General features: G+C 39.6%; 1 protein-coding gene, 3 long non-coding RNA genes and 2 pseudogenes across 4 annotated transcripts; 2 read left to right on the top strand and 4 right to left on the bottom strand.

Annotated features, from left to right (window-relative positions):
* Nucleotides 1-9,726: 9,726 nt before the first annotated feature.
* On the bottom strand, nt 9,727-12,787 carry LOC103890916 (uncharacterized). The gene is made up of 3 exons (XR_655198.4): nt 12,678-12,787; nt 12,433-12,549; nt 9,727-10,110 (listed from the first exon to the last, which is right to left on the bottom strand). It is a non-coding gene; the product is annotated as an uncharacterized LOC103890916 (long non-coding RNA).
* Nucleotides 12,788-70,569: 57,782 nt separating this feature from the next.
* Nucleotides 70,570-82,555, top strand: LOC100938802 (uncharacterized). Its single transcript, XR_152009.3, has 4 exons — nt 70,570-70,645; nt 74,260-74,442; nt 78,972-79,111; nt 79,442-82,555. It is a non-coding gene; the product is annotated as an uncharacterized LOC100938802 (long non-coding RNA).
* A 15,901-nt stretch (nt 82,556-98,456) lies between these two features.
* On the top strand, nt 98,457-147,489 carry GCLC (glutamate-cysteine ligase catalytic subunit). Its single transcript, XM_002817014.6, has 16 exons — nt 98,457-99,056; nt 123,063-123,175; nt 124,624-124,806; nt 129,331-129,444; nt 131,058-131,116; nt 131,218-131,351; nt 136,354-136,428; nt 136,901-137,017; nt 137,993-138,131; nt 138,585-138,697; nt 139,711-139,803; nt 140,110-140,214; nt 145,098-145,179; nt 145,261-145,364; nt 145,446-145,566; nt 146,655-147,489. Exons 1-16 carry the CDS (start codon nt 98,907-98,909, stop codon nt 146,864-146,866), a joined length of 1,914 nt encoding a protein of 637 aa, XP_002817060.3. The 5' UTR covers nt 98,457-98,906; the 3' UTR covers nt 146,867-147,489.
* On the bottom strand, nt 138,649-214,172 carry LOC129059961 (uncharacterized). The gene is made up of 5 exons (XR_008526218.2): nt 214,027-214,172; nt 190,583-190,672; nt 171,484-171,573; nt 139,176-139,454; nt 138,649-138,812 (listed from the first exon to the last, which is right to left on the bottom strand). It is a non-coding gene; the product is annotated as an uncharacterized LOC129059961 (long non-coding RNA).
* A 62,801-nt stretch (nt 214,173-276,973) lies between these two features.
* Nucleotides 276,974-279,348, bottom strand: LOC100459884 (WW domain-binding protein 11-like; annotated as a pseudogene).
* An 850-nt stretch (nt 279,349-280,198) lies between these two features.
* LOC100459515 (replication protein A 14 kDa subunit-like) lies at nt 280,199-280,604 on the bottom strand (annotated as a pseudogene).
* Between the last annotated feature and the right edge of the window lie 7,754 nt (nt 280,605-288,358).

Here is a 288,358-nt window from a genome sequence, read left to right as displayed (position 1 = left end):
AACTGTGGTGATTTGTCTCCAGCAGTAGAACACGCATGTCCCTGCTGTTCAAGTGTACTCGGGAATTTAGGGTCACATGCAGGTTTGATTCCATTTTCAAAGCAATAAACTTTTGCATATCCACCGCCACAGATTTACCTGTGTTCTCTCTCCTTAAAAGTTGTTTTATCTCTTTTTAGTTGGACTGCTATCATTTAATTGATGCTATATTTCCTCTTATTGAGGTTTGATAAAATTATAATTTTTAAGATAGTATTTTTAAAATATAATGCTTTAAATATTATTTTTATAAATACATTACTTCTACTTCAGTGGACCCTGCAGAATTAGATCACATAAATATTGTATTTTTAGCCGGGCATAGTGGCTCATGCCTATAAACCCAGCACTCTGGGAGGCTGAGGTGGAGGATCACTTGAGTCCAGGAGTTCAAGACTAGCCTGAGCAACATAGCAAAACCCTGTCTCTAAAAAAAATTAGCCAGGCATGGTGGTGCATGCCTGTAGTCCCAGCTACTTGGGAGGCTGAGGCGGGTGAATCACCTGAGCCTAGGAAGTCAAGGCTACAGTGAGTCCTGATTGCGCAATTACACTCCAGCCTGGGCAACCCGCCAGACCCTGTCTCAAAAAAAAAAAAAAAAAAATTGTATCTTTAGTGAAATAGAAGGTCCATCATTATTTAAACGATCATTGAACTTTGACATGACCAGGTGGAGACATTTGAAAGAATCAAGACCATTTCTATATTCTATGAGCTGTTATTAGAAATCAATAAGATAAATTAATATTTTCTTCAATGCATTTTGATTGTTTTTAAAAACAATGCACATATATACATTTTTTAAAATCTTAAACAACAACAACGCTGTCAACTAAACTTCGTAATATTTTTACTAGGCTAGATTTGAACACATATATTAATTTAGGGGAGTTGACATCTTGCAATCATTTGTTTTATATTTTGTAATTTATTTTTTTATTTTTTTCTTTTATGTAGAATATTTATTCTTATCTTCATTTTCTTGATTAAGAATTTTCAAATATATGATAAAGCATTGTAATTTATTTTTAACCTTTGTTATTTCATTTAGTATATTCTTTGCTGTTTAAGTGGTTCTGTTTTATGCAGTGAAATAAAATATTTTCCATATATATCATATATATGGAAAACTATTCTATAATCGTATTACCTAGATTTTAAAAACACTACCTTAGAAATTATAATACTATTAAGCCTCAACAACAACAAATGTAGCATCAATTAAATAACAGGAGTTCAACTTAAAAGAAACATAATGACTTTTAAGTAGAGAGAATACAGGCAAACTACTGTGGCTGCAGATGTGTACAGGAGTCTAGATAGGTAGATAGATAGATAGATAGATAGATAGATAGATGGATGGATAGATTATTTCTTGAGTTTTGTTATGTCTAGCAATCTGTGAGGTGCTGGAGTTCCAAAGATGAGTAGACCTTTTCTCACTGTCTCTGGGAGTAGGGGGAAGTGAAGAAGGAGAGGCTGGGGAAACAGACATGTAAACAAATTATTGCTTTATGATGTAATACCTGTAATTACAGGAATATGCACAGAGCCTCATGGGATTGCTGCAGAAAGATTCTCTCTGGAGGAGTTAAAGCAAGGGAAAAATTCTGAGCTGATTTTTTTTTAAAGATTTAGAAATTCGGGATTATTGCGGATTGTATACTGTGTTCAGAAAGCAGTATAATAAAGTCTATACCCTTGCCTCTCAAATTTCGCCGAGAAATTTAGCAAGTGCTATGACCTAATTGCCTCTACTGTGGTCTTTGGAAAGCAGTTTAAACTGGGAATTGGAAGACTGGAATTTTGTACCTAGATCCAACATTTGCTAAACAAATGGTTTGGGCCTCAGTTTCCACATTTGTAAACATAACAATGAACCATAACCACCCTGCTTATTTCATAGGACAGTTGTAAAGATTAAACTAGATAACGTAGGTGAAAACACTCTGAAAACACCAGGGCATTCTACACATTCATCATCTAGGTCATGACATTTCTATCTTGAGTTGTCTGTGGCCAATATTAATTACTACTGTGCATTAAAATAGGAAATTAATCAGAGTAATAAAACTATGTGATTCCTTAGAGTCCCATAGCACATTTCTTCTGAAGCTCTACACATTTGTCCCCTCTTTGGCTTCCTGATGTCTTTGAAGAATAAGCTGGGGCATGCATTATTACTCCAGGATTGCAGGAGACTGAAGAGCATGAAGTAAGAAGCCCAAGGTAGCATGGCTGAATGAGGATTTGAGCTCCAGTGCTTGTCTTCAGACTTCCTTTACACACATAGTACACAGAGCACCAGGTAGAAATGACAGTGGTGCTTTCTAACAAATTATTTTGAAAGCTGCCCGGAACAGATAAGGATATATTTATTCCAATCACAGATGCTCAACAGTAAAGTTCATCCTTTTCAGTATTCAACTGGGAGAAAAAATCATGCCTCTAAAATTGAAAAGAAGAGAGCACTTCCTGACTGAGCACCTCTCCTCCTTGTGCCCGGGGCTTACAACTTTCTCTCAATGGTCTGCACACCGTGGGAGCCTTCTGTTCTTCTGCTCTAGCCATTCTGGGTGCAAAATGAGATTCCACATCTCTACCTGTAGAAATTCCTCCCATCCCTAAGCTCAGTTCAAAATGCCATTCACCACTGATCCCAGCCACCAGAAATGTCTCCCTCGCTTGAAAGTCACTCAGTTTAGACTGGTAGGTAAGAGCCCAGGCCCCCTAGGCAGTCTGTGTGCATCCAAATCTCAGCCCTGCTACTTACTAACAACCTCTCCACTTCTGATCCATTGTCTGTAAGTGGGATGCTGTGGTGATCATGCTAATAATACTTGGCCATTACAAGGTTATTAAAAAGATTAATAACAGGCAGCAAAAGCAAAAATAGACAAACAGGGTTACGTCAAACTAAAAAGCTTCTGCACAGCAAAGGAAACAATCAACAGAGTAAAGAGACAACATGCAGAATGGGAGAAAATATTTGCAAGCCATACATCTGATAAGGGGTTAATATCCAAAATATATAAGGAACTCAAACAGCTCAAAAGCAACAGTACAAATAACCCATTTTAAAAATGGGCAAAGGACCTGAATAGACATTTCTCAAAAGAAGACATACATGTGGCCAACAGGTATATTAAAAAATGCTCAACTTTACTAATCAGAGAAATGCAAATTCAAATCCCACAATGAGATATCACCTCATACTCACTAGAATGACTACTATCGAAAGATGATAGACAAGTATTGGCAAGGATGCAGAGAAATGGGAATGCTTGCATACTGTTGGTGAAAATGTAAATTTTGAGCTTCCTCAAAAAATTAAAATAGAGTTACCATATGATCTAGCGATGCTTCTTCTGGGTATATATCCATAGGAAATGAAATCAGTATGTGGAAAGGATATCTGCACTCCCATGTTCATTGAGCCACTATTCACAATAGCCAAGACATGGAATCAACCTAAGTGCCCATCAATGGATGCAGAGATAAAGAAAATGTGGTATGTGCACCCAATTGAATACTATTCAGCCTTTAAAAAGAAGGAAATCCTGTTGCAACAACATGAATGAACTTGGAGGACATTGTGTTCACTGAAATAAGACAGGCACAGAAAGACAAATACCACATCATCTCACTTATATGTGGAATCTTAAAAAACAGTTGAACTCGGTGTGTGATGTTCCCCTTCCTGTGTCCAAGTGTTCTCATTGTTCAATTCCCACCTATGAGTGAGAACATGCGATGTTTGGTTTTTTGTCCTTGTGATAGTTTGCTGAGAATGATGGTTTCCCAGGGCCTGTTGTGGGGTGGGGTGAGGGGAGAGGGCTAGCATTAGGAGATATACCTAATGTAAATGACGAGTTAATGGGTGCAGCACACCAACATGGCACATGTATACATATGTAACAAACCTGCACATTGTGCACATGTACCCTAGAACTTAAAGTATAATAAATAAATAAATATATATATATATACACACACACATATATATGTATATAAAGTCGAACTCATAGAAGTAGAGAGAAGAATGGTGACTACCAGGGGCTGGGGGCTTGGTGGTGGCAGGGAGTGGGATTTGTGGAAATGTTGGCCAAAAGATACAAAATTTCATTGAAGGGATACATTCAAGAAATCTATTGTACAACATGGTGACTACAGATAATAATAACGTATTGTTTACTCTTGAAAATCACTGAGAGTAGATTGTGTGTTCTTATCTCAAAAAAATGATAAATACATGAGGTAATGCATATGTTAATTAGCTTGATTTAATCATTCCACAATGTACACATATTTCAAAACATGTTTTTAAAATATATACAATAATATGTAATTTTTGTCCATTTTTTAATGTTTAAAAATTAAAAAGATAATCATGTAAAGTACACTTGATGACACATGGAAATGTCTAATAAATATTAGCTATCAAATTTTCTTCTATTCCTGTGCAGATTTTTCTTCCTGTACTTGGTAGCCAGTTCTCTAAGATCAGGAATTGGTTGCATAGCCCCTCTTATCTCCTGCACAAAAGTACATCTCAGTTCTGCCATTATGAGCTCTGCGAGCTTGGCCTACTATTTAGTTTCTTTAAGTCTCAGTTTCACATCCATAAAGTGGAGATAATATGAAAATTAAAGGCAATAATTTATACTAAAGCACATGGAACAGTGCTGACCAGATAGTAAGTAAGCAATGTATTTTAGCCATACTTGGTGCTTAAGAGTCTGTACTTAAAGTTATATTAAAGGATTAGGGCTCTGACATCACAATGCTCAATGATCATGATATATAAACATCTATATCATGATCACATCATGAATCCCCTAGAGCGGGGAATCCAGAGGCTGTCTGATTCAGTGCCTTTCCTGCAAGGATGATCCTGCCATCTTGGGCAAATACATAGATGCAAATTTTGCATTAGCTGAAAAGGACATAAAAAAACACCAGTTTTGGTGAGGAAAACATTACAACATATGAGAGTTTATTTCCCAGGTAAAAAGCCAACAGGGTAATTATTAAAGACAAGATTTTGCAGCCAGAGCAGCAGGGCTCATATCTTGGCCCTCACCAGTCTTGTGATCTTGGCAAGTTTTACTTATCACGTTAACTCGGGTTCCTTAGCTCTAAAGTGAGGATACCTATAGTATCTGCCTCATAGACTTGTTGTCAAAATGAAAGGAGTTATCCTTTAGCAAGCACCCAAAGGAATGTTTGGTGCATAGGAATCACTCAATAAATGTTAGCTATTATAATTCTTCTGCCTGTGAAATTCCCTGCCTTTGGGTCTACAGTGGGCCCACTGGAACAGTCCAACATTGAAGAATGGTTTTTAGCAGTGCCTGTGTGCGCTTCTCCTATACCAGGGACGTTGTGCTCTTTACACCCATGTTGTCAAGTATAGATCAAATTAGGGCAGAACGCTCTAAAAGAAAACAAAGATGTCAGAGAATTGCCCCTTTGACAGGCACAGACTAAGACAATGGGAGTTCCATGAACATGAGCCATATATTCAGAAGAGTTTAGACAGAACAGTGCTTTGTTGTATTTCATGAGCTCATAGTACCCAAAGAAGCTAGTACAGTAGAACAATAGCTGATGTATCAGGTTTTTCGGTCATGTTATCAGTTACTGACATCTTGCCAAACTGCCCTGGGCATTGACTCTGAATTCACATAACTAGAAGAGGAAAAGTATTAAAATGATCATTCTCCATTTGACTTTAAAACTCCCAGATTATCCAAATAAAAGATAAATCAAAGTGAAACCAAAGGGTAGCCTGTGTGTGGTATGGATTCCTGATAACAGTCAGGATCATTAACTTTGTTTCATTACTGAGATATCTAAGTAGTAAGGAGCAGGACGTTTCATAAAAATGGCCTGAGGGGAACACGCTACAGAATGTCTTTGAGTTATTTTACTTCAGCCCTTGGGTGGTATGTTAGTCGGGTCTTCCATAAAAAGTTACCACAACGTAGGTGGCTTGAAACAACAGAAATTTATTATTTCACAGTTCTGAAAGCTGGAAGTTTGATATCATCAAGGTTGGTCTCTTCTGGAGAGCAGTGAGGGAGAGTTGGTTCCCTGCCTGTATCTTAGCTTCTGCCAGTTACCTGCCATCTTTGGTGATCCTTAGCTTAGAGAGACAGCACTCCAGTCTTTGCCTCTGTTGTCACATGGTCATCTTCTCCTTATTTGTCTCTGTGTCTTCACATGGCATTCTCCTCTGTGTATATATGTGTTTAAATTTCTCTTTCTTTATAAGATTGGTAATCGTGGTGGCTGGGCGCAGTGGCTCAAGCCTGTAATCCCAGCACTTTGGGAGGCTGAAGTGGGCGGATTACCTGAGGCCAGAAGTTCAAGAACAGACTGGCCAACATGGTAAAACTCCATCTCTACCAAAAAAAAAAAAAATATATATATATATATATATATATTAGCTGGGCGTGATGGCATGTGTCTGTAGTCCCAGCTACTCGGGAGGCTGAGGCAGGAGAATCACTTGAACCTGGGAGGCAGAAGTTGCAGTGAGCTGAGATTGCACCATTGCACTCCTGTCTGGGCAACAAAAAGCGAAACTCCATCTCAAAAAAAAAAGAAAAAAATAATTGTGGTAATGAAAGTAGTTAGTAAGTAAGTAACTGAAAGTAATGGCAAAAACCACAAAGACTTTTGCACCAACCTAATATAAGAACACTGGTCACACTGGATTTGGGCCCAACCTAATGACCTCAATTTAACTTGATTCCATCTGCAAAGATCCGATTTCCAAATAAGGTGACATTTACAGGTATCAAGGGTTAGGATTTCAACATATCTCTTTAGGGGACACGATTCCACCAATAGCAGGTGGCAAATTTGCTAATTGCTAAAGAGAATTTAGAGTTGATCAGGTTCTTCCCATTGGTCTGTACATCTTCATTCCTTAGATAAGGAAGGCAAACATGTTTAACCTTTGGACTTGATTGTGGCTGGGATAATGATCTTCTAGTAGTTTTTCATTTAAGTTTTGTTTTGATATTTTTCAGGTTTTAAAAGAAATGGTATTTGCCTAGTCTTTAAATCTATTAACTCTTTATGTGCGTGTCACCCCCAAAAAAGTAAAATTACTAAGACTTTTTAGTTGGTCACTATTGCCTATGAAGTGAAAGACAAAAAAGAAGAGAGGCCACTGGGAGAAGTAACTGAATTCTTACCGGAGGTGCTGTGTACAAAGAACTTCACTAGATGGGAGGGGAAAAGTAGCAAATTCCTCTTTCAAGGAAACCTGGAATAGAACATTACAGCCCTCTGTGTATCTTAAAAGTAGGAAAGAAGTTTGGTTTCAGAATATTGGCTTCCAAAGTTGTAAAGGTAAGGTATGAGAGGAAGGGCAGCGGCTTACAGATCCATGCAGGCAAATTGTTCCTGCTCTCCCCATTCTTTAGGAAAGGGCCATTAAGAAAAAAAAGTTGGCCAGGCGCAATGACTCACACCTGTAATCCCAGCACTTTAGGAGGTTGAGGTAAGCAGATTGCTTGAGCCCAGAAGTTGGAGACCAGCCTTGGCAACTTGGTGAAACCCTGTCTCCACTAAAAATAGAAAAAAAATCAGTTGGGCGAGGTGGCTCATGCCTGTAATCCCAGCACTTTGGGAGGCTGAGGCAGGCGGATCATTTGAGGTCAGGAGTTCGAGACCAGCACAGTCAACATGGTGAAACCCTGTGACTACTAAAAATACAAAAAAAAAAGCTGGGAGTGGTGGCACATGCTTGTAATCCCAGCTACTGGGTGAGGCTGAGACAGGAGAATCAGAGAATCGCTTGAACCAGGGAGACAGAGGTTGCAGTGAGCCAAGATTGCACCACTGCTCTCCAGCCTGGGCAACAGAGCAAGACGCTGCCTCAAAAAAAAAAAAGAAAGAAAGAAAAAATTAGTGGGGCTTGGTGACAAACACCTGTAGTCCCAGCTAATTGGGAGGCTGAGATGGGAGGATCACCTAAGCCTGGGAAGTCAAGGTTTCAGTGAACCATGATTGTGCCACTGCACTCCAGCCTGGGTGATGGGAGTGAAACCCTGACTCCAAAAAAAAAAAAAAAAAAAGTTTTTAATTGACTAAGTTAAAAAGAAAACAAAAACAAAAACAAAAAAAAACAAACATTGCTCATGGATAGTATGATATTTATTTTTCTGTTTGTCTGTTTATGTATTAACATCAAAAATCACCAGTTATGGAGCACATATTAAATCCTACTGCTGCTTGTTTTGTGAATAAAATTTTATTGCACACAGCCACTCCTATTAGATGTTTTTGTCTATGACTGCTTCTCACTATCATGGCAGAGTTGAGTGTTACCCAAAGGGCCTGAAGTATCTACTATCTGGTCCTTAACAGAAAAATGAAGGTCACACTTTTTTAGATATCTACATAAGGAATTAGAAACTAAAGAACACTACAACACACCAAACACCCTACACATGGATAACAGGTAGTAACTTGCAATGAATTTCTTGGCATCACCATTTCTTTGACAAATCTATGAGCTTAGTGATAAAAACTTGGCATTAGTGCTCATTAGAAAAAGCCAAGTAGGGTTTAAACAACTGAAAATCCCTAGTAATCACAAGAATAAGGATGCCAAAAATTAGTTGAGGTACTATTAAGAGTCACAACCCCAGAACTGATAGAAAAAGAGAGACTGAATCACAGTCTAGCAGAGCTTTCCAGGATTAAAGCAAGAGATGAAAACCCTCTCCTTACCCTCGTTTATAACCACATTTTGTGTTAGGATAAAATTTGGCACAACTTCTGCCTGCTGTGATTCCTGTAATTTTCCCATCCTTTTTCTGGAACACTGAACTATGGGAGGGTGCAGCCAATAGTGCTGGAGACACCATGCCCTTCACAGGGTCCTCCCAAAGTGCTCCAGACACCAGCACCCTGGATAAAGCATCTGCCACTTTGTCCCAGGGTCTGAGGCTTCTCTCCAGGCTCCTGCGTCTACCCCATTTTCAAGCCCTCTTGCTTTGGTCTCATGTGCCCCACACTTTCAACCCAAACTGTGCCTTTCTGGCCAGTCTCTATGGATGAATTCCTCAGCTGAACTGTCTACCTGGCTTTCCATAAGATCATCTTTGGTTCCGGGATCTACAATAAAAGCACCAGACCTGATCTATCTCAGTCTGCTCTGACCTATCCCAGTCTGCTCTGACCTCATCATTTTTCCCCTAAGGACACAAATGTCCGGTGTCTAGCACTAAGCCACAGGGACATCTACATAAAATGTTGGCTGTTTCTGTTTTGCTGAATCTGTCTTTCCATGACAATTTCTGGGTTAATTCATCTCAGAACATACCAGAGCCTGAAGGGTCTGCTGATCCTTTATATCCTAGGAGAATAAATGAATTAGCACATATACAGCTCTTAGAAGTGTGCCTGACTAGAATAAGCATCTTATATGTTAGCCATTATTTGATCAAGGTCTCAGCCGGTGATTGTAGTTTCTTAGTGCTACACGGTGTTCAGAGAGATTCTAGAACCTAGCATCTTCCTCTAAAAGCATGATTTATCTTTGGTTGCTGAAATGTTAGTTTTGTCTAGGATCTCTTATGAATATTTCTTAATTCCTGTTTTTAAGTAGAGAAGAAAGTCTTTGGAAATGTGATTTTAAGTAGAATGAGAAGGCAAGAATACCTGTAGTATTTGTTTGTATTTTATTTTTAAGTCACGGAAACAATTTTGTCAATAAATGGGTGATCCTTGAACCTTCAAAAGCTTTGTCTAAAACAGAAGCATTGTTTTCATTTTCTTAATAGAATGTCTCTTACCATTTTGCATGCAGCAAAAAATATATTTCCCCAATACTAGCACAGAAAGAACTGCTAAAAGTGAGAGACATCCCTGTTTATTCAGGGTTAATGCAGTCCCTTGGGGCGAGGACCATCTATTTTCATGTACTGCTAAACTGTCCATGATTATGATGTGCTGGGTGTTTTTTGCTCATTTCTCATGCTTCAAATCTCTCTGTTGCTGATTTCTTGCCTTTTGAGCTCTTCAGCCAGCTGGCTGTGATGGACAGGGCTGTAGGAAGGAGTATAATAGAAATCAGAAGTGAAGATGCTGATTCCCACACAACAGCCAGTCTGGGAACGAGGCTGTCTTAAAGATCATTTGGGCAAAACACACGCTATACTGTTCCTGACATTATCTGTCAAGTGTCTGATCCAGAAGTAGCAAAGTGGGATGGATAATAATTAATGGGTCTATAGGAACCATAATGATAGCTTGGTGGCCACTGGGAAATTTCAGACAGCGAGCATGGCTCCTGATATGAGATAATGTGTGATCTTTAGACTCAGGTCTCTTTTAGAATAGCTGAAGCTGGCATTGGGCCCATATATGCCTCCAGGTAAAGGACATCCCAGAGGCATTTTGTCCAATATAAAGCCTGGAAGATTCCTTATATTTTGTGATAGATTTATTGTTGCCCTTGTTATGTATCATAAATATCCACCTTCCGCATTAGATTCTGAGCTCCTTAAGGGTTAAAGTCATATAGTTTTCATGTTTAGTTCCCCAATGCCCAGCAAGCAATTTATTAATCAATCAACCAATTTTATGAAAAACAAAAAGCAAAAAAACAAAAGCAAACAAACAAACAAACCACTGTACTTCATACCTGAATTAGACCAAACAGTTGAAACACTAATGGGACATTAGGACTCCTCCAGGGGGAATTAAAAGTGGTATCTCCATTTCCTCTGTCCCATTCTCTTGAGTCATTTGCAAATGAACTGGGAAATGTTAGTCCCCCTCTTGCCTTAAAATGGAAAGGCTCTGGATGTAGGGCCCTGGAATAGTAATTAGAACTAACTTTCCCCATCCACCCACCCACCACGTGACACAAACTGCCTTCAAGCCTGGCCGGAGAGATTCACCCAAATGCTTATTGTCATCTATTGCATCATCTTCTAGGAAAGAAGAAAATTGCTTCCATATCTCCATGGCCCTAAGTGGTCTTTATCTAATCTGACCAAAGTCATCTCTTGGCCTTTTGATGCCAACAGCATTGGCCATCCTTGCAGCACCCAGGGTCACCCTGACCAAACACTCTGGAAGTGTGTGTGATTCATCAAGCCCCACCTTCTGGAAGTTACAACAGTAGTATGGGTAGGACAATAGGACAGTTACAGCAATAGCAGTGGCCAACCTGCATTGCAGAGAACCAAGATTGCAAGTTCTTTTTCCATTCTCCAGCCAAACAAATACTGTATTTTTTTAAAAAATAAATAAATCCAGATATGCCTTCCAGTTCCTTGACCTTAATCTCTCACTCTGGATCTGTTTAGATTCAATGCCCTTCATGTAGCTATTTACGACTCACTGGTTTACTCTCTGGGTCTCATGTTCTAGACTCTGACATCTGGTCAAATATTTCATCAAATATTTGATACATGAATGAAGAGGAGACTTTAAGACTTTCAAAAGGATAAGAACCAGAGGCGAGGCATGGTGGCTCATACCTGTAATCCCAGCACTTTGGGAGGCCAAAGCAAGTGGATCACTTGAGGCCAGGAGTTCAAGACCAGCCTGGGCAACATGGTGAAACCTCATCACTATTAAAAATACAAAAATTAGCTCAGCACCATGGCAGGTGCCTGTAATCCCAGCTACTCAGGAGGCTGAGGCACGAGAATCACTTAAACTTGAGAGGCAGAGGCAGAGTCCGCAGTGAGCTGAGATTGCACCACTGCATTCCAGCCTGGGCGACAAAGCAAGACCCTGTCTCAGAAAAAAAGGATAAGAACCAGAGCAGCAAACTCAACCCTGATACATTGCCATGTTTCTCAGAAATATCTACCTGAATGTTAAAAGGGTAAATAGAAAGAGTTCATGCTCCATATTCCCCTGGTTAAATTGAGACATTATAAGACGCATGTGGGAAATAGAAGAGAACAAATCATGAGGTATGCTGGCCCAAAGCCACATGCCTTGTGGGGAAACAAATTCTTTGACCACCCTCAACAATAGTGACTCCCAACCTCCTTGGAATTTTGGCACCCTATCATTACGTACTTGATGATCCAGTCTTGATTTGACAACCTCCACTCCTGCACTTGGCATGAAAAAAGTTACGCAGCATAGATTTATTTCATTTTTTCCTAATGAATGTGAACGAGCATGACTTTTATTGCAAGCATTTTATAGCCTTTCTTGAAACAACTTGCATCTTCCTGGCTAAATGGAACACAATTAAAAAAAAAAATAAACTTGAGCAGTCGTGAAGTTAACACAACACTACAGTTAGTAAGACATCATGACTGCAACAGCCCCAAGGAAATAGACAGCAGTCCTGGTTTCAGTGAGGGAGACAATGTGAGAGAGGGAGAGCTCCCAGTATACCCGAACATGTTTTCTGCAAATAGATTCCCGAACATCTCCTCACATCCTTCCAGTAAGTTTTCCAGTAAGCCTTCCAGTGAGCCTTCACTTGAGCCAGTTTCAGTTTGTTGTCCATCCCTGCAAACAAATGATCCTGGTCTAGATCATGCTGAATTGGCACTCAGAAAAAGATAAACAGAGACCAGTAAAAAGCCTTGGCAGACCCATAATCTACCTTCTCTCGTCAGCCCCTCAGAGCACAATACCTTGCTGGAAGTGGAGGAGTGAGACAGAGGTTACTTCGGTGTCTGGGATCACGTATGTGCCGCCTGGTTTTCCTATAACCAGCTCTGACACTTCTGCCTAACAGAGCCATCTACCCATATCTGAAATTCCTAACTCTAAAGTAAAGATAACATTTTTCATGGCTTCTTTGACTGGTATCTTTGGATAGAGCAAAGGAAAAAGAGATCAACAACACGGAGAGAGGAAAGGTGAAACAAAACATGGAGAATTGTGTAAATGTATCCCCACCCAAACAAGCACAATTCATTCTACAGAGCACACAAAGAAAAGATCCTGGAGTTAGAAAAAGACTCTGTTCCAGCAGAGTAAATACTTACTGGGCTTTTCAACAAAAATTTCTTTGCCCTACAGACAGGTCTGGCTGCCTAATTTCTGCTATTAAACAAGCTCCAACTTGATCCGCCCTTCATGAGGAAATGTGAAATTTGAACCTCTTTATTTCCCCAGCTTTTTTCCCTGCTCCCACTTTATTTTGGTTACTGCCTTGACTTCCACCCCCAGGTGCTATAACTGCTTTATTTCCTCCTGCCTATAGCCTGTTCAACACATGGCGGTTGCTGGTCCATTTTCTCGAAGCATTGCTTTCTGCCATATAACCGTGGGTGGTACCAGTTTTTACAGGCAGTGGCAGTGTAGGCAGGAGGCATTGGTTTCAACAAGGTGACAGCACACAGCTAAGTAGCCAGTGCCTTCTCTGGGCCTCAATTTCCTCATGTATGAAATGGATATTTCCTCACTAGTAGGGTTGTTGAGGGGATCAAATGAGATAGCAAATGCAAAGCTCCTGGCTCAGGGGCAAGCACACAGCAGTACCCGCTAGGAGGATCCTGGCCTTCCCTCTGGAGGTGACAAAGTACCTGCTCCTGAGAGTTCACGTAAGGGGGTCCAAAAGTGCATGGAATTTGAGACAGGTTTATAAGACAGTGGGTAGAGGATGAAGAACTCATGCTCAGGAAGAACTTCACTGCCCTCACATCCCACTACCCCAGTACATGAACAGAATGTGCTTTTAGAACCCCATCATGGGCTCGGATGAAAACCTCTGAGAAGATTCGGGAAGCCATTCAGCCAGAAAGGCTGAAGGAAGTCAAACAGCAGAACTCAGTACTATTCAGCATAATGGTCAAAACAGAACTCTGCAGATAAACCTTAACTGTAAAACAAAATTGGTGAAAGAAAAATGGGTGAATTAATGGGGATTCTAATTTAATAAAGTTAGAATTAACTACTGTCAAGTTAAAAGGAAGTTTAAAGTCAGTCTTATTATAAATGGTTAGTCTACTCAGTCCTCTAGGGGAACCAAAATTCTCCTTAACATGTTAGGGAAATTAAATTTGTTATTTAGAACCTGTGATAAATCTCTTACACTCTTTGTTGGAAAAAACTTTAAATGCATCATTTATTGAAACTAATTTTGTTTCATTAAATAACCTTTGATTCCAAGAAATAGCAAACCTTTTAACTTTTAACCTACAAGCTAAACAGCCAAATCCAGATAGTAAATTTGAGTTAATTTAGCTGATCATATGGCTGGAAATTTTATTCTCAGAGATATCTTAGAAGATACACATCTATTATTGTTAATGTGAGAAGAGCAATGTGTATGCATATTATTGTGTCAATCTTATTTGGTTGTAGTTTTAAAATTTAGCTAGTTATTCTCACAGAATTTTCCATAAAGAATTAAGAAGCCTCCTAGGTTTTATTTAAAAACTTAATAACATATCTTAATAACATAAGCTACATAGAGGTGACAAAGATAAATGAAAAACAAAAATAGGTAGCTAAACTAGAACTAGGAATTAATCCAATAAAAATTTTTTTTAATATACAAAGCTATTTTGCGATCTTGGTAACACCTTTTTAACCAGGTAAGGAAAAAATAGTTTGACTTTTTATAAATATATAATATTTAACTTTTTACTCTTTCCAGTTTAAACTTTGCCTGTTTGAAGGACATTCCAAAAATATTTCAGTGCACTTCTTAAAAACCTTCTAATGCGTCTTCTTAGAATGTCATATATTATTGCCAAATTAAATTACTGTTTTACTACCTGACAGCTTGAAAACAAGGACTATCATGTTATTAGAAAATCTTGCAAGAAAATAAATCTCAGCAATAATGTGAACTCATGGAAGTGACAGAATTTTTTAGAGACTGATATATAGATACATCTATATCAAATTTATATTTTTTTAGAGATGAAATCTTGCTATGTTGCCCACGCTGGAGTGCAGTGGCTATTCACAGGTACAATCTAAGCGTACTACAGCCTTGAACTCCTGGCCTCAAGTGATCCTCCTACCATAGCCTCCCAAGTAGCTGGGACTACAGACATGCCCCACTGTGCCCAGCTTTATCTATATTTTTTAAAGTGGAAAATTTCTGCAGGAATTTCTTGCAAGTTTCTGTTTACAAGCTTCTAAGACCTCAAATATACCCTACCCTCCAACTTAATTACTATTCTTTTATTTAAATGATTTTCCCAGTACAGTTTTAGTTTTATTGGCTGTGTGGTTTTGGTCCCAACAAAAGCAGTTACCTTGTAAATTTCAGAAACATATATCTACTAGGTAAATTCAGCACTCACAATCTTAGATTTTCTAACCAAGTCCTGCTTTCAAATATTCAGTATCATATTCTGTCCCACTGGATCATCAAAGTATCCCAGAAATTCCAGCATTTTGGCAAAAAACAGCACATTCTAATAAAATATATGTTAACTCAAATATACCTTCAAGACACAGATGGTGATGAATCACAAGCTGAAAATATTTTAATTAGAAGTAGAGCTAGTATAACATTTTTTGAACCTGACATTGTACTAATTGATAAAATGATTTTTTTTCCTCTAGTCTGTATAAAACTCTTGGTAAGATTTCCAGTATGTCAGCTAAAAATGTTAACGTCAACAATATTTGCCTTGGTATCCCCAACATAAGACAAAACAGTTGTTCAATGAATAGTGTTTTGAGTGCTTCTTTGCTGACTATGTACTGAACACTGTTAAGCACTAAGAACATAGTTATTAACAATCCCCATAGAGCTTTCAGCTTTTTTCTTTTTTGTATCTAATTAGGGAAAATTTCCAACATCTACAAAAGTAGACAGAATGGTATCATAAAGTCTCACATACCAGTGCCCAGTTTTAATAATTATCAACCCATCACCAATCACAACTCCACCCCATATTAATTTGAAAGCAAATCCCAGACATCTTAACATTTCATCTATAAATATCCAATATTTGATCATGGTTTTAGAGATAAGCCTATCAGTATTATGCCACCTAAAAACCCCAATAATTTCTAAATGTTATAAAATATTCAGTCGGTATTTAAATATCCCCGATTGTCTCATAAACTTTTTGAACAGTTTTTTTGTTTTGTTTTGTTTTTTGCTCAGCTCCACACTTGGCAGTTGGTTGACATCTCTTAAGTTTCATTTCATCTATGGTTCCCCGTCTGCCTTGGTTTGAGTTCCTCCAGAAATACATCTAAGACAGGATTCAAGTATAGGTAGTCAATTTGGAAAGTGCAGTGTACACCATAAAGGAGACAGCATGTGATACAAGAAAAAGCAACCCAAACCCATAGAGGTTGAGCTGTTAAGCAATTTACCAGTGGGTGACTGAAGCTTAATCCTTCGGGGAAGTTCTTGAAAAAGGGATAAACATACACCCACCTCAGAATTATGTCCCTGGGAGTTAAAGGAGCTTGGGTGTGTAATCATCCACTTTATTTAATCATTGGTTAAGGGTTGCTTCTGGGGTTGTTAATTGCTTGGCACTTCTGGCATTCTGCGGTTCAGGAGAAAAAAAAAAAAAAAAAGCTCTTAGGCACCAAAAGGCAGCTACTGACAGTTGGGAGCAAGGCTGAGCACAGTGAAGGGTACAGAGGATATGGGTGGGCACCAAGAGCACCTGCCACTTCCTCCCCCAGTCCCTCCTTGCCATGTATATGGTGAAGAAACTAGGTCAGTTTGCCCTGTAGAATTACCAGCATTGTGGATTTTGCTAATTGCATCCATGTGGTGTCTATTGTTCATATGTTTGCTGTCTCCTGCATTACCTGTGCCCTCACTCCCTGATAGGTAATTTGATCACTTATAATTGGAATATTTTTGCAAGAAGACACCATTGGTGATAGTGACAGGACTTTTGTTAGCAGATGCCCAGTTGCTTCTCTTAGTGTGATGTTAGAGATTTTAGCCTAAATCCACTATTTCATTCGAATGTGCAAATACTCGAATTCTCATTCCTTAATCATGTATTAGCAAAAATACTTCATAATAAAGAAACTTCCTTTGTCAACTATTCGGTTATTCTGCGGTACAGTTAGTACAGGAAAGGTAGGATTCACATTTGATCCTTTCCTTGAATTTACCAGTTTTCAAAATAATGAGCTCGTTTCCCAGAACCCTCTATAGGTGACCAAGAGTTCTTTTATGAATGCATGGATTTAAACAAATCTGCCATGTCTCAATCCCTCATTCAAATTGTCTCTTTTTTTGGCCACTGAAATTTAGCCAGATATCCAAATTGGATTCTGAGTCCTTTCTGACACGACTTTAGTGGTCAATGAAATGTTCTTGCTTTATGGTATGACAATATGTTCCAAGACTGCTGTGGTTTCAATGTATTCTCACAAAATTCATGTGTTGAAATTTAATCTCTATTGTGCTGATGTTGGGAGTTAAGACTTTTGGGGAAGTGATTCAGCCGTGAGAGATGGATTAGTACCTTGCAAAAAGGCTACAGGGAACTAGCTTGGGCCCTTTTTCCCCTTCTGACTTCTGCAATGTGAGGACACAGCGTCCATCCTCTTCAGAGAATGCAGCAGAAAGGCACCATCTTCGAAGCAAAGGCTGGGTCCTTTCTAGACACTGAACTTGCTGGTGCCTCAATCTTGAACTTTTAGCCTCCAGAACTGTGAGAAATAAAGTTGTGATTTTTATAAATGGCCCAGTCTCAGGTATGTTGTTATAACAGCACAAAAGAACCAAGATAAAGGCCTTCTTGAATTTTTTGCTCCCCAGTCTTCGAATTAGCTGACTTTCCAAGAATATGGATTCCTTTTAGTGGAAAATTGTATTAGAAACTACAGTCTGGGTGTTATGGGAACTCATTGCTGCTAAGCTGGTCATTGTTTCTAGGCCTTTTTAGCAGGCAGAGCTAGGAAATAAGTTGTTATTTTGTTTTGTTAAGAGAAAACACATCATGAGCTCATACTGATGTTTTCAATTCAAATTTAGGATTCTAGGGTTTGCGCTTCTTTGCTTTTATATTTTTTTCTCATACTTACAACTTGGTTCTTAACAATTTAAGTACTTATTTGCCATATCCTGTAATATATATCATAGTTTCAGAATAGCAGTGCCAGTATTATTATAAACAGCATGATAATTGAGAGTGGCATAAAGTGTATTTGCATTTTTTTTTATTCTTAGGGTATATCCCACTAGGTTTGTATGTTAAATCTCTGTTGTTTTTTTTAAAAGTTACTTGATATAGTTCTTCTCTGTGTAGTTAAGCAACTAGTTCAATACAGTAATTTTTATTTTCCTTTCAGTTTTTAGAAATTTTTTGTTAATTTGATTTGATAATTATGTAAAATCTTTGCACCATTCCAAAGTCAAACTTATAAAACGAGGTATAATCAGGAAGTTTTGTTTTTAATCCATGTTTTCTCTACTTCGTTCCCATATAGGTAACCAATTTTTAATTTTTGTTCAGGTTTGTTTTATTATGCCCTTGTTTTGTTGTTTTTGTTGTTTTGAGATAGGATCTTGCTCTGTCACCCAGGCTGGAGTGTAGTGGCATGATCCCAGCTCACTGCAGCCATGACCTCCTGGGCTCAAGTGATCCTCCCACCTCAGCCTCCCAAATAGCTAGGACCACAGGTGCATGCCACCATGCCCAGCTAACTTTTTTTTTTTTTGGTAGAGACAAGGTCTCACTCTGTTACTTAGGCTAGTCTCAAACTCCTGGGCTTAACTGATCCTCCCACCTTCACCTCCCAAAGTGCTGGGATTCCAGGCATGAGCCACCACTCCTGGACTGTTGTGATTTTCAATATAAGTATATTCATATTCTTGTTACCTGTTTTGGATAAATGGTAGCACATCGTATATTTGCCTCCATTTTTGCTTTTTTCACATAACAATGCATTGTGCAGAGTATATAAAAATAGAAACATATTTGGAGACTCCTCATTTATAGTTGCACAGTTCTCCATTGATAGGTATGTTCTACCGACAAACATTTGGGTTATTTCCACCATTTTGTTGTTCTAAACAGTGTTGTTATGAATATTGTCTTATAGATTACATATAAACTTTAAAGTTTCAAAAACAAATACTCTGACTTCATTTTAGAAATTGTTAGATAATTCTTGGATTGAAGACTTTGTTTAAACTTTTCTTAGCGTATGTTAGTTTTGATCATATGAATGTGGCTTCTACATGTTCTCATTTTTATTACATAGTAAAATTTCCTCTGTGTCCCAGTGGTATGATCAGCTACTGCAAATGATCCATGGTTGCATGAAAAGGTATATTCTCCAGTTTTAAAATACAAAATTCAAGATCTGCCTACTCATTCAATCTTGTTTTACTTTTTAGTCTTTACCAAATCTTGAGAAAAATATTTTAATGTCTTTTACAACAATTATATATCTGTCAATTTTCCATTTTAAGGTTGTAATACTATAGAGGCTCATGAATTTTACATATCTTTTATGGATTACATCTTTTATCAGTATAAAATTATTCTTTTTTCTGTCAAATTATTTTTGTTTTGAGAGACACTAACATTATTTACCTTTACTAATATTATTACCTTTGTCTCTTTCTTTCTTTCCTTCTTCCTTCTTTCTCCCTCAACCCCAGCCCTGGCCATTATAATGTTTACCCTTATTAACCTTCACAGCAGAAGAACAGCTATCCACTTTTTTGGTTGGTAAAGGTCTTGTGTTCCCGGATCACGGAGTAGGCATAAACCTCTCTCAACTTCCAGCAAGATTTTTCATGTTAGGGACACAGCTTTTGACAGTTCCTGACAGGGATTTTTAGTCAAGCTCCATAAGATTTTCACTTAGCAATGCTTCCTCCCAGATTCCGACTGCCACTCAAACTTCATTTCCAGTGCTTGGTTATGTGGATTCATCACTTTCCAGTGTCTTGATGACTCTGTATAAAATTAGGAAAAGTTGCAATGGAGTACATTTCCATTTTAAACTGAAAGCCAACTTGTCATGTTTTTGACATTCTCTGCTATTTGGTAATATGGTTTTAAAATTAACTTTGTATCACAAAACTGTATTTTAAAGAGAACTTACTAGCTGAGTGTAACACACAAAAGGAGATGATAAAATCTCCTTGTATTAGAGATGATAAGATTTACTTACAGATTTTTATTCTGTGAATGTGAATATTTCATACCTAATAAAAACACGATTTCGTCTTTTCACTTTTGAGCACATTGAGAAGCAATATTGTTAGATTAAGAACTTTGGATGAATTGGAGGTGTCAACAATGATAATTCAATTTCATTACTATGAGATTTGCAATGAAATTTGGGGAAAAAAATTCGTTATTGAGCAAACTGAGTTCTTCAAACAATACTACTGGATCAATATACTGCTGACTTTAAAATTCAAGTTTTTTATTAACCAATAAAGGTAGTTTATTACATTTTTATTTCTTGTCATATATTTTTAGTCTTCTTTAAAAAGTCTGTTTATTAATGTGCTTTAACTTATAATCTTTGAAACATTTTTACGTTTAAAAAATTTAAAGAGATTCCTCAGACAAAATGTCCCAGTTTATCACTCAGAAAATGTTAGCATCATTCTTTAAGACCATACATGAAAACTCAACTATCTTGCAAATGGAAAAATTGAGTCTCCAAGTCACAAGAGTATCTTTTTTACTTTTTATTTTGAAATAATTTCAAATTTATAGAAAAGTTACAAAACTAGTAGAAAGAAACCTGTATACCCTTTACCCAGATTCATCAAATGTTAACATTTTGCTCCACTCACTTTCTCAATCTCCTTTCATTGGCACAAGAAACTGAGGCACAGAGAAGTTAAGTAACTTGGCCAAAATCATACTACTAGAGTATGGCAAACCTGAACTTCAACCTGTCTGGCACGAGAGGCTTCCATCAGTTCCTTCTCTACTCAAGTAAACCTCATCAGCTCTTACAGGCATTCAGTCTGGTAAGTGAGTACTTCGTCTTTATGATACGTTGCCACATGGTTATGATATTATGAAATACGTATTTGGGCTTGCTCCTGTTTCTTAACATACAGCTTCTAAAACCCTTGGGTATCTCCAAAGTGATGAGTGTCTTTGATATGCTGTGGAGATTACTGATGGCTAGGGGCCCCTAAATAGCTTCCATATGGGGGCTGGTCACCAGAAAGACCAAGGCATGATTAGACGGTTGGGACTTAAAGTCCCAGCAATCAACCTTCACCTCCAGGGAAGAAACAGGGGCTGACCAATGGCTCATGAGTTAATCAATCATGCCTACATGATGAAGCCTTCATGAAAACTCAAAATGACCAGGTTCAGGAGCTTCTGGGTAGCTGAACCAGTGGAAAGTCCTGGAGGGTGGCACATGCAGAGAGGGCATGGAAGCTCCGTGCCCCTTCCCACATGCCTTGCCTATGCATCTCTTCCTCCTGGCTGTTCATCTGTATCTTTTTTAGTATCCTTTATAATAAACCAGTAAACAAAAATAAGTGTTCCTCTGAGTTGTGTAAGTCATCCTAGCAAATTAATTGAACCCAAGGAGAGAGTAGTGAGAATCTTGACTTATAGCTGGTCAGCAGAAGCATAGGTGACAACATGTAACTCGTGATAGGCCTCTGAAGTGGGGGCAGTCCTGTGGGGTGGAACCCTTATTCTGTGGGATCTGATGCTATCTCCAGGTAGATAGTGTCAGAATTGAATTAAATTATAGTACACATAGCTGATATCTGCTAGGGAATTTATTGGTTGCTGGTGGGGAGAAATCCCTATATATTTTGGAGACTAGAGGTGAAATGCTCTGTGTTGGCTGTGTAAAAAATGGTTTGGTTTGGTTTTTCCTTCTAACTTACTGGCATAGGTAACAAAACCCATAAGAAAATGTCCTCGTCTAACTTTGTAAGCCCCACATTCTACATCTGAACCAGGTAGGAAAAGGAGACCCAGAGGAGCAATAAGTTAGCAACAGACAACAGTGCCCTGAAAGCAGGAAATGGCAGTGTCTGGACAAATTGTCATGGTCATATTAAGCAAGTTAAGTATTTACTCAGCTGGCAGGAGTATTACATTTTTAATTGTTACCCACTTTAACCAATATTTAGCTAGTGTCCTCTGCATACGGAGGACCATATTAAGCATTTTGGAAAAAACCCAAATGCAAGAAAGGATCTCGGGGAGCAACATACCCTCATGAAAAAAATAACCTTAAGCATATTTACCAAGGAGTATACATGGGTTGATAAATTAGTATTATACCAAAAAATTAAAAACCCCCACTGTTCACACAAACCCTGAGGAGCCATTAGAGTAGGGAAAGTTTAAGAAGCTATGTTTCTCCTTGATGGTGTAAGGTTTTAAATGGGTTTATAAAACTAAGGGGCTATGTGGAGTTAAGAGTTTCATGAATGGGGTAAAGATGCAGAGTTGGGAGGAAACCAACATATGTGGACCTAGAAGGGAGGAAAGTCATAGGCTCACCTTGGAAGGCTGAAGGAGGCTGACACCATGTTGGATGATCAAAAATCAGCATTAACTCATTCACCAGATGGGTTGGAATAATGCAGATGAACTCAGGGTCACAGGTGTCAGGATGGAGAGACTGTCTCAAAGCAGGGGAGGCTTTGGGCTTGGGAGTTTTGTTTTACTTTTTGACAATGTTAAACCAACAAAGTAACTATGAAAGAGAAGTATGAAAGAGAAGTATGAAAACAGCCCACTGGCTCAAAGTCAGAAGGAAACCATGGGGGGCTTTAGAGAAAGTGATGTGTTCGTAGGTGGTGAAGCTGAAGCCAGGTGGCAGCGAGTTCAGGTGGAAGTGGATGATGAGGAAATGCAGGTGGAAAGGTAGATTTCCCCCACTCTATACATTTTTTCATGGATAGATGTAGAAAATGAAATGATAATTAGACACTGAAGTGAGGTCAAGGAAGGAGTATTTTTTAAGTAAGGAGACAACACTACAGACTGGCCACAAATTCCCTGAGATTGTGTCTAACCAGAGCTGTAGATATTAATATGAAATCAGCTCTCGGCTGGGCACAGTGGATAGTGCTTATAATTCTAACATTTTGGGAGGCTGAGGTGCGCAGATCTCTTGAGCCCAGAAGCTCTAGACCAGTCTTGGCAACATGGTGAAACCTCATCTCTACAAAAAATAGCTGGGTGTGGTGGCAGGTGCCTGTAGTCCCAGCTACTCAGGGGGCTTCGGTGGGAGGATCACCTGAGCCCAGGAGGTCGAGGCTGCAGTGAGCCATGATCATGCCACTGCACTCCAACCTGGATGGCAGAATGTCTCAAAACAAACAAACAAAAAATCAACTTTTAAGGACTGCCTCTATGACTTCTGTCATTAGGAAAATGTTCAGAAGTAATAGGAAGTATGAGAAACATGAACCTTTGTGCAGAAAAGGAGGAATCATAGAAATAAAACTTCAGACTGTTGTGCAAAAGGACACATTGCATATTCTTAAAGTTAAAAGGGAGGAACCAGAGGAATGTGATCAGATTAAAATAGCAAAGCAATTAAAAATTTTACATACGAAGCTTAAAGGCAAACTTAGAGATTGTAGTAACCACAGCAGGCATAGTCAGCACTCAGTAGGTGTTTACTCTGCGTAGGATGATGTTACGGTAGAAGCAAAGGCCCTATGACAGATCCAAAGCACAGGTGGAGACACTGACTTTTTCGTCACAGCTCAGAGCTTTGATAAAAATAGAGATGGACTTATTTACTAACTCAATAAAACACTGCTAAACACTAGGGGTACAGAGATGAATTTAATATGGCTCCTTCCAAGGAGCTCCTGATCCAATAGAACAAGCAGACGCTAGAGTCCAATGAGACACTAGCTACGAAGAGCAAGGGCAAGAAACATTAGATGTAGGGTTCCACCCTGATATAGTTTGGATCTGTGTTCCTGCCCAAATTTTGTGTTGAATTGTAATCTCCAGTGTTGGAGGTGGAGCCTGGTGGGAGGTAATTGGATCATGCGGGCAGATTTCTCATGAATGGTTTAGCAGCATCCCCTTTGTCCTGTCCTTGGAACAATGAGTTACCTGTCAGATCTGGTAGTTAAAGAGTGTGTGGCACCTCCCCCTCACTCTCTTCCTCCTGCTACTGCCATGTGAGATATCTGCTCCTACTTTGACTTCTTCCAAGATTGGAAGCTTCCTGAGGCCACCCCAGAGTCAGAAGCTGCTATGCTTCCTGTACAGCTTGCAGAACCATGAGTCAATTAAATCTTTTTTCTCTATAAATTACCCAGTCTCAGGTATTTCTTGATAGCAATGTGAGAGTGGACTAATACTCACCCAGTAGACTCCCCGGAGCCTCTGGTCTTCTAGCACTCTTATCAGGAGAGGATGCTGGATCAATCCTGCTGCTCTTTGGCATTCTGGGCACTGCGCTGCTGTGAAGATGCCTCTAACACCTCCCCACCCTAGTGAGATCATCATCATTGATTGCTGCAGTTGCATATCCACTGTCACCACCACTTCCACCACAGGTGACCAATCTTGCCAGATGGACCTTGCTGTTATTACCAACAACTTTGAGGGGTCTATACCTCACCAATGTTGGAGCTCTCTTATTGGTGTCCACAGTGGTTGTCTGGCTCCTAAAGATTTTTTTATGTGTGTAATTCTCTCTCTAAAGCAACTTGAAATACCTCTACTGTGTTCAACTTTGAATGAGTTTTGTAATCACCTAGTAGATGGGATTAAGAAGCATACAAACACATATTCTCACTCCTTTACTCATTAATCTGAGTTTCAGTGTTCTGATCCCTGAGCATCAATCCCCAACTCCTCCATGTCAAATCCAGTCCAGAGTCCTCAAGGCAGTCAGGCAGACTTGGCTTTCCCCAGGGACCCCAGGCTATGTGCTTTGCTATTTTATTATGTAAGAAGGAAAAGCACCTAAAATGTGAGCGTTAGTGAATGAAAGGTGATTGTGTGATGGTACCTCCAAACTTACACCAGCAAAAGAGAGGAAATAAAAGTTAAGTTCTCCACATGTCCTTTTTACTAGAGAATCCCAAATCACTGTGACTCAGCACCTGTACTTTGTGGTCATTTGTACCTGATACTAATTCTATTGTGACTCAGACGTTGCTCCAAACAAGTTTCTTTGTCACATCTCACCACTGTTGTTAGGAAAACACGTTCAATGCAGGGGAACTTATTTGTTATGCTAGAAGCAAAGAGGGAGAGAGAGAGTGCACAGCAGAAGCAGGTGGTCATCCAGTAGAGATCAAAGTTCCCTTGCAAAGGGAATTTGTCATTGGTGCACACTCCCTTATTTAAGCTTTTGCTGATTCATCGTGCACTCATCAAAGCTGCACTGAGCTAATATTTAGAAATTCATTTGCTATAGAAGCAAACTCCAACATCAAATCCTTAAGTATGTGACTTGATCTATTCATACCTGGGTGTATACTAGTCCTGAGTCTAGGCACATACACCCACCTACACACAGCAGTGCTGAAAAAGCATGACTGTAAAAAACTGGGGTGATAACTGGACAATGAAATGAGGTCAATGAAGGGTTATTTTATATAAGAAATAACCTACGGATTGGCCACAAATCCCCTCTGCATTGACATTCATATGTATACATACACATTCTCACATGAAAACTCTTTAAAAAAAACTTTAAATTAGGGAAATTGTTGAAATTTGAACTAAGATGACAGTGAACAAGAAGCCCAAAGAATATTAATAATTATCTTAATTTTCTTTCTTATTATTCAAAGTATGTGCTCTAAAACTGTACCGAGGTACATCAAGTGCACAAATAGTAGTATGGAGTTGATTTTTTTTTCCATATACATGTACCTATGTTAGCACCATCTAATTCAGGATAGAGGATATCTCTGATCTCTTAGCTGGAGAAGACCGCTTCATGCCACTTTCCAGTAAATATCTCCCCACAGAATTAATAGTATTCTGACCTCAATCACCGTAATTCATTTTGTCTGTTCTTAAAATGTATATAATTTAAATCATACAGAAGATACAATATTTAATTTTTAAAAATACATTCAAAAGGTACAAAAGCCATGCCTCACTCCTGGCTCTGATCCTCAGCCACCTGGTTTCTCTACCCAAAGGCAACCAATGATACTGCCTTTCTTTTTTTTTTTTTTAGATGAGGTTTCTCCCTGTTGCCCAGGCCGGAGTGCAGCGGTGCAATCATAGCTCACTGCAGCCTCACACTCCTGGGCTCAAGCCATCCTATTGCCTCAGCCTCCTGAGTAGCAGGGACTGCAGGTACACACTACCACAGCCAGCTAATTTTTAACTTTTTTATTTGGACAGAGTCTCACTTTGCTGCCCAGGCTAGGTATCACCTTTTTGTTCATCTCTACAGAAATATTTACTCATATACACAAAAAATGCATATGCATATACATAGTTTTCTTCTCTTGAAATCACTTTTGCAAAAATTATAACAATCAAGAAATTATTAAAGTGAATGAGATCTGAACTAACCAACCCCCATCTAGCCTTTAACCTCCAAACTGGCCTTAATTATTCCTGGGCTTATGCCAAGATAACTTTGGGAGACATTTAGTTTAGAGTTTAAATGGTAATAGCACTTCCCCAAAATTATACCACTTTGTAAAGCTAATGAAAGCTAATCCATCCACCAAATTATTAGGATGAGAGGAGCCTGAATTCTGCTAAGGTGTAGACTTCAACGATTACTAGCCATTACTCTGGAGGTCTCAAAAATTGCAACTCCCCTAATTACTCTCGCCGATAACATCACTATTATAGAACCTAAGATTGGCCTTTTGAGATGTCTTTTCAGGTTTCTGCATTTCTGACGACCAATGAACCAACGTCTCCACCCAGGCCTGCCAAACCCCACTAGCCAGTCCTGTGGCCCTACCCAGAAGCAGACTCCCTGGCCCCCCAAACCACCCTTGAAAAACTCTAGCCTCCAAATTTTCAGGGAGATTGATTTGAGTAATAACTCCACCTCCCACGTGGCATGGCTGACCTCGTGTCAATTAAATTTTATTGCAATGACTTGGCCTTGGTGGATTGATTTTGTCTGTGCAGTGCGCAGGAAGAAACTATTGGGCGGTTACACTCTCACACAAGTTTGGAACACTACTGAAAATTTAAAAATTTAGCTGGGTGGGTGTGGTGGCGTGCTCCTGTAGTCCCAGATACTTGGGAGGCAGAGGCAGGAGGATCTCTTGAGCCCAGCAGGTCGAGGCTACAGTGAGCTATGACTGTGCACTGCAATCTAGCCTGGGCAACAAAGGGAGACCCTGTCTATAAATACATACATTTAAATAAATGAGAAGAAAAAGGTAGTGACATACTATAGCATTTAGGAATATGTTTAGCTACAAATAACAGAAACTCAAAAACAGTGGCTTAAACAGTAAGTTTGCCCCACGAAACAAGAAGTCTGGGGCAGTCCAAGGAGGTTCAACAAGCTGCTGTTTCTGTTTTTTTACCTCCACCACCCTTAGAATGAGGCTTTTGTCTTAATGCTTATTACTTCTTTGTTGCAAGATAGCTGCTGCATCTCCAGGTATTACATCTGTATTCAAGACAGGGAGAAGAAGAAAGTGGGAGTTGGGAAGGGGAGAGACCTGTGTTAGGAAACCAAAAGCTTTCACAGAAACCCTCTATTTCTATCTCATGGGATCATACTCCTGAATCATACGGCCCCTCCAGCTGCACAACGCTGTGGTGAAGCAAATATTTTTAGTTTAGGCTTTATTTTTTAGAAAGAAAGGGGATGAGAATTGGCATGAGCAGATATAAGGATAGCCTCAGCCTCACATGATATTATGACTGTATTATTTGTTAAATATTGATAAAGTTATGGAATACTGAGAAATTTTAGTTTTGGATAAATACCCATTCACATGAATTTTTGCTGTCCTTACTACTACTTTGAGAAAAAAGGTAAACTAAAGAACTTCTAAAATTTCTTCTCATATTGTTATTGTACACAGGTCCATCTTTTTAAATCCACAATTGCAAAATATAAAAACAAAATAAAGAAAACTATGAAAACAGAAAAGTTTGTGTAACTGATTTTGTGACAAAAACCTGATGTGACCCAAGGAGAGGCTATTTGAAGTCTTCATTCGTATGATTTAGTGTGAATTGTTTATATGTTGCAGAAATATTCATGTTTGATTAAAGAGTACTGCCCCAGACCCTACTTGGGATATTACATAATAAATAGGATCTTCTAACTTTGAAAAGTTCTGAATTCTCAAACACCTCTAAACCCAATGGTTTAAATAGGGAATTGTAGAACTGTGGTTAGAAAGATGACTTCAATGTAAATATACAATTTGGCAGAAAGTTTAGAGGAATCATATAAACAACTAAATGAATGCAGGCAGAAATGAAAAAAGAAATTCTGAAACTTTAAGAATCTGGGATAATATCAGATAAATACTTTGCTTAAATTTGACTAATTTAAACCATTTTTATAAATTAGTCACTCAGCATGAAGACATCAAAAATTCTTCCTAAATTCTTAACACTATGTACATTTGAATGCTGAGCTAGTCCCAGGATTCATCCCAAAAATATCACTGACCAGTATGATTTAATATTAGTATTTGCCCCCTCAGGGGCATCTTTGCTGCAGGATATCACAAGGGTAGAAGGTAAAGCAGCTGCACAAAACATCTTTGCTCTTGTTTGTTACTCTGAGATGATCCTCTACCTGAAAATATCTAAGCAGACACTTTTCTCAGCTTTGCAATGCAAATGATATTTAACAGTTTCCTAGGAATGTTTTGTGTGCTTATCAAATTTCGGCTAAACACATTTATTTATATGATAAATATGATAACCAAAAGATTCCATGTATTATCTTTTCAATATTCATGTTATACTGTACAGGCACGCTGTTATACAAATACTGTATAATATAGTATTGTAAGGTACAAAAATACAATAAACTAACCATACTTCAGCTCTGCGGGGTTCCTGTGGGAGAGCTCTGCAGGGTTGCTGCGCAAGCCCCAGGTAAGTGATTAAGTCAGACAACAACTACATCAGTGCTTCTCAAATTTTCATGTGCCTGCAGATTATGGGTTGGGGGTGGGGAGTTGTTAATATGCATTCTGACTTAGTAGGCCTGGTGTCAGGCCAGAGATTCTGCGTTTCTCCCAAGCTTTCCGGTGATACAGATGCTGACCGGTGGACCACACTTTGAGTAGCAAGATGTTAAAGCTTCTTACAACTCTAAATTTTCAAAATCCTTTATAAAAGGATAGCTATAATGTATATGTGAAATGGACTATGAAAACATAAAATAATAAAAGCTTACTATTGTTAGTCACTTGGGAAGTGTAGTCACTTCCCAAGTGTACATCTCAGGATATACAAACTCTTAGGGGAACTCCATGTGATTTAGAAATCTAGCCAGCTTGCCAAGAGGATAATGAAGAATATAATTGAGGTGTGGGTGAAAACCTCCAAAGACTAGAAACCTTTGCTCTGACATGCACCCTGAACATGGTTGTCTCCAAGCCAAGATTTTATTAAAAGGTGATTAAGCCCATCCTTGAGAAAACATGTGTTTTCAAGAGACTCTTGAACTCTCAGCCTCAAGTGGAGTTAGGCAATTCTGGGGAAACCAGTTAACATCCTGGGCCTATTACTTGCAAGGAACATTTAGGCCCTGCAAACAAACAAGATGTTAGCTAAATAATAGGCCATAAATGTAGAGCAAAGTGGAGAACTCCAAAATAACCAAGGACAAAAAAGAAATTCAGAGAGTCAACAATTTATACAAGGGCTATTATCCTAGACTCAATTTGTGTTTCTTACATAGCCAAAGTAATCTTATCCAAACAAAAATTTGTGTATGCTACCCTGCTATAAAATTATCTAAGGCTCACAACAGTACCTACAGAGAAATAGAAATACTGATTCTTCTTAATGTAGAATCCTACGAGGTTTTCCAAAAACATACAACTGTGTAACCACAATCACAAACAAGATATTGAATAGTTCTATCTATCTCAAAAATCCTCCCCTTACCCTAAGTAACCAATCCTTTCTGTACCACTCCCACAACCCCTGCCCCAGTCCCTGGCAACCAAACATCTATATTCTGTTCCTATCATTATTCCTACTCTAGAAGGTCATTCCTATCATTATTCCTACTCTAGAAGGTCAAATTGAATCATATAGAGTGTCGCCTTTTGAGTCGGCTTCTCGTACTTCACACAATGCATTTGAGATTCATCAATGCTGTGGTATGCATCAGGAGTTTGTTCCTTTTTATTACTGTAATCCATAGAGATGCCACACTGAGCCATATTGGAGCCCGAAGCAGAAAACAAAAAACAAAAATTGCACCCCTCTGTACATGTTTTTTATGTATTTTGTGGGTATTTAAACACCAAAGTAATAAAAATATTGAAAAATTTTAAAAATACATATTATTAAAACCCACAATATTATGTTCAGTGTAAAGATTTTATTTACAACAAAACAATTCATTGTAATCTTACTTTCCTGGCTTTAATGGAAGCAAACTCATCCATAATATTTTCAAAATCTACTTTTTTGCTTATCTTACTTTATTTTATGGGGCACCACTGTGATTGCTGTTAAAAAAAATTCTCAAGGCCACTTCCAAATTTGGATAAGATTGCACCAAGTAAAATACTCGCATCCGTTTTAGAAAATCTGAACCTTATACTGATTTTATATTACAAATCATTGAAATTGTACACTGCTTAAAACTATTTCGGATGAAATTTCTACAGAACTTAAATTGTCAGAATATTTAAGAGTCAAGTGGGTGACTGCTTTTTGTACATCAAATGTAATCATAGAAAATAACTTTTTTTTAGTTACAAATTGAAAATGTTCCAGCCTGGCCAATGTGGTGAAACCCTGTCTCTACCAAAAAACACAAAAATTAGTTGGGCATGGTGGCACAGGCCTGTAATCCCAGCTAACTAAGGAGGCTAAGTTGGGAGAATCACTTGAACCCAGGAGGCGGAGGCTGCAGTGAGCCCAAATTGTGCACTCCAGCCTGGGCAACAGAGTGAGACCCTGTCTCAAAAAAAAATATAGCAAAATATTAAGATGCTTTACCTGCTTTTTCACATTTTCATTTAAATGTGAAATTAAGATAGCTATAGTCTCCAGAATTTTGTTTGATGTGGACTTTTCCCATAATAATATCTCCATGCAGTGATTTACAGATTTCCAATTTTTAAATTTTTTCTTTTTCATTCATTTACAAATTTTGGAGGTATATTCATCTCTTGCTAAGACCTTTTTATTAATCAAATATTTTTTCAAATTATTTTTTCTTATTTATTATAAGCAAAGAGATAGGTCTTCTATTAAGCATATAACTTTATGTATAGTAATTTTTTTAAAAAACAGAGCTTTATTAATTTTTTCCACTAGCTTAAAACATTATTCCATACAGATGTTTCATTAAAATGTATAATCTATTGCACCAAGATACTTTCAATTATAGCATCATGTATTCTGTCATTTGATATTACATCTTTTAATATTTGATTTGCATACAAAATATCTTGCATACAAAATGTCTTGCAAAATGTCTTTAATTTGCATACAAAATGTCTTGATTCCTTTTGATCTTGATGCCCATCAGGTATCCACAATGTAATTCTTAGAACAGACATATAATATTACACCTGTCTATTGAATTCTCCAAAAAATGTATATATCCTCTGTACAATACTAAAAATGGTTATCATATTTCTATTCACAGAAGCAATGTTTTCACGTATTAAATTAAGACTATGAGCTGAGTACTTCACATGTTTGACATAATCATTTTTGGTGGAAATAATGGCCACACACCTTTGTATACACAAGCCATGTTTGCTCTATTATCACTTCCCAGGCAATTAGCATTTTTATGTCAATATTATCTGTTTCCAATTCATTAATAATTTCACGAGGTAGATCATATCTAGTTTTTTCTTTCACATTTCAGTAAAGTCAGTATAACTTTTTTCTGTTGATATGACATCATTCTCAATGTGAACATACTTAATAATGTTACATACTTGTTCACAATGGGCTACATCTGGTATATAATAAAAATCAAGGTATTTTGCTTCTTTTTTTTTTTTTTTTAATTGAGACAGTCTTTCTCTGTCACCCAGGCTGGAGTGCAGTGGTGTTCTCGGCTCACTGCAACCTCCATCTCCAGGGTGCAAGTGACTGTCCCGCCTCAGCCTCCCAAGTAGCTGGGACTACAGGTGCGTGCCACCACGCCCAGCTAATTTTTGTATTTTTAGTACAGATGGGGTTTCACCACATTGGCCATACTGGTCTCGAACTCCTGACATCAAGTGACGCACCTGCCTCCGACTCCCAAAGTGCTGGGATTACAGGCATGAGCCACCACACCAGCTTGCCCACATACTTATTTCAAGTTTTTGAAATGTCTAACATTTCCCTTTCTTCACTTTTGTCTTCACAATTCAAAACAGATTCTTTAGTTAACTCTGAATTTGATAATTGTTCTATTCTAATAATGTCAACATTAGACACATAATCATGTTCAGTGGTTTAAGTACTGTGTTTTCTAGCCAAACTTGTAACTGCCCCACATAATTTTGATTCTTTTCAGTATGGGTGTTTTTTTCCTGAACATAGCACAACTTGGCCTTCTAGATGCCATATTTATAGGAAAAAAATTTTAGTACATATTTAAATTCTATTTATTTTTAATCAATACAAGGTTTCTTTCCAGGAATATAATATATAGTAAATTTATAGTAAGTTATATAAATTAATTTTTATATATTGTAGTATCTAATGATCCAATAGGGTGTTCATAAAAGTTTGTATCAAAAATATTTTTAAAAAGGCCAGGTATGGTGGATAACACCTGTAATCCCTACACTTTGGGAGGCTGAGGCGAGTGGATTGCTTGAGCTCAGGAGTTCAAAACCAGCCTGGGCAACATGGTGAAATCCCATCTCTACACAAAATACAAAAATTAGCTGTGGGTGTGGTGGCATGCATCTGTAGTCCCAGCTACTCAGGAGGATGAGGCAGGAGGATCACCTGAGCCCAGGAAGTCAAGTCAAGGCTGCACTGAGTCCGGCTGTCACCACTACACTCCAGCCAGAATGACAGAGTGAGACTCTGTCAAAAAAAATCTGTCTCAAAAAAATACAATAAAACAAAACAATAAAAAAGTTTAAAACTCCCTTGTGTACTGTTGATGGTAATAAAAAACTGTGCAATTACTCTGGAAAACATTATGGTTGTTTCTCAAAAAATCACAAATAGAATTACTATATTATCCAGCAATTCTACTTCTGGATATTTACCCAAAAGAACTAAAAGCAGAGTCTCAAAGACAGATTTGTATATCCATGTTCATAGCAGCATTACTCATAATGCATCTAATAGGTATGCAGGGCTATCACGCTGTGGTTTTAATTTGTATTTCTCTAATGATTATGATTTTTCTATGTTGTGTTTTATTCCATGTGCCAATTAAAAAGAACATGGTATATGTACATGTGCTGAGAAAGAAATAACTTTAAAAATAAGTTGCAAACATCATATAGTATGATCTTTTTCATGTAAATAAATATATGTACACATAATTGAAAGTTTGGGGAAGACTACATAGGAAATTTTCTTCGAGAAAGTAACATCAGAAAAACCCTTGGAGACGTTGGCTTAGGCAAAGACTTCATGACCAAGAACCCGAAAGCAAATGCAACAAAAACAAAGATAAACAGATGAGACTTAATTAAACTAAAAAGCTTCTGCACAGCAAAAGAAACAATCATCAGAGTAAACAGACAACCCACAGAGTGGGAGAAAATCTTCACGAACTACGCATCTGACAAAGGACTAATATACAGAATCTACAAGGATCTCAAACAAATCAGCAAGAAAAAAACAAACAATCCCATCAAAAGTGGGCTAAAGACACGAATAGACAATTCTCAAAAGAAGATATACAAATGGCCAAGAAACATATGAAAAAAATGCTCAACATTGCTAATTATCAGAGAAATGCAAATCAAAACCACCATGTGATACTATTTTACTCCTGCAAGAATGACCATGGTCAAAAAGTAGTAGATGTTGGCGGGGATGTGGTGAAAAGGAAATACTTCTGCACTGCTGGTGGGAATGTAAACTAGCACAACCACTATGGAAAACAGCATGGAGATTCCTTCAAGAACTAAGGAATCCAGCAATCCCACTACTGGGTATCTACCCAGAGGAAAAGAAGTCATTATACGAAAAACATACTGGTACATGCATGTTTATAGCAGTAAAATTCGCAATTGCAAAAATATGGAACCAGCCCAAATGCCCATAAATCAATGAGTGGATAAAGAAAATATGGTATATATGTATATATGTGTGTATATACACACACATATATACATATACGTATACATATACATATATACATATATGTATATATATACGTATATGTATATATACGTATATATGTGTATATATACATATATATGTGTATATATATACATATATATACCATGAAATATTACTCAGCCATAAAAAGGAATGAAATAATGGCATTCGCAGCAACCTGGATGGAATTGGAGACCATTATTCTGAGTGAAGTAACTCAGGAATGGAAAACCAAATATCATTTGTTCTCACTTATAGGTGGGAGCTAAAGCTATGAGGACACAAAGGCATAAGAATGATACAATGGACTTTGGGGACTCAGGGGGAAAAGACAGAAAGAGGGTGAGGGACAAAAAACTACACATCACGTAGAGTGTACACTGCTTGGGTGATAGGTGTACCAAAATCTCGGAAATGACCACTAAAGAACTTGTCCATGTAAACAAACACCACTTGTTCTTCAAAAACCTATTGAAATAAAAAATTAAAAAAAAAATTATTCTAATGGAGAGTAACAAGAGACAACTTTCATTTAATAACTTTGGTACTGTTTGAATTTTTTTAAGTATGTGTTACTTTAATGTGCAAAAACTATTTAAAAAATTAATAAATAAAATCCATGCCTCTTATGGGAAAATAATATAAAAATCCATCCAGAAAGACAACTCAGCAGATTCCTCCTCTCCAGAGCTCCGATCAGTCACATTCCTAACACAGAATTTTAGGCATGCAGAGGCACAGAGCAGGTAGACAATGGGATCTAAAGAAATCCCTGTGCTGACTGTAGATAACTTAGCAGCCTAAGAGGAGAAACTCCTCCAAGATGTGTCAAAGCAGCATCGCCTGTGCTAAGACAAGATGGGCAAAGGTAAAGGGCTCTGACAACTAAATCTGTCCCTTTTTATCCGGAAAAGTTGAAGCACATCTGTATGTGGGGGAGAAGGTTACAATGGAATAGGAGACAAAGAGGGAATACATAGAACCTCATGCAATTCTTAGATCTGCCTCCTGTCCTGTTACTCCCCCTTCTCTCACTCCACTCCAGCCATACTAGCCTCCTTACTGTTCTTTGACCACTCTAGCTTCCCTCCCTGCCTGAGGCCTTTGCATCAGTTGTTCCCTCTGCCTGGAATGGCTGAATTTCCTTACCTCCTTCAAATCCTTGCTTAATCCCACCTTTTCAAAGAGACCTAAACACCCTGGCCACCTTCTTTAATATAATATTCTGACCATGCACCTAACCTCACACCCCTGATCCCCTGCTTTAATCTGTCTTTTTCATAACATTTATCACCTTCTGACTTTCTATATAGTTATTTATTGTGCATATTTGTGCCTCCCCTTGATAAATGTAAGCTCCAAACGGCAGGCATGCTTGTTTGTTATAGTCAGTGATGTATCCTAAGCACCTAGAACAGTACTTGCCTGATGGTGAGTGCTCAATGAACATTTGCTGAAAAATGAATGAATGAATGCCAAGCATTCATAAGCCCACAAAAAAAATCGATGTGTCATTCTACACCTTCACTGTAGCCTAATGCTTCATGCTCCAAAAAGAAAGAAGAGGCGTCATTTTCTCTGTTTCCTGTGCTCCACCTCTCGCACATTCCCCACTCTCCTAGCCACTGTCTTTCCCCTGATTTTTTTGTCTAGCAACAAGAACACCCTGCCTGGTGAAAGTCGGCATTTTCTTCTCAATTTACTTCTAAATATTAGTGCTTTTGTTTACCCTGTGAAGCAGATGGTAACAGTTAATGTAATAACCAGACTGTCTCTTTTCTCTTGTTTGACACAGTAGATGTCATGAACCATATTTTGCCTTGGTTATATTTGTTAAATAGAAGACAGGATCTGCTATATGGTCACCATTAGGTCTGGTCACTGCTTTTATATTGTTAACACTGTGTTTACTTTCATATATTTACATCATTTGGAAACATTTGCCCTAGTTCCAGCAATAAAGGCTAAGAGATAAGGATCCAAATGAAAGAAAGAGGATAAAAACCAGCCCATCTGTCAAATGGCAGAAAAAGGACAGAGCGACAGGTTAGATATTAACAGAATCTTACTCTAGAGTAAAATCACTAGTAAAAAAAAAAAAAAGAAAGAAAGAAAAAGAAAATGCCAAAGCATTTAAATAATCCTAGCATGTAAACTGACAACAAAAAATTGTATCTGAATTCATGTAGCAGCATTTAAAATTCAGTTGTGGCCAGGTGTGTGGCTCACCCTGTATTCTGAACACTTTGGCAGGTTGAGGCAGGAGGATTGCTTGAGCCCAGGAGTTCAAGACCAGCCTGGGCAACATAGTGAGACACTGTCTCTATTTTTAAAAAATAAAGGCCAGGTGCGGTGGCTGACGTCTGTAATCCCAGCACATTGGGAAGCCAAGGTGGGCAGATCACGAGGCCAGGAGTTTGAGACCAGCCTGACCAACATGGTAAAACCCTGTCTCTACTAAAAACACAAAAATTAGCCGGGTGTGGTGGCACGTGCCAGCTACTCAGGAGGCTGAGGCAGGAGAATCGCTTGAACCAGGGAAGCAGAGGTTGCAGTGAGCTGAGATCGTGCCACTGTACTCCAGCCTGGGCGACAGAGCAAGACTCTGTCTCAAAAAAAAAAAACAACAAATTAAATTAAATTGAGTTGCATCCTGTTGAGTATTGTGGTGTTGACTTTAGGATTTGATTCAACTAAGAAATAAACCAATTCCATTTTCTGAAACCTAAAATCATAAGCTATTAAGTATGCAAAGAACACAAAAAACACAGAGTGGAGAATAATCCTGTTACACTCACTTTCAGGCCTAAAGATAAAATTTGATTTAGGGAGAACAGAGGCTGAGTGAGCTCCACAAAGTACCAAGAAGTTATTGGAAGAACTGTGTCAGCCAGTTAAAATGTGGGCAGATTGCCCAGCTAACGAGAAGGGGTCATGCTTTGCTCTTCAAATCAGTAAACAAATCAAATAAAGGACAGAACAACTTAAAATCGTATATTCCATTCCCCCATCCATTCATCCATCCGCCTATCCCAACATTGGATACCTACTTAAAGGCCCACAAAATGAGCTTAAAGTCATCGAAAAAGAAAAAAAAAAAAGAAACAACTCCTGGCGCAGAGTTTCCAGCCAAGTAAGAAAGAGTTGTCAGAGAAAGTTTCACTAAAATGCAGCCAGGGCTAAGGATCATTGGCTTGTTTGCAACTCCTCGGTCAAAGTGAAAGAAAGAGGGAACATATCAATTGACATTTCTGTGGCATTCTTAGTTAGTCATGTCTGTTTATTTACAGAGCCTTCATACGTATTTTTTTATATTTTAACCAAATTACTATTTTTTGGCTAGTTTACAAATGTACCATTGGCAAAATAAAGGAGGTTATATCTTTTTTTCCTTTATATTTTCTTTTCTGAAGCAATTAGGATCTTCAACCTTGGGTCTGAATTGCAGCAATACTGGAAAAGTGAAGAAGAAACTATTCCATTTATTAAATGCCAGTTTAATAGGTCAGAAAACTTATGTTCAAAAGCTGATTCAATGTAACCTCCTGATAATTGTAGCAAAAAAAAAAATTTCTTTCTGGCTGGTCGCAGTGGCTTATGCCTGTAATCCCAACAGTTTGGGAGGCCAAGGCAGGCAGATGACTTGAAGTCAGGAGTTCGAGACCAGCCTGGTCAACAAGGCAAAACCCTGTCTCTATTAAAAATACAAAAATTAGCCGGGCATGGTAGCACGCGCCTGTAATCCCAGCTACTCGGGTGGCTGAGACACGAGAATCACTTGAACCCAGGAGGCAGAGGTTGAAGTGAGCCAAGATTACACCATTGCACTCCAGCCTGGGTGACAGAGGAAGACTCTATCTCAAAAAAAAACCAAAACAAAACAAAACAAAACAAAACATTTTTTCTTTACCTTTTTGGTCCTATTTAGTCTAGAAAAATTTATGGAAATTCCAATAAAGATGCATGATTCTGGGTATTTGTGGCATATTAACCAACTAATTGTTAAATAATGAATTAATTAAGCCAATTTAAATAATCAATTATGAAATAATTAACCATATGGACCATTAAAAATTACTCAGTCATTTTTATCTATGGAGAAGAGAGTGAACTCAGCAAGATACTATGGCACATGTAAGAGAGATCAAACTGACAAGTGCAGTATTTGAAAAGTCTCAAAGATGCAAGAAAGTTAGTAGACAATATTTAGGCTGGTTAATTTATACATAAAACTGTACGAGGTGCTTTTCTGCTATAGAATCTACAAGCAAGTAAGGAAAGCGTTATTGCAGTGCTTTACCTAAGACTTCCCCTTATTTGTAGTTAAACTGCCTGGAACTTCCTGGAAAATAGGAACTTGATCGAATCTCTACATTTGAAATGGATGGATGAACAAACTCATGGAGGATTTGCAATAAAATCTGAGGTCTCCTTATTACGATGGACTCCGTAGCCCTGCTGCATGACCAGGTCCTTCTCAGCTCCATCTCACTGACTAGCCTTCTTTCACACTGCCATTCTTCCCATTTCTGGACTGTATCCAATTCCAGCCCACTTGGCAGGAGAGGAGAAAGGGGGCTTCCCGAATGCTGATCCTCCCAAATGCTGTTTCTCAATCTCAGCACTATTGCCATTTGGGGCCTAAAAATTATTTGCACAGGAGGCTGTCCTGTGCAATGTAAGAAGTTTAGCAACATCTCTGACCTCTGTCTCTATCTTATCTATCTACCATACTCTATTGGAAGCTCATTGAGGACTGCAACTGTGGGTAGTTTATTTCTTGGCAACCTATTTCTAACCCCAGGCATCTTTGTTCTATTTGTGTAACTTTTGTCCAAATTTCCTGAATTACACTCAAGCTCCCTTTTCAGGACAAACTTTCCCCTAAGATCCACCCATTTTACTACGGCTCAAACACTCTCTTAATTATTTCATGCTTTCTCTCTATGTTAATAAACATAGTCCATCTAATCACACAGACCAGCCCAAACCGTAACAACAAATCTAACATCAAAACTACCTAAAAACTCCCATGCTGCCCCTTATCCAGTTATCAGACAAATGCTAGCCCCATGGGCCTGATTTGAGGTAGAATTCCCCTCTGGACAGTAGGATATTGAGCGCTGAGGCAAAGTCTGACCTGGGGCCAACTTGAGGAAAAGGTATGTAGAGTATTTGGAGAGAGAAGGAAGAATAGGGTGTATGGCTGGGGGCAGTGGCTCACTTCTGTAATCCCAGCACTTTGGGAGGCCAAGGCAGGTGGACCACTTAAATCCAGGAGTTTGAGAGCAGATTGGGCAACACGGTGAAACCCCGTCTCTACAAAAAATACAAAAATTAGTCAGGTGTGGTGGCACATGCACCTGTAATCCCAGCTACTTGGGAGGCTGAGATGGGAGAATCACTTGAGCTCAGGAGGTGGAGGTTGCAATGAGCGAGGATTGTACCACTGCACTCCAAGCCTGAGTGACACAGTGAGGCCTAGTCTCAAAAAAAAAAAAAAAAAAAAAAGAATAGGGATGTGATTAGAAATTGCTAAATCACAACCCCAAGTATCCATTCCCTGCTTTCTCCCCTTCTCCCATCTGTTCTAAAGGCCTCAGTCAGTAGATAATGACAATATCTGTGGGAAAGTCTTCAAAACATACACCATAGACATGAAAATAGTTAAATATAGCCATAACTATTCCTACGTGTCTAAAAAATCCAGTTCATATCAAAATTGAGGTCAAGAACCTCAGACTGTGCTGACTTAATGGTTCTGGCACACAGTGTTTCAGCAAACTATTCCTTGTATTTAATTTCACTAGGTGGGGCTGATATAAGTTAGTAAAAATTTAAGGCCTTTTATTATCGAGCAACATGTTAATGCCAGTCAAAAAGAACCCGTTGTCACATCTGGCTTACTAGGCTAAAGAACAAAGAAAAGAAATCACTGTCTTGGCTTCCAGTTGACTTTTACTCTGTAGCTCCAGGGTTAGCAAATTTTTCTATAAGAAACAAGATAATAAATATGTTTCAGCATTGAAGTCCACATATAGTCTCTGTTCCTTCTCTTTCTCCTTCTTCTTCTTCTTCCATTTTTGTCTTAAACCTTTCAAAAATATAAAAACCATTATTAATGCCTAGTCCCACAGGCCATGGTGTAATGACCTTGCCCCAAACTAACAACTTTCAAATATCCGAGTAATGGTCTTCAAACTGACAATTCAAACCAAAGCCCATTTATTTTATTTGGGATATTACGCTCATTGGTAAAATCTCAATTATTCCTGGATAAGATTTCTAGCACTTATGAAAACTATTAAGATATTGTTTGAGCTTACACTTAAGCTCACTCAAGTTATTCACTGAGTTTTATTTAAGATTTATACATTTTGTGATATGAAAGTTTATATCAATTTTTAAAGTTTTAAAACATTATTAATGTGTATTTATTCACTATCTGTGTCAACATTGCTTACCTTTTTTATTTCTAGAATGATGCCCAGCACAGAGGTAGGGACTCATTCATTGTGTGTAATAGAAAGAAGAGAGAGATAAGAGGATAGGTGGTAGCTGAGAAGAGGCAAAGAAGAAATTACATACAATAATCCAGGGCTGTAAACTAAGATGGGTCACAATTGAATAACAGGTTTCTCTTTTTTTAGATGACATTACACTCTTGTTGCCCAGGCTGAAGTGCAATGGCACGACCTTGGCTCACCACAACCTCTGCCTCCCGGGTTCAAGCAATTCTCCTGCCTCAGCCTCCCGAGTAGCTGGGATTACAGGCATGCACCACCATGCTCGGCTAATTTTGTATTTTTAGTAGAGACAGGGTTTCTCCACGTTGATCAGGCTGGCCTCGAACTCCCGACCTCAGGTGATCCACCCGCCTCAGCCTCCCAAAGTGCTGGGATTACAGGCGTGAGCCATCGCGCCTGGCTGAAAGACAGATTTCTTGAAAGATATCTGTTACACAGACAAAATGAGGAACCTCTGGTTGCCTGGTTCCAACAAACACATAAAATTGGTCCATGAGAATCACAGACTGGCTTTATCTACGGTTACAAAACCTTGCAGGTCATCTAGTGCAGCACAAAGCAGTAATCCCTCACAGGTGTATCAGAAGTGTGACTTGAGAAGTTACGACCAACTAGTCTACAAAGCCAAGAGAGATTTCCAAAATTTCAATTTGGTCCCATTTCTATAGGCCTATGGGTCCCATATCTAGCCCTATGGGGTACCATAAAATCTGAAGCGCTTCAGAGTTGTATGTAATAGACATTTATTTACAAACCATAAGAGTCAAGGAAAAAGAGATAGTCTGTGTAGGGAATTAGAAGTTTGTGGGGCTAACTGGTTACCAATCTCTGGAAATCACGAAGTTCATGGCAAAGTTGCAAGAATCAGGTTTTGTGTGTCCCATCAAGGTTGTCAGAAAGAAAACAGTAAGCCTCCTGGCTGAAATTACCAGTCATTACGCAACTTCAGGCAAGTAACCACCACATTGTGTGAAACAATGAAATTTGTTCCTTTATGGGTAAGTACCTTTCAATTCCAGTAAAATTCAAAATCAAGCATAAAAATGCTCAAGATAATTAAAGTTATAATATTTCTCTATTGAGACTAGAGAATATGTGCAAAATTTAGTGTTTGCTGTATTGGGAATGTTTAGGATGATTAAGTCTGTCAGAGCATCAGCCTTCTAATTACAATTTAAAGCCTGGGAGTGGTGGCTCACGCCTGTAATCCCAGCACTTTGGGAAGCCAAGGCAGGCAGATCACTGGAGGTCAGGAGTTCAAGACCAACCTGGCCGACATGGTGAACCCCGTCTCCACTAAAATACAAAAATTAGTTAGGCATGGCGGTGCGTGGCTGTAATCCCAGCTACTCGGGAGGCTGAGGCAGGAGGATCGCTTGAACCCGGGAGGTGGAGGTGGCAGTCAGCCAAGATCATGCCACTGCACTCCAGCCTGGGCAACAGAGTGAGACTCTGTCTCAAAATAATAATAATAATTTAAATGTATAATTGAGTACTCAGTATAACTTATTATCTTTGGTTGAAATCATCTGTTTGGAGAAGAGTTTTAGAACATTTAAGAGAATTTTATCACTGAGACTATGGGCACTTATTGTAATATTTCAGATTGTATCAATTTGACATCTAAGAAGTGCTTAGTAATTTAAAATAACTAAGATTTACTGGTGCAATAATTTCTGAAATTGAGTTAAAATGTAAAATAGTTAACATTTTCAAGTGATCCACCCGCCTTGGCCTCCCAAAGTGCTGGGATTACAGGTGTGAGCCAGCCTGGCCAACATGGTGAAACCCTGTCCCTATTAAAAATACAAAAATTAGCTAAGTGTGGTGGTGGGTGCCTGTAATCCCAGCTACCTGGGAGGCTGAGGCAGGAGAATCGTTTTACCCCGGGAGGTGGAGCTTGCAGTGAGCCAAGATCGCGCCACCGCACTCCAGCCTGGGCTGCAGAGTGAGACACCATCAAAAACAAAAAACAAAAAACAAAAAAAGCCAACATTTTGAGAGATAGTTCAAATTAATCTGCTAATTTCTTTCTTTTCTTTCTTTTTTTTTTTTTTTTTGAGAGAGTCTCACTCTGTCGCCCAGGCTGGAGGGCAGTGGCATGATCTCGGCTCACTACAAGCTCCGCCTCCCGGGTTCATGCCATTCTCCTGCCTCAGCCTCCCGAGTAGCTGGGACTACAGGCACCTGCCACCACATCTGGCTAATTTTTTGTATTTTTAGTAGAGACGGGGTTTTACCACGTTATCCAGGATGGTCTCGATCTCCTGACCTTGTGATCCGCCCGCCTTGGCCTCCCAAAGTGCTGGGATTACAGGCATGAGCCACTGCGCCTGGACTAATCTGCTAATTTCAAGTTTCTTTGTGCCATAGAAATTTAGCCATGCAAGTTGAGATTTTGACCAATCAACATAATATGCATTGCCTTCTGTAAGCATATTCTGCCTCCAATTCCCCCAAATTTTAAATTTAGGGACCCTTAACAAATACTCCACCTGGCATCAACTGACAAGGGGAGTGCAGCAATATAATAAGAACTAAATATATATGATATCTACAGATGGTTTTGAGAACATTTTCTTCTAATTCTAAAAATATTGTTTTAATGTAAGAAAATAGTGCTATTAGCTTTGAGTTTAGTAGCGGTAATTTTATAAGGATAATATAAATGCATAATGTTGTAATGGGTGTGAAATTTCCTATAACTACAGAAGAGGGTGGTCGTCATAATTTTTTTCCGTAAACAAACTTAAAGGACATGAATGAAAAGAGGAATAGTCCAATTAGCAAAAAAGAAAAAACTAGATGTTAGGTAGACTTAAAGTCTTTACATCATTTCATTTATGACTATGCTTTCCCTTACCGTAATTCAAGGTTTTTGAATGACAAAATAAATGACAACTATTTTCAGACATTGGAAGCCAGGCAGCATAGAACTGTGCTCCTTCAGAGAAAGGAAGCCTATGAAGTGAGCAGCACACTTGCCTCAGGTTTGGGGGCAACTTTTTGAACAATAGAGGCCATGAAGTGGAGCCCAAACCGAGCACAGCAGTCTCCCTGAGCTGAAGAGGCAGAGACTGAAGTTCAGGGATGCAAAAAGTTTGGAATTTGCAGGGCATGGTGCCAGTAAGGAGGCAGCTGCAAAGATGAGTTCCTGGAAGTCTAAGTGGCGGTTCCCTACAGATCCTTGGCTGAAGGCAGGGCTGCACATGTGGAGGGCAAAACTACACAAGCCCAGCAGAGAGAGGCTGCTGCAGAGTTGACTGCTGAAGGGAGGTAGCAGCAACAGCTGAGTGCTGGGAGACTTTGGATTTACAGCCTAGCTCGAGTGGGAGAGCTAACTAGGCACTTTGGGTACTTCCTGAGACTGTAGGAAAGTCATAGAATAAGAAGGATTGTACCCTCGAGTGTGGGGGCATTCTTTAGAGCAGAGGTTGGCAAAATTTTTCTTACAAGTTCAGACAGTAAATATTTTAGACTTGCAAGTAATATGATCACTTTCACAACCACTCAATTATCTCATTGAGTAACATGAAAACAGCCACAGACAACACATAAATAAGTTAGCATAGTTGTGTTCCCATGAAGCTTTATTTATGGATTCTAGGGTGACCTAAATGCTAGAAATGGCAGAGAAGGACATGAAAATAGCCATTGTAAATATGTTTAAGGACTTAACAGAAAAGACAAAGATAGTAAACAGGTGGGAAATCTCAGTATAGAAATAAAAATTATAAAAAATAACCAAATGGAAATTCTGTAACTGAAATTTACATTTTCTGAAATAAAATATCCATTAAATGGCTTAACAGTAAACTAGAGATTGCATAAGAAAAGTCAGTGATCTTGAAGACAAATCAAAAGAAATCATCTGCTATGATCTAAATGTTTGTGTCCCTCTATAATTTATGTGTTGAAATCTAATCCTCAATGTGATGGTATTAAGAAGTGAGGCCTACAGGAGGTTATTAGGTCATGAAGGCTCTGCCTTCATCAGTGAGATTTGTGTCTTCATAAAAAAGGCTTGAAGATGCAGCTGGAAGGCAATATCTATGAAGAATGGGGCCCTCGCCAGACACCAAATCTGCTGGCACCTGGATCTTGGACTTCCCAGCTTCCAGATTGGGAGCAACAAATTTCCATTGTTTATAAATTACCTAGTCTAAGGTATTTTGTTACAGTGTAGCAGCTGAAATAGACTAAAACTCATCCAATCTGAAGAACAAGAGAAAAAAATTGTTAATGAATAGAGTTTTGGGGGCCTGCGCAACAATACCGAATGCTCTAACATATATATACTAGGAGTGCCAGAAGGAGAAGAGAAAGAAACAGAGCATAAAAAAAGATTTGAGAAGAATGACATTTTCCCAAATTTAGTTTTACAGCTCCAAGAAGCTCAGCGAAATCCATGCAATGTAACACTACGAAAAACATACATAGAGATTTCATAGCCAAAATGCAGAAAACCCAAGATGATGATATAGTTTGGATATTTGTCCCTGCCCAAACCTCATGTTGAATTGTAATCCCCAATGCTGGAGGTGGGGCCTGGTGAGAGGCGTTTGGGTCATGGGGGTGGATCTCTCATGGCTAGGTGCTGTCTTTGCAATAGTGAATTCTAACAAGATCTAGTCATTTAAAAGTGTGTGGCACCTCCCCTCACCATCTTGCTCCTGCTCTGGCAATGTGATATGCCTACTGTCCCTTTATCTTCCACCATGATTGTAAGCTTCCTGAGGCATCTCCAGAAGCCAAGCAGATACCAACACCATGCTTCCTTTAAAGCCTGCAGAACTTTGAGCCAATTAAACCTCTTTTCTTTATAAATTACCCAGTCTCAGGTATTTCTTTATAGCAATACAAGAAAGGCCTTACACAGTTGAAGAGAAAAATCTTAAGAGAAGCCAAAGGAAAAGATGCATTACATTCAGGGAAACTATAATACATACTCAAACTGACTTCTCAGTGAAAACAATGGTGAAAAGCAGTCAGAAAATGAATCTTTAAAGTGCCACAAGAGGCCAGCCATGGTGGCTCACACCTGTAATCCCAGCATTTTGGGAGGCAGAGGTGGGCAGATCACGAGGTCAGGAGTTCAAGCCCAGCCTGGCCAACACAGTGAAACTCCGTCTCTACTAAAAATACAAAAATTAGCCGGGTGTTGTGGCATGCGCCTGTAGTACCAGCTACTCAGGAGGCTGAGGCAGGGGAATCATTTGAACCCAGGAGGTTGAGGTTGCAGTGAGCTGAGACCACGCCATTGCACTCCAGCCTGGGTGACAGAGTGAGACTCTGTCTTTAATAAATAAATAAATAAATAAATAAATAAAGTGCCACAAGAAAAAAAAATAACCTATCAACCCAAAATTGTACATTCAAAAAAATTATCATTGCAAAAGGAGAATAAAATAAAGACATTTTCAAACAAATGAAAGATGAAAGAATTTGTTGTCAGCAGACCTGCACTATAAGAAATGCTAAAGAAATTCTCTAGGCTGAAAGAAAAATAAAAAATAAAATTGTAATTTCCCAAAATTCATGTTGAACCCCCAACACCCCATACCTCAGAATGTGACTGCATTTGGAGACAGGGCCTTTAAAGAGATGATTAAGTTAAAACAAGGCCATTAGGGCAGGTCCCTAATCCAGTCTGACTGGAGTCCTTGTAAGAAGAGAAAACACAAAGACACTAGGATACATGCACCTAGAGGAAGGGCTGTGTGAGTGAGGACACAGCAAAGAGGCGGCCATCTGCAAGCCAAGGAGAGGGGCCTCAGAAGAAACTAAACCTGCTGACACCTTGAGCTTGGATTTCCAGCCTTCAGACCATGAGAAATAAGTTTCTGCTGTTTGCTACCCAGTCTGTGGGACTTTGTTACAGCAGCCTTAGCAAACTAATACAGAAAGCCAGTGGTTGTCAGGTCAACTCATCAAATCAGACATTTTGTAAGAAAAAAAATCCGACTTCATTGATCATTTTGACCTGACTTTCTAATACATGTCCTCAAGCCGACCATCTCTGTATTCTAATCCTATGACTAACAGACACCAGCTTCTCCCCAGGGGAAGGCAAGGGGCTGCCTCCCTCAACCCCTCCTCCAGCATCTGCTCTGCTCTCACTGGATGCCCCATTAGAAAAAAGTCATTCTTTCACAGTAAAAATGGACAAAGAAGGAAGGTCATTAAATGAAAATTATCTCATACCCACTGCTCCAAAGCTCTATAGGAAATCAGAAAATTTGAATATGGGCTGAAAGACCCAATGTTTAATGGTACTCCATTAACAGAAATACATAGGGGAAGATATGTGCCATGCTTATAGTGCCTTTTCTAAAGGAAACTCCTCCAACATCAGCTTTTCAAAGTGTCCCATTGTTGGTAACCTAGAGGTTTTTATGGCCCAGGACAAAACGCCATAGTAAGATTCAAAGTGAATTATTTGTGTGAGTTTTTAAAAAATGCAAAGGACAATTGAGAAAGAGAAAGTAAGAAAGGAGGACAGACTAATACTGATACCTTGACCCTAGTGTGTGCTGAGTTGACCCAGGTCACAGAGGATCAAATGCAGAGAGGAGATACGTATAGAATTTTAGAGAATGTGGTGTATCAGTCCTACAGTCACATTTTATAAAAGTGGAAGCTGGAGGCCAGAGAAATTAAGTGGCCATCCAAGGTCACACAGCCAATGGCAGAACTGGGCCTAAACCCATGTCCCTAAACACCCAGTGTCCACTTCACAGTACCAAAAATGTGACAGTGAAATCAAGGATATGATAATCATGTGCTATGAAAAGTAGCTAGATACAGTTTTCTGTGACACTGACTTTACTCCAGGAATGGAAATATTTAGCATCCAATGAATATGCGAAGAAATGGTAATGAATGACAATAATCTGATTGTACTGTAATGCATTTTAATATAATGAAATAAAATGAAGTAATAATGCTTTAGAAAGAAAAGAGTTCTTTAGTCAATGTTTTATTTCATCTGTTAATGGAAGGCTATCTTTGAGACTGAAAATAAGTTAAAAGTCCAATAGAGTAATAAATTAATTATAGATTCTTTTTGATGTCACAGAGTAGTACCTGCAGAAGTATTGACAGAGAAGAGACCCCAGCTGGGGGCTGGTTAGAGGAAGCAGATCAAAGCTGCCTGCACCTGATTAGCACCTCAAGCTCTAAAAATGTTAAAGGACCATGCAGAATGAATGGTGCTTAAAACCAGACATAGGGAAGCAGGCAAAACCATGCAGATCAAGGGGTCAGATTTGGCATTAACTTCTGGAAAAGTGGGGCAGTGATAAAGCACAGATCAGACAGACTGAGCTTAACAACCTTACCGCCTAGATGAAGATAAATTAGAAATGAGCTCTTTCTAGAATCAGCAGTTCAGTCTAAAACACTCATTACCTGTTGTCATGAGTCTAGAGATCTTTATAAATTATTTCTTTTACAAAGGCATTTTTTATATTTGTTTATATGGTAGTATTTGTTTATGTGGTAGTGAATGTGAGATTTGAAAGGAGAAATAATGATTTAAATTTACTTAGTGCTTTACACTTAAATACATTTTATAGAGAGGGTACTGGAGCTCAGAAATGTCAAGCGGTTATGTAACATGTAAAGCACCCAGAGAAAAATGAGTCTCTTTAAGGTGGAATCTGAAGCAGGCAGTGTCAGGGATCATTGCTGGCACTACTGCATATAGTTGTATGAGTCTGTCTTATGGTGAGTCCCTCCAAGGCAGAGCTTCAAACAATCAGCTTGGGACCCTTTGAACACCCTTAGGAAATGTGTCTTAGAACCCTCACAGGGGTAGGGAGTGGAGGGGACAGAGCATTTATCTTTTATCTACTGGTCTCTTTCTCTCTCATTGGTGAAGGGTTCCCTCATAGAGCATTATTAACTCCACCCTCCTGCATTCTTCTCTCCCTGCACATCCTGCATTTTACTCTTGCACATGTGTGGATGCCAAGAAGGTTTCCATGGATTAGACCATGGAGAGATCAAAAAAGTACCAAAACAAAAAGTGAGAGACCTAGAGCGGTAGGTGAGCTACTATTCAGGAGCACCTGCATGAGACTGATTGCCATCAACATAGAACTGATCACTGCAGCTGTGGCTGGAATAAGAAGTGAGGTCAAAATAATTGAAGTGATGCACAGTCAATGTCCACTCCCCAGGGCATGCAGTCAAGGTGATGAGCAGAGCTGGAATTCATTCTGTGCTCTGTTCTCCATGCCATGTCCCTGGTGCAGGCTGCGTCTACCTGAAGGAAGTGGCTCACTTCTCTCATGTATTCAAAGATGCCATATGAGTTAGCAAACGCCCTGGTTTTTCTTTACCAGGTGTTGCATATTGGGCTACAATCTTAATTCTAATGTTCAAAAATCTAAAACAACACCTAAACTGCAGATTTTTAAGGAAATAAATCAATTGGTTGGAATGACTGAATGACACCTTGTCAGATTTATGCAGTAAATGAATAAGTACACAAGATTCTAAAGGACATGGACTAGGTTTTTATACCGTCTCTGACTTCTTTTCCATAAAGTTCTTAGTGGGGTGAAGGAACTAGCTAGGTTCCAGTTTGGTTCTCTACATGACTCGTGACACGTATACTCCAGCTAGGTTCCAGTTTGGTTCTCTACATGACTCGTGACACGTATACTCCACTCAATCACTTAGATGTCTGCTTCTTGTTTCGAGATCCTCAGGAGTGATTTCAGAATGTTTGCTTTGCTTATTAGCTTGTTCACATGCATTCCTTTAAGACTAAGTTTTTAATCAGCTGATTAGGATGAAAGGCTTTGCCCATTATTGGATGCAAAATCCTAGTCATGGATGTAAATTGCTGATCTCTGCCACTGAATCTGTGGGAGCTGGAGTCATGGTGTCCTTTTTGAAAATTATCATCTTGCGTGCTGTGGTGACTAAGCGTGTGTGTGGTTTTAAACCTATTTTAGTTGTTAGGAGTCACTTCCCACTTGAAATGAAAGCTGGAAATAAATTCTCATTTGACCATGTTACTAAACATTCTTTTCCCCTTCTTACTTCCCGCCCTCATGCCAACAGTTGCTTAGGAATTGGGACTAGTCTGTTTCCTCACCCAACATTGTGTAAGTTGCCACATATTGTCCAAAGTGATAGAGATAATAATAGTTGAGACCAGAACTAGAATCTAGGTTTTTCTGATTCCATGTAAAATATTCTTTCAACTATACTCTTTGCCTATAGTGATTGTCAGTGAGGTACTTCATCATAATTTCAATTTTTCAACCGTTTTAAGTTTAAAATATTATTTTCTTGAAATAATTTTTAAAGTCTAATAATTAAACTGGCCAGGCATGGTAGCTTACACCTATAATCCCAGCACTTTGGGAGGCCAAGGCAGGAGGATCATTTAAGGCCAGGAGGTCAAGACCTGCCTGGGCACGTGTGGTGGTACATACCTATAGTCCCAGCTACTTGGGAGGCTGAGGTGGGAGGATTTCTTGAGCCCAGTAGGTTGAGGCTGCAGTGAGCAGTGATCGCACCACTGCACTCCAGCCTGGGCAACAAAGCGAGACCCTGTCTCAAAAAAATAGAAGAAATTAAAAAAAAAAAAATTGCCGGGCTTGGTGGGGGGGAGGGGGGTGGGCACATGTAATCCCAGCTATTTGGAAGGCTGAGGTGGGAGGACTGCTTGAGCCCCCAAGCTTGAGACCAGCCTAGGCAACATAGCTAGATGCCATCTCAAAAAAAAAATAAATAAATAAATAAAAATTTTTAAAAACTAACCAAAATAGTAAAATGTAATCACAATTTTATAAATGCACAAACTAAGAGGAAAACTAACATTTATTGAGCATCTACTATTTGACAGATCCAGTGAATACTTTATCTTATATAATCCTCACTATGCTAGAGGGTATTAATTATTAGGTAAGAATTTTTTCTCTGCACTTTACAGAACAGAGACTAAGGCAGAGAGGAGACAAGTAATTACAGTACAGAGTAGAGTCAGAAATGCTATTCACATTTGTCTGACTCAGAAGATGATGTTATTTTCAATACATGTTAACTTCTGAGGTAATGTACCCAGCCATTTTTAAAGACTTAGTAATAATGGTAACACTTGATATTGTCATGTTCCTTTTTCATTCACCAAACAAGATCACATGTATCAGTGCATTTTATAGTGAAGATATTAAACTTAAACACAAGCCCATTATTCTAAGTCCAAAGTGCCTTTCACTTCACCACTCAAAAAATCAGAATGACTAGAAAGACTCTATAGTCACAATCTGACTTGTAGGGGAAGAGTATGTGTGTGTGGTGGGGGAATGAAGAGAAGTTGGTTAATGGGTACAAACATACAGATAAATAGAAGGAATACTCTAATGTCTGATAGCAGTGTAGGGTGACCATAGTTAACAGCTATTTCAAAATAGCTAGAAAAGAGGACTTGAAGTGTTCCCAACACACAAATTATTGATACTATATTAGTCTGTTCTCATGCTGATAATAAAGACAAACCCAAGACTGGGTAATTTATAAAGGAAAGAGGTTTAATTGACTCACAGTTCAGCATGCCTGGGGAGGCCTCAGGAAACTTCCAATCATAGCAGAAGTAGAAGCAAACATGTCCTTTTTCACATGGCAGCAGAAAAAGAAGAATGAGTGCCCAGCAAAGGGGGAAGCCCCTTAAAAAGCCATCAGATCTCATGAGAACTAACTTATTATCACAAGAACAGGATGGGAGAAACCGCACCTGTGATTCAATTATCTCCACCTAGTCCCTCCCACAACACACAGGGATTATGGGAACTACAAATCAAGATGAGATTTGGATGGGGATACAGCCAAACCATATGAATACTCAAGGTGATGGATACCCTAAATATCTGACTTGATCATTGCAATTCTATGCATGTAACAAAATTTCACACGTACCCCATAAACATGTACAGACATTATGTATCAGTTTAAAAATCTGGCTTGTAAATATATTTCAATATGAAGAATTTTTACAAAGCTAGTTGTTGGTTGGTACCACTACAGCAAGTTACAGCCATTTCTTCATATAGCTCATACATAATTTTACTACTTAACAGATGTACAGTTGGGATATTTATTACCCAATTTTGAAAACCCTGAAAAGTAGCAGGGATTATTGGAAATCTACTCTTCTTAACACCATGCAAAATAGAACTTAAAATCAGAATTATGAATGCTTTAAATTTTGTTGTGATTGTCAGCAAGAAAATGTCACAAAGATGAAGTTGAATGATGCAGCAGTTCAGTTTCTTCTTGTCTTCCCTCTGTTGTGGAGTGTTTGGTCTCATTATTTAATGTTTTCCAATTTGGGGAAATATTGAAAGACAATGAAATCTGTAGCTAAAATAGCCTATAAACATCTCCAGGATTTAATAAATTGGGCAGAGAAGTGAATCTATACATAATAGCAGAAACTTCTCTTTTACAACTTTCTCAATTACTTCTGGTTACAGTCATTCACTTATCCATTCAAAATATTAAAGTGCAGGCCGGCGCAGTGGCTCATGCCTGTAATCCCAGCACTTTGAGAGGCTGAGGCGGGTGGATCACCTGAGGTCAGGAGTTCGAGACCAGCCTGGCCAACATGATGAAACCCCGTCTGTACTAAAACAATGAGAACACATGGACACAGGAAGGGGAACATCACACTCCGGGGACTGTTGTGGGGTGGGGGGAGAGGGGAGGGATAGCATTAGGAGATATACCTAATGCTAAATGAAGAGTTAATGGGTGCAGCACACCAACATGGCACATGTATACATATGTAACAAACCTGCACATTGTGCACATGTACCCTAAAACTTAAAGTATAATAATAATAAAAGAAAAGAAAAAAAAAGAAAAAATTCGCCGGGCTTGGTGTAATGTGCCTGTAAACCCAGCTACTCGGGAGGTCGAGGTGGGAAAATCACTTGAATCTGGGAAGCAGAGGTTGCAGTGAGCTGAGATCACGGCACTGCACTCCAACCTGGGCAACAGAGCCCAACTCTGTCTCAAAAAAAAAAAAAAAAAAGTGCCTATTATATGTGGGCCCCTACACTGGCTCATAGTGTGACAAACAGAAAGTTGTAAGTGCTGAGAAGCCCTCAGGAGAGGAGCAGTTGACACACTTGTGGATCTTTCAGTCTTCTCCCTTCAGTGAAGGCAGGGCAGAAAGTCCGGAAAAAGGGAGTGTCTAACCACCAAAGAGCATCAGTTATTGATAAACAAGTACTTGAAGGAAAAGATGTTAACCAGGAACCAGAGAAAAATGAAATTTTGCTTTGGTATGGGGCAGTGAGAGGTGTTCTAAATTAGGATTCTAAAATAAAAACTCCATAATAGGGAAATTTTACACATGGCTTTGCCAGGTATAGATTAACTCCTGTAAGTAATAGAATAGTAATAGATCTAACTAACAGTAGGGATTTCATCATTCTCCTGAATGCAAATTCTACAATATTTGCTTATTTTAGATCCAGACTTCAACATAAAATATCTTTATATATTTTCTATACAAAAAAAAAAACCCTCTTGACATCTTAGTCCCTTCAAGTAATTCCATATCTTTCTCATTTCACTCACATCTAAGCCACTTTAAAGAGTAGTCTACATTTGCTGCCCCCTGTTTCTCATTTCCCATTCACTCCTCACCCCACTGTGATCACACTTGCAGTACATAACACTCAATGTGCACTTTGTAAGGTAAAAATCACCATGTTTTACTTGACCTCTCCATGATTTTTTCACTGTTGGACATTCCCTCCTTCAACAACTATCCTTTGCCTTCTGGGATTCCAGTTGTCCAGGGTTCTCCTCATGCGGTTTATTTTCATCCCTTTGTGGGCTCCTCTTTCTTGGTGTGATTTAATAATGCTATTCCCCAGTGTTCTGTCCTTAGTGCTCCTCCCCTCTCATTATACACACTCTCCCAAGGTGAACTTCCCTGTAAGCAAGACTTTATCTGACACCCATATGCAAATAATTTGTAATCTTCCCTGAGCCTTGACCTCTCTCTTGAGTTCCAGGGTCATAATTTTCAACTGCCTATTAAATATCCATCTATTTGTACCACAGGCCTTTCCAACTTAACAGGCATAAAATCAAACTCATCATCTCCCCACTCTCATATTCTGCTGCGACTCTTATTCCTCGATGTCTCGTCTCTAAGTCCACTGACTACCAAGCTGTTTAAACCAAATCTTGGAGACACACCACTTTCTTTCCTTTCACTCATTGCTCTGTGCCATTATATGAGTGCAGGATCCCTCCCAAGGCAGAGCCTGAGACAAAGGTTTGCTTGTAGTCAGTTTATTTGGGGAAGGGATCCCAAAGAACAGATGAGGAAACTTGGGGAAAGAGCCAATCCCCGGGTACATAATCAAGACAGTCACTGCTGCAGGCAACCAGGAGCTCTGAGGAGCTGTGTAAAATGCCACTGAGAATTATCCTTCTGAAGCATAGAGGAAGGAGATATGTATAATACACATTCATATTATACCCTGGCTCCCATCCCCCAGGTCAGATTGCCCCCTGGAGTGTTATTCTCTTGCACTTCAAGTGTGTGCATCTGTCACAATGTCTCAGTGGGTTTCTGAGGACATCCACAGAGCAAGAACAGAGAAGTAACAGAATAGCATGAGATATGCAGTGCATCTGAGGCATTACCAGGTCATATCTGCACCTGTTGATGCCAAGTGAAATGTAAAAGGTGCCCCATATACCCACCAATCACAAACACTTATTCATACAGTTCACACATGCTCTTGTTTGTAGCTCTCATGTGCCTCTCAAATTGTACCCTCATCTTCTGTGGGCCTGACTGCCACGCAGTACCTAGTAAACATTAAAAAACATTTGACTCTTGGCCGGGCACGGTGGCTCACACCTGTAATCCAAGCACTTTGGAAGCTGAGGCGGGAGGATCATCTGAGGTCAGGAGTTGGAGACCCACCTGACCAACATGGTGAAACCACATCTCTACTAAAAATACAAAAAAATTAGCCAGGCATGGTGGCGCATGCCTATAGTCCCAGCTACTTGAGAGGCTGAGGCAGGAGAATTGTTTGAACCCAGGAGGTGAAGGTAGCAGTGAGCTGACATGGCACCACTGCAATCCAGCCTAGGTGACAGAGTGAGACTCTGTCTCAAAAAAAAAAAAAAAAAATTGACTATAGAGAAATGCCCTCAACCCATCTTTTTCCTGGGTCCAGAATATTAGCAATATCTACACATAGAGATTTTCACAAGTGGTCCTCCTGATTTTAATTATCTTTTTGAGATTAAAAAAGGAAAAATACTAAAAATAAATATGTAATTTTCACAGTAAAAAAAAATAAAACTGTAAACCATGAGGAGTCACCAGTTGCAACTGTGATCTTTTATTTTACAAAATTATAATTTTGCAATGCAAGTAGACAGTTTGGGGTGAAACATGCCAAGCAAATGTGGAGATTAAAAACTCTGGCAGACTGGAAAAATATTTTCAAGACTGTACAAAAATTTAGAAAACAAACATTTGAGTTTCAACATAGACAATTCAAAACTAAAACTATAAAGAAAACAAAGCATTTTGTGCTATTTACATGATTGCTACATGCTATAAGGTAGATATTGAGCTCTAGAAAGTAAATGGAGAAATTGGGCTCTTGAAAGTAAATGGAGAAATTAAGCTCCAGAAATTACTACAGGTGTGGCTGGATAATATTTTTAAACACAGTTTCACAGGCACCCACTCACATTTCCATGCTCTCCTTGCCCTTTCAGATTAAGTCACCCAGGTCATTGTTCTTTAAAGCTTCAGGGCAGGTAACACCTGGCAAAGTGAAAATAGCAATGGAATCAAATGTTTGGCATTCCAGTTTTGAAAGGCTGGGCCTTAGCTTAGAGACACAGGATTTGGCAGCATCCATTCTCTGAAGTGGAGAAGGAGAAAGATGGACAAGAAAACTGTGTGATTAGAATACTTGAGGATTGAGAAGAGTATAGTGCTGCCCTGTCTGATAATGACAGCCACTAGCCACGTGTGGCTAAGCACTTGAAAATGATTAGTCCAAGATGAGGTGGACTAAAAGTGTAAATGACATATCAGATTTCAAAGACTTAGTAAGAAAAAAAAGTAAAATCTCATTAATTTTTACATAATTATATAAAGAAATCATAATAATTTGGATTTATTGGGTTAAATAAAATATACTGTTAAAACTAATTTCACCTGGCCTGTTTCTTTTTTTTCTTTTCTTTTCTTTTTTCAAGATGAGGTCCTGCTGTGTTGCCCAGGCTGAGACTTGAATTCCTGGGCTTAAGTGATCCTCCCCTCTCAGCCTCCCAAGTAGCTGGGACTACAAGTGTGTGCCACTGCCCTGGCTCCTTTTTAATTTTTTTCTAATGTGGCCATTTAAGACAGCCATATTGACATAATCTAGATAATCAAAGAGAGAAAATATTTTAAAACAAAATAATTACTTTGGAAGAATAAAAGCCAATTACGATTACCACAATAAAGAAAAATAACATTATTATCTAAAATATTGTTATAGTCTAAATATATAATTAGACTGAAGAACACATACAATAATTTCATTAGTGAAATGTTCAGATTAATTCGCTACAAGAAATAGATAACTTGAAAACAACTCTGGCTGGGCGTGGTGGCTTATGTCTGTAATCCCAGCATTTTGGGAGGCCGAGGTGGGAGGATCACTTGAGCTCAGGAGTTCAAGACCAGCCTGTGTAACATGGCGAAACTCCATCTCCACAAAACATACAAAAATTAGCCAGGGGTGGTGGCACGTACCTGTAGTCCCAGCTACTTGGGAGACTGAGGTGGGAGGATCATTTGAGCCTGGGAGATTTGTCTTTGGAGGAGATTGCAGTAAGCCAGGATCACGCCCTTGCATTCCAGCCTGGGCAACAGAATGAGATCCCTGTCTAAAAAAAAAAGAAAAGAAAAAGAAAGAGAGAGAGAGAGAAAGAAAGAAAGAGAAAGAGAGAAAGAAAAAACAACCCTAACATTTAATTAAATTCAGCACAACAACTATGAGGGCAACGTGTGCCAGGGCCAGTGGTAGTTGCTGGAGCTTTAAAGTTGAGAAAATCCCATGTGGTCTGCCTCCCGGAGAAAAGCACACATTTCAGAAAACGCTGATGGAGGAAATCCCTGGAGGTGCTGGAGGGGGTGGATTTCCAGACCTGAGACATCAGAGAAAGCTTCTCAGAGAATGGATCACGTAAACCTGGACCCTGAAAGAATAACTAGAGTTAGTCAAGCCAAATAGGGGAGGGAGGGGAGAAGAGTATTCCAGACAAAAGGAACTACATATTCAAATGCTGAGAGGTGAAGAGAACACTGATGAACCAAAAGAAATTAGGTTGGCTAGATGACAAAGTTTGGAAGAAATCAGATTGGAGAGTTAGGCACATTATGAATCATTCCCCTAATTTAAATCATGAACTGTATGGGTGTTTATACAAAGGGAAGTGGAAAGAAATTAAAGAGTTTTAACAGAAGGGACGTTCATAACAAGATTTGCATTCTAAGGTCTTTCTGACAGCTGTGTGGAAAATGGAGGGGAAGTGGCAAGGCCGGGGCAAGCGCTCCAGTTACAAAGCTGCTTCATAATCTAGGCAAGAGAAGAGGATGGCTCGGGGCTGGGTAACATGGTAATGTGGCTGTGCAGATGAGGAGAACTGGATTTAAACAAGAACTATTCATGGGGGTAGAATGAACTGGACATATGAATGAACTGGAGATGGAAGAACTCAAGGATGATGCCTGGGTTTCTTTCTTGGGTAACTAGGTAAACAGCCATATCAGACACTGCAGATGGGATACAAAAAGAGCTGAGGGAACAAAAAGCAGTGTGCGGGTGGGGGAAGAGGAGGTTTCAGTCTTCAGTTCTGGACATATTGAGATTGAGGTAGGTGCCTGAGAGATATCCAAGAGATGTTTTTCAGTAGATGGCTGGATTCCTGATGGTCAGGAGAGTGACTTCAATTGGAGACATTGCTTTGGAAGAGATGATACATACAAGATAATCAAAGCTATGCAAGGGAGGAGATTGCCCAGGAAGAGTGTGTAGAGGAAGAAGAGGAAAAGGCCCAGGACCTAAGCTGAAGGAACACCAATATTTAAAGATGGGGAGATACAAAAGAGCCCTCAACAGACACTGTAGAATGGTCAGAGTAACAGGAAAAAAAGCAGAAGATAGTGGTATAGCAGAAGCAAAGGGAGGAACGTTCTTCAAGAAGGGAGTGATCAACAATGTCGCATGCTGCTAAGAGGTTAAAATAGAAATTGAGAAGTATCCATTGGACTTAGCAATACCAGGTTCTTTGTGGCCTTGGTGAGAAGGTTTCGTTAGCATGGAGGAGCAGAAACCAGATTACAATGGGTTGAGGAGTGGCAGGTGAGAGAGAGACAGCACAGAGACCAACTGCTGCATCCAGTGGATTTACAGCCAAGGACTATAATTATGGCTTCCTAGAATATATCCGTTGGAGCCATTGCATAGTAGGAATGAGTGACTGAGTGATGAGTGGATGGTGGATAGAACTCAGAGTGGTAATTTTTATATTTAAAAAGTAGCCTGTTGTTGAACTGAAAGGCAGTAAATACCAACCACTCCTTAAGCAAACGCTGACTGATAGTGTACTAGGCAGGGCAAGACTAAAAGCTGGGAGAATCGGCTGATCTTTCATCCAGCTACTAACCGAAAATTTTACCCCTCACCCAACTTCAACTTCACGCTGTGCACCAGAGATAATAAAAAATAAAGATCTCTATCAACTAATTCATTTAAGTCCTTAGGTAAAAATTCAATAGAACTGACAGCCAGCTGCAAGAAATGTTACATTTTAAGACTCTATTTTTACTTTCTGAACTCATCCTAATCCAGTAGTCGCAGCAGGTTAAATTAAGTTTTAAAAAATTTTAAGATAACTAAAAATTCTATAGTATCAGTTAGCTTTTGCTGTATAACAATGCACCCCAAAATGTAGTGACTTAAAGCATGTATTATTGTCCTTGGTTCTGTGGATTGGAAAGAATCCAACGCCTACTTTCCAATGGGTAGTTCTTTTGGTCTGGGTCTGCACAGCTGCTGGCTGCTGGCTCACTCACACATCTATAGGGTAGCTGGTGGTTCAGCTGGAGTTGGATGGGCTAAGAGAGCCTCCAACTTAGGTTTGGTGGCTGGTGTTTGTTAGTTGGAGTAACAGGGATGGCATGACCTTGTGTCTCTCTTCATCCAGAGGCTCATTCACATGGTTATCTCAAGGCTCGAAGAGCAGCAAGACAGCAAGCCCCAACAATGCACAAGCACCTTTCAAGCCTCTACTTGCAGTGCATTTATTTGTTAATAATGTCCCATTGGCCAATCAAGTCACATGACCAAGCCCAAATTCACCGGGTGGAGAAATAGAATTCACCTCATGATGAGAAGACCACAAATTCACATTGCAAAGGGTATGCATAAAGAGATGAGATAATTTGTGTCTAATTTTACAATCGATCACAACTACTTTTTGCTTAAAAATACTTATTAGGAACTTCCTCCTAATTTAAACTTAGTGGAACCATAAATGTAATGAGTCATACATTTGCCACATATTCATGAAATAAGACTCTTACTTCTTTTTTGTCTTCAAAAGTGGCACTAAATCACAGTGAAGGAAGGGTATTCTGAGGACTTTGAGCTCCTTAAGGGGCTGTCTCTTTTCTGTATCCCCAACACTATGGTAACTTTATTTGAATGAATGAATGATTTATTACCTGTATCAGTCCTTTCTTGCATTGCCATACAGAAATACCTGAGACTGGGTAATTTATAAGAAAAGCGGTTTAATTGGCTCATGGCTCTGCAGGCTGTACAGGAAGCATGGCGGCATCTGCTTCTGGGGAAGCCTCAAGGAACTTTCACTCATGGTGGAAGGCAAAGTAGGAGCAGGTATGGATTAGTGGAGAGAAATCATGGAGAAATAGTAAGAGTAAGGGAGAGGATAAATACTTAGTGACTTACATTTTGGTGGTGACCAAGACTAATAGGCATCCCAATCTATATAAAAATATCTTGATAATATCTTAACATTGAAGGCTTTAGTGGAAAGTGGAACAGAAACTACATGAGTTTCTCTGGATGATGGGTGGGGAAGCACATAAGGAAGTGCTTCTTGACCCTAAGTATACCTTAGAATCTCCTGAAGAACTTTTATAAAATGCAGGTATCCTGGCCTCATTCCCAACCAATTAAATCAGAATCAGTGGGAACAGACCCGAGCACTGGTAATTTTTGGCAGTTGTATTCTCTTTAAAATCCCCAGGTGAAGTCAGTACTGAGAAATATTGCTATATGGCAGTGATTCTCAGAGTTGATCCCTGGACTAGTAGTGTCACTATGACTTGGGGACTTGTTAGAAAGCCCATTATCAAGCCTTGTCCCAGATTTACTGAATCAGAAACTCTGGAGATGGAGTCCAGCAATCCCCGTTTTAACAAACTCTCTGGGTGATTATGATGCATGTTAAAGTTTGAGAACCACTGGTATATGGTGCGGGTGGGGGCATAGGGGGAGTAGCTACACTGTATCTATAAGTATCCTTCATGGTCAGCAGAAGTTTCGTTCCCATCAGCATTTTATGAGAATTCTTACTGCGTCTCACCAAATTCTTTTTACATACGATTTACAGCAGAATTAGAGGCATAAAAAACAGGGGGAAAAATAAATAACATTATCTTACCTAAAACAGAACATTTTTCATGTTTGTAATTAACATAAAACTTGCGTGCTACAGTTCAAATTGATTTCCTTGATTTTAACCTGAAATGAAAATGGATATCAGCTAGTTACCATTCTGTGGAGAGACAAGCACACTGAACAATTGCAAAAAGGATAACAAACAGTTCATCCAGCCTGCTTTTAGAAAAATCACAGAATAAACGTAGTGTTTCAGTTACCAACTTTCAACCCAGTAATAGGAACATATGCAATGATATTTGATCATAGTCTCTATTTTTATTTTTAAAAAGAGGAAAGAAAACAGAAACAAAATTTAAAAAAGAAAGAGAACCACTCTAAAAAAAAAGTTGAGAAAAAGAAAACTAATAAGAGGAAATTCCTCAAACTAAGCAAGTTTAAATATTGGCAGTATGTGGAGTAAAACACACACAGAAATGTGGTATCTACTTCCTGAAAATGTTAGCTGTTAAATGAAAGGAATCATGTTTCTGTATTTTCTTAAATAGAACTTGACATATTCGCGGTGGTCCATAAGTTTTAAATAATAACAATTTGCTCTCCAATCTGGCCTCATTTAGCTTCCTTTTTCACTGTAACATCTTGACATTCTTCCAGTGCTTAGTTTGCAGAATTCACTGCAAAAAAAAAAAAAAAAAAAAAGAAAAAAGAAAAGAAAGAAGAGAAAAGGCTAAGAATAAACATATGTAAGAAAAAAAAGCAAAATAAAAGAGCAGCTTCTTCAAGCTTGGGCTCAACTAACAAATAAATCATTTATACTTAAAAAAAAAATCTTCTCACTTCAACATACAAACTATTAATCCAGATCTCCATTATTGCTTACTTAGACTAGTAACAGGGTTTCCTTCCTCCTTTTATTGCACTCTGCTGAAAGATTAACCTTCTCACAGCAAAACTCAAAAGCTTTCAGTAACCTATCCCCCACTGCTGGCCCCTGAAGTACAGACAAGATCAGGCACAGGCCACAGATGCCCTGAGGAATCAGCTCTAGGAAAAAACTGTGAGAAACCCCTGGAGAGACTAAAGGCCATCATAAACTTTGGGTGGGGAGGAATGCAGAGTTAGAATAATAGGTAGAGTGCTGCTAGGTTCTGCTCTCCTTCTCTCTCCTCTTTCCTTTGGACCATTGCCTGTCCCATAACCACTGTGAGTCAGGAGGCAGCAGCAATCACCCACGTTAAAAAGGGGAGGCTGACCAGCTTCCCTGAGCACTCACTCCTCCAGTCCTCCTCACGTGTGGTAAATGGTGCATCACTTATGAGATGACTACCGGCTCCCTTTCAAAGGCTTTAGAGGAGAATCCCTAGCAGAGTAATGCCTAGTGGAGGGGCAACAGATGGGTTGTTGACTATAGTTCCAACACCTAAGGGACTCCCTGGGACTCAACTCCTTAATCTTAAAACCATAAGGAAGACAGAAAGTAGGACCTGGTATTGGTATGTCACATTGGTACCTGATAACTCCAAGGGAACATCAGCTCACAGCTTAAAATACCTGAGGTTAGAACCACTGTAAAAAGAAAAACACACACTGAACATACATGATATCCAGCAGAAATACTGGAACAAACAAATTAAGCATTTAAAATAAGCACAACTACACTGGGCATGATGGCTCATGCCTATAATTCCAGCACTTTGGGAGACCGAGGTGGGCAGATCACTTGAGGTCAGGAGTTCAAGACCACTCAGGCCAACATGGTGAAACCCTGTCTCTATGAAAAATACAAAAAATAGTTGGGCATGTTGGTGGGCACCTGTAATCCCAGCTACTCGGGAGGCTGAGGCAGGAGAATCGCTTGAACCTGGGAGGTGGAGTTTGCAGCGAGCTGAGATTGCACCACTGTACTCTAGCCTGGGTGACAGAGTGAGACTGGCTCAAAAAACTGAAACAAAATAAGCACAACCAATATTGTCAAAAAGCTACTGGTAATAGGAAGCAGGAAAAAAGTCATAAAGACAGACAGACATTATACATAAAGTATACAAAATTATGCTTCCAAGTAAGACTCGTAGATGGGATAAATAGCAAGCTGAATGCAGCCAAAGGAAAAATTATAAAACTGAAAGAGCAGACTGAGGACATCTTTCAGAAGGCAGAAAAAAAGATAAAGAGAGAAATACAGAAATAAAAGTTTAAATACCATGGAGGATAAAAGTAGACATGCTGACATCCTGAAAACAGGAGTCCAAAGGAAGAGAAAATAAAGGGAGGACAAATATTTAAGAGAATAATAAAAACAATTATCTCTAAATTAAAGATAAAAGAAGTCCGATGGAAAGGGTTGCATGCCAAATAGGAGAGATTAAGAACCTAGAAAGATTATTGCACATTTAAGAACAAAGAGAAAGAGAAAATACTAAAAGCTTCCAGGAAAAAAAGAGCATATCTCCTCCAAAGATGCAAGAAGATTTGGCAGCAGATTTCTTAACAGCAACACTGGGGCCAAATATTTGGGGATTTTTCAGATATCATTCTGTTACTGATTTTTAATGTAATAACATTGTGGCCGAAAACACACTTTATATGACTTAAACCCTTTTAAACTTATTGAGACATTTTATGGTGCACAATGTGGTTTATCTTGAAGAGACACTTTACCAAGGAAGGTAGACAGATGGGAAATAAGCACATGAAAGACAGGCAACACCAATAATAATTAGGGAAATGGAAATTGAAACCGTAATAAAATACCACCACACACTAACCATACCAACTGTTGCCAAAGCTTTAAAGGAACTAGAACTCTAACATGCTGTTAGTTGGAATGTAAAATGACTCAACTACTTATATAGTTTCAAATCTCATGCTGAAATGTGATACCCAATGTTGGAGGTGGGGCCTAGTGGGAGGTATTTTGATCATGGGGCAGATACCTCATGAATGGTTTAGCACCATCCCCTTGGTGATGAGTGAGTTCTTCCTCTATTAGTTTGTGTAAGAGCTGGTTGTTTAAAGGAGACTGGCATCTCTCTTGCTACTGCTTTCACCATGTGACACACCTGTTCCCCCTACACCTCATGAGTAACAGCTTCCTGAGGCATCATCAAAAGCTGAGCAGATGCTAAGTGCCGTGCTTGTACAGCCTGCAGAACTGTGAGTCGAATAAACCTCCTTTCTGCATAAATTACTCAGCCTCAAGCAAAGCAAACAGATTAATATGACTACTTTGGAAATAGTTTGGCAGTTTCCCAAAAAGGTAAATATACAGGCCAGGGGCAATGGCTCATGTTTGTAATCCCAGCACTTTGGGAGGCCGATGTGGGCGGATCACATGAGGACAGGAGTTCAAGATCAGCTGGTCAACATGGCGAAACCCCATCGCTACTAAAAATAAAAATATTAGCTGGGCATGGTGGCACAAGCCTGTAATCCCAGCTACTCAGGTGGCTGAGGCATGAGAATCACTTGAACCTGGGAGGTGAAGGTTGCAGTGAGCCGAGATCATGCCACTGCACTCCAGCCTCAGCAACAGAGCAAGACCCTGTCTCTAAATAAATAAATGAAATATACACCTTCCATATGATCCAGCATTCGACTCCAAAGAATTACCTCAGGAGAAAAAAAAGCATATGTTCAGAAAAGACTTGTACATAAATGTTCACAGAAGATTTATTTGTAATAGTCCAAACTGGAAATAATCCAAATGTCTATTATTAGGCGAATGGATAAACAAATTGTAGCACATTTATATAATGAAATACTATTCAGCAATAAAAAGAATAAACTATTGATCCATGCAACAACATAAGTGAACATCAAAATAATTATGCTATATAGATAAAAGAGAGTACATACTGTTTTAACCATTTATAAAAAATTCTAGAAAATGCAACTAATCTATAGTCATAGAAAGAAGGTGGGTGGTTGCCTGGGAACAGGGGAAACAGGCAGGCAGGCGTGGGTGAGCAGGGTTACAAAGGAACACAAGGAAGTTTGGCGGTGGCGGGAAGGGGAAGGTAGAGATAAGTATGCTCATTATCTTGATTAGGGTAATGGTTTCAAGAGTGTATACCTATATTAGAACTTTCCAAAACATACATTCTAAATATTTGCAGTTTATTATATGTCAATTATACCTTAATAAAGCTGTTTTTTTAACAAAAAACATAATAAATGAAAAATAAAATTTTTATCTGATAAAGACATATGAAATTAAGATGCTGTTTTTATTTTCAAAAATGAACAAAGAAAAGAGAGAGAAATAAAAATATATTTATAGCATAATAATCCAGAACTAAAATTCTAAGTAATATAAACACAGTAGTGGAGAGGAGGAGACACAAAGACATGAGTTGGTAGCATCAGGATGAGTCCATACAGGAGGCAGAAACAGAGCTAGCCAGGTTCTAAAGAACTGAAAAATCTAAAGGGGAACCATTACCATCACACCAACACTATTCTCCCCAGTAGTAGCAGTATTGTTCCAGTAGCAACAGTTGGTTCCAGTTTGCAGTATTTCCAATGTTCCCAGAACCAGCCTCAACATACCCGAAGAAGTCTCAGTTCCAACTCTTCAGGGCAACTCACCAAATTTATAGATTTTTTTTTTTTTTTTTTTTTTTTTTTTTGAGACAGGGTCTTACTCTGTTGCCTAGGCTGGAGTGCAGTAGTGCAATCACAGTTCACTGCAGCTTCAACCTCTGGGGCTCAAGCAATCCTCCCACCTCAGCCTCCCAGGTAGCTGGAACTACAGGTGTGAGCCACTACGCCCAGCTGATTATTTGTATTTTTTGCAGAGACGGGATCTCCCTGTATTGCCCAGGCTGGTCTTGAGCTGCTGAACTGAAGTGTCCACCTGCCTCAGTCTCCCAAAGTGCTAAGATTACAAGGCATGAGCCACCATGCCCAGCCCAAATTTATAAATTTTAATAATTTTAACATCCTCTGATATTTTCCAGAAATACTGAGGAAATGTGAATACCATAAATAAATATTTTTAAAATTTTCACTACAATTTTTTTTTTGAGACAGGGTTTTGCTCTTTCACCCAGGCTGGAGTGCAGTGGTGTTATCTCAGCTCACTGCAGCCTTGACCTCCTGGGCTCCAGCAATCCTCCCACTTCAGCCTCCCAAGTGGCTGGGACTACAGGCCCACACCACCATGTCTAGCTAACTTCTCTGTATTTTCTATAGAGATGAGGTTTCACCATCTTGCCCAGGCTGGTTTCAAAATCCTGGAATCAAGAGATCTTCCCACCTCGGCCTCCCAAAATGCTGGGATTACAGGAATGAGCCACTGTGCCCAGCCTTTACCACCTTTTTTAAGAAAGATAATAGCATTGAAGTTATGTTTCCTCCCCAAAAAGCCCGTATCTTTTAAAGATTTATACTAAAATATTTACAGATGAAATAATATATCTGTGATTTTCCTCAAAATAACCTGAGGGGAAGGAATGGGTGGGTGGGGATAGAGATAAACCAAGATTTGACAATAATTTATCATTATTACAATTGGATGGTAGATACATCAGAGTTCATTATAATATTCTACTTTTTTTATGTTTGAGATTTTCCATAATGAAAAATATTTTTATTTTTACTTTTTATTATTCTTTTTTTTAGACAGAGTCTCTTGCTCTGTTGCCCAGGCTGGAGGGCAGTGACGCGATCTCAGCCCACTGCAACCTCTGCCTCTTGGGTTCATGCGATTCTCCTGCCTCAGCCTCCTGAGTAGCTGGGACTCTAGGCGTGCCACCACGCCTGGCTAATTTTCGTTTTTTGTTTTTTGTTTTTGTTTTTTTTTGAGATGGAGTCTCACTCTGTCGCCCAGGCTGGAGTGCAGTGGCGCGATCTCGGCTCACTGCAAGCTCCGCCTCCCGGGTTTACGCCATTCTTCTGCCTCAGCCTCCCGAGTAGCTGGGACTACAGGCGCTCGCCACCACGCCCGGCTAATTTTTTATATTTTTAGTGGAGACGGGGTTTCGCCATGTTAGCCAAGATGGTCTCGATCTCCTGACCTCGTGATCCGCCCGTCTCGGCCTCCCAAAGTGCTGGGATTGCAGGCGTGAGCCATCGCGCCCAGCCTAATTTTCGTATTTTCAGTAGAGACAGGGTTTCACCATGTTGGCCAGGCTGGTCTCGAATTCCTGACCTCAGGTGATCTGCCTGCCTCAGCCTCCCAAAGTGCTGGGCAGGAGCCACCGCGATTGGCAGAAAAATATTTTTAAAGCATGCGTACAATAGTATTTATATAATAAAAACACATACAAAGAAAAGCATAAATATCAAGTGCCCAAGAATTGCTGCCATTGGTGGGTGGTGGGGATGGAAACCAAAGGCAGAAATAAAAGAAAATAAAAATGAATGAATGATGGAGAAGCAAGAGCCTAACACAGACCATTGGCCAAAGTATGAAATAAACTAAGGAGTATAATTGGACCAATCTTCAACAAACAGGAAAACTGGAAAGTGAAAATAGGAAAAACAAAACAGGCCAGGTGCAGTGGCTCATGACTGTAATTCTAACACTTTGGGAGGCTAAGGTGGGCAGATCACTTGAGTCTAGGAGTTGGAGACCAGCCTGGCTAACATAGCGAAACCCTGTCTCTACTAAAAACAGAAAAATGAGCCAGGCGTGGTGGTGCACACCATGCCTATAATCCCAGCTACTCAGGAGACTGAGGCACAAGAATCACTTGAACCCGGGAGGCGGAGGTTGCAGTGAACCAAGATCACGGCACTATGTCAGTCCAAAGACTGGCATTTAAGGATTTAAGGTCTCCTAAGTTTGGTCTTGGCTTACCTTTTTAAGCTTATTTTTTCACCCACCTTGAAAAACTAACATCCCATCAAAATTAAGTATCTATTGTTGACCATTTGTCTTAGTCTATTTCAGGCTGTTGTAATAAAATACCATAACCTGGGTAGCTTATAAACAACAGAAATTTATTTATGACATTTCTACAGGCTAGGAAGTCCAAGATCAAGGCACAGCAGATTCCATGTCTGGTGAAGGCCCACTTTCTGCTTCATAGAGGGTGCCTTCTTGCTGTGTCCTGGCATCATAGAAGGGTTTAGCTAGCTCTCTGGGGTCCCTATTGTAAAGGCACTGATCCCAATTACGAGTGCTTTACCTTCATGACCTAATCACATGTTAAAGCCCTTACCTCCTAATACCATCAGCTTAAGGGTTAGGATTTCAACATATGAATTTGTGGGGGATGTAAGCATTCCATTCATTTCACCATGTATAGCCTTTTCTTCATTGACCCCATCATATAGTTTCTGATGGTTCTACTGCCCCAAATTCTGCCCATGCTGCATCTCTGCATAACAACTTTTCACCCATCTTTCCAAATCTACCCTGTATACCATCTCCTCATGATGCGTTCCCTAGTGCCCTGCTCTCTTCTCTCTCAGTGGAGAGTAATCTATATACAAAACAAAACACATCACACTTATCAGATTTGCTTAAGTATTTATCCTTTTATAATTGGTATTAGAATTTTTCTGTATTTGCCTTCTGTTCTAAAGATCCAGTTCTTTACATTGTAATATCCTAGGACAGGTATCAGTTGTATTCATCTCTGTATCCCATAATGCTTAGAACTGCTTCAAACACTGTAATGCAGGTGTCTCCTAGATGATAAATGAGGGAAAGACAGAGAGAAAGAAGGGAGGGAAAGAGAAAGGAAAAGAAAGACTGAATGAATAAATTGCATTGCATTGGTTCTTTCAAGGGAGAAAACTGACCAAATTCACTTGAAAACATAAAACGAGATACTCAAATTCACTTGAAAACATAAAACGAGATACTCAAATTCACTTGAAAACATAAAAAGGATTTCATAAAAGATGTCATCAAGCTGGGTGCGGTGGCTCACGCCTGTAATCCCAGCATTTTGGGAGGCTGAGGTGGGCGGATTACCTGAGTTCAGGAGTTTGAGACCAGCCTGGCCAACATGGTGAAACCCCGTCTCTACTAAAAATACAAAAATTAGCTGGGCGTGGTGCCAGGTGGCTGTAACCCCAGCTACTCAGGAGGCTGAGGCAGGAGAATTGCTTGAGGCCAGGAGAGGGAGATTGCGGTGGCCCAAGATCACGCCACTGCACTCCAGCCTGGGCGACAGAGCAAGACTCTGTCTCAAAAAAAAAAAAAAAAAAAGTCATCAATTTTATAACGTTTCTTTCTCAGCTGTTTGGAGTTTCCTTTTTAAAGGCACTTAAGTGCATGCGTCAAATGGTACAATAGAAACAAAAATATAAGCTAAAAGCTGAAAAATAAATTCAGGAGCCTTTTGGTAGGTCACAACCCCCTTTATCCCTGCTGCAACAACAGCAGTAATGTGGAATAGGTGTTTCAACCCATTGCACATGGAGGAGTTTGTGCTTCCCCACTCCTTACCCTGCGTACCTCAGCTGATAGGCTCAGCAAGAGGTAAAAACAGCCATGGAACAGAAAAAAATCCAGTCCTTTTATGGGAGATGGCATAGGTGTGTTTGGAGAGAGGCAGTCCTTGGCTCAAATCCTGAGCATGGTTTTCTTAGGTCTGTGACCTTGAGCAACTCATTCAACCTCTCTGATTTTCTCTGTTGAGTTTCCTAACATCAAAATGGAGTGACAGCTATTGTGGTTGCCATTGTTATTACTGACTGCCCTGCCTCATTCTTCTTTTTTTTTTTTTTAATCAAACAATAAATGTAAGACCTAGAACTTTAATATTTTTAGAAAAAACATCGAAGAATATTTCATGACATGGGATCTTTTTTTAAAAATTTTTTAATTATTATTACACTTTAAGTTTTAGGGTACATGTGCACAATGTGCAGGTTTGTTACATATGTATACATGTGCCATGTTGGTGTGCTGCACCCATTAACTCGTCATTTAACATTAGGTATATCTCCTAATGCTATCCCTCCCCCCTCCCCCACCCCACAACAGTCCCCGGAGTGTGATGTTCCCCTTCCTGTGTCCATGTGTTCTCATTGTTCAATTCCCACCTATGAGTGAGAACATGCGGTGTTTGGTTTTTTGTCCTTGCAATAGTTTGCTGAGAATGATGGTTTCCAGTTTCACCCATGTCCCTACAAAGGACATGAACTCATCACTTTTTATGGCTGCATAGTATTCCATGGTGTATATGTGCCACATTTTCTTAATCCAGTCTATCATTGTTGGACATTTGGGTTGGTTCCAAGTCTTTGCTATTGTGAATAGTGCCTCAATAAACATACGTGTGCATGTGTCTTTATAGCAGCATGATTTATAGTCCTTTGGGTATATACCCAGTAATGGGATGGCTGGGTCAAATGGTATTTCTAGTTCTAGATCCCTGAGGAATCGCCACACTGACTTCCACAATTCTTTTAAATGACGTGATGCCTTTTGGGTAGAAGGGAGGCTGTTGCAGTTTTCCTGTTGAAAGGAGAGTGAGTTGCAACTGCCCTGTGATTCCATGGAGACTTGTGTGTGTGTGGAAGGCTGGAAAACAAACGTTGCAGTAAGTTTGTGACAGAAGCTTCCCTGAGACACCTGGAGACCCTTTGGCTTTGAGCAGAGCTGCTCCTGGACAAAGGAGAGCAAGCCTTGGGGACTAAACTGAAGTCGCCGAGAACCCGACTACTAAACAGTGCTGAGCAGACAGCCTCTGGGGACTGCATGCAGCCAGACCCCGGGATGTCTCACGTGATCCTCCTTAAGGCCACCGGAAGTGCAGTGGGCAGTGGCCAGGAACAGAGCGGGAGAGCTAGCAGCAGGTACCGCCAGGGGAGGAGCGGGTTATAAACCCGGTGTAAGGCATGCCGTCCAGGACTCCCAGAAATACCTAGCGAGAATCGTGAGAAAGTGGAGGATGAGGGAGAGGTCAACGGATCACAGCCTGGGGAGAAGAACCATGGAAAGCTGGACATTAAAATTTAATAGTAGTTCCTTTTCTACCCCAGGTGGATGAAATCAAGGCTTGCTGCTGACAACATATAAATCATGCCATATGATGCCAATTCTAAAATGCCATTAATCGTAAGTTGTGCCATCGATTTAAATAAGACTTTTTTGAAAAAAAAATTTTACTCCTAACATTAATCATAAACAATGATCGTAAAAGAAATCCTGAATTCAAACTCCAGTCAGCATCTGGCCGGCCATGGTGGCTCACGCCTGTAATCGCAGCACTTTGGGAGGCTGAGGTTGGAGGATCGCTTGAGACCAGGAGTTTGAGACCAGCCTGGGCAACATGGTGAGACCCCATTCCTATTTAAAAAATTTTTTAATTTTATATATTTTATTATATTGTATTTGATTCTTTTAAAAATTTCAATAGGTTTTTGGGGAATAGGTGGTGGTTGGTTACATTAATGAGTTCTTTAGTGGTGATTTCTGAGATTTTGGTGCACCCATCATCCAAGCAGGGTACACTGTACCCATTGTGTAGTCTTTTATCCCTCCCACCCCCGTCCCACCCTTTCCTCCAAGTCCCCAAAGTCCATTATATCATTCTTATGCCTGTGTCCTCATTGCTTAGCTCCCACTTATAAGTGAGAACATACGGTGTTGGGTTTTCCATTCCTGAGTTACTTCACTTAGAATAATAGTCTCCAATTCCTTCCAGGTTGCTGCGAATGCCATTATTTCGTTCCTTTTTATGACTGAGTAGTATTCCATTTTCTTTATCCACTCGTTGATTGATGGGCATTTGGGTTGGTTCCATATTTTTTGCAATTGCAAATTGTGCTGCTATAAACATGCATGTGCAAGTAACTTTTTCATATAATGACTTCTTTTCCTCTGGGTAGATACCTACTAGTGGGATTGCTGGATCAAACGGCAGATCTACTTTTAATTGAAAAATTTTTTTTTAATTTAAAAAATAAAATTAAAATAATAATAATAATTTAAAAAGGGCCAGTTGGTGTGATGCATGCCTATAATACCAACTATTCAGGAGGATTACTTGAGGCCAGGAGTTGGAAACCAACCCAGGAAACATAAGGAGACCCCATCTCTATTTAAAAAAATAAAACAATCCTGGATTCAGATAACACAAACTATAAACTGTAATGAACAAGCATCAAAACAGAGAAAATGTGATATTTGTACCATTTAATAAACTTCCCTTTTATTCAGTAAATAAAAAATAAATGGTACATTTAATGCTTTGATAATTGTGAAGATCCTTACAAACATTACTTTTCCATTTTGAAATATACATATACAATTTTACATGAAGTTTTTGAACAGAGGTAAAGATGGAATATAAAATATTTCGATCAATATTCTTTCCCACTAATTATGATAACTTTATTTGTAATGTACACTATTTGAGAAGTAATTGTCAGTAGAAAACAAGTGAAAATTCATATCCAAAAGGTAGAAAGTACATATTTTATTTTTCTTTAAAAAAAGATTCTAAGTGTTTCATTTTGTCACCATTAAAAGTTGCCAAAATGTCCATTTCCTCTATGAAAAATTAGGTATGTTGTAAACCGAGTACATAAATAACATTTTATTGGACATAAAACACTATGTGGTTACATAAGCTTTAGAAATGAGGAGTAGTCCGCATTTGGTACAATATTAACCTTAAAACAGACACATTGAATGGTGAGAAGATAATTTTTATTATATATATAGAAACAGTTAATTGGGAAATATAGAAAAATGCTTCACAAAACAAGAGATATTTTATCTGTAAAAATCAGTAATGCTCATGGCTTATTCCAGGTGATATGAAGATAATCAAATAGTAGTTCCTTAATTTTTATAACTAAAGCATATATGGAAGTATTCACTTATATCTGCAATTTACTTTTAAAAATGGCAAGAAAACTGTGCATAAGTAATAAAAATAAATGTATTTCCCACTATTAACTACAAATTTCAAAGGCTAATAGTTGTATTATTTTAGAATTATCAGTATACAAGTATTTCAGTATTCAAAGATAGTTTATAAACATGTCATTTTAAACACTATTTCCTCAGAGAGGCCTTTTCTGAAAAACACACCCCTGTCATCTAAACTATATCTTCTTCCCCTTATTCTTTGTCATAGCCCTCTTTCACTGTCATGAAACATCACAATTTTAAATTGTGCTGTAGCAGGCCAGGTCTCACTAACAGCTGAACAGGCAGGCCTCCATGACAACTGTTTCAGCACTGACTGAGTGTTAAGTTAAATATTAAAAAGTTGATAGAGGCCGGGTGCGGTGGCTCACACCTGTAATCCCAGGACATTGGGAGGCCGAGGCAGGTGGATCACTAGCTCAGGAGATCGAGACCATCCTGGCTAACAGGGTGAAACCCCGTCTCTACTAAAAAATTAAAAAAAATAATTAGCCAGGCATGGTGGCAGGCGCCTGCAGTCCCAGCTACTCAGGAGGCTGAGGCAGGAGAATGGCGTGAACCCGGGAGGCGGAGCTTGCAGTAAGCCGAGATTGCGCCACTGCACTCCAGCCTGGAGGACAGAGCAAGACTCCGCCTCAAAAAAATAAATAAATAAATAAATAAATAAATAAATAAGTTGATAGAAGGCCGGACGCAGTGGCTCATGCTTGTAATCCCACCACTTTGGGAGGCTGAAGCAGGTGGATCACTTCAGGTCAGGAGTTCGAGACCAGCCTGGCCAACATGGTAAAACCCCATCTCTATCAAAAATACAAAAATTAGCCAGGCATGGTGGCAGGTGCCTGTAATCCCAGCTACTCTGGAGGCCCAGGCGGGAGAATCACTTGACCCTGAAGGCGGAGGTTGCAGTGAGCTGAGATTGCAGTGAGCCAAGATCATGCCACTGCACTCCAGCCTGGGCAACAGAGCAAGACTGCCTCTCGAAAACAAACAAACAAACAAACATACAACAAAAACAAAAAAAAACGTGATAGGGCCAGTGTCCTTATACAAAGGCTGGAAGGTAACAAAAGCCCACTGAGAGTTTTGCCTAGGCTTTTCCTGGGCCTTGAAGCATTGCAAGATAACAAAGGAATTCTTAACAGGATCCACTCAGGATTAAACAAGTTTTACTGGGGTCTGAAGGAACTCCCTAAACCTGCATGATTTAGCAAGGAGACAAGATAAGGGTAATTACCTCTGGCACCTGGACCCATCTAGATTAAGTAAATATACTGAGGCTCAAGGAAGGTCTTTAGGACACAGACTTTAGCTATAGGTTAGAAGAAATTAATAACTTATGTCTTTTGATGAATGCACATTTACATGTAGACATGTAGCTTAGAAGGTATATAAGCTCTGCAAAACTGTAACTTTGAGTTGGTCTGCTGATATTTTCCCGGCCTTCTCTCTGTACCCAGTTACAGAAGTAAACTCTCTTCTTTCCCAGTTTATCTGCATCTCGTTATTGGGCCGTGAGAATAAGCAGCCTGATCCTCGGTTCATTCCGGGAACAGTGCATTCATTTATGTGGCTCCTCATTTAACACTAGTCTCCTCCCACCCAACTAAGCTATAAGCTCTATGAGAAATATCCTGTCTTTTGCTTGTTATTTTGTCCCAGTACCTAGCACGGTACCTGATACCTAGTAGGCACTTAATAAATATTCATTAAATCTATTCATATTTCCCCAGTCCCCTTACTTTACTCCTTTTTCTGCATCTTTCCTTTTATTGAACCCCTACACTTCCCAGCTCCTCCATTAGCCCCTGCAAAGTATTCACTGACTGCTGGAACTAGAGCATCACTGAGAAGCAAGAGATGGACTGACCTAACTAGAGGGAGAGCTGCCGTCCAGGATGATGCCACCATCAAAGGAGGTGAGAAGGAACACAGCATCTTCTGCAAATGCTACAGTAAATAGGGATGGGGTGCGGGTAAGATCACTGACCCCAGGTCACTGACCCCAGTGTCCTCAGAGCCAACAGCTAACTTTGCAGGAGAGCCCTGAGCCAATTACTAGATATGTAAACTTTAAAAAAAATGCTTAAGTCATCAAAATTTACTTTGTTCAATGGCAAAATGAGGATATTATTGTTCACTTCAAATGGTTGTAGTGAGAATTAAATAACAGGATGCTTATGAATTTGAACACAATGATGAACACATACTAATGTCTCAATTAATGCCATAATTATTTGATCCAGACCTGCAAACATTCAAAAACAGCTTTGCATAAATAAGCCCTGAATTAAATGAATCAGCCTCCTTGATCTTTTCCAGATGAATCATCTCCCCAACTTATTCCATACAATGAGACATCATATCTTAAATATACAAATCAGTAGTTTTTGTGCACTAATCAAAGAGAGATTGCTCTGCTCCAACTGTCCCCTCATATACTCAGCTGAAATATTAAGACACTCTGCTAGCTTTCTCACAAGATAAACATGATGTTCATCTTGTACTGTGAGCTACTGGGCCAGAGCCCCACTGGAGGCTGCTTGAAATACCTCAAATATGATTTCAGAAATAAGATGGTAAATGGGCATGTGTCTTTTATTAATAGCACCTGTGGAGAACTTTCTTCTCTAGAGAATTTTTCCAAAGCATTTTCATATATGTTGTTGTTTAAGCCTCACAATAACTGTGAGACATAGACAGAATTATTATCCTTTCCAGTTTTTCTTACTAAAAAAAAAAAAAAAAAAAAAAAAAATCTTGCTGGGCACAGTGGCTCATGCCTCTAATCCCAGCACTTTGGGAGCCTGAGGGGGTGGATCACCCAAGGTCAGGAGTTCAAGACCAGCCTGGCCAATCTGGTGAAACTCTGTCTCTACTAAAAATACAAAAATTAGCCAAGTGTGGTGGCAGGTGCCTGTAGTCTCAGCTACTTGGGAGGCTGAGGCAGGAGAATCGTTTGAACCCTGGAGGCGGAGGTTGCAGTGACCTGAGATCGTGCCACTGCACTGCAGCCTGGGTGACAGAGGAAGACCCCGTCTCAAAAAAGAAAAAAAATTTTTTTTATTTTTTCCCAGAACTTCGGCTAAGAGGTTCATTTATTTGCCTAAAGTCTTATCACCAGCACACTAATATTTTGAAAGAAGGAATGAATGACTTAATGAATGAACTAGTAAGTAAGAAATCCAAATCCCTAATCCAGGCTGTTGGTCTTCCCTTCCCTTCCCCTCTCCCTTTCTTCATCTCTCTCTCTCTCTCTTTCTCCTTTTTTATTTCTGGTAATTTTTTGCAATCTCTACTACAGCTTGTATGTCCTTCTAAGCTCTGGACCTCTGGAATGCAGTTACTAATGCGATTACTAAAACTATAAGCCTCAAAAAAAAATAATAGCCATTGTTGTTTATTACTTCGACAGTATTCTTTCTAAGTACAGTTAAAGGAAACTCAGCTTTCTTTAATCATGCAACAACATGTTACGTGAATTGAGCTAACAGACTTTGAAAGTTGAAGTAAATATTTGCAGACTTACGTTGGCCTTTCAAACCAATCACTTTATAATCATCTGAATACAGAACAGCCCTGAAGCTGTATAAACCAGCCATAACTTGAAAACTAAAACTTGGAAACCCCAAAACATATTACTGTAGTTAAAATGTAATGGCTCTGAACTTCCTTTCTACATCTAGAAAATACAAGAATGGATAAAAGAGAAGAAACCCTTATTGAGGAGTCTGTCTTTAAGCAGAATTTATGTTATTTTCTTATGAGGGAAAAAAAAAACAGGATTTATAAGCAACTTTGAGTGTAATATACTAATATGAATTATTTATTTCTTACATATTTGACATCATCAAATGTACCAGATTTCTGAAAAACATGACTACTTGTACTTTTTCCTCTTGTTTTACATTCTCTATGTTTTCTACCATCCTGTGCCTGGAACTTTATATCAGCATGGTCTTCCTAAAGATTATAGTGTAATACTATCAAAGGCATGCCACTCATTATTGTTTTTATCCCAAGTAAATTCTGAAAAAAATAAAAATCTTTACCACATAACAACATGGTAAGTCAATTTAAAATATCAGTCAAATTTCTTTAACATTATGACACTATTTTGGTGTGCTGAGTAAATCTCATAAATCTCTCATAAACCCTTCAGGCTTTAGGCATTGGTTAAATACTGTGTTTCTAAGGATCTATAGATTCATAACAGAAACTAGGGATTCTCAAAGAGAACTAAAGCATCTGTCTTTCAATTACAATTCATGCTGATTAATCCACTCCATATTTAAGAAGGATGCCGTATGCCCTATTCGAAGGGAAATGGGGAAAAGAAAATTCTCTACTATAACTGTCCAATTTTATCTTCAGCAGGAGCAAAGGAAAATTCTCTAAGAACTGGCAGCTCTTTTGACCTGCAGAGTCACTGCACCTGTAGGTAAATTATTAGCAAAACTAACCAGAAGACAGTCTGACACATTCATAACAACAGGTGCTCTCCATTATTTCAAAATGGCACCTAAAGTGATCCAATGTATTGTGTTTATTTTCTGTCTTCTCTTTCTAGAAGGAAAGCTTCATGACAGCAGAAATGCTGCCTTTCTCATTCACCCAATATCCCCAGCACCGAAAACAGGACTCATACAGAGTGGGTGCCTAGTATTTGTTAAATAAACAAACACAAATTTAATCTAACTGACAAATAATTGCCTTAGTTATATAACTGTGGCACTTTACATATCATCCAAACTTTCAAACTAAGTTTCTTGCAATCCAGATCACCACTGGTACTAACTTGACAGCAGGTTTATGAACATATATATAATCCAAGCTATTAAACATTTAAAAACAACTGTAAAATATTTCTTTCTTTCTTTTCTTTTTTTTTTTTTTTTTTTTGAGACGGAGTCTCTCGCTCTGTCGCCCAGGCTGGAGTGCAGTGGCACAATCTTGGCTCACTGCAACCTCCGCCTCCCGGGTTCAAGTAATTCTTCTGCCTCAGCCTCCTGAGAAGCTGGGATTACAGGCCTGCGCTACCATGCTCACATGCCCAGCTAGTTTTGTTTTGGTTTTGTGTGTGTGTGTGTGTGTGTGTGTTTTCAGTAGAGAAAGGGTTTGACCATATTCTTAGTTATTTGTTTTGCATAATGAAAAAAAGAAAATAGTGCCAGATGTAACCTCAATAATAATTTATCTTCAAGGACAAATTCTCACAGTCAAGGTTTCAGCTATTGCCATCACCATTGCAATCAAATTATGACTCAGAAAAACTACCAGATTTCCCCATCACAAATGCCTACAACTACAGGATTGTGCCCCTGACCTTACTGAACACAGCATAAGCAGTGATTAGTTCCCTGGACACGGAAATGGTTCATGATCTGTCACAAAAGTTACATTGGGTTTTCCTAGACAGGACAAAATGGCTTTGTTGTGTGCTTGAGAGACATCTCTAGACAGAGAATTTTCATTTTTGATACCATGAATTTTGGTGAATTATATTATGAAATGATACTGTTTCATTTCCATGGATTTACGTTAAGGATTGTATTTAGAGACAATTTCCTTTAAAAAGAAATCATCACTTGAGAGTCTTCTAGCTATGCTAACTCTCAAGTTACTTTAATCTCTCAAGCCTCTACTTGAAGTGATTGGTGATTCAACTCCTAACCAATCTGCCATTTGGTCTTACCCTGTATCTTCCTCCACCAGCACATGACATAGATGTCCTTCTGAAACCCAAAAATTATGAACTAGGAAATCAAAAGGTATACAGACAGAAATAGAAATGTATTAAAAAAAACCTAAAAATAGCATCAAATTTAAGAGTTTATTTTGTACAGTCTTGGTCCGGTAAATATGACTATTTTATGTTGAAAATCTCTTTTGAATTAATTATTCCATTGCTCTTGGGGCAAGGAGGGTCCAGAATTTGCAGTCAAAAGAAATGGGATTAAGTCCAGTTTCTATCATTAAATGTATCTCTAAGAACTGAATCAGTTATTAGAAGGAGTCGGGGACAAGAGTGGAATAATAAACACTGGGGACTGTAAAAGGTGGGAGAATGGGGAGAGGGGTGAAGGTTTAAAAATTACCTATTGAATACAGTGTTCACTATTCAGGTGATGGGTATGCTAGAAGCCCATAGTGCAGCATATGCATGTAAGAAAGCAGCGCTTGTACCCCCTAAATATACAAAAATAAATAAATAGGAAAAAATAAAGTAGTGGGGCATAGAGAGAAAATTATGAAAGAGCAAATTAAATTCGTAAAAAATGTACCATAAGTTTATTTATCTACTATAAATTTATGCAAAACAAATTAAAACTGTTAAAAAGATAAGACTTTTAATGTAAAGCACGAGGTACATTGTAGGTATATGAGAAGTGTTCTTTCCATCACCTCTTATGTCTTCCTTTCTTCTGTCAAAGCACTTCCTAAACCATAAAGGTCTACTCAGATTTCTGGTGTTATTGTTTTTATGGTTTTGTATTGTTTTCAGCAATGTGAGGAAAGTGGAATGAACTTGGACTTTGAAGGCAAACTAACCTGGAATCAAATACTGGCTCTGCTGTTTGCAAGTGTGATCTTTGGGTGTGCTTCCTAATCTGTGAGCTTCAACTTCCTCCTCTGTAAACCAAGGTAATACCTTATAGTAGTCTTTCCCAAACTTTTTCATAACATTGTACACTTTGAAAATGAGAATATTTTTACTGCAAAGGATGTTGCCACCTGCAGTGAGAGGTGACCAGATCAGGGAGCTCTGATCACCTGAATGAAGTCCTGCTTTGCTTTCACAAGGGCTGAGGGTAATTGGCATTTTGGCACTTGGTAACTATACAGGGCACATTAATGTTCTGGGCACACTTTTTGGGAAGCTCTGCTTTACTCAGTTTGTGGGGCGGAATAAATATAAGCCTTTCTGGTCATAATAGATATTGAATAATGTCTTGATTCCCTTTCCTTCTCCAGATCAAAGACAAACAGTGCAACCTACTTGTCTGGTGCCCATCCCCTTGGCAGAACACTCCTCTGAAGGATGACGGTTTGGCTGTGCCAGGGCAGAGGTGCCCACACCAAATGAGCCTTCATAGCAACTATCTGATGAGGAACTCACTGGCCTACCTTTCCTTAACAGCTGGGGCCTGCCAGCCTTGAAGCATGACTCCACAATGCCCCTACCCAAGGCCATGGAGGTTGCTGCTGATGAGCAAGCTGTTTTTTATTTAATCCAGGTTTCTGCCTGGAGAGGAAGAAGGTAGAGGAGCCAGCGAAGGCATGTCTGAATGATACTTGCAGAAAAAACACTGGTAGCAGTCACAAAACTTTAAAATTTAAAGTGCCAGCGAGGTGGCTTTTGGTGGCCTGTTGAAAGCTGTTAACCCCAGCTTTTACAAATGCTGGGCTTTTGAGTAAGAGGAGAGTGTCTTTCTGGAAAAGTTTGAGACCTCTTACCATTGTAGCAGCAAAAGCATCCAGGGCTAATGTTTTCCAAGCTCACTGCTACTTGTTGCAGTCTAGCAGCGTTGTGTCTCCTGAAATTCCTACCTTTCCTGATGGATGTAAAAGAAGTACCAAATTATTAAGCTCCTAGTATGTGCCAGATGCTCCATATATGTTACTTTTGATCTTCACAACCACTCAGCAACTTACTGCTTCTCCTCACTCCCAATTATATAGATGATGAAATTGAAGCAGAGTAGTTTGCCTAGGATTACAGAGCTAGGAGGGACGAGAGTTGGGATTCTCCCTCAGTTCTAATACACAGTATGCCGCATTTCCTATTGAGTAGTAACAAAGCTTCTAAGAAATCTGAGTTTTCATTTGTTAAAACTGAATTTTTAAGAAATGTAGACAGGAGCACTAAGTACTCTAGAGTTTAATGTTAATAATGGTGCAAGTATATAACCAGTTTCTCATGCACTGGCATAACATACTTCAGAGGGTACACCAGGGCTGGATGAATATGTGAACCCAAAAATATCTGAGACAGGTCTCAGTTAACTTAGAAAGTTTATTTTGCCAAGTTTGAGGACATGCACCCATGACACAGCCTCAGGTGGTCTTGATGACATGTGCCCAAGGTGGTTAGGGCAAAGCTTTTTTTTATACACTTTAGAAAGACAGGAGATATCAATCAATATATCTAAGATGTACATTGGTTATGTCCAGAAAGACAGGACAACTTAAGCAGGGAGGGGGCTTCCAGGTCATACGTAGGTGAGAGATAAAATGTTGCATTCCTTTGAGTTTCTGACTAGCCTTTCCAAAGGAGGCAATCAAATATGCATTTATCTCAGTGAGCAGAGGGGTGACTTTGAATAGAATGGGAGGCAGGTTTGCCCTAAACAGTTCCCAGCTTGACTTTTCCCTTTAGCTTAGTGATGTTGGGGCCCCAAGATTTATTTTCCTTTCACACTTCTTCCAATTTCTTTTTAAAAATCTTTTGAAGAAAGCATTTTAGAAGAAAATGAGTCTCTGCTCTCATGGCTAGGATAGTTTATTCATACAGGGGTAGGTCCCAAGTTATTAGGAAAGCTCATTTTTAGCATGTCCTGTGAAGAGAAAATAGTAGGAGGAAGGGAGAAAAACAACAAACAAGAGAACAATCCTAGAAAATCTATATAGACCACATTACTTCGAAGTCCATACATCAGTAGGTAGGTATGAAAGTGGCTTATGTACCTAAATAGATTGCTTTTATTTTCTTCTGAAGTTTAAGTTGTCTAGATTCAGTTTGCAGGACTTTAGAAAGTGCAGCTTAGTTTTCAGTTATTTCAAATTAGGAAAAATGGGGTGAGGGGAAGGAAAAGAAGGAAAAAAATTGAAAACATTATTTTGGAGACTTGTAGCCAGGAAAAATTAGAATTCAGTCTAAACTGTAGAAAATAATAAAAATAGAAAAACATTAGGGAAGACTAAAATCTAACAACAGGTGTACTATAGTTTTTGAAACGTATTTTTTCTCTCTCTAGTTTCCCATTTTTACTAAAGACAAATCATAGAAGAACCAATTTGCTTTATTATACTTGGCCAGATTATTTGTATGAAGTGAAGCAAGAATAATTATTTTTCACATAGGCTTTTAAAATTAGCTTTGATGGACTTCTTCCATAGAAGGAATCTCAGATAAGGCTTTTTTAAAGCCAAGCCCAGCCACGGATTTTTACCATCAAATACCTATGAGTTGGGTGAATTATTCTCCTTTTGAGTCCCAACATAACTTAGGGCTCTTGGGCCTGTCAGAAAGTGACATTCTTTACTTACCACAGGTCAGGAACACTGTTCAGGGACTGTGCAGACAAGGTATGAGGCCAGTTTCCCCAAGGGGTTTTTATTGGCTCTGTAAGTCAAGTTTAATACCTTAAAGGAAAGCACACCATTCCAGCCAAAGACTCAGTATAACCAGTTTCTCCAATTGTATTCTGTTACAAATAAAAACAGATTCTTATTTCACTTATGCAAATAACTATATTGCCATAAGTCACAAATACTTACATATAGTTTCCAGATTTTGGAGAAATCAGGTAGAGAGAAACAAATAAGCTCCAAATTTTGTTCATAGGAGTATACTTGTTAAAAGATGTCAATAGCTCAAAAGAAAAGTTTCCTTGGCTCTGAAAAACAAACAAAGGATCAGCAACGTTTTGTGCAAAAAGTCAAAAAGATTACTTCAGTCTTCTACTGGTTCAGTCCATGCAGTTAATTTCTGTTCTGCTTGATATTCGTGAACATTTCAGCTCTCCATGAGTCCTGAAAGTTTTTCCTCTTTTCTAATGTCACAATCTCCAAAGTTATCAGAAAACTGCATTCAAGAACACATGTTAAGAGTTTTATAGCTGATTATAAAACTACCTTCAAAAGAGGAACAAAACAAGACAACAGTTGTCCATGGATGACAAAAAGTTTTAGGGCAGCCATAGTCAAAGACACAGTTGACAAGAAAATTTGTTACCTCTGTGGCATACAATAATTTAACATAACAATTATAATTACTGATAACATACACTAAGTCATATCAGAATTTTAGGAGTTTCCTATTATTTTGGAACAGATACCAATAACACATTTATACAAATACAGCCCAAAGAAAACCAAATACCATTTCATATTTGACAGTGCTTCCTGTATAATTTTTATACCAAATAAGCCAAATATGTCATTTTTGGACTTTAGGGAACATAATATCTTAAAGGATTAATTGGGTCAGAAAAAGACATAATTTATAATTTGATTTTGGAAAGTTTGTCAAATATCAAATGTTGAAAACACTTGATATCATAAAATAAGATCACAGGTCATTGTAAAAAGTCATTTATTTAACCAAAGTGATAACTCAAGGATTTTTTTGTAAAAAAAAAAAAAGGCAAAAACCTTCATTATTTTAGAGAGGAGACTTAATTTCCCAAACAAGCCCTAATAAAAACAGCATGAAGCCAATTAAATTTGCTTTCCAAAATTTTATACACAATCTATAAAATTTTAATCCTGACCATAAGATATAACTTCCATAAGCCTTTTATAACTTTTATAACCGTTATTAAGGAGTTGGTCAATGCTTCCAGAAAACCTTGTTAATCCTACACAGGGAACCATATGATGATCTTACATCACTATGCCTTTGACATTAACAGTTAATTTATGGAGAAACTGAACTTATTTTCTCTATCAAATCAGTCCTTACAATCTTAAACACACACCTCTTCCACAAAACAGCCCCTGGGCCTTGAGGAGCTGAGTAGCTTTAATTTCTGGCCTTGTGTTTTAGGAATGCAGTTTATTTTGATTGACTTCTTCTACCAGGCCTGAAGATGAGGCTTTAATTGCTGTCAGTGTTTAAGATTTAGCAAGACTTGGTGTCCTTTTTAGACCCAGGAGTCAAAGCCCTGTAACTCAATGTCACAAGTACTTTAAAAGCACATACAGAAAGATACACAGATGTAATACCTTTAATTTTTAAAAAATTTTCTTTTAATCTCAGTTTTTTTCTAAACAAACCCAAACTTAATAATAATGGCATAGGAATTATTTCAATAAAATGTAAAATCTGTTAGTTACCAAAAAGCAAAACAAAAGACCTTCAGCAGTGCACAAAATATTATGTTGGAAGAAAACATTTCCTTTACACCTGTATTGTTAGCATCAGGCCACAACAAACAGAACTTGAGGGAAAAAAAACTTATATGAGCTGAAAATGAGATGAAGGTGAGCATTACTATTTTACACCTTTTAAAAGGGGAGAGAAAACCAAAAATGGTGAGATGCAATAAAAGTTGAGCTTTGGGTTAAAAAATTAAAATATCTTACAATTTATTAAGAGTAAATCCAGCCAGGCATGGTGGCTCATGCCTGTAATCCCAGCACTTTGGGAGGCTGAGGCAGGCAGATCACGAGGTCAGGAGTTTGAAACCAGCCTGGCCAATGTGGTGAAACCCCGTCTCTACTAAAAATACAAAAATTAGCCAGGCGTGGTGGCAGATGCCTGTAATCCCAGCTACTCGAGAGGCTGAGGCAGGAGAATTGCTTGAACCTGGGAGGCGGAGGTTGTAGTGAGCCGATAACATGCCACTGAACTCCAGCCTGAGTGACAGAGCAAGAATCCGTCTCGGAAAAATAAAGAAAAAGAGTAAATCAATCCCCTAACAAAATTTTATTGTTCTAATCAATTATTTAGTGTATAAGTGTGTTTTTTAACATCAAACCCAATTTCTAGAAAGACCATTATAATTTCCCTTTAATCATACACAACTTGATCATATAAAAGTTTTGTTTTGTTTTGTTTTGTTTTTTTGAGACAGACTCTTACTCTGTCACCCAGGCTGGCATGCAGTGGCCCAATCTTGGCTCACTGCAACCTCCACCTCACGGGTTCAAGCAATTCTCCCTGCCTCAGCCTTCTGCATATCTGGGATTACAGGCACCTGACACCACACCTGGCTAATTTTTTTGTATTTTTTAGTAGAGATGAGGTTTTGCCATGTTGGCCAGGCTGGTCTTGAACTCCTGACTTCAGGTGATCCACCTGCCTCGGCCTCCCAAAGTGCTGAGATTACAGGTGTGAGCCACCGTGCCCGGCTGAAAGTTTTTTTTTTTTAATAAATCCTCTTATTGTGGCTTACACAGATCATTCATGACATGCTTGGACTTTCTGGTTTGTCCTGAACACCCCTCTTTCTTAAACAACCAGTCATCTTATTCCAGAACTAAATTTACCATACAAGATTCTTTCTCATATAAAATTATTTCTCTTCGAGCTTTCTTAGCAAAAAATACCTTTTATTTCTGCAACTTTCTTTACATCTGCCTCATTTCCTGGTTTCTTTTATCTTGTTTTATATATAACCTTAAAATAAGCTTTGAATTAGACAAAAATTGTTCACCTTTTGAAAAGGACACATTTTGTTTTTTAGAAAAAATATTTTCCTATAATATATTTTCATTGTAAAATACCCAAATAATGAAATATCCATTATTTAATTTAATGCAACTTTAGATTCTAAATTATGACAAGTTTATCTATAAGTATTTATCCCATTACATTTACCTAATTATTTTAATTGTTTACCTAGATTATTTATGAAAACTGTGATAGTCATCATTTAAAGTTGTGAAACTCACCATTGCAAAATTATAATTCACACAGTGAAAAAGATATGACCTAACTGACTCCCTCTTGCCGCTAACCTCCAAACTATCCTTGTTCATTCCTGGGCATAGGCCGAACTGACTGTGGGAGGAACTTAGTTTGGTTTAGCTTTGAAACAAAGATGATAACAGTCATTTCCCAAAAGAAACCTTATTGCCTGTGGACTAGACTCCCTAAGGCCACAAGATTAGAAGTTATAGTAATTTTACTAAATAATTCAAGATGTAGCTATTTTCATTAAACCAATATCAATGTCTTATTTATTAAAAATTAACACAAACAAAGATCATTCTGTTTTAGGCTGAGTTTATAGTTTTGTAACCCTATGCCAAATTTTGACACCTTACAGTATTTGGCAGGGATAAATATGAAATGACTTGATCCATAAATGCAAACAAAAATGTATGCTGACAATTCTTAAGACATTTCTAATATTACTTCACCAATAATTTTAAAGCTAGCTTATTTATTAAAGATTTTACTTAAATCACGTAAACTTGAAAAAGCATTTGGCTAGTCTTTTCTTTTTTCTGATAAAGCATTGGATTTAAGCACCTTTATTTTTCTGTAAGCCAATTAATTACAGCTTTTTATATATTTTTAGTAGTGAAATGTGTACATAACACATAGACACATAGATGTATTGGGCATACTGATAGAAGTACATCTTATAGATTCCTAAGACCTCCTTTTGTTTTCCCCTGTCTTAGACTTGCAAACTCTTGATAACCTGTTTCACTAACCTGGCAGTTGTCAGCTAAATAGCCCTAAACCTGCATATTGAAGGAAACAACTCTCAGATGAAAAATCAGATAGCAAAATTTACATCTCAAGGTACAGACAGAAAAAGTCTAGTGGTGATAGAGGGAGACTAAAGATGGATGCCAAATCAAACATAAAATTATAGAACTCTATCATAGGATTGTATGAGGAGACCAACTTTATTCAGATAGGGATTATTTATTTTTTACCTAGATCTCTGAAATCTGGGCAGAGTCCACACTGAATCCTGGGTCTCCAAAAAGGGAGAATTATTATGAGGCTAGATCATGTAATGCTTTTGCAGTGCACTTAAAACAATTTTTTTTTAAGCAAAGACATTTCAGAGTGTCTAAATTACACTCTTCCTTAAAAACTGAAGAGTAGCCTCTGTTGCAATACCTATTCTAGTCAATAAATCAGGTAACACAATACAAATGCAAGCAGTTTAAGAGCTGATACAAGTAGTCTGTTTACACTCTTGGAGTTCCATAAGGAAAAATGGGTTTCTCCCCAGTAGGGAGTCTGGTGCCTTCTCCATTTTCTTTAAGGAACCCCAGGCTACTATAAACTATTTTAGGCCCCACATGTGGCAGAGGGTGCAAGAGAAAGGAGAGACAGCAGAAGTAAATGAAGAAAACAGAATTCAGCCAACTGAGAAGAAAAAATCTTTTGCTCAAAAAAAGAGATTAAGTCCTAGGAGAAAAACAAACAAACCATGATGTCCTTTTAAATAGAAATACCACCCCCCCCCCCCCCCCACACACACACACAAATTGCTGCTATTGCTGAAGTACCAAGTATCAAACCAGAAAGGGCTTGATTTAGGAAGCAAAATCAGGCTGTTGTGGTGAAAAAAAAAGATGGCAGAACCCTTGGCTATGGAACTGCAGTGTAGGGCAATAGCCATTGCTCTTTCAGTTTGGCCTGGCTAGCAAAGAGGTGGCCTTGCTATGTAAAGAAAGCCCCTTAAGTAGTCAAAATCAAAAATATATTTTTTTCTTTTGCTGGCCATTTTTCTCCCTCCACCACACCATCTTTTTTCTTTTGTGAGAATTTAGCCACTTCAGAGGGTTTATTCCTCATAATTTGGAACTTTCCTTCAGATTTGATCAAGTCAGATAGTTTGATCAAACCCAATGGGAAAAAGACCAAAACAACAACAAAAACAGAAACAAACAACAACAAAAACAGGAACAAACAACAACAAAAAAAGCAGTTAAGCCAAAAAATCAATGGCACAACTTGTACAATTACTGAGTGTTCTAATGGTAAGGAGAAATTAAGACCAGCTAGTTGTTCATCTTAACTTTAGCCAAAACAAACCCCAATTCAGTTACTTTCTTAGGGATGAGTCCCAAGCTGAAGACTGCTCTCTACCATCCTAGAAGCAGGAAAAATCTCAAATTTGGCTTCCCTTGGAAGCCAGCTGAAACTCTATAAAGGAGTTACCTGTCTTCAATCTTCATGGAAGCAGGAAAAATTTGCCTTGTATTGGAAGCAAGTAAAACTCCAAAGGAAGTTGTACAACAAAATAAACTTTAGATCTCGACCAAATTTTGGGAAATCAGGGATTCTCTGGAGGGGGTGCTTGCAGGCTTCAGCGAATTGTCCTATTGGTTTGAGCCATAAAGCTAGCTCGAGCTGGTACCAGGCACTGATAGGAGATTTGTCAAATGTCAGTGGCACAAACACTCAGAATCCCTTCATGGTTGCCAAATTGTGAACCCTGAATATCTGAGACAGGTGTCAGTTAATTTAGAAAGTTTATTTTGCCAAGGTTGAGGATGCGTACCCATGACACAGTCTCAGGAGGTCATGACAACATGTGCCCAAGGTGGTCAGGGCACAGCTTGTTTTTATACATTTTAGGGAGATATGAGACACCAATCAATATATGTAAGATGTACACTGGTTCTGTCTGGTGAGGTGGGACAATTCAAGCAAGGAGGGGGCTTCCAGGTCACATGTAGGTGAGAGACAAATTATTGCATTCCTTTGAGTTTCTGATTAGCCTTTCCAAAGGAGGCAATCAGATACCCATTTACCTCAGTGAGCAGAGGGATGACTTTGGATGGAATGGGAGGCAGGTTTGCCCTAAACAGTTCCCTGCTTGACTTTTCCCTTTAGCTTAGTGATGTTGGGGCCCCAAGATTTATTTTCCTTTCACAAGTAAGTGGCCACAAGAGAAACAGAAACAGGATTAGGAAAGGGCCCTAACCCCTCCCATCACAGGCTCCATCAGCACATTAGAGAGGAGTATACTAGGTAACTATATATACATATTTGTGCCTGTGATAACTGCAAATAAAATGACACTAACCATTGTAAATGTTCAGTTCTTCTCAACTATTCATTTTGATGACCTTGGAAACCCTTGCAAATATTTAAAGACAAGCATTCGTGTAATAGAGTTCATCGTAATACATTGTGAACCCCAAATATCTGAGACGGGTCATAGTCAATTTAGAAAGTTTATTTTGCCAAGGTTAAGGACATGCCCGTGACACAGCCTCAGGAGGTCCTGATGACTTGTGCCCAAGGTAGTTGGGGTACAGCTTGCTTTTATTAGTTTTAGGGAGACAGGAGATATCAATCATTATGTGTAAGATGTACCTTGGTTCTGTCCAGTAAGGCATACAGGGTTGGGGGGAGCAGAGGGGGATTCTTTTGAGTCTTCGACCAGCCTTTCACCGAATACACAATTTAGTCTGGCTCAGTGAATCTGCATTTTTATATAAACAATATGGCAGAGGAAGCAATCAGATATGCATTTGTCTCAGATGAGCCTCAGAAAGATGACTTAGGTTTCTGTCTGTCCTTTGTCCACAAGGAAATTCCTTGTAGGCAAATTGTGAGGGAGGTATGTAGCCTTTTATCTTTGTAGCTATTTTATTTAGGAATAAAATGAGATGCAGGAAGGTTTGCCTGACATCGTTTCCAGCTTGATTTTTCCCTTGGCTTAGTGCTTTGGAGGTGTCGAGATTTATTTTCCTTTTACAACATATAGAGGAGTGTCTCAACCTTGATACTACTGACATTTAGAGTAGGACAATTCTTGTTGTGGGGATGTCCTGTGTATTGTAAGATAAGTTTTTAGGTGAGTTGAATTTTTTTCCTTAAGTTACTTACTACATTTAAGTTTAAATACTAAAATAAGTGGCAGGGGGTACTGTATGAGAAAAAATACTTTCGGGAAGTACAATTTTTTTTTTTTTTTTTTTTTTGCTTTTAGTAACTGGTCTTATCTAAGCAAAATTGCTCAATTATTCAGTACAATTGCCTTTCTACATAGATGTAATTATGGCTAACACTTTTTCACATCTCATCATCCATGAATAATATGTTATAGTGTGCCAAAGTTCAATTATTTGGTGTTATCTAATCTAGAATGAACTTTACATATATTTATGTAAACTAAGGTGAATGAAATGGAAGAAAAAAGGCAGAGACTAAGATCAGATATCTTTAAAAAGGTAAACACATGCCTTAGCAACCTTACTCACATTTTGACACTTGGCCTATTTTAGCAATATTAATCACCCATGCACAGCCATTGTCAAGTCATTTATACTATATGTGACAAGCATGTTTTTCTGGCTTCAGATTTTGTTTTTAAATACAAAGCCCCACAATTTGGAACAACAGCTGGATAATTTGGAGTGAAAAAACTGGATAAGATCTACCATCTCCAAATTTAGAATGACAGAAATTGGTTTCCAGTAAGATATGTCAACAAAAAGAGTCAAACTCTATAAAATAGTTGAAGACATTTATTTTGAGCCAAATATGAGTGGCCATGGCTGTGACACAACCCCAGGTGATCCTGAGAACATGTGCCCAAGGTGGTCGGGCTACATATTGCTTGGTTTCATACATTTTAGGTGGATGTAAGACATCAATACATGAAAGATGGTGGTTCAGTCCAGAAGCATGCCCCGAAAATGTGAGACAACTTGGGAAACATGAGACAACTCGGGGTGAGGGGGCTATATTAGTTCATTTTCATGCTGCTGATAAACACATACTTGAAACTGGGAAGAAAAAGAGATTTAATTGAACTTACAGTTTCACATGGCTAGGGAGGCCTCAGAATCATGGTGGGAGGTGAAAGGCACTTCTTACATGGCAGCAGCCAGAGAAAACGAGGAGGAAGCAAAAGCAGAAACCCCTGATAAACCCATCACATCTCATGAGACTTATTCACCATCACGAGAATAGCATGGGAAAGACCAGCCAGCATGATTCAATTACTTCCCCCTGGGTCCCTCCCAAAACAGGTGTGAATTCTGGAAGATACAATTCAAGTTGAGATTTGGGTGGGGACACAGCCAAAACATATCATTCCACCCCTTGCCCCTCCAAATCTCATGTCCTCACATTTCAAAACTGATCATACCTTCCCAACAGTCCCCCAAAGTCTTAACTCATTTCAGAATTAACCCAAAAGTCCGCAGTCCAAAGTCTCATCTGAGACAAGGCAAGTCCCTTCTGCTTATGAGCCTGTAAAACCGAAAGCAAGCTAGTTACTTCCTAGATAAAATGGGGGTACAGGTATTGGGTAAATACAGCCATTCCAAATGGGAGAAATTAGCCAAAACAAAGGGGTTACAAGGCCCATGCAAGTCCGAAATCTAGTGGACCAGTCAAATTTTAAAGCTCCAAAATGATATCCTTTGACTCCAGGTCTCACATTCAGGTCATGCTGATGGAAGAGGTGGGTTCCCATGGTCTTGGGCAGCTCTGCCCCGGTGGCTTTGCAGGGTACAGCCTCCCTCCCAGCTGTTTTCACAGGCTGGCATTGAGTGTCTGCGGCTTTTCCAAGTGCATGGTGCAAGCAGTCAGTGGATCTACCATCCAGGGATCTGGAGGACAGTGGCCCTCTTCTCACAGCTCCACTAGGCAGTGCTCCATTAGGGACTCTGTGTGGGGGCTCTAACTCCACATTTCCCTTCTGCTCTGCCCTAGCAGAGGTACTCCATGAGGCCCCTGCCCGTGCAGCAAACTTCTGCCTGGGCATCCAGGTGTTTTCATACATCTTCTGAAATCTAGGTGGAGGTTACCAAACCTCAATTCTTGATTTCTGTGCACGTACAGGCTCAACACCACTTGGAAGCTGCCAAGGCTTGGGGCTTCCATCCTCTGAAGCCACAGCCTGAGCTGTATGTTGGCCCCTTTCAATCATGGTTGGAGTGGCTGGGACACAGGGCACCAAGTCCCTGGGCTGCACACAGCATGGAGACCCTGGGCCTGGCCCACAAAACCACTTTTTTCTCCTGGGCCTCCAGGCCTGTGGTGGAAGGGGCTGCCATGAAGGTCTCTGACATGGCCTGGAGACATTTTCCCCATGGTCTCGGGGATTAACATTAGGCTCCTTGTTACTTATGCAAATTTCTGACACCGGCTTGAATTTCTCCCCAGAAGATGGTTTTTTCTTTTCTATTACATAGTCAGACTGCAAATTTTCCAAACTTTTATGACCTGCTTCCCTTATAAAACTTTAACAGTACCCAAGTCACTTATTGAATGCTTTGCTGCTTAGAAATTTCTTCTACCAGGTATCCTAAATCATCTTTCTCAAGTTCAAAGTTCCACAAATCTCTAGGGCAGGGGCACGATGCCACCAGTCTCTTTGCTCAAACATAACAAGAGTCACTTTTACTCCAGTTCCCAACAAGTTCCTCATCTCCATCTGAGACCACCTCTGCCTGGACATTATTGTCCATATTGCTGTCAGCATTTTGGGCAAAGCCATTCAACTAGTCTCTAGGAAGCTCCAAACTTTCCCACATTTTCCTGTCTTCTTCTGAGCCCTCCAAACTGTTCCAACCTCTGCCTGTTACCCAGTTCCAATGTTGATTCTACATTTTCAGATATCTTTTCAGCAACACACCACTCTACTGGTACCAATTTACTGTATTAGTCCATTTTCACACTGCTGATAAAAACATAACTGAGACTGGGAAAAAAAAGAGGTTTAATTGGACTTACAGTTCCACATGGCTGGGAGGGCCTTACAATCATGGTGGGAGGTGAAAGGCACTTCTTACAGGGTGGCACCAAGAGAAAATGAGGAAGAAGCAAAAGGGGAAACCCATCAGATCTTGTGAGACTTATTCACTACCATGAGAATAGCACAGGAAAGACCAGCCCCCATGATTCAACTACCTCCTCCTGGGTCCCTCTCAAAACAGGTGGGAATTCTGGGAGATACAATTCAAGTTGAGATTTGGATGGGGACACAGCCAAACCATATCAGAGGGTCAGTTCCAGGTCCCTGCTAATGTTTGAATAGGTGGATTCAAAGGTTTTCTGAATGGCAATTGGTTGAGTTTACCTAAGGACCTAGAATCAATAGAAGGGAGTGTCTGGGTTAACTAAGGAGTTGTGGAGACCAAGGTTCTTATTATATAGATGAAGGCTCCAGGTAGCAGGCTTCAAAGATAATAGATTGTAAATGTTTGTTGGGAGACTTAAAAAGGTGCCAGACTCCGTTAATTCTCTTCTGGATCAGGAAAAAGACCTGGAAAGGGAAGGGGATTCTCTACAGGATGTAGATTTTCCCCACAAGAAACAGCTTTGCAGGGCCATTTCAAAATATGTCAAAGAACCGTATTTTGGGATAAAATACTTGATTTCTTCAGGGCCTATTATCCATCATGTTGGTATTTTACTGTTCCAAAGAACCTGTTTAGTCAGTCTTCAGGTCTCTGTTTCAATGTTAATGCTGGTCAGCTGTGCCCGAAATCCAAAGGGAGGATGTTATAATTAGGCATGTCCGATCACCTATTCCATCATGGCCTGAAGTAGTGTTTCATATTTCAGGTTTACTTTTTTTTAATTTATTTTTTATTTTTTTTGAGATGGAGTCTCACTCTGTCACCCAGGCTGGAGTGCAGTGGCATGATTTTGGTTCATTGCAACCTCCGCCTCCCTAGTTCAAGTGATTCTCCCACCTCAGCCTCCCAAGTAGCTGGGATTACTGGTGCATGCCACCACACCTGGCTAATTTTTGTATTTTAAGTAGAGACGGGGTTTCGCTGTGTTGGCCAGGCTGGTCTTGAACTCCTGACCTCAGGTGATCTGCCCGCCTCAGCCTCCCAAAGTGGTGGGATTACAGGTGTGAGTCACTGCGCCTGGCCTCAGGTTTACTTCAGAATGTTCTTGGCCTAGAGGAGTGGTCCATTCAGTTAGTTGGAGAGCTTAGAATTTTATTTTTGGTTTACGGATATTAGGGTATTGCTCATTATTTTCCATCTTTCTAGATCACCTCCCATACCAGCTGCTCAAACCTCATCTTCTACATTCCTCTTTCTTTCTTCAACCTTCACTTAGAGCTCAGGTCCTGAGATCAGACTTGAGTGAGATTTCCTTTAAACTAATGGGAGGAGGTAAGTAACTGTAACATACAAAGATGAATAATAAGTACATGAAGAGGTGGGCACCATGGCTTACGCCTGTAATCCCAGCACTGTGGGAAGGCAAGGCAGGTGGATCACCTGAGTCAGGAGTTCAAGATCAACCTGGCCAATATGGCGAAACCCCATCTTTACTAAAAATACAAAAACTAGGGCCGGGCACAGTGGCTCACACATGTAATCCCAGCACTTTGGGAGGCCGAGGCTGGCAGATTACCTGACGTCAGGAGTTCAAGACCACCCTGGCTAACGGTGAAACCCCGTCTCTACTGAAAATACAAAAATTAGCCAGGCATGGTGGCAGGCGCCTATAGTCCCAGCTACTCAGGTGGCTGAGGCAGGAGAATCGCTTGAACCCAGGAGGTGGAGGTTGCAGTGAGCCAAGATCATGCCACTGCACTCCAGCCTGGGCGACAGAGCGAGACTCCCGTTCAAAAAAAAAAAAAAAGAAAAAAGTACATGAAGAGCCATTACACTATGTTCTCTCAACTTTTGTGCTTTATTGGAAATGTCTATAATAAAAAGTTATCTTTAATTATTCTCCAGTGAGAAGAGTAAGTCTACAGGACTCAGATATCACTCGCCCTGTTCCAACACATTATCATGGCATCTTTCTCTTCTATAAAAATACAATGAGTTTTTCTAGAAAAAAAAGCTCACCACTTCCCATGTGTTTTGGATCCCAACAAGTCAGGTCTCCTGAGACATCCTGCTTCTGAAAACATCCTTTCTCGTTCCCACATCTTCAATCTTGCCCCCTTTTGACGCCTACCCATCTTCTTTAGCACACTCAAACTTCTCCATGTTAAAAAAGTTCTTCACTTGAACTTCACAGACCTTTTGTAACTCTACACGAAAACAAGCACATTTATATTTTCCAAAAATCCATGTAAACTAAAAATTGGCTTGGAAAAGGTCAAAAGAGTTTCCTTGCTTTTTTGACAGTGACAATAGCACCCCTCAGCAGCATGTATTACAAATAGTACACAATACAAAAAGATTTGAACCCTTTCAACTAATTTTAGTAATAACATCGGTAAATGTTTAGGCTGGAAGGGAAACTTTATCCTCCAGACTCTCATTTGTACAGATGAGAGGAAAGGACTCTCCAATGATTATCACAACTTTGCTTAGATTGACCCAGCAGGTAGCCCTCTGAGATGGGGCCAAAGCCCCAGTCTTTTGGGTACTGCTCTTCCATCATAAAGCCCCCAGGGATCTTCTTGAATAAGATCAAGTCAAATTCCAAGTATAACTCAATTGTACGGAGAAAATTCCTTCTGTATCTTTTGTTCTTTAACATTTACACTGAAGTTAAGAAATAACCATTTGTTTCTACCAATTAAGAAATTTAACAGACAAAAATCTTAAGGACTTCACAGGCAGATCCGCGGGTTTTAGGGAAAGGGTGTGTTAAGGGAGAAGAAAGGATGTAATGAAGGTTGGCATCAAGTCCCAGGAAGAAACACACTGAAGGCAGCCACCAGCTTCACCCAGGCTGAGTGGTGTAGCAGCCAGCTTTGAAATATCACTGGAGTTCAAACCCCAGCTTAGCCACTACCTGTTACTTAGTATTACTGGATCTCAGTTGCCTCACTTATAAAATGTGGCAAAAATTAGTACTGTTTTACGGATACCAGCTCAAAGTGCCTGGCATAGAATGTGATATACCGGGACCCACGCGACAGACCACCAAGGTCAAGGGATACTCAAGCCAAAGAGAGCGGTAAAGGCAGGGGCAGATGACCTAGAAGTGCCTTCCTCAGAGTCCCCTAGGCACTCTCTCTGTTTTCCTTATTTGATCTCGCGAAGCCGCTGACTCAGGGGAAACTGGGACCTGAGTCCCAGCGTGACCACAGGGAAAATGATGTATTTTTTGGTCCTTGGAGGCCCGAAACCCATCGTGTCTGAAATGACTGCTGCAATCCTAGCAGCAGCAGCAGCAGCCCAGAAGTCAGGAGTGATGGACTGAGACTTTGCCCTGAGAAGCCTCCCCCGGATTGACCTCCGGCTCGGAGCCCGCACAAAGTGCTGAGTCACGGGGAGGCGGGCCCGCGCAGTCACGTGGCGGGGGCTGTATCACAACAACGGCGCGGCGTGCACCGCCCGCGGCCCACACCGCTTCCTCCCGCGACAGGCCGGCTCTCCGAGCATGCTCAGCTTGGCCTCACGACTGCACCGCGTCCCCCGATGCGGATCTCCACGGTCCAGGTTTTCCGGGCGGCTCTGGGGGCGGGGCCTGTGTTGGTCCGCGGGGCTGCGAGGCGAGGTTGCGGTGCCAGGGCGCCGCTGGGCAGAGATGGGTTCCCGGCGAGCGGGTCTCGCGTTTTTCCGCGGAAGACACTACTGGGAATCGGCCTTTGGTCATGGTCTAGGGACGAGCTGATTCTGCAAGATATGAGCTCCTTCTTTCCCCTTCAGCTATCGTTACAGCCCTGATGGAGCTGTCTGCTGAAAACTCACTTCCAGATGTCGAAACCTAGCCCTGGGTGCAGTCTACAGAATGAAATCGAGCAGTAGTGGACCTATGCAGGCAAAGCATTGTCAGAGGGGAGTAACTCTTGTTAAATATGACTTCAGTTGATCCGTGATGGGATTTTTGTTTTTTCTTTGTAACAAAAAAGGCTAAAGGCACTGAGAGATCAAGGTTTAAATTGGGCATAATTGCCCTGTGATGCAGCAGTGCCTGCGCCGTTTTTGGGATTGTCCAAAGCCCTGGGACCCCCGCTGGGGCAGCTGGTTCAGAATTCGGGGGGGTAGGGTGAGGGAGGTCCCTTATGTGAGTGTGAGCCGGGATCTAGGACAGAGTAACTCCAATTACAGTGTTAAACTCTTACTAGGTTCAGTGTCGCGTAGGGCTTTGGCTAGACTAGAATTTAGTCTATTATTGAACCGCCCAGGTCCATGATTCCTAACAGGTGCATGGGAAAAGTGTATGGTGTGCAGCAGGTGTATGGGAAAAGTGCTTTGCAAAGTGTAAATCAAGGTCTACATCAGTACTGTTTCAATAAAGTGGAATGAGAGCCACATATGTAATCTTAAATTTTTCAGTAGCCTCCTTTAAAACTAAAAATAAAAGTGGTGGGGGGGGGGGGTGGTGAATTAATTTAAATAACATACCACATCATATTTAACTCAAAATTTCCAAAATACTATATCGCTATGTAATCAATATAAAACTTTTAATGAGATATTTACATCTTTTTATTCTACTGTCTTAGAATCTGGTGTGTGACTTACACTCACAGCACATCTGGGCCACTAAGTTTTCATTGGAAATACTTGATCTGTAATTACATTTCATAAAATTTACAGTCAAAAATGGATTCACATTTCCAACTTGTTTCAAATTTACTTAAAAGTTTTCCAGTAACTGAATGGAATATCAGTTTTTAAATTTACATTTAAATTGATTAAATTAAAATGAAAATTTGGTTTCTTGGTCATGTTAGCCACATTTCAAATGTGCATTGGCCAATGTGGCTGATGGCTGTCGTGTTGAACAATGCAGGTCTATGAAAATGTCAGATGAGATTATGAAAATAACCCAATGATCGTTGGATGTCTTACCTACATGTGAAACACTGTTTCTCCCCCTCTCCCACTACCTGCTTTTCACGGAGAAGCTAACATTTATTAAGCACACACTCTATACCAAGCACTTTTCTAGAATTAAAGATACAAAAGGCATAAGTCATCTGTGCCCCAGAGGAATTCACTATTTAGTGTGGAGCTATCTTTAAAATGACTCTATCATTAATGTACGAATGCAGCCAAAACACAGAGAGGAATAACTGTGACTTAAAAGATGAACATGAGTGTGTCAGATGGATAATTTCAAGCAGGAAAAACAACAGAGTGCCAGAACCATATACAGATCTGGTGAGGCTGGTGGGAGGGCAAAGGAAGTTGTTGAAAAGGCTGTGGAAAAATTAGAATGTGATTTGATTTCTATCCCAGCTGTGTGATGAGGATGGAAACATCATCTCCTGAGTTTCAAACATCCCTACCACACACACACGGACACACACACACACACACACCATTGTGGAAATCCCAGCCAGACCTTGGGTATTCGTGTCCCCAAGCCCTGTGAGGGGCACATCCAATATGAAGGCTGTGGGAGAAGAGAATCCTGCTATCATGTACTCACTCATTCAGCAATTAATAAGTGCTTACTAAATGTTAACTCTGTAGTGCGAGGGAAGAGGGTATGATAAATACACACTTTCTGGGTAGGTACATGTATGATCTAGTTGCCTTCACTTTTCCCCTGACAGGTCATTGCTCTGTCAACACATATTTATTAAACAATCACTTGGGGGCACGGTACCTCCTTCTTCTCCTTTCCCTCCAAGATGAGGCCAACTCTAGGTGTTCCCACTATCTTCAACCCCACCCCACAGTAGGCTCACAAGAACGTCATTTTGATCACTTAAGGGATGAATTTTAGGTTTAGATGGAGGATAAACTTTGGAGATGGTTCCTCATATGATCTATCTGGAGACTTTTTGCAATAAATGGTGTCCGTGCCATCCAGAGAACATATGTCACCAGTTAATCAAGAGAGTAGGGAATAATGATGATTTACACAAGTTGACAAATTGATTCCTCTTAATAACCAGGTCAGTTTATTGGCCATCAACACTATACACATGTACACTATGCACATAATTACGACATCTATAAAAGATAGAATTAATCTAATTTTATGCAGATATGGGAAGAACTCGTCCCAAGTTTCACAGTCAGTAAGTGATGGAGCCTAGAGTTGAAGTGTTTCACTTCACTACCATGTTAATACTTTTCTCAACACATTCTGCCGCTCTCACTCTAAGTGTGTGTGAGGCCCTGTCCAACTAAAACATAATATGGTGAGTTCGTCATTGATTCAAATAATCAACTTTCTTCCCGAACCCCAAGTTTATCTTTTTTGATTAGGAAAAAAATGTATTTTGATATGTCGCGTTTGCGTAAAGCGAGGCCGACCGCACGCCCCCTTCTCGCGAGCTGCTCCCCTCAACTGCGCCCCAACTACCCTTGCACACGCCTCCTCAGCCTCGGCGGTTCCCACCGGGCTCCAGGCCACGCCTCCGCCGCTGCACCGCCTCCTCTCCCCGCCTTTGCCCGTAGTCTATAAAACCTGGAGCGAAGGATCGCGCCCAGGAGCGGCGAGCTAGCGGACGCAAAGACTGGGCATGCTCGGCGGCGGCGCAGGTTTTGGTCACAAGTAGGAAGAAGCCAGTGCACCAGACCGGCAAAGAGAAGCGGGAGCCAGCGCGGCCGTGGGGTCCACCGCCGCCGCATCGGAGCGGGAGGAGGAGCAGCGGGGAGCCGGCCAGGGCGAGGCCGCCGGGCCGAGAGCCGTCCCGCCTGCTCTCGGTCTTCTGCCTTCGCGTCCGCGCGGTGCGTCGGACCCAGGGTCTGTCACCTGGGCGCCAGGGGCCGCCGCCGGGGAGCCGGAGCGGGCAGGACCCTCCCTCCGCCGACTGCGGCCCGAGAGCGCCCCCGCGGGGTGGAGCGGCAGCCGCCTTTTGCGGGCGGCTGAGTGTCCGTCTCGCGCCCGGAGCGGGCGACCACCGTCAGCCCCGAGGAGGAGTAGGAGGGGGCGGCCATGGGGCTGCTGTCCCAGGGCTCGCCGCTGAGCTGGGAGGAAACCAAGCGCCATGCCGACCACGTGCGGCGGCACGGGATCCTCCAGTTCCTGCACATCTACCACGCTGTCAAGGACCGGCACAAGGACGTTCTCAAGTGGGGCGATGAGGTGAGCGCCCGCGGTCCCCGCCCCCGCCGGGCACCCGTGTCTGGCCGCCCGCGCTGCCTTTGTCTGGCCCTACACCCCCGGTCCTATCGCGGTCCGCGTTCTCCACTGTGCCCGGGGGTCCTCGAGCGCCTCCCGGCCCTGGGAGCATCGTCCCTGCCTTCGCCTAGTCGGTGTCCAGGGCCATCCTCCTGACTAGACTCCTTTCTCGTTCATTCATTCTTTTGGGTTTTCCCCTTCATTCCATAAACACGGATTGGGCGCTGGGAGGGCGTGAGCATGAAAAAGTGACATTAGGTGCTACGAGTCTTCAACCTAGTGTATCTGCAGACCGGCAACTACCACGATCCACCTTACAGGCTCAAAATTCGCTTTTGCGGTCAATGTGAAAGAGACTAAGTTTTCCTAGTAGGCCTGCTGCTTTTAGAAATCAGGTCTTCAGGATGTCCACTTCTGCCCTACCTCATGCAGGTGTCTTTTCCTTAAACCTCTCCAACTTCTCATCTCCCCTCTCCTCCAAAACACACACACTTGATAGCTATAAATTGAAACCAGTAAATTACGTCTCAGTTTCCTACATGGGGGAGGAACCTTCCTTTTCCTGTTTAATTCTAAGTGGGAATGCATTTAGAGTTTCAACATTAGGATTTCTTGTGTCTTTACATGGCCTAGGTCCAGCAACTAAACTTTACAAACCAGTGTTCTGCCTAGAGATGAAATGTCTCTAGATTCTTAGTATGTTGAACCATTGTTTATTGGAATGATCTGGAATGCAGCAATGTTAATTTAAAACTGTTGGTTTAGTGTCATCTGCCAAAACTTTTTGTGCCTTCCGTTTCTGTTTTTGAAAATTACGTGTATGCAGTACACATTAAATACGTCTTGAGAAGTCCATCTCTGTTTTTCTTGTTTTTAGCTTTTGCCTTAGATGGCTTGCCACCTGTGTAAGTTGTTTATCTTTTGGCCAGTGTTGATATCACTCTTGGCCAAAGTGCTGAGGTGCTGTTACACCAGTGCAGAATATCTCCTTTCAAAAAGTTAGTTTTTTTTTTTCTAAGATTAGGAGATAATTCTACCTCCTACAGCTGAAGAAACTGTGCTGTTTTAAATTAGGAAAGTATGATGACTAGTAATTCACATTTCTACAAAAAGTGGTTTGTCACACTTCTTTGAACAGAAAAAGCACAGCATGTGTTTTGATGATGATTCTTCAGTTTTACTGTAAAGTTCATAGTTTCTTTATAGCATCTGCCATTTTGTATATTCATTTTTGTATTGTGTGTCACAGGAAAATGTAAGACGAAATAGGGCAGGGACATTATGCTTCTTGTTCACCTCTGTTTTCCTAGAGCCCAGCCTTGTGCCTGGTGCAGTTGGCATCAGGCCCTTGTGGCATGAATGAGTGAATGAACTACTATTTCAAGTTCCCACTGTATGGTAACTAGTCATTGTAGAGCAGTTCAAAGTTTGACATTTTTTTGTGCTGCTCTTTTTTTTTTTTTTTTTTTTTTTTTTTTTTGAGACAGAATCTTGCTCTGTCGCCCAGGCTGGAGTGCAGTGGTGTGATCTCGGCTCACTGCAACCTCTGCCTCCTGGGTTCAAGCAATTCTCCTGCCTTAGCTTCCTGAGTAGCTGGGATTACAGGTGCCTGCCACCACGCCCAGCTAATTTTTGTATTTTTAGTAGAGACAGGGTTTCGCCATGTTGGTCAGGGTGATCTCAAACTCCTGACTTCAGGTGATCCACCCGCCTCAGCTTCCCAAAGTGCTGGGATTACAGGCATGAGCCAATGTGCCGGGCCCTGTGCTGCTTTTGACATTTAACTAGGTCTCTCTACAAAGACAGGCAGTTCATGTCTTTGGTAGTCATTGTCCCAGGTAGAACTACATCAACAGGAAATTTGCAGCACAGTTAGAGCTCAGCAAGTCATTCTGGAGACAGCACCCCACCCCCCACCACCTCTTATCCATCATTGTCCCATTTGGTGTATTCCTGCAAGACACTCCAGGAATCCTTAATCTTACCCTTTTAAAAAAGGCCTCTCCTGTTGGCAGGAAGAGCATTTAAAACTACCTATTTTAAGTAACTTTTGTGGTTGTTGGGTAAATTGAAGTGAGAAGAGCTGAAGAGTAGAGCCTTGAAGTACGTGTCTCTGCTTTAACAGGCTTTCATGGAGAGGTTTGCAATAGGTTTACCTCCTTCCCACTCCAAAAGATCAAGGGGCTTGGAAAAGAGTGGCAATAATGCAAACTTGTATTATGCATCTATAAAGGAGAGAAAATTGGACCCAGCATTGCAGCCAGGTCATAACACTTCTTGAAAAAAATTAGACTGAGCAGATCTGTGGAGAATTAGACTTTGGTATTGTATTAAGACTCTAATAATGGCTGGGCGTGGTGGCCAGTAATCCCAACACTTTGGAAGGCCCAGGCAGGATTGCTTGAGCCCAGGAGTTGAAGGCCAGCCTGGGCAATATAGCGAGACCCCATCTCTACAAAAAATAAAAGATTAGTGGCATGTGCCTGTGGCCCCAACTACTCGGGAGGCTGAGATAGAAGGATCGCTTAAGCCTGGGAGTTTGAGGCTGCAGTGAGCTGTGATTGTTCAACTGCACTCTAGCCTGGGTGACAGTGAGACCCTAGCCCCCCACCCCAAAAAAAGATTTGATAACACTGTTCTTACCTTAAAATGTGTAAATGATGTTCACTGAAAACTTTCTTTAGTGACTGTTAAGACTGTACCTTCACATTTCTTGTTCCAAATACTGTCATAAATTAAATACAAAGCTATAAATTGATTTTTTAAACCTCATTTGAAATGCTGCTTTTACCAGCATTTTACTGTTTTATGATCTATCCTTTCTATTTCCCTAGACTATTTTGTTTTCCAAGTCTTCCTTTGTTCCCGCCCACCACCCCCGCCCCACTAACATATTAATGTCTTTTGGAGTGGGGAGTAAACAGAAACTGAGGTAGAAAAGTCATCTTAGAAGAAAAACATAACCCGCTGCTCATTTTTTATTATTTTAAATTTGCTTCAGTTATGACTCTGGGTGGAGTATAGAATTTTTGAGAAGAATAACATTCCTGCCCTGAAGTGTTGACAGTTGCCCGATGCAAAGGAAAGAATTAAGATTGTGAAGACTGCCCAGGTGATTAAAGAAAAAGAAGCCCCACTCTACTTTTTCCTCCTGCAATGGCACTTCAGTGAAACGTTGGTCTCCCCCAGGCTAGTTCTCCCTCCCACCCTTGATCTGGGATGCAGATACTAATTCTCCATTGTGGTACCTCTCTACGTCTCTTTTTTTCTTTTTTTTGAGACAGAGTCTCGCTCTTGTCACCCAGGCTGGAGTGCATGACGTGATCTCCGCTCACCGCAACCTCCGCCTCCCAGAGTTCAAGTGATTCTCCTGCCTCAGCCTCCCGAGTAGCTAGGATTATAGGCACCCAACACCACGCCGGGCTAATATTTGTATTTTTAGTAGAATCGGAGTTTCACCATGTTGGGCAGGCTGGTGTCGAACTCCTGACCTCAGGTGATCCACCTGCCTCAGCCTCCCAAAGTGCTGGGATTACAGGCATGAGCCACTGTGCCTGGCCACCTCTCTACATCTCTTATGTGCAGAGAGAAGGTGTGACTTTTTTTTGTGGGGTGAGGATGGGAGGGTCTCATAATGCCTAAGTATTTGCTGATGCCTGTAACCATTCCTCTAGTGGCATCATCATGTCAACGTAATCTAATCACCCTTTTGTAAGATAGAGCATTATTTTTCAGACTGCAGGTCATGATTCAGTAGTGGGTTGACATACATTTAGAAGATTCCAACCAGGACTTTTGTGTGTGTGTGTGTGTGTGTGTGTGTGTGGCAAGACACTTAACACGCGATCTACCTCCTTAACAGATTTTTAAGTGCACAAATATAGTATTGTTAACTAAAGGGACAATGTTGTACAGATCTCTAGAACTAGTTTATCTTGCATAATTGAAACCATGCTCACCGATTAGCAGTTCCTCAATTTTCCCCTCCACCTAGCTCCTGGCAACAATTCTGCTTTCTGATTCTATGAGTTTGATTGTTTGAGTACTTGATATAAGTAGAATCAAGCAGTATTTGTCCTTCTGTGACCGATGTATTTCACTTAACATAATGTCCTCAAGGTTCATCTAAATTGTCCCATACTGCAGGATTTTCTTTTTTCTTTTTTTTTAAGGCTGAGTAATATTCCATTGCTTGTATGTACCACATTTTCTTCATTCTTCTGTCAGTGAACATTTAGTTGTCTCTACATCTAGGCTATTGTGAATAACTTCGATGAACATTGGCGTGCTAATATCTCTTTGCCAACAGGACTTTTTAAAATATTAAATGGAATAGGGTGAAGAATATTAATTTATCATACCATAGTAAGAATATTAATGTAAAACTTCTGAGTTATCTTTTGAGGGGGTGTGTGAAGGGTAGGCTTGTGCATTGGATTGCCTGTAAATTATTTCTTACTACGGTTCACAGTTGAAGAGTTTGAAGGCCACAGTCTCAGATTGATTTATTCGATGAGGTGAGCCTTGTGAAAAAGGACAGGTTAGCACTAATCTTTGCACGTAGTAGGAACTCACTGGTACACATTCTGAATAGAAGTGTGAAGACAGGTCAGAAGCCTAGTGGCTCAGATGCAAGAGAGCTTGTTTGTGTGCAGAAGCCTTGAGAAATAACTGAGAAACAGGCTGCGCGGATAAAAGTGTGCGTGGTAGATAAAAGTGGGCGTGGTGGGTGGTGTGCCACATGGAGATGAAGAATGGCCTGCAGGACAGAAAGTGGTGTTTTGGATGTGATATGTTGGGCTTTATGGGCATCATATCAAAATGCTGCTTTTCATTGCTTACTGTTGCACTTATAGAGCCATGGACTTGGATAAAAAAAGACAAAAATGAACTTAAAACTCGCCGTAGGTATGGTTGGAAGGAGAGGCTGCCACTTTAGAAATGCTCAGCTCTACTTGCTAGGATAGTATTTGTCTCTTCACACCAGAAAGAACCTTGGATTTGGGGTTCAGTTTGGGTTCTCATCTAAGGCTGAAGTGGATTGTCTTACAGAGGTGCGTGTATGCTGGCTTTTTGGAACTCAGGTATTTTCCTGTGAGAAGCTCCAAGATCAGCCTACAGATGCCTGTTTCACCTTTAATATGACAGGTCCTAACTCTAGCCACCATTTACTGTGCTGCTTCTGTGGGAAACAGAAGTTCCAACTCTTAGGTTCCAGGGAGATACCTATTTTGCCCCAGGATGAGGAGAGGTAAGGGGGATATTCCTGGGTGCCCTGTTGCCTGCTGAGAATACAAACAAGTAAGCCCTTCTGCACAGTTCACATGCAGCTTTTCAGATATGGGTTTTGTTTGTAACTTACGTATGCACATTAAAAGACAGATCTGGGAAATCTATGATGTAAATGTAACAAATATGACTCTTGATTTTTTCTGATGACTCCAATGTTAGCTGCCTGCCAGACCTTTTCAGCTGCTTAGTGGCAGACATATCATCAGAATTGAAATCTGTCTGACTCCAGGTCCAGTCCTTAAACATTATACCAGGTTTTGGGTTATTTACAATCATGAATTTCATTGAATTTCCTTTTACAGATTTCAAACTGTATAGGTTGTAGAGGGTCAGAAAACAACATTTAAAATTAAACTTATACTTCTAAGTTTGTAACCCAGTGCAGTGGCTCTTGAAGGCAAGAAGGTAAATTGTCCTCTAGTTAGCAGAAAAGTCCATGTGAACTTTGAGAGGAAAATGCAATGTATCTTTAATCTTTATGAGTATGTTCTTATGTATAAAACAGAGATGAGATTTATTAAGGGCTGATCATCCATTGAGTTTGAACTTCCAATTTGCCTATGCCAGGTTCAGAATGCTGAAGTGACTATTTAGAAAATGCATAGCTGGGAGGCCGAGGCGGGCAGATCACGAGGTCAGGAGATCGAGACCATCCTGGCTAACACGGTGAAACGTTGTCTCTTCTAAAAATACAAAAAAAAAAATTAGCTGGGCGTGGTGGCAAGTGCCTGTAGTCCTAGCTACTTGGGAGGCTGAGGCAGGAGAATGGCGTGAACCCGGGAGGCGGATCTTGCAGTGAGCCTAGATCACGCCACTGCACTCCAGCCTGGGCGACAGAGCGAGACTACATCTCAAAAAAAAAAAAAAAAAAGAAATGCATAGCTTGCCAGGCATGGTGGCTTGTGCCTGTAAGCCCAGCTACTTGGGAGGCTGAGGTGGAAGGATCGCCGGAGCCCAGGAGTTCATGGCTGCAGTGAGCTGGGATCATGCCACTGCTGCACTTTGGCCTGGATGACCAAGTGGGACCCCATCTCTTTAAAAAAAAAAAAAAAAGGAAAGAAAAAAGAAATGCCTAGCTTATTAATGAATAAGTGTATGATCCTATTTAAAAATACAGTCTTGAGTGATAAATCTAGAATGGACAAAAGCACAATTATTTGAGTCAAATTGAAGGTTCTTTATAGCTTTGGACAAGTTGCTTACTCTCCCGACTTCAATTTTGTCATCTATTAAATGAGGACAATACTACCTTCCTTACAGGGTTATTGAGATTAAATGGGGTAATATTAGTGAGATAGTTTGCAGGTGCCTAGCCTGTTAAGTAAAAACTCATAAATAGCCTAAACCGTTTACTTAGAAAATTTAAAATCCAGTATATCTTATTTAAATAGCTGTGGTCATTGGGGAATGAAACATTCCACATATGTAGGGTTTTTTGGTTTATTTTTTACAGTTAACTGAAACTTGCTTGTTCAGATACAATTATATTCCATTAACAGTAATTTTTTATTATATTTCTTCTCTTTTTTTTAGTATTATGTATTTATTTATTTATGTATTTTTTCGAGACAGGGTCTTGCTCTGTCACCCAGGCTAGAGTGCAGTGACACCATGACAGTGTGCTGCAGCCTCAGCCTCCCAGGCTCAAGCGATTTAGATCGTATTTCTAAGTTGCGCTTCAAAAATGCATTGACACAGGCTCAGGCTAGGCTTCTTAAAATAAGATATAGAGCACAAATTAATTATTTCTTAATAGGCATTACAAAGATTCAGGTTCCTTCTATAGGTCATAGCGTATTCTGTAACACAAAAAGCAAAGTTGTCGCATCTCTCTATCTTTTTTAGCTGTCACTGGACATTGATTCAACAGCATTTATTGTCCATTAACCCCTACCCACCCCCGAGAAGTTCCCTTGTGCCCTTTGCACATGTGTGCATGCGTGTATGCTAGAGAGAGAGAGGGAGAGCACTTCAGTTGATTCTGATTTTTCTTCAGACACCACCTTTGAGAAACTGCCTTGAAGAATGTGTGGTCATTAATTAGATGAAGGGGAGAAAGGAAGTCATTATAGTCAAAAGAACAGTGTAACAAAAGGAGGAAAGGTGAGAAATACCATTGGATAGTATGTGAACGTTATTGTGCAGTTTAGTGTTGTAAATGCAGTGAATGGGTTTAGCCAGCTTGTAGAGGTCTTTGTCTAGTTCTTGATAAGTAGAGGTTATATTGTACTTTAAAAACATGAGAAAAGTAGAATGGAAAAAAAGTGTATTAGTCTTCTATACCTATCTCCTACAGAAAAAATCTTTTAAGACTTATCAGTTACTATGACCTACCATATCACAGTTGAATTCCTCCATGTTAAGACCCTACTGTTTAGAAGTATGGTATTAGCAGATATACTTATTGATTGGTACTGTGTGTAGTTTCATTTTGAAGCATAAACCTGAGTAACATTCAGTAAGACTCTGTATGTTCAGAAAAGATGTCACAATATTTATTGAGCCTCTAACATCACTATTTATGTTTCTGAAATTTTTACATACTGTCAAGGCATCTGAATATATTATTAAAGTTAGAAAACTGTATATGAAGCATTACTGACGTTGCTGGTATTATTGGAAAGACCATATCCTAACGAGCTTGCTAATTAGTACTCTGTTTCTACATTTCATGATATAATCAGGTGTTTTTAAAAAAACATTTTAACAGCTTTATTGGGTTATAATTAACATAAAGTTAACTGCACATATTTAAAATGTACAATTTGGTAAGTTTTGATATATGTATACATCATAAAATCACCTCTGATAATAAGTATATTCATTATCTCCAAAAATGTCATCATGCCTCTTTGGTAATTTCTTCCTCTCTCCATCCCATGCAGCTGATTTGCTTTCTGTAGTTTGCATTTTCTAGATTTTCATATCTAAGAAATCATAGTTTGCATATGATATCTAGTTTCGTATATCTAGGAAATCATACAGCATATCCTCTTTTGGTCTGGTTTCTTAGAGTCTACATAAAGATTTTGAGATCCATCCATGTTGTTACATGCGTCAGTAGTTCATTCCTTTTCGTCGCTGAGTAATATTTCATTCCATGGATATATCAGTTTGTTTATACATTCACCATTTGTGTTGCATTCAGTTTTTCACTATTATAAAAAAATTATATGAACATTAACATACAAGTTTGTATGTATGGACTCATGCTTTTCTTCATCTTATTACCCTAGGAGTGGCGTGTGTTAACTTTTTAAGGAAACTATAATACCAAACTTTTCCAGGGTGGTTGTACCATTTTGCATTCTCACTAGCAGAGTATGCCAGTTCAGTTCATCCACATTCTTGTTAACACCGGTATGGGCAGTCTCTTTAATTTTAGCTATTCTTTTTTTTTTTTTTTTTTTTTTTTTTTTTTTAGGTTTCTTTTTTTTTTTTCTTTTTTTTTTCTTTTATTGTAATTATTATTATTATTATTATTATTATACTTTAGGTTTTATGGTACATGTGCCCAATGTGCAGGTAAGTTACATATGTATACATGTGCCATGCTGGTGCACTGCACCCACCAACTCGTCATCTAGCATTAGGTATATCTCCCAATGTTATCCCTCCCCCCAGGAGTGTGGTGGTACGTTGTTGTATTTTTAAATTGCATTTTCCTGAAGATCAGTGATGTTGAGTATCTTTTCATGTGCTGATTTGTCATGTGTATATCTTTTTTGTGAAGTGTGTTAAAATCATTTGTCTATTTTAAAACTATTGAGTTTTGAGTGTTCTCTGTATTTTGGATGTAAGTATTATCAGACACATGCTTTGCAAACTTTGCAAATATTTCCTCTCAGTCTGTTTTCATTCTCTTTTTTTATTTATTTTTTATTTTTTTGAGACAGAGTCTCACTCTGTGGCCCGGGCTGTAGTGCAGCGGCACAATCTCAGCTAACTGCAACCTCCACCTTCTGGGTTCAAGTGATTCTCCTGCTTCAGCCTCCTGAGTAGCTGGGATTACAGGCATGCGCCCCCACGCCTGGCTAATTTTGTGTTTTTAGTAGAGGCGAGGTTTTGCCACGTTGGCCAGGCTGGTCTTGAACTCCTGAGTTCAGGCAGTCTGCCTGCCTTGGCCTCCCAAAGTGCTAGGATTACAGTCTTAAGCCACCGTGCCTGGCCTTATTTTTATTTTTAAGAGATGAGGTTTTGCTATGCTGCCTAGGCTGTCCTAGAACTCTTGGGCTCAAACAAACCTCTGCCCCAGCCTAACAAGAGCTGGGACTTACAGGCATGTGCCACCTCACCTGGCTAGTGGCATACTCTTTTGATTGCTGTATCTTTATAATAAGCCATGAGATCATATAGTATTAGCTCTCTAGCTTTATTCTTTTTCAACTGGTTCGACTCTTCTGGATATTTTGAATTTCCACGTGAATTTTAGAACCAGATTGGCAATTTCTACTTAAAAACAAAAAACCCTGCTGGGGTTTTTATTGGGATTGCATTGAATCTGTAAATCAGTTTGGGAAGAATTAACATCTCAGCAATATTGAATCTTCAAGTATATGAATATCTCTCCACTCTACTTACATCTTTCATTTCTCCCAGCAGTGTTTTGTAGTTTTTCGCGTACAGGTCTTTCACATCTTTTTTGTCACGTTATCCCTGAATGTTTCTTATGTTTCAGTTCTGTTGTAAATGGTTTCCCCGGACCTTCAGCTCCATCTCTTCCACCCAGGGAGTCCACTGGGCTCTTCTTCACCTTCCTGCCCGTGACCTGGAGCCTCTCCCCAGGCAGTAAGTGGGGGCAATTGTAGGGCCCACTGATTTTCCCCCGTATCTCAGGGATCCTTTCTTATCTGATATGCAGTGTCTTGAAAATTATTCTTTCATGTATTTTCTCTTCCTCTCTCTCTCTTTTTTTTTTTTTGTTTTTTCAGGTAGGAGGGTAAATTTAGCCCCTGTTACTCCATCTTGATTAGAAGTGGAAGTGTTTCCCACTTTTTCTGTCCTTTTAGCTGTGTTCTCCTTTGTCTGTAAACTTTGTCCAAAGCTGGCTGTCATTGTGGTTTATAAGATACCTGCCAGCACCCAAGATTTAGCCAAGTTTTTAAAAGGTCAGGATTTTCTTTGCTCTTAAACCATAGTTTTCATCATTTAGTATCTCTGTTATCATCCTGTGACTGGATATTTGGTAAAAACACAATTATTTTGAAAGTTGACATACATTTTATTAATGAGCTTTAGTCTGAAGATCAGAGTCGAAGACCTGGGGTCATCCCGGGTTGTGTGAGCTTAGAAAACAGAACTTAAGCCTGGGCACGGTGGTTCACACCTGTAATCCCACCACTTTGGGAGGCCGAGGCAGGTGGATCACTTGAGGTCAGGAGTTCGAGACCAGCCCGACCAACATGGTGAAACCCCCTCTCTACTGAAAATACAAAATTAGCTGGGAGTTGTGGCACACACCTGTAATCCCAGCTACCAGGGAGGCTGGGGCAGGAGAATCGCTTGAACCCGGGAGGCAGAGGTTGCAGTGACCTGAGATTGCGCCATTGCACTCCAGCCTGGGTGACAAAAGTTAAACACCATCTCAAAAAAAAAAAAAAAAAGAAAAGAAAAGAAAAACAGAACTTAAATTCATTGGACCACAATTTCCTCATCTATAAGACTAATTAAAAACCCTGTCATTTGGTGTTTTGAATTGCATGTTTATATATATAGATTCTTTTAGTTGTATTTTTTAACAATTTTTAATTGTTTCAGAATACCTTAATACTTAATACTCTGTAACTTATGAAAATCGGTAAATTCTACCAGAAGTGGTAGAATTCATTCCCCTGCAACCTTTCAGGTTTCAGCATTTTCTTTTGAGATTACATACTTTACCATCAACTGAAAAAGTAATCTTAATTATAAAGCCACAGATATTAATTTCCTAGAAATTTGGTGTGGAAGTTAGTAGTATTGCTGTGTGTAGGAAGAATGATGGCAGGCTTTCAAGAGATGGGGAAGGACAAGAAGCCTCTGGATTTGCCAGTTGGGCAGGTACTGGGGGCGTCTGGCAACACCATATCTGAATATATTAAGGATTTGGGAGAATAGCAAAAGTTGGTGTCAGATCAAAATAAATGCCACAAAGCCCCCATGCATGTTTTTACATTTCATATGATCTTTGAAATCTGGATTATAGTTTTTAGAAGGAGACAGGCTTGCACTGGGACAGCATATGAGTTTGGGTCACTTTGGTAGTATCTCTCTGTCTAAGTTATCGCTGGTGTGTAGTGAAACTGAACGAGTGATGACTTAATCTCCACTTAATGGTTCTGTTTCTCAGACATGGTTTAAAAAGACAAAGAAGGATGTAATGAGCCTCAGACTTATAGCCAAAAGAGTTCATATTTGATACATCTTTATTGGCACTTGGAAAGTTTGGTTATTTAGATTGGTATGTCCTGAGCGAGTTTCTATGACTAAGGTTCTGCTCTGATGGATCTCTACAGAACTTTCTGTATTAGATTTCTGTGTCTGTTTTATGGTTAGAGTTTAGTAGTTGAACTTATTTCCACAATAATACTACAAAAGAGCCCCCAAAACAGATGTTCCTAGTTACATAAATGCTCTTACAGACCCCCTGTTGTCTTTGTCCCCCTCGCCTGAGATTCTGTTTTTAGGCCTTTGGATTCAGTTAACTCCTTTTTGAAGTGGATGGTGACTTAGCAGAATTCAGACTCTAACGTGAGTTGACTCCATGACGCTTTTCCAGGAAACTAGTAAAAATCTGGGTTGTAAGTCTGCCCCATTCAGATTAACTGCTGGGGGCGGACAAGAGCTTCACAGAGATAGAAAAGGTCATAGAAGCTGCTGTTTTCCAGCAGACTTTTCAGCAGTCCTGCCTGAGCTAAGCAGGGTAGTACCCTGGCCTGCCAGTGTGTTAAGTTGTGTCTAGGGATTATGATTTGTTGGCTCCACTACTCAAATAGAGCAAGAGCTGGGAAGTAAACAAAAACTTTATTCCTGGAAGCATATTTGAGGCCTATCGCAGATCACTTTATACGTAGTTCCTGCAGACTTGGTCATTTAGTTTCTCAGCTTAGGATGTACTGCAAGAAATTGAGGCAGAAATGAGAGGGACCAGTCGGGAGAGCAGCTGCCCAAAGCAGGTCCAGATGTGGCCTTCTGATATGCCCCTAAGGGCCCTGCCCTGTTATAGCTGTAGTTAAAGAAGTGAAATTGCCAAAAACATCTGAAGCCCTAATAAAAAGTGAACGTATGTTTAGTATCTTCCTATTGATAGCAGATAGTCAATTTTAGAAAGATTTCCACTCATGTATATGTAAACTTTTTAAAGAAAACATATGCTCTAAAGGGGTAAGTTTTGGATAATAAGAAAGTTAATTTCAATACAATGAATGTTCTGTGTTTGATGAGTGAAAGAAAAATGGATGGTCTTATACTAAGAGTTTCTGGAAGACTTTAATTTCAAAAACAGTAGTTTAGAACTGGAAGGGACATTGGGTTTTCTCTTATTTTCAGATGGTTTAAAAGCCAAAGACTACAACACATTCTAAGTGGCTATCATTAGGGAAAATTAAGGCTGCTCTGGGCAGGATAAATACCTTGTACAACTTTAGGAGGCACCAGGGTGGGTAGCACCCCTTGAGGGTGGAAAGGGGAAGGAGTTACAGTGTTGGGGGTTCAGCAAAAGTCTCTCTAAAGGAGTGGCACTTGACTTGAAGCACACAAGAGCCAGCTCTTTGAAATACTGAGGTAAAAATATTCCAGGCAGAGGGAACAAAAGTGTCTCAAAGGCCTTGAAGTGATTGTTGTAGAGACAGAAAAGGCCAGTGTAGCTGCAACATCGTGTGGGGTGGGTTGAAATGAAGGAGGCTGAGAAGATTGGTCCTAATGCTCTTTAGGAGGGATGTTGGAGTTTCTGCTGAATGTGAGCCATTTAAGAGTTTCAAGGAGAATGACTTGACGTGCTTGCTGAAGGACCATGGTCTTCCTGACTGTAGGGTTACACAGCATTCCATGCCAGTAGCTTTCATCTTTGACTAAAACAAATGCTCTGTGAAACAACATTTCCACAAAACAGCAGTTCCCTTCCCATGAGTGACATATTCTGATATTTCTATTCTACCCTATTAAAAATTATTTTTTGTTATGTTGATCACAACTCATCATGGCCTACAAAGGAGCTGTAACCAATGTTTGAAAAACACAAGACACTATCCTGTGTCAATCAGTGTATCACTGCCCTGGAGCTAGAAAATAGTAACCACTAACCCCTGAGTGGTACAGTGTACTTAATACTGTTTTAGTACTTTACATGCATTGTTTTATGTAATCCTCCCCAGTAGCCCTGTGAGGCAAGTATTACCTCCATTCTGCAAAAACTGAAGCATCGAGAAGTTACCAAGATTCAAACGATTGACTCCAAAGCCTGCACTCTTAGCTGCTCCCCCACCTATTACCGCCCAAATAGGCAGGAGGAAAAGAGCTCTGTGACAGTTTTAATAGGCTCCAAACAGAGATGAGATTGGGGGTGGCAAGGAAGAGAAGAAAGAATAGAGAAAGGGATGGTGGTAATGCAGGAAGTAGGCTTTTTTTTGGTAATGAAAATATGAATATGTCATCAGCCACAGATCCACACTTAAGCATTTTTTGGTACCCCATAGCCGGTAATTCTCTTCTAGTGAAATGCAAGCACTCTTTCAAAACGACACCATTGAATATGCTTGGTAAATTTCTCGGTCTGCAGGACAAATGCTAACAAGTTTAGTAATGTGACTGCAGCCTTCCCAGCTAATCTGCTGGCAAGCGAGCCCTGTGAAAAGGCAGATGCAGGACGAGCCCTTTCTATGAAAATCAGGCTGACCTCATTTGATAGTTATGCAGCCTGTGTCGACCTCTTCCCAGGGCAGCAGGTAGCAGGCCAGAATCAGAACCCCAAGTGAGGAGCTTTAACTTATCTGAGATTTTCATCCTTTAGCATGAATTTCAAATATGGCAGGGAAGGAGATTGAATTCACAAAAACCTAAATTTTCCAAATCCTACAGGTTACAATTACTCTGTTGGTGGGATCTACTGTAACACCCAGGTACGATTCCTGAATGGGAACCTGATGCTGCCTTTGTGAGATGTGGTTATGACACAATGTCTGCACTCAGATTCGTATGATGGTAGAATGGCATTAAACTTGGAGATCTTGAAGCCCTGTCATCCTGTCCCTGGAGGCATAGGTGACCCCCAGTGAGCACTAGCAGTCACTTTGGACTTAGAATTCCTGTATTTAGCATTGACTCTCACTTAGTCTCTTTAGAAAACTCTTTTTTCTCTCTCTTTGTTAGGTTGGTTAGTCTAACACCAGTTCCTAGGAACTAAAATCCTGAATTTCTCATAGGCAGTCTGTGAATTTAGGGCAGCCTAATTTATAACATGCCTTAGAAAGAAATCATGTGTGCATTCTTGCTTGCTCAGCCCAAGAAGTGTATCAGGCCCTGAGCGGGGCACCACCCTCTGGGGGGATGTGTTCTCTCTAGCAGCAGTCCTGTCCCCATGCTAAAGCCCTAAACTCTCCTGCACCTAGAGGGAGTCCCTGCAGAAATTCTCCATGATCTTCACCGGCTATGGTGCCCCAGCTCTGGCTACTGCAGGGCAGTTGATCCGAAGCAGCTTCTGTCTGGGGATCAGGATACTCTTTCTTGTCAACCACGTGGTGACTAGGACTCTAGCAGGGGAATACGTTCTTAGGAAAAAGCCAAGCAATTCATTTGTCTTTAGAACTCAGAACCTATTGTACTAAAGTACAGATGATTGGAGATAAATAAGAACTATTCATACTTATAATGTCGTTTCTTTAAGAGAAAATGTGTTCTGGTTTAGGTTTCTAAATTACAGAGTACCTGAGTTATTCCCATTGGCAACTTGATGTGCTGTCTTTTCTGAGGTTAATTTGTGTGAGAAGACTGGTTAGATTTTGTTAGATTTGGTTCAGAAATAAAGTAGGAATGCCTTAATGGTCTTTATAATTGTCAGAAAATTAAAACTAACATATGCCTGAATTGTGGTAGCATGATGTTTTTAAAAAAATCAGCCAATGTAAATTCAGAGGCCCAGAAAATGTCTCATGCATCTGTGGAGCATGAAAGAGCAGATCTACATTCAAGGATTTCCTTTGTGCCAACAATAATGAATTAGTGTGTCCAGGTAAAATTAATTTCAAGATTGTGTTTTCTCTTGGGTTTTAGTCCAGTGCTGTCTAGTACAACCTCTGCAGTAAGAGAAATGTTCTACTCTATACTATCCATTAGGGAGTAGGAAACTGATTTTTTTATTTTATGTTAAGTAATTTTAAATCCACACAGCCACATGTGCTTAGTGACTAGCATAATGGACAACACAATTTTTTGCATTCCTTTGGTGACAGGTGACATTTTCCCCCTGTATGAGACTCCTCCCAACTTACCCCGCAACTCTCATTGTCTTTCTCTATTTTATTAAAGTCTTGAAATTTTTCTCTTGGGCTTCATATCACTAATCTAGGCATGTTAAGAATATTTTCTCTATTTGGGCCGAGACAATATTGAGAAAGTTACTCCACCTAATCCTATAGGAAATTAATTGATTATTATGCAGTATTAAAATTGAGATTAATGTGTTGTAAATAAAAAGCAGCCTGCTCTGTGCTACAGAAAACTAGATCAGGGAGAGGCCACATTTATTTTAATTTCTAAAAGTGTAAACCTTTCATAGTATCATGTGAAATTCTTTAGTATGAATAGACATTTCAAAGTAGGAGGAAAAAAACCTATTTTCTGAAAATATATGAAATGTTAGCAGAATTTGATACAGATTTAGACAAAACTGTTAAAATATTTTCTTTTTGGAACATAGAACAATTTAATTATTACAGTATCCACAGTCATCAAATATGTATATATTTAAATCATCAAATATATATATATTTAAAATATAGTTGTGTGTGTGATGTTATGTGTGTATAATGTCATGTACACAAAAGCACATACAGTTTCTACTTTGTACTTACTGGTCCCCTAAAAGTGCTTGGAGATTACCATGTGAAACAGTGGTTTTCCTATTTGTGATGTCATCATTAGACATATCTAACATAGGAGTCCATCTTTAAAAATCTGAGCCATATATAATTTTATTACATCTGTATTAGAATCTCATATTCAGTTTTCTACTTTTTAAAACACAGCTCCTCTTTTAGTCTTGTCATTCAGGTTGTCCTGTGTTACTGTGGGTGTTTAAAAATTAAGTAGCATCACTATGGCTAACACCTCTTTGGGCGCACCAAGTTTGGGAAATGAATGCCATCCAACTTGATGGTTGAGATGTCTTTAAAAAAAAAAATTTGTTATTACCATTTTGCTGTGAGAGGAAACAGTCTTCTGGGCAGAAGGCATTGAGTGAGTACCTAACTTTAAAACAGTTTATAACCTAAAGGGTGACTACTTGGCATGATCTCTGCAGGGTGGATGCAGTGATCTGCATCTTTGACAGGCGAGAGGGTGATTGTGCTGCAGTCAGTGATGCAGCTCCCCTGGGGGACGGGATCCTGTGGGAGGTTGAATTTTATGTTGAAGGATCCCTAGACCCTCACCTTTGCCTAGCCAGTCCCCATGTCAGGAATCAACTTAAATTTAAATGGCACTTCCTCTGGGAAGCCTTCCGATCTTCTAGACTGGCTTAGACTGTGCTGTTACATATGCACAGCTCTCTTTGGTCATTTCGAGCACTCGTTCAGATAATTCAGCAATAGTGTGTTATTGGCTGTCAGTCCAGCCAGTGTAAGCCTGAGAACAGGAGCCACATCTGCCTGGCTCTTCACAGTATTCCCAGCACCTGCTTAGCAAAAGGCTTTGTTGAATGGATGAAAGGACAAAGGGGTTAGTGCTGGGAGTGGGAGGCAGGAAGTGTGTCCAGCAAGACTGTTTTTTGGCACTGATTAGTCATCAACTCTAACTAGAGCCTTAGTCCTCAAAATGGTTGCAGGCTTGTTTAGGAGTTAGTGTAAGGAGAAAACTAAGTCTCTGAGAAGCAACGGGTGGTTCTAGCAAAAGGATCAAAACTATTGTTTGGGCCGGTGCAAGAGAGCCAGCAGTGTGGAATGGAGGAGCTGGCCCTGAACCCCAGATGTCAGTAGGGGGACTGAAGACCCTGCCCTGCACACATACTCTACCTGGACTAGGTCCTGGGGAGCCCTTCACTGTCTTGCCCTCCTTGACCTGACCACCTGGATACAGATCCTTCCCAGGGTGTAAGGAGGGGAAAGTCCTCATGCTGTCTCTGGGAGGAATGTAGGATCTCACAGCTCATAGTCCCTGAAGGGCTTGGTGTAGGTTTCTTCTCTTCACAGGTCAAGCATATGATGGGTTAAATAGTTTGAGAGGGGAAATTCCTTCCTTTTCATTTACACAGAAACTGACAAAAGAACTTTCTCCCTAAATGGGGAACTGCCTATAACTGCTCTGAGTATTATAGAACTGTATTATTTCCTAATTAAGCATTGTTTTTACCTCTAGGAGTAGATATTAACAAATTAGTATTTCATAAAATACCCAGCCATTCCTCAAATTCTTTTTTTTTTCTTTTTTTTTTTTTTGAGACAGTCTCGCTCTGTCGCCCAGGACGGGGTGCAGTGCCGCGATCTCGGCTCACCGCAAGCTCTGCCTCCCAAGTTCATGCCATTCTCCTGCCTCAGCCTCCTCAGTAGCTGGGACTACAGGCGCCCGCCAGCATGCCTGGCTAATTTTTTATATCTTTAGTAGAGACGGGGCTTCACCGTGTTAGCCAGGATGGTCTCGATCTCCTGACCTTGTGATCCGCCCACCTCAGCCTCCCAAAGTGCTGGGATTACAGGCATGAGCCACCGTGCCCGGCCTGCCATTCCTCAAATTCTTTATTATTATTATTATTATTATTATTATTATTATTATTATACTTTAAATTTTAGGGTACATGTGCACAATGTGCAGGTTAGTTACATATGTATACATGTGCCATGCTGGTGTGTTGCACCTATTATATCTCCTAATGCTATCCCTCCCCCCACCCCACAACAGTCCCCAGAGTGTGATGTTCTCCTTCCTGTGTCCATGTGTTCTCCTTGTTCAGTTCCCATCTATGAGTAAGAACATGCGGTGTTTAGTTTTTTGTCCTTGCGATAGTTTACTGAGAATGATGATTTCCAGTTTCATCCATGTCCCTACAAAGGACATGAACTCATCATTTTTTATGGCTGCATAGTATTCCATGGTGTATATGTGCCACATTTTCTTAATCCAGTCTATCGTTGTTGGACATTTGGGTTGGTTCCAAGTCTTTGCTATTGTGGATAGTGCCGCAATAAACATACGTGTGCATGTGTCTTTATAGCAGCATGATTTATAGTCCTTTGGGTATATACCCAGTAATAGGATGGCTGGGTCAAATGGTATTTCTAGTTCTAGATCCCTGAGGAATCACCACACTGACTTCCACAATGGTTGAACTAGTTTACAGTCCCATCAACAGTGTAAAAGTGTTCCTATTTCTCCACATCCTCTCCAGCACCTGTTGTTTCCTGACTTTTTAATGATTGCCATTCTAACTGGTGTGAGATGGTATCTCATTGTGGTTTTGATTTGCATTTCTCTGATGGCCAGTGATGATGAGCATTTTTTCATGTGTCTTTTGGCTGCATAAATGTCTTCTTTTGAGAAGTGTCTGTTCATATCCTTTGCCCACTTTTTGATAGGGTTGTTTGTTTTTTTCTTGTAAATTTGTTTGAGCTCATTGTAGATTCTGGATATTAGCCCTTTGTCAGATGAGCAGGTTGCGAAAATTTTCTCCCATTGTGTAGGTTGCCTGTTCACTCTGATGGTAGTTTCTTTTGCTGTGCAGAAGCTCTTTAGTTTAATTAGATCCCATTTGTCAGTTTTGGCTTTTGTTGCCATTGCTTTTGGTGTTTTAGACACGAAGTCCTTGCCCATGCCTATGTTCTGAATGGTAATGCCTAGGTTTTCTTCTGGGGTTTTTATGGTTTTAGGTCTAACATTTAAGTCTTTAATCCATCTTGAATTAATTTTTGTATAAGGTGTAAGGAAGGGATCCAGTTTGAGCTTTCTAAATATGGCTAGCCAGTTTTCCCAGCACCATTTATTAAATAGGGAATCCTTTCCCCATTGCTTGTTTTTCTCAGGTTTGTCAAAGATCAGATAGTTGTAGATATGTGGCATTATTTCTGAGGGCTCTGTTCTTTTCCATTGATCTATATCTCTGTTTTGGTACCAGTACCATGCTGTTTTGGTTACTGTAGCCTTGTAGTATAGTTTGAAGTCAGGTAGCGTGATGCCTCCAGCTTTGTTCTTTTGCCTTAGGATTGACTTGGCGATGCAGGCTTTTTCTTGGTTCCATATGAACTTTAAAGTAGTTTTTTCCAATTCTTTGAAGAAAGTCATTGGTAGCTTGATGGGGATGGCATTGAATCTGTAAATTACCTTGGGCAGTATGGCCATTTTCATGATATTGATTCTTCCTACCCATGAGCATGGGATGTTCTTTCGTTTGTTTGTATCCTCTTTTATTTCCTTGAGCAGTGGTTTGTAGTTCTCCTTGAAGGGGTCCTTCACGTCCCTTGTAAGTTGGATTCCTAAGTATTTCCATTCCTCAAATTCTAAGCTCCCTAAAACTCTTACCCTTAAGGTAGAGTATCAAAATGTTTTTAAAAGCAAGAAAAGAAAATTTTTATCTTATACTAGTGGTAAATGCCATTTAAAGACTTAAATCCTAAAAGCTTGTATTTACTCTTAAACTTCATTGTCACAGGTATTTCTCTGTCTGCTGTATATTCAGCATTGTACTGAGTACTTACGTCGCCTCAGTTAAAATTCTTTGTTTTTATTGGCCTAATTTCAGATTAACATGAAAGTACCTCACCCTTGTTTAAACCTGCATTAAATGACTTGGATTACTGTGTCTGGAGTTTTCCTAGCAACACTATTTCACACACAAAGCAAAGTACATACTAGCCTTTTGTATGTGTCTTTGTCCTTGTTTCAACAGCTCAGGGATAGTAGTGTATTAATGACTTTTATTCTGGTCTTTTATATGTGTCTTTGTCCTTGATGTGACAGCTGAGAGTAGTGGTTTTTATTCTAGTAGGATAAAATTTAGCCTTTTAGCAATAGAAGTCTAAGAGATTTTAATTTTCATTTGTAAAAATAGTGCACATTTAAAATCTGAATATCTTGCAAAGTGGTCAGGTATTTTTTTATTGGGTCTCTTTTCCCTCAATTAAAAGGATAACTGATGGGTGCCAAAAAACAGTATCCCAAAGTCACCTTCAGGGCATTGTGACCTGTGTATTGCAGAGAATAGAGCTCGGTGGGTATTTTTTTCCCCTACTTCCAAGATGATATGTTAATTGCACAAGTTTGAATTGGTCACTCTGCAACCCATTTATAATGCTCTTTGGGTATATATGCTTTTGGAGTTGTATATATGTGTAAAGTACATAAATATATTTGATGTTGCTGCAATTCTAGGTTTATAGCCTAGATGCTCTTCAAAGTTAGAAAGCTGATACAGTTTTATCCTTGGAATCAGTGTTGTGATACAGAAAGGCATCTGTTTTATTATTTTCTTTTGTAATATACAAAAGAAATTATCCTTATCCTTTGGATTCAAAAACGAAGTTTAGGATGGGGATACAATCCAGAAATCATAAAATAATTTATTGGGGCTTTAGATGTTTTATATTGGAAAAGCGTTGTCTTAGTGTATCACTTTTTATTATCACCAGTCATCTCGGTTATTGCGTCAAACCCCATTTCAGCTCTAGTTTGACTTTTAAATATGCAGTTACGATTCAGAATGCTCATATAGACAGGCTCTAATCGGAAATAAACATAAAGGTGTTGAGGTGTGGTGGGGGTGTTTAACAAAAAGCTAAAAGACTGAAGAACCTCTTTGAGGACCAGTGCAGAAAGATCAAGGTGACTGCAGAGAAGGAGCACTTCAGAAGGCATTAAATTTTAGTTTGAAAAACCGTCAGGAAATTCTTGAGGCTTCCAACTGATTATTATTCTATTGAAAAGTAAATTTGGTTTTCTTTCTCATTTGGTAAATATTCTGATGTTTTTCTGTTTCATTTGCTTAATGAGATCATGAAGTGATTATACTTTAATTGAGGAGAGTTTGGTTTGTTAACATTTTAAATGTCATCCATTTGGCATTTAAAACTGATATTTAAAACTCAGAATGAGCTTGAACTTTTTGTTCTTTTGCCCTACCCATGTTTTAAACTTCTGGGCTAAGAGTGAATTTGAAAACTAAGGATTTCAATTTTTTTCAAAGTTAGGAAACTAACAATTAAAGTTATTGCAACTTAGTTTATATAATTGCTACAAGTTCTTGCTCATTTGGTAAAAAATAAAGATGCACTCAGTAAGCAAGGAAGTATCTCTTAGACTTTCTTTAGGAAGCACGTTATCTAGTTAAGCAAATAACGTAATTCCAGTAGCAGATGCCAGGCAGATGAGTTGGAGTCTAAGTGAGTGAAGGAGGAAGTACTGAAGAAGGAACATTTCCTCCTAGCTGGGAGAGTTAGGAATGCTACATAAAGTGGGTTCTGTCCTGGGCCTGAGAGATGGGCCAATTCATCTGTTAAAATCTGTGACTGTAACTATTGTTACAGCCCAGCTTCCATGATATAATGTTAGGACCCCTTCCATAAAATGAAAGCATAATCAATTTGAGATAGTTTCATCCAGTATTATAACTTTTCCCTGCTTCATATAGGTTATAACAATTTTATAAAAAGCTTATCTTCACTTACCAAGATTGGCACCCTCTACAGTCCTAGCAGCAAGGTGTGCTGGGCCTTGAGGCCAGACGGGGCTGGCTTCAAATCCCTGCCTGACACTTGTGGCCTTGGGTAGCTTACCTCTCTGAGCCCCTTTGCCCACCTGTGAAATGGGTAATCATGCCTACTTTTGCATGCTGGGTTTGAAGATTAGGATTCATATATGAAAGCATATCCTTTCTCATTATGCTCATTTAAAGATTAACTTGTATCTTTTCACATACCCATTCTGAGACTCAACCAAGTTTTTTGTTTCCAGGTTTTAGCTGTTCCGGAGTCACAGATCTATAGATGGTATCTTGCAACCTGTAATTGTTGTTGTGAACAGTTCCAGATTCTGCAGCCTAGTTTTTAGTCAGCTGACACTGAGTGATTCTGCAGGTGGAGATCTCATGTTTTTGGTTCGTGTACCCAAATCAAGCAGACTTTTCCATTTCTTGAGCTAAAAAATTCTGATGAGAGCTAATAAACGTTAACTGAAAGTTTATTTTGTTGTTGTTTAAATCTGCTAGGCTATCTCCTATAGTTACTAACATTTTTTTCCTCTTTATAATCATATTACTTAGCCCTTAATGTTTCTGTGATGAGGATGGCTGACTCAAATGCCTTCCAAGACCAGGGAAATACACATAAATAAGGGAATAAACTGCAGACAGTGTGCACCCCTGAAAAGCAAACAGCCCAGTCACACAGTCACAGGCTTCGTGCTGGGCTTCTGGGTATTGTTTGAAGACTGAGAACCTAGATTTACATGTGAAATGTCTGGGAAATAGTGGATATACTGTTGCCTGCCTTTTTATTTTTTCTAAACTACTATTGTAGGCCAAACCAAATACACTGTAGCCTGGTTTTTCTTGTGAGGAATCAGTTTCCCACCTCTGTAGTAATTGTCTTGGTGCCATGTGCAAAGGGTGCTTTCAAGGGTTTGCCTGAATAATTCTGTATCTTTTCACTTATGTATGGATAATCGATGTTTTGTTTCCATCACACGTAGTGATTCATAATCTTCACTGTTCACGCCAACTGTCATGATTTAAAGCATGTAATTTCAGGAAAAACAAAAGTAGGTTCTAGTTGTATTCTGCCCAGAAGTCTGACTTTGGTGTTTATGTCCTTTATTTTTACTAGAATTCCACCAGGTATTGTTAATAAATGTACTAGTGCACCCTGCGTTGCAAATTTTATATGGTTTCAGAGTGGAGAAGTTACCTTAAATTACTTGAGATAAACCAAAATTAAATTGTTGAAACCCCTAAAATAACTTCTCCACACGGTATATTTATGATTATGGTTTAACTCTCCAAAAGTGGGACTGGTAGTGGGATTATGAAAGTGTAATCTACCTTACTTATTACTCTGCCAGTAAGTAAGTGTAATCTACCTTGACTGGAATGTCCAGATAACCTCTTTCTTAAACTTATAGTAAGCCAACTGAGGAAATAAATTTTAAAATGCAGCTTCTTTTTTACAACAGCAATTTACAGAATTCTTTGCTTCAAAACACATCTTTTTTTTTGAAGTACTGCTTGTCAAAATGGGTATCGACCTTTCCATAGGATATTAAGTAGGACAGAGGAAAGAAGGGATGGAAGTGGCACTACTGACTGATCCTTTCTACAGGTTTTCATATTATGCATATGAACACTTATGTGCTGTACTGTAAGCAAATGTGACTGTCTGGAGTTACTGTGGATCCTTTACAGACGTGAAGTAAACGTGAAGTCTACGTTTCCCTGCCTTTTTCTTCTGGAGGCCACACTGAAAACAAGTCTGGAAGAATGTTAATTTTTCTCACCTTTATTTTCAATAGGTGGAATACATGTTGGTATCTTTTGATCATGAAAATAAAAAAGTCCGGTTGGTCCTGTCTGGGGAGAAAGTTCTTGAAACTCTGCAAGAGAAGGGGGAAAGGACAAACCCAAAGTAAGCTCTCATGTGCTAATTTAGTGTTTCTGAAACTGCTAAAACTTCTAGGATATAGAGTTTTTTCTCAATTATTGGAGGCAGGATAGCCTAACAGTTAAGAGTACAGGCTCTGGTTTCAGGTTGCCATAGCTTCAAATCATGGTTCCTTTACTCAATAGCTGAATAACCTTGGGCAAGTTACTCAACTTTTCTGTGCCTCAGTTCTCTCATCTGTAAAGAGCATAGCAATACCTACCTAAGCTGTTGGAATTAAATACATTAATATATGAAGCACTTTGTACAGTAAACTAAATATAAAGCCTGTTTTTTATTAAAACGTTTTTGGGAAAAAATGTATTGCAGAAGCGTATAACTGGGATCACAAACCATGGTGCAAGATATAATTTGCAGATGGGTTTTGTTTGGCTTTGTTTGGCTGGCATGATTTTTTTTTGAGACGGAGTCTTGCTCTGTTGTCCAGGCTGGAGTGCAGTGGCGCGATCTCGGCTCACTGCAAGCTCCACCTCCCGGGTTCGCGCCATTCTCCTGCCTCACCCTCCCGAGTAGCTGGGACTACAGGCGCCCGCCACCACGCCTGGCTAATTTTTTGTATTCTTAGTAGAGACGGGGTTTCACCGTGTTAGCCAGGATGGTCTCCATCTCCTGACCTCATGATCCGCCTGCCTCAGCCTCCCAAAGTGCTGGGATTACAAGCATGAGCCACCGCACCCGCCCTGGCATGTTTTTAAGATATTCCTACATTTAAGTAGACAGAGACGGGGAGGGAAGGGGAATATATACTCCTCTGTTCATTTTCCACTCATTCGTTTTGGGGAAGCTGCATTTGAGTTTGGAGGGCAGCACTGAATTGAAAGAACCCTTAAGGCCTTATCTCCTTCTCTGCAGAGTAGGTTAGTTTGTCCTGGACAGTGAGTACTCTGTGTGCATTTTCAGTTGTTTATAAAGATTTTGGGTTGGGTATGGTGGCTCATGCCTGTAATCCCAGCACTTTGGGAGTCCGAGGCAGGCAGATCACTTAAGGCCAGGAGTTTGAGACCAGCCTGGCTAACACAGTGAAACCCCATCTCTACTAAAAATACAAAAATTAGCCAGGTGTGGTAGTGCACGCCTGTGATCCCAGCTACACAGGAGGCTGAGGCACAAGAATCACTTGGACCTGGGAGGCAGAGGTTGCAGTAAGCCAAGATCGTGCCATTGCACTCCAGCCTGGGTGACAGAGCGGGACTCTGTCTCAAAAGAAAAAAAACATTTTGGACCCGATACTTGCTGACCCTTATGTAGTTGAATAGCTATGGAAAAGTAATAATCACTGAGAACTGTGAAGGAGTTCTTAGCTTCATTTATACCTAATGGTTTCTACACTTTTAAAGCAACTTTAAAAACTTAAAAATTGAGCAGACTATAGCAAAAGAATAAGATGGAACTAAATTATTTCTCCTCCATAGCCATCCTACCCTTTGGAGACCAGAGTATGGGAGTTACATGATTGAAGGGACACCAGGACAGCCCTACGGAGGAACAATGTCCGAGTTCAACACAGTTGAGGCCAACATGCGAAAACGCCGGAAGGAGGCTACTTCTATATTAGAAGAAAATCAGGCTCTTTGCACAATAACTTCATTTCCCAGGTTAGTTCCTATATTAACATGCCCCAGCAGATCTCTCAGAGATACAGGTAATGAAAAGAGCAAGTCATGACCCAGGCATTCCACCCTACAATCCTCATACGTTACAGACAGTTTATCTTTTATAGACTGCACTTGATAGACTCTGTAACAGTAGAGCTGCAGGCACAGTTGCATGCCAGCTTCTGTCAGCCGTGGTGGCTGCACCGTGGTGAGTGCACTCAGCGGGGCCTCAGTGGGAAAGACCAGGATACTGTGATGACAGACCAGCAGTGTGGCCGTGTCTGCCGCAGGCGAGGGTGGAGGGAGCAGCACGCCTGCCACACAGTTCTGACCCTGTAAGCAGTAGCCAAAGCTTCTGGAATGCTGTCCCCTGGTGACTGTGACGGTTGCGCCCTCATGCACTTTGAAAAAGCAGCATTTACCTGCTAGCATATGGCGGCATCAGTGGCAGATCGGAGGGTCTGCAGTGCTCCCAAAGCACTATCGATACCAATAACTCTATGAACAACGTGAGTCATTAGGTCCTTGCATATTGTTCAGAAAAGAAGATTTAGGGTTTGTCATCAAATCTAGTTATGACCAAAAGTACATAAAAGTAAATAGTGAAATTATGTTCTTCGCTTAGAATGAGGTACATGAATATCATATGTATTATACATAGAACCTCTATGTAAAAATACATTTCTGCCAAAACATGAATGTGATTTATCTATGCTAGATGTCTGTCAGATTGTGACAGTATACTTAGCTCCTCAAAGTTCAAAGGAGCTCTGGGGGTTGGTATCAATGGTGGAGAACACTTTGAACTATTTTTATACCTTTTCTCTGATACATGTCCGTCAGCCATTCAGGGTCATATCATTGGCCTCAGAGGGGCATTTAAATGGGAATTCTATTTTTTTTTATATCTCTACTGTAACATCTAAATAGTTGAAAATTTACTTAAGCCAGCCATCTAACATTTATAGAAGCATCTCTATTTCTGTGATACCTTCATTTTGTATGTACAGGTCACTTCCCTCTCCCCCGCAGAAGGGAAAAACCCAGCTGGGTGAGGGTGGACAGATTTGTTTTGATTAGAGTGGGCACATTTCTTCGACCTAATGTTTGAAAGAGGAGGTGAAAAATCATTGGCCTTGCCATTCACTCAGACACTTGAGTGCCTGCTGCAGGCAGAATGGGCATGCTCTCATGAGTGAAGACGGACAGCTGTGTCTCTGTGGAGCTGGGGGGATGAAGGACAATCAAATACCCATAGATTCATAAGTGTCCAAGTGGGGCCGTGCTAGGAGGAGGAGATGGGGAGCAAAGAGTACAACCTAGGTATCCAGTGGGCTCTGGTGGGTGGAGGAGGAGGGGGTGGGATGTTCGAGGTTCTAGGGGGAGTGAAATAGGAATGGGGAGCGGAGGAAAGTCTTAGGGAGGGGGAGCAGTGTGTGTAGAAGTCCTAGGTTGAACCAAACAAGCGGGGACTTCCTGGGAACTAGAAGAAAGCAAGCTGGCCAGTGTGACTAGGAGGCTGAGGAGGAAGTGCAGGTATGGGGGTAAAGGGAAGCTGGCAGGTAATTGGCAGGCCAGGTCAGGTTAACCATAAATTTTAGTTGTTCTCCTAAAAGCAGTTGAAGGCCTTGGAAAGGTTGGGTTGGGCAGATGGCATCCCCTTTTTGCTTTGCAGCCCTCACTTGGGCTGTAGTGTGAGAGTAGCTGTGGAGCTGGTGCCAGGGCTTACTAGGAGGTGAGTGAGGGAGCTCCCTGGGGGGAGACAAGGGCTGCCTGGATGCCTGTGGGTGCCGGTGATAGGAAAAGTGGGTGGTTTAAAAGATGACAGAGTCGATGAACTGCTGGGGAGAGAAGACACATCAAGGCTTTTGCTATAGGTCATTGTCCTGAAAACCTTGGAGTACTAGAGGCCAAGGAGTAGGTTACAGATGTTAAATGACAACTTCTAGTGAACTAGAAAATTTAATACCTTACATTTTCCTTTTTTTCCCCTTAACATTAAGAGGATTGTACATTTCACTTAGCAAATTAAGAAAGTGGGAGGGGGTTTGTAACACAAACCAGAACTGTTTTATGTATTAAAGCTGAAGAATATATAGGATTGATGGGCAGTGGTGTTTCCTTCTGGGCCAGAAAATAAAGCTTTGGGTTAAGCCTAATGTGTCCCTTACCTTGAGAATGGTTCCATATGGGATAGTTGCCTTTTTAAAAAAGATTTAGCGTCTGGGCATGGTGTCTTACACCTGTAATCCCAGCACTTTGGGAGGCCGAGGCAGGCGGATCACCTGAAGTCAGGAGTTCGAGACCAGCCTGGCCAACATGGTGAAACCCCATCTTTACAAAAAATACAAAAATTAGCCAGGTATGGTGGCATGCGCCTGTAATCCCAGCTACTTGGGAGGCTGAGGCAGGAGAATTGCTTGAACCTGGGAGGCGGAGGTTGCAGTGAGCTGAGATTGTGCCGCTCTGCTCCAGCCTGGGTGACAAAGCAAGCCTCTGTCTCAAAATAAATAAATAAATAAAAAAGATTCAGCATCTTAAGTCATTGTGAAGGGAGAGTTGAGACAGAGGAATAAGCTTTATTCTAAAAACCTGTAATTTAGAAAAAATTATATGTATAGTTTTTTATACCCTGTCCATATAGGAAGGTATTTTGGGACTTGAAACAATAATTATTAGTTATTTAGTGGTTAGAAGCCTCCCTATACATCCACAATAAATGATAAAGTTTTGTTGTAGTATAGGATCAAGAGAGAAAGGAGTGTTCTGGTTCTTAAGTGTCAACAGGGTGACTTTATAAAGATGCAAAGATCTATAGTGTGGAACTCTAGTCCAAAACAGTAATATGTGACTATTTAAATTTAAAATTAAAATTATATAAAATGAAAATTGTAGTTCCTGATGTGACTGAGGAACTAGCCTCATTTCAAGGGCTCAGTAGCCATGTGGTTAGTGACTACCACGTCGGTTTGGATAGTGGAGATATTAAACATTTCCATCACTCCAGAAAGTTCTGTGGGACAGCACTGGTCTAGAATGAACCAGTGCTGTAGGTGTCCGAAGATGCAAGTTCTGATTCTGCCTTCTCCCTTCTACACAAACACATTCTCGTTCTCTCTTCATCCAATCTGATTCTGGTGAGCAAGGAATCCCCTCAGATTTAAGTTTATTACTCTCCCAAAGGACTATTCCTAAGGTTGTAGGCTCATAGTAAATAATGCCCATAGCTTCAAGAATTCTCAAGAACCCTTGTAGCTGGGAACTGTTTTCTAGATAAGATCACTACCTTCAATTGTTTATAAGGTGGATGTGGGCAGCCAACAGATACTTTATTTTATATTAAGAAAAGGTAGGGGTTAAAAGTAGGCATTGATGGCCAGGTGTGGTGGCTCATGCCTGTAATCCCAGTACTTTAGGAGGCTGAGGCAGAAGGATTACTTGAGCCTAGTAGTTAAAGACCATTCTGGGTAGCATAGTGAGACCTCGTCCCTGGAAAAAAAAGAACAACTTGGTACAGTGACTCATGCCTGTAATCCTAGCTACTCAGGAGCCTGAGGCAGGAGGATGACTTGAGCCTAGGAGTTCAAGGTTGCACTGAGCTATGATTGCACCACTGCACTCCAGCCTGGGAGACAGAGCAAGACCCTGTCTCAGAAAAAAAAAAAAACCATTTTTTAAAAAAGATATGAGCTAGTCTTGACCTTCAAGCCAAAAGTTTCTTCCCACTAATTTAAAATTCCTCCCTTGTTTGGCTTTCGCTTAGTCTTTGTCCCCCCTCACAGCACATGTAATATTGACCTCAAATTCCTAACTTGGAAAAACTGGGGCCGTAACTAAAAGTGATGTAGAATTTGAGCTTTACACTTAGGAATAAATATGGAGCTTCATTTTTCTATGTTGAAATTAGAGCTCCTTAAGTCAAGAGAATAGGATTGGGTTTCAGACTTTAGAGGGTGATCTCAGGGGTAGATGAGGACACCTGCAGAGACGCTCCCTAATCTTGAGGGACTCATGAGGTGACCTACAGAGGCAAAAAACAGGCTCCTTCCAGATTCAAACAGAACCTACCAGGAAGTGGGAGGCAGTGGTGCCGTGCAGCAGGTCCAAAGATAATCTGAGAGTTTAGAGATGGAAAAGGAAGACACCTCGCAGGCCGTGTAGGGGGACACCTGTCACCCATGACAGCTGATGTGACCAAGGGAAATGACTTCTGTTCTATCAGTCCTTCCTATTAGATGAAGAGATGGAGAGGACCCAAGTAAGTGCTGTGTGGATTGTGAGTGAGTGGAGACTTGGATAAAGTTAGTAGTGGGCTGGAATTAAAAGAAGATCCTTGTGAGCAAGAAGTATGGGGAGTGGTTGTAAAGGGGCACAGTATTTACACATTTGTTTTGTAAGCACAAAACCTTCTGAAAAGGGGATACTGGAAATGAGGTGTCTTTGGCAGGTGCAGTGATGGCAAGACTGCACACAATTAATTCCTGAAAACAAATCCCATCTATTTAGTTCTTCAATTTGTTGTAGATTAGGCTGTCCTGGGTTCACACTGCCCGAGGTCAAACCCAACCCAGTGGAAGGAGGAGCTTCCAAGTCCCTCTTCTTTCCAGATGAAGCAATAAACAAGCACCCTCGCTTCAGGTGAGTATGGCTTTGTGTTGAAATGCAGATGCCCTTCACTAGACCCCTGACTTCTGAGAGTGTAGTATTTTTCTCTAGAAATCCTTTTTGAGCATTAACTGAGTTTTGGCTCTCTTCCTAAGTAACCAGAGAAGATAGCAGATGTGCACCTGTTCACATCTTCAGTACCCCCAGGCTTCTTGGTTGTTGATGCATGCACCAGGCTTGATTTGTCAGTTCTCCAACTCGTCACAAAGTTATTAGCTGAGCCACTGACCTCTTTTAACAGGGAGATTATTTTCAGTCCTAGGTCTGTAAATGCCTACTGGGATTTTTTTTTCTCTTAGTTATTTCTACTTTTTTTCCCTCTCTCTAACCATCAGTATCTGTGATCTGCCCATCTTACTTTATATAACTTATAAAATAGATACAGTACCTGATATGTATAATAGGCACTCTCTTTCTTCTCTTCCATTAACTTCGAGTTCTGTTGGTTTGTCGCTCAATTCTGAGCCTTTAAGTTGCTTTAAGGCTCTCACTAGTCTGATCTTAGCTTTGTACAATGCATGCTCATCTGTCATCCTGAGCCTAGGCTCCTGACCCAGAGTGGGAACATGGAGACTTCTCAGCATCCATTCCTTTAACAGGCCCGCACGTTTGCTATGTGCAGAGCCTTTTGGGGAAGACATATTTGTAGACATAGTTTCTATAACTTCATATGTTGTCGTGTGTTTAAAGGAAAATAAAAATAATTCAGCTGCTCAAGAAGAGATAGATTATGACAGATGTCAAAAGATGCACCAGAAATCCTTCTTGGAGAAAGTAAGGTGCTTCTGTCTGAGGCAATCAAAGCAGGCTTCACGGAAGAGGTGGCATTTAAGCTGAGTCTATAGCAGCACTGCCCATAGAAACACGTAATTGTAAATGTTCTCATAGCCACATTAAAGTAAAAACCAGATGAACATAATTTTATATTTTATTTAACCCAATATGTCCAAAAATGTTATCATTTGATCCATGTAATCCTTTATTCACAAGTAATTTTACGTTTTTTTAGTACGGAGTCTTCAAAATCTGATGTATATGTTACTCTCACAGCATGTGCATGTTTTAATTAGGACAAGCCATATTTCAAGTACTCAGTGGCCACTGTGTGCCTGGTAGCTTCTGGACTAAACAAGCATGAGTCTGGAGGATAAGTATTAATCCTGCAGAGTTGAGGGAGGGAGGAGCAAGGTATTGGGGCTCCCGAGTTGCCTGGGCAAAGTGGGTACTAAAGTTTGACCAAAGTCTTTGGAGTTAATTTGGGACATATTGCAAACAATGAAAGCAGACCATGGCAGACTTTGAATACCTGAATTGATTTGGTAAGTTACAGGGAGCCTTGGGAGCAGGGGTTGAGCAGGAGACAGAATGGCATTCTTGAGCAGGAGCCAAAGAATTGATATTAATGCAAAACCTTTAATCAGAAAGTTCCCTTGTAGTATCTTGACACAGATACATTTTCTGTTGAGTTGTCTTAGAGAACTAATTTGAGGTATGATTTCATTTCACTTATTTGTATGTAATCAAATTCTTCTTTTACACGATGACTCTTAGGTGACCAATTTATGACGTTTGGTTGTCTGTTTTAGTACCTTAACAAGAAATATCCGACATAGGAGAGGAGAAAAGGTTGTCATCAATGTACCAAGTAAGCCTACTGAGAGGTGGTGGGGTGGGAGAGATACATGTTGAATTGTTGTTTAATCCTGGATTCTAAACCATTTTTATTTTTGTATTTTTATAATACAGTATTTAAGGACAAGAATACACCATCTCCATTTATAGAAACATTTCCTGAGGATGATGAAGCTTCAAGGGCTTCTAAGCCGGATCATATTTACATGGATGCCATGGGATTTGGAATGGGCAATTGCTGTCTCCAGGTATAGTTTAAATATACAGAGAGGCAAAGTGTTCCATCCATTTCTGTTTTTTAACTTCTTTATATATGCATGTTTCCTGTTCCAAAAATCACATTTTAATGAGGTTGAAATGGTAGCTGGTATGCCTTTCTGAAAAACAATGAAATTATATTAGCAAATTCATTGGAAGCTGTCTATGACTAATAGTTCTACAGACTCTGTTGTTCACCACAAAGGTATATATGGTATATATACCTTTATAACTATAATTTCAGTTAACTTAAAATGCAATATATTCTGTCATTGTTTCCCTTCTCTTTTTATATGCCTAGTTTTTACTGCTATCTCGTGACAGGCTAGTGAGGTGGTTTAAATATTGTTCAAAACTCTGAAAATGAGCTCTGATGGAAGTATTCCAATGATTTTGTGATCCAAGGGATTTGTGCAAAGCTGTCTAGCGGTATAAAAAGGGTAAATATTTAGCAGTTTGTGTTTGTCTTGCCCCTGAGTAAAGTATACAGGAGCCTGTCTCTGTCTACCCATTTAAAAATTTTCCTGGATCTGTTTAAATGATGGTGCCCCTGGCAGTGAGTGTGTCCAGGCTCACTTAGGACCAGAGTGGAAGAGCATGGAACCCATCAGGTGGCCACACACAAGCCTGCAGTTGGCTTTTGGCTCTGTCACTACTCAGGTTTTTGGGCAACTCCCTTTACTTCTTTTGGCTCAGATTTTTCATCAGTTGAAAGAAGGGGTGATATTAAGTCCCCTTCTAGGTCTGACTCTAAGCTAATATTTATTTTATTGCCTTAACTAACAGAAGTAAAAGAGAGCGTCTGCTTATTATTTAATGTCCAAGAAAATTTTATCCATTTGTGATTACTTCAGCTGATTAAAAATGGCGTCCTTAGAGGCACGGGGCTGTGCAGAGCCTGGACCCATGTAAGACCCCTCTGAGCCCCCAGCCTGACTGCTCTCAGTGCAGAGACCCAGAACCCAGCCTTCCTTCACCTCAAACAGCTGCAGCATGCACACACACTTCTTGTGCATATATCTCTGGTCTGTTTATTTTCAAAACTAAGTATAATCCAAATTGAATGCTGGAATCAGATTTTTCCATTCTGAATGTGTTTAAATAACATGGCCAAGGATAATTTCTTTCTGTTTTCTTGACATTTATAGGTAGTATAAAATATGTGACTTCCAAATAAACATAAACTATCACACTTCACGAAAAAAGAGATCTTTCGACTTTTAACTGCCTGTTTTCCTATCTTAATTACAAGTATTTCTAAAGAAAACCATTAAGTTCTAGAGCTTACAGTACATGGTTTTAAAATTGTATAAGTGCTATTAGAGTATTGATTGCCTTTTCTTGGTTTAATATTAAACCAGGGTGTTCTGCCAAGGACCGCATAGTTTCTCTGATATGGTTCCAAAGGGATATTCTTTCCACTGAAACACTGTATGTATACCAGTAAATATTTCCTAATGGTAGATGATAAATATTTTTGTTGCTTGTAGATAGAATTTTTCCATCCAATGTAAGCTTAGGATTGTTTTCTTTTTCCCAGTGACATGTACAGTTTCACTACTCCACTTAAAAAAAATCATTAGCTCAGATAAAGTGTGTGGCACATGAAATGAATTTTGCCAATTCACCACCGAAATCCCTGCTTTATATCTCTTCAGTGGAACACTAAAACAACGTCTTTCACAAGTACACTGATTTGATCTTTACAAATTATATGAATGTATTAAATTATCACATGTGCCCTGAAACTGTGTACATCTATTATGTATCATTAGAGAGATGGAAAAAAAAAAAGAAACTACTTATTACAGTAAAGTAGAAAAAATAGTTTTAAAGTAATTTCGTAAGGCTAATGGAAGACTTACTGTATAAAACAAAAAGGATTTTAACCACATTCAAATTATTGACTGTTGTGGGGCTTTTCAGGAATCATTTAAAAAGCACCAAGTTCACAGCCAGGCGCGGTGGCTCATGCCTGTAATCCCAGCACTTTGGGAGGCTGAGGTGGGCAGATCACTTGAGGTCAGGAGTTTGAGACCAGCCTGGTCATCATGGCAAAATCTCATCTCTACTAAAAATACAAAAATTAGACGTGGTGGCATGTGCCTGTAATCGCAGCTACTCAGGAGTCTGAGGCAATGAGAAACGCTTGAACCTGGGAGGCGGAGGTTGCAGTGAGCCAAGATCGTGCCACTGCATTCCAGCCTGGGGAACAGAGCAAGTCTTTGTCTCAAAACAAAACAAAACAAAACAAAAAAAAACACTAAGTTCATGACAGGTTATGGTAGCCCCTCCCACCCCCCCAAAGTCATGTGACTTCAAATCTGGGTTGTAGATAAAGTTTAGATTAGATGTTTCAGTTTCTAACATATATCTTTCTTAGTTCCTTCCTCCACCCCCAACCCCACCCCCATCAGTTTCCTAGCAACATTGTGTGTCTCCTTCATATGATGCCTCAAAAGGACACTAGAAGCCCAGATTACTCATGCGTTCATAGCTTTTTAAGGTATAAGAACTTTTTTTCCTTCCATTAAAGCCATTATCCACAGTGATGTCCTATTTAATTTGATTGCATATCAGCTCTAGACTAAGAAAGCTAATTACTAAATGCATTTAAAATAACTAAGTCACTTCACTGTTGTATACTTCTCTGGGGTTGGATTTCCCAGGATTCATCTACGAATTATGTATCGTGTACTAGGCCATCTCAGAGAAGCCAGTTGAAAAACTGGAAAGAAAACCAGCTTCTCATAGTATCTTTTTAAAAACAAAAATGACACACACTCAAATACCTAAGAGCAACACAAAAAAGACCTAAAAAAACTAAGAGATGCATGTTCAAAATAATTCTTTAATCAAAATACTTGGGAAACATGTAGTTTTTTGTTTTTTGGGTTTTTTAAAATCTCAATGCCTTGTCAGTTTGGCCTTTGGGGTCCCGGTCTTTCAGGTTTCTCACCATACCTTTGACCGTATGTTATCCTCTTTAGCACCCCCCCCTTTTTTTTTTTCCCCAAGATTCTTATTTGTTAAGCACTAACCAGGTATCAGATGCTGTCCTGCACACTTGGGATAGAGAATGGGAAGAAAGATCCCCGCCCTTCTGGAGCTTCCACTTCAGCAAATAAGTGCATAAAGACTTCGCGTACCAGCTCCCATTTCCTCGCTGCTCATGTAATTTCATGCGACATGCAAAGTGATTTCCAAGTTCCCACCTCTTTGCAGAAACTGCCCTTGGTTTGGTTATCAGTGACTTAATTGCCAGCCCTTATCAATTTGTGTCTACTTTAACCTTTGAAACTCTTATTCTTTGATGCCTATGACAGCTTTTCTCGGTGTTGAATTAATTATTAAACTAGTAATGGCTAGTTAATATAGTCTCCATGTTGACATGAAATGCGGTTATAATTGAGCAGGCAAACTTGAGTCTCCAATAGACGTTGCCTGCTGTGGAAAACAAAGTTGAGATCTAGCTAAAACCATTGGAACTAACAGGTTGAGATTATAACAGTAAAATATTCACTTAGCTGCTGTTATTTCAAGTCTTAAACACTGAAATTATTTCGTGTACCAACACTAAATTCAAGCTGTCATTAATGAATAACAACATGAAATTCAAACTGTCATTATTGAATAACAACAGAGGAGATTAAAACTGTTCCCAACTTGCAGTTATTACAAATGTGCTAACACAAACACAATTTGTGTTCCTTGCCCCTTCTACCCTTTTGGAAAAAAAAGCAGGTCTTTTTTTTTTTGGTTTCTGTTGGGTAACAAAGAATTTATGCTCACCAAGTTATAGGTAACAAAGAATTTATGCTCACCAAGTTATATGATCTTTTTCTCTGCCTAACTCTTAAGTGTCCTACCTACTGTCCTTGTGCAGGCTTCCTGGGTGATCTCCCTATCTTCAGGACATTATCTGACCCTACTCCCCAGGTCTTTCTACAACTCGGATTTTTCTTCTGGGCACCAGCCCTGAAGACCTAGCCACTTAGAGGGCCTCTTTTTCTGTCTGTTCTCTTGGCCTCGTAAGTCCATCATGTCATGACCCCTCTTTATCTCTAACCTCCGAACACCCAACCCAAAACCTAAGCCATCCCCCACTCTCAGTCTCCCCTTGGTCACCAGTGCCTGCTACTTTGACTTTAGTATCACTCTCCCCACATCCTTCCTCAGCCTTTTCCTTGACAGGTGCGGATTTTAACTGCTTCCCTGTCTTTCTAGTCTTGCCCCCTTCCAAGCTCTTCACCATACTGCCACCAGTAAAGTTTGAAAACAATAGTTGGCCAGACGCGGTGGCTCACGCCTGTAATCCCAGCATTTTGGGAGGCCGAGGTGAGCGGATCACGAGGTCAGGAGATCGAGACCATCCTGGCTAACACAGTGAAACCCCATCTCTACTAAAAATACAAAAGCAAAATTAGCCAGTCGTGGTGCTGGGCACCTGTAGTCTCAGCTACTCGGGAGGCTGAGGCAGAAGAATGGCGTGAACCCAGGAGGTGGAGCTTGTAGTGAGCCAAGAGCACGCCACTGCACTCCAGCCTGGGTGACAGAGTGAGAATCTATCTCAAAAAAATAAAAGGAAGAAAGAAAGAAAGAAAACAATAGTTAACATGTCCAAATTCCTTTTTCATCCCTCACTGACTGAAGGGATAGGGAGGCAACAAGCCAGTAGAAGAGAAAATGCTTTGCTAAACGTCATCGTATGTCTGTGTCTTATTTTTCTTTTTTGACTATTTAATCTTATTTCACTTAGGACCTTGGTTATTTATATTAGTTGTCTATAGGCAGCGGAACATAATTAAATACCATTTTCTAGTTAAATTCACCTAAGACAGCTTTTAAACAAAACTCTTGCATTAAATGTTGCCATTAATGAAGCGTTGTTAACTTGCCTCTCTCTCCCCAGCACCTTCCTTCTCTGACTTCACTGCTTGGGGAGCATGCTAATGATTCCTTGGTGTTAATAACTTTGCAATTCTTAAACAGGTGACATTCCAAGCCTGCAGTATATCTGAGGCCAGATACCTTTATGATCAGTTGGCTACTATCTGTCCAATTGTTGTAAGTAGAAATTACCTCTTATTTTAAATACTACTTCGTATGAAATAAGATAGCATGTGCAGAATTTACTGACAGTGTGCTATTTAAGTCCAGTTAAGACCTCAGTCAGAAATGGACTAATATAAATAGTATGCAGGTTTAGGTATAATGAACTGAGAGTCTACACTGTAGAAGTTTACTCTTGCTAGTACAACATTGATTTGTTAAATGTCAAGTTTGAATGTGGCCATTTTCCGTCCCCCATACTTCATGTGCTCACATTAGAGAGAGGATGATTTAAGTGAATCAAACCCAAGGAACTGGATTCTTCCTGGTATATTTCACTGTAAGATAGGCACAGGTACATGTGGTGGAGCTCTGTATGGGTTGCATAAACTGATGCTTTTTGATCAGAAATATAACTGCATGGAGCCTTTTTTAGCATGTAAGTGACACTTTGAATTTGCAGGAGCTGACTTTTGTTTGTTTTTAGATGGCTTTGAGTGCTGCATCTCCCTTTTACCGAGGCTATGTGTCAGACATTGATTGTCGCTGGGGAGTGATTTCTGCATCTGTAGATGATAGAACTCGGGAGGAGCGAGGACTGGAGGTGGGAATTATTTTTCCTTAATAGCCCTTTTAAATCAGGCAGGTAAAATGGATCTTTTGTAACTACTTGCAATTTCAGGATGTCTCTCTGCAATTTTTATCTGAAATGGGGAAAAAATTTGGTCTAGGTGGGGAGTTAATTTTTATCATATGTTGATGTCTGTATTTGTTTTAGCTTCATTTAAAATTAGTAGTGCCAGTTTTCTATATTTTGGAAGTGCTGATGGCTGTTTGTACGAAAAGGCTTTTTGGTGCCACATGAGTGTTTTGTATATGGTGCTTTCTGCCGTGGAAAGTATAATTTGTTGTCAGAGATTCTTTTTCCATGTAAAAGGTTAGGCATTGACTAATAAGGGTGAGATGGCTCCTCTTGTTTGCACGTTGAACTGTAAAGTAACCCTTGCATCTCTCCAACAAGGGGTGTGGATCAGAACCACACATGGAAATCTTTGAAAATAGACACCCAGACCCTATCCTAGACCTACTAAATAAGAATCTCTAGGATGAGACCTGAACAAGGGTGTTTTTAAAGGAGCCCTCATAAGTGGTTTTGATATTCTCAACCAGGGCTATACTACTACTGCTGTGGTCTTCAAGTAATTGTTCATAAATTGTTGAACATACTTTCTAAGTAGAAATAAACTTTAAAGGATAATTATTTTGATAGGTTTATCTTACATTATAGATTGATTTATTTATTTGCTTTTAACCTTAGTATTTACTTTCCCTAGCTTAATAAGAATGAAAGTGATCTGCTTTTAAAAGAAAAAAGTATATTTAAATCATACCAGAAAAAAAGGGTATTTAAATTGCCTTCAGATTTTAAAAAATATAATTTTCCTTAATAATACTTTTTAGGGCTCACTAACTTTTTTTCTGTATCTTATGTTGAGGTTTTTATATAATTATCATATATAAAAATATATTCAACTCATTTTATATAGCATATTCATTTATATATTTTTTTAATCTTCAGCCATTGAAGAACAATAACTATAGGATCAGTAAATCCCGGTATGACTCAATAGACAGCTATTTATCTAAGTGTGGTGAGAAATATAATGACATCGACTTGACAATAGATAAAGAGATCTACGAACAGCTGTTGCAGGAAGGTGGGTTTCTACTCCATCTTTCTGGGTTTGATTGTACGCCTTTAGTTCTTCAAAGCTCTTTTACACTTTTTTGCTGACTCCTGGTCTGGTTGCTATTTTTAGTGCGAAGTCTTTAACTTTTCTCATGAGGTTGCTTGTTCCTAAAGTTTCAGGTTCCAAATACTTGTGAGATTTTCTTGACTTTTAGCAAAAGGAGCTTACTTTGGAGGTCTGTGTCTAGGTCCACACCAGTGCCCCAGCAGGCATTGTGTAAGTAGCGAATAAAACGCTGACACTCCCGCAGTGTCCGCAGGATAAAATGCGGGTGAGGTGAGGATACTAATCAAACCAGCTATTTCAAGCTTCTAGACACCCTTTCTTCAAACTTCCTGAGCTATCCTGTCATCTTTCTGGACTAAGAGGAAGTGGTATCTCCCGCTTTGCAGTGAGTTCCCATGTGATCTCTTTTTGCAGGCATTGATCATCTCCTGGCCCAGCATGTTGCTCATCTCTTTATTAGAGACCCACTGACACTGTTTGAAGAGAAAATACACCTGGATGATGCTAATGAGTCTGACCATTTTGAGGTATCTTCTCAGTTTTATTTTTATTTATTTATTTATTGACTTCTGAGAGTCTGGAATCCTCTGTTTTATATGCATTTCACTTCACAAACCAACATGGGGAGGCAGTTTTCTGTACCTGTGAAGAATACAAAAGAAATTTCATAAGACTTTCATTTACCTAGTGCAGTAAAGAACTTGGACAAATAAAAAATTGGTTTCAAGTACTCTTATTTTACGATTCTTACTGTTTATCTCACTGATTCTAATTTTTTTTTATTGTTCAGTATTTTCTTATTTGCCTAGTGGTGAATAATTCAAACATACACTGCACAAAAAATAACCTGATCAGTTATTTCAGTGCTTCAGACATATCACCTTTTTTTTTTTTTGCAGATAGACTTCTCATAGATTTATTTCTGTGTCATGTTATATGTGGACATTGACATATATACCTTTTGAAATACCATCTATATCCCTTTCTTTCCCCCACCAAACTCACAAAAGGAGATATAAATCCTTCCAGTCTTGCCATCGGGTCCCAAGATGGTCAGGACCAAGAAAGAACTCTCTCAATGTATTGAGAAACAGCTACCCTTCTTAGGTTCTGGGGTCATCGAAGCAGCAGCATTCCCAGGAGAGGAGGAAGAAAGGAAACAACTGTCGTGTGACAGGGTTCTCAGATGAAAGTGTCCAGTGTCACCTGGAAAGGCAGACTGGCTCCTAGAATTCTCAGGGATGAAGGTGGGGACCCCGTGGCTCTTCAGATGCTGCCCTGTAGCTGGGAGGTAGGGAGTAGGAGCTGGGTGAGATTAAGCTTGCAGGGATAGGGCCTCTAGCTTTTGTTAAACACTTGCTGTTTTGTTTTCCTAAAAGAGCACACTCCAAGAAAATCTTAAATTGTACCTTTTTGTCTTTGTCAATTGAAATTTGGTATGGACAGTGAGCAGTCTTCTTCCTTAATTAAATACCAGATCATCTTAATATTTTCCTGGATGTGTGAAAAGTTGGTTTTCTTCTCTGCTTTTGTATCATAGAATATTCAGTCCACAAATTGGCAGACAATGAGATTTAAGCCCCCTCCTCCAAACTCAGACATTGGATGGAGAGTAGAATTTCGACCCATGGAGGTAAGACACACGCATCAGCAAGAACTGACTCAAAAGTACTCTTTTGCCAGCTGTTCATCACCCTTCTGATGCTGCTATGAGAAGCCTCTTAAATATAAAATAAAAATTAAGTATGTGCATGGTAGCAAGTCAGTCCAAGTTAAGGAGGGTTGATTTCTGAAAATAGATGTGAGCAAAGGGCTTCCAGACCCAGATGGGGAATTAGGAGATGGCTTGGGAATGACATGATCTGAGGAAGGGCCTGGGTCAGGGAAGAGCATGTTTGTGTAGTTGGTTCATAACTTCTCTGGGCTTCTGCTTGTCTAGGTGCAATTAACAGACTTTGAGAACTCTGCCTATGTGGTGTTTGTGGTACTGCTCACCAGAGTGATCCTTTCCTACAAATTGGATTTTCTCATTCCACTGTCAAAGGTAAGGATATGTTTCTTTATGGTGATGGGTATAGATCTATCTGTAGTTATATTTATTTATATACGCTATTTATTTCCAACCTGATTTCATTTGAAATTGTTTACCCTTTGCAATAAAATGTTTCTCCATCAGCCCTATTCTTTATTTTCTTTTAAACCTAAGCTTAATTTCTAGACGCTTCCCATTCAAGATGATTGATGGCTAGAAGTAGTCCTACACATTGATTTCATCCACCACAAAATCCCAGGTTGATTACAATGTTAAATTAGGATGGGGAGGGAAAGTGTAACTGCTGGAATACCGGTAAAAGTCTCCTCAGTAGAACTGAACTTGAGATATTTCTGAAGAATTTGGATGGGATTGAACTCTCAGAAAAACAAATTGGAGTTAATCAGCCCCCCAAAAGACCAAAAAACAAGCTTTCTGGGAGCAGTTTGCCAGCAAAACAACTCCAGGTGATGAGGGAGCAGAGCTGTGGGTTGTGGGGCAGTAGCTGAGGAGGTGAACGCCTTTGGTTTCTGGGCCAGGGTTCCTCTTGGCAGAGAGTGGCTGGGAAAAACTGCTAAATAGAGAGGGCCCTGCCGCAGGGTTTCCTGGTTGAGGGTTTCGGGGCCAGAGAATGGAGAAGTAGGGCAACCCTGTCACAGCAAACATGGAAGCAGGAATGAAACTGCTTAGCTCCAGCATCTGCCCCTGGGGCATCTCCTTCCTCCATGAGGGGTTTGCCAGACTGTGCTCATCCCCACACCCGCTGAAGGAAGTCGGTCAGCCCATCCCTGCCTGCTCCTCACACGCAGACCAAAGGTCACCCACAGAACTCTGTGGGCCCACATTGCCCTCATGCCTATCTACTGGGGAGACCAAATCCATCTAAGAGAGATTCCATGTAAGCTACCAGTCTAAGCCTTTGCTTATAAATAAGAATAGATGCCTGGAAGGCAACAGAAAATTGAGAACAATTAACAGCCTTAAAGAGAAGGGCCTACTGGTCTTGCAAGGGTATACTCTGTAAAGTCAAACTTAGTTACTTCAAGAAAGTAAGCTGGGCCCAGCGCAAATCTATAATCTCTGCTCCTCAGGAGGCTGAGGCAAGAGGATTGCTTGAATCCAGGAATTCTATTGCAGCCCCGGCAACATTGCCAGATCCCATCTCTTGAAAAAAAAAGAAACTGGAAAGAATTACTATTTTTTAAAAAATATTTTTAAACCTTTTTTAGAGACAGGGTCTCACTATGTTACTCAGGCTGGTCTCGAACTCCTGGGCTGAAATGATCGTCCTCCTGCTGCCTCAGCCTTCCAGGTAGCTGGAATTACAGACACAAACCACCATGCTCAGCTTTGGAAAGAGTTCTTAAAGGAATTCTAATTAGTGGCCTCAGACAAATTCTAGAGAGGTTCAGTCACATCCATAAAACAAGCATTATAGATGGTGCTTATTTAATGGTGAGTATTCTCACCAGTAGAGCAGATGTTGAATATCCAAGGTAGTGATTTAAAAGACCAAATGAAGATTAATCCCAGCAGGATGGTGAAGAAATGGAAATTATGGAAAATCTGAAGCATGGAAAACTCTGGAAAATTCAATGTTTGTGTAATAATTTAGAAGAGGAGAGTAGTTTATATAGGAAAGGTATAAAATACAATAATCAAAGAAATAATAGAATTTTTCCTTAATAAGTCTCCCTTAAGGATGAGACAAATACTTAAATGTAGGCATTTATTAATCTCAAAGAGAAAATTAACTGTCTGGACAGGAGAAAAAATTAGGAGACGTGCCAAGGGGGGAAAAATCAACTGATATTACTTTTCATTTGCAACATTAAATGCTAGATGGAAAGAAGTTTTCAGAATCTCGAGAGGTAAAGAATTAACAACCACAGAATAATCTTCTCAGCCAAATTATTCTTTAAATTTCAGGTGATTCCAACAAAACTGAATGGGTCAAGTTAGGGCTAAAAGTATGCCAGAAGTCTTATCTAGTGTCTTGGTTTGTTTGGGCTGCTGTAACAAAAATACCTTACACTGGGTGGCCTATAAACAACAGGAATGTATTGCTCACAGTTCTGGAGGCTGGGAAGTCCATGATCAAGTCACCGGCAGTTTCCGTGTCTAGTGAGAGCTTTTGCTCTCTGGTTCATACGTGGTGCCTTCTTGCTGTGTTCTTACATGCTGGAAGGGGCTAACTAGCTCTTCAGGTGTCTCTTCATAATACCATTTATGAGGGGAGGGCCTTCATGACCTCCCAAAGGAGGTCCTCCCAATTGCCTCCCAAAGGCCCTACTTTCTAATACTGTCACAGTGGGCATTAGGCGTCAGTGTATGAATTTAAGGGAACACAGACATTCAGACCATAGCACCTTGTAAGGGGATATGGAAGGAGATGAATGGTAGATACTCATTAGTGCTTGACACTTAGAGAGTTATAATTTCAAAACTACCTCTTTAAGGAAAACTATTAATAGTAAAAATTAATAGTATTAATAGTATAGAAAACTTGCTGGCGAAAGGGTGGCAAAATGAACCACGAATACATTTCAGTGCCACAAAATTGGGTGTGGGGCCAGGGGAGTGATGAAACAATAGCCCACAGAACATAAAATGGTGAAAATAAAATGAAAACAAATTTGAATAGACTAAACTCTATCCTATTAAACAGCTGAAACAGATAATATAAAATAGCAACAACACAGTTTGCATAAGATATACCTAGAACAAGGACAGATGCTGACAAGAGCTGCATAGTGACCTTTTGGAATGATAGCAGGAATGGCAAAGCAGTATCAGGCAAAATGTGAGGTAGAAATTATTAAATGGGACAGAGAAAGCAGTTTTATATATTCTTCCAAGATGATATGAAAGCTGTGGTCCTTTTTGTACCATGAAATGTAACATGAAAAGAGTTTAGTGTGATGGGTAATATGTGGCTTTGATGTGAGAACTAAATGCACAAATCCCTGGTACTATTTACTAGGCTTTTAACCTGGACAAGTGACTTATTCTCAGTGCCTCAGTTTCCCACATGTATCCCAGAGGGGAATAAGTAGGCTGTTGTAAGCCCATGTGGGATTAATGGAGGTAAACCACTTAGCAGAGTACTTTGCATGTTACTCAGTAACTGACAGGCCATATAATCAAAGGATGGGAAAGGCCATATGGGGGAATTAAATGGCATGGTTAATAAGCTTGGTTGTATGGCGTATACTACATATCTCATACCACATCTTTTTTCAAATGCCATGAGTAAGATTTACAAAAATTAAAGAAAATCTTCACTTCTCAAAAGTAGACATAGTACAGCATGCATTCCCACTAAAATTCAACTAAAGAGATATTCTGGAGAAATTTAACGTTGGAAATTGAAAATGTCTTTCCAGGTAGATTTTAGATTAACCAAAACTAGAATTACAGATTGTGTAGGAAAGTGAAAGACATGCTGGCAGAGCTGATGTCTAAGGAAAAATTATAGCTTTAAATGTCTTAGCAAAAAGATTTTAAATCAAAGTAGTTGAGAATCTAAAGAGCAAAGTAAAATATACTTTGAAAGGAAGTCATCAGAGCAGAAATTATAAGTGGTCGTTATGAACTTTTTTCAAGACTAAGGTAAAAAGAAACAAATATTAGTAATGAAAGCAGATGTTCACAGCCATGGTGGAATTTATACTATTTATTTGAGTATGCTCCTAGAGTATCTAGATTCTTCAGAAGGTCCTGTGTGTCTCTTAAAAAATGAAACCATAACAATCGCACTCCCTGCATAATGAATATGGGAGGAGACTTGGTAATCAAGAGAGCTTATGTACCATCTGTCCCACTTCAGCCTGGCCTTCTAACTGGTCACTGTTGTATATATTGAGGTCCCACATAAGATTTCATTATAGAAAATAAGGGATTACTACTAAAAACTTTTTTTAATTTTGCTTTGAGAGTCTTAAAAAGTCATTGGAGATACAGAGAATTCACAAATAAAACAGTTTTCGGTTTCATGAGTGAGTCTACATGTCCAGAGGCACCAGGTAGGTAAAAAAGCAGTGATCTTCTGCCCTTGGGAGGGCTGTAACCTTATTCCACATATGACAACCTATGAACTGTCTTTGCCTTTCCTCACTAAAGTGGGGAGGCAAAACCCCAATGGCGAGGCAGCAGGGGAAGAGCACTCAACTTAGAAGAACCAGGTTATAGGCCGGGCGTGGTGGCTCACACCTGTAATCCCAGCACTTTGGGAGTTTGAAGTGGGCAGATCACTTGAGGTCAGGAGTTCGAAACCAGCCTGGCCAACATGGTGAAACCCCGTCTCTACTAAAAATACAAAAAAATTAGCCGAGTGTGGTGGTGCAGGCCTGTAATCCCAGCTACTTGGGAGGCTGAGGCACGAAGAATCGCTTGAACCCAGGAGACAGAGGTTGGGGTAAGCTGAGATTGCACCACTGCACTCCAGCCTGGGCAACAGAGTGAGACTCCATCTCTAAAAAACAGAAGAAGAACTGGGTTCTAGTCCTGCCTTCTGCCTTCGTTACCCTGGGACTCCTGGTGAGACACTGCTATATAAAGGGAACCAGCCACCTGCCCTCCCAACACTGTATATCTGTTGCAAGGCTCAGTCACACAGGTGCTTTGAAATGCAGACATTCCACATGAATATAAGTTTTGGGTTTTAAGTTTCTCTTAAAATTCACTGATTGGTTAAAAAATCACATACCAATCCATGATTGAGTGATACAGTCCTCACATAAATAAAAAGCCTGTTCCTCCCACTGGGAAGCATTTGAGCAGAAAGTAGAATCCCTAAGGGAGTGAGTCCTCACTGCAAAGGTGAGGAAGGTGCTGCAGCTTGTATGTCTGATCAAGAATATTTTGACTTAGTCATGATTCTTTTTTTCCCTTAGGTTGATGAGAACATGAAGGTAGCACAGAAAAGAGATGCTGTCTTGCAGGGAATGTTTTATTTCAGGAAAGATATTTGCAAAGGTATTACATTATCTTAGATTTCTAATGTCAGCTTATGCTGCAACAAGCTGCTAAAGCTCCCCTGACCCTCTTCTCTGGCAGGTGGCAACGCAGTGGTGGATGGTTGTGGCAAGGCCCAGAACAGCATGGAGCTCGCTGCAGAGGAGTACACCCTCATGAGCATAGACACCATCATTAATGGGAAGGTAGGAGGGTGGCCCTGTACGGTACACCTCACTGTGCACATCCCCTAGCAGGGAGTTCATAACGTGTCTTGCTTCTTGTAGGAAGGTGTGTTTCCTGGACTGATCCCAATTCTGAACTCTTACCTTGAAAACATGGAAGTGGATGTGGACACCAGATGTAGTATTCTAAATTACCTAAAGCTAATTAAGAAGAGAGCATCTGGTATGATATCTATTTTTCTTAATCTCATAATATAGACAGAATGGTACAATCTTTGAATGTTCAATTTCTTAAAGTAGTCTTTTAAAATAATGCTGTATTTAATTCATGCACACTATTTCACATTTTCATATTTCTGCAATTGTATTCACCTTATAATCTTTGACACTCATAATTTAGATTAGCAGTGCTTTTTTTCTTATCAGTTCATAAAATAGGGGTGCATCTTAAAATCACTGGCATCTTAGATGATGAAATGGCATCTGGATTGCTTACTTATCATTTACGTCCAACTGTGTTGATTGTACATCATCATGGGCCCTTTTATAGGGCTAAGGAACTCTGTAAGTTAAATAAGCTGAACAGTTCTTCAGCCTGCCTTTGTACATACAATGAGGCTCCTGAGAATCCCCTTTCTTTGTTAGCTTTGAGGAGGTTACATTTACAGTACAGTACAGTAACCAAGTACTACTAACACAGTACTTGGCACAAGGGAGCTGTCAGCTGTTAATAAAGTGACAGCAGTAATGGTAATGGCATCTGTATTTAACTCGAGGCTTCTGTAAACTTTTTGGAGTCACAAAGGATAGCCATAGAACCCTACCTCACCCCTCAAATGGTATACTGCCAATTTCCCCTTTCATTCACTCTACTTACTGTTCTTTATTCTCTCCACCTCTTTGATCAAACATCGCTCAAGGGACCCTACAGTCCTCTGAGGTAGTCTCATGACACTGGCATTTGTAGTCCTAGCCCTCTGGCCAAACGGGAGGACACATGTTCTTGTACACATGTGCTGGCTCCTGTCCCTTAAGAGCTGGCAGTGTCAGCATATGGGTGGCATCTAACAGGTACCATAGAAACTGGATGTATGTGTTCTCATTGCCTGCCTGCAACCTAGAATTCCTGCCCAGGAGGAGTTCTTCAAATGCTATGAAAGATGTTCCCACCCCCTGCCATGCAGCTACACTAAAAGGACATATTAATTTCTCTCCAGAATTGTGTTTATGCTGACCACTAAATATCAACTTATTAAAAAAAAAAAACTTACGTGGTTTTAATTTTTTTTTCACTCCCTGCCCCGCCCGCAGGAGAACTAATGACAGTTGCCAGATGGATGAGGGAGTTTATCGCAAACCATCCTGACTACAAGCAAGACAGTGTCATAACTGATAAAATGAATTATAGCCTTATTTTGAAGTGTAACCAAATTGCAAATGAATTATGTGAATGCCCAGAGTTACTTGGATCAGCATTTAGGAAAGTAAAATATAGTGGAAATAAAACTGACTCATCCAACTAGATGTTCTACAGGAAAGAAAAATGCGTTACTATTTTATTGACGAACTGGCTACAGTACCATGCCTCTCAGCCCATGTGTATGATATGAAGACTAATGTTAGAACTGTACTGTTTTCTGGGCCAGTGAGCCGGAAATTGATTAAGGCTTTCTTTGGTAGGTAAATCTAGAGTTTATACAGTGTACATGTACATAGTAAAGTATTTTTGATTAACAATGTATTTTAATAACATATCTAAAGTCATCGTGAACTGGCTTGTACATTTTTAAATTCTTACTCTGGAGCAACCTACTGTCTAAGCAGTTTTGTAAATGTAATGTACTGGTAATTGTACAATACTTGCATTCCAGAGTTAAAATGTTTACTGTAAATTTTTGTTCTTTTAAAGACTACCTGGGACCTGATTTGTTGAAATTTTTCTCTTTAAAAACACTTTCTCTCATTAATTTTCCTTTGTCATTTCCTTTGTTGTGTACATTAAATCACTTGAATCCATTGAAAGTGTTTCAAGGGTAATCTTGGGTTTCTAGCACCTTATCTATGATGTTTCTTTTGCAATTGGAATAATCACTTGGTCACCTTGCCCCAAGCTTTCCCCTCTGAATAAATACCCATTGAACTCTGATGGCTGTTATCAAAGGAACTTTTCTTTGTTTAAATTTGCTGATGCAGGAATTAAGTTTAAACACAACTCTGTAGAAAGGAGATTATTACCCAGAATTCACATGTAGTGATTATTAAGGACAATTTTTTTTTTAACTAAAAAAGTTGGCGGTGGGGGTAGGGGGTGGCAATCATTTTTCTTCCTATACCGACAAAGGATACTGTCAAAAATGGCGTTAGTTCTTCTGTTGTGGACTGTTATTCTGATTGCTGCTGTATACAGTTTTGTCACTCTTTAGTTTTTAGTTAAGCATACTGATAGACTTTCCTCTAAAAGCCATTCACTCCAGATTTTACCTGGGGAATATTCTACATACTGCTTACATTCTCTATAAAACTCATCAATAAATCATGAAAGGCACTGAGTTTTGTGAATCAGGACCCTAAATGTTTAATTGTAAATAAGTTTCAGATAATTATTATAGCTTTGCTTTGAGGTTTGTTGTTTTTTTTTTTTTCTCAACCAGTTAAGTCTTAACTGCTTCTGAAATAACTCTGTATTGTAGATTATGCAGATCTTTACAGGCATAAATATTTAAACTGTAATATGCTAACTTGAAGAGATTGCAATAAAGCTGCTTCAGCTAACCCTGTTTATGTTTAAATACTAGGGTTTGTTCTATATTTTATACATGCATTTTGGATGATTAAAGAATGCCTGGTTTTCGTTTGCAATTTGCTTGTGTAAATCAGGTTGTAAAAAGGCAGATAAATTAAAATGTTTGTGATATGAGGAAATACAAGAATGGAATTAGCATTCATTCAGAAACCTTTGAGTGTGTGTGAGTTCCACAGCTAAACAAATAGTAGGAGAGTTTGGTTTTTGTAATTAACCCAAATACCATGAAATTATTTTTTCATCATTGCGACCTCAGATGTTTCTAGAAAGAAGCATAGTGATGAAGACAAACAGATGCCTTATCTCCCCTAGTAGCTATCAACCCCGGTGGGGAGAAAGAACTTGAAGTGTGACTGAATTGACTGCTGTGCCACTGGAAGATTTTTTTTTTTTTTTTTTTTTTTTTTTTTTTACTCCCAACTGCTGTTGTGCTGGGTCGGTGGGGACATGGTGAATGAATGTTGAGTAACCTGGGTGCTGTGCACACTGCAGTCTAAGCAGGAGATACTTAAGACTGTGAGTCAGCAAGTCCTGCAGAGAGCTGTTTCCGACTCCTGTCTTTGGATCAGTATTCACCCCCACACACACAGAGTTCATGAAATAATGTTCATCTGAGAAACACACTTTTCTCAGAGCTCTAATTTCTTTATTTGAATGTTCCTAGGGCAGTGCTTATCAAACTGTAGTCTACATACAAATCTCTTTGGGGTGTTATTCTGGCTTGGTAAGTCTGGGGTGGGGCCCACATTTTTCTTAACAAGCTCCCAGGCGATGTTGATGCTGCGGATTTGCTGGCCCCATGAATAATAAGGACTTTCTCTACCTGAGTTATGGACACATCAATATCAAGTCTCAAATAACACTTGCTTTTAAGTCTAATGTGATATGTCTAGATTTTCTCTCATTAAAGACCAGATAGTGGTCTTCTTTCTCCAGGACAGAGAATGTAAGCCTCACGACTCTCATGAGCTTTACCATCTGAACACAGCTAAGAATTGGGGATTTTAGGAACAGAACTGTAAATCTTGAAACAAGCAAAAAGTGCATTCTCTTTGGTAGAAATACCTGTGGCCAAGCCCAGACCTTCAGATCCTAACTTGGGATACAACTGATTGTTACTCAACCTGCTGCTAACCTAAAGACTAGTTTTCTGCCCATCTAGTCCCCTGCGTGAATAAGAGGTTTCCTCCTGGTCCCAGGATGCCTCTGCTGCTCAGCTCATCTCTGAGGCTGTCTGTGAGCCTTCAGTTCAGAAATGGAGGGAAATTCCATTGCCTTGGATGTCTCCTTCCAAACCACCACCCAAAACAAAACTTAGGAGACATAGAAATCCAGGATGTGTTGTGGGTTAGGCCATATTCTGAGGAGTTGGAAGATTTCTTGGGGACCTGAAGTCTCGTGAAGAGAAAATGTGGAAGTAAGTGTCCTTCAAGCCATTGTAGTGCTTGACGTGGGGGAAAGAGGCCAGGGGGAAGGGGACCTGTGGTGCCAGGGCCTTTCAGAGCTTGCCTAGATGAGGGGATCCTTCTCAGAACTGTAAATAAGCTGCTCAGTTGCACGGTTTTCAGAGGCTCTGCTAATGAGCTTTTTGTTTGGGTTAAGCCTCCCCTGCTTTCCCTGAAGATAAGCCACTGAGTTCTATCAGCTGCTATCTTCTCTCCATTATGCTTTTGTATAAATATTTAACATTTCCTATAAACAATTCTGGAAGTACATGCCAAGTAATACTTATGGAAGTGTAAGAAGATGTTTCAGTTCAGGCTGCTATAACTACCACAGACTGACTTACACAACTGACATTTGTTACTGTTAGGGAGGCTGGAAGTGCAAGAGCAAGGCACTGGCAGATTCAGCTCCTGGTGAGCGCTCTTCATGGTTTGCAGATGGTTGTCTTGTTGCATCCCCATGTGTCGGAGAGATCATTTCTCTTGTATCTCTCCTTATCTAAGGACACTAATCCCATTCATAAGGGTTCTACCCTCATGACCTAATTATCTCCCAATGGCCCCAACTCCAAATACCCTCACACTAGGGGTTAGGCTTCAACACAGGGATCTGGGGGAGACATTCAGTCCATAACAGAAGGGAACGGGTAAGGACCACTGTAAGTGAAGAGGCCCCGGTGGGCAACCTTGGCTGGGAAAGATACATTCCTCACTATTGTGTTTTCCCGGTAAGCAAAGGCTGAGATAGGCTAGATAATCCCTAAAGCAAGCCCCTTTTCATTCTCAATATTCTATGAAATGAAACATTACAAATCTAAGTATGGAAGATGCATTAAAGAGAACCATGAGCTGGGTGCAGTGGCTCATGTAATGAGCACTTTAAGAGGCCAAGGCAGGAGGATCGTTTGAGTCCAGGATTCAAGACCAGCCTGGGCAACATAGTGAGACCCCCATGTTTACAAAACAAAATTAGCTGGATGTGGTGGTGTGCACCTGCGGTCCTAGCTACTCAGGAAACTGAGGTGGGAGGATCACTTGAGCCCAGGAAATCAAGGCTGCAGTGAGCTGTGATCATGCCACTGGACTCCAGCCTGTTACCTCTGGATGGAAATGAACAAGTGCCAAAGAGACAAACTTCTAGGTTGCTAGACATGTTTTATATCTCAATCTGGGTGATGCTTCATGGATATCAAGATGTTTAAAAATGACTGGGCTGTACACTTAAGATGAGGGCAGTTTACACATTTTGGGTTTGTTATGCCTCAAAACAGAAGCAAAATGTGGGTTAAACTGGTTCAGAAAGGAGGAAGGAGAAAAGAAACTTTTCTGAGCAAAAACTAGTGTATTAGTCCGTTTTCACACTGCTGATAAAGACATATCTGAGACTGGGTAATTTATAAAGAAAAAGAGGTTGAATGGACTCACAGTTCTACGCAGCTGGGGAGACTTCACGATCATGGCAGAAGGCAAAAGGCACGTCATTCACGGCAGCAGGCAAAGAGAATGAGAATCAAGCCAAAGGGGAAACCCCTTATAAAATCATCAGATCTCGTGAGACTTACTAACATGACAACAGTATGGGGGAAACCGCCCCCCATGATTCAATTATCTCCCACTAGGTCCCTCCCACAATACGTGGGAATTATGGGAGCTACAATTCAAGATGAGATTTGGGTGAAGACACAGCCAAACCATATCATAGTGTGGCAAATGTGTCGAAAAACTGCATTTTGATGCCCTTTTAATACATTACACTTTCATCATGGCAAATGAAAGCAGTTTAAAAACCAACATCTCAATCAGAAGTGATTCATTCTGAAGTTCCTAGGAAGTTTATCAGCACTGGGTTGGGACAGGATACAAGTACTTCTAGCATAAAAGCAAAAGTATAGAAATGAGTTCCAATCCTATTATTTATACATACTAGCTGGGTGACTTTAGACTTTGTCTATATATCATCTGTGAAATAGACATGAGAACGCTTCACCGATTTGCTATGTGGTGGAAATAAAGCAATGTACATAAAAGCAAAGGACATAAACTGTTCAGGCAAGCCATGTTCGCTCCCTACTCTGCCCCTGGAGAGTGTGACAACACTATTATATTAAAGACAACACAACCTGCATCTACTTTCTACCAGTATATAACACACATTTTCTTAATAGTCTCCTTTGAAATAATTTAGCCTTCCAAGAATGCAATGAAGTCAGCAGAGAAAAACAATCATACTGATGACTTAGGATCTAAAATTTCTAGAAAATGAAACATGAGAAGCTCTTCATATGTTTTTATCACCTCTCAAACAGTCCTGGTGAGTTTCCCAGAACCTTTTTTGGCTTTGTCCAAAATAAAGCCATGTGTTTTGAATACTATTGGTCTTTCTGCAAAGTAGAGACGCTTGGCATATTCAGAAATTTTGGGTGCAAGTGACAGAAAACCCCCACACCCACCAGCTTTAGAAAAAAAGAAAATCTACCAGCTAATATCACAGAAATGTCCAAGAGGTGGCACTAGCTTCAGGCACAGGTTATTGGCTCAAATGCTCTCAAGTCCCTTCTCCCGATTCCTGGCTTACACTTTCCACTATAACGGTTTCACTCTCAGGAAGGTTTTCTCCATAGAACACACTCCCCCAGTGCCCAGCCCTATCCAGCAGCTCCAGCAACGCCAGGCATGCATTACAGTAGCTGGGCAACCCCAGTGGAAAAGAGCCTCTCATTTGCCATAAGTGTATAGGAAAGTCTGGGTCTGTCTGAGTTTGTGCAGAATCATGACGTGATTCTCTAATGAGTCAGGAGACTGGGGTTCTAGTTCTGACTCTACAACTAGTGTTCGTATGATATTAAGCAAGTCATGTCCTCTCTTTGGACCTCAATTGTCTCATCTATAAAACAGAGGAATAAAATCTCAATGCCATCTTGAGTGTTTTAGAGCTAACAACATTTCTTAAGTTATCCACACTAAAAACTGTTTCCTCTGGAAGTTAGATAATAGTGCCCTCTAGTGATCTTTTCAGTCGGTGCCTTTTTATTTCATTTGGTGTACAAATATTCCTCAATTCACAGACACATTCAGAGCGCATTTGCTATAAAATGAAATTCCACATTGAAATATATTTTCCATTCTCATTTTAAGATAGAAATATGCTTGTGCTCCAAAATAAGCAGCTAACACTGTGGATTTCACATTTATTACTGTTTTAGCTGCGTCTTGCTCATTTGGTTATATTGTACTTTCATTGTTGTTCTTTGTACGGGTTTTCTACTATCCCTTGTGATTTCTTCTTTGCCATGGGTTGCTTAGTAGAATGTGGCTTCATTTCAAAACCTTTGGGAATTTTCTAGATGTCTTTTTTGTTATAGATGACTAGTATAGTTTCATTTTGATCGTAGAATATTCTGTTATTTCAATGTGTTGAATGTTTGACTTTTTAATAGCCCAGCATACAGTCTTTCTTGATGAATATTCCATGTACACTTCAGAATAATATACAATTGGTGTGTATAGTGTCTAGTTTTCTTTAGTAGTTGAATTTTTGATAATGTTCTTCAAATCATCTGTATCCTTGCTGCTTTTCTTTGTCTACTTTTTTTCAATTACTGAGAGTGGAATGTTAAAATCCCAAAATTTGATTGTGGATTTGTCTGTTTCTCTATAGTTTTGCCAGTTTTTGCCTCGTACACTATGAAGCTCTGTTAGGTATCTTCACACTTAGGAATTGTATGTCTTCTTGATGAATTGATCCTTCTATCATAATAAGTATCCCCTTTTTTAATCTCTAGGAATACTCTTGTTTTGAACTTTACTTTGATATTAATACTCCATGTCAACTTTCTTACAATTAGTGCTTACATAATAAATATTTTCTATCATTTTACTTGCAACCTAGCTATGATTTTAGAATTAAAGTGTTTCCCTTTAAACAGCTTCTAGTTGGGTCTTTCCTTTTTTTATCCTTTTTAATGGAAGTGCTTAGTTCATTAACATTTACTGTAATAATTGATATGGTTGAGTTTAAGTCTACCATCTTGTTAGTTTCCTATTTGTTTCTAATGTTCTCTTTCCTTTAATGCACCTTTCCTGTCATCTTTTGGTATCCCATTTTATGTCCTCTACTGACTTAATAATATCTTGTATTTAAAAATGATTTCCCCAAACAACCCCATCAAAAACTGTGCAAAGAATATGAACAGACACGTCTCAAAATAAGACATTTATGGGGCCAAAAAACATACGAAAAAAAGCTCATCATCACTGGTCATTAGAGAAATGCAAGTCAAAACCAAAATGAGATAGCATCTCACGCCACTTAGAATGGTGATCATTAAAAAGTCAGGAAACAACAGGTGCTGGAGAAGATGTGGAGAAATAGGAACGCTTTTACACTGTTGGTGGGAGTGTAAATTAGTTCAACCATTGTGGAACACAGTGTGGCGATTCCTCAAGGATCCAGAAGCAGAAATACCATTTGACCCAGTGATCCCATTACTAGATATATACCCAAAGGATCATAAATCATTCTACTATAAAGACTCATGCACACGTATGTTTATTGCAGCACTATTCACAACCAACTCAACTGCCCATCAGTGGTAGACTGGATAAAGAAAATGTGGCACATATACACCATGGAATACTATGCAGCCATAAAAAAGGATGAGCTCATGTCCTTTGCAGGGACATGGATGAAGCTGGAAACCGTCATTCTCAGCAAACTAACACAAGAACAGAAAACCAAACACCACATGTTCTCACTCATAAGTGGGAGTTGAACAATGAGAATACATGGACACAGGGAGGGGAACATCACACACTGGGGCCTGTCAGAGGGTGGGTGGGCTAGGGGAGGGATAGCATTAGGAGAAATACCTAATTTAGGTGATGGGTTGATGAGTGCAGCAAACCACCATGGCACGTGTATACCTATGTAACAAACCTGCACGTTCTGTACATGTATTCCGGAACTTAAAGTATAATAAATAAATAAATAAATAAATAAATAAGGTTTCTCTTCGCATATTTTTAAATGATTATAATATTCATCTCTAACTTACTACAATTAAGCATAGACTAACACTAAATCAGTTCATATACAATGAAACACCATAGTGGAGTACACGTTCACCCACCACCTCCCATTCTCTGCTATTGTCATATATTTTACTACCACATATGGTTTTTTTTAAATTTTATTATTATAATACTTTAAGTTTTAGGGTACATGTGCACAACGTGCAGGTTTGTTACATGTGTATACATGTGCCATGTTGGTGTGTTGCGCCCACTAACTCGTCATTTAGCATTAGGTATATCTCCTAATGCTATCCCTCTCCCCTCCCCCCACCCCACAACAGGCCCCAGTGTGTGATGTTCCCCTTCCTGTGTCCATGTGTTCTCATTGTTCAATTCCCACCTATGAGTGAGAACATGCGGTGTTTGGTTTTTTGTCCTTGTGATAGTTTGCTGAGAATGATGGTTTCCAGCTTCATCCATGTCCCTGCAAAGGACATGAACTCATCCTTTTTTATGGCTGCATAGTATTCCATGGTGTATATGTGCCACATTTTCTTAATCCAGTCTATCATTGTTGGACATTTGGGTTGGTTCCAAGTCTTTGCTATTATGAATAGTGCTGCAGTAAACATACGTGTGCATGTGTCTTTATAGCAGCATGATTTATAGTCCTTTGGGTATATACCCAGTAATGGGATGGCTGGGTCAAATGGTATTTCTAGTTCTAGATCCCTGAGGAATCACCACACTGACTTCCACAATGGTTGAACTAGTTTACAGTCCCACCAACAGTGTAAAAGTGTTCCTATTTCTCCACATCCTCTCCAGCACCTGTTGTTTCCTGGATGATTGCCATTCTAACGGGTGTGAGATGGTATCTCATTGCGGTTTTGATTTGCATTTCTCTGATGGCCAGTGATGATGAGCATCTTTTCATGTGTTTTTTGGCTGCATAAATGTCTTCTTTTGAGAAGTGTCTGTTCATGTCCTTTGCCCACTTTTTGATGGGGTTGTTTGTTTTTTTCTTGTAAATTTGTTGGAGTTCATTGTAGATTCTGGATATTAGCCCTTTGTCAGATGAGTAGGTTGCAAAAATTTTCTCCCATTCTGTAGGTTGCCTGTTCACTCTGATGGTAGTTTCTTTTGCTGTGCAGAAGCTCTTTAGTTTAATTAGATCCCATTTGTCAATTTTGGCTTTTGTTGCCATTGCTTTTGGTGTTTTAGTCATGAAGTCCTTGCCCATGCCTATGTCCTGAAAGGTATTGCCTCGGTTTTCTTCTAGGGTTTTTATGGTTTTAGATCTAACATTTAAGTCTTTAACCCATCTTGAATTAATTTTTGTATAAGGTGTAAGGAAGGGATCCAGTTTGAGCTTTCTACATATGGCTAGCCAGTTTTCCCAGCACCATTTATTAAATAGGGAATCCTTTCCCCATTTCTTGTTTTTGTCAGGTTTGTCAAAGATCAGATAGTTGTAGATATGCGGCATTATTTCTGAGGGCTCTGTTCTGTTCCATTGATCTATATCTCTGTTTTGGTACCGGTACCATGCTGTTTTAGTTACTGTAGCCTTGTAGTATAGTTTGAAGTCAGGTAGTGTGATGCCTCCAGCTTTGTTCTTTTGCCTTAGGATTGACTTGGTGATGCAGGCTCTTTTTTGGTTCCATATGAACTTTAAAGTAGTTTTTTCCAATTCTGTGAAGAAAGCCATTGGTAGCTTGATGGGGATGGCATTGAATCTATAAATTACCTTGGGCAGTATGGCCATTTTCAAGATATTGATTCTTCCTACCTATGAGCATGGAATGTTCTTCCATTTGTTTGTATCCTCTTTTATTTCATTGAGCAGTGGTTTGTAGTTCTCCTTGAAGAGTTCCTTCACATCCCTTGTAAGTTGGATTCCTAGGTATTTTATTCCCTTTGAAGCAATTGTGAATGGGAGTTCACTCATGATTTGGCTCTCTGTCTGTTATTGGTGTATAAGAATGCTTGTGATTTTTGCACATTGATTTTGTATCCTGAGACTTTGCTGAAGTTGCTTATCAGCTTAAGGAGATTTTGGGCTGAGACAATGGGGTTTTCTAGATATACAATCACGTCATCTGCAAACAGGGACAATTTGACTTCCTCTTTTCCTAATTGAATGTCCTTTATTTCCTTCTCCTGCCTGATTGCCCTGGCCAGAACTTCCAACACTATGTTGCATACGAATGGTGAGAGAGGGCATCCCTGTCTTGTGCCAGTTTTCAAAGGGAATGCTTCCAGTTTTTGTCCATTCAGTATGATATTGGCTGTGGGTTTGTCATAGATAGCTCTTATTATTTTGAGATACGTCCCATCAATACCTAATTTATTGGGAGTTTTTAGCATGAAGGGTAGTTGAATTTTGTCAAAGGCCTTTGCTGCATCTATTGAGATAATCATTTGGTTTTTGTCTTTGGTTCTGTTTATATGCTGGATTACATTTATTGATTTTCGTATGTTGAGCCAGCCTTGCATCCCAGGCATGTAGCCCACTTCATCATGGCGGATAAGCTTTTTGATGTGCTGCTGAATTTGGTTTGCCAGTATTTTATTGAGGATTTTTGCATCAATGTTCATCAAGGATATTGGTCTAAAATTCTCTTTTTTTGTTGTGTCTCTGCCAGGCTTTGGTATCAGGATGATGCTGGCCTCATAAAGTGAGTTAGGGAGGATTCCCTCTTTTTCTATTGATTGGAATAGTTTCAGAAGGAATGGTACCAGCTCCTCCTTGTACCTCTGGTAGAATTCGGCTGTGAATCCATCTGGTCCTGGACTTTTTTTGGTTGGTAAGCTATTAATTATTGCCTCAATTTCAGAGCCTGTTATTGGTGTATTCAGAGATTCAGCTTCTTCCTGGTTTAGTCTTGGGAAGGTGTATGCGTCGAGGAATTTATCCATTTCTTCTAGATTTTCTAGTTTATTTGCGTAGAGGTGTTTATAGTATTCTCTGATGGTAGTCTGTATTTCTGTGGGATCGGTGGTGATATCCCCTTTGTCATTTTTTATTGTGTCTATTTGATTCTTCTCTCTTTTCTTCTTTATGAGTCTTGCTAGTGGTCTATCAATTTTGTTGATGTTTTCAAAAAACCAGCTCCTGGATTCATTGATTTTTTGAAGGGTTTTTTGTGTCTCTATTTCCTTCAGTTCTGCTCTGATCTTAGTTATTTCTTGCCTTCTGCTAGCTTTTGAATGTGTTTGCTCTTGCTTTTCTAGTTCTTTTAATTGTGATATTAGGGTGTCAATTTTAGATCTTTCCTGCTTTCTCTTGTGGGCATTTAGTGCTATAAATTTCCCTCTACACACTGCTTTGAATGTGTCCCAGAGATTCTGGTATGTTGTGTCTTTGTTCTCGTTGGTTTCAAAGAACATCTTTATTTCTGCCTTCATTTCTTTATGTACCCAGTAGTCATTCAGGAACAGGTTGTTCAGTTTCCATGTAGTTGAGCAGTTTTGAGTGAGTTTCTTAATCCTGAGTTCTAGTTTGATTGCACTGTGGTCTGAGAGACAGTTTGTTATAATTTCTGTTGTTTTACATTTGCTGAGGAGTGCTTTACTTCCAACTATGTACCACATGTGTTATGCTGCTCACAATCCAGTGTTGATGTTTACTTTAAAAGTAAAATATGTCAAGCCTTTATATCTAAAATATGTAAAGAACTCTCCAAACTCAACAGAGAAAAGCAAACAATCTAATCATAGAACGGGCAAAAGTCATAAAAGAGTTATTTCACCAAAGAGGTGAGGCACATGGCAAATAAGCGTGTGAAAAGATGTTCGACATCATTAGCCACTAGGGAAATGCAAATTAAAACCACAGTGAGTATTACTACTTGCCTATTTAAAGAGTTAAAATTAAAAAAAAATAGTGATAATACCAAATGCTGGCAAGGACACAGGACACCTGATTACTTGTATGTTGCTGGTGGGGATATAAAATAGTACAGCCACTCTAAGAAACAGTTAGGCAATTTCTTATAAATCTAAATGTGTGATTACCATTCAACCCAGCAGTTGCACTCTTAGGCATTTATCCCAGAAAAATGAAAGCTTATATTTACACAGAAGCTGTATACAAATGTTCACAACAGCTTTATTCCTACTAGCCAAACACAGGAAACAACCCAGATGTCCTTCAAGAAGTGAATGGCTGAGCAAATTGCAGTACATCTATCTCATCTAATACTACTCATCTACTCGCCTGTCTCATCGAATACTACTCAGCAACAAAAGGGAATGAACTAGTGATATCAGCAACAATCTGGATGAGTCTCCAGTGAATTATAATCAAGAAAAAAAAAAGCCCAATACCAATTGGTTGCTAGAGTTTCAGGATGGGGCAGGGGGATACAGGAGAGAGGTTGATGTGGTTACAAAAGGCCAGTTCAAGGGATCCTCATGAAAGATAGAACTGTTTGGTGTCTTGACTGTGAAGTGGAAACATGAACCTACAATGGTGATAAAATTGTATAGAACTAAATACACACACACGCACACACACACACACAAATGCATACAAGTAAAACAGGAGAAATTGAATAAGATGGGTAGATCTTGTCAATGCCAATAGCTTGGTTGTGATACTGTACTATATTTCTTCAAACTGTGTCCATTGGAAAAAAAAATTGGGTGAAGAGTACATGGGATCATTCTGTATTATTTCTTATAACTGTATATGAACCTAGAATTACCTCAAAATTAAAAGTTTAATTTTAAAAAGGTAATTATACAGGCACGAGAAGGTATAAAGAGGTACAAATGTACCCACCATTAAAGAGTTTATCATGGAGGCAGGGTTAGGAAGCCAGTGGTTTTAGAGATGGCAAAGTTTTGTTGATCACATTCAGGAGACAGTGTAATTGTAACAGATGAAGTCTGTAGTCATATAATCATACCAGTGGACATTTATTGCACAAATCTAAATGCTTTCCATGTGGCATCTCAGTCTTTACTAGAACCCCTGCAGTAGGATATTATGATTGCCATTTTGCCAGTAACGAAACTAAAGTATAATCAGGTTAAGCAACTTGCCCATTTTTTTTCAATCTAAGACAGTCCTTATTTGGCTAATCTTGACTGATATTTTGGTGCTTATATATAAAGAGCTCTGGATTATTTGTCAAAAGCCTTGAGGGGGTGGGCACAGTGGCTCATGCCTGTAATCGCAGCACTTTGGGAGACCAAGGCAGGAGGATCACTTGAAGCCAGAAGTTTCAGACCAGCTTGGGCAATATAGTGAGATTCCTGTCTCTACCCAAAAAATTAAAAATTAGCTGGGCATAGTGGTGTGTGTGTGTAGTCCCAGCTACTCAGGAGGCTGAGGCAGAAGGATAGTTTGAACCCAGGGCTTTAAGGTTACAGTGAGCTATGAATGTGCCATCGCACTCCAGACCGGGCAACAGAGTTAGATCCTGTCTCAAAAAAAAAAAAAGAAAAGAAAAGTCCTGGGTTCTAGTCCCACTCTACTACTGATTAACATTTTAACTTGAAGAGTGATTCAATCACTTGGTTGCCCCACTTGAAAAAAAAAGCTGGAGTACATACCTAGAATCCTTACCACATGAACATTCTATATTTTTGGTTCTTTGACTCTAAAATGGTCTGTGTAAAAGAGTGTTTTCCATCCCTCTTTTGGCTGTTAGAGCCATCCCTGTTGACTTAACCCCTTTCCCCTGAACCCTTCATATGTTTATTGAGCATCCACTCCAGTTGTACACTGGGTGTTTGTTTTCACGGAGTTACTGGTACCCTCCACCCTCACCCCTCTCTCTCCCTGCAGAAGGCTTTTCTAAAACTTTCAGCCATGGTCAATTTCAGGTGATAGCAATGGAAATCATTTATTGAGTGCTTACCAAATGCTAGAGATTGACACAGGCTATGTCATTTTTTCAATACAAAGCCCTGGGAAATGGGTACTATCAGACCGTTTTCACACCTGTGGCTTAGAAAACTTAAATGTCTAGTGTAAGGGCGGTTGCAGTGGCAGGCAGAGACAGGTCTTAAACCCTCGCCTACCTAACTCAGACACACTTGGCAATACTATATATCTCTTTAAGCCTTCCAGAGGATATGTTTTAGGAGGTGGATTGTTCCATTTTATATATATATGAACATGATAGATAGATAGATAGATAGATAGATAGATAGATAGATAGATAGATAGATAGATAGAGATAATTTTAAACGTGCTCACTCATTTCTGAAAATTTACATTTGATAACTAAAAGAGCCTTGCAATTCCAGCATCTCCCTCATGGTGGCAGTATAAGACTAATTCATGTACACGCAGCCTCCAACATCAACAACTAACACAGAAGAAACCTCCTTAATAAATCAGCTTCTGGTCAAGACTGGTGTTACGTAAAATGCAAAATTAGGACCCTCGGAAGAGGAAAACAAGAGTCTCAAGTATCTAGGTTATTGACCCCAGAAACAAAAGAAATTTGACAAACTTGCAAAACAGAGACAACAACTTCCTATGGGGGGAAAAAACAAAGCAACTACTTGTTGCTGCCCACCCGTTTAGTAACTGGCCTTGGTAGTCTTCCAGCAGCAAGCACAATAGCCTTGTCCACAGATGCTTTTCCCATTTCCTCGGTCCCCTTGAAACCAAGCTTTTGAGAACAAATAGTTCATTTCTCCTTTCTTAATTTCCTGTGAAGGTTTTAAACACAACGATAACTGGCCTATAGAAATTTCACATATTTTTCTAGATCACTATGGCCTATCAACCCCCGCCTGATGATTAAATGAACGACGATGTATCCAAGGTTCTTAAACAGCTTGGTTGCAACGAATGAACACAAAAAACACCAGACAGTAAACACGTATCGAATTATATCTGGGTACAGTAGACACCATTGGGCAGACTTCAGAATTAGCCCCCAGAAGTTTTGTTTTTGCTTGACTCTTGGTCATAGCTGATTGGACTAGAAGTGAACACCTGACTCAGGAGGAGGAAGTCCATTGGCTGACCAGGAGCCAATTAGGGTCTCTCTCTTGAGAACTACAACTAAAAGACAGAGATGCAGGTTATTTAGTCCAGTTGTGGATGTAGCATTAGACAGATATAAAACCCAAGAACTCTTGGTACTGAGGCCTGGTTGTTCAACTTTCCTCAGATTTTAGGGGGTGACCAGGTTCCCTCCCAGCAAAGTATCATTTTTGTTTAAGCTTAATTTCAGTGGGTTATGTTACATGCATTCTCCATCAAAGACTCCAAGCCCTGTGCAAAGTGCAGTGAGGGCATACAAAGAATTTATGACATTTCCCTGCTCTCCTGGGTTATGGGCAATTTTCCTTGCTGTAGAGAGAACAGGGTCTCTGGAATTCAACCCATCTTTGTGACCCTGTGAATGTTCCTTTTTTTCTCTCTCAGAGATTCAACTTTGTTCTCAGTAACATGGAAATGATAGCATCTGCCTAAAAGTCATTTTGAACAGGAAGCGTCCCTCTGGCCGGGTGCCTGGTGCATGGCAGATTATCAGTAAATGTCAGCCTCTGCACTGCTTTGCAAGTAGGTCCTTTGGCCGCTCTCAAATGCAAGTCACACAAAGATTGTGGGAGTTTTTTTTTTTTTTTTAATAGAAAATACATCATTCCTATAGAGAAAAAAATACAGTCACATTTAATAATGGCTGTTTAGACAGGCACAGGTTCTCTCGAGCCTCTGGAGGTGGTGGAAAGTGGAGGTGGGTCACTGATCCCAAGAAATGGGCTACAGGACTGAGGCCAGTTTCTGGAGAGAGGAGATGGTCACTCCTATATTTAAGCCAATGGTGAAGGTTAAGTAGGAGAGTCCAGAGGGACCGTTGAGCCCACTTGCTTGACAATATTGGTGCAGGACAAGTCTAACCCTCCTAACTGAGCAGCTGCCCCCCCCCCCCCCACTAGTGGTCTCTCTTGTGGAGAAAATTTTTACCTGATCAACTTATTCTCGTGAAGCACAAGGGCCTGATATGAACACCCCTTCTGTAGGCATTTTCAAAGAAGTTAGTGAGGGTAACAGAAAGAAAAACCCCTATGCATCGAATTTCAGGCACCATCGGGGAAATGTTTTTTCTTAGGTTGGCTTTCAAGGTATCTTCAAATCACCCTGTTACAAATGGGGTATTAAATAGCCTGCTCTGCCTAGAGAAAAGGTTCCTAAGATTCCTTGTAGCTGCTGGGAAGTTACTGAAGTCCTCAGTGCCCTGTTTTGAAAAAGTGTTGACAATGCAGTGGAAAGTTGCATCTGGCAGCTAACAAATAATCTCGATGCCAGGGATTGTTGCACTGAAAATGCAAGGCTACCAAAACAAGCAGTTCAGGCCCTCAAGAACCCTGAATGTTCATGAGTATTCACCAAGTGTCACATAGAGCTTATGTCTCAGATGTTTTTCACAGTCCAGCCCCCCAGGATGCTTTCCAAATTCTGTGGACAGCCTAGAACTGTTTCCTCAAAGCCCTTTAGTGCAGTGAGGCACAAATATATCTCTTTATTACTCCTTTTTCTTTTCTTTTTTTGTTTTTGTTTTTGTTTTGTTTTGTTTTTTTAGAGATGGAGTCTCACTGTATTGCTTAGGCTAGTCTCAAACTCCTGGGCTCAAGCAATCCTCCCATCTCAGCCTCCTGAGCAGCTGGGACTACAGGCGAGCACCACCACACCCAGCTTTATTACTTCTTTTGTAAAAATAAAATTTGTTTTAAAAGCAGAGAACATGCTCATTCATTCTGCAGCTGGATCTTGAATAACTTTGCCACTTCGAGAGTTCTGACCCCAAAAACATTGCTGTCACTTTCCAGGTATTCTATCCCTCCTTGGACCCCATAGCCTGGCTGCCCAAGTCAGACAAGTATGGAAGATTTGTTTGTGAGGACAGAGACAGCCACTGGCAACATACCGAGGTATTACAGAGACTTGCTGTGAAGCAAGGCCAACAAAACATCACTTACACAATCAAATAACAAAGAGGGGCATCTTTTTCAAAATGAAAGGTCTATGTGTAAATAAATTCTTTCTGAAAAATAAACAAGATATGAGATAAGAATCCAGGTTTGCTTTGGTATCACTATGGTTACTAGAATGATATTCAAGACGTTTTCACCATGTTCTCCTCCTTTTGAATGCATGCCACAAGTAAAGCATGCCTGAGTTTGGTCTAGAGAGCCTAGGGTGCATTCTCTTTAATGGATGTAGAAGGGATGGGGTTAGCACATTGCTAAGCTTAAAAACAAACAAAAATCCTAGGGAAGATCCTCTCCTTTACTGGCTCAAAAAAGCCCCTGGTAAGAAAAAGTTGTTATACTATTAGTGACATGACTGTTTGGTATTGTAAATATCACTCTCAATCAACCAGTATTAGTGAGCACTGCTGAGCACTCACCATAAGAAGTCATTTACCCGATGGTTATTGAAACCGTTCCATATGAAATTTTGAATTAGTTGCTTAATGTTCTCATTTTTGCCACAGTGTTTTTCTTGACCTAGAGACAGACTCAGTTCTAGTCCTCGTAAGAACAAACTCTTAACTTTGCTCCTGTAACCTAGACTGAGGACTCAGAACTGACCTCGTTTCACTGCTGCATAATACCATATTTCCTGTTTGACAAAGATCCTACCTTGAGCTTGCAAAGACTCCCTGCTTCTTAAAACTGAAACTGGACCCCTTCCTTACACCTTATACAAAAATTAACTCAAGATGGATTAAAGACTTAAACGTAAGACCTAAAACCATAAAAACCCTAGAAGAAAACCTAGGCAATACCATTCAGGACATAGGCATGGGCAAAGACTTCATGACTAAAACACCAAAAGCAATAGCAACAAAAGCCAAAATAGACAAATGGGATCTAATTAAACTAAAGAGCTTCTGCACAGCAAAAGAAACTATCACCAGAGTGAACAGGCAACCTACAGAATGGGAGAAAATTTTTGCAATCTATCCAGCTGACAAAGGGCTAATACCTAGAACTACAAAGAACTTAAACAAATTTACAAGAAAAAAACCCCATCAAAAAGTGTGCAAAGGATATGAACAGACACTTCTCAAAAGAAGACATTTATGCAGCCAACGAACATATGAAAAAAGCTCATCATCACTGGTCATTAGAGAAATGCAAATCAAAACCACAATGAGATACCATCTCATGCCAGTTAGAATGGTGATCATTAAAAAGTCAGGAAACAACAGATGCTGGAGAGGATGTAGAGAAATAGGAATGCTTTTACACTGTTGGTGGAAGTGTAAATTAGTTCAACCATGTGGAAGACAGTGTGGCGATTCCTCAAGGATCTAGAACGAGAAATACCATTTGACCCAGCGATCCCATTACTGGGTATATACCCAAAGGATTATAAATCATTCTACTATAAAGACACATGCACACATGTTTATTGCAGCACTATTCACAATAGCAAAGACATGGAACAAACCCAAATGCCCATCAACGATAGACTGGATAAAGAAAATGTGGCACATATACACCATGGAATACTATGCAGCCATAAAAAAGGATGAGTTCATGTCCTTTGCAGGGACATGGATGAAGCTGGAAACCATCATTCTCAGCAAACTAACACAAGAACAGAAAACGAAACACCACATGTTCTCACTCGTAAGTGAGAGTTGAACAATGAGAACACATGGACACAGGGAGGGAAACATCACACACCGGGGCCTGTCAGGGGTGGGGGAACCAGGGGAGGGATAGTATTAGGAGAAATACCTAATGTAGGTGATGGGTTGATGGGTGCAGCAAACTACCATGGCATGTGTATACCTATGTAACAAAACTGCACGTTCTGCACATGTACCCCAGAACTTAAAGTATAATAAAAAAAGACTCCCTGCTTCTTATTCATTTTCCCTGATAAACATATAAAACGATTGATCATGAATAGAGAGGAAAAGGCATAAATAAGGACAGGACGCAATAGAACATAGAGCTCAAGGAACAAGGTCTCTGACATCTGACTGCTGGACTTTAACTGTGACCTTGGGGAAGTTATCTAACCTGCTTATGCCTTAGTTTCTTCATATGCAAAGTAGGGATGGTAATAATAGCACTTACAGAGTTGTGAGGATAAAAGAACTAGTACATGTCAAGCATTTAAGATAGTGCCTATAGAATAGTAAGCACTCAATAAATGCTAGCTATTTTTCTAGCTGAGTGCAGTTTTAAAAAATTATCCTTAAAAAAATTCAAAAGACTACTGTAAACTTTAAGTTGATATAAAACTCATAGCAAAACATCATCAAGAAAACGGAAAGCTGAGCTGGGTGCGTTGGCTCATGCCTGTAATCCCAGCACTTTGAGAGCCTGAAGCAGGAGGATCACTTGAGGTCAGGAGTTCAAGACCAGCCTGGCCAACATGGTGAAACCCTGTCTCTACTAAAAATACAAAAATGAGCTGGGTGTGGTGGTGAATGCCTGTAATCCCAGCTACTCAGGAGGCTGAGGCAGAAAATCACTTGAATCCAGGAGGTGGAGGTTGCAGTGAGCCGAGATCATGCCACTGCACTCCAGCCCGGGCCACAGAGTGATATTCCACCCGCCCCCACCCCCCCCAAAAAAAATAAAATGGAAAGCTGAATAGCTAGGTGGGGAAAATATGTGACACAATATAACGAAAGGTGAATGTCCTTAATATATAAAGAGTTGAAAAACATTGACAATTAAAGATATTAAGACTGCCTAGAAAAGGCAAAGGATATGAAAAAAAATTCACAAAAAAGGAAAAGCTTGAAAAGCCGTCTTGTGTTAATGGATTGGAAAACTTAATACTGTTATGATTCAGTACTACTGAAAGTGATCTACAGATTTAATGCAGACTTAAACGAAATGTGGCATATACGTCTCACACCAGTCAGAATGGCTGTCATTAAAAAGTCAAAAAACAACAGATGCTGCCAAGGTTGTGGAGAAAAGGGAATGCTCACACACTGCTGATGGGAAAGTAAATTAGTTCAGCCATTGTGGAAGGCAGCTTGGTGATTCTCAAAGAATTTAGAACTACCATTCAACCCAGCAATCCCATTATTGGGTATATACCCAAAGAAATAAAAATCATTCTAGGATAAAGACACGTGCGTGTGTATGTTCACTGCAGCACTATTTACAATAGCAAAGACATGGAACCAACCTAAATGCCCATCAATGGTAGGTTGGATAAAGAAAATATGGTACATACACATTATGGAACACCACAGAGCCATGGAAAAGAACAAGATCATGTCCTCTGCAGCAACAGGGATGGAGTTGGGGGCCATTATCCTAAAAACTAGTGCAGAAACAGAAAACCAAACACCACATGTTCTCACTTATAAGTGGGAGCTAAGCATTGAGTACACAAGGACATAAAGAAGTAAACAACAGACACCAGGACCTACTTGAGGGTGAAGGGTGGGAGGAGGGTGAGGATTGAGAAGCTACCTACCTATCAGGTACTATGCTTATTACCTAGGTGGCAAAATACTCTGTATACCAAACCCCTGTGACACACAATTTACCTAAGTAACAAACCTGCACATGTACCCCTGGACTGGAAATAAAGGTTAACAAAATAAAAACAAATAAAGATTTAAAAAAACCAAAGAGGGGAAAATGTGGTTGGTATATACATGCAATAAAATATTTAGCCTTTAAAAAAAGGAAATTCTGACACATGCTACAACATAAATGGACCTTGAGGACACGCTAATTTCAATAAACCAGCCACAAAAGGACAAGTATTGTATTTTTATAATTATATGGGGTATTTAGAGTAGTCAAATTCAGATACAGAAGGTAAATCGTGATTGCTGGGAACTATAAGGAGAGGGAATGGGATATTGTTGTTTAACGAATGTACAGTTTCAATTTGCAAGATGAAATGGGTTCTGGAGATTGGTTGAACATGGATTTACTTAACTACAGAACTGTACACTTAAAAAATGGTTAACTGGTAAATTTTATGCTATATGTATTTTAACCACAATTAAAATTTTAAAAATAAAAATTAAGAAAAAAGGGAAGGCTAGGCCGGGCATGGTGGCTCACGCCTGTAATCCCAGCACTTTGGGAGGCCAAGGTGGGTGGATTACCTGAGGTCATGAGACTGAGAGCATCCTGGCCAACATGGTGAAACCCCGTCTCTACTAAAAATACAAAAATCAGCTGGGTGTGGTGGCACGTGCCTGTAATCCCAGCTACTTGGGAGGCTGAGGCAGGAGAATTGCTTGAACTCGGGAAGCAGAGGTTGCAGCGAGCCGAGATTGCACCACTGCACTCCAGCCTGGGCGACAGAGAAAGAATTCATCTGAAAAAAAAAAAAAAGAAAAGAAAAAGGGAAAGCTAATGAATGAATAGAAAAATAAACAAACTTACTTGTAATCAAGGAAATGAAACTGAAAATGGAATTAATTTTTGCTAACAAAATTAGTAGAGTCGGTTTTTTTTAAGAGTATAATAACACAACACTGGCAGAGATAAAGCAAAATGGGCACTTTCCCACACTTCGATAGCACTAACCTAAGAGCTTTAAAATATTCATATTTTTACTGAGATAGTCTATTTCTAGGAATCTATCATAAGAAGATGATCAGAAATGCAAAGTGCATATTATATATATATATTCATGTATATCAGTATAACAATATCTCTTCATAGTGCTACTTATAATTTTAAAAAATTAGACAACCCAAAGTCTACTGATACAGAAACAGTTATAAATGTTATGTTTTGGAATGAATGGCATGTAGAATTTGCAACTGCTAGAAAAGGTATTTATGAATAATTTTTAATGACATGATAAAATAATCATCATGTGGTTTTAGTACATGACACAGATTATGGAGCCTAATATGCAATAAAATAACAACTATGCAACAAATATAAGTAAGCGTAGTAAAAAGAATGGAAGCAATTTGAAATATGCACAGTGATTTCCTTTAGCTAGTCAGACTTTGGATGGTTTTAATTGTTTCTTTATACTTTTCTGTCATTTTCGTTCTTTTACGTAAAGTGGATCTAGGAACACTGCAAGGCCTCCATGGAAGATGCTGTCTTTACTTTCAATCTCATGCCAGATCTGTTAGCCAATGGCTCTCAACTAAGGGACATTAGGGTTAACATCAATTAACTCTTCTTCAATTCTCAAATTTATGTTTGTTTGTGTTCTAGACTCCAGTCGTAAAAGATAGTCTTAAAATATTACTACATGTCAATGATGTGAGGTTGAGAAAAAAATATATAAAAATAAATTAAAAATAAAAAATAATAACACTACCAAGTTTTTAGTTACTTTTTGTTGCTCTGTGGTAGTAAAATACATACATAAGAGTACTATTATAATTTTTCAGTGACTAATGGCATTATTTTTTGTTTGTTTGTTTGTTTGTTTGAGACGGAGTCTCGCTCTGTTGCCCAGGCTGGAGTGCAGTGGCGCGATCTTGGCTCACTGCAAGCTCCACCTCCCGGGTTCACGCCATTAAGGGCAATTATATATATATGTGCTCCTAACAATACCACTACAATTTTTATAGTCTTAAAATTTGCCATAAGCCAGCTTCTTTCAACTTTGTTCTACAGAGCACCTTTCTAAAAGGTGTTACCAGGTAAGCCAAGTTTGAGAAACCCGGCTCTTTTTTTTTGTTTGTTTCCCAAACTTATTTGACCATGGACCACTTTTATCAAGCAGTGTCTTTTAAAAACATCCCATGAAACTGTGTTTCCTAGGAACCCATTTGTGAAGTGCTGTAGTAATATGTATGATAACAGAATGCTAGTAAATAGGAGAATGTATTTTCTGGAAAATGTAGGATTTTTGTTTCTACTGTAATCATACCTAAAATACTTTATAGATGGGTTCAAGAATGTTATGGACTGAACTGTGTCCCCCCAAAATTCATTTTTGAACTCTCTTAACTCCCAGTATCTCAGAATGTGACTTTCTTTGGAGATAAGGAATTTAAAGTGGTAACTAAGTTAAAATGAGGCCATCAGAGTGGGCCCTAATGCAACATGATCGGTGTCTTTATAAGAACAAGAAATTTGAACACAGACTCACAGAGAAGAAAGATTATGTGAAACCGCAGGGAGAAGATGGCCATCTACAAGCTAAGGAGAGAGGCCTTGGGAGAAACCAATCCTGCTGACACTTTGATCTAGGTTTCCTTGTCTCCAGAAATGTGAGCAAATAAATTTCTATTGTTTAAGCCACCCAATCTGTGGTGCTTTCTTATGGCAGCTCTAGAAAACTCATGTAAATGGTGTACAAACACAAACATCCCTGTACAGGCAGGGCGGGAGGGCCCTGATAGGAGTATTTGACTGTTTATATTGTTTAGAATTCTGGGAGCATGGTGATAATAACAAAGACTGATTTTCAGTTGGTTTTATTATTGCTTTTAAATTTTCTACAGACAATGTGTCCCCTTGCTGCCACCTTCACCAATCCTCTTGGCACACCATTAATGTCAATCAGTGTTGTTGGTTGAATTGTGTCCCCACAAAAGACATGTTGAAGTCCTAACCCCCAGCACCTGTGAACTTGACGTTATTTGGAAAAAGGCTTTTGCAGATGTAATCAAGTCAAGATGAGGTCTTATTGGATCACGGTGGGCCCTAAATCCACTGATCAATGTCCTTATAAAAAGAGATATTTGGAGACACACAGACACACAGGGACAAAGGCCATGTGAAGATGGAGGCACAGATTGGAGTTACACTGCTACGAATCCAGGAATGCCAAGGATTGCCAGCAACCACCAGAAACTAGAAGAAGCAAGAAATAATTTTTCCATAGAGCCTTCAGAGGGAGTGTGGCCCTGCTGACACCTTGATTTTGGACTTCTAGCTGCTGGCACTGCGAGAGAATAAATTTCTGTTGTTTTAAATTGCCCAGCTTATTATATTGTACTTCATTACAGCCGATCCAGGAAACTAACGCAATCAGGAAAAGCTGAAACTTATTGATTACTGACTTAAACAGTCCTCTTCCTATTTAAAGTCTATTCACCATTTGGGATACTAATTACAGACTTACCTATTTCTCCTATTCTGAGCTCCCAGTTGATTGGTCACTCAGAAATGATTGAAGGGAGGTAGAGCAAGATGGCTGGATAGAAGCTGCCACCATTGTCCTCTCCACAGAGACACCAAATTGAACACATATCCACATAAAAACACTTTCATAAGGACCAAAATTTAGGTGAGAGATTACAGTACCTGGTTTGAAATTCGTATAACTGAAAGAGGCACCCAGTGCTGCCCTGTCACAGCAGAAAGCAACACCAGGCAGAACTCAGCCAGCGCCCATGGAGGGAGCATCTAGACTAGCCTCAGCCAGAGGAGAATCAGCCATCCTAGCAGTCGAAACCTGAGTTCCAGCAAGCCTTGACGCTGTGAGTTAAAATGCTCTGGGGTTCTAAATAAACCTGAAAAACAGCCTAGGCCACAAGAACTGCAATTCCTGGGCAAGTCAAGGTGCTATGATAGGCTCAGAGCCAGTGGATTTGCGGAGCATGTAACATAGTGAGACACCAGCCAGGGTATCCAAGGGAGTGCTTGAGCTGCCCCTCTCTGAACCCCAGGCAGAGCAGCTCACAGCTTCAGAAGAGACTCCTTCCTTCTGCTTAAGGAGAAGAGAAGGGAGACTAAACAGGACTTTGTCTTGCAACTTGGATACCAACTCAACCACAGCAGTACAGAGTACTAGGCAGAGTCCTGAGGCTCCCATTCCAGGCCCTAGTATCCAGACATTTCTAGATACAGCTTGGGCAAGAAGGAATCCTGTTGCCTTGAAGGGAAGCAGCTAGTCCTGGCAAGATTTATCACCTGCTGAACAAAGACTCCTTGGGTGCTGAATAATCAACAGCAGTACCCAGGCAGTACTCACCATGAGCGTTGGGTGAGACTCAGAGCTGCGCTTACTTCAGATGAGACGTGGCACATTCCCAGGTGTGGTGATTATGAGGGACTGCTTCTGCTTGAGAAAAGGAGAGATAAGAGTAAAGGGGATTTTGTCCTGCAGCCTAGGTACCACATCAGCTACAGTGGAGTAGAGGATCAAGTGGACTTTTGATGTCCCTGATTCCAGGCCTTGGCTCTTGGGTGACATTTCTAGACTTGCCCTGGAGCAGAGGAAAGCCCACTTCCCTGAAGAGAGAGTCCCAGGCCTGGCAGCATTCACGACAAACTGACTGAGGACTCCTTGGGCCTTGAGTGAACATCGGTGGTAGCCAGGCAGTACTTGCCACAAGCCTGGGGCGGTAGTGGCCATGGAGAGAGACTGCTCTGGTTGTGGAAAAGGGAGAGAAGAGTGAGAAGAACTTTGTTTTCCTGCTTGGGTGCCAGCTCAGCTGCAGTGGAAGAGAGTACCAGTTAGATTTCTATGGTTTCTGACTCCAGGTCCTGGCTCCAAAACAGCATCTATGGACCCACCCAGGATTGGGAAACTCACAACCCTGAACAGAAAGACACAGCCTGACTGGCTTAACCATCTGCTGATTTTAGAGCCCTTGGGCCTTTGAGCAAACATAGGCGGTAGCCAGACAGTGGTTACTGTGGGCCTTCAGCAAGACCCATTGCTGTGCTAGTTCTAAGTCTAACACAGAGCAGTGCCAGTCGTGGTGGCCTCAGGGGTGCTTGTGTCAGGCCTCCCCCAGAACAGGCAGCTTTGCAGAGAATGAGAGAGAGAGAGATGCTGTTTGTTGGGGAGAAAGTAAAGGAAGAGAACAAAAATTTATCTGCCTTATAATCCAGAGGATTCTTATGGATCTTATCGAAGACCACCTAGGTGGTGCCTCTGTGAGTCTACAAGAGACACACCATTGCTGAGCTTGGGGTGCCCACAAATGCAGATACTGGTACAATGATCAAAAAGTTAGATAACAACACCAAGTCCCTATAAATACCTGAAACTCTTTCCTAAAAAGGACAAGTACAAACAAGCCCAGACTGTGAAGACTATGGTAAATACCTAACTCTTCAATGACCAGACGCTGATGAATATCAACAAGCATCAAGACCATCCAGCAAAACATAATTTCACCAAACAAACAAAATAAGGCACCAGGGACCAATCATAGAGAGACAGGGATATGTGACCTTTCAGATAGAGAACTCAAAATAGCTGTTTTGAAGAAACTCACTGAAACTCAAGATAACACAGAGAAGGGATTCAGAATCCTATCAGATAAATGTAACAAAAGGAGTGAAATATTTAAAAAAGAAACAAGCAAAAATTCTAGAGTTGAAAAGTGCGATTGACATACTAAAGAATGACTCAGGGTCACAACAGCAGAACTGATCAAGCAGAAGAAAGATTTAGTGAGCTTGAAGATAGGCTATTTGAAAATACGCGGTCAGAGGAGACAAAAGAAAACGAATAAAAAAGAATGAAGCACACCTACATGATCTAGAAAATAATCTGAAAAGGGCAAATCTAACCGTGATTGGCCTTAAAGAAGAGATAGAGAGAGAGATGGGGTAGAAAGTTTATTCAAAGGGATAATAACAGAGAACTTCCCAAACCTAGAGAAAGTTATCCCTATTCAGGTACAAGAATGTCATAGAATACCAAGCAGAATTAAAACAAATTAGACTGCCTCAAGACACTTAATAATCAATCTCCCAAAGGTCAAGGATAAAGAAAGGATCTGCAAGCAACAAGAAAAAAGAAACAAATAACCTACAATAAAGCTCTAATACATCTGGCAGCAGACTTCTCAGCAGAAACCTTACAGGCCAGGAGAGAGTAGCATGATGTATTTCAAGTGCTGAAGAAAAAAAATTTTATCCTAGAATAGTATATCCAGTGACAGTACCCTTCAAACATGAAGGAGAAAGAAAGAATTTCCTAGACAAATAAAAGCTGAGGGATTTCATCAACTCCAGGCCTGTCCTACAAAAAATGCTAAAGAGAGTTATTCAATTTGAAAGAATATAAAATTAATGAGTACAAAACTCACTGGTAGTAGTAAGCACACAGAAAAACACAGAATATTGTAACACTGTAGCTGTGGTGTATAAAGTCCTCAGATCTTGAGTAGAAAGACTAAAAGATGAACCAATAAAAAATAGTGACTACAACAACTATTTGAGACACAGAAAGTATAATAAGACATAAGTCAACAGAAAGTTAAAAAGCAGAGGGATGCAGTTAAAAGGTAGAGCTTTCATTAGTTTTCTCTTTGCTTGTTTGTTTCTCTGCTTGTTTCTCTTTGCTTGTGTATTAGCTTTCTTTGCTTGCTTGTTATTTTGTTTACACAATCAGTGCTAAGTTGTTACCGGTTTAAAATAGTGGGTTATAAGATATTATTTGCAAGTCTCATGGTAACCTCAAATCAAAAATCATACAACAGATACATAAAAAATAAATAGCAAGAAATTAAAACGTACCAACAGAGAAGGTCACCTTGACTGAAAAGGAAGACAGGAAGGGAGGAAAGAAGGAAGAGAAGACCAGAAAACAAATAGCAAAATGGCAGGAGCAAGTCCTTACTGATCAATAATACCATTTAATGTAAATGGACAAAACTCCCCAATCACAGAGTGGCTGAATGGATTTAAAACAAACAACAACAACAACAAAAACAAGAGCCAATGATCTGTGGCCTACAAGAAACACACTTTACCTATAAAGACACACAGAAACTGAAAATTGAGGAATGGAAACAGATATTTCATTCAGATGGAAACCAAAAAAAGAGCAAAAATAGCTATACCTATATGAGACAAAATAGAATTCAAGACAAAACTATAAAAAGAGGCAAAGAATGTCATTATATAATGATAACGCGTTCAAGTCAGCAAGAGGATATAAACATATAAACAGGATATATTTATATGTAAATATAAATATATAAGTATATTTATATTATAATTATAAATATGAAGAATACGATATACACTTATAAATATGAAATGTCCTCTTATCATTGTATTGGGGCCTATGTTTATATCCTCTTGCTGACTTGAACCCTTTAACATTATATAATGAGCTGCAAATATATGTTGTAAATATGTGTGCACCCACACTGGAGCACCCAGATATATAAAGCAAATATTAAAGCTAAAGAGAGACATAGATCCCAATACAATGATACGAGGACACTTCAACACCCCACTTTCAGCATTGGACACTTCATCCAGACAGAAAATTGACAAAGAAACATTGGACTTAACCTGCACTACAGACCAAATGAACCTAATAGGTATTTACAGAACATTTTATGCAATAGGTGCAGAATATGCATTCTTCTCTTCAGCCCATGGATCACTCTCAAGAATAGACCTTATGATAGGCCACAAAACAAGTCTTTAGAGATTCAAAAAAATGAAATTATATCAAATATCATCTCTGACCACAGTGAAATAAAACTAGAAATCAATAACAAGAGAAATTTGGAAACTACAAAAAAAAACATGAAAATTAAACTATGTGCTCCTGAATGATCAGTGAGTCAATAAAGAAATGAAGAAGGAAATTTAAAAATTTCTTGATACAAATGAACATGGAAGCACAACCTACCAAAACCTGTGGGATACAGTGTACAAAGCAGTACTAAGAGGAAAGTGTACAGCTATAAGCATCTATATCAAAAAAAGTAGAAGAACTTCACATACACCAACTAACAATGCATCTTAAAGAACTATGAAAGCCAGAATAAACCAAACCCAAAGTCAGCAGAAGAAAAGAAATAATAAAGATCAGAGCAGAAATAAATGAAATTTAAAGAAAGAAAACAATACAAAAATCAATGAAATGAAAAGTTGGGTTTTTGAAAAGATAAACAAAATAGACAAAGCTTTAGCCATACTAAGAAAGAAGAGAGAATACCCAAATAAATAATACTGAAGATGAAAAAGGATACATTATAACTGATACTGCAAAACTTCAAAAGATTATCAGAAGCTACTATGAACAACTATAAGCCAATACGTTGGAAAATCTAGAAGAAATGGATAAATTCCTAGACATATACAACCTACCAAGATTGAACAATGAAGAAATCCAAAACCTGCACAGACCAATAAAAGGTAATGAGATCAAAGCTGAAACAAGAAAAATCTCCAGTAAAGAAAAGCGCAGGACCTGATGGCTTCACTGCTGAATTGTACCAAATATTTAAAGAACAACTAATACCAATCCTACTGAAACTACTCCAAAAAATAGGAGAAGGGAATACTTCCTAACTCATTCTATAAGGCCAGTATTACCCTGATACTAAAACCAAAGACACACAAAAAATCAAACTAAAGGCCAATTTCCCTGATGAACATTAATGCAAAAATCCTCAACCAAATACTAGCAAACCAAATTCAACAACAGATTAAAAACATCATTTATCATGGCCAAGTGGGATTTATCCCAGAGATGGAAGGATGGCTCAACATACACAAATCAATCAATGTGATACATCATACCAATAGAATGAAGGACAAAAACCACATGATCATTTCAACTGATACTAAAAAAGCATTTGATAAAATTCAACATCACTTCATAATTAAAAAAAAAAATCACTAAAAAACTGGGTATTCACGGAACATACCACGACACAGTAAAAGCTATATATGACAGACCCACATCTATTACCATACTAAACACAAAAAAACTGAAAGCCTTTCCTCTGAGATCTGGAACAAGACAAGGATGCTTACTTTCACCACTGTTATTCAACATAGTACTGGAAGTCCTAGCTAAAGCAATCAAACAAAAGAATGAAATAAAAGGTCATCCAAATTGGAAAGGAAGAAGTCAAATTATCCTTGTTTGCAGACGATATGATCTTATATCTGAAAAAAACTAAAGATTCCATAAAAAACATATTAGAATTGGTAAACAAATTCAGTGAAGTTGCAGGATACAAAATCAACACACATAAATCAGTAGATTTTTTTTTTGAAAAGGAGTCTCACTCTGTCACCCAGGCTGGAGTGCAGTGGTGTGATCTTAGCTCACTGCAACCTCTACCTCATGGGTTCAAGCTATTCTCATGTGCCAGCCTCCTGAGTAGTTAGGATTACGGCGTGCACAACCACGCCTGGCTAATTTTTGTATTTTTAGTAAAGACGGGGTTTCACCATGTTAGCCAGGCTGATCTCGAACTCTTGGTCTCAAGTGACCCACCCACCTTGGCCTCCCAAAGTTCTGGGATTACAGGTGTGAGCCACTGCGCCCGGCCAATCAGTAGCATTTCTACATGTCAATGGCAAACATTCTGAAAGGGAAATCAAGAAAATAATCTTATTTACAATAGCTACAAATAATATAAAATAGGTAGGAATAAACTTAACCAAAGAACTAAAAGATCTCTACAATGGAAACTATAAAACATTGATTCAAGAAATTGAAGAGGACATAAAAAACTGGAAAAATCAATGTTAAAATGTTCATCCTAGCCCACGCAATCTACAGATTCAATGCAATCCCTATCAAAATACCAATGACATTCTTCACAGAAATAGAAAAAAAAAAATCCTAAAATTGATATGGAACCCCAAAAGACCCAGAATAGCCAAAGCTATCCTGAGCAAAAAGAACAAAGCTAGAGGACTCACATTACCTGACTTCAAATTATACTACAGAGATATAGTAACCAAAACGCACGGTACTGGCATAAAAACAGACCAACAGACCGATGCAACAGAGTGGAGAACCCAGAAACAAATTCATACACCTAGAGTAAACTCATTTTTGACAAAAGTCGCAGGAACATACTTTGCACAAAGGACAGTCTCTTCAATAAATGCTGCTGGGAAAACTGGATATCCATATGCAGAAGAATGAAACTAGATCCCTATCTCTTACTACATACAAAAATCAAATCAAAATGAATTAATGACTTAAACCTAAGACCTCAAACTATGAAACTACTACAAGAAAACATTGGGGAAACTCTCCAGGACATTAATCTGGGAAAAGATTTCTTGAGTAATACCCCACAAGCACAGGCAATCAAAGCAAAAATGGACCAATGGGATCACATCAAGTTTAAAAGCTTCTGTACAGCAAAAGAAACAATCAACAAAGTGAAGAGACAACCCACAGAATGGGAGAAAATATTTGCAAACTATCCATCTGACCAGGGATTAATAACCAGACTTATAAGGAACTCAAACAACTCAATAGGGAAAAAAAATCTAATAATCCAATTTAAAAATGGGAAAAAGATCTGAATAGACATTTTTCAAAAGAAGACATACAAATGGCAAACAGGAATATGAAAAGGTGCTCAACATCATTGGTCATCAGAGCAATGCAAATAAAAACTACAATGAGATATTAGCTCACCCCAGTCAGAATGGCTTTTATTCAAAAGACAGACAATAATGAATGCTGGGGAACACGTGGAAAAAAGGCCACCTTCATGCACTGTTGGTGGAAATGTAAGTTAGTACAACCACTATGGAGAACAGTTTGGAGGTTCCTCAAAAAATCTAAAAATAGAGCTACCAGATAATCCAGTAACTCCATAGCTAGATATATACTCAAAAGAAAGAAAATCACTACGTTCAAGAGATATCTGCACTCCCATGTTTGTTGCAGCACTATTCACAATAGCTAAGACTTGAAACAACCTAAGTGTCCATCAACAGATGAATGGATAAAGAAAATGTGGTACTTGTACACAATGGAGTACTTAGCCATAAAAAAGAATGAGATCCAGTCATTTGCAACAACATGGATGGAACTGGAAGACATTATTTTAAGAATAAACCAAGCACAGAAAGACAAACTTCACATGTTCTTGCTTATTTGTGGGAACTAAAAATTAAAAAAAATTGAACTCACAGAGATAGAGTAGAAGGCTGGTTACCAGAGGCTGGGAATGGAGGGGCAGTGGTGGAAATGGGGATGGTTAATGGGTACAAAAATATAGTTAGATCGAATGAGTAAGACCTAGTATGTGATAGCACAACAGGATAACTACAGTCAACAGTAATTTATTGCACATTTAAAAATAACTAAAAGAGTATAATTGGATTGTTTATAATGCAAAGAAAGGATAAATGCATGGGGTAATGGATACCTCATATACCCTGATGTGGTCATTACACATTACATACCTGTATCAAAATATTCTGTGTACCACATAAATATATACACCTACTATGTACCCACAAAAATTAAAAATTAAAAATAAGTTTTTAAAACATTAAACAAAAGTTTTTTTAAAAAGAAGTGATTGACATCTCCTGAATTCCCCAAATAATCTAGCCAGCTACCAGACCCTTCTATTGCTCTAGATCTGGGATGTCCAATCTTTTGGCTTCCCTGAGCCACACTGGAAGAATTGTCTTAGGCCATACATAAAATATAACACTAATGATAGCCGATGAGCTAAAAAAAAAAAAAAATTTGCAAAAAAAATTTCATAATGTTTTAAGAAAGTTTACAAATTTGTTGGGCCACATTCAAAGCTGTCCTGGGCTGCATGCAGCCCGCAGGCTGAGGGCTGGACAAGCTTGCTGTAGAATGTTCTGTGATGACTCATTATTAAGGTACACCAAGGGAGGAGAAGGATTTTTCCCAATGTCTTCTGATTCTGTTCTTACTCTTTAAAATATTTAAAATATGAAACAACAGAAATATGTTTACTGCTATAACCATGGCACCTTGAACAATGCCCAGCCTATAGGAGGCACTCAATAAATTTTGGTCAAAGAATGAAGGAACACATGATTCTCACAGTGTAAGGCAAGCACTATCCAATCACACCCCTTTCCCATCACTCCAGAAACTTCTTTCAGTCAGACCAATCTTCCAAAATCACTCTTTCTCTGTAGATAAATAGAACTGAGGCAGTGTTCCAGTTGCCTCTCTCAGGAGTAAGGCAAATCTCTTCCTGTCTCATGCCACACCTCAGCCCTTTAGAAACAAGGTCCCCGAAGCAGAAACCTTCAAAGGTTCTATATGAAGGCCCCTTCCAACATGCTGTGTTATGGCGTAACACATCCAGCCTCATCAGCTAACACCCTTGCTGGGACCAAAGCAAAGTCCTGGGCTGCAAGTGGATGTGGGAGTTAGTAAACAGCAGCCTCAACTGTTGCACAATTTTGCCAAAGGCCATCTTAGCTCAGAACATAGAATTCCTTGTTCCATGCTTAGGAGGTCACTCTAAGATGCCTGGCCTGTTTTGTTTCATGGTGTGCTGATGGGTAAGCAGTGATCAGATACTTAACAGAGATAAGATTGAATTGGGCCTGCAGGAACAGGCCCTTCTCAGAGAGAAGGCAGCATTTGTCAGAGACTCTGTCCCATGAGTCCCAGCCTTGCTCACGGCAAGGAGCTTCACGCTTTGTGGCGATTTCATTCTTTTGTCCATACTTCCTTGTGCAAACTGCCCATTTGTTCATGAGCCTTCTTCTGTTCCTTCAACCTTCCCACTCCAGGAGCACAGGCCTCCACCTTTGCGTGTAATTGATCCCATCTTCAGGAGCAGTAGCTTCCTGAGCCTTCTGCTTCTGAGCCCAGGAAAGAGAACATAATGGCTGCAGAAGAAAGCATGGGTCTGGACTAACTCTTATCTCTGTCAATGATAGCGTGTCTCTGAACTGACCTCTCCTCCCAGAACCTGCTGGCACACTGGGCTCACCTCCCATCCAGGAGAACCCAGCGGGGCTGGTCTGATGGTGAGTTGTGCATTGGGCACATTTTAGCCTGGCCTCAAACTATGCACAGACTCACCAGCTCTTAGCCTTGATTCCACTGATATCAACTCTCAGAAACTCAGCCGAAGACGAAAAGCCAGCCACTCCTTCGTACCATAGCACATGCTGTTTCCTCGGCCTAGAATTTTTCTTCCTCCTTATCTGCTGGATGACTCTTCTCATTTTTCAAAACTGAGATAAGTATCTCTTAAAGTCCAGAATCTTTACTTTCGCTTGCAAATGTCACAGTGTCCTGGCCAGAGCTACCCCTCTGACCTAATTTCCCAATACCCTCTCATCTCACTGCTCAGGTCACACTGGGTTCCTCGCTGTCCCTTGAGCTTCCAGGCACACCCTACCCATGGCCTTTCCCCTTGTGATTTCCTCATCCTGGAGTGCTATTCTCCCGACTCTTCACATGACTCACCCCTCCTTTCATTCTTTTTCCTACATAAATGCCACCATCTCAGGAAGCCTTCACTGATCCCTGATTAAAATAGCGTGAACCCACTCCTACATACACACGCACTGTCTCTCTATACCCCCACCTCCTCTATCTTCTTTCATTGCACACACCATGATCTGATTTTATGTTAAATATTTATATGTTATGTTCGCTGTCCGCCTCCCCAGTGGGATGTAAGTCCTGTGGCTGCAGGAGCTTTTGTGTTCATCACAACATCGTAAGCCCCTGGAACAATTCCTGGCAGCAGCACTCCCTAGTAAATAGTAGCTGAGTAAATGTTGCTTCAAGTTGATTTCTAACTTGGTATTCTATTGCCTCTAGGCAGTTCTGTGAATAAACAGAAAACTCTAGGTAAGGTTCATGTAGATTTGACTCAAATGACATGTGCATGTCTATATGTGTGAGTGTGCATGCGTGTGTGCGTATGTATAAATGTGTATATATGCACATGTGTATGTATTTGTATGTGTGTATATATACAGTTGTCCCTCAGTATTCATTGGGGATTGGCTCCAGGATCATCTGCAGATACCAAAATCCACAGATGTTCAAGTCCCTGGTACAAAATGGTGTAGTATTTACATATAAGCTATGCACATCCTCCTATATACTTTAATTCATCTCTAGATTACTTATAATGCCTAATGCAATGTACCATGTCATTTCTACCATGCTGTTTATATTATTTTGTGTTTTCCTTCTGTATTAAGCCACGTTAACAAATATTTAGCAGGAAGATATTTCTAGGAAGCTTAGTTTAACTAAATGAGGTTTTCCAACTCACTTATCATATTTTGTCCTAAATTTCATATTGGTGTTTTGTCTCTTCTGGAACTGTAAGCTTTCTGGAGACACTGACAGGTCTGATTCACTTTATTGTGCACCACAGTAATTAGATAAAGAGACAAAGCAACATCTCATTGTGTCTTAAATACTTCAGGCCTGGCGTGGTGGCTCGCGCCTGTAATCCTAGCATTTTGGGAGGCCAAAGTGGGCAGACCATTTGAGGTTGGGAGTTCAAGAACAGCCTGCCAACATGGTGAAATCCTATCTCTACTAAAAGTACAAAAATTAGCCAGCGTGGTGGTGCGTGCCTGTAGTTCCAGCTACTCAGGAGGCTGAGGCAGGAGGATCGCTTGAACCCAGGAGGCAGAGGTTGCAGTGAGCTGAGATCACACCACTGCACTCCAGCCTGGGCAACAGAGTGAGACTTGGTCTCAAAAAACAAAAACAAAAACAAAAACAAAAAACAGCAAATACTTCTGCTGATTTCCCTCTGCTATCCATGATGAAGTCTCGTAGCTCTCACCGTGTTGCTTCTATGCTCATTGTCTCCATTCTCTAGCCTTCGTGAAGAAGGGTGGCTCTTCTCTGAGATTAGACCCTTTACCTGAGCGCCTGCCTTAGGACTTTTCCCACCAACCAGTCTTTTGAAGGACTTTTCCTCTCAAGATCCCGCCCCTCTGTAATCCTAGACCCCGAAACCACTTTGCTTCACCCTACTCCTTTCTCTTTCTCCCTTTTTATTTTTTTATTTTTATTTTTATTTTTATTTTTTTGAGACAGAGTCTTACTCTGTCACCCAGGCTGGAGTGCAATGGCACGATCTCGGCTCACTGCAACCTCTGCCTCCTGGGTTCAAGTGATTCTCCCGCCTCAGCCTCCAGAATAGCTGGGACTATAGGTGCGTGCCACCACACCTGGCTAATTTTTGTGTGTGTATTTTTAGTAGAGATGGGATTTCACTATGTTGGCCAGGCTGGTCTCGAACTCCTGACCTCATGATCTGCCTGCCTTGGCCTCCCAAAGTGCTGGGATTACAGGCACGAGCCACTACGTCTGGCCTACTTTCTCTCTCTTTTATGCCATTTTCTTATTTCCTTTTACTGCTGTTTGAAAGAATGTACTATATACTTGTTTAGTCATTTAACTAATGGCACAGTCGGCTACATGGGCATGTGGCCAGGTAAAGGGCTCTGTGATCAGAAGGAGGCCCAGGCTTGGGATTTAATAGTCTGCTGTTGCTGTCTTAGAGTTCTTAACAATTTCGTTTCTGTTTATTTCTTTGTTTGTTTGTTTTAAGAGAGACAAGGTCTCGCTATGCTGCCCAGGCTGATCTCAAACTCCCGAGCTCAAGCGATCCGCTGGCCTCAGCCTCCCAAAGTTCTGGGATTACAGGCATGAGCCACCGACCTGGACAATAATTTCACTTTGAAATGACTTGGGAGTCATGATGCAAGGAGAGCTGAAGTCATGAGAATGCAGGTCTGTGAGGAGGAATCTAAAGACAAACAGGAGAACCAAGCAATCAATCTGGGAACTTTTTCAATCAATGGAGGAGACAGGAACCAGCAAAGAAGCTCTGAGCTGGCCTTCGAGTAAAGAAGGACGGTTGTAGTGTTAAAGATTAGTGGAAACAAAGATTCCAAAAAGAAGGGATGGGGACCATGTTAAATGCTGTGGAAGCTCCAGAAAGATGCTGGGAAGAGAGGTTCAGACACAGATGGGAGGTTCTTGATGATACTGTTTGCATTTATGCCTGTTGTCCCAGGATAATTATTAGTAGCATCTTTTTTTCACCCTCAGAAGCATCCCCGTTTGGCCACCCTAGCTATTGGTGAACTTTGAAAGACATAGTGTCAGTTGAGTGGTTGGAAGTAAAAGCCAGACTTCCCTGAGTTAAGGAGAAAGATGAAAAAGTGGAGGCAGGGCCCTGTCCTTCTTCACACCTCAGGGGTCCCCAATGGAATCGTTTGAGAGTGAATAGAATAGAGGAATAAGACAATGACTAGCTTTAGGAAGAGGTGTCTGCTCTTCCATTTACTTGTTTTTGTTTCAATGGAGGTAAAGATAAAAATAGAGAAACTATCTGCCCTTATACTAAAAAGAATAAGTGCAGTATGTTCTCCTGCTACATGCTGTGTTCTTTGTTGGAATGAATGTTTGTGTGAAGTTCCAACATGAAGTCTGCAGGAGCTTTGGCTGCTCTTCTCCAGCTGCAAGACAGTTTGGAGAGCAGGCGGCAAGCAGCAGCCCCACCCTAGCGAGAGTTTAAAGCACTTTCCCCTTTCTATTGTTTGACAGGGAGGGGTAGAGTTCAGAGCAATCAAAAGGGCACTGCAATGGTTTTGCATTGTAATTTTATTACTCAATATATTATAAAATTTAGTTAATTCTAATTTGTGTGTGTGTGTGTGTGTGTGTGTGTTCATCTCCTTCTTTTCTGGAGTGTAAAATGGTAAGAGCATTTTTAAAGCCAGGGCTTATTTACTAAAATGAACCCTTTTTTCCTTTCTCTGAGATGCATGAAACCAACAGAGAAAATGTATTTGAAGAGGGGGTTTTTAGGGTTGAGTAAATTAGAAGAGGATATCCTTTTAAGGAAGAGAAAACATGTTAGTGAGAGGAAGCTGCTTCATTTGTTTAAAATGTACACACAGATGGGAAAGTTATACAAATGATTATTCAAATAAAAGATAAAAAGGACATTAGAAGCTTGATACATCACTTGTGCGAATCCAGTGCTTTTCTGTAGAAAAATTACCTCCCTGATCCTTTTCTTCTATGGGATCCAGTGGTCTGGCTCATAAGATGTGAGGGAGAAGCAAGTGTAGGACAGGCTTTGGAACCACCTGCTTTCATCCATAGGGGGCTTCCTTAAGGGGCACAGCAACTACATGTCTCTAATGAGTGACAATCCCACGGTGGAAGAAGTGAATACTAGTAATGAAAGTTGTGGCAGTTCTCTCAGGAGAGTGTCAAAAAACTGCATTCACTTTCATAGTCTACCTCCCCAACATACTTCAAATGAATATAGTGTATTTCCCCATCTTTGCCTTTTGCAATATGTTTCCCAATTAGGGTTACCAAATTTAGCAAAGAAAAATGCAGGGTATCCAGTTAGAGTTTTAGAAAAACAAGAGAAAGTTTTTTTTAATTTTTCAACTTTTAATTTTTGTGGGTTCATAGTAGGTGTATGTATTTATGGAATATATAAGATATTTTGATATAGGCATACAATGCATAATAATCATATCAGGGCAAGTAGAGTATCCATCACCCTATGCATTTATCCTTTCTTTGTGTTACAAACTATCTAATAATATTCTTTTAGTGATTTTTAAATGTGCAATAAATTATTGTAGACTGTAGTCATCCTATATATCTGTTTATATGCCTGTACCATGCTGCTTTGGTTACTATATCTCTGTGGTGTAATTTGAAGTCAGGTAATGTGATTCCTCCAGTTTCATTCTTTTTGCTCAGGATAGCTTTGGCTATTTGGGGTCTTTTGTGGTTCTATATCAATTTTAGGATTTTTTTTCTATTTCTGTGAAGAATGTCATTAGTATTTTGATAGGGGTTACATTGAATGTGTAGGTTGTTTTGGGTAGTATGGACATTTTATTTTTACTTTTATTTTATTTAAACAGAGTCTTGCTCTGTCACCCAGGCTGGAGTACAGTGGAGCAGCAATCTCAGCTCACTGCAATCCCCGCCTTCAGGATTCAAGAAATTCTCATGGCTTAGTCTCCTGAGTAGCTGGAGACTATAGGCATGTGGCACCATGCCTGGCTAATTTTGTACTTTTTTATAGTAGAGACAGAGTTTTCCCATGTTGGCCAGGCTGGCCTCAAACTCTTGGCCTCAAGCGATCCTCCTACCTAGGCCTCCCAAAGTGCTGGTACTATAGACATGAGTCACCATGCCCAGCCCTTGCACGGACATTTTAACAATACTGATTCTTCCAAGCCATGAACACCAAATATCTTTTCATTTTTTGTGTCCTCTTCAATTTCTTGCATCAGTGTTTTATAGTTTTCATTGCAGAGATCTCTGACTTCTTTTGTTAAGTTTATCCCTAGGTATTTTATATTATTTGTAGCTACTATAAATAAGATTACTTTTTTGATTTCTTTTTCAGATTGTTTGCTGTTGGCATATAGACATGCTACTGATTTATGTATGTTGATTTTGTATCCTCCAACCTTACTGAATTTGTTTATCAGTTCTAATAGTTTTTGGGTGGAGTTTTTAGGTTTTCCCAAATATAAGATCCTATCACCTGCAGACAAGGATAATTTGCCTTCTTCCTTTCCAATTTGGATACCCTTTATTTCTTTCTCTAGTCTGATTACTCCAGCTAGGACTTCCAGTACTATGTTGAATAACAGTGGTGAAAATGAGCATCCTTGTCTTATTTCAGGTCTTAAAGGAAAGGCTGTAAGTTTTTCCCCGTTCAGCATGATATTAGCTGTGGGTCTGTCATATATGGTTCTTACTGTGTTGTGGTATGTTCCTTGAATACCTAGTTTTCTTAGGGTTTTTATTGTGAAAGGATGTTGAATTTTATCAAATGCTTTTTCAGCATCAATTGAAATGATCATTTTTGTCCTTCATTCTAATGATAGGATATATATCACATTGATTAATTTGCATATGTTGAACCATCCTTATATTTCTGGAATAAATCCCTCTTGGTCATGATGAATTATCTTTTTAATGTATCGTTGAATTTGGTTTGCTAGTATTTGGTTGAGGGTTTTTGCATTAATGTTCATTAGGGATATTGGCCTATAGGTTGCTTTTTTTTTTTTTAGTGTGTTTGGTTTTGGTATCAGGGAAATATTAGTATTGTAAAATGAATTTGAAAGTACTGCAATCTCTCATCTGAATTTTGGTTCTTATGAAGGTGCTTTTTATGTGGATATGTGTTCAATTTGGTATTACTGTGGAGAGGACAATTGGTGGCAGCTCCTATCCAACCATCTTGCTTTACCTTCCTTCAATAACTTCTGACTTGCCAATCCACTGGGGGCTCAGAATAAGAGAAATAGGTAAGTTTGTAACTGGTATCCCAAAAGGTGAATAGACTTTGAAATAGGAAGAGGACTGTTTAAGCCAGTAATCAATAAGTTTCAGCTTTTCCTGATTGTGTTAGTTTCCTGGATCTGCTGTAATGAAATATAATGTAATAAGCTGGGTAGCCTAAAGCAACAGAAATTTATTATCTCACAGTTCCAGCAGTTAGAAGTCCAAAATCAAGGTGTTAGCAGGGCCATGTTCCTGCTGAATGCTCTAAGGAAAAACTCTTCCTTGCTTCTTCTAGTTTCTGGTGGTTGTTGGCAATCCTTGGCATTCCTTGACTTGTAGCAGTGTAAGAAGGGTTGATAAATGGGTGGACAGGCTTCTCGGAAAAGGTGTGTTTCACCAAGTTGTGCACTTTCAAAGGAGAAGTGAGTAAACAGAGCTCTACGCAGAGGAAATCACAACAGCAAAAGCACAGTGTGGGGTCAGAGAGAGAGGTAGAGTGGGATGGGATAGATATCTGTTCCTGGGTCAGAAAATTGTCAAGGTACATGGTGGGGATGGTGGGAGGTACATTTAAAGGCTTAGGTTAACGCTACATTAGGGTAGGCCTTAAGGGGAAGCTGAAAATCTTTTCTCCTCTGTATGACCAACTTCAGGTGCCCAGCCAATGCTTGCTTCTGTGCCTTTGTGCCTTGGCTTGGTTTCCTTCTCTTAGACAAATAGGGAGCCAGGCTGGGATGGAGGAGGCATCCAGGAGGCCCAATGCCTTTGTCTCTTTGTCCACGGTCTCTACAGAAGGATGACCTAACCGATGCTAGAAAGGAAGAGAAGTAGGTAGAGCCAGAGAGGAAATGAAAGAACCATTTAAGGAGCCCCTCGTAATGCACTTCTTGTTCATGCATTATCTCATTTCATCCTCACATTAACTTTAGAAGGTAGGTATTGTATTGTTCCCATGTTCCAGCTGATGACAGTGGGGTCCACTCAGGTCACATGGATAGGTAGAGTCTGGATGTGAATCCACATCTAACTCAAAGTGGGGAGAAATGATGAGACAAAGAGTAAGATTTCTGAAAGAGACTAAGTATGAGGGTGGTAGGAAAGGCAGTGATTCAGGTGCACGAAATCCTGGAGAACAGTTTTTTTCCTAAACAGCTTTAGTGCTATGTGAAGACAATGTACGAAAGGCCTGTTAAGGCTAACCTGATAGAAATACTGTGCAATAGACTTATGTTTTACTTAAGGCGGTAAACCTAAACGGATCTCTTATCTCCCCCCACCTGCCCCCACTTTGCTCTTTTTCTCTTGTGCACTAAAGATGAATGAATAATAATAGCTCTTCAAAGTATGCTTGGTGGAACCTTTTCTATTTCCCATGAAAATTAATTCTTTAATGAGTTTCTGCTCATATGTTTGAGAGAGAAATCTTCACTCCCCCCACCAAACACATACACACATACTGCTCGCTACTGTTGATTAAGCACTAGCTATGTGCCAGGCACATTTTCACATATTCCATTACTAGTTCTGGTGCAAATGTAGGCTATGACACTCAAGTACTGTGAGGATGAAATGCTGAGTTCATTGTCAACTAGAAAGGACTGTAAAATTATGCCTGTTTTCACCACAGACCTTTGGCCTCAGAGACTTAATTGCAGTGTTCAAGTCATCCCAGTTCCTCCTCATATAATTGAGAGATATTAAAAGCCTAACCTGTTTTTTGTCGGTTTTGATTACAGTTATTCAGAAGAGTGGCAGAAAGCAGCTCATCTTATATTGATTAAAAGGCCCATTTCCACCCTTAACACAACTATTGAAATCATTTTCTACACTTGATAAATGATGCCAAATGAAATATCTCTTCTGAGCTCTCCTCAGATTGCCTTTGTGGAAGGCAGATTTGTCCCAGATATTATGGAGCATTTGCTCATTTAGCTTGATATGAGAATCTCTCCCCACAGGAGATCAATTCGCTTCTAAATGATCATGAGAAGGCATTCAACATGAGAGTTGGCTTACTTTATTATACTTTTAACCTCTCAAGTAAGCTGGTTATACCTGAGAAGCCCTTTGTTCCTTCCACAGTTGTACTCACTGAGCGCCTCACCCTAACTGGAGAGGTCGGAATGCATTCTTGGAGTCATCCCAGTTGTGGGCAAAGGAATGAAGCTGAAATCAAGAATACAGGCAGAGAATAGTTGGTCAGAAAGGACCAGACACAAGGCTGAATTCAGAGAGCTTCAGTGAGAGGTAAGAGGCAGGGAGATTACATTCAGTGTGGACCTTTCATGTGCCACAAACTGTGCTAGCTATTTTGCTTGTCTTATTTTATTCAATAACAACACTGAATAGTAAGATTTGAGATCCCCATTTTGCACAAATGGGGGTAATGTTTATGGAAATAGTGGAAGATTAGTATAGATCAGAGAAATTAGTATTGTGCCAATAAGAAGTGTGATGATGGAGAGTCTTAGGTTATGATGTCATTAGGTCTCAAGGACAGGACACACCTGATGAACTCATGCTGGGGAGCAGAACTTAGTGCCCTGCAGGGCTGAAGTAGAGACAGATGAACTTTTATTAGGGTGGCGCAAAAGTAATTGTGGTTTTTGCCCTTGCTTTTAAAGGCAAAAACTGCAATTACTTTTGCACCGACTTAATAACTTTACATAAAGTGGGACATGAGGCAGAGATCCATGGTAGGCTGAAGGGAAGAGGAGGATTGAAGGCCAGGGAATCTGGCATGCCACCACAGAGAGCTGACATCTTCCAGGCTTTGAACAAATCATTTATGATCGTGGAAATTCCCGGAGTTAGGATTCATATAACTGGCCACAGTGCAGGAATCATCTTTCCAACACTTCTTGGCTATGTCCAGGGTCAATACCAAACTTATTGGTCAGGACATACTATTATATACATACATACAACATACTATGACATACAAAACAGGTCATGTAACCAGGTACTTAGTTATCACTCAGTGAGGAACCAAGCTGGAATTTGGGATAAGAATAAAATTGAAAAGTTTCACCAGAAGAACTGAAAATGAAGTCAGGTAAAACTCCTCCAACCCCCATCTTTTGAAGGGGCTCAAAAAAGAGAAGAGCAACAGTTATTTGCTATCCAACATGAATGCTCGTGTCAGCATTATTCACAATAGCTAAAAGTTGAAACAACCCAAATGACCACTGATGGATGAATGAACAAAGAAAATGTGGTATATCCATATAATGGAATATTATTCAGCCATAAAAAGGAGTGAAATACTGATACATACTGCAGCATGGGTGAACCTTAAAAAACCTAATGCCACATGTTGTATGATTCCATTTATAAGAAATATCCAAAATAGGTGAACAGAAAGCAGATTGATGGTTTCCAGCAGCTGGAGGAAGGAGGGAATAGGGAGTAAAACAATAGCATTAACAGGTACAAAATCTTATTTTGGAGTAAAAAAATGTTTTGGAACTAGATAAAGGCGGTGGTTGTACAACATTGTGAATGCACTAATGCCACTGAATTGTTCACCTTAAAATGGCTCATTTTGTTTTATAAATTTCACCTCAATAATAAAAAAGTTATTTGCAATGAAAATTGCAGTATATGTTAAGTAACTCTACAATCCCACATTTATTTACTTCTGAACTCATTATGGTGAGGCCAGTACCCCTTTAAATGACATCCACTTGGCCACATAGACAGAGGGACCAATCACTCTGAAGCAGATGCCAAGGCACAAGGCCCATTCCCCTGGAGGCAAGCTGATTCTTGATTATTCCTGGTAACAGGGAACATGCCTAGACATAAAAAATTGAAATCCATAAGTAACCTAAAACTCCCTTTCAGGTGACTTTCTGCATCCTTCTCAAAACTGCAATTAAACAGAAACATAAAATAGTTATATTCTCCATATTCACTTCCCTTTGTATTGCCCACGCTTTTTCACAGCGTCCACCCACAGAAGAAGAGAAATACATAAAATTTGCACCAATATGCATCTGTGAAACCCAAAAAGCCCAGACAATTGGGAACACCATTTATGTTCACTCCGCCTCACCTCAGACTCTGCTCCTCCTTCAGTAAGTCATTCTTCAATAAGTCCAGGGTTGAGCTTGGCATCTAAGCATTCTGGGTTTGGTCCAGTGGTCTGGGGAGGGCCATAACGGAAGTGTTAGCCCTATACTGTCAATGTTTAATGATTGACTGTGTAATTTCATGTACAATAACCTGGACTGCAGGGTTAGACTTCAAGGGATCTCAAGACCCGACATCAAATATGTCCCAAAGTTATTGAACACTGACTGGCTAGAAAGATATGTGGTAAGCAGAGAGGTCAAATCAAGGTACCCAAACTTTTACAAAAAAAGCCTGGAGAATGGAAAGTTCATGGGAACATCCTACCTAGGTCACCTTAAAGATCTGAAGCTGCCCCTCACTTCAGGCCAGAAATGGCTTTCCTGCATGAACCATTAACTCTGCAAAGGAAGGTGTATGTGTGTGTGTGTATGTGTGTGTGTGTGTGTGTGTGTGTGAAACTTTATAAATGAAAAAAATCATTAAAATGAGAATTCTATATCTACTATATAGGGATAACTCTATATCTACTGATATTTTGTCTTATATCCTTCAACCTAAGATTTTCAATTACTAGAAATAATACTTATGTTTTTCTGTGGCACACAACAGATAAATTTTAAACTGTTTCCTTGAGTACCTGTTGACTTCTGTGCTCATAATTCCCCTTATTCCTTTGTCCAAAGAGTAATAAGATTCCATGCCAATCTCAGTGGCTAGAAATCATTAGTGTGTGCTTGGAGTCTCACCCTTCTAACTGCCCTTCTGTTGAAGAAGAACCCACCTAAAGGGTTACTTAAGTCAATCGAGAAATGGATGCAGCTGCCTGACTTACCTACCAAGCTCTCTTGGCTTGATCTATAAAGACTTATTAGGAGTTACAGGAAAGCTAATTCACAATTCAAAATTTTTGCTTAGCTTCTTTATGTGCTTCAAAAAACAGTGGGAGTGGCCGAGCACGGTGGCTCACACCTGTAATCCCAACACTGTGGGAGCCCGAGGCGGACAGATCACCTGAGGTCAGGAGTTCCAGACCAGCCTGGCCAACATGGTGAAACCCTGTCTCTACTAAAAATACATAAATAAGCTGGGAGTGATGGCACACATTTGTAATCCCAGCTGCTCAGGAGGCTGAGGCAGGAAAATTGCTTGAACCCGAGAGGCGGAGGTTGCAGTGAGCCGAGACTGCGCCATTGCACTCCAGCCTGGGTAATAGAGCGAGACTCTGTCTCAGGAAAAAAAAAAAAAAAAAAAAAGAAGCAGTGGGAGGGGGCAAATTTTCTGAATGTATTTTCCTCTTGTAAGCACTGTTTTTTTTTTTTTGAGACACAGTCTCACTCTGTTGCCCAGGCTGGAGTGCGGTGGCGTGATCTTGGCTCACTGCAACCTCCGCCTCCCGGGCTCAAGTGATTCTCCTGCCTCAGCCCCCCAGGTAGCTGGGATTACAAGGATACACCACCACACCCGGCTAATTTTTGTATTTTTTTAGTAGAGATGAGGTTTAGCTGTGTTGGCCAAGCTGATCTTGAACTCACAGCCTCAGGTGATCCACTTGCCTCAGCCTCCCAAAGTGACGGGATTACAGGTGTGAGCCACCTCTCCTGCAAACCCTTTTAATGGCCATTATTACTAGAGCTGGAATTCGTATCTCCACCAAGGAAGCTGAAAAAGGCTCGAAGTTTCAATACTATTAAGACGGATGGTAGATTAAGAAACTGTGGGTCTTAGTAGTTATCAAGGAGAGAACTGGTATCTGAGTTCTGAGCAACCGGAGGTCCTCAGGGTTTTCATCCTTAGCTATATTAGAAAGTTGAGGGCAGAGCTAACCTGCTTCAAATGCCTGTAGTCTCAAGACACTGCCCATGAAATGCTGGCCATTAGGCCTTCCCTATTTAGGGCCTGCTGGAGTAGTTTCAACTTTTACTGCATGGTTAAATTGTCCACCAACGACAAACATCCCACCAATCCTTTAAAAATATCTACCTAGTAAACAACCACATGCTTTCATTGCAAAGATCACATTGGTGTTAAACAAAACCTGCTGTTATAATTAAGTTGTAGTGTCCAACTTACATTGAAGGCCTAGGCACTACCACTTTAGAGAAGAGTCTGTAACCAAACTGACATTTGCTTAGTGGCCTCCAGCCCCAAAAGGAGAATGTCCCAGGGACACTTTCCAATACAGACCAACAAAGAATTTTCCTGATTTGTGAATTTATTTATATAAACAAAATTTTGAAAGATGTAAGTTAAACTACATTTATTTGAAATTGCGACGATCACAGAAAAACTATACCATTGGATCACTGTACAAAAAATAGATCTGAACATTTTATTTTTGTGTGTATCTCTCCATGGAAAAAGAAAAGTTAAGACATATTTCTTTGCTTTGGAAATAGAAAAAGTATTCTATATTCTTTCCTTACTTACAGAGCTTGCTTTTATTTCTAAATCAATAAGCATATAAATAGAAAAAAAAGAATATTTTACCCAGGAAACTGTGAGTCATATTGAATTGAATTGATGGGAGAGTGGCCATATAATCCTCAAACTTTTGACTCTCCACCACCACCCTGATCCCTTGCCAGGATGCCACTGGAAGTAAATCCAGTTCCAATGAAAATAAAAGCCTCATCTATTCTTAGTCTTTTAAGGGGACAGCATTGTTGACACTCAGAGACCTTCATGAAGCACTGCGCAAGTCGTTAGAGGAAATAGCTGTTCCATGTTTATGACAGCATGCAAGCAAAGGTTTAAACCAAAAAGTTCTGCATCTTTTCTTTAGGCTGGTAAGCCTCCAGCCTCCATGATGCTTTTATGAATGGTTGAGTTGCAGAGTGAGATGATATTACTCACTAATTTTTTGAGGCCTACTTAGTAATGAGATTACTAGTACAAGTAAGATATAACCCATAATCTCCAGGAAAGCTCATAGACAGGTACAGTAAAGACAGGTACAGTAAAGTAAAGCTTTACTGTATCTGTCTGTGAGTTTTCCTTGAGATTATGGATTACTAGTACAAGTAAGATATAATAAATATAATAAAAAGATAGTGCCACAATTACTAATACAAGTAAGATATGATAAATATAATAAAAAGATAGTGCCATAATTCAAAATGCACCATAGACTTAAATGTAAAACATAAAACTATAAAACTTCTCAAAGATCACATAGGCAATAAATCTAGATAAATTTATTTTTATCTAAATAAATATTTACATACTTACCTAAATAAATCTAGGAGACCTTTGGTTTAGCAATGACTTTTTAGATATAGCACTAAAAGCATGATCTATAGAAGAAAAAATTGATAAGCTAGACTTCATTAAAATTAAAGACTGCTTTGCAGAAGTCACTGTTAAGAGAACGAAAAGACAAGCCACAGACTGGGAGAAAATATTTGCAAAAACATATCTCTGATGAAGGACTTGTTTTCAAAATATACAAAGAACAATTAAAACTCAACAATAAGAAAACAACCCAATTAAAAAGTGGGCCAAAGATCTGAACAGATACCACCGAAAAAGATATACAGATGACAAATAAGCACATGAAAATTGCTCCACATCATATGTCACTAGGGAATTGCAAATTAGAATAAAATGAGTTACCACAGCATGCCTATAGAATGGCTAAAGTCCAAAACGCTGACAACACCAAATGCTGGCAAGGATGTGGAGAAACAGGTACTTTCATTCATTGCTGGTGGAATGCAAAATGATACATGCACTTTGGAAGGTATTTTTGCAGTTTCTTACAAAGCTAAACATCATCTGACCTTATGATTCAGCAATCTCACTCCTTGGTATTTACCTAAAGGATTTTAAAACTATGTTCACACAAAAATTTGCACATGGATGTTTATAGCAGCTTCATTTGTAAAACTTGAAGGCAACCAAGATATTCTTCAGTGAATGGATAAACTGTGGTACATCCAGACAATAGAATATTATTCAGCCCTAAAAGGAAACAAGCTATCAAGCCATGAAAAGACAAGAAGGAAAGTTAAATGCATATTGCTAAGTGAAAGAAGCCAATCTGAAAGGCTCCATACTGTATAATTTGAACTATATAACATTCTGGAAAAGATAAAACTGTGGAGACAATAAAAACATCAGTGCCTGCCAAGAGTTCAGGGGGTTGGGGAGATGGATGAATAGGCAGAATGCAGGACATTTTTAGGACAGTGAAACTGTATGATAATGGTGGATATAGGACATCATGAATATGTCAAAACCCATAGAACTATACAATAGAAAGAATGAACCCTAATGTAAACCATGGACTTTTGGCTAATAGTATGAACCACTAGTGGTTAATTGGTTGTAATTCTTTGATAAACTAGTTGTAATTAATATACCACACTACTGCAAGATGTTAATAGGAGAAATTAAGCAGAGGGAGGTGGTGGGAAGAGGAAGTATATGGAACTCTCTGTACTATCTATGCAGTTTTTCTGTAAACCTAAATGTGCTCTTAAAAATATATGTGTGTGTGTTTGTGTGTGTGTGTATATATATGTGTGTGTGTGTGTGTGTGTGTGTGTGTGTGGCTCCACAGCTCCACAGAGGAGCTAGACTAAATCTGGCTCTGGGGAAGTCAGGGAAGGCTTCCTGGAGAAGGCAAACCCTGCAGTGAGTTCTAAAGAGGAAGAAGAGGAGGAAACATACAGAAAAGGGAACTACAGGAATACAGGTTATTACAAGTGTAGAAGGCTGAATAATGGCTTCCCAAATATATCAAGTCTTTAAAAAAATTTATTTTTATAGAGACAGGGTCTCACTATGTTACCCAGGCTGGTCTTGAACTCTTGGGCTCAAGTGATCCTCCTTCCTTGGCTTCCTAAAGTGCTGTGATTATAGGCATAAGCCACCACACCCACACCCCAGAGATACCAAGTCTTAATCCATGGAACCTGCAAATGTTGTAACATAAGGAAAAACATCTTTGTATAAGAGGCACGATTAAGTTAAGGATCTTGAGATGAGATTATTTTGGTCTATGCAGGTGAGCCTTAAATCTAATCACAAGTGTCCTTAAAGAGAGAAGCACAGGGAAATTAGATACATGGAGGAGAAGGTGATGTGAAAATGGAGGCAGAGATTGGCATGATGCAACCACAAGCCAAGGAATGTTGGCTGCCACCAGAAGCCTCTGGAGGGAGGGTAGCTCTGCTGATACATTGATTTCAGCCAAGTGAAAATGACATTGAACTTCTGGCTTCCAGAACTGTGAAAGGTAAACATCTGCTGTTTATAAGCCACCAAGTTTGTGATAATTTATGGCAGTCACAGGAAACTAATATAACAAGCAAATGCAATGATGTATTTCTAGAGAGCCTACTGCATGTCAGATGCTTTTTTTGTTTTTTTTTTTTTTGAGACAGAGTCTCACTCTGCCACCCAGGCTGGGGTGCAGTGGCATGACCTCGGCTCACTGCAACCTCCACCTCCCAGGTTCAAGCAATTCTCCTGTCTCAGCCTCCCGAGTAGCTGGGATTACAAGCGCCCACCACCACACCCAGCTAATTTTTGTATTTTTAGTAGAGATGGGGTTTTACCATGTTGGCCAGGCTGGTCTCGAACTCCTGACCTTCAGTGATCCACCCGTCTTGGCTTCCCAAAGTGCTGGGATTACAGGTGTTAGCCACTGCACCTGGCCTGCCAGATGCTATTCTAAGTGCTGCACATATAGTGATTCATTTAACTCTTGTAACAACAAATGAAGTAGATACTGTTATTATCCTCATCCTCATTCTGTATATGGAAAAACCAAGGCTCAGAGAAGTTAGGTAACTTGACTCAGGTCACCACTGCTAGGAAATGCTGTAGGTGGCACTCAAGGCCAGGCAGACCAGCTGTAGAATCCTTGTGCTTAACCACCAGGTAACACTGGCTTTGGACAGGAAGCAGCTGTAGTATGTGTAGGGGATACACATGAGGTTTGGGAGTGAAGCAGTGAGCAGCAAGAACAGGCTACAAGGGTCAGCAGGAGCAGACCATGCGGTCTCACTGTCATCTAAAGATCCAGCTTGAATGTGCTACATCAGAATCACCCCCAAGAAATTGTACACACCTAGACTGCTGAGCCCCACCCTGTTTCAGATTCAGTGAGGCTGTGTGGCCTGGGAATTTGCATTTCTATCAATTGCCAGGTGATGCTGCTACTGCTGGTCCAGGGACCACACTTTGAGAACCACCATTCTTATTGTTGTTCTAGGTGATGAAAAGCTGTTCAAGAGTTTCAAGCTGAGAATTAACGCTGTTGGAACTGCATTTTAATAAATTACCTAAAGGCTATGTGGGAGACATGCAAAGGTGTCAGAAGCAAAAGCTCAATATTTAAAATAGAAAAAAAAGTATAGCTGTTCTGTTTCCAGAAGGAAGTAACAAGGAACTACTAATATATGGTAATTCAGCTTGTAGACTCTAGCATCTGTGAGACCGTAGGTAAATTACTAAACTTCTCCAAGCCTCGGCTGTCTCATCTATAAAGTGGAATTAGAATCATGAGGGTGAAATAAGCTAAAGAAAGTATAACACTTGCCATATAGTAAGCACCCATTATATAGAAGATGTTTTTATGTTTAGTATTATATTATTAGGAGGGGCAGGGCAGAAACTCTGCCCTCCAGGATGGATATAGTTGATCTCTGAGGTTTTTTTTCATCTTAACACATGTATTTCAACATAACTATGCTTACAGGAATATATTCATATTAGTTAGCAAAGTGTATATTAATTTGACTTATCCAACGCAATTTGGACCAAAAAGTTGTACATGCGTTTTGGGAGGCTGAGGTGGGAGGATTGCTTGAGCTCAGGGGTTTGATGCCAGACTGGGCAACATCATAAGACCCTGCCTCTACAAAAAGTTTAAAAAAAATTTAAAAATCATCTGGGCATGGTGGTGTGCACCTGTAGTCCCAGCAGCTCAGAAGGCTGGGCTGAGGATTGCCTGAGCTCAGAGTTTAAGGCTGCAGTGAGCTGTGATTACATCACTGTACTCTGGCTGGGTGACAGAGCAAGACCCTGTCTCAGGAAAAAAAAAAAATTGTACATGGTTTAAATTTTAAACAGAAAAAACCCACAAGACTCACAATCTGGATTTTTTTTTTTTTTGGTCTATTACAAATGTATGAAGGATCCTCCCTCAAATGCTGTAAGGCAGGCAGCAAAAACACAGAGAAATTTGCATTTAGTTTACTTTAGAAAAATAAGATGTGATGCGCTGTAAAAGGCTAAAAATTGGAGCAAGAAAGCATCTTTGTCATATTTTAATGCCAGATTACACAAATCTAATAATTATAGTGTAGCCTTAGGGTGGAGGAGGGTATGTACACCTGTGAGACAAGTGCAGTAGCTGTGTACATCGAGTTCATGTTGTATATACCTTCTAAATCTATACTCTCTAAGAGTCAACCTATTCCCTAAGTCTCAGATAACACTATCAGTCTGAAGGACATTTTGAAAAACACTGGGTTCAATCATTTTCTAAATATCCAGTTCTAAAATTATATGGTTTTAAGTGAGCATTTTTCCTGACAAGTGAATTAGACTGATTTTTGCCAGATTATAGAGGCAGGCATTGAATAATGTGCCTGGTCTTTCAAGGTGCTGGAAACATTTTCTATGTTAGGCCATTAATCTTGATCACATTTCAATGAGACATGGAAAAAGTAGGTCTTGTCCTCCTTAAGTTTTAGATGAATAAGGCACTGAAAGTCTACACCCAAGGTCGCTGAAGAAATCTGTTTCAGAGCTGCCACTAGATTCTGTGCCTCTGGAGATCTCTTCCAAAGGACTTCCTGTTAGATTGTGCTGATACCCCTAAATAAGAGAATTCATGTGGAGTTTCAATCAGGAGGAATCTGGTCAACCAGAGTATCACAAGACTTGGCAAATGTTTATGTTAAAAAACAAGCTAGGGGATTATCAGCTTTTTTCTTGTTTGCCAATATACTGAGAAAAAAAGAATCTTATTTTTGTTTTACTTTACAGTTCCTTAAAAGACATTGAGTATTTTTTCATATAGTTATGAGCCATTTTAATTATCTCATTTGAATTGCCTATTCTAATCCTTTGTCTGTTTTTCTACATTTCTGTCTTCTTATTAAGGACATTAGTTCTGTGTTATATATTTTTGGAAAGTTTTTCCCATAGCCTGTTGCTGATGTAAATGTGTTGTACACTTTGATGTCCAGAGAGAATGTAGTTTCTTCATTTTGTCCCTTGTCCATCATCTTCATGAGGCCTACCTCATGAAGAGAAGAGAAGACTAACTAAATGTCAAGTCAATTTACCCCTTAGCCTGATTTAACAATTTAAACAAGCCCTTTAGGTAATGCAAATTTTTAGGGATAGTCGTTTAGTCAATCTTGTATGCACCCCACCACCACTATCTTCACTTTCACCACTACTTCTCCCAAGATCAGATTTGGTAGATGAAAGAGGTGAGCTAATGTGAGCTCAGAAGACAGAGTGAAGGAGTGCTCAGGAATGTGCACAGTGCTCCAGGTCCTCACTAGCGCCATCTGTAAAACAGCTGTCCTGGTGCTCATTGGGTGACCGCTGGCTCCATCCAAGCCACATGTATTCAGTAAGCATCTACCACTGGCATTCTGCAGCTGGTGTCACCAAAGTCTATTTCTTCTCAGCTTGGTAAGAACCATAGCAGCCTCCCCACTCCCTTGGCTTCCTCTGGTCTTTGCTGAATTGCAGACTCCACTGAGCATCTGCCACATATTTCCTCTTGCCCTCTTTATAAATTTTCTTTATAAATTACCCAACCTCAAGTATTCCCTTATAACAACACAAAGACATACATATATATATATACACACATACACACATAAACACATATATATACACAAATATAGGAATACATCCATACAAATATATATGGCCCTGTGGCCTAGGTGACCAACACTTAAGTGTTTGGTGCAGGGCCAACCCACCCACTTTATAGAAGGCTCCAATGGCTCTTAACTTGGTGTATCCACTTGGAGAAGCACAGGAATTCAGAAATACAATGACCTCTACCCAATCTGTCCCTCTCCTAACGTTGCTGGCACCATGTTAGCACACAACCCGGGCAGAGCCATGTCCTCCACAACCCATGTAGGAAGTAAAGCAAGAGCTCTTCTGCCCTTATTCTCCTCAACTGATCTGACATGACTTCCTCCCTTAGGACATGTGTCCAATGATTTACTCTCCTACTATGTTGCCCAGTTCTTCTTCCCACAGTCCCCCGGGACCGGAAAGGGTGAATTTTCCGTGGTTCTCCTTCTGTCTGGCTGGGAGTTCTCTAAGGTAAAATGCTATCATCTGTCTCTGATTCCTGCCCCTTGGTATGCTTGTTTCTTGTGGCAAAATCCTATCCTGAATGTCAGTTGCTGATTATTAATGCTGTCTTGGCAGAAACAATATGCTTCTACTGTTTTCTTTGACTTCTTACCATTTTTTATGTTTAGCTCTTCAAGCCATATGAACTTTTGTATATTGCATGAATCAAGGATATAACTTTCTATTTTTCTCCATGGATAGCTACTTGCCACTATACCGTTTACTGAATCCAAACCCCACTGATTTTTCTCACAGATGAAATTTCCATTAATACATTGATCTGTTTCTAGATTTGTTCCTCTAACCCTGCAATATCATGGTAAGTAATTGTAGGGAATGTTCTGAGTCATTTTTCCTAAGTTGGGTTTTGTCCTTTGCCTTCTATATTCCCTTTCACCATATATATTTGTATGGATGTATTCCTATATTTGTATATATGTATGTGTGTGTATATATGTATGTATGTATATGTATGTCTGTTTTGTGTTGCTATAGAGGAATACTTGAGGCTGGGTAATTTATAAAGAAAAGAAGTTTATTTGACTCATAGTTCTGTAGGCTATACAAGAAGCATGGCTCTGGCATCTGCATCTGGTGAGGATCTCAGGCTGCATCCATTCATGGCGGAAAGCAAAGGGGAGCCAATGTTTGCAGAGATCACATGGCAAGAGAAGAAGCAAAGAGAGATGGGGAGAGGTGCCATGCTCTCTTTAACAACCATCTCTTGTGGGAACCAATATTGTAAGAACTCAATCATTCCCTGCTGCCAGAGAAAGCATTAACCTGTTCATGAGGAGTCCACCCCCATGACCCAAACACCTACCATTAGGTCCCACCTCCAACATTGGGGATCTAATTTCAACATGAGATTTGGAGGGGAAAAACATCCAAACTATAGTAATGTATACACATATAGATGTAAGTGTGTGTCTGTATCAGTCTTGCAAAATTTCCTTATATTTTCTTTCATTTTGCTAATGCTTGGAAGCTCTGCTAGATAATTCCGTTTGTTCTTACATAATATATGTGATTTCTTTATGTTCTTTTCACTATATTTAACAGTATTTTGCTTCCCTGAATCTATATATTGACAGCCGACTCTCATTTTCTATCATCTAAAGAATGATATTTGGGGTAGTGAAGGACAATTGTTCTCACCTGAGATTTTTGTACAGTTGTTATAGTATCTGGGTTCCACCTCCTCTTCTGGGATGTGGGTGACTGTCCTATTACAAGATTCTTTCACCTGCAGAGTGGAGGGGAGTGAAACAGCCTATTCCCATTGGCTTCACTTTAAAGTGAGTGGATGAGAGCCTGGGGTACCCTGAATGCCAGAATGAGAAGAACTTTATCAGGAATATCAAGTCCACACTAGCTGCCCCAGTTTATCCCTGTTGATTTGTTCTATTACTTAAGGAAAAATCCTTTCAGTCAACTTTTGACCAAGGAATGAATACCCAGTTGCTGTTGAGGTTGATGAAGGAGAAAGGGTAGGTATGTGGAGCCACGTAATCTGCATCTGAATCTTCAATCAGTCCCATTGATTTCCACCCCACCTGTCAACTCAGACTTTTGAATCTGGAAGTTCTATGTAGTCTGCTGAGTAGATCAACAGCCTTTTGTATTTATGTTAGTGTTAATTTCCTTGACTCATCTTTATTATTAAATATTTGCTTTCTGGGTGTGCCCTGCCTTGTTGTGGGCTTATACTTTTTAAAAAATTTGTTTATCATCATTTTAATGGGAGTCTCAGTAGGAAGAGTAGATAAATGTTTGTGCTTAATTAACCACCTGAATTGAAAGCATTTCCCTCTGGTTTACACATTTGATAATTCTTCAGAACTGTGGGTCTGTTCACGGTGTTCTTTTGGTTTCTGGCATTTGATGGAGATATCTATAGACATTGTAGATATAGATATAGATACACTTTCCCCTGTGACTTCATAGAATGGACCCAAGGGGAGACTCATGTATGTTCAATCTGTGTCTTTTTTTTTTTTTTTTTTTTTTTTAGATGGAGTTTCACTCTTTTTGCCCAGGCTGGAGTGCAATGGCGCAATCTCGGCTCACTGCAAACTCCGCCTCCCAGCTTCAAGTGATTCTCCTGCTCAGACTCTCAAATATCTGGGATTACAGGCATGCGCCACCACGCCTGGCTAATTTTGTGTTTTTAGTAGAGACGGGGTTTCTCCATGTTGGTCAGGCTGGTCTTGAACTCCCAACCTCAGGTGATCTGCCCGCTCGGCCTCCCAAAGTGCTGGGATTACAGGCATAAGCCACCATGCCCAGCCTCAATTTGTGTCTTAATCCAGCCTCTCTAGCTATCTTTCATTAAGAAGCAACCCCCTCAGGATCTGTATTTCCATGATTATGTTTTAGGGACTAATTGAGCCTGCAACATACCTTCTTTCTTGACCTCAAGCTGGATTTCAATACCAATGATCTCAAGAACCGACTATTGGAAGGAGGCTCCCTGACACCTCTGACCACACTGGGAATCATGTAGCTTGCAGCCTGTCACCACAAGCCACCTGATGGGAGTCAGGAGTGTACGGTATGAATACCAACACTTGCTGGAGATGGCACATATGCTTAAAGCTAACTTTCCCCATCAAACGTTCCTCCTCCACCAACAACATCACTGAAAGGACAGAATTCCATATCCTAGATGCTCCTTTGACACAAAAACCTGGAGAAATCACTGGGAGTAGTTCCTTCTTTCCTCTTGTTCACTGAATCATCCCAAACCAAGTCTTCACCTTGAACCCAAATGCTAAATCAGGCTCCTTCTAATCTGGCAGTGTCTCTACCATATACACTAAATTCCAATAGAAGTATAGTCTGTTTTTGAAAGTAGGGTAAAAATAGATCCTATTTTTAGGATAAAAATAAATCAGGGTAAAAATATTTAAAAGCAATCTTTCTAATTCCCACATTTTATAAAAGACACAGAGCAAGCGTGAAGATGCTTGTTTGTGAAGTGATGTGCAGCCACTGATGAAGGGCAGGGCAGACCCCTTGCTCTTGCCTGGGCTCCAGGTCCACAGTGTAGGGGTAAGAGCTCGAGCTCTGGGGTCAGACTGTAAGAATCTTGATCTGCTTCTTATTGTCTAGTTTTAGACAAGTCACTTAACTTCACTAAGCCTAAGCCTAAGCCTTAGTTTCTTCATTTGAGAAATGGAAGTAATAACAGTAACTGCCATTAAATTCTCACTCCACTCCTTACCCAAGAATTTATTTCAAATGGACAAAGCTGAATGTTTACCCAAAACAACTATAAAACCAGCAAAGTAACTACAGGTGAACATTTTAAATTCTTGAGAAAAGGAGGACTACACTAAGCGTTTCAGTTATTGATTAAGCAAAAACTTCATGGCTCAAAACAACCACCATATTTGTAACCACGATTGTGCAACTGGACTGGCCTCTAGTGGGAAGCACTTTGTTGGTGTTGCTGGTGGTCACTCAACTCAGGTGTGGAAATCTCAATGGTTTCATTCATATGTCTGGTGCCTCCACGAGGAGGGCTGGAAAAGCTGCGACCTAGTCAGATATGCCCCTCTTTCTCTCATAGCATGGAGTCTCAACATGTCTGGACCTCTTTGGATGTTGGCTCAAGGCTCGGTGATAGTGCGTTCCAAGAGGAGATGTTTCAAGGTGTAAGTTTCAGTGTGTAAGTTTCAATGTGCAAGTGCTTATCAAGCTTTTTCCTTGCATCATGCTTTGCTAATTTCTCTTTGGCCAAAGAAATCTTCATGGCCAAGTTGCAGTGGGAGGGGACCACAAAAGGGCATGGATGCTTAGAGGCATGATTCATTGGGAAACATTAATGTAACATTCTACTACACTAAGGCAAGAAATGAAATAGAAAACCATTTAAAAAAAAACGTATTTGACCACATGCATTTAAAAATTTGTCTTTGGAAAAACATCATTATTTAAATTGAATGAAGGAAATATATACATCTTTCATATGCAAAAAGTCTTACAAATTAATAAGAAAGCATTCAGTCAGAAAATGGGCAAAAGGCAAGAACAATTTCCAAAAGAAGAAAAATGAATTGCCAATAAGCATACAAAAAAGGTTTCAACCTAACTAGTAATCAAAGAAATGTACATTTAAAATAATTATATTATTCCATTCCCACATTTCATTGGCAAAGATAATGTGGTAGATTATATTTTTTCCCAGTTATTCACTGCCCCTTCCTTTTCAAGGATTATAACTCTCTGCTTCACTGAAGTCAACCTTTGCAATATGACTTGCTCTGACCAGTGAAATGTAAGCAAGTGTGATATGTGTCATTTCTGAGCAGAGACTTTTTAAGAGTCATTCTGGAGTTTCATTATCCCTCTGATTCCTTTGGTATCAGACTGAGATGGGGCTGCTCCTTTAGTCTGAGCCCTGAGATCAATGGCACGTGGAGAAGAGCTTAAGTCAATCTGCAGCTAACATATGTGAAAAGGAAGAAAATGTTGGTTGTTAGCCACTGCCATTTGCCAGGTCATTAGTTACTGCAGCATAATCTCACAAACACTGACTGACACAAATTACAGCGTTGGCAAGTTCATGAGGAAACGAGTATTCTTGTGACGGATGGAATAAAATTTGTCTAACCTTTCTAGAGGGCAACTTTTCAAGTGTATCACAGTTACAGTAATTGTAACTTTTGACTCAGTAATATATCTCCTGGAAATTTATTCTAAGACCATATACATAAAAGTATACAAGATATATGCAAAAAGATTTTCACTGCAGCCTTAGTTATTGTGAAAAATAACCTAAATTATTTCTTCAGTACGTATCTTATTTGCCTCCACAGGTTTTCTTAGCTGTCTCATTGACCCTGGTTCACTTTGTTTTACCTAAGCACTTGCTATGACTGACCTACTAGGTGTAGACCTATAAAAATCTACCTCCTGGGGCCATCGGCTACACATTTACAGTCTCTGGTCCTTCCTGTCACTTCCAAATTTAGATAGAGAATCTCATTTCAGGACATGGGATGTGGTTTGGCAAGTGACTCCCAAATATGCTGAGTGATGTGAGGGAGTAAACTTCCTCATGAGACAAAATTTGACCAGTGGAAGAAAGAAGTCAAAAGGAAGCAGCAGATAAATACCTTCCCCTTCTTTCCTTTAAAAGACTGTTCCAAGATAGGATTTCTCCACATGGCCTTTCTGAGCACATAGTGCCTGATCCAGGAAGTGCCCCTGCTAAGGAACAGACTTTGCCTCTGAGAGTGTCATCAGGAAGCAAAACACATTGCATGGTGTTGCTCCTTCTCTGTCATTATTTCCTGTATCTTTTCCTCCACTCTTGCTGCCCTAGAATTGCATGTCCCAGTTAAAATCTGGGCTTATACAAGTTGGTTTTGAAAGTTGGTTTTAAAAATCAATTATGCCAACAGCAGCAATTTAAAATGGTGATGTACACCTATCTTCACTAACTAGGAAAGAGCTGCGAGTCCTAATTTTGGAGATAAGGTACACTTGATTGCTTCTAGATGGTAAGAGTTTGAATAGTTTTCATTCTTCTTTTAGTCAGTATGCATTTATTGTTGCACGTTCTCCAGTCAATATGTATTATAGTTATAAACAGAATAGTTTTTTAAGAGCACAAACAGTTCTTACACTAAAATGTTGCCAAAGTTTTGACACTATATAATTTATTCTAATGAAGAAATTTTAATAAATAAATATATCAATGCTATGTCTACATGGAAGTAATTTTTACATGTGTGAATAGATCCATACATAGTGTACAAAGTACATAAGCCATTTTTGAGTGAACTTTTATCAAATTAATTTCTTTTATATTAGACTGTCTACTGACAAACTGCTTTGCTCAGCTTCCAGTTTCAGAAACAACATTTAATAATTGCTTATTCACAAAGAACAGCAGTCCCTTTATTCACTCAAAAATTTTTGGCTTACAGCCCTGTAGGCAGAGTTCACTGCACTATTTATAACTGTCCACACAAATTGGTCATAAAAGGATGGTATTTGGGGTTAGGTCATTCAGTTCCCTGCAGAATTCAGTAATAAACCTAGTAACTACACTTAGAAATGCTACTTTATTATTTATATGTAGAGCTTTTTTCTATTTAAGGTACAACAGTTTATTTAAATCAGCAACTTATATTTGAGTAAAGCTTTTTTTTTCTGTTTCCAGCAGGTAATTTACTTAATATTCATGTGCAATATGAAATAGAAAGATTCCTGTTCTTGAAAGAAAAATCTATTAGAATCAATTTTCCCTAGTCGCTGATATATGTGGAGTTTCTGTGCTTGGGCAAGTCCTTGAAAACAAATGCAGAAACAAACTTTTAAATCCTTTATAAACCCCCATCATGTGGGAATGATAATATATAATTACCTCACTTGTTAAATAGCTCTATCTGTTCCTCTAAGGTTTATTTAAATATTGTTCTTTCATGAAAGGATGTTTTAAAACAAAAATAGGGGGAAGGAGGGGAAATGGAAATGCTCAATAAACAGGTTTATTAAGGGAAATTAAAAATCTTCGTGGTTTCATATATTCTACTGTGGACTATGAATGATGGACTTCGGTCTCAAGGTTGAATTTGATTTTTAATAGATGTAAATTCAAATATTTGGATTTTTCTGGATCTAAAGCCAAAAACTTAAACAAATGAACATTTTAAAGTAACATTTGATTATTCTCTGAAAGAAAAGTAATTCTGCCTGTCTAATCCAGTAATTTACATAATTTAGTGATTCGCTTGTCAATAATGAACAAATTGCCCTTGCCCTAGTATATTACTGTAATCGTTCATTTTCATTAAGACGTCTGTGGCTGGGCACGGTGGCACACACCTGCAATCCCAGTACTTCAAGAGGCTGAGGCGGACGGATCTCTTGAGCTCAGGAGTTTGAGACCAGCCTGGACAATATGGCGAAATCCTGTCTCTAGAAAATATAAAAAATTAGCCAGGCCTGGTGGCACGTGCCTGTAGTCCCAGCTACCCAGAAGGCTAAGTGGGAAGACCACTTGAGCCCAGGAGGTGGAGGTTGCAGTGAGCCGAGGTCGCGCCACTGCACTCCAGCCTGAGCAACAGAGTGAGACCCTGTCTCAAAAAAAAAAAAAAAAAAGAGACATCAGCCAACTTTTCAAAGAAGGGGTAAAGCTTTTTTTCAAGTGTGCAACCTAAATAGAAAAATGCAGAGTCAAATTAAAAAACACACTAAAAAAGAAAGGCTTGCCAAATTCTAGATTCAAATGAATTGGGAAATAGATGAGTCGATGGTTCATTACAGATGTGGTACCAATGTACAGAAGTAGTCTGAAAAAGATAATTATGGAATAAGCCACAATTGACTCTGAAAGGCCACTTCAGAGAAGAGAGATGGGTAGAGAAGAGAGGATGAAATGATCATTAAAACCAATGGTTAAGGCAAAAGACATCATCTTCTAACACACATTTCCTACACCTGGTGAGGTATGTAGTCAGAAGGGGTATGTGGATAACAATGTGAAATATGGAATAAAGAAAATAATCATTATTTCAAGCCTAATACTAATGAAATCACTGGTGTTCCCTCACTCTCCCTGGAACTGGGTTCCGGAGTTTCTTACACATTCTTCTTGCAGTACTAAGTGCTCTGAAGCTCAGGGTTGTTGATGCATGCTCCATACGGCCTGTTCTCTTCTCTGTCTCCAGGCTCTGCCCATTGCCCAGTAGTGATAATACTAAGAAAAAGTTTTCCATCCCTTCGTGGCCTCTGCAGCCCTCACTTCTTGTGATTGGAGTCAATCTTCCTGTTAACTTTGTGATATATTCTTCCTCATGTCATTACTGACATAAGTCTAGTCACTTCTAAGGATATTCTACTGCCCTCCTGAGAAAAAGAAAATTTTCTCCACAAGCATTTCAACACTTTTGTAAGGCCTCAGGCAAAAACTTGGCCCCATTTTGCTTGTTGCACCTGGTGCCACTAGATAGCGCTCTCCTTTTATTCTTCCCAGTCTACCATCGTCACCAGTTTACATGATGCTTAGTCATACATCTGTCCATGGATACATGAAAAGCATTTTTCAGTGACCACTGGAGTCAGTAACTGTGCTCAGTCCTGGAAATTTAATGTCGAGCAAAGTCAAAACCAACCTCAGACCTTTTGGAACTTCCTTTCTAGGGAGAGGGGAGATATGGATCCAATAACCACCAAATGCATAATTATAAACTATGTTAAGTGTTGTGAAGGAAAGGCTCAGAAAGCTGTTAGAGCATATATGAGGATACTCATCCATCCTGGCAGGAATGAGGGGTTTGTTCCAGGGAAGGCTTCCCTAAGCAAGTAACATTCATGCTGATATCTGAGTTTTCTATGCAAAAAGAAGAAGAAGATTTCAGGCAGAAGCAAGAACATGTGTTAACTCCATGACACATTCAGTAATGAAAGAAGGTTAGTGTATAGGAGCTAAATACATCTGGAAACGTTGGGAGGTACTGAAAATCTACAAATTCTGGCCAGGAAGTTAAGAAACAAAGCTGTTCAGCACCCTCCTGATTTTCTCAAATATCTCAGTCCTGAAACTGTCAACTTTCCCCATTCTAAGAGGCCCAACTAGGGGAGTCCTTGCTAAGGAGAGCCCCCACTACTCCAGACAGATAGTATTGTGACCACAAAATCAGCTTCCTTCTGGTAGAGTACATCATGTGCAACTCTAAAGTTGCAATGTGTAATCAGAAAGGATTCTGACAGCAAAGGGTGGTGCAGTATCCCAGGCTGGCAAGATCAAAGAGCTGTTACCATTCCTAGCCTAAAAGAGAATGGAGGGGAAAAAAAAAGCAGTTTTTAGAACTGGTATAGGTTAACTGTGTGGAGAGGGCACTCGACAAGAGACACCACGTTTGATAAAAGAATCAGCCAATCTGTGGTGGCCTCTTAGGGAGGAAACTGGGAAGAGAAAGAAACCAATCTCTCCTCCCACTCTCCAATCTCTTGTCACTGTTGGAACCCAACTGGAAGCCAGAGAGCAAGAACACCCACATGGGTCATTTTCCCAAGACATACGTATAGCAGAATGTAAAATGGTGAACGGGCATACCCGATGGTAGTCAGGAGAGTTAAAGCATAGTGCCCAGTTTCAAATCTCAGAGGTGCCACTGAGAAGGGGCGTGGTCTTAGGAAGGTTAACTCATCTCTCCCTGCTTCAATTTCCTCATCTTTAGAATGGAAATAATGCCAATAATACATTGGTTTGTTTTGGAGATTCATAAAGTGCTTAGAGTAGTGCCTGGCACATGGCTAGTGCTTACAAATATTCTTAATTTTTCTCTTAATTCATTTTACAGAAGAAACTGCAATTTAAAGAAGATAAATGACTTATTCAAGATCCCATTGCCAGAAGGGGCACAATCAAAGCCAGAATCCAGGCCTTCCGGTTCTTGTCCTAGCACTGTTCTCTTCCCCAAGCTGTCTCTTCCACACCCTTCTCCAGGATCACCACCATAATTATTACTGAACTGACTAATTCAGTAAGCACATTCTAAATTTCTTTCTGTTTGTTGGTTTATGGAATAGTCACACTTTAAAAAATTTATTTTTTAAATAGGAAACTATTCCTCCTATTCTCTGTAGCTTAATGCAAATAGAAACCTGAGCCCCTTCCTCACCCAATTAACTTGGAATTATAGACCCTATCACGGTAAACGTGAGGTTGATAACAACAGGGCCTTTTTGGACTTCTCAGTGGAAAACTCTCAGCTGTACAGTCAACTTGGGAGCCTCTTAGGTTTTCTTATATACTCAAAGAAGAACTGAGGGATGACAGGTTAGATTTAACTAACTGAAATGCCTCAGAACAATTAATAACCCAAATAATTGGAACGGGTGGAACCAACCATCTTCTCGGTCTTAGGAAACATCCTACTAGAAGTTCCAGATCTGAGACAAGTATTCACAAGCTCACCCAGTGTTTATGTCAGTGGCCCTACCACACGATGAGACAACCAGGAATGAGATCTTAACTTTATCTTTGCCTCTGCTCTGTTGCTTGTTCCCCAAGTTCACCAGGTCACTAAGTCCTATATGTGTAAAGTAGCCAAGTAATTTATCATCTAAGCTAGGATGCTGTTGAGATAAGGAGGTAGTATTAACTATTACACTGGGAAAACAGGCACAAGCATGAACTCTCCTGGGCAAATGGGGACATATAATCATCCCAATCTTAGAGCACTTTGACTCCTATCACATCCCCCCTCATGATGTACATGCTACTGTAAGAAAAAGTCTAGTTATATCCTTATATCTACCTGTACAGAATAGATTTATTGTTGTAATCATTATATAAAAACAATGTATTAAGACTTACATGTTCACCATTTTCTCAGCCTTTTTTTTTTTTAGATGGAGTCTCACTCTGTGGCCCAGGCTGTACTGCAGTGGTACAATCTCGGCTCACTGCAACCTCCACCTCCTGGGCTCAAGCGATTCTCCTGCCTCAGCCTCCTGAGTAGCTGGGATTACAGGTGTGCACCACCACATCTGGCTAATTTTTGTATTTTTAGTAGAGAAAGGGTTTCACTATCTTGGCCAGGCTGGTCTCGAACTCCTGACCTCAGGTTATCTGCCCACCTCGGCCTCCCAAAGTGCTGGCATTACAGGTGTGAGCCACTGCGCCCAGCCAAACAAAGACTTTACTGTTGAAATCTATTGTTATTTTATTTATTTGTTTATTTAAAGCTGAGTTTCCACAAGAAGATCAAGTTATTTTGTGTCTGAACAAGTAATCTTTCAATCTCACACTTTGCTGTTAAATCTTAAATGCAGATTGATAATGAGACTTGAAGAGTCACTAAATCCTGGCATAAGTCTCCAGTCTATGACTAAAGGGTAATAACAATACAAAATAATACATACTTGGGCTTGGGAGAGAAAGTATCTAGATTGTCAAAGCCTCCAATTCTATGCACCCCATAATCCTTCTGTTGCCCTTTTACCCATCTCAACTCCAATATTAGTATTCATTCTCTCTGATTCAAAGAATTTATCTTTGTGGGGCCAGGCACAGTGGCTCACGCCTGTAATCCCAGCACTTTGGGAGGCGGAGGCGGGTGGATCACAAGGTCGGGAGATCGAGACCATCCTGGCTAACAAGGTGAAACACCATCTCTACTAAAAATACAAAAAATTAACTGGGCGTGGTGGCAGACACCTATAGTCCCAGTTACTGGGGAGGCTGATGGCAGGAGAATGGCGTGAACCCAGGAGGCGGAGCTTGCAGTGAGCTGAGATCACGCCACTGCACTCCAGCCTGGGAGACACAGCGAGACTCCATCTCAAAAAAAAAAGAATTTATCTTTGTGGTAGTGCCATAGTCTTCGGGTAGAGAGAGCTGATGAAATTTAACTTCTGATTATCTCAGGAAGCTGAGCTGAGTCAGTAATGAATGTGTACTTTGTAATTTTGTCTATTTGAATATTCACAACCTGCTGTTAGCCTTTTAAAAATCTCAGAAGTTTTAGGTTGAATAATATAAAACAAAAGCATCATAAAATTCACTAGAGAGAAAAAAATTGATTTTTTAACTTAGACTTTAAAAAGTAAATAGTGTATGTTCAAAGGAAGATTAGTGAATTGCTACAGTCACAGCTCAGTAACATTGGACTTGAACATCTACTGATAGTAAGTATTACGTTTAGCATTCATATGAAGATTGTGTCTATAGACCTCAACAGTTTCACGATGCTGCCAAATAAAAATATTTTAATTTGCCTTTCCATTTTCCACACTTAATAGAGTCACATGCTGTAACATTCCTTATAGATCAAGGATGCAAACATTTTCAGGGTTTAAGCTACAGGATTAGGAGGATTAAGCTAAGGATTAGGAAGAAAGATCGTTACAATTCTCTGTCCTGTATGGGTTAACAATAAGTCTCAGCTTTTTTCTAACAATATTTGCTTTAGATAGAGATAATAGGAAGTCAAATAAATAAGTACTTCAAGGGCAGTACTTTGTGCCCAGTACGCTATCAGGAACCATGGACATTCGGAAAGAAGTCAAAGATGTCGTCCCTGCATTTAGGAAATGCACACACTTGTTGGAGAGTAAGAATGTATATTTCTGTATCTACACAGCATTAAAAAGATCCACAGTGGGAGAGAGGAATATGGAAGCAAAATATTAGACAGAATGTGTTATTGATATAGATTCAACTATCTGTACTATAGACATTAGAAAGGGGAAAGCTAACTTTAGGCAGAAATTAGTCACATAAGGCTTCATGGAGGAGACGGGAGCCTTCAGACAAAAGTGGAATTTCTGGAGTTATATTAGAAAAGGGAAAGTGTTCCAGGGAGAGAATGGCACAAGCAAAGACACTAAAATAGTTCCTCCTTTATTAATCCATTCAGCAACCATTTAATGAGCACTTAGCTCATATGAAGACCAGTAACCAATATCTTCAAAGATGAAATGAAAGATGAAATCATGCTTCCTATCTTTATGGGAAAGGCTTAGGAGGAACTTCAATCTTATAATCCAGTACTATTCTGTAATCAGCTTTTGATGAGTATTTATTAAAAGAATGAGGCTTATCCTACTTTCCCAATGCATCTTCTTTCTTTCACATAATACGATCTATCCAGCTGACTCACATTCTTCTCTCTTTCATAAGACTGTTTCCCACTTGCTGCTTTCACTGCCCACAGTCATCAGCAACGTCAGCAGTTCACAGGTGGGTGGGTGGGGGTTTCCAGAAACCCAGCTGGGATGTGTGGGTTAATAAAATCTGGAAGCAAGAGCTACCGAGGACAGGCTAAGGAGTGATCATAGTTAGGAGCAGCCCAATAGCACTGTCATCTGGCAGCTGAAACACCAAATCATGGGAGAAAATGGGGATCATGACTTGCCGGCTGCTGTCAGCTGAAGCAAAGTGTAGGCAAATAGATCATATGCCATCTCCTGCCCTGAACCCTGAAGAGTTTCAGGTTCACATTCATTCTAAATGCAAGGCCAGCTCCAGAGAATATTGCAAAATGGGTTCTTAGTCATCAATGCCCTATTAACCTCTTCTTTGCTTCCCCTTTAGAGGCTCTTTTACTGTCCAATTGTGTATTTCATTTTTTCTTTTTCTTTTCTTTTTTTTTAAATGGGGCTTTGCTCTGTTGACCAGGGTGGAGTGCAATGGTGCGATCATGGTTCACAGTATCCTCGACCTCCCAGGCTCAAGCAGTCCTCCCACCTCAGCCTCCTGAGTAGCTGTGACCACAGGCATAAGCCACCATGCCTGGCTAATTTATTAATTTTTTTTTTGGTAGAGATGGGGTCTCACTATGTTACCCAAGCTGGTCTTGAACTCCTGGGCTCAAGAGATCCTCCCACCTCGGCTCCCCAAAGTGCTGGGAGCATAGGCATGAGCCACAGCACCTGGCCTCCATTGTCTGTTTCTTTAGACCAGCCATGAGTTTTCCAAAGCTTTGTTTCCAAGGTAGATAGGCCTTTTCTTTGCCCACACAGAGGCAGCTGATCATTTCTAGAGAAAATAATGTAATTAGAATGGTTGGTTTATGCCATGATCTAAATGTTTGTGTCCCCCAACTTAAATTTGAATGCTGGGATCCTGACCCCCAGGGTGATAGAATTAAGAGATGGGGTCTTTAGGGGGTGATTAGGTCATAAGTGTGGAGCCCTCATGAATGAGATTCATGCCCTTATGAAAGAGGCCCCCATGAGTTCCCTTACCCCTTCTGCCAGGTGAAGACACAGGAAGCAGACAGCTGTCTATGAACAGGGAAGCAGGCTCTCACCAGACACCAAATCTGCTGACAGCTTGATCTTGGACTTCCAGCCTTCTGAACTGTGAGCAACAAATATTGGTTGTTTACGCCATCAATCTATGGTGCTTTTGTTATAGCAGAAATGGACTTAGCTGCCTTGTATCCATCAATACCCTCTACTACAATAGGAAAATACAAGTCATCTTTCTTTCCACCATGAAATTTAAACATATCTGCATACATGTTCATTGTGTTAGTCCATTTTGTGCTAGTATAATAGCACAGACCTATAAAGAACAGAACTTACAAAGAACAGAAATCTATTTCTTACCATTCTGAAGGCTGAGAAGTCCAAGATCAAGGCACCAACATCTGGTGAGGGCTGCTCTTGGCTTCCACAATGGCATTTTGAACACTGTGTCATCCAAAGAAGAGAAACACTGTGTCCTCACATGGCAGAAGACAGAAGGGACAGAGGACCAAACTCCTTCATAAAGGGCTTTTATAACAACATTAATCCATTCATGAAGGTGGAGCCTTCATGACCTAAATACCCCCAAAGGCCCCAACGTCCAACAGTGTTGCACGGGGATTAAGTGTCAGCATTCAAATATATTCTAAAACCCTCATTTATAAAACCTTCTATTTTACTTAATAAAGATAAAGGTGAAATCTTCCAGTCAATGGTGAGAAGACAGAGTTATTTTATAAATGATTTTGGGAAACCAGGTAGCCATCTAAAAATAAAACTAAAATTGTCTTAACACCTCCCACTTGCACCAGGAAAATATACAATTGAATCAAAGATTTCAGAGTAAATAATGAAACTATAGATCAGTTCTAAGAAATCTCGAGAGAATTATTTTAGAGCTGGAAAAGGCTCTCTAACTATGACACAAAACTCAAGAACCATAAACGAAAAGATTGATAAATTTCACAATACGAAAATCAACCATTTCTACAAGGCTGAAGCTACCATAAACAAATTTCAAAGACAAACAGCAAACTGGGAAAATATATATGCAAGATACATTGGAAGCAAAGGGCTACTTTTCCTTATATAAAGAAAGCATGCATAACGTGTTAAAAAAATCAATAACTCAATTTTTTTTAATGTACAACAATCCTCCCAATGACTCTTAACCAATAAAACATGTTTAATCTCACTCATAGCTAAAGAATGCAAATTAAAATAATCCTGAGCTACCAATTTTCACTTGTGAAATTAGGAAAGATCAAAAATTTGATAATCTTCTGTGCTGATGAGGTTGTGGGGAAAGAGGCATTTTCATATTGCTGATGGGAATGTAATAGGTACAACTTCTATGAAGAGGAATTTAGCATTATTTACCAAAATCACAAATACTCATACCCTCTGATACAGAAAATTCTACATCTAAAAATTTATCTTACAGATTACATGTACACACACTTCCAAAATGTATAAGGTTATTCATTGCAGCTTAGAAATGGAAAATATTAGAAATAAACATGATCTCTCTCAATAAGAGATAAATCAACAATGGCACACCCCACAATGAAGTAAGACCTCTGCTCCTTCTCCACACAGCCTGTAAATGTCAGCTTTCCTCCACACTCAGTCCTAGACCTTCTTCCATTCCTACTCTTGGTGGTCTCATCCATTGCCAGGGCTTTAAATATCTCCACAGAAATTAACTCATTCCAGAAACCTTATAATAATCTTTTTTGTCTTCCTATCCCTTGTTCTCTTCACTAAATGCTATTAAACTACCTCAAAATTACATTTTAATAGTAAAACAGCTTTATTCATGTATAACTGAAATAAACTGTACATAATTATAGTACATTATTTGATAAGCTTTGACACAAGTATACATTCAAAACTACCACCATAATCAAGATAATAAACATCTCCATCACCCCCGAAAGTTTCTTAATGCTCCTTTGTAATCCCTCTGGCCCACCCCTGCCTACTCCCCAAACTCCTACCCCCAGGCAGCCACTGATATGCTTTCCATCAGGATAGCTTGGTGTGTATTTTCTAGAATTTTATATAAATAGAATCTTACAGTATAAACTCTTCTTTTCATTCTTCTTTCACTTACCATAATTATTTTCAGATTCATCTATGTTTTGTATATTATTAGTTCATTCCTTTTGTGACTGAGTAGTATTCCATTGCATGGAAATATCATAATTTGTTTAAATTCACCTATTGATAGACATTTGAATTCCTTTCATGTTTTCTCTATTATAAGTCAAACTTGTGTGGATGCAAACATATATTTAATACATCCAATTTCCTCCATTTAAAAAAGTTCTATGTTTCTTCCTCCTGTTTTTAACACCTTTGCTAACCGACCACCATCTATGAGTAGGTGTTAAGGGTTTCTTGACTGATCTTCTACTTTCTATTCTTCATTCTACCCTACAACCATAGCTATCATTTTTTTAAAAAAACATTAATGTTTGTCCTTTTTTGTTTAAAGTTCTTTAGTAACCACCACTTCCTCTACCTTGCCCCAGCCCAATACTCTAAGGATGTAATCCAAACTTCATAGTCTAAAATGCCTTTTATATTATCTGGCCTCCCTCACTTTACCTAGCACTGCTGTCTTTCAAGCTTGTGCTTCCTGACACACATAATCCTTCTCTCATTGCCTCGAAAGCTCCACTTTTTTTTTCTACTCCAGGTATCTTTCACATGCTGTTCCTTCTTGGAATTCTCTTCCCCACTTCATCTACTGTCTTGCAATTTCTCCCATTCCTTAAGTTTCCAAGAAATCAGTAATGGATTACAAACATCTATCCAAATTTTCTGCTACTGTTGAAGAGGTAAGAGATGAGTTGACTCATTCAAGAAGTGGAGCAAGGAGGCTGATCTAAGGAAGAAAAAAAATGAGCAAAGCCAAAAACTATGAACCCATGGTGATAATATCCAAAGTATTGAGAGGCCAGTCCAGGAGGCTTATCAATCTTTTCATAGCTAAAGACCACAGAAGTAATCAAAAGTAAAATATGTATGACACAAAACCATTGAGTTGATAAAAGACAGCCTTGGGCAAACATTAAAATATGAAATGGAAAAAAGATGAAAATTACTAGACAGATGACTACTAATATGGAATCTAGACAAAGGCGATCTAATATAAAAATAATGGATATTCTTAAATTTTAAAAAGCAAATAGTAAAAGAAAAGGTACTCAAAGATTTAATAACAAAAAAAGAACACAAAGCACTAGAAAAAATCTCCCAGGAAAATCTGATAAAGAATATTTAATGCTTACACATATCTTGAAATAAACTAAAAGCTTTAAGGACATTCACGTAGAAAAAGAAAAGCTCCTCTAAGTGTAAGGGCTGGGAGGGAGGTGCAGATGAGCCTGACATCCAACAACTCAGCAGCAGCATTCAATGCCAGAAGACAATGGAGCTCTGCTTACAAAGTTCTGAGGAAAGGAAAGGGTAACTTTGTGTCCATCTAATTGTGCTTGAAACATAAAGGCAGGAAACAGACTTTAAAATAAGCAACAATTCATGAAATTTAGTGCTTATGAATTATTTTTGAAAAAGCCATCCAACAACAAAACCCAGCAAGCCAATTGTTAAGTGAAAAATTAAAAACCTGGAAGTGGAAGGTTGGTCATTAAACACATTCAATGGCTTAAAGAAAAAGCAAAGCTGAGAATTACGGTTACAGGACAGAGCAAATTTATGAATCTTGATAATGAAAAAATAATAATACACTTAACAGAAATATGGTGTTGTAGGGGTAGGTTAGAAAGATGGTGTCATGTTGCTTACCTTCAGTGCAGGCAGATCCATAGATACTGCTTGAATTGAAGCATTTTGGTGATTGGGTTTTTTTTAAAGTAAAAAAATCTTTTGAAATTTTAGATTTATCTTCTAGGAAAAAACAATTTCTTGATGTGAAGAAACTTATTAATCTGAGATTGAGCAATTCTACCAATTTCATTAGCTTTTCTCCAGTTTAGTTCAAGTAAAGACAAATTTAATGCTTTTTGTTTTTTAAAAAAAGCATTTATAGTAGGTCTCATTTTTGTAGAAGTATGTCTATGTGTGAATATGGGTACATACATAGAGAGATCACTAGGAACTAGGATGATGTTGCCAAATGTTATGACAATTATTTCTGGGCAGTTGATAGTGGTGGTTTTGCTTGTTGGTTTTGTTTTTTAACTTTCTTCTGTATACTCTTCTGTAGCACTTTTTGTGATAAGAATGTATCCGTTTTATAAAACCAATACTTTTTGAATGGGTCCCTGACTTCTGAGCTATTGGTATGGCTGAGGAGAGGGAATTTTACCAGAAGGCCCACTAACCATGGTCTCATACTCATAAAGATCATAAGCTTAGATTTTTTTATATCCTCTCCAAATAAGTTCATACATGCTGTAATTGAAATATACTAATAGGATTAAACACTTAAATTATAGGGAGTTTTCTTCTTTTTAAAATTATAGCTGGAACTTCAAGATGTCCATTCTTCTTGAGAAGCCCTGCCTACATTATTCAAAATTAAGAAATAATGATTGAATACATTGGGAAGGATATGGCTCAGAGGAGGGATCCTAGAGGCTTCCTTCCCCTTCCTAGATCATGCCCAGTTTAGAACTTTCTACCAGGCGAACACTATGCAGCCCTGACACTTCCACCTACAGCTGCAAGCATTGAACTAATTTTTATGCGCCATTTCTGGAACTAGCCCTAGTCATCCAACACACAGATCTCTTTGAATTATAATGCTCAGAGATTATTACTTGCTTATATTTGGCTGACTTTGGTCTGCCTTCTCTCTGATCTGATGACTCAGTTCCTAATCTCACTACTGAGTTTAGCAAATACTGCTTTTCTCACAACTAGATTCATAATTAGATTATCCATTTGTCTTTGGCTACCTGAACTCACATCATAACTGTGGGTTTCAGTTCCCACCTCTCCCCTGCCTCACTGCTTCTTAACATCTGGCTTGCTGCTAACCATATCTCATTCAGCTGTAGTCATATGATACTGGAAAAGAAACCGAGAAAAGAGTACGACTCACTTGCTCATTAAAACTTCTGTGGCAATGAAGGGTGAAAAGGACTCATAAGAGTGTTGAGAAATTCTGGCGGGACCAATATCCAGAATGATGAAATTGAGCTCCTCATGGAAAGATAGTCCTGGAACTCACAGGCTCTCACTGCCCCTGAGATGTGGTAGAAATAGTCTTTAACTTGGAGTTAGAAGACCTTGGTTCTAATCCTAGCTCTGTGCTGGCAGAACTGCCCTACAAGTGAGATGAAAGGATGCTAAACAGTAACTCGAATCCTCACAAAGAAATAGAAAGCAACAATAAGGGTAACTACATAGGTGACTTATAAAAGCATAAATGTGTGTTTGCTTGTAATTTTTCTGATTTAAGACAACTGCGTAAAGCAATACTTATAAAACTATTGATGGGTTTATAACATATAAAGATGTAATTGGGCAATAATAGCATAATGAACTAGGGAGGAAAATGAGTAATAATGGGATAGAAAAAAAGAGAGAAAACAAATAAATAAAATTACATTCTAGCTCTACAAATTATGAGTTGCGTAGCCTCGAGCAATTTTTTACCCAATTTGAGTCTCAATGTTCTGCATACATAAGGTATAATATTTATCTTATCGTTAAGTAAGATGACATTTATTTTAAAAGGTTGTTGAGAGAATAAAGTGAAAACAGTGTTTCAGAAATATTTTGTACAATGATTTGCACAGGCACTCAATAAATGCTGGAACTACTGGGTAATGTATACTTGGTGGTTCATTGTATGACTTTCTCTACTTTTCTGCACATTAACATTTTTATAGTAAAAAAAATTTAATTCAAGCTTCCTTCCTTTTATGATCTCTTCTTCCTTGACACTTGCAGGTTCAATCTATGATTTTATGAATGAACATGAAAGATGAGGACTTAATGCTAAATAACTAGATGGGTAGCCTCCACAAGAATTTTCTAAGGGGATACAAATAGATGAAACAGGAATTAGGAAGTTCTCAACTCCATTTTGCATAAAGATACATCACATGATCTTGAGATGCAAAGATCCAGATTAACACTGTAGAAGGAAAATAAATCTTGGGGCCCCCAGATTACTAAACTAAAGGGAAAAGTCAAGCTGGGAACTGTTTAGGGCAAACCTGCCTCCTACTCTACTCAAAGCCACCCTCTGCTCACTGAGATAAATGCATATCTGATTGCCTCCTTTGGGAGAGGCTAATTGGAAACTCAAAAGAATGAAACCATTTGTCTCTTGTCTACCTTTGACCTGGAAGCCCCCTCCCCTCTTCAAGTCTTCCTGCCTTTTCTTCAAGTTGTCCTGCATTTCCAGACAGAACCAATGCTCATCTTGCATATGTTGATTCATGTTTCATGTCTCCCTAAAAAGTATAAAACCAAACTGTGCTCTGACCACCTTGGGCACATGAAGTCAGAACCTCCTGAGGCCCTGTCACAGGCATGTGTCCTAAACCTTGGCAAAATAAACTTTCTAAATTAATATTATTTGACCCAACAATCCCATTACTGGGTATATACCCCAAGGATTATAAATCATTCTACTATAAAGACACATGCACATGTATGTTTGAGGCACTATTCACAATAGCAAAGACTTGGAACCAACCCAAATGCCCATCAATGATAGACTGGATAAAGAAAATGTGGCACATATACACCATGGAATACTATGCAGCCATAAAAAAAGATAAGTTCATGTCATTTGCAGTGAAATGGATGAAGCTGGAAACCATCATTCTCAGCAAACTAACACAAGAACAGAAAACCAAACAAAGCATGTTCATAAGTGGGAGTTGAGCAATGAGAACACATGGACACAGGGAGGGGAACATCACACACCAGGGCCTGTCAGGGGTTGGCGGGCTAGGGGAGGGATAGCATTAGGATAAATACCTAATGTAGATGATGGGTTGATGGGTGCAGCAAACCACCACAGTACATGTATGCCTATGTAACAAAACTGCACATTCTGCACATGTACCACAAAACTTATAGTAATAAAAAAAAACTTAAAAAAAGTAATAAACTTTCTAAATCAACTGAGACCTGTCTTAAATTTTTGGGGTTCACATTTTGGTAACCATGAAGGGATTCTGAGTGGAGGTGCACCTGACCTTTGACAAATCTACTATGGGTGCTTGGTACTAACATGAGCTAACTTTATGGCTCAAACCAATAGGACAATTTATTGAGGTCTTGGAGCACCCTCTCCAGAGAATCCCTGATCTCCCAAACTTTGGTCAAGATCTAAAGTTTATTTTGCTATACAACTCCCTTTTTTGAAGTTCTACTTACTTCCAACAAGAAAGGCAAGTTTTCCTGCTTCCGTAATGATGGAAGGCAGGTAACTCCTTCATGGAGTTTAAGCTCATTTCCAACAGAGAAGACAAGGTTTTTTCTCTGCTTCTAGGATGGCAGAGAGCAGTCTACAGCCTGAGACCCATTACTACATAAGTAGCTGAATTGGGGTTTTGTCTTGGCTAAAGATAACAACCAGCTGGTCTTCATTTCTTCTCACCATTAGAGTGCTCAGTAATCATACAAATTGTGCGATCATTTGTTCTGCTTAACTGTTTTTTGTTGTTATTTGTTTCTGTTTTTGTTGTTGTTGCGATCTTTTTGCCATTGTGTTGGACCAATGACTTAATAAAATCCAAAGGAAAGTTCTGAATTGTGGAGAACAAGGCCTCTCAAATGGTTAAATTCCCACCCCACCCCCACAAAAAAAAGTGGCATGGTGGAGAAAAAGGGACCAGCAAAAAGAAAAAAAAAAAGAGAAAAAATATTTTTGATTTTAACTACTAAAGGGGTATTATTTGCATAACAAAGCCACCTTTTTGCTAGCCAGGCCAAACTGAAAGAGCAATGGCTATGCTTCTGAAATAGCAGCAATTTTTCTGAGCTGAAATATGTTAATGAGATTTTAAAACTTTTTTTTAAAAAAGAGCTCAATGGTTAAAGTCAGCTTAATTAAAAGCTAACATCCAAGGTGTGTGTGTGTGTGTGTGTGTGTGTGTGTGTGTGTGTGTGTTCATATTTAAAAGGCCTTCATGTTTTTGTTTTTTTCTTTCTCTCCTAGGACCTTGTCTTTGTGTGTGTGTGTGTGTGTGTGTGTGTGTGTGTGTAAGTTTTCTTCTTCTCAGTTGACTGAATTCTGTTTTCTTCATTTACTTCTGCTGTCTCTCCTTTCTCCTGCACCCTCTGCTGCATGAGGGACCTAAAATAGTTTATAGTAGCCTGGCGTTCCTTTAAGAAAATTGAGAAGATGCCAGACTCCCTTTGGGGGAAAACCCTGTTTTTCCTTATGGAACTCCAAAAGTGTACACAAAAAAGTTCATCTCAGCTTTTTTTTTTTTTTTTTTGAGACAGAGTCTCGCTCTGTCGCCCAGGCTGGAGTGCAGTGGCGCGATCTCGGCTCACTGCAAGCTCCGCCTCCCGGGTTCACGCCATTCTCCTGCCTCAGCCTCCGGAGTACTGGGACTACAGGCGCCCGACACCACGCCCGGCTAATTTTCGTATTTTTAGTAGAGACAGGGTTTCAAGTGTTAGCCAGGATGGTCTCGATCTCCTGACCTCGTGATCCGCCCGCCTCAGTCTCCCAAAGTGCTGGGATTACAGGCGTGAGCCACGAGCTCTGCCATCTCAGCTTTTAAACTGCTTGCTTTTGAATTGTGTCATCTGATTTATTGATTAAAATAGTTATTGCAACAGAGGCCACTCTTGCGTTTTTAAAGAAGAGTGTAGTTTAGACACTTAGAAATGTCTTTGATTTGAAAAAAATTTATTTAAATGCACTATAAAAACATCACATTATGAGGCTAGAGCCTCATAATAATTCTTCCTTTTTGGAGACCCAGAATTCAGTCTGGGCTCTGCCCAGAGCTCAGAGATTCAGTTAAAAGATAGGTAAGTCCCTATCTAAATAAAATTGGTCTTCTTATACAATCCTATGACAGATTTTTATAATTTTATGTTTGATTTTGCATCTATCTTTAATCTCCCTCTAGCACACCAGCCTTTTTCTCTCTGTCCCATTTGATGTCTGAATTTTTGCAAAATGTCTGACGTTTTGCTATCTGATTTTCACCCGAGTTGCTTCCTTAAATACGCAAATTTAAGGCTGTTTAGCTGACAACTGCGTAAGGTTGTGAAACAGGTTATCGAGAATCTGAAAGTCTAAGATTTTTTTAAAAAAGGTCTTTATGAATCTATAAAGTGTACTTCTATCAGCATGCCTAATACGTCTATGTATTTATGTGTTGTGTACACAATGTTTCACTACTAAAAATATATAAAAGAGCTCTAAGTAATTGGCTTAATAAAAGTGCTTAAATCAGATACTAAATAAAAAAGACTAGTCAAATGCTTTTTCAAGTTCATGTGACTTATGTGTAAAATCTTTCATAAATCAGCTGGATTTAAAATTATTGGTAAAATAATATTAGAAATGTCTTAAGAATTTGCCAGCATACATTTTTATTTACATTTACTAATTTAGCAATTTCATACTTATCCATGCCAAATACTGTAAAGTGTCAAAATTTGGCATAGGGGTTACAAAGCTAAAAACTCAGCCCAAGACAGAATGATCTTTGCTTGTGTAATCTTTAATGAATAAGACATTGATACTGGTTTAATGAAAATAGCTTGAATTTAGTAATTCAAAAACATATTGAATTTAGTAAGATTACCATAACTTCGAATCCTGTGGCTTTAGGCAGTCTAGTCCACAGGCAGTAAGGAGGTTTGCTTTGGGTAAGGACTGTTATCATTTTTATTTCAAAGCCAAACTATAAACTAAGTTCCTCCCAAAGTTAGTTTGGCCTATTCCCAGGAATGAACAAGGACAGCTTGGAGGTTAGAAGCAAGATGGAATCAGTTAGGGCAGATCTTTTTCACTGTCTTAGTTATAATTTTGCAATGGCTGTTTCATAACTTTAAATGATGGCTATCGTAATTTTCATAAATAATCTAGGCAAATTATTAAAATAAAATAATTAGGTAAATGTAATGGGATAAATATTTTTCGACAAACTTGTCCTAATTTAGAATCTAAAGTTATATTAAATTAAATAGTAGGTGTTTCATTATTTGGATATTTTCCAATAAAAACATATTGTAGGAAAACATTCTTGCTAAAAAAAATGTGTCCTTTAAAAAGGGTGAAACAAGATAGGAAGTTATAAAAATCAGGAGGGTTTTTTTTATTTTTGGTAAGAAAGCTTAAAGAGAAATAATTTCATATGAGAAAGAATCTTGTATGATAAATTTAGTCCTTGAGTGAAATGACTGGTCGTTTAAGGAGGAGGGATGTTCAGGACAAACCAGAAAGCCCAACCATGTCATGACGATCAGAGTAAGTCACAATAAGAGACTCATTTAAAAAAAAATTATATGATCAAATTGTCTCATTATTATTAAGTTTTGGTATGCTTAGGAAAAAACTGAGATTAAAAAATTGTTAATTAACGTTATTACATCCATGTATCTTTTTGTATGTGCTTTTAAAGTACTTGTGACATTGAGTTATAGCGTTTTGACTCCTGGGTCTAAAAAGGACATCAAGTCCTGCTAAACTGCAAGCACTGACAGCAATTAAAGCCCCATCTTCAGGACTGGTAGAAGTTGCCAATCAAAATAAAGTGCATTCCTGAAACACAGGACCAGAAATTAAAGCTATTCAACTCCTCAAGGCCCAGGGACTATCATGGAAGAGGTGGGGACATGAGATTTTAAGGGCTGATTTTGAAAGATAAGTTCAGTTTCTCTATAAATTAATAATTAATGTCAAAGGCACACTGATCCAAGAACAGCATATAGGCCCCTGTGTCAGATTAACAAGGTTTTCTAGAAGCATTAACTGACTCCTAAATAAAGGTTATAAAGATTATGAAAGGTTTATGGAAGTTATGTCTTATGGTCAAGGTTAAAATTTTATAGATTGTTTATAAAATTTTGAAAAATAAATTTAATTGGTTTCATGCTGTTTTTATTAGGGTTTATTGTTTGTAAAATTAAGTCTCCTTTCTCAAAGAATAAAGGTTTTTGTCTTTTTTTTTGAAATACTTGAGTTATCATTTTGGTCATATGAATAACTTATTTTACAATGACCTGTGATATCAAGTGTTTTAAACCTTTGATATTTGACAACCTTTCCAAAATCAAATTATAAATTATATCTTTTTCTGATCTAATTAATCCTTTAAGATATTAGTTTCCCTGAAGTCCAGAAATGACATAATTTGGCTTATTTGGTATAAAAATTATACAAGAAACATTGCCAAATATGAAATGGTGTTTGGTTTTCTTTAGCTTGTATTTATATAAATATGTTACTGATGTGTGTTCCAAAATCATGCGAAACTCCTATAATTCTGATATGACTTTGTGTACATTATCAGTAATAATTATAATTGTTAGGTTAAATTATTGTGTGCCACAGAGGTACCAAATGTCCTTGTCAATTGTGTCTTTGACTATGGCTACCCTAAAACCTTTTGTCATCCATGAACAATTTTTGTCTTGTTTTGGTCCTCCTTAGAAGATGGTTTTATAATCAGCTATAGAACCCTAACGGGTATTCTTGAATGCAGGTTTCTGATAACTTTGGAGATTGTGACATTAGAATAGAGGAAAAAACTTTCAGGACTCTCATGGAGAGCTAGAATATTCATGAATATCAAGCAGAACAGAGTTAACTGTGTCAACTGAGCTAACAGAAGACTAAAGTAATGTTTTTAACTTTTTGTGTAAAAAGCTGCTGATCCTTTGTTTTGTTTTTCAGAGTCAAGAGAACTTTTAAGCTATTTACAGCTTTTGAAAATTAAGTATACTTCTATGAACAAAATTTGGAGCATATTTGTTTCCCTCTGCCTGACTTCTCCAAAATTTGGAAACTATTTGTGAGTATTCTTAATTTACGACAATACAGTTATTTAGTGCAATAAGGATTGTTTTCATTTGTAACAAGACACAATTGGAGAAACTGGTTATTTTATCAAGGCTTTGACTGGAACAGTGTGCTTTCCTTTAAGCAATCAAACTTGACTTACGGAGCTGGTAAAAGCCCCTTGGAAAAACTGGCCCCATACCTTTGTCTACACAACACTTGCATAGGGTTTAGAGGGTTCCTGACCTGTGGCAAGTAAAGAATGTCACTTTTTGACAGGCCCAGAACCCCAAGTTTATCTTGGAACCCCAAGAGGAGAGGATCACCCAACTCAGAGGTATTTAATGGCACAAATCCATGGCTGGGCTTAGCTTTAAAGAAGTCTTACCTGAGATTCCTTCTATGGAACAAAGTTCTATCAAAGCCAATTTAAAAGCCTACGTAAAAAATAATTATTCTTGCTGCACTGTATACAAATAATTAGGCCAACTATAATAAAGCAAATCAGTCCTACCATGATTTGTCTTTAGTAAAAATGGGAAACTGGAGGGAGAAAAATAATGTTTCAAAAACTATAGTACACCTGTTGTTAGATTCTAATCTTGCCTAATGTTTTTCAATTTTTATTATTTTCTACAGTTTAAACTGAATTCTAATTTTTCTTGGCTACAAGTCTTCAAAATTATGTTTTCATTTTTTTTCCTTCTTTTTTCCCCCATTTTTCCTAATTTGGAGTCACTGAAAGCCCTGTGAACTGAAGCTAGACAACTTAACTTCAGAAGAAAACAACAGCAAGCTATTTACATGCCTAAGCCTCCTTCATACCTGCCTACTGATGTATGGACTTCAGAGTAATGTGGCCTATTTCAGTTTTCCAGGATTGTTCTTTTGTTTGTTGTTTTTCTCCCTTCCTCCCCCTATTTTCTCTTCATAGGACATGAGACTTCACAACCTGCTAAAAATGAGCTTTCCTAATAACTCAGAACTTGCCCATCAAGGAACAAACCATCCTAGCCATGAGAGATCAGATTAAACCTGAAATCACAGACTAATTTTCTTCTAAAATGCTTTCTCTGAAAGATTTTTAAAAAGAAAGGGGAGGAAATGTGAAAGGAAAATATCTTGGGGCCCCCAAATCATTAAGCTAGGGGGAAAAGTCAAGCTGGGAACTGCTTAGGAGAAACCTGCCTCCCATTCTACTCAAAGCCACCCCTCTGCTCACTGAGATAAATGCATATCTGATTGCCTCCTTTGGAGAGGCTAATCAAAGACCCAAGAATAAAACCATTTGTCTCTTATTTACGTATGACCTAGAAACCCTCTCCCACTTCTAGTTTTCTTGCCTTTTCAGACTGAACCAACGTTCATCTTACATATGTTGATTGATGTCTCATGTCTCCTTAATATGTATAAAACCAAGCTGTGCTCTGACCACCTTGGGCACATGTCAGGACTTCCTAAGGCTCTGTCACGGGTGCACATCCTCAACCTTGGCAAAATAAACTTTCTAAATTAACTGAGACCTGTCTCAAAATTTCAAGGTTCACAACACTTATTCTTTACCTTTGTCTCCTGTTGTGTTAGGCAACTTCTCACATGGATACCAATATCTACACTTCCTGGTGTTCATGGCCTTGTATAATCCTCTCCCTTTGAGAGTGGACTGAATCTGATGAGGTACTTCTTTTGCTGTTTTTGTTTTGTTTGTGACATAATCTCACTCTGTCGCCCAGGCTAGAGGGCAGCGGCACAGTCTTGGCTCACTGCAACCTCCTTCTCCCAGGTTCAAGCAATTCTCATGCCTTGGCCTCTTGAGTAGCTGAGACTACAGGTGTGCGCCACCTGCCTGGATAATTTTTTTGTATTTTTAGTAGAGACAGTTCACCATGTTGGCCAGGCTGGTCTCAAACCCCTGACCTCAGGTGATCCTCCTGTCTGGCCTCCCAAAGTGCTGGGATTACAAGCATGAGTCACCATGCCCGACCTAGTAAGGTACTTCTAATAAATAGAATACAAAAAAAGTGATGATATGTCACTTCTGAGATTAAGTCATAAACCATTGTGACTCCCTCACCAGCCCCTATCTCTGCTCTGCTCACTTTCTTGCTGCCCTATGGATAGGCCCACAAGGCAAGAAACTGTGGGAAGCCTCCTGCCAACAGCCATGAGTGTGAATTGGAAATGGACCCATTTCCAGTCGAGCCTGGAGATGGCTGCAGTTCTGTTGACACCTTGAGGGCAGCCTCATAAGATAGCCTGAACCACAGCACCCAGATAAACTGCTCCAGATTTCTGACCCACAGAAACTGAGATAATAAATGTTGTTTTAAGCTGCTAAATTTCGGGGTGATTTTTTACACAGCAGTAGTCAACTAATATATCTATCCCTGACCAGTGTTATTGCCCCAATTCTTCACAAAACAAATTTTTTTAAAGCATAAAGAGAGGGTCATCAGGTTTCCATTGGTCATAAAGGATTTATGAACTAGAGTTTTTAAAATGTTATGCATACTAAGAAAAATCACTGAGAAAAATAACTTCCTATGTTGATGTCTGTTCTCTAGCTGAACCATGATGAGATCGCCTGCATTTTCTGGGATAGTTCCAATTTCAAATCTTCTGCTCCAGGTTTCCCTGAGTCAGCTTGTACTTGTCCAAATCACATATCCTGAATTTTAGTTTGGAGATTACGGATCCATATAATCCTGAATTGCTCTTGAACTTGGCTTATATCACTGGTGAGCCTGATCTATCAAGCCATCTATAAATTATTTGCTGAGCCCATTTTATAGCTTCAGCACTCTGCTATGACAGATGCTAAGACAGTCCAACAAACGAATAGACTCTTACAGAGAGTTTTGCACTATTTGGGGAGACTGAACAAGCATATGTGAAGGTTTAGAGCAATCAGTGAATTGGCTGATAGATGCAAGAGATAAGTCAGTAGTTCAGGAAGGGAATAATCCTTGGGGACTACAGAATATGAAGAAAGTTCATGGAGAAGGAAGACGAGATGGGACAAAGGAAGAGCTAACTTTATTCTTGCTGTTCAGAGTGAGAGAAAAGTTAGCATAAAGTCAAAGAGACAATATTGAGCATAAAATAGGTTTCTGGAGATAGGGAGAAGCACAAAGTGGGACACAGTGAAACAACAGACTGATCAAGAGAAGAGAACACATATTGAGATGTATTCCAAAAGCAGGTTGAATATGAAGAATGCTCCTGGTCCATTGTTAACTATTTGATCATTGTAAGAAAAGTAATCACTCATTTCATGCCTACTGCATGCCATGCACTATGTTAAGACCTTTGTATATATCATCTTATTTATTCATTATAAACAAGATTCTTATTATGTGCCTTTTACAGACAAGAATACTGAGGACTTAGAGAGGTAAAACATCTCACCCAAGGTCACAAGCTAATATGTGGCAGAGCCAGGATTCAAATCCAGGTCTGATTGACACCAAAGCCCAAGCTTCTAGCCATGGCATCATGAGATGTCAGGTACAGAAAACAGTCAGCTTAGATGTGCCGTCATGAGGATCATGAGGACCAAAGAAAAAATTAATTCTGAAACTACTTTGTAAACTCTCCGTAGATAAGTTCTGACATCCACCTGACTACTTCATCTACTAGTTAATGTGAGTGGGTAAAAATGCAGCAACATTGCATAGTGTAGAAGGCACATACTCTTCCATTCTTGGCCATGCTATTAACCTAGCTGTGGGACTCCTGCAAAGCCACTGATATTCTGGTTCCTCTATGTAATCTTTAAGATCACTTTCACATCTATTTGTGTTGCATGCAAGATACATACTTCTATTGACTACACCAAAAATATCCTAACACAGTGGTGGGTTGTTGTGTTAGTCCACTCTTGTATTGCTATAAAGAAATATCTGAGGCTGGGTAATATGTACAGAAAAGAGATTTTATTTTGGCTCATGGTTCTGCAGGCTGTGCAGAAAGCATGGTGCTGGCATCTGCTTCTGGTGAGGGCCTCAGAAAGCTTCCAATCTTGATGGAAAGTGAAGGGGAAGCCAGCACATCACATGGAGAGAGATATCACATGGAGAGAGAGGGAGCAAGAGAGAGTGAGGAGGGAGGTGCCGAGTTCTTTTTAACAATCAGATGTCTCATGAACTCAGAGCAAGGATTCACTCATCACCAAGGGGATGGTGCTAAGCCATTCATGAGGGATATGCCCCTGAGATCCAAACACCTTCCACCATGCCCCACCTCCAACACTGGGGATAACACTTCAACATGAGATTTGGAGGAGACAAACATCCAAACCATACCAGTTGTGTTTATTTAAAACATCTTTTTTGAAGCTCTGAGCTACTGATCCTATTACCTACTACATATGCCTTTGTTCTCCCTAAATCTAGTAATAAATCCAAGTGTGTAGCTTGCTTTAAAAAATACATGTGATCAATTATCACTTAATATTGTGCTGTTCATTCTGGGCCCAACAAGTTCAAGTCTTCACGGGAAAATGGAACCTCTAATTTATTTTGCAAAGAAGATAGGTTACAAAAGATGTATGAATGCTTAAGAAGCTGCAAGGAGCCCAGACCCCATTTGGTGGTGTTCAAAACATTTCTATGAGGAAAAAGATCTCTCACTCTCTCCAGAGACTTTGGTATTCTTTTATTTCCAGGAAAACAAAATATTTCTATAGCTTGTATACTATATCTTAATTAATTGAACATATTTTCACATTAGAAAATGTGTGTCACATTAGAAAGTATGTGAATATTTTGAATATTCTGAAATATTTTGAAATCAGATAGCACATTAGAAAATATGTCCACACATTTGCACATTAGAAAATATGTCCCTGTTTTGTTTTTCCCTAATTGGCTTACTGAACTCAGCTTCATAAAACCTTCTGAGCAATATTCCCCAAATTTTAATGTTGCATTTAACTCATTTCTGTGACCAAAAAAAAGAAAAAAGAAAAACTGCTTTCCTCCATGCCTTGAATGGAAATCTCTTTTTGTTGTTCTCATCCACCATATTTATTTCTGGGATGTTAGTCCTTATAAAGGCTCTTTCTTATTACAGACAATGAGAAACATAAATGGCCTTTTAATCTAGAGAGTAGGTCTTTCCACATGCCAACACTCATATTATAAGAATTTGGAATGGGACCTGAATTTTATTTTTTTCCAGAATTTGGGATTTCATTCATTGCTGCATTCTCTTATTCCAGAACTTGAAGTCTCATCAGAATACTGAAAAAAGCTATTAAGTCAGAAACTGAAGGGTTGGGGATGTTACCCTGTTTGCAAGTTTACAGGTGAGCCTGCCACATGCAGTTTTATGTACATATACTGACAGAACAGAAGAGCTTTGGATCAGAAACAAAGACTATTTACTCATCATAACAAAACCAGCAGCCAGAGGAACATCGTGTGTCAGTTCCCAAAGCCCTAATCCCCACAAGGTTTCACAGTGAGGACCAGATATTACCTGGGGCAGGTACTGGAGTACAGCACAGGAGAGAACTCCCAAAATGAGGAAAAACTGATTTATGTAGGGCCGCTGGTGACCTGCCTCTCCTCCCTTCCAGAGACAGAGGGAAGACATATTTACTCTGGAATCTAAGCAATTCTCTCCCAGGAGAGGAGGAGAATTTACTATCCTGGAATGTCTCTGAGGAGGGAGACATTTCTACACTTTATTATCTCCAGCTTCCAAGGCCTTTTGCTTTGCAAACATCCTTGAACAGATAGTCCAAAACATGTAGGAATGCCATGGAGAATTGCCTTCCACCCCAGACAGAACTAGGAACAGAAAGAATGCAAGTGCCTCCAGAAAGCAATTTATCAGAAACAAAAATCAGAATTCCCAGGCCTCCCTCCCAGACCAGCCCATACATGTACGCTTCGGGTGCCAGTCTGAGCTTTTAGGGAGAAGTCGAATCCCAAAACCTTCTGGACTATCAACTGACAGCCAGAAAAGACTTGGCAGAGAGGGGGGAAAAATCTAAATACAAAATCGATAGGACAGAAATCAGATAGCACATTCAAAGTGTTTGAGAAGAAATGATTTCAGAAACATTTCTGAGGCTGATCTGAATGAATCATTGCTTTCTTCTCATATACATGTAGCCTTGGGCACAAGCAGGGAAGAAGCCATTTAAGGTGTTTATCAATTTAGACAATGTCCCTGGAGTTTGGAGGTTGCCCTGAGAGTCTCAGGTTAAGCCAAAGAAGAAGTGAGTTTGGAGTGGAAGATAATTTATCCTGTGAAGTCCATGTCCACAGACCACACAGTCTGGCTCTTTATTATTTAAGCAGATCATTCTGCCAGGTAAAGCTCATATCAATAGCCCCATGGTTGTGATCCATTAAGGCACTTCATGTATTTCCATTTCTCAGTGTGAACAGATGGGTTGGAAATGAGACAAGCAGTAGTTGACAATGCAGGTTACCAAGAAATGGACTACTTGAAAACACTAAAGCAGTGCCTGGGCAAGAATAGCTTTGAAGCTGGGCTATGCTCTCAGCAACAAATCACCGAGTGTTCCTGAAAAAATGAAAGCATCTTGCTTGGGAAAGAGGCATTAGCTCCATTTTCTAGCTCAGGTACTCTCCCCTGGCATTTGCTAGCTGGCCAGGCAAACAGCCAAGATACAGTCTCTTTGGACTTTCGCTAGCTGAGAAAAATGGCCCTTCAGACTTCTTGTGATATTTTGGGAATATTAAGCTGAATGAAATTTGAGGTCACCTAACAGGTTAATGGTTCAAATTATTAAATGTCCTTCCCATAAGAACAATGTCAGTCATTTGACTTCTAAAAATGGTGACACTGAAAATGAAAAGTTGAGATGGGAGAAACCATGGGCAGCTTGCATGCTCCTTAAACTAAAGTTCATGTTCTGACTAATGAAGAAGATATAGAGGGATTTTCTCTCTCTAGATAGAAGTTATATATACAAACATATATATGTATGTATGTATATACACACACACATATGTATGTGATATATACAAGGTTTTTCCTCTGATTTTAGAATATTAGATGCTATAAATTAAGTTTTAATTGTTAGGTTTATTATCTACTTCTCTTGCAGATAAATTACGCTTTACATACTGTGATTAAATTCTTTCTGCAAATCATGTGTTAATGGCTTCATTTGTGTATCTTTGCTCCATAAAAACTGTATTCACAATCCTCTCAAGCTTATAACTGTTTAAGAATATTGCCTTGGCTGGGCATGGTGGCTCACGCCTGTAATCCCAGCACTTTGGGAGGCTGAGGGGGGCAGATCATGAGGTTGGGAGATCGAGACCATCCTGGCTAACACAGTAAAACATCATCTCTACTAAAGATACAAAAAATTAGCCAGGTGTGGTGACAGGTACCTGTACTCCCAGCTACTCAGGAGGCTAAGGCAGGAGAATTGCTTGAACCCAGGATGCAGAGGCTGCAGTGAGCTGAGATCGTGCCACTCTACTTCAGCCTGGGCAACAGAGTGAGACTCTAACTCAAAAAGAAAAAAAAAAGAATATGGCCTTAAAAGGACAAGGAATCAACCTGAAGGAGCTCCCAATGGCCAACGCTAGAACAATTTAACAACAAAATAAATCATATAATGTTAGATTATAACCCAAAGTTCAAAATAAGTATCCATGAGACCATACTAATATAAGTAAATGATTCAACAAGTAAATAAATGGAGAAGAGACAAATATTTCTTGTCTCTTGAAATATTTCTCACTGCTCTTAAGTGGCTAATATGATTAAGATAGGTACACATACATAGTCTTCCTTTCTTAAAGTTAACTTCGCCCATAAAGATCAATGGAATAGAATAGACAGCTCAGAAACAAACCCTCACGTATGCAGCCAAACGATCTTCAACAGGTGTGCCAGGATCACTCAGTGGGAGAAAGGACAGTCTCTTCAACAAATGGTTCAAAGAAGTTGAACTCCTGACCTCAGGTGATCCGCCCGCCTCATCCTCCCAAAGTGCTGGGATTAGAAGTGTGAGCCGCCGTGCCAGGCCCGCCCCACATTATTTACATTCAAATTTCCCACAGACATTGTTTAATCATGAAGATCTGGGACAAAGTTAAAAATGCTAGCAACAGTGATTTCAAGTCCTTACCTCTCCCAATTTCCTATGTGTGATCAAATGATTAACTCTTTAAGAAATATTTTGGCCTGGCGCAGTGGCTCACGCCCGTAATCCCAGCACTCTGGGAGGCCGAGGCGGGCGGATCATGAGGTCAAGAGATAGAGACCATCCTGGCCAACATAGTGAAACCCCGTCTCTACTAAAAATACAAAAAATTAGCCGGGGTGGTGGCGGGCGCCTGTAGTCCCGGCTACTCGGGAGGCTGAGGCAGGAGAATCACTTGAACCCGGGAGGCGAAGGTTGCAGTGAGCCAAGATTGCGCCACTGCACTCCAGCCTGGTGACAGAGCGAGACTCCGTCTCAAAAAAAAAAAAAAAAAAAAAAAAAAGAAAAAAAAAGAAATATTTCTTGACTAAAAATAAGGTTTTCCCACATAGGCTTTGGTGATCATCTCAACCAGATGAAACCAAAGCTTCCACGAGCCAGTCAATCTAACATGAAAAACACACTATGAATGAGAGGTCATTCCACTCCAGAAAATAAAATCCCACCAACAGGAATGGTATTCACACAAGCAGCACGGAAAGGAAATCCTGTCCCTCTTAAAATAGAATCCAGAACCTCTAGAACTTATAGCTAGGAAGTGAAAATCTGGATAAGAAATGTCCCCCAAAAAGTGGCTTTTGGTACCCCTGTATGGTAGGCGGAATTCTAAGATGACACTGAAATGCCACTCAGCCTTTATAATCCCTTCTCCTTGGAGTGTGGGTGGGTAGAACCTGAGAATACAATGAGATAGTACTCCTCTGATTAGCTTCTGTGATATGGCAGTTGACTTTCTGTTTTAATTATGGTTAAAAATATAATATTTCCCGTCTTAACCAGTTTAGAGTGTACAGTTCAGTAGTGTTAAGTATATACACATTGTTGAGTAACAGATCTCCAGAACTTTTTCATCTTGCAATGCTGAAGCTTTATACCCATTTGAACAACAACTTTTCATTCCCCTCTCCCCCAGCCCCTGGCAACCACCATTCTACTTTCTGTTTCTATGAATTTGAATACTTTCAATACCTCATATAAGTGTTTGTCTTTTTGTGACTGGCTTATTTATCTTAGAATAATGTTCTTAAGGTTCATGATGTTGTAGCATGTGATAAAATTTCCTTCCCTTTTAGGGCTTATTATATATATTTACAAAATTATATTTATCCATTTTTCCACCAATAGATATTTGAGTTGCTTCCACCTCTTGGATATTGTGAATAATGCTGCTATGAACATGGATGGGTGTGCAAATATCTCTTTGAGACTGTGCTTTCAATTCTATTGGATCTATACCCAGAAGTAGGATTGGTGGATCATATGGTAGTTCTAGCTGTAATTTTTTTTTTTTTTTTAGATGGAGTCTCGCTCTTGTTGTCCAGGCTGGATGCAGTGGCACAATCTCGGCTCACTGCAACCTCTGCCTCGCAGGTTCAAGCGATTCTCCTGCCTCGGCCTCCCACGTAGCTGGGATTACAGGCATGTGCCACCATGCCTGGCTAATTTTGTATTTTTAGTACAGACAGGGTTTCTCCGTGTTGGTCGGGCTGATCTCGAAATCCCGATCTCAGGTATCTGCCCTCCTCGGCTTCCCAAAGTGCTGGGATTACAGGCATGAGCCACTGCACCCAGCCCTATCTGTAATTTTTTGAGGAACTGTCACACTGTCTTCTAGAGCAGTTGCACCATTTTACAGTCCCACCAACAGTGCACAAGAGTTCCAATTTGTCCACATCCTTGCTAACATTTGTTATTTGTGTGCTTTTTTTAAATAGTTGCCATCCTAATAAGTGTGAGGTGATATCTTATTGTGGTTTTGGATTTGCATTTCTCTACTGATGAGCAATGTTGAGCATCTTTTCATATGCTTGTTGACCAATTGTATATCATCTTTGGAGAAATATCTATTCAAGTTCTTTGCCCATTTTTTATTTGGTTTGTTTTCTATGTTGTTGTGTGTTAGAAGTTCTTTATATATTCTGGATATTAACCCTTTACAGATATATAATTAGCAAATATTCTCTCTCGTTCCATACATTGTCTTTTCATTCTGTTGTGTGTGTTGATGCAAAGAAGTTTTTAAGCTTGATGTATTCCCACTTGTCTGTGTATGGTTTTGTTGCCTGTGCTTTTGATGTCGTGTCCAAGAAATCACTGCCAAATCCAACGTCATGGAATTTTTCCTCTATGCTTTATTCTAGGAGTTCTATAGTTTTGGGCCTTACATTTAGATTTTTAATCTGTTTTGAGGTAATTTTTTTGTATATGCTGCGAGATAAGCATCCAACTTTATTCTTTTGCATGTGGATATCCCGTTTTCCCAGCACCATTTGTTGAAGAGACTGTCCTTTCTCCCACGACTGGTCTTGGCACCCCTGTTGAAGATCATTTGGCTGCATATGTGAGGGTTTGTTTCTGAACTGTCTATTCTATTCCATTGATCTTTATGGGCATAATTAATTTTAAGAAAGGGAGACTATTTATGTATACCTATCTTAATCATATTAGCCACTTAAGAGCAGTGAGTTTTATTTGGCAGGTCACAGAAGGAAAAACAGAGATTTAAAGTATGAGCAAAATTTGACAAAGGCGTGTTGCTGAAATGGAAGGACCGTGTTGCTAGGACCTGAGAGTAGCCTCTAGCAGTTGGGAGTGTCCCCAGACTACAGCTAACCACAACAAGGAACTGTATTCTGCCAACAATTTAAGTGAGTTTGGAAGTGGCTCTTTCCCTAGTTGAACCTCCTGATGATGGCACAGCTATACAACATCTTAATTTAAGCCTTATGAGACCTTGAGTAGAGGACCCAGTTAAAACCAGACTCCCAACACAAAAACTGTGAGATAATAAATTCGTGTTATTTTGAGCTGCTAAGATTGTGGTATTTGTTACACAGCAATAGAAAACTAATATACCCTGGTTATACCTTCTTCCTCTAATTAGGTCATTAATGGCCCTATAGTTGGGGGCCATTAGCTCACTGAACTCCATGGCTCTTTTGTTCTTACCAAAGTTTAGACTGGCTGGAATATTCTTTTCTTTATTTTCTCTCATCTTACTTACTTATCTTTAGGAAAGAATTTTAAATTAATCTAAGTTTAGAAATAGGTAATACCTATACATGGTTCATAGTCAAAATATGTAGCAAGAGATATAGTGAAGACTCTCTCTGCAACTATTCTTCCTCATCTGTCTTGTTCTCACCTGCCACCTCCTCCCCCCTCACCAGATAACCACTGCGAACAGTTTCCTGATATTCTTCTCAAGTTACTTTTAAATGCACATATGTGACAAAGACTGTTAATTACTTCCAATTTTCATTCTTCTCATCTTAAATAGTGTTAGAATTTTTAGCTGGACACCTGGCTGCCAGGAATTAAAAATATGTTCCCCAGGCTCCCTTATAGTTAGATGTGACCAGATGGGATATAGACAAACAGGCTATGAGGCAACTTCCAGGAACCTTCCTTGGGACATGCCCTTTGCCCCTTCTTCTCCATTCCATCCTGCTGCCTGGAGAGTGGATGTAACATTAGATGGAGGGCTGGTGAACTAGAAAGAAAATGACTCCCTGAGCATGTTATGGAGCTCAGCACTTGCCCTCAGCCTTGGACTGCCGGCCCCAGACATTTACAGAGAGAAATAGCCTGTAATCCCAGCATTTTAGGAGGCCAAAGTGGGCAGATCACTTGAGTTCAGGAGTTCAAGACCAGCCTGGGCAATATGGTGAGACCCTGTCTCTACAAAAAAAATACAAAAATTAGCCATGTATGGTGGCACTTGCCTGTAGTTCCAGCTACTCAGAAAGATGAGGTGAGAGGATCACTTGAGCCCAGGAGGCAGAAGTTGCAGTGAGCCAAGATCACACCACTGTACTCCAGCCTGGGCAACAGAGCAAGATCCTGAAAAAAAAAAAAAAAAGGAAGAAATGAAGGAAGGAAGGAAGGAGAAGAAAGAAAGAAAGGAAGAAAGAAAGAAAGAAAGAGAGAGAGAGAAAGAGGAAGGAAGGAAGGATGGAAGAAAGAGAAAGAAAGAAAGAAAGAGAAAGAAAGAAAGAAAGAAAGGAAGAAAGATCTTTTAAAAGCCACTGTTCTTTTTGGATATTATCATTTAATGCTAAACCTAATTCCTACCTAATACAGTATTTAAGAAAATAAGATATATTCTCCTTACTCCTTCTCTTACAAATAATAGAGTATTACAGATTTCATATTACACTGCTCTGCATATTGCCTCTTTGACTTAATATATCTTACAGATCTTTCCATTTTGACTATCAGGGATAGGAAGCAGATGGCATGCTAGAAACAGCTGATTAAAGGGAGTTTAATAACAGACTATTTATGAAGATTTTGGCAAGGTTAGGAGAAACCAATAAAGGATGATGATGCACCCCAGGGCTAGCCATAGGAAGCCACTAGCACCCTTACACCTGAAATTTTAAGTTGACGGACTGTTTACCAGAACCCAGAGAGATCTTTTGCTGCAGGACAGGGTGATCCAATAGGAATGGTGCTGCTGAGAGAAAAACACAGCCACTGCCAACCTTCACTTCAGCAGAGAGGGAGCTTGTGGAATGTCCTAACCTCTCTTTCTTCCTACTTTCCAGTCTCTTCCTGGTGCCTCCTATTGGCTGAATCCAACCAAAAGCTGGAGAGCAAGGGGGCTTGGTTGATGCAGTCCACAAAGGTCAGCCTCCTGGGGCCCAGAGCAGGATGGAGAAAGGTGCAGCATGCATATAGAGTGAAAAGTAGAAAATACCCAGGACTGTCCACCTGGTTACTTCTTAGCATCTGCTTTTATCCTTTATTTAGATGAGAAATTTTTATCCCCAACACAGGGAACATACAAAATCCAATCAGGTACATATCACTGTAGGGTAATGTCATTCAGTCATATTCCAAAACCATTAAACTTTAGCCACTACATTGCTCTTTGTTTAAAATAGCAGGAACATCTACAAATTCAATGCAATTTCTATCAACATTTCAACTGCCTTTTTTGCAAAACTGGACAAGCTGATCCTAAAATTCATGTAGAAATAAAAAAAAACAGAAGTAGCCAAATAATAATAGTAATTCTTAGAAAGTAAAACAAAGTTGGAGAACTCACATTTCCCAAATTTAAAACTTACTGCAAAGCAACAGTAATCAAGACATTGTAGTACTGGCATAAGGATAGATATCAATGGAATTGAATTGAGAGTCCAGAAATAAACTCATACATTTATATTTAACTGACTCTCAGCAAGGGTCCCAAGACCATTGAATAGGGAAAGAAGAATTATCTTTTCAACATATAGTGCTGGGACAACTGGATATCCACATTAAAAGAATGAATTTGTACCCCTATCGCACAGCATATGCAAGAATTAACTCAAAATATATCAAAGACCTAAATCAAGAGCAAAAACTATAAAACTCTTAAAAAAACTTAAGTGTAAATCTTTATGACTTTGGATTAAGCAATGGTTGCTTAGATATGACACCAAAAGTACAAGCAACCAAAGAAGAAATAGACAAATTGGCTGGACTTTATCAAAATTTAAAACTTCTGAGTATCAAAGGACACCATCGAGAAAGTGAAAAAAACAACCAACAGAATAGAAGACAAATATTTGCAAATCATGTCTCTGCTAAGGGTCTAGTGCATCCAAAATTCATGACAAAAAAACCTCTTACAATGCAATATTTAAAAGACAACCCACCAGGTGTGGTGGCTTACGCCTGTAATCCTAGCACTTTGGGAGGCTAAGGCACACAGATCACCTGAGGTCAGGAGTTTGAGACCAGCCTGGCCAACATGGTGAAACCCCATCTCTACTAAAAATAGTAGGATGTGGTGGTGGGTGCCTGTAATCCCAGCTATTCGGGAGGCTGAGACAGGAGAATCACTTGAACTCAAGAGGCGGAGGTTGCAGTGAGCCGAGATCGTGCCATTGCACCCCAGCCTGGGTGACAGAGCAAGACTCTGTCTCAAAAAAAAAAAAAAAAAAAGACAACCCAATTAAAAAGTGGGCAAAGGATTTGACGGGAATTCTTCAAAGAAGATATGCAAATGGCCAAAAGACTCATGAAAAGATGTTCCACATCATTAATCATTAGGAAAATGCAAATCATAACCACAATGAGAAGTCACTTCATACCCACTGGGATGGCTATAATAAAAATAATAATAATTTTTGATGACAAGTATGTGGAGAAAATGGAACCCTCATATATTGTTGGTGGGAATGTAAAGTGGTGTAGAACTGTGGAAAACTGTTTGGGAAAACTGTTTGGGAGTTCCTCAAAACATTAAACATATTACTACTTAATACATGACCCAGAAATTTTACTTCTAGGTATATAATCAAAAGAAAAGAAAACATATGTCAACAAAAACTTGTACACGTACAACAAGTTTTTCTACAAGTTTTTGTACATGGTTTTGTACAGGTTTTTGTACAAAGTTTTGTACAAGTTTTTGTAGGACAAGTTTAACTTGTACATGAATGTTTATAGCAGCATTATTTATAATAGGAAAAAGTAGAAACAACCCTAACGTTTATCAGTTGGTAAATTGATAAACAAGATATGGTATATTCATACAAGGGAATATTAGCCATAAGAAGGCATGAAGTACTAATACATACTACAATATGGATAAACCTTGAAAACATTGTTCTAAAGTACAGCAGACACAAAAGGCCACATATTATATGATTTCCATTTATATGAAATGTCCAGAATAGGCAAATCCATAGAGACAAAAAGTAGATTAGTGATTACTCCATTAGTCAATAGATGGGGGAAGAGGCGATAGAGAATAACTGCTGACAGAGGTTTCTTCTTGAGATGATGGAAATGTGCAGGAATTAGATGGTGGTGCTATGAATATAGAAAAAAGCATTAAATTATATACTTTCAAGTGGTGAACTTTATGTTATATAAATTATATTTTATTAAAACATTGCAAAAAAATTAACAGAGAAGGGGATAGGGGAGACAATTAACACAAAACAGCTGCTACATTCCTTAATTCTCTAACCAGTTACAAATTCTAATTTGAGAATCATGACTTTTTCCTTCCACTACCCATTCCACATTCCCCTTATCCTCTGCTAAAACCTGAGCTGGATGGGGTTCTTTACCTGATAGGGTGACCCAAACTCCCTTCCTGTCATACCTCAGTCTTTGGGGAGTTTACTGATTGCTATAGTGAATCCCCTGGGTTTCAAACACCTTACCTTGTAAGGTAACAACTCATTTTCTCATTATTAATTGGTTTCTGTCATCTGTCCATAAGAGTCACCCCTTTAGGTCCCTCTAGGTTAAGTAGCACAGGAGCCAAAAACGGCCAAAGAGCGGGCCTCAATTTTCCATTTAACAGGACAGCCTGACTGTTAAGCATGGAAAAGCATTCCTTCCTTGGGCACTTGGACCCCCAAACCCACCAAATCCATGGTTATGAAGATTAAAGGGAGAAGTTCTAGAAGTGTATTGAAAGGAATAATAATGAAAGTGGCCCTTCCTACCTTACCTTTTGGTTCTCAAACCCTTGGATCCTGACTATAAGGTAGTCACCACTGTAGAGTGGTCCCTGAATTAAGGCATGTATGTACTGCATCCTCTAGAACAGCACCTCAAATTTTAGTAGGTCTTTCCATCATTCTTTCAAGCTAGCTACTTCTGAGGCATGAGACATGCAGTTAGACCAACATGTTCTGAGAGCGTAAGCCCATTGTTGCACATCTTGGCCATGAAATGTGCCTCTGGTCAAGGCAAATGCTGAGTGGGACACCACAATAAAAGATAAACTTTTAAGTCAACAAATGCTGGAAGAAGCATCATAAGAACAGAAAGTAAATCCAGAATCTAAATATGTATGTATTCATTAAGAACAAATTGATGCCATCTCCATGATAAGAGGATTCTGATGTAATCAACCTGATGCAGGTGCCTGGGTGATCCCTCCAGGGAATAATGCAACATTACAAGATCACCTTTGGCCTCTGCTGTTGGTAGGTTAAGCACTCAAGCTGTGGTGGCCAGATCACCTGAGTGAGGGGAAGTCCACGGCCTCCATCCCCGTTGCCATGGTCGCATGGTACCCTTTCCCACTGGGTAAGCACCAGAATAACTGGAAAGAGAAGCTAACCGACATGCATGACGGGGATTGTCTTGTCCATCTGATTACTGGGAAACTCCTCTGCAGTGCTTGACCTTTGGTGAGCATTCACAGGGATCAAAAAACACACTCTGTGCCCATTCAATCTACATACCTCTCCCCCAGATTTCTTTGCTCCTAGTCTTCCAGCCTCATTCTTTCTCTGAAAAGTGGGCCAGTACATTAGCCACTACCCAAAAATTAGCACTGATCCACTGATCCATACATCAGGCCATTTCTTTTTCCATGCAAAATGGACAACTAAATGTGCCACCTGAAGTTTTGTCCTTTGGGAAAATTTCCCTTCACTACACTTTCTTGGCCATCTGTAAGTGAGGCTGAAATGCAACAGCCATCTGCATCTGCTGGTGCCTGCACACCAAAAAGGCCCATATATAACCAGGCATGCAGCTGTTTTTCCTCTGTTAACTGTTCATAAGGAATACCAGCTGGACCGAGCTGATTGCCTCCCATTATTCTGGAGGCAACTCACTTCATCCCAACTTCTTGATACTTTTACTTCAGGAGGTCATATTCTCTCAGATCTTCCGAAAAAAGTCTTAAAGCCTTAGACTTTTTTTAATAGTCCAGCTCTTAAACGTTTTCCTCCTCTTTCCCAATAATAACAGAAATATCTCAGCCTCCAGCAGATGCAAGAACTTTCCAATATCCTGAACCTTAGCTACAAACAGGTTAAGACCTGGTTTCAGAACCAGAGAATGAAATCTAAGAGGTGTCAGGAAAGCAACCAGCCAAAGGGTAACAATGGTGTGACTCAGAAGGCCTCAGTACCTACCTACCTCTACTCTTCCTACTGATGCTTGGTAAACACGACCGAGAACCTTCCAATGTGGAGCAACCAGATCTGGAGCAATTCAACATGTAGCAACCAGACCTGGAATCCAGTCATAAATAAATAATAAAATACTGGTCATGGGTGAGGAGAGGCAATGCTAACTGGAGCCAGTAAATTTGCTACATCCAGACTGTCAGCTGAGATGGCATTACCTCCTGAATAGATTTGAAATAATCCACAGTCATTCTCCAAGTCTTGTGGCTGTTGCATTATCCAAAGAGATGAGTTAAAGGAGAACATGATAGAAATCACCCATTACATATTTTTTTGTCTTTGATTGAGTCATTGATCTTTGTAATTCCCCCAGGAATATGGTATTGATTTTGGTTTCCTATCTTGGCTTGGAGGTCAGGATGGGGGCAGTTCCAGGAGCTTGTATTTAAGCCATCCAACATAATAGCATCCATCCATGGGTCAGGGAGCCATTATAGGGGTTCATTGATTTACTGAGTATACCTGTTACCACTCTACAATCTGAGACAAGAGAAATTAGCACAGGGATCTTACTAGACCCACTCTGTGATGGGCTTAAAACAAGACTTCATCTATCACCCAACTTCCATACATCCTTTATTGACAGATGGACAATAGCAGTATTTGGGTCTCTAGACCTTAACATCATGTTTTTTTTAAATTTTTTATTTATTTGTGAGAGGATTTCACTCTGTTGTCCCAGCTGGAGTGCAGTGGCATGAGCATAGCTCACTGTAACCTCAAACTCCTGTGCTCAGGCAGTCCTCTAGCCTCGGCCTGCCAAAGTGCTGGGATTACATGCATGAGGTACTGCAAACAGCTAACGTAACTTTAGAGCCAATATCTAGTAATTCCAGGAGAGTTAGGGTATAAATTTTTTCCATTGTATAGTCACCCTGGTAAAGGATTTTAAGTTCCTCTAAGGAAGGTTTGTTGTCCCATTGCAGAGTCCTTCCTCAATAGGCCCTTCCTCCTCCTCAATCAAGGGGCTCCCAAGCCAATGTACTGTCTTAGATCTGGGAAATGCACAAGAGACCAGGCAGAATTTTGCCCACCTTTCCTAGGGTTTTTCCTATTTATCAGATCAAGCAGTACCTTAAAAATCTGCCTATTTCTTATTCCTAAGGACCCCATGATCAGTAAGCCACCTTCACAGATCCCTGCAGGTCAAAACCTCTTATTTCTACTCAGGAGTCCTTGTGGCTTATCAGAGAAATGCACCCTCCTTGTCTTGCTGCCACCTGGCTTCCACCACTCCAGGATTCTATTATTGCCATTGAAATCAAATCAGGAAACTAACTCCACTGCAGAGTCTACTACCCTCATTCCAGCCCAGAGAAAACAGTCACAGAACTTTTCAAGGATGCTGGTGCTCCTTTCCTTTCACTAATGTATTTCCTAATGTCTTAGGATAAAAGACCTCCAGACCTCCCTGATGTACTGGTAGCAGGTGGCTTAGCAGCTTGCACGCAGTCTATCTCAGCATTTCTGTCTTCCTAAGCCTTTGGTCTGCTACCTATACAGTATTCCAAGGACATTCCAATATATCAACCTCAGTGATTGCATGTCACCATTGAGCCCAGACTTGAAGAGGTGAAGTAGGGTTGCAGATATGCCAGAACCCTGCCCAGTAGGAGCTGTGGCCTTTGGGAAAGAAACAAAGCCAGCCCCAGTCTGAGGCTTAGGCAAGAAAGAGCCAGGGAACTCCCTGCCTTACCAATGGAAGGCAGAGGAAGATGGAGCCCAGTTGATTCATTCCGTAGAGGGTAGCCTTCTAGCAAACAAAATAAGGCAGAGACGGTAAACAGTGAATTTGGAGGGGAAAACAACAATATCCAACATACATGTCAATGTATAAAAGATTTCCCTTTTCTACCAGCTGCATAGAATTGTATTGTATGGATATACTACGATTGTCATAGATATTGAGGTTGTTTCCAATCTTGTCATTATGAATAACACTGTAATGAATAAACTTGCACATAAGATTGCTTTTATTGTGGTAAAATATATATATAATAAAATGTGCATTTTAATCATGTTTAAGTGTACATTCAGTGGTTAAGTACATTCACATTGTCATGCAACCACCGCCACCATCCATCTTCAGACTCTTTTTCATCCCAAGATGAAAGTGTATGCCAATTATACAATACCTCCCCATTTTTCCTCCCTACAGCTCCTAACAGCGACAATCCTACTTTCTGCCTCTATGAATTTAACTACTCTAGATACTTCCTATAAGTGAGAGAATACAATATTTTTGTTTGTGTTGGCTTATTACACTTAGTCACTTATTTATCCACCATTCAGAGCTTATTTCACTCAGCCAAAATTTATCCATGTTGTACTATGTATCAAAATTTCATTCCTTTTTAAAGTTGAGTAATATTCCTGTGTATGTATGCATTCAGGGTATTTTCCTATATGTTAACATACTGTATAATAGAAATGGAATTACTGGATTCAAGGATACATATATCTGTAATTTTTATGTCTATCACCATATTGCATACCTTCCCATCTCATTGAAGGATAAGGACTAGTTTACACTCATATTAGCAAAGTGTAAGAGTATCTAATTCCACCGGGCATGGCGGCTCATACCTGTAATCCCAACTACTTGGGAGGCTGAGGCGGGAAGATTGCTTGAGGCCAGGAGTTCAAAAGGGCTGGTACAACGTACATGACCCTTACTGGGGTCCCTGACTTTCTGTCTGGGGGCCTGTCAATAGGTAGCCAGTCAGTGCCTTCTCAGTAGCCACTGGGGTAGGATCCCTCTTTTAGATGACCGAGATATTCTGTTCCTCTCTTCCTAAGGTCCTTTGTCTTGATTTTCATTTCTGACCTGAAAAACACATGGCAACCCAGTTAACTGATGCTAAAGCTGACATCAGCCTTCAGGTGAGAGAAGGAGTGTGATTTGACAGCAGCATCTGTCATTCCACTGATCACCAGAATTGATACTGCCCATCTGGCTGATGAGGTGCTATCATCTTTCTCATCACCACTCATCATCTTTCTGAAGCTGTGCATTCAATTGAAGAGGAGTTAACCTTGACAGGATAATCACGTCTTAACTGCGATCACAGACAGCCCGGGTAGAGCAGTAATTTCATATCCCATGTTTCCAAAACTTTCTTGATAATAGGAATTACTTGGGATGTTTGTTAAAAATCCAGCTTGCCAGGCCACTTCCTAGGAGATTCTGCATTAGTCGGTCACAGAGGGTAAACAATGTGCCCAAGTCATGCAACTGGCTAATGGCAGAACCAGGCTCATGTGATTCCAAAATCCCTCTCTTACACTACTTACAAACTACATATTTCGGGCAAGTCATTTGGTAATAATAACTGCCATTTACAGAGGACTTTACAGTTTATGAAACAATTGTATACACATCATTGTTTAAATCTTGTGACCCTATGAAGTTGATGGAATTGCTCCCATTTTGTAAAGGCTCCAAAAAGTCCAGTGGTTTGCCTAAGGCAGGGGTCACATGTTCAAATACCCATAGAGATCAGTCCATTTCATCCATTTTCAATCGTCGATTCACTCATTTATCTATTCAACAATTAAGCATTCATTCATTCATCCATCTAAAAGGTATTTATTGATGGCTGGGGACACAATAGTGAATGGAATAAAATCTCTTTGCCCTCGTGGAGTTTACATTCCAGAAAGGAAGACAAACAGTAAGTGCATAAGGAAGAAATAGATAAGATAACTTTAGATTGTGATAAGTGCTCTGAAAGCAATCAAACAGGCCTTTTGAGTAGAGAAGGGGGCTGCCTTGCTTGAGGGTTGTCCAGCATGGTAGCCATTCACCTACATCTGTCTATGGAGCATTTGAAATGTGGCCGGTCCAAAAGGAGATGTGTTGTTAAGTGTAAAATACACGTTGGAAGCCAGGCGTGGTGTCCTGTAATCCCAGCACTTTGGGAGGCCAAGGTGGGTGGATCACCTAAGGTCAGGAGTTCAAGACCAGCCTGACAAATATGGTGAAACCCTGTCTCTACTAAAAATACAAAAATTATCCAGGTGTGTTGGCATGTACCTGTATTCCCAGCTACTCAGGAGGCTGAGACAGGAGAACTGCTTGAACCCAGGAGGTGGAGGTTGCAGTGAGCCGAGATTGCACCACTGCACTCCAGCCTGAGTGATACAGTGAAACTCCAACTCGAAAAAACAAAACAAACAAACAAAAAAACCATGTTGGATTTTGAAGATTTTTCAAGATTTAGTATACAAAAACAAGAATGTGAGATATCCCAATTGTAACTTTTTTATTGATTACGTGTTGAAATAACATTTTAGACATAATGGATTAAATAAAATGGATAAATAAAATCAATTTTACATGTTTCATTTTACCTTTTTTTAATGTGGCTACCAAAAAATTTAAACCTTCACAGTGGCTCACATTTGTGATTCATATGATATGGTTTTTGGATGGCACTTATCTAGGGTGAGCAAGGAGAGCTTCTCAGAAGAGGTGACATTTGAGTTGAGACCTGAATGATGAGATGGATGTTAACCATAAGAAGATCTGAGAGAAGAGTTCTCCAGGAAGAAGGAATCACAGGGGAAACTGGCCTAATAATAATTGTGAATCATGGTTCATGAAACAATAGGGAATAGTGGAGCCTCCAGAGAACTAGAGAGTGCATCCCACTAAAATTATTTAAATTTGAAATGTGTCAACACTACAAAAGACAACAAAGTGAGGGCCTGTGTTGTTTTTGACCTTGAGCAGGAGTTTGTCAGCTTGGTCTTAGGTTACCTGTCCCCAACCCTTGCAAGGAGTTGAAGTCCTAGACCAGGGAAAGCCAAGTCAGCTTCATCAACTTGGCTGAGCAGCCCAGGCAACACATGTCCCTGCCAAGTCACCCTCACAACAAATCACATAGCCAGAAAATATGTGGATAAATTTTCCTCTGATTCCAAATCACTTGTTCTTTCCACCTATCCTGTTTTGAACAATAGCCCCCTGTGAGAACTTGATGAAAACTATGAATAAATCCTCCACCCATTACCACTACCACCACAATATACTCACAAGCATACTGCACATAATTCCACGGGGCTCAGAGGTCCCCGTCCAAACCCTGTCCAAGCATCCATGTATCCCAGAATTCTGCAGTATAGTTCATTGGCTCCCCTCTATGCACCAAAACCATAACATGGAGAGAATAAGATCAGTTTTCTTTATGTCATTGAAATTCTGTGAGGATGAAAGGAGATGGCATTGGTGAAACTGCTATATGAATGGAGGGTGTTACTGTTAAATTCAGACAGGGTTTAAGGGCCTATAATGTCAGTGCTCATACCTTAGAGGGAATTGTTTTAACTGAAGACCTAATCAGAGATTTACCAAGAAACCAAACAGCCCAAGTAGTTTTCAAGTGATATAAGAAATGTTTGAAAATCTATTCTAGAAAAGCATTTCTCAATATTGGCTGCATGTTGGATTCACATAGAGAACTTTTTAAAATTCAGATGAAATAGCACAACCCCTACACAGGGGATTGGGCAATATCTAGAAAATTTGCACAAGACTTTTGACCTAGCAATCCCACTTCCAGAACTCAATATCAGAGATACGATGGTACATTTCCCAAGGGAAGTGAGCACAAGGCTATTTATTGCTGTGCTATTTCCAACAGTAAATGCCCAGAAACAACCCAAGTATCCAGAGAGGAAAGAATTGATTTGCCCAAGACAAACCCTCTGCAGGCTAGTCTCCCAGAAAAGGAAAGGGCCCCTGTGAAGCTCCCTGGAAACCACTGTGACCTTGTGCTTAAGACAATCAATTCTGGTTGACTTAGATTCCAGAATCTCCCTCACCCCCATGATGCTAGTGCTGGGGCTGGAAGTCCTTCAGTCCTGAAAATGCACATGGAAAATCTTGCCACTCATATGCTACCTAATAAAAGAGCTGAAATTGCTAGGCTTGGATGCCAGCCCTCTGATTGCACTATGAGAGGGGGTGGTGATTCTCCCAACCTGGAAACTGATCTGACAGGATAGGACCAGAGACCAGGTGATACCACACCACATTGCTGTGGCACCCAGGTGTGATCATGGGGGATGGACCAATACTTCATCTTAAATGCCTCACAACACAAGGAAGAGGGTGTCTGGTGTTTAGTTCTGTCTAGGATGGACAATGGGACACCAACCCTGTGTCCATGAATGTTTTCTCATGGATCTTGTGCTAATAAGCCTGACATAACTCTACGTAGCCAATTTATCCATTTTTGCACTCAACTAGTTCAGTGAGCTGGGCATCTGGCCAAGCAGCCACCATACGTTTCTGGAAGGAAATCGCTACAGTTTGAATGTGTCCCCTGCAAAGTTTGTGTTTTGGAAACTTAATCCCCAATGCAACAGTGTTGAGAGGTGGGAGCTTTAAGAGGTTATTAGGGTCATGAGGGCTGTACTGTCATGAACGGACTATTGTTATTGTGGGAGAGGATTCCTAATAAAAGAATAAATTCTGCTCCCCTTCCCCTCTTCCTTCTCTCCCTCTCACCTTTCTGCCTTCCACCATAGGATGACATAAGAAGAAGGCCCTGGCCAATTGCAGTCTTCTCTATCTTGGACTTTCCAGCCTCCACAACTATAAGAAAGAAATAAACCTCTGTTCTTTATAAATTATCCAGTCTCAGGTATCCTATCAGAGCAGCGCAAAATGGATTAAAGTAGTAATCAACAGATCAGGGATCAAAGTCCAACTAGGTACTAGGAGAAATCCTCTTGGAGCAACATGGCCAGCTGTTGGGGTAGTTAATCACTAATTGCTCGTGGAAATCCCATAAAGTCTTCAGCAACAAGAGACCCAGGGAGTAAGGCCTCCCGGAATAGAATTCCTTTGTTGTTATTAATGACCTGGCAGGAGTTTCCCAGGAAGGGGTAGCTTCATTGACGAGAAGGCTGAACCAGCACCCATGATAACAGTACAACCTCCTTGTGATGACTGAAGAATTTTCACTTCAGCCTGACCACTTACTACTCAAGATAGAGGAATGTTAGGGGCGGGCACAGAACATCCTAAAGACTGAGATAAGGCAGATCCCAAAATTTTTACTACTTTTAGAATAAAATAGCAAAATAGGTAAGATGAAACAAATGAAGCTAAACATATTTTACTTAGATCCATTATCTCATTAAAAGTTACAAAATGGCTATAATCGAATTATTTTATTCCTTTTTCATTTATTAGTTAGAATTTTTCTATAAAGAACTTTTCTTCATCCACTCCTTGTGTGTCTTGAGGTACAGTTCATACAAGAAAGACAGAGAAATTCTAGGCTTATCTCCTTTCCTACTCCAGACCTGGACTGTTCATTTCTCCAAGGAGCTTGGGGATTTTTTTGGTGAGAAACAATGTTTAGAGACTACAGTCTGGGCTTAAAGGTGCCATTGCTCCCAAATTGATTATTTTGTATAAGCCTTTTCTGTGAACAGTTAAGAAATATCAATTTTTTTAGAGGAGAAAATGCAGACAGTCCCCTACTTGGTTCTCAATTTTACAATGGTGCAAATGCTATATGCATTCAGCAGGAACTGTCTTTGAATTTTGAATTTTGATCTTTTTCCTGCGAGCAATATGTAGTACAATTCTCACTCGCAATGCTGGGTGGCGGCAGCGAGCCACAGCTCCCAGCCAACCACACGGTCACAGGGGTAAACAGCCGATACTCTACAGTGTACCACTGTGTTGCCAGCATTTTTTGAATATTGAGTCTTGTGTTTCCAAATCTTATCATGTCTTCAAAATGCCCATCTGTGTTCTCCTGCTTCTGATGAGAAGAGGAAGGCAAATTACTTCTAAGTTTCTCAAGATAAAACTCAAGAGTAGTTGCCCAGCATGAACGTGGCAAGCCAGTAATAGCCATTGCATTTGAATTAGAACTTTCACATCCACAATCTCAACCATCTCGAAGGATAAGAAGTGAATCAGTGATGCAGTGAAATCATCCATATTGGTTAAATTCACTGTTGTTAGGAAGAAAAGAGCTAAGCCAACTGATGATATGAAAAAATACTTGTCACATGGATGGAAGACCAGATACAGAAGTACCAGATATAGTTTAAGTACCACTTAAACTGCAGACAATCCAGGCTAAGGCAAGAAATCTTTTTTTTTTTTTTTTTTTTTTTTTTTGAGACAGAGTCTCGCTCTGTCACTAGGCTGGAGTGCAGTGGTGTGATCTCGGCTCACTGCAACCTCCGCCTCCCAGGTTCAAGCCATTCTCCTGCCTCAGCCTCCCAAGTAGCTGGGATTACAGGCACCCACCACCATGCCCAGCTAATTTTTGTATTTTTAGCAGAGATGGGGTTTCACCATGTTAGCCAGGATGGTCTTGATCTCCTGACCTAATGATCTATCCACCTCGGCCTCCCAAAGTGCTGGGATTACAGGTGTGAGCCACTGCACGCGGCCCCTACTCTTTTTTATACACTAAAAAACATTCTGATGATCCCACCTATATGCAAATATTTATAGCAAGTCATGGGCGGTTCCAGTGCTTCAAATGGCTCATGATTTTCATAATGCGAAGATCAGCAGTGAGGCAGCAAGTGCCATATTGAATGTCCTAAATATTTAAAAAAAAAAGAAAAGAAAAAAAGAGCTGCATAGGATAATTGTGGATAAGAAATATTTACCAGAACAAATGTTTAATGCCAATGAAACGAACTTTTTCTGAAAGTGTATGCTGGAGCATACATACATTCATCGCACATCCAAGACAATGCTAAAATTCAAGGCATACAAAGACCATGTAATGCTGCTTTTGGCTGGAAATGTTTCAGAGTGCAAATTAAAGCATTTTCTAATCTACAACTTGGAGAACTCTATAGCATTCCAGAATGTGTACAGGCAAATATTTCCCATTTCTTCTCATCATTAAAGAAAGCCTGGATGACCAGGTTTTCTTTAAAAAAAAAAAAAAAAAAAAAAAAAAAAAAAAAAAAAAAAAAACTTGTGAAGAAGAGAAAAATGAGTAAGAAGGAACCTATAGATTAAAAGAAATATAAGAGGCATGTTAACAAAATGCAGTGTATGGATACTACTTGGACCTAATTCAAATAAAACAACAGCAAAAACTTTTCATAAGATAATTGAGGGCCGTGTGCTGTGGCTCATGCCTGTAATCCCAACAATTTGGGAGGCTGAGGCAGGCAGATCATTTGAGGTCAGGAGTTGGAGGCCAGCCTGGCCAACATGGTGAAACTCCATCTCTACTAAAAATATAAAAATTAGCCGGGTGTGGTGGCACGCCCCTGTAATCCCAGCTACTCAGGAGGCTGAGGCAGGAAAATCACCTGAACCTGGGAGGCAGAGGTTGCAATAAGCAGAGATCACACCACTGCACTCCAGCTGGGCCACAGAGTGAGACTCGGTCTCAAAAAAAAAAAAGACAATTGAGGAAATTTGACACCTGGCAGGTTATTGATGATGTAAGCAATTTTATTTATTGCTTTTATATTATTTATATTTATATTATTTATATTTATATTATTATTAAATTATTTTATTTATAAATAAATTTATTTATTTATTATATTTATTATATATTATTTATTTTATATATATTTATATGTTTATTATTACAAATTTATTTATTTATAAATAAATTATTTTATTTATAAAATAATTTAATAGTTGGAGTGAGGGAGGGAAGTTATAAAAGAAATAAGATTGGTCATGATTTGATAATTGTTCAATCTGGGTGACATGTACATGGGGGAGAGGCCATCATTATACTGTTTTAACTTTATATACACTTGAATTTTAGTAAAAAGGTTTTTAAAAAACTTGTAGTGTTGAAACTCTACTCCAGGGATTTGGATTTAATAGGTCTAGCATGGGGCCCAGGCACTAGGATGTTTTTAAAGTTCCAAGTGATTCTAGAGTGCAGCTGGCATTGAGAACTGCTATTCCAAGCTGAATTTCTTAAGAACAAGAGCTGTATCTTGGTCATTTTTACATCTCAAGCACATTCAGCAGTACTAGGCACATAGTAAGGTCCCAATAAAGTTGAATGTTTAATGAAATTGTAAGGACAGAACTCTTTATCCTTATCTAACTCCAGGACAATGAGAAAAAGACTGAAGAAAAATTATGGCCTCAAATGAAGACCAAGTTAAACAAATTGAGAATCTGTGGCCTGCCTGAAGGCCCTCTGCACCAGCTTCTCTCCCCTGTCTGTGCTACCCAATCTCCTCCTTCAATCAAGGGAGAAATTGTCTCTATTTTAGGTCCACTTTATTCACCCTCCAGACAGGCTGGATAAATTATAATAAACGAGTTTCGGGGCAAAAAGCATCAGAAATAAGTTTGTTATATGAGAAGAGGTCTTAAGACATCTTTTCTATTTTTAACTTACTGTCTTCTTAGAGTCCAAGGTACCAGAATCATCAACGAAATTCACTCTTAACTAGCCAACAGATCTGTCATTTTTGCAGGAGTGGACTGAAGAGCAAGAATTATGGAGCTAGGCTTTAAACCCACAGAAGCCTTTCCAGAGAACTGGCATTTCTTTCACTTTGTACCTGTCCATCCAGGGCTGCATCTGCCACCACTTGGCACCTTAGGGGGACAGCCAGATGCAGGCGACTGATGACTGCTAGCAGGGACATCTGAAGCCAGGTCCCTTCCTTTTCAGATATTTTTTTTTCCAGCTGCCTGCTGGACATCCCACAACCGTTTCAGACTCATCCAAAAGTGACTTCATCATTTTCTCCACCAAATCTGCACATCTTCTCACATTCTCTAGCTCTAAGATGGCACCTCCACACACCCAACCTAGAAAACCATGTTACCCTCACTCCTCTCCCTTCCTCAAAACAAGACATTGAATCAATTGCCAGGTCCTGCTGGTTTTATTGCCTGTATATTTCCCAACTCCATGCTCACATCTATTTTAGTTCAGGTTTTATTCTACATCTATTTGCAGATGTTTCTGCAAATCTGTCCTCCACATCGTTACCAGAATAATCTACCTAAAATGATAACATGTCCATGTTACTTCCTTGCATAGATCCTTTAGTGGAACTCCTGTAATTCTCCAGATTAAGTATAAACTTCTTAACGCAAGGCCCCCTGTGATCTGGTCTTTGCCTACTTATACAGTCTCATCCCTGAGCACTTCTACTAGGCACTTTATATGCCAGAATATAAAAATATTTGCAAATCCTCATACACATCATGTTGTTCCTTGCTCTTGTGGTTTTTCTAGAATGGTTCCTCAGCCCATAATGTCCTTTCCCTCTGATCTCTCTTCCTCTCCTCAATCTTCACCACCTCACCCACACCTTCCTCCTCCCCTAAATCCCAGCCAAGCCACCTTATAGAAAGTCTTTCCTCATCAGAACGCACACACATAGATATACATATATATCACCCAAGCTGGGTCCTGTGTCCTTCCAGATGCTTCCATAATACGCTGGGAATATTTCTATCACTGCAATTATGATAATTCAATTGATTCTCCAGTCATTTGTTTGTACATCTACCCTTTACATTAGATGAGGAGACCTTTGAGGGCCAGGGCTGTGTCTTAGTGCTCCTGACATCTCCAGGGCCTGCCCCACTTCTTGGCATCCAACAAGCACCACATATTTTTGTTTTGAATGAATGAAGGTGGGTAGCATTAGGGCAAAGCATGCATGCCAGTGAGGAAAGCATTGCAACTGAATGATGAAACCCTGGATTAAGGCAGGAGAAACAGGAAAGGAGACAAAGAGAAAAGACTAGGTGAATTTAGGAATCAACTCAATAGACTCCGTAGCAGAGGAAGAGATCAAATGGTGTCTTTCATTGGTGACCAGGGAGATGGAAATACAGGAAGAGATGTATTTTGGGGGAGTGGGGACAAAACAGTGAGCTCTGTTTTGAACATGTTTAATCTGAGATATCTGAGAGACAGCTAGTCTGAGAGATGGGAGTTGTCAACATTGAACGGTATTGAAGCCATGAACATGAATTAGTTTGCCCAGAAAAAGTATAAAGACCGAGTATAAAAGACCATCAGTTGTTTTTGATCTTCATTTTAAATCTTCTGTTCTCCCCACTTTTAATGTTCTCCTTGATATTCATTTTAATCTGATTTCATTTGTACCAAAACTGATGTGTACTAGAAGGAAGAAGAATTCAGTGTGATTTGCCTATCTGTATTCACCAGGGATAGTTTAACAAAGGGACATCTCCTGAGACAAATGTGTCAAGAATGAGATCAGACAGCAGAACTTTGTTTGCAAAGGAAGACAGGTAGTCCTTCACAGACATTATCTTGGATGGCTGATATTAGAGAGTCTTGAAATTAAAAAAATAATTATTTATCTTTCTGTAAAAGTATGTCCTCAAGCTATTCATATACATAAACTTGAGTTATTTACCATTTCTAAATCAGTATTACAAGATTTAAAAAAATGTGTACCCACTTTAATGCAGGGCTACGCTAGACACTAAAGTATATTTAGGTTCATAAAAAATAATCTCTGGCCCCAATCTAGCCCAGATAAAATTAAAATTCATGAAGTGTGACTTGAACTTTAAGAGATAAGGTAGGAAAGGGGATGCATATTTTAGATTTTGTTTTTCTTTTATTGCTTTATTCACCTAGAATTTCCTATGAATCTACCTTTTGTCGGTATTTGCTAGGTAGAACCTGGTCACATGGTAATGGTTGTTTCTCTCAAAGAACTTGCAGTCTACTAGAGGAGAAAACATTATGGTTTGTAGGATAAAAATTAGAGGATTAAATCCCAGCTACTTGGGAGGCTGAGGCAGGAGATTCACTTGAATCTGGGAGGCGGGGTTTGCAGTGAGCTGAGATCGCACCACTGCACTCCAGCCTTGGTGACAGGGCAAGACACCGTTTCAAAAAAAAAAAAAAAATTAGGGGATTAAAATAGAGTACTATGAGGAAAAAAGTTACATGGTTGAAAGAACAATATCAATGATGATAGAAGTCAAAGAGAAGGATACAGAGTAGGTAAGTGAGAAATTATATAAGATATAAATAGAAACAGGAAAGGCACAGCCACATTTAACACATTGAACAGTATGAAAATACAGGTATAAAGTTTCAAACATTAAGTGGTCTTTGGACTCTGACATGTTCCCTTTGGTGGATTTGTGGAGGTCTTAACTGACCATATGGGATTATATTATTACTGAAGATTATAATCTATGAACTGCCTGGAAGTCTTTTTTTCTCTTTTCTTCTTTTTTCTTTTTCTCCCTTTTGTTGTTCTTTCTCAATCCATATGTCAAAGATTATTCTTGTTCTGTAGTTCATTTTTTAAAAAAATTTAACCCTTTGTTTAGAACACAAATGCCTATTATTTTATGAGCTACATGGGAAAGACTCATAACTGCATATGATAATTGCATTATCCATGTTCAAGATTATTGTAAATGGAAAGTTCATACAGATTCTAAATTGCTCATTAAAATATCTGCTGAACCTTCAAAGAAGTTAGAAATGTGACAAAGTCTGATAATCATTTACTCATTTTGTTTGTCCTCCTTGTCCATTGTAATAAACTGTAACTGGCACATAGATGTCCAGCTAGACTACATGGACCAGTCTCACTTGCAGCTAGTCACTTGCAACTAACGTGGCTTAGAAGTGATGTGTGCCACGTCTGAAACTGGTAATCATCATGCATTCCTCTATGCTTCCCCTTCATCTCATAAGCTGGAACATGGATTTGTCTATGACCAACTTCAACCATACAAATGAGGACGATGTCTTAAGAATTGCAGGACAAGATAGAAAGAACCTGGATCCCTGAATGACTATATGGAACAGAGGCATCTTGTTGATCTGAACCCCACACCTTGAGTCTAGTATATGAGAGAGAAATAAACCTTTAATAATTAAGCCATAGGATTGTTGAGTCTGTCTAACAGCAACTTAGCCATTACTTTAATGTAAGAACTGACCAAATACAAGAAGTGCTATTAATTGCACAGCCATTTGAAGTGGCAAATGAGTCCAATATGAGAACAAAGATATGCTGCTGGTAACAGAAGGCAAACTTTAATCACTTCACCTCAATCTTAATTGGTTCCACATTAAATGTTTTGTTATGCTAAGAGAAAAGTGAAGTGACTGCTTCACACAATGGAAGATACAATGCCTAATCTGTGATTTAGTTTCAGGAAATAAAATAGTGATTAGCTACATGTACCAAAGACTGTTGTTAGATTAAAGAGAATTACTGAGGTCAGAGAAATGTTTGTCCCAATTTGTCTGTAAAATTTTGTTGCCCTTTGAAAAGCAATTATGAAACTATTGTGAGAAGTAAACATTCTGGAGGTACATAATATGTGTCAAGGGAACAATACAAGTTTAAAGAGAGGAAGTAAGTGGAGTATTTCCAAATTTTATTCGAAATTGTCTCTTTTCTATGGTCTTTAAACTAACTTCCAACACTTCTATCTATACTTTTAGACTGGGTCAGAGAGGGGTATTGAAATATTAAAATCTTTTCAATGACTTTCACATTTTCTGTGTAATATTGGTAGACTGGTGTAGTGAGAACCTACCTGTTAAGATTACCTACTGGTCATTTTAACATATTTCATTGAAAAAGCAGGAATCAATGTGCAAAAATCACAAGCATTCTTATACACCAATAACAGACAAATAGAGAGCCAAATCATGAGGGAACTCCCATTCACAATTGCTTCAAAGAGAATAAAATACCTAGGAACCCAACTTACAAGGGATGTGAAGGACCTTTTCAAGGAGAACTACAAACCACTGCTCAATGAAATAAAAGAGAACACAAAGAAATGGAAGAACATTCCATGTTCATGGATAGGAAGAATGAATATCGTGAAAATGGCCATACTGCTCAAGGTAATTTATAGATTCAATGGCATCCCCATCAAGCTACCAATGACTTTCTTCAAAGAATTGGAAAAAACTACTTTAAAGTTCATATGGAACCAAAAAAGAGCCTGCATTGCCAAGTCAATCCTAAGTCAAAAGAACAAAGCTGGAGGCATCACGCTACCTGACTTCAAACTATACTATAAGGCTACAGTAACCAAAACAGCATGGTACTGGTACCAAAACAGAGATATAGACCAATGGAACAGAACAGAGCCCTCAGAAACAATGCCACATATCTACAACTATCTGATCTTTGACAAACCTGACAAAAACAAGAAATGGGGAAAGGATTCCCTATTTAATAAATGGTGCTGGGAAAGCTGGCTAGCCATATGTAGAAAGCTAAAACTGGATCCCTTCCTTACACCTTATACAAAAATTAATTCAAGATGGATTAAAGACTTAAACATTAGACCTAAAACCATAAAAACCCTAGAAGAAAACCTAGGCAAAACCATTCAGGACATAGGCATGGGCAAGGACTTCATGACTAAAACACCAAAAGCAATGGCAACAAAAGCCAAAATTGACAAATGGGATCTAATTAAACTAAAGAGCTTCTGCACAGCAAAAGAAACTACCATCAGAGTGAACAGGCAACCTACAGAATGGGAGAAAATTTTTGCAACCTACTTATCTGACAAAGGGCTAATATCCAGAATCTACAATGAACTCAAACAAATTTACAAGAAAAAAACAAACAACCCTATCAAAAAGTGGGTGAAGGATATGAACAGACACTTCTCAAAAGAAGACATTTATGCAGCCAAAAGTTTCACATGAAAAAATGCTCATCATCACTGGTCATCAGAGAAATGCAAATCAAAACCACAATGAGATACCATCTCACACCAGTTAGAATGGCAATCATTAAAAAGTCAGGAAACAACAGCTGCTGGAGAGGATGTGGAGAAATAGGAACACTTTTACACTGTTGGTGGGACTGTAAACTAGTTCAACCATTGTGGAAGTCAGTGTGGCGATTCCTCAAGGATCTAGAACTAGAAATACCATTTGACCCAGCCATCCCATTACTGGGTATATACCCAAAGGATTATAAATCATGCTGCTGTAAAGACACATGCACACATAATGTTTATTGTGGCGCTATTCACAATAGCAAAGACTTGGAACCAACCCAGATGTCCAACAATGATAGACCAGATTAAGAAAATGTGGCACATATACACCATGGAATACTATGCAGCCATAAAAAATGATGAGTTCATGTCCTTTGTAGGAACATGGATGAAGCTGGAAACCATCATTCTCAGCAAACTATCACAAGGACAAAAAACCAAACACCGCATGTTCTCACTCACAGGTGGGAATTGAACAGTGAGAACACATGGACACAGGAAGGGGAACATCACACACCAGGGACTGTTGTGGGGTTGGGGGAAGGGGGAGAGATAGCATTAGGAGATATACCTAATGTTAAATGACAAGTTAATGGGTGCAGCACACCAACATGGCACATGTATACATATGTAACAAACCTGCACGTTGTGCACATGTACCCTAAAACTTAAAGTACAATTTTAGAAAAAGAAAAGAAAAAGCAGGAACTGGGAGATTGAGCCCACAAAACATTCTCATCCCCTAAAAGAAGTTCAGTGCTCATCAGCTGCTTCATTCTGTACTTCCACAATCTTTTCCCCATCTGTTTTCCCAACAGCTTAATATAGAAGTCTTTAAATATTTCCAAGGAGGGTGAATTGTTGCTCTGAAGTCTATCAAGACTTCATGCTTTTTTGTAGATATTGATAAACTGAGTCTAAAAGTTATACAGAAATGCAAAGGACCTAGAATAGCCAAAACAAAATCAAGTTAAAGGAATTGCACTACCTGACTTTAAGACTTACCACAAAGCTACAGTTAGTATATTATTGGCAAAGGGATAAACAGTACACGCAATAGAACAGAATAGAGCCCAGATGTAGAGCTACACGTACGCCAGAGTCAAATGATTTTTAAAAAGATATTAAGCCACTCAATGGAGAAAGAAAAATCTTTTCAATATATGGTACTGAAATAAGTATCAAAATTAGGGCCCTGGTGGGGTTCGCGGGGAGAACTTTACCTCTACATTAAGCCACATGCAAAAATTAATTCAGGATGTATCATAAACATAAATATAAGAGCTAAAACTATAAAGCTTCTAGAAGATAATATTTTAAAAATTTTCACAACCTTGTGTAGGCAATGGTTTCTTTAGAGAGGATGCAAGTATTAACCATAAAGGGAAATAACAAATTGTGACATCATCAAAATTTAAAACTTTTATTCATCAAAAGACACTATTAAGATTAATAGACAAGTCAAAGTTCAGGAGAAAGTATTTACAACATATAAATCTGACAAAGGACTTTTGACTGGAATATATAAAGAACCCCTATAATGCAACAATAAAAAGACAGCTCAGCTTTTAAATGAGCAAATATTTGAATGGGCACTTCACAAAAGAAGATACATGAAAACCAATAAGCACATGGAAAAGTGCTTAAGAGTATTAGTCACTGGGGAAAGGTAAATTAAAACTGCAGTAAGATGTCATTGCAAACTCACTAGAACGGTTAAAACATAAAAGATTGAAAACACCAATGTTAAGGAGGATGTGGAGCAAACAGAAATTTTGTTATTACTGGTGGAAATGTAAACTGTTTGGCACATTCTTAAAGAGTTAAAGGTATATCTGTCCTATGACCCAACAATTCTAATCCTAGTTTCAAAAGAAATGAAAACATTTGTCCAAATGAGCTCTGCATGAGAATGCTCATAGCAGTCTTATTCATCAGAGCCAAAGACTGGAAACAGCCCAGGTGTCCATGAATAGAATAAACTGTGGTATTTTCATACAATGCAATACTATTCAATAATGAAAAGAGGCAAACTACTGATACATGTAAAAATCTGAATGAATCTCAGAAATTTTATATTGAGTGAAAAAAGTCAGATACAAAACAGTACATACTGTGTGATTTCAGATATATGAAGTTCTATAGCAGAAAAAAACATCATGATGAAATCAGAACAGTGGTGGCTTCCAGAAGTGACAGGGATTGACTGGGAAGGGCATGAGAGAACTTCTTAGTTGATGAAATACATCCGTATCTTGATAGGGGTGTGAGCTGTATGGACATGTGCATTTGTTAACACTGGTTTAACTACACACCTAAGATCTCTTTATTTCACTGTCTTTAAATTATATCTTAATTTAAAAAAAAAAACTCATTTCCTACAAACCACAATATCACACATTCTCTACTTCTTTTATCCTTACGTTTTCATTAAAAAGTACATTAAGCCTTGAAGTTTATCCCATATGTATCTATCTCCTCTTTTGGCCTTTTGGACCATGGAAAGAGTTACGATGAACATCATATGAGAAAAGAGGGTCACTATGTCACTAGTCATAAATAACAGCCAACCAGAATACCAAGTAAATAAGTCAAATGACCAATTTCATATAGAAAGAGGCAGAAAATCAAAAGGGAACCTACTACATTTACGAAGTGCAAATAATAAAGGCTAATGGACTATTATTTAACTATTTTTAAATGATAAAGCTAAATATTTGGAAGAAACAGTCTCTTTTTTCATTCTAAGGAAACAATGTATTAAATGACAAGTCAATCTGAATCACTACTTCTATGCTTCATTAGGAGCCAGTTAATAATGTACAAGATATTTAAACAAAAATTCAATGTACAACATCAATTTTTGTTTATCCTGAGAGACCACATATGTATAAGATACATAGTTTTTTGTTTAGATTTTAGCAGCATATAGTATGGAAGATGCACCTAGTTTTTGGTGGATGGAATTTAGCAGCCTTGTCAGTGGGCAGAGTATTTAAAAGTACTCCTTAACTCGTTTCCTTGTAATGCTCCTTTCCTTTTATCAGGATCTTCTATTGAGACCACAGTGGATATTTTCCCAGTTGTTCTTGATTTTCATAACCCATTGTGGCATGGATTCTCTTCTTGCTCAAACTTGAGCCAGGATCCTTTGAGCCTTCCTCTTGACTAAGGCCCAACTTTGACCTATAAAGACTTGAACAAACACTAACATAGCTTCTAACACCTCCAGCTTTCCTTAAAGTGCCTGCTGAGAAAACTCAAGATTTGCCAAAAATGTACTGTTTGTTCCAGTGAACACCTGAAGATAGGGCTTCTGTCCACCAGTCATTGTGGGAGGGTAGGAACCTAACTTCAGTAAGCACCAGTTAGAAAACCCAGATGAATTTCACATGGACAGCCTCCCTTTCCTGCTTTTTGTAAGTTTCTTCGCTTCCCACATTCTACTGACCCCCTACTCACTCACTCCCTATTTCCTTATTCTCCATTTAAATTACTCAGTCACCTCTGGACAAATCAAAGTTGAGTTCAATTCACACTGTACTGTTATTCCTATTGCAATAGTATATTACTGATTAAAATCTGTCTTTACCACTTTAACTAGTATTTAGCTTTGTTTATCTTTGACACATTTAGTAGTCACCAAAAAGGAATTGAGCAGAGTGGAGCCTGCAAGAGTCTTACAATCAAATCACAGAGACAGGGCACACATACAATAAATATAAACACCTACTACAGCATACCAACAAGAGGTAGGCAAGAGATTTTGAAAGTCTTTTGGAAAGGAGAAATTTTGAGAAAACAACAAGAGGGCATATACAGTTTAGAAAAGAGCAAAAGGTCACATCCAACTAGTTTCAGCCTTATCAGCAATGGAAACCAATGGTGTGCATAGGTATGGTTTGAGCAGCAGACAAGTTAAGTGAGAGTGACAGGGTGACAGCTATAAAGAAAAGAGGGAATAGTGGGAGCAAACCCAAGGCTGTGAGAAAGTCTGTAACCCAGGGAATGCCAGAGCATCCCTTAAGGATTGCTATCCTGAACTGCAACGGCCTCTTTCCCAACATGGCCATGAAAAGTCTTTGCCCAGTCCACTGGAGGACTATGTGGAAACTGGGAAAGGCCTTTTGGATTCAGGCAGAGACTTTTCAGAGTAACTTCTGAGAAGGAAGCCAGGGGATGAGGACAAGGGAGTTCAGAAACAATGAATTAGCAGATCTGGGCATTTCAAAGTGCAGCTTTTGTGTTGGGGTCCTAGAAATGTGTTAGGAATTCTTGTGACCTGATGGCATAGTTAGTACTCATCTTACTTGTAAACATTCCTAGCACTTTCACTAGTCCCCAAGTTCTTCCAATCACTTTACTTCTGAATTATCTCTACAACCATCTCTTCATTTCCAGGGAGCTCTCTAATTTAGATCTTCACTAGCTCACTCTATAACCATCAATTGCAGAGGTTTCCTAAGCATTTCACTCTTTCTAGCTGTCCTTCCACTCCATCCCAATATGTCATTCACCTTGCTGTCAGAATCATCTAAGACACAGATCTGATCTTGTCACATCCCTAATAAAACACCTTCAGTGTCTCCCTGTTACTCAGCTGATACAGTCCAAACCATCAGCACAGTTATAATCTGGCCCAACACCTCCTTCCCTCTCTGGCCAGCCCTCCTCATCCTTTCGCATCCCCTATATCCCTCACCCCCTGTCTTCTAGGTGCAGGACAGTTACCATTTTTCAAAAATGCCAAATATTTTCATTGGCCATGGCTTTACTTGCATAGTTCCTTCTGCCTGTAACACCTTCATCCTCACACCCCTACCTCTAACCAGCACTATTTACAGACTCCTCGACACCAGTTTAAATGTCCCTTCCTCCAAGAAACCATCTCAAGTCCTCCAGACAAAATGAGATTCCTCTGGTCTGTTCCCAAATCCCTTGGTTTTGCAATTCTCCCTTTATAGCAATTCTTATTGCTTCTGTCTTTATTTAACTTTGTAAATATATCCTTTGTTTAAATAGTATTTTACAAGATTATAAAATTTTTGAAGGTAGAAATAGAGTCACACACACAATTTGACACATAGAGATATGTGGCCTCAAATTATCATTTTCTCAAGTGTCTTAATCTTCTCTTTCCATCTAGGTTGTCAATTTCTTGAGGAGTTAAATACTTTTATTCTTCCCTACCCTCGTTTCTGCAACCATCACTATTGTGCTGAGCCTAAATTGTCCTAGCATCTATAAAAGGATGGATTAGATCACCTACTGGGTCCCATATCTAGGTCTAATGTTTAGTAATTCTAACAGCAAACAGCTGGGACCCAAGAAACACTTCCTACTGGTTTCACAAGGGCTGCTTAGACAGTATTTAGACTTAGGAATTGAGTAGCAATTCCCTTTTTTAATAGAAAAGCAGAATAGAAGCAATGAAGATCCTCCATCCTTTATGCTCTTATTTACTGACAATCTACTGTGAACTTGACACTGATCTAGGCACAGGGTATACAGTAGAGAACAAAATCACACCACGGCCCTGCTGTCATGGAGCTTACAATCCAGGTGGGAAGATAGATGATAAATGAAGACGTAGATGGCATGATCAGGTAAACCAGTGTAGAAGACAATGGCTACATTGCCACTGCTACTATTAACAACAGCAGCAAGAATAATACAAAGCTGAGTAAAGAGCTAGAGTAATGAAGGGCAATGCTATTTTAGAAGTAGCCATCAGGGGAGGTCACGCTAAAGGGATACTACCATGGCAGGTAGAGCTGCCTGCCAGGCAGTCTCCAAGGTGATCCTCATCATGATCTTAGGAAGACACCACAGTACGTAGAGCCCAGTGTTTTGCCAAGGACAGTATGCTTGATTAACCAATGAAGGAAAAGAGCTTCAGAAGATAAGTAAAAGAAATAGATAAATGTGCAAACAAATTATGATATAGCTACAGAATAGGATGTTATGTAGTCACCAAAAATGGTATTTTATTTTGCTTCTGTTTTTATCTAGAGACAAGGTCCTGCTCTGTCACCCAGACTGGAATGCAGTGGTGTGATCATAGCTCACTGTAACTCCAAAGTCCTGGGTCTACAGGGATTCTGCCACCTCAGCCTCCCAATTAGCTAGGACTACCCACCATGTCCAGCTAGTTTTTAAAGCTTTTTGTAGAGATGGGGTCTCACTGTGTTGCCCAGGCTGGTCTCCAACTCCTGGCCTCAAGCAATTGTCCCACCTCAGCCTCCCAGAGTGCTGGGATTATAAGAGTTAGCTGCTGCCCCCGCCAAAATGGGAAAATGCTGACTCAATAAAATATTGAGTGACAAACTATACATAAGTATGATCTCACCCAAATTTAAAGTATATCTTTATGTGTACAAAAAGTACACTAGAGGGAACATCATGAAACATTTTTAAGCTTTTTTTTTTTTTTTTTTTTTTTTGAGATGGAGTCTTGCTCCTTTACACAGGCTGGAGTGCAATGCCGTGATCTCTTCTCACTGCAGCGTCCACCTCCTGGCTTCAAGCAATTCTTCTGCCTCAGCCTCCCCAGTAGTTGGGATTACAGGCACGTGCCACCATGCCTGGCTAATTTTTTTGTATTTTTAGTAGAGATGGAGTTTCACCATGCTTGTCAGGCTGGTCTCAAACTCCTGACTTCAAGTGATCCGCCCACCTCGGCCTCCCAAAGTACTAGGATTACAGGCATAAGCCACCGCACCCGGCCAGGCTTTCTTATTTTTCCTAGTTTTACTGAGGTATAATTGGCATACAAAAAACAAGGAACATAATTAAAGTCTTCATGTTTGGACATATGTATACACTTACCATTACCAAATCAAGGTAATAAACATACCCGTCACCTCCAAAAGTTTCCTTTATATATATATATAGTTTTTGGTTTTTGTTTGTTTGGGCTGTGTGTGTTAAGATTTAACATGAGATCTACCCTCTTAGCAAATTTGCACAATATTGTGTTGTTAACTATAGACAATAAGTTACACAGCAGATCCCTGGAACTTACTCATCTTGTATATCTATAACTTTATACACAATGAACAACAACTCCACATGTCCCCCTCCCCACATCCCCTGGTAATCACTATTCTATTGTCTGTTTCTTTAGATTTGACTGTTTCAGATGCTTTAATAAGAGGACTCATGCAGTATTTGTCCTCCTGTGCCTGGTTTACTTCACTTACCATAATGTCTTCCAGTTCCATTCATGTTGTCACAAATAGTAAGATTTCTTTCTTTTTAAATGCTGAACAATATTCCATTGTATGTATGTGCCATATTTTCTTTATCCATCCATTGATGGACATTTGTGTGTTTCCATATTTTGACTATTGTGAGTAATGCTGCAATGACTATGGGAGTGCAAATGTTGCTTTGAAATTCTGATTTCAGTTCTTTTGGATATATATCCAGAAGTGGGATTGCTGGACCAAAAGGAAATTCAATTTTTAATTTTTTGAGGAACACTGTGATTTTATGAGAGAGAGAGAGAAAGAAAGAGAGAGAGAGGTTTTCATCCATAGTTCCCAGCTCATAACTCTCACAGCCCTTATTATAATGTCAGAGTGCTTTAGGCCTCAGAAAACAGAATCTCTCTCTCTCTTTCTCTCTCTCTCTCTCTGTCTGTCTCTGAATTTCTCCAGAACCACCTTTACCTGCCCAAAGCAGAACTCTAATCTTCACTGCCTTTCTGATTGTGGATCATAATAACCTCATTCCAGAAGGGATCCTGCTCCCTACCCTGGCGGAAAAAATGCTGCAAAGAAGCCAAGAAGAATCTAAACAGACAGGCCTTGCTGGGTTTCCTCACTCAAACTAACACCAGATCACATCCTTTTTTCCAGTCACATTTTGGCACCATTGTCCATGCTTCAATTATGCGTATCCAATTAAGTCTCCATTAAAGGCTCAAGAGGATAGGGTTTGGAGAAATTCTGGATAGCTGAACACGTGGAGGTTTGTGGAGAGTGGTGCACCCAGGGAGGGCATGGAAGCTCCACGCCCTTTCCTCATACCTTGCCCTACACATCTCTTTATCTGTATCCTTTGTAATATCCTTTATAATAAGCCAGCAAATCTACATGTTTCCCTGAGTTCTGTAAGCCGCTCTAGCAAATTAATAAAACCCAGAGAGGAGGTCCTGGGAGCCCCAACTTGAAGCCAGTCAGTCAGAAGTTCTGGAGGCACAGACTTGCGACTGGTGTCTGAAGGGGAGGGAACCTTGGGGATGGAGCCATCCACCTGCAGGATCTGATGTTATCTCCAGGTAGGTAGTGTCAGGATTGAATTGGAGGACACCCAGCTAGTGTCTGCTGCAGAATTGATTGCTTGCTTGGTGTCTGGGAATAAATCCCCACATATTTGGTTACAGAAGTCTTCTGTGTTGATTGTTGTGGTATAAGAACAGAAAAATACAGTTTGAGTTGGTTTTTCTACAAATAAACTTCCATACTGTTTTCCGCGTTAGCTGCACCATTTTACACCCCCACCAATAATGCATAGGGTTTCAATTTCTCCATAGCCTCACCAACACTTGCTATCTTTTGTGTCTTTTTTTTTTTATTGTAGCCACCCTAAAAAGTGTGAGGTGATATCTCATTGTGGTTTTGATTTGCATTTTCCTAATGATTGCTGATGCTGAACATCTTTTCATATACCTGTTAGCCATTTGTGTATCTTCAATGGAGAACATCACAAAATATTAATAGTCGTCTCTAGTTAGTAGAATCTCAGGTGGATTTTATTCTCCCCCTTAGACTTTTAAAAATATTTTAAGAGTTTCTATTTTAAGTATGTTTCAGTTATACTTTTTCATTTTGCTTATTTTCATTTTTAAAATAATATTTGTGCATTAAAAATAACTGAAATTGTATAGATGTCCATAAGGTAAAAAGATCTCATCTACCCTTGTCCCCTGGTTTCCTCAGACCTTTCATGCTAATGATATTTTCCAGCATGTTTTTCTGTACCCTTAGATAATTTTTTTAATGCATGTACAAGCATATATAATATTATCTTTTCCCTCCACAATTAGAATCATTACATAATCTGACTTTTTAAAATGTATTTTAAAAAGACAACTATATTCCTGTGTCAGAACATAAATACCTCATTCTTTTTCAACCACTAGGTAGAATGTTCTTGTTTGGATATTCTATAATTGATTTAAAAAGATTGTTTCCAACTTTTTGCTATTGCAAACAGGGCTGCAAACAGCAGCTCTACAAGCCTTTCTACAGCCAGCAGAGTTGGTGGATGTGCTGGACATCAGAAAGGAAACCAGTTCATTAGCTGCATGCTGACCTACATTCACTGAGGCCAAATACTCCTAACTGAAAGTGTCTTTATAGCTTGGCTTCTCCACTGATTTCTAGGTTAACAGATTATTTCTCAGGCCGGGCACAGTGGCTCATGCCTGTAATCCCAGCACTTTAGGAGGCTGAGGCGGGTGAATCACCTGAGGTCAGGAGTTCGAGACCAGCCTGAGCATTATGGTGAAACTCCATCTCTACTAAAAATTAAAAAATTAGCCGGGCCTGGTGGTGCATGATTGTAATCCCAGCTACTCAGGAGGCTGAGAATGAGAATCACTTGAACCTGGGAGGCAGAGGTTGCAGTGAGCTGAGATCACGCCTTTGCACTCCAGTCTGGGTGACAGAGTGAGACTCCATCTCAAAAAAAAAAAAAGAGAGAGAGAGAGAGATTATTTCTCAGAGCCCTTCAGCTACAGAGCCATTTCTGAGATAGGCCAGAGGGTTCGCTATTGTCAGGAGCAACACGTGCATGCCCAAGACAGGTGTATTCTAGTCTGCATTGGAAACAGAACTCGTTTGCCTTCTTGGAGCCTCTTAATAGCCTCCTTCTTTCTCTAGCTTGAAACCAACCACCAGGTTGGCCTCCACTTTCAGACTTGAAAAGTCACACCCTGGGGCATGGGATTTGGCTTCTTGAGGAGCCACTGAAGAGCCAGATGACACAAACCAGAAGTGTGGGGGAGTCCTGGCAGAGTAAACCTTCACCGACGACAAATGAGAAATGAGAGACAAAGGACAGCTGGGAAGGGAATTCTCTTGGATTTTGAAAATTCTTGGAAATTTGGGAGAAAATTCCTGATTTTCTCTCTTTTGTGGACTACTTGGAGATGCAATTCCTCCTTCTAACTCCTTTAGAGAAATCTTGCATGCTGGGTGAAAGTGCTTGCCCAGGCACCTGCTGAGTCTCTGCATTTTGTTGTAAAGCAGTAGCCAGTGAGGAACCACTGCATTGCGTCACAATTTTTTTTGCCTTATTTCTTTTCTTTGCTCACCCTCAAATCCTTAGACTTGGACATTCCAAAGAAAGTATTAGCACTTGGTTCTTGCCTCAGGCTCTGCCTTCTAGAGAACCTGGGTTCAGACATACTTTAACAGGAAAAATACCAGGTGCAATGATGTGCACCTGCAGTCCCAACTACTTGGGGGACTAAGGAAGGAGGACCACTTGAGCCAGTGAATAGCCAGTGCACTCCAGCCTGTCTCTAAAAACAAAAAACTGCCCTGTAAGTTGTTTCTTAGGAAGAATGCTCAGAAACAGAGAAAGTCTTGTGTATGTGGGTGTACGTGTGTGTGTTTGTGACAGATTTTTATGCCTTTTTTCATTAAAATGTAATAAATGAGGCTGGGCGCGGTGGCTCATGCCTGTAATCCCAGCACTTTGGAAGCCTGAGGCAGGCAGATCACCAGCCTGTGCAACATGGTGAAACCCTGTCTCTACTAAAAATACAAAAATCAGCCAGGTATAGTAGTGCACTCCTGTGGTCCCAGCTATTCCGAAGGCTGAGGCAGGAGAGTCATTGAGCCCAGGAGGCAGAGGTTGCAGTGAGCCGAGATCACACCATTGCAGCCTGGGTGATGGGAATAAAACCCTGTCTAAAAACAAACGAACAAACAAATAAACAAAAACCCTAATAAATGCCAGTCATGATTGTTCAAGCAATAAAAAATCAATGCTACAAAAATAACCCCTTGTACATACATATATACATTATCTTATGAATGTATATGTGTAGTTATATACCTATTTAAATTTGCACACTTAGAGAATTATATGGAAGATGAATTTCTAAAAGTGAAAATATGAGGTCAATTTTATTTTGATAGGTATTGCCAAATTGGCCTTTAAATTTTTCACATAATTAACCTTTTGCCACAGAGGGCATGGTTCCCGAATCCCTTATTAAACTTTTTAATCAGTTGGGTGGTTCTGAAATTTCCTATTGGCATTTCTATTAGCATCTATTAATGTGTAGGTTTAGAACTGATGTTGTAACAATTGCAAAGGACAGAGGGTGCGCGTTTGGATATCTTCGGCAGAATTTTCAGGTTTTCTTCATATAAGGCAGGTGTACTTCTTACTATTGTAGTTAGTTCTGTGGTTAGAAAAAAGGGATCATTTCTTCCATTACACTGTCTAGGTTTTTTTTTCTATTTTTTTAAATTATACTTTAAGTTCTAGGGTACATGTGCACAACATGCAGGTTTGTTACATATGTATACATGTGCCGTATTGGTTTGCTGCACCCATTAACTCGTCATTTACATTAGGTATTTCTCCTAATGCTATCCCTCCCCCATCCCCCCACCCCACAACATGCCCTTGTGTGTGATGTTCCCCATCCTGTGTCCAGGTGTTCTCATTGTTCAATTCCCATACATGAGTGACAACACGTGATGTTTGTTTTTCTGTCCTTGCGATAGTTTGCTGAGAATGATGGCTTCCAGCTTCAACCATGTCCCTACAAAGGATATGAACTCATCCTTTTTTATGGCTGCATAGTATTCAATGGTGGATATGTGCCACATTTTCTTAATCCAGTCTATCATTGTTGGACATCTGGGTTGGTTCCAAGTCTTTGCTATTGTGAATAATGCCACAATAAACATACGTGTGCATGTGTCTTTACAGTAGCATGATTTATAATCCTTTGAGTACAAGATCCTTGAGGAATCACCACATTGTCTTCCACAATGGTTGAAAGAGTTTACAGTCCCACCAACAGTGTAAAAGTCTTCCTATTTCTCCACATCCTCTCCAGCATCTGTTGTTTCCTGACTTTTTAATGATTGCCATTCTAACTGGTGTGAGATGGTATCTCATTGTGGTTTTGATTTGCATTTCTCTAATGACCAGGGATGATGAGCATTTTTTCATGTGAAACTTTTGGCTGCATAAATGTCTTCTTTTGAGAAGTGTCTGTTCATATCCTTTGCCCACTTTTTAATGGGGTTGTTTGATTTTTTCTTGTACATTTGTTTAAGCTCTTTGTGGATTCTGGATATTAGCCCTTTGTCAGATGGGTAGATTGCAAAAATTTTCTCCCATTCTGTAGCTTGCCTGTTCACTCTGATGGTAGTTTCTTTTGCTGTGCAGAAGCCCTTTAGTTTAATTAGATCCCATTTGTCTATTTTGGCTTTTGTTGCCATTGCTTTTGGTGTTTTAGTCATGAAGTCCTTGCCCATGCCTATGTCCTGAATGGTATTGCCTAGGTTTTCTTCTAGGTTTTTTATGGTTTTAGGTCTAACATTTAAGTCTTTAATCCATCTTGAATTAATTTTTGTATAAAGTGTAAGGAAGGGATCCAGTTTCAGCTTTCTACATATGGCTAGCCAGTTTTCCCATACCATGTATTAAATAGGGAATCCTTTCCCCATTTCTTGTTTTTGTCAGGTTTGTCAAAGATCAGATGGTTGTAGATGTGTGGTGTTATTTCTGAGGCCTCTGTTCCATTGGTCTATATCTCTGTTTTGGTACGAGTACTATGCTGTTTTCGTTACTGTAGCCTTGTAGTATGGTTTGAAATCAGGTAGCGTGATGCCTCCAGCTTTGTTCTTTTTGCTTAGGATTGTCTTGGCAATGCAGGCTCTTTTTTGGTTCCATATGAACTTTAAAGTAGTTTTTTCCAATTCTGTGAAGAAAGTCATTGGCAGCTTGATGGGGATGGCACTGAATCGATAAATTACTTTGGGCAGTACGGCCATTTTCACAATATTGATTCTTCCTATCCATAAGCATGGAATGTTCTTCCATTTGTTTGTGTCCTCTTTCATTTCATGGAGCAGAAATGGTTTGTAATTCTCCTTGAAGAGGTCCTTCCCCTCCCTTGTAAGTTGGATTCCTAGATATTTTATTCTCTTTGTAGCAATTGTGAATATGAATTCACTCATGATTTGGCTCTCTGTTTGTCTGTTATTGGTGTATAAGAATGCTTGTGACTTTTGCACATTGATTTTGTGTCCTGAGACTTTGCTAAAGTTGCTTATCACTTGAGATTTTGGGCTGTGCCGATGTGGTTTTCTAATATACAATCATGTCATCTGCAAACAGGGACAATTTGACTTCCTCTTTTCCTAATTGAACACCCTTTATTTCGTTCTCCTGCCTGATTGCCCTGGCCAGAACTTCCAACACTATGTTGAATAGGAGTGGTGAGAGAGGGCACCCCTGTCTTGTGCCAGTTTTCTAAGGGAATGCTTCCAGTTTTGCCCATTCAGTATGATACTGGCCGTGGGCTTGTCATAAATGGTTCTTATTATTTAGAGATATGTTCCGTCAATACCTAGTTTATTGAGAGTTTTTAGCATGAAGTGCTGTTGAATTTTGTCAAAGGCCATTTCTGCATCTATTGAGATAATCATGTGGTTTTTGTCTTTGGTTCTGTTTATGTGAGGGATTATGTTTATTGATTTGCGTATGTTGAACCAGCCTTGCATCCCAGGGATGAAGCCCACTTGATCATGGTGGATAAGCTTTTTGATGTGCTGCTGGATTCAGTTTTCCAGCATTTTATTGAGGATTTTCGCTTCGATGTTCATCAGGGATATGGGCCTAAAATTCTCTTTTTTTGTTGTGTCTCTGCCAGGCTTTGGTATCAGGATGATGCTGGCCTCATAAAGTGAGTTAGGGAGGATTCCCTCTTTTTCTATTGATTGGAATAGTTTCAGAAGGAATGGTACCAGTTCCTCCTTGTGCCTCTGGTAGAATTCAGCTGTGAATCCGTCTGGTCCTGGACTTTTTTTGGTTGGTAGGCTATTAATTATTGCCTCGATTTCAGAGCCTGTTATTGGTCTGTTCGTTGATTAAACTTCTTCCTGGTTTAGTCTTGGGAGGGTGTATGTGTTGAGGAATTTATCCATTTCTTCTAGATTTTCTAGTTTATTTGCGTAGAGGTGTTTATAGTATTCTGTGATGGTAGTTTGTATTTCTATGGGATCAGTGGTGATATCCCCTTTATCATTTTTTATTGCGTCTATTTGATTCTCCTCTCTTTTCTTCTTTATGAGTCTTGCTAGCGGTCTATCAATTTTGTTGATCTTTTCAAAAAACCAGCTCCTGGATTCATTGATTTTTTTGAAGGGTTTTTTGTGTCTCTATCTCCTTCAGTTCTGCTCTTAGTTATTTCTTGCCTTCTGCTAGCTTTTGAATGTGTTTGCTCTTGCTTTTCTAGTTCTTTTAATTGTGATGTTAGGGTGTCAACTTTAGATCTTTCCTGCTTTCTCTTGTGGGCATTTAGTGCTATAAATTTCCCTCTACACATTGCTTTAAATGTGTCCCAGAGATGGCCAGGCACAGTGGCTCATGCTTGTAATCCCAGCACTTTGGGAGGCCGAGGCGGGTGGATCACGAGGTCAGGAGATCAAGACCATCCTGGCTAACATGGTGAAACCCCGTCTGTACTAAAAATACAAAAAATTAGCCAGGCGTGGTGGCAGGTGCCTGTAGTCCCAGCTACTTGGGAGGCTGAGGCAGGAGAATGGTGTGAACCTGGGAGGCAGAGGTTGCAGTGAGCTGAGATCACGCCACTGCACTCCAGCTTGGGCGTCAGAGCAAGACTCCGTCAAAAAAAAAAAAAAAAAAAAATGTGTCCCAGAGATCCCAGTATATTGTGTCTTTGTTTTCATTGGTTTCAAAGAACATCTTTATTTCTGCCTTCATTTCATTATTTACCCAGTAGTCTTTCAGGAGCAGGTTGTTCAGTTTCCATGTAGTTTTGCGGTTTTGAGTTTCTTAATCCTGAGTTCTAATTTGATTGCACTGTGGTCTGAGACATAGTTTGTTGTGATTTCTGTTCTTTTACATTTGCTGAGGGGCGCTTTACTTCCAACTATGTGGCCAATTTTGGAATAAGTGGGATGTGCTGCTGAGAAGAATGTATATTCTGTTTATTTGAGGTGGAGAGTTCTGTAGATGTCTATTAGGTCTGCTTGGTGCAGAGCTGAGTTCAAGTCCTGGATATCCTTGTTAACCTTCTGTCTCGTCGATCTGTCTAATGTTGACAGTGGGCTGTTAAAGTCTCCCATTATTATTTTGTGGGTGTCTAAGTCTCTTTGTAGGTCTCTAAGGACTTGCTTTATGAATCTGGGTGATCCTGTATTGGGTGCATATATATTTAGAATAGTTAGCTCTTCTTGTTGAATTGATCCCTTTACCATTATGTAATGGCCTTCTTTGTCTCTTTTGATCTTTGTTGGTTTAAAGTCTGTTTTATCAGAGACTAGGATTGCAACCTTTGCTTTTTTTGCTTTCCGTTTGCTTGGTAGATCTTCCTCCATCCCTTTATTTTGAGCCTATGTGTATGTCTGCACGTGAGATGGGTCTCCTAAATACAGCACACTGATGGGTCTTGAGTCTTTATCCAATTTGCCAGTCTGTGTCTTTTAATTGGGGCATTTAGTCCATTTACATTTAAGGTTAATATTGTTATGTGTGAATTTGATCCTGTCATTATGATATTAGATGGTTATTTTGCCCATTAGTTGATGCAGTTTTTTCCTAGCATCGATGGTCTTTACAATTTGGCATGTTTTTGCAGTGGCTGGTACCAGTTGTTCCTTTCCATGTTTAGTGCTTCCTTCAGGAGCTCTTGTAAGGCAGCCCTGGTGGTGACAAAATCTCTCAGAATTTGCTGGTCTATAAAGGATTTTATTTCTCCTTCACTTATGAAGCTTAGTTTGGCTGGATATGAAATTCTGGGTTGAAAATTCTTTTATTTAACAATGTTGAATATTGGCCCCACTCTCTCTAGCTTGTAGAGTTTCTGCCAAGAGATCCACTGTTAGTCTGATGGGCTTCCCTTTGAGGGTAACCTGACCTTTCTCTCTGGCTGCCCTTAACATTTTTTCCTTCATTTCAACTTTGGTGAATCTGACAATTATGTGTCTTGGAGTTGCTCTTCTCGAGGACTATCTTTGTGGCGTTCTCTGTATTTCCTGTATATGAATGTTGGCCTGCCTTGCTAGATTGGGGAAGTTCTCCTGGATAATATCCTGCAGAGTGTTTTCCAACTTGGTTCCATTCTCCCCGTCACTTTCAGGTATACCAATCAAACGTAGATTTGTCTTTTCACATACTCCCATATTTCTTGGAGGCTTTGTTCATTTCATTTTACTCTTTTATCTCTAAAGTTCTCTTCTCACTTTATTTCATTAATTTGATCTTCAATCACTGATACCCTTTCTTCCACTTGATTGAATTGGCTACTGAAGCTTGTGCATGTGTCACATAGTTCTCACCATGGTTTTCGGCTCCATCAGGTCATTTAAGGTCTTCTCTACACTGTTTATTCTAGTTAGCCATTTGTCTAATCTCTTTTCAAGGTTTTTAGCTTCCTTGCAGTGGGTTCAAACATGTTCCTTTAGCATGGAGAAGTTTGTTATTACTGACGTTCTGAAGCCTACTTCTGTCAACTCGTCAAAGTCATTCTCCGTCCAGCTTTGTTCCATTGCTGGCAAGGAGCTGTGATCCTTGGAGGAGAAGGGGCACTCTGGTATTTAGAATTTTCAGCTTTTCTGCTCTTGTTTCTCCCCATCTTTGTGGTTTTATCTACCTTTGGTCTTTGATGATGGTGACCTACAGATGGGGTTTTGGTGTGGATGTCCTTTTTGTTGATGTTGATGCTATTCCTTTCTGTTTGTTAGTTTTCCTTCTAACAGTCAGATACCTCAGCTGCAGGTCTGTTGGAGTTTGCTGGAGATCCACTACAGACCCTGTTTGCCTGGGTATCACCAGCGGAGGCTGCAGAACACCAAATACTGCAGAACAGCAAATATTGCTGCCTTATCCTTCCTCTGGAAGCTTCATCTCAGAGGGGCACCCAGCTGTATGAAGTGTCAGTCGGCCCCCACTGGGAGATGTCTCCAAGTTAGGCTACATGGGGGTCAGGGACCCACTTGAGGAGGCAGTCTGTCTGTTCTCAGAGCCCAAACACCATGCTGGGGGAACCATCGCTCTCTTCAGAGCTGTCAGACAGGGATGTTTAAGTCTGCAGAAATTTGTGCTGCCTTTTGTTCAGCTATGCCCTGCCCCCAGAGGTGGAGTCTACAGAGGCAGAAAGGCCTTGTTGAGCTGCGGTGGGCTCCACCCGGTTGGAGCTTCCCCGGCCACTTTGTTTACCTACTCAACCCTCAGCAATGGCAGATGGCCCTCCCCCAGCCAGGCTTGCTCCCTTGCAGTTCGATCTCAGACTGCTGCACTAGCAGTGAGCAAGGCCCCAAGGGTGTGGGACCCCCTGAGCCAGGCACAGGATATAATCTCCTGGTGTGCCATTTGCTGATACCATTGGAATAGCCCAGTATGTAGGTGGCAGTGTCCTGATTTTTCCGGTACAGTCTGTCACGGCTTCCCTTGGCTAGGAAAGGGAAATCCCCTGACCCCTTGTGCTTCCCAGGTGAGGCGATGCCCAACCCTGCTTCGGCTCGCCCTCCATGGGCTGCACCCACTGTCCAACCAGTCCCAGTGAGATAAACCAGGTACCTCAGTTGGAAATGCAGAAATCACCTGTCTTCTACGTCGATCACACTGGGAGCTGCAGACGGGAGCTGCTCCTATTTGGCCATCTTCTTTTTTTTCTTGATTTAGAATATTTACTTATTTTTCCCATGAAACACTCAAAGTTTAGCCCAAAGAAAGTATCAGCACTTTGTTCTTGCCTCAGGCTCTGCTTGGGAAATAATTTTAATCAGAGAACTGTATGTTTTCTTCCCACAGATCCTGCTCTGTATCAGGAAATGACATTGTGATTCATTTCACTACAAGTAGAATATTACAAAATATTTATAGGAAAATATCAAAAATAACTCAAAAACAAAAGGCAAGGTAAAATAAACTGGTTTTTCAGAAATCTCTGCTCCAGTGCCCACAGCACAAGAAGAGAGTCAAAACAAATAAGTGACTGAGATCCTCAATCACAAATCTCCAAAGAACTGGAAAAGGGGAAGAAACAGGATGAAAATGGTGGTATGAAAAGGAATAGATGTGGCAGCACTGTTTTAATAGCCTATCTATTCTGAATGAGATACCCTCTCTTATATGTAGGAAATTCTGAACAAGGCTAAACTTTAGGATAGCCCTTGAACTGAAATAAGGTGTCACAGTAACACTTTCAACTTTCATGAAAGCCCCAAAACATCATCCTTGGTCTGTACTGAGACAGGAATGGAAGAACTAGATTTGGGAGCTGCTTTGGCAAGAGGCACAGCAGAATCATCCACTGACTTTTCTTGGAGGAGTGGCAGTAGCCCCTTCATTTTCCTGACCTACTCTCAGTGCTGTGGGCACAAATCAAGTAACCTCTGCCTTGGAATTAGCAGTGATCTGTGGCTTGGCACTAGTGGTTGTTGTGGTTTTCTTCTCAATGGTGGCTGCACTCATATCATCCACCTTGGGTTGCCGAATCAAGTTGGGTGGTACACTGAAAATCGCAGGGTTTAGCAAGGGATCTGGTGGAAAAAACCAGGGGTGGACAGGGGCAAGTCTATGTGGAGGCACCAAAGGTGGATCATCATGCCAGGATGAGAAAGAGGGATACCTGAAGGCGAGGGGGAGGTCGCTTTGGTGGTTGTTCCCAGGAGGAAGACCTGGAGGTGGGCCTGGGAGAGGGCCCAGGAGTCAGCCTAGTGGTGGTCCTGGAAGTAAATGTTGGGGTAAAAGCCTTCAGAGGCCTGGCATTCCAGGTGGCCTCAGGAATGCCTGGAGGAACTCCTGGTCCAGGAAGAAGACCCACAGGTGGCCCAGGAGGCCACAAAGGTGGAGCAGGTGGTGGTATATTAATTTTGAACCTAGCCACTATTCTGAATGTTCCTATTATTTCTAGTCATTTTTTAGTTAATTCTATTGAAACAAAACTATATTATCTGCAAATAATAATTATGCCTCCACTATTCCAGAATTTACTCCTCTTGTTTCAATGTCACTAATTCATTTAACAAATAATCGAGTTTCTATTGTGTGCCAGGCACTTTGCTAAGCCCTAAATCTAAGAAATTTGAATACTATATTGAGAACTGTGTTCTCTGTACAGTGCAATAATACACATCTTTGTCTTTCTTGCTTAATTTTTATAGAAAAACTAGTGTTATTGTGTTTCATTATTATTATTATTATTTTGAGATGGAGTTCTGCTCTTGTTGCCCATGCTGGAGTGCAATGATTCGATCTCAGCTCACTGCAACCTCCACCTCCCAGGTTCAAGCAATTCTCCTGCCTCAGCCTCCTGAGGAGCTGGGATTACAGGCATGCCCCACCATGCCTGGCTAATTTTGTATTTTTAGTAGAGACGGGGTTTCTCCATGTTGGTCAGGCTGGTCTCAAACTCCCAACCTCAGGTGATCTGCCCGCTGTGGCCTCCTGAAGTGATGGGATTACAGGCGTTCACCCGGCAGTGTTTCATTATTAAATGTGATACTAAGGCATGGCACAATGGCTCACACCTGTAATCCCAACACTTTAGGAGTCTGAGGCAGGAGTTTGAGACCAGCCTGGCCAACATGGTGAAACCCTGTCTCTACTAAAAATACAAAAATTAGGAAGGCCTGGTGGTGCATGTCTGTAGTCCCAGCTACTCGAGAGGCTGAAGAAAGAGAATTGTTTGAACCCGAGAGGAGGAGGTTATGTTTAGCTAAGATTGCAGCATTGCACTCCAGCCTGGGCAAAAGAGTGAGACTCTGTCTCAAAAAATAAAAATAAATTTTAAAAAAAGGGATACTAGTATTTGCTTTGAAACATAAATTTTTTTATCAAGTGAAGAATGCTAATCCAGGCCTCTTTTACTATGAGAACTTTTTTAAAAATTAATGTTGAATTTTGTCAAATACCTTTTTACCATTCATTAGGATGAAAATGGGTTTTTAAATCTATTTGTTTGGCTGACCATATATTACTAATCCCATTTTAAAGCTATTTTTGCATTTCTACAAAAAAAACTCGCTTTGTTGAAATGTGCTGCTGGATTCCATTTACCAATATTTCAAATCCCATTTTAATGTATTCCTTTATTTTATTTGCTAATATTTTATTCAGGATTTAAGCATAAGTGAGACTTGTCTGTAGTGTTTTAAAATTATTTAAATGATCAGAAAAGCATGCACACCCTGTGACTAAAAGGTATATCATTTTGTGTTTTTGTGCCTACAGAATCCTGAATTGAAAAGAAAACAAGAATAATAGCAGGAGAAGACTCACACCCTCTACTTTAAATTTTGACTTACGTTGCTTTATGAATCTGAGCATGGTAAAATGGCCTTGCCTTTGATTTGCCAAGATGTAAGGGCTAATCACCAACAAGAAATGCACAAAGCTTACAGTTTAAGAGCATGTGTTTGAAGAGCATGTGTTTGTATTTGAGCGGACCTGAGTTCAAGTTTTGGTTCAGGCATTAGTAACTCCATAACCTCGGAAAAGCCTCTAACCTCTCTGTGTTCTACAAATGAGAATTATCACTCTAACTACCTTGTAAGGTTGTGATGAAGATGAAAGACGACAACATGTTAAAGTGGTCAACACAGCATCCAGTATGTTGGCCATGTTTAATCAATTTAGCTATGATTACTGTTTATTATTGCCACTCTTCTCTTAGACCTTCTAAAGTTAAGGTAAAGGGCTCTGAAGTCCCTATGCTGTAGCTGCTCCTAAACTGAAAATGCCCTCATCCTCTGACCCACCTTGGTTAACAATATCTTGAGCAGTGCATCACAACTTCAGTAAAAGGTTCTGACTTTTCAAGTTTATAAATTTAGAGAATGTTGATATTTACTATGCTGTATTTTTTACTGTGTACTATTTTAGTTTTTACTAATAAAATAGAAACCTAAACTCAGACAACTGCTTTATTCTTGCATCTAATCTGACCATATATTGTAGAAGCAATTCTTTATAACAGGACTTAGGTGAGAACTGTCAATATATCAGTTTGGCCAAAAACTCTAGATTGGAATATCTAAAGCCAGACAAATAAAATTTTAAAAAGAGAAAATTGGTCAGGTGCAGTGGCTCATGCCTGTAATCCCAGCCCTTTGGGAGGCTGAGGTGGGTGGATCGCTTGAGGCCAGGAGTTTGAAACCAGCCTGGCCAACATGGCGAAACGCTGTCTCTACTAAAAATACAAAAATTAGCCAGACATGGTGGCAGGTGCCTGTAATTCCAGCTACTTGGGAGGCTGAGGCATGAGATTCGCTTGAACCCAGGAGATGGAGGTTGTAGTGAGCCAAGATTTCGCCACCGCACTCCAGCCTGGGCAATAGAGTGAGACACTGTCTCAAAAAAAAAAAAAAAAAAATTAAATGTGAGAAAGCACAGAAATATCTCCCTCAAACAAGAAGGGTCTCATCTAATAGTATTTAATGTAGCTCATTTGCAATCATACGAAAATTCATCAAGATCAAATCATATTGCACAATCCCTAAAGGATAAAACTGAGGGAACTCATGGATAATTTTCACAGCTTCATTGTAAAGTCCAAGATCAAAAGGATGGTTATCTTCTTTAAACTGGACATAAGATGCACACATGATGGTTGCCTTGGAGGTTACTCTTCCAACACTTTCAAGATTCCAGAGATTTCTTCATGAAGTGGCTCCATTAACTCAATGATTCCATTTTTTCCTTCTTCATCTGAAAGAATAAACATTTTTCCAGTGGGAGGAGTCTTTTCCAGCCTCCCTGTGAAGCAGATGGGCTGGTGGATGAACCAAGTAGCATGCTGGTATTGATGCGCGACCTGGGCAACTCCATTACATCTAGCATGACTACAGTCCAAGACTGCCACTGTGGAGAAACTGACTGATGACTGAAAGTATGCGTCACGTGGGTGTCTGTATCTACTGTGCTCTATTACAGTGTCTTCCTCTGTCAGAAGTCTTTAATCCAAGACTATACAGTCAGACAAAAATCATTGAAACATGAAATGTCTTACAAACTGTGAAAGTACATAATGCCTGTAACTGGCAATTTAATTGACATGAGGTATGAATTTGGCAATAGTGGTAGCTGACATCACAGTCAGTTTCTGCTAACCTGACTGTTCTTTAAGGGACTGAGACAAAAATGGAATCTTCTTTGAATTTTCAGAGTTGTCTTTAATTACTGACAGACCTTGGAATTCTAGTGAACTCCATTTAAATCTGTGAGGCTCAGAAATGTTATTTATCTCTTTCCAGCTTAGCCTGATAAGAACTTACTCTAGTGCCCACTTACTTACGGTTTCTGGAAACAAAATCACACAATTGAGATTCCAGGTCTAGGCTCCACTGACGCAGACATGAGCAAAGTTCCCAAAAAGGAAAGAATGTGGAGGAGATGGTGGCTGATTCTCTCTCCTAACTGCCAGCTCCCTGAATGAACTAGTCTCCACCCATAACTGCAGACAACCATGAGCCCTAAAGACCATCAGGTCATCGATTTATATAAATATGGCCACATCAATGGGGGATTCTGAGCATTTGACCAAATGATCATAAATTCTCTGAAAATCATGTTTAAGGACTGCATATAGACCATTCTATCGTATCTTTAATGGAACGACCCCAGATCAGGTTCAGGTCTTTTAAGAAACTCACAGCCTCTGGCACAAACTAGAATTGCTACTTTCTATCCTATCTTGAATAATAGTAATCAGATTATACATTAGGCTATTAAAATGAAAACATATCCCCTAGGATATTCTAGCCTAGTACATATTGGAAACATGGTATAATCCCCCTTCCTGGGCATTTGCAGTATAAATGAAATGTAGCCAAAGGTCCCATGCTGACCTGACACAAAGGTTCTTGTTGTCAAGTAAATGTGTAACAGAGAGAAACAAGACAAGTCCAGAGGTTACTAGAGTGCAAAGTGATTTGTTGTTCAAACATAAAACACACAAAATTTGCTAGCAAAATTAAAGTAAAAAACTAGGAATATTCATATATAATGTTTATATATGCATAATAACCAAGATATAACTATAAATTGTGTTTTACAAAGACAAGATTGCAATAAAACATAAACAGTGAGTTGTGATATGATGGGTTATTTTCTTCAAACTTTGGTATTTTCAAATTTTCTACAAACCATATTACTTTCATAAAACAGAAACACAAAAAAAATAGGTTTTTTAAAAAACTAACAGACTCTCAGTGCAAACATCTGGAATCAGAGCATACTTTAAGGTGTACTTAAAATTGCTAGGTGTGGTGACACATGCCTGTAGTCCCAGCTACTCAGGAGGCTGTGGAATAAGAACCTCTTGAACCCAGGAGGCAGAGGTTGCAGTCAGCCAAGATCACGCCACTTCACTCCTGCCTGGGCGTCAGAGCAAAACTGTTTCCAAAAAAAACCCAAGATACTTAAAATCAACACTATCTGCTAAGGAGACCAGATAATAATTCTTAGCTGAGTCTACCTCTAGCATCCTGTCTGGAATGGGGCAAAGGCTAAGAGATGCTGAGACGTCTGCTTTGGCTGGTGGTTTCAATTGCCCTCCTAATCCTGAGAAAAAAGGCAAGAGAGTACAAGGTGTCCCTGTTTGGTGGTCAGATATCATTCAAATTGAAAATGATGATTTGTCAACTCTATTAAGAGGACACAGAACTGAACCTCCTGATCTATCTCAATCTGCAGTCAATCATCAATGTGCCTTTGGAAACCAACCTCACAATTACTCAATAAAACCTCACAAATAGTATGATAAAACTAAGTGTATTGTTTACAACAAAGCAAAAGAGCCAATATAATCATGCACAATACTCCTAACTTCTGATACTAGAAATTTTTGCCCAGCTGGAAGACAGGAAGCAACTACTTATGCAAAGAAAAGGGGAAACTTACAAAAATGAATGAGAAGTGAAGACACGTAGATTGAAACATTCTCCTGATCAGAAAAAACAGGGGCGAATATGATACTTGATGCTCAGGCCAAAGTGTTTGTCTCTTTTGAGGCAATGGTTGGAAATTTTAAGGAAAAATAAATTATGCTATGCTGGACCTAACCAAACATGAATTTTCAGAGACATCTATGAATGCTGAAGAAGTTAGACATCAGCCAGTTTGCAGTACAATCTGGCTATGATTTATCACTTAACTAAAAGAACTTACTACTGATGGTTTGGAAGAACAGTTTTTATCAAATCAACTCAGGAAAGTAGTGCTGAAAAAATCAAGAGTTTCACAATCTCACAAAGAGATTTGTCCAGCTGCTTATGCTTACAAGGTCTACTGCAGTGCCACAGAAGCTGCTCTCATTAGCCAAGTTGCCTGGGAACTGACCAGCCCATCAAAATCCTAGGCTGTGGTATTTCAAAGTGTTCAGGCATAGAATCAACAGATTGTCAAAGTGTGTGGAGCTCAAGTCTATAATGATAATCTACAGTAAGTTAAAATATCCCAAATCATCTTTGCTAATCTCTTTTTCTTAGCTGTTTATAGGCATATAAACAGCACATCTTGTACTAGCCCCTTAGAAGGAATTCACTAAGATTATCACAGTATATCCATTATATTTGGTTGCACGCTGAGTCCACTTTTATTTGATTTCTCTGAATTTGATATTTTAATAGATATTTTTTGAAAAATATTTATTATATGTTAATTGAAAATATTGCTTTTCAATTTTAAAAAATGTATTTTCTATCCTATCCTGTTCTAAACATTACAGCTTGCCCCTAAATAACTATATTCTTTTCCTTCTTCTGGTCTCGATGGCTCTTATACCCCTCATAATATATCACACAGTATTTCACCTTTTGTTATTGTTCATGCTTATATTTACTTCCTTCATTATACTGAAGGCCATTTACAGCAGGATTTCTCTTCTCGTACTTAAATCATTTCTACCACTTAGCAGGTGGTAAGGACACCAGAAATATGTGTTGAGTTGAATTGAATTACTTGATATAAATGATATAAATTATACTGTCCTGGATAGTTGGTACAAGATATCCAAATTGCATTTATAGTATCACTCACATCCATCAATCAAAAACTTCCTCATTGCCTTACATTTTTAATGATTGATGTCATCAGCAACCTCTCTATCACCAACAACTTCTCTATCACCTTCAAGAATTCCCTCCTGTAGCCCATCAGCCATCATGAACTCATGTTGTTTCTACTTCTGCAGTCTCTCATCTCTCCTCTCCTTCCTATTGTCTTGCTATAACTCCATTATCTCATAACACGCTTGTGTAAAACCCTCCTAATTTGCCTTGCCCCACCTGGTGCATCCTTCTCACTCCTGCCACAGTAACCTTCCTAAATGTTTACAGGTAAGTTCGTATTTGTTTGCTTTATCAAAAACCTCAAAACACTCTCAGTTACCCAAAATCTAAATGGCTTCTTCCAAGGCCCTCTACTGTGGTGTCAAGCTAACTCTCCAACCTCATCTCCAACTAAAGGCTCTATGAGCCCTACACTCTGGCCACGTGGTTCATTTACCGGCTCCGAACATTTTACACACTTTCACCACTCTATGTCTTTGCCTTGATAGCTCCCTAAAATTTCAAAAATTTTACGTGAAGCTCAGATTTATGTAGAGTTGAGATTAAGAGAAGGAGGTAAAGGATATATTCCTGAAACTTCTTCAGCTGTTAGAAGTCGTGTGCCTCTTTAGCACTAAGTGTATAGAACTAAAGCTAGAAGCAGAGACACTCTGACCATTACTCCTATGATATAGTGTATCCTATTGGTATCAAACTCCTGCAAGGCAAAAGATTGATTATACCTTTTGACTCCAGAAGAGCAGGGAGTATTTTCTGTTTTGTTCCCTGGTCTCCCAAGTGCCTAAAAAGTGCATGCCACATAATGGAAACTAAGTAAATACCTGTTGCATAAAGAAAAATATCATGAGGCATATTCCATTTGGAAGAAATTGAGGTGAAGATGCATCAAATGTGCGCCCACTCTGCACCTGCCCATGCACAAACACCGGGGTGTAGCAATGGGCATAAGGAAGCCATGCCCTGTCCTAGAGGAGCTTGCAGCCCGGAGCAGGAGACCAGCACCGAAGGATTATTTGCAGTAACTCAAGTGGGGAATCCTTGATGCCAGACCTGTTTCCTCAACTGTAAAGGAAGAAATTAGAAAATCCTCTACAGTCCTTGGTTCTGTCTTGTTTTAAACATGCTGTTTACATCTCCCAGATCAAAGTTCCCAAAAGCCCAGGGCTGTGCTCTCTCATTTTTGTATTCCCTAGAGTACCTTGCAACTAAATGTTGCTTATTATCTGGGTTTTGAATTGAGCTGATGGAACTGTAATTGCCTAATTTTTAAAACAACAGTAAAATTAGATATAAAAAAGAAAAGCTCTCTGGATATTATATTAAGAAAAAGGCATCCCCAATAAACAGCTACTTGAGTATGATGCGAGGCAGAAAATCTTCCACATTCAAATAATTTCCAGTTGTTCAGGGCAAATTATTGAGCAATCTTGAGCCTTAGTTTCCTCATAAATACAAAGGGAATAATCATACCTACTCACAGAGTGGGGAGAACCTCATCAGGTAATGAATGTGAAATGGCTCTCTAAGTATAAAGAACATTCACGAACATTAGCTAATGCTACAGTACGACCACTTATCAGTTCCTCACCAGTGGCTGCAGATCCACTGCACCTTCGCTGCCTTCTTCCCTGTTCTGGTTAGTCTGCTAGGTAGAGTATGGAAGAATTTGATCTTTTCTGTTAACTTTGTCAAATTTAAACTAATGACTGTCTCATATTTACAGTTTAAAATGTAGCTAAAATCAGATTTACCATTGTTGGAGATATTTGTTGGTAAATTAATCAGGGAAAAGAATATAAGAAACTCAGGAAAGTAGATTAAAATTCTGCATACTTATGGTTCTTCCTATTTAGGAAGAAATATGGCATAGCCCAAAGAAGGACATTATTCAAAGAAGGAAGAAGATATGTTCACAACAATATTCATTGCAATATTATTTACAATGGTGGAAATGATGACTTTCCTATTCAGCAGTACAGGCACTCCTAAGGCCACTCCTATCCCTGAATCTCAGGCTTTACCTCTGATAAAACAGAAGAATTTATTTAATGGAGGTTCTTGAGTCTACTCTCAGTATTTTTGATTCAATAGGTTTGATTCAAGGTCTAGAAATTTGAATTGAACACCAATGGTTAAAGCAACGGCTGTAGTATAATTATTTAATGGACATTTTTAAAAGATAATATAGCAACATGGAAAAATATTGTAATTAACTCTTAAGTTAAAAAAGCAGAAACAAAATTACACAACCATGGAAAAAATGTATATTCAAGTAGGCAAGAAATGTACAGGATATATTTTTTAAAACAGTTTGAATTATTAATCTAGAATACTTAGAGTCAATTGCCTTCCTTTTATTTTGAGAGCTAAATGCTATAATGTTGCTTAGATGATTTTGAAATCTGCATTGATTCAGACCAAGCAATAGGTGGATTTGGGATTTTATGCACAATTTAGAAAAAAGAAACAGCCAATAGTGTGGTTTCTGCCCCTCCTATAATTCATTTAATGTTAGTGAGTAAATATTAATACTTGGCTTTACGAAAATACCTTATATTGTCCAATAGACAAGGAGGTGGGACACAATTCAGAATCACAATTTAACTCTGTCAGAAAAAAACAAACCAATAACTATAGCAACTGCTACCACAAATTTAGAACCCAGAAATGTTTACACCATGACAATTTAAGGTGCAGACATTACAGCCACATACAGAAAATACCGCTGTGGCTCCCCTAGAACAATCCAAAAGATTAAAGAGCTTTGACACCTATTGAAAAATAGATATTCCTAGATTAAAGGTATAGGTACCTTTTAATCCCTTAACACCTTTAGCTGAAATGCATTCTCTGGCATCACATAGGAAAAAAATGAATCAACAAGCTTGCTAACCTATAAAATAGTGACTAGTAATAGTCTGCTGGCAGGCATTTTTTTTTTTTTTTTTTTTTTTTGAGACAGAGTCTTGCTCTGTCACCCAGGCTGGAGTGCAATGGCACAGTCTCAGCTCACCACAACCTCCACCTCCCGGGTTCAAGCGATTCTCCTGCCTCAGCCTCCCGAGTAGCTGGGATTACAGGTGCCTGCCACCACACCAGGCTAATTTTTGTATTTTCAGTAGAGACTGGATTTCACCATGTTGGCCAGGCTGGTCTCGAACTGCTGACCTCATGATCCGCCCGCCTCGGCCTCCCAAAGTGCTGGGATTACAGGCGTGAGCCACTGTGCCCAGCCAAATCTTTTTTTTTTTTTTTTTTTTTTTTTTTTTGAGACAGGATCTCACTACATTGCCCAGGCTGGCCTCAAAGTCCTGGGTTCAAGGGATCCTCCAGCCTCAGCCTCTCAAGTAGCTGGGATTACAGGTGAACGCCACCGTGGCTGGCAGAAGCCAAATCGTAATAGTTATTCTCAGACAATTAAAGCATTTAAGGGGTGAGCACCTCTTCCCCACGCCTCATTCATTTCCCTGGGAAACTGTGTAATGCTCATATTTCTCATTGAAGAGGATGGCAGATGCTAGAATCATTACCAGGTTAAGTTAAACCAATTGTTACCTAAGAGACTCAGGCCAAAATGGACCTTCTCCTTTTTTGTAGATAACGATCTCTAATTCCTACTTTGTCAAGAAAAAACATAGCCACAGAATGCCTTAGATATAGTGGAGCACAGAAATCGCTTTCTTCTCAGTCTAATAAAAAGGAATAATTTACTCTAGTAACTCCATTACCTGTGATATCTAGGAACATAATGCAAAGTCCTCGCCATGATCGGGCCATCACAGTGGAAGCTACAGAGAAAGTCTCATCAAAGACACTATTGAACTATCCAGGGATAGGATGTAGGAATTTAGATGGTTTTAAAAAATATACATCCCTCATCCTAGAATAGCAGCAATGCTATAAAGACGTGAGTGCAGGAAAGAACTTTTTATAATTACTAGAGTGGTAAGGCTAGGACACAATCTTGGGCCTTACAGGGATTTTTTTTTTTTTTTTTTTTTTTTTGAGATGGAGTTTTGCTCTTGTCCCCCAGGCTGGAGTGCAATAGCATGATCTTGGCTCACTGCAACCTCTGCCTCCTGGGTTCAAGCTATTCTCCTGCCTAAGCCTCCTGAGTAGCTGGGATTACAGGTGTACAACACCACGCTTGGCTAATTTTGTATTTTTAGTAGAAACGGGGTTTCACCATGTTGGTCAGGCTGGTCTTGAACTCCTGACATCAAGTAATCCACCCACCTCGGCCTCCCAAAGTGCTGGAATTACAGGCGTGAGCCACCGCGCCTGGCCTGGGATCTTTATTTTTTTTTATTTTTATTTTTTAATTATTATTATTATACTTTAGGTTTTATGGTACATGTGCGCACTGTGCAGGTAAGTTACATATGTATACATGTGCCATGCTGGTGCGCTGCACCCACTAACTCATCATCTAGCATTAGGTATATCTCCCAATGCTATCCCTCCCCCCTCTCCCCACCCCACAACAGTCCCCGAAGTGTGATGTTCCCCTTCCTGTGTCCATGT

This window comes from Pongo abelii, chromosome 5 (genome assembly GCF_028885655.2).
Source record: "Pongo abelii isolate AG06213 chromosome 5, NHGRI_mPonAbe1-v2.0_pri, whole genome shotgun sequence".
In the NCBI taxonomy this organism is placed as follows: Eukaryota; Metazoa; Chordata; class Mammalia; order Primates; family Hominidae; genus Pongo; species Pongo abelii.
Note: the sequence above shows the minus strand (reverse complement) of the source record. Positions and strands in the feature narration are given on the sequence as shown.

Bases quoted from the DNA above. Each gene is read 5' to 3' on its own strand.
- GCLC (XM_002817014.6), top strand. From the start codon at position 98,907: ATGGGGCTGCTGTCCCAGGGCTCGCCGCTGAGCTGGGAGGAAACCAAG. The intron at 137,018-137,992 runs GTGGGAATTATT...TTTAATCTTCAG, and splicing joins GGGAGGAGCGAGGACTGGAG to CCATTGAAGAACAATAACTA. The intron at 145,365-145,445 runs GTAGGAGGGTGG...TGCTTCTTGTAG, and splicing joins ACACCATCATTAATGGGAAG to GAAGGTGTGTTTCCTGGACT.